We start from the raw sequence: 288,358 nt of genomic DNA on the forward strand, positions 1-288,358 counted from the left end.
AGTTTTCAGGGATTGCCTGAGGCATTCAGAGTGGGGAAAAAGGCGAAGCCATGGGTAAATTTTGGAGGTGAGCATGGGAGGAAGTGATGAGAAAGAAAGAGAGCAGCAATACTTGAAAGGAGATAACACGTGGTTTCCTGGATATTTTCAAATAACACTGATGACGTAGCTTAGGGCAGACTTGTGGGTGGTCTTTTATGGTGTAAGTATTTTGAATTTGATTTGTTGGGTGAACAGAAGAAGGGAGGGTCTGGAAGACAAGGGGTGGCTGACACCTTTGCTCGTAAACAGTTGGTAGGGGGATAAGTCTGGAAGCAGCCTATATGATAGGCTAAAGTGGGAAGGGTCTTTTTAAAGGCAGGGTAATTACTACGGAGTTGCAATATTCAAGGCAACAGATATGACGGGAATGAAGTAGAAGTTTGGTGATGTAATTGGTGAAGATGATGCTTACTTTGGAAATGTTAATGAGGTGAAGGCAGCAATATTTGGACAGTAAATGGTTGTGGTTCTTAAAAGAGAGGACACAGTCAAGAATTCCACCTTGCATCTGGTATAAGGGAATGCAACAATAGCATGCAGTTTAGCTAAGCAATCCCCCTCTTTGTTCTGTATTTCACAGGGTACCTTCAATTTTGTTGATATGATTGGTCAACTCTGAAGAGTGACCAGAGCCACGAAGCACTATTATTTACTTATGTGGCAACTTGAGTTCTCTACAGCTCCCTTATGAATGGAATCTATTACTTTATAGCTACATCAAAATGAAGAGGGACTATATAAAACCGACTCTGGTGGGACTCGAACCCAAAACCTTTGAATTACTACACCAGCTAGAAGTCCAATGCGCTATCCATTGCGCTACAGAGCCCTCCTTGAAGATTATTTTTGATGACTGTTTTTGATGACTGTTTTTGATGACTTACTTTGAGGACTTTGCTTGAGAACTTTTCTTAAGGACCTTGCCTGAGAATCTACTGAAGTTGAAGCAAATCAACTCATCTAAATAATGGTTGCCACTAAATAGTAGGGATGAGCTCAAGATTTGGTCCAGGTACAGTTTCAGACTGAACTTTACCTTTGCAGGCATTCTTTTTTTTTGTATTTACAATTTTTATTTATTTAGGATATAAAATTTACATGTATATCACAGACAGATTCCCAAATGAAAAAAAAGGAATAAAAAAAAAACACAAAAAGAGAAAAATATACAATACAATGTAATCTTATATTACTTTATTCCATTTACTTATTCTCTCCCCCTCCACATACCCCCTCTCCCCTTTGTCCTATACAACTCCTCTTCCTTCTGTTTTCCCTCACTCTGATGATGTGTATGCTTTTATTTCTATGTACTTATTTGATTTTTTAAAATCTATCCATTTTTTCCACTTTTCCTTCATATTTATTGGAGTCTCCTCTTGAGTATTGCTGATATATTCCATATTAAAGATATGATTTATCCTGTTACACCTTTCCTTTAATTTTGGGCTTTCTGCTTCTCTCCACATTTTTGGGATTATCCCCTTCGCTGCATTTAGTAAGGTTGGAACCACGGATGTTTTATATTTTTTTAATGACGTTATTGTGTTATGAAATAGACATACCCATGGGTCATTTGGAATTTTTGTATCTTTGATTTCACTGGTGATTTGTCGGACCCTTGTCCAAAATTCTCTTACTTTTGGACAATCCCAGAACATGTGATACATTGTTCCAATATTTCCACAATTCCTCCAACATTTTTCTGTTTTATCTGGTTGATATTTGTTTATTACTTCTGGTGTGATATACCATCTTAACAGACATTTGTAATTTAATTCTGTTGTACTAACATCTGTGGCTACAGACCCCACCATCTTTAATACAATATCTGATTCCTGTTTTGACAATTGTGCCCCTATTTCTTTATCCCATTTTTCTATGAATGGAGGGGTCTCCGAACAGTGCCACTCTGTCAACATTCTATATATTTGTGATACTCCATGTTTTTGAGTGGAAGTATAACTTAATTTCTCAATAGTATTAAGAGTTTTTTCCAATCTAATCGGTTGTGGTAATGATTTTACAAAATGGTTCAGTTGGAGATATCTCCATTCATGCAATTTTATATCTTTATTATTTTGCTTTAAATTTTGAAATGTCTTAATACCACCTTTGTGAAGTATATCCTTTAATTGAGTGCTACCAATCCATTTTCCAAATTTCTCCTCATTCCCTGGTGGGAAGTATTTTGTGCCATTTAGTGATATCATTGGTGAATTATATTCTAATTTCAATTGTTTATTAACCCTATCCTATATTTTGTAAACAACCTTTGTTAATTCATGTGCACCTTGTGTTTTGGTGGTATCCATATTTTTTTGTGTAAGTGAGTATTATTTTGTGCGCATTCTATTTCCACCCATCTTTTCCCCGTTGCTTCTTTTGTCCAATCAATAATTTGTGTAATAATTACCGCCCTATAATACCTTTCTATATCCGGGGTGGCTAATCCCCCTTGTGTTTTACCTCTTGTGAGCCCTGGGTTTTTTCTGCTGCCATATATATTTTGATAGTAGAGTTTTTATTACCCTAAAAAAGGATGGAGGGATGTTTATTGGTAATAGAGAGAATTTGTACAAAATTTGGGGTAGTACAAACATCTTAACTACCGTATATACTCGAGTATAAGCCGACCCGAGTATAAGCCGAGACCCCTACTTTTACCACAAAAAGATGGGAAAAATCATTGACTCGAGTATAAGCCTAGGGTGAGAATGCAGGGCGGCGGGCATGGTGCAGGAGAATGCAGGGTGACTGGCATGGTGCAGGAGAATGCAGGGTGACTGGCATGGTGCAGGAGAATGCAGGGTGACTGGCATGGTGCAGGAGAATGCAGGGTACTGGCATGGTACAGGAGAATGCAGGGTACTGGCATGGTGCAGGAGAATGCAGGGTACTGGCATGGTGCAGGAGAATGCAGGGTACTGGCATGGTGCAGGAGAATGCAGGGTACTGGCATGGTGCAGGAGAATGCCGGGTACTGGCATGGTACAGAGAATGCAGGGTACTGGCATGGTGCAGGAGAATGCAGGGTACTGGCATGGTGCAGGAGATTGCAGGGTACTGGCATGGTGCAGGAGAATGCAGGGTACTGGCATGGTGCAGGAGATTGCAGGGTACTGGCATGGTGCAGGAGATTGCAGGGTACTGGCATGGTGCAGGTGTATTAAGAATTTCAGATTTTATTGGATTTATTTTGAAGTTTGATAATTTTCCATACTCTTTTAATTCTTTTTGGATGTTTGGAAGTGTAATTCTAGGATTTGTGATATGAAATAATAAGTCATCCACATATGCTGCTGCCTTATGTTCATCTTGATTCACCTTCACTCCACTTATATCTTTATTTTGTCTTATTTTTGCTAATAGGGGTTCTAGGGTTAATATGAACAATAGGGGGCACAGGGGGCATCCCTGTCTCTTCCCATTGCCCATCTCAAAGCCCTCTGACAATCCTCCATTTATCTTAATTTTTGCTGTCGGTTTTTTATATAGAGCCTCTATCCATTGCCTCATTTTTAATCCAATCCCTAAATTTTTTATTGTCTCCTTCATGAAGTCCCAGTCCACCCTATCGAAGGCCTTTTCAGCATCAATTGACAATAGGAGGGAGGGGACTCCATGATTTTTAGTTTTTTTGTAGGAGTAGCAGGGTTCGGACAGCATTGTCTTTCCCTTCTCTGCCTGGTACAAATCCGGTTTGATCTGGGTGTATCCATAGTTCCAGTAAGCCCTTTAATCTTGTTGCCAGGATTTTTGCAAATAATTTCGTATCTACATTTAACAGGGCAATTGGTCTATAGCTGGAACATAGGGTTAAATCTTTCCCTTCTTTCGGTATTACTGTGATATGGGCCATCAGAGATTCCTCCCGAAGATCTTCCTTTCCAACTTGGTTCATATATTTTTGCATTTTTGGTACCAATATTTCTTTAAATCTTTTATAATACTTTATTGTGTATCCGTCTGGTCCTGGCCTTTTTCCATTTTGAACAGTTTTTAACACCTCTTTTATCTCGCTTTCGGCAATTGGGGCATCTAGAAGTTCTAATTTATCCTCTGGTAATTTAGGTAAGTTTGCTTCCTTAATATATTTTTGCATATTTTTTATTCTTTCCTGTCTTGTTTGTTGGGTTTCTTCTTTTCGTACGTTATATAGGGCATTATAAAAAGTATGGAAGGCTTTAGCTATTTCTGTAGTTGAATTAGTTATTTCATTTCTGCTGTTTTTAACTTTTTCTATATAATTTTTTGATTTTTTTTCTTCATGAATAGTCTAGCTAAGAATCTTCCTGGTTTATTCCCAAATTTATATCTGTATCTTGCTAATTTATTAAAATGGCATCTAGTTTCTTCTCTTTCTCTTAAATTATCTCTTTTCAATATACCGTATATACTCGAGTATAAGCCGACCCGAGTATAAGCCGAGACCCCTACTTTTACCACAAAAAGATGGGAAAAATCATTGACTCGAGTATAAGCCTAGGGTGAGAATGCAGGGCGGCGGGCATGGTGCAGGAGAATGCAGGGTGACTGGCATGGTGCAGGAGAATGCAGTGTGACTGGCATGGTGCAGGAGAATGCAGGGTGACTGGCATGGTGCAGGAGAATGCAGGGTACTGGCATGGTACAGGAGAATGCAGGGTACTGGCATGGTACAGGAGAATGCAGGGTACTGGCATGGTGCAGGAGAATGCAGGGTACTGGCATGGTGCAGGAGAATGCAGGGTACTGGCATGGTGCAGGAGAATGCAGGGTACTGGCATGGTGCAGGAGAATGCAGGGTACTGGCATGGTACAGGAGAATGCAGGGTACTGGCATGGTGCAGGAGAATGCAGGGTACTGGCATGGTGCAGGAGATTGCAGGGTACTGGCATGGTGCAGGAGAATGCAGGGTACTGGCATGGTGCAGGAGATTGCAGGGTACTGGCATGGTGCAGGAGATTGCAGGGTACTGGCATGGTGCAGGAGATTGCAGGGTACTGGCATGGTACTAGAGGATCCGGGGTTGTGGGCATACTACAGGAGATGCAGTGCTGTGGGCATGGTACATGTGGACCATGCCCGCAGCACTGCATCCCTCGTAGTGTGCCCGCAGCCCATGGCAGGTAGTGAAGCTGTTTCACTTACCTGTTCCAGAGGCGCCTTCATTTTAAAAATGGCGCCGCCCGGGGCCGACACGTCATTGCGCACGCGCCGCCGCCGCTCGTATACTTTCGGCTATTCCCGGCCTCTCCCGAGCGGCGCCGGGAATAGCCGAAATTACACGAGCGGCGGCGGCGCGTGCGCGGTAACATGTATGCGACGGGCGGCGCCATTTTTAAACCTTAAACCCGTCGGAGAGGACATTTTTTTCCTTGACTCGAGTATAAGCCGAGGGGGACGTTTTCAGCACAAAAAAATGTGCTGAAAAACTCGGCTTATACTCGAGTATATACGGTAAGGTCTTTTTCAGTTTCTTTTGTTAGATCTTTTTTATGCTTTTGTTCTATCTCATATATTTCCATCATTCATTTATTAATTTGATTAATCCTTTCCTTTTTTTTTTTTGAGGCGATAGATATTAGTATTCTTCTAATGTAGGCTTTATGTGCCTCCCAAATTTTCACCGTTGATATTTCCGAGGTTTTGTTCTCTTGAAAATATTGTTCTAATTCATTTTCTAGTCTTTTTCCGACTTCTTCATCTTGGATTATGTCTTCATTTAACCTCCACGTTCCTATACTTTTTTGGTAAACTGATGTTTTTATTATTAAAGTTAATGGGGCATGGTCTGATAAGGTAATCGTACCTATTTCTGTACCCAAAATGAATTCCAGCAATCGATGATCTATAAAGAAGTAATCCAGTCTTGAATACATCGAGTGAACGGAGGAGTAGTAGGTGTAGTCTCTTTTTTTTGGATATAAAATCCTCCATGCATCTACTAATTGGAGCTGATGTAATTTCTTCTTAATTTTTCTAAGTTTTTGCTTTCCCACAGACCTTACACTCGTTGTGCTATCAAGACTTGGATCCATGCAGAAATTCATGTCTCCCGCCATTACTAGATAACCTTTTTTAAAAAGTTCCAGGTCATATAAAATCCTTCCTAAGAACTCGCTCGGTTTTTTATTTGGGTTATAAATATTAGCTAATGTTAGGTCCATCCCCCTTATTTGTCCTTTAAGGAAGATGTATCGGCCAGATGGATCAGCTCTTGTCTCCTCTAGGGAGAATTCTACATTTATAGCTATTCCTATTGCTACCCCCCTTGCACGGTCGACTGGGATATCTCCATAGTACCATGTTGGAAAATATTTAGAATATAATTTTACGTTTGAATGTAGAGAGATGTGTGTTTCCTGTAAGAAAACTATATTTGCTGCTTCTCTTCTTAATTCTTCCAGGATTTTATATCTTTTTATTGGGGAATTTAATCCTCTTATATTATAAGTTACTATTTTTAGCTGTTCGCCCTCCATATTTCAACCTTTCCATTCGGTCCCGCTCCAATCTGTAAACAGGGGAGCAGGGTCGATTGAAAGTTTTCCAAAAACATCATACAGAGGTTAGAAAACAAAACTTCCTTTAAATTTTTCCTTCTTTTTTGATAAAGGGGAGAGTCCCTTTCCCACCCCCACCTCCCTCCAACCTCCCTCCCACCCCCAGTTCCTTTCCCCCCTCTGGCCTCCCCCTCCTTCCCATTTCCCCTGTCTCACGAAGTTGTTTGTTCGATCCTTAGTTGATCTTAGGGTATCTAGCTGTCTCCTTGGGCTATTTGCCCTTGTACCCATTTCTATTGAGGTGATGCTCTGTTGAACTAGCACGTTTTAGCCCCTTCCTAAATCGGAGGGTATATCGGGCTTCCTGGGGGGCTGTCATTAAATTCCTTAAATTTCTTATCCTCCCTCCCATCCCGCCCCCTCGCCCCCGCCTCTACCCTTTTTTACTCTGTGATCATATGACCTCTCCCCCCCCCCCCATCTCCCCCCAAAAAAGAAAAAAAAAGGGGGGGTGATAGTTGAAGATCAGAGTCCAATCCTTCCATCTTTTTCTAACCCGTTTTACGATTTCCTTTGCATTTCTCTTGTTCTTTACTGCTAATCTCCATTGCTGATCTTCTGTTTGTGGATTTTTCCCTATCTCTTCTTCATCATCTTCTTCATACCATCCTGGCAAATTTGGTTCTTGTATGTCTAATTTATTACAAAAATCATGAGTTTCTTCTGGAAAAGTAAGTTTTGCAATCCATCCATCTTTCTTTCCTAGAAGGCAGGCTGGGAAGCCCCAATTATATCTGATTCCCTGTTTTTGTAGTTCTTCAATTAATGGTTTTAAAGTTCTTCTTCTCCTCAATGTTTCCGGAGCTAGGTCTGTAAAGATCTGTATCTTGTTGTTTTCTGTGTTTATTAGTGCTTTATTTTTCTTTAAATTCTCCCAAATTTGTGCTTTGTCCGTGTAATTTTGGAATCTGACTATTACATCTCTGCGGTGTTCTACTGGAATTCCTATTGGTTTTCTGATACAGTGGACTCTTTCAATTAGCAGTTGGTCATCTTCACCTCTCCCTAGTAGGAATGATCGAACGGTTCGGGTCGACCATCGGTTCGACCCGAACATTGGCTGTTCGAAATTCTGCCCAATTCCGAACTTTTTGCGGTAAAAGTTCGGAATTCGGCCACCAGAACCGCCCAAAATGCAATGGGACAGGAACTTGGATTTAAAAGCCCCTGACTGGACCAGAAACGTCAGTAAAAGCCAATTGAGGGGGCAGGAGTCTGCTAGGAATGTGATTGGAGTGACTACGGGGTCCAGAGGCCAATCAGTAGTGAATACGCCCCCCAGTATATAACATAGCCCCGCCAAATCTCTAGCACTGTAATAGAGAGGCTGTGGAATAGAATGAAAGCATTTCTGTTACTCCTGCTGCGCCAGTGTCATTTTGCAATTATTAGTGTGAGGAAAGGGATATGCAGTGTAGTTAGGGTACTATATACCACTATAGTTAGATTCAATAATCTAGTTTCTGTAGGGAAAGTTTTAAGTGTCAGGGTGACCGTAATGTCGATTAGGGTGAACTGACTCTGACTGCTATGCCAGGGTGACCGAACCCATCCATGTCAGGGTGACCGTAATGTAGTTTAGGGTGAACTGACTCTGCTGCTATGCCAGGGTGACCGAACTCATCCATGTCAGGGTGACCGTAATGTAGATATATATATATATATATATATATATATATATATATATATAATCAAAAAACACCATTTTGAAGACCTAAAACCCAATAAATGCCCCTAAAAAGTCATGCCCCAGGGACTATTAATCACACAAAAAAAGTTCTTAAAAATTGTCGTTTTTGATAGAGAGCCAATTATTGAAAAAATTATTGAAAAAAAAAAAGATTTCTTTGGATTTCGTGTCTGGGGGGTCTAAAATGTGTACCTGTGAAGTTTCAGCTCTGTAGCATGTCCAGAACCAGAAAAAAAAGATAATTTTTATTAGAATTTCAGTAGCGCAGTGATAGGGTTACGCTCCTTTCACACCTGTGCGTTTTTTTCAGGCGTTTATTGGGCATTTTTTGGGCAGGCATGACATCTGAACTTCTGTATAGGGGTATATATACACACACACACACATATATATATATACATATATATATACACATACACACATATAGGTGTGAATGGAGGGTAACACCATCCCTGTGCTACTGAAAAATGATCCTTTTTTTTCTGGTTCTGGACATGCTACAGAGCTGAAACTTCACAGGTACACTTTTTAGACCCCCCAGACACTAAATCCAAAGAAATCTCTTTTTTTCCAATAATTTTTTAAATAATTGGCTCTCTATCAAAAACGACAATTTTTAAGAACTTTTTGTGTGTGATTAATAGTCCCTGGGGCATGACCCAGAACCCTAGGTACTTTTTAGGGGCATTTATTAGGTTTTAGGGCTTCAAAATGGTGTTTTTTGACTCCATATATATATACACACATATATTTATATATACAGGTCCTTTTAAAAAAATTAGCATATTGTGATAAAGTTCATTATTTTCTGTAATGTACTGATAAACATTAGACTTTCATATATTTTAGATTCATTACACACAACTGAAGTAGTGCAAGCCTTTAATTGTTTTAATATTGATGATTTTGGCATACAGCTCATGAAAACCCAAAATTCTTATCTCAAAAAATTAGCATATTTCATCCGACCAATAAAAGAAAAGTGTTTTTAATACAAAAAAAGTCAACCTTCAAAAAATTATGTTCAGTTATGCACTCAATACTTGGTCGGGAATCCTTTTGCAGAAATGACTGCTTCAATGCGGTGTGGCATGGAGGCAATCAGCCTGTGGCACTGCCGAGGTGTTATGGAGGCCCAGGATGCTTCGATAGCGGCCTTGAGCTCATCCAGAGTGTTGGGTCTTGCGTCTCTCAACTTTCTCTTCACAACATCCCACAGATTCTCTATGGGGTTCAGGTCAGGAGAGTTGGCAGGCCAATTGAGCACAGTAATACCATGGTCAGTAAACCATTTACCAGTGGTTTTGGCACTGTGAGCAGGTGCCAGGTCGTGCTGAAAAATGAAATCTTCATCTCCATAAAGCTTTTCAGCAGATGGAAGCATGAAGTGCTCCAAAATCTCCTGATAGCTAGCTGCATTGACCCTGCCCTTGATAAAACACAGTGGACCAACACCAGCAGCTGACATGGCACCCCAGACCATCACTGACTGTGGGTACTTGACACTGGACTTCAGGCATTTTGGCATTTCCCTCTCCCCAGTTTTCCTCCAGACTCTGGCACCTTGATTTCTGAATGACATGCAAAATTGGCTTTCATCCGAAAAAAGTACTTTGGACCACTGAGCAACAGTCCAGTGCTGCTTCTCTGTAGCCCAGGTCAGGCGCTTCTGCCGCTGTTTCTGGTTCAAAAGTGGCTTGACCTGGGGAATGCGGCACCTGTAGCCCATTTCCTGCACACGCCTGTACATGGTGGCTCTAGATGTTTCTACTCCAGACTCAGTCCACTGTTTCCGCAGGTCCCCCAAGGTCTGGAATTGGTCCTTCTCCACAATCTTCCTCAGGGTCCGGTCACCTCTTCTCATTGTGCAGCGTTTTCTGCCACACTTTTTCCTTCCCACAGACTTCCCACTGAGGTGCCTTGATACAGCACTCTGGGAACAGCCTATTTGTTCAGAAATTTCTTTCTGTGTCTTACCCTCTTGCTTGAGGATGTCAATGATGGCCTTCTGGACAGCAGTCAGGTCGGCAGTCTTACCCATGATTGAGGTTTTGAGTAATGAACCAGGCTGGGAGTTTTTAAAAGCCTCAGGAATCTTTTGCAGGTGTTTAGAGTTAATTAGTTGATTCAGATGATTAGGTTAATAGCTCGTTTAGAGAACCTTTTCATGATATGCTAATTTTTTGAGATAGGAGTTTTGGGTTTTCATGAGCTGTATGCCAAAATCATCAATATTAAAACAATAAAAGGCTTGCACTACTTCAGTTGTGTGTAATGAATCTAAAATATATGACAGTCTAATGTTTATCAGTCAAAAAATTTGGGGGAGCATACCCATGTATTTCTAAAGCTGCTGCAGCTATGAACCAAAAGACATGTATATTAAAAAAGAATAGCGCGCAAATGCAAAAGAAATAACTACCAAATCTGAAGACAATCCATAGATAAAAATGGGGGTTTGGTCCCACCATATGGCCATATCGTGCTCAAGCCCACTACTGCGTCAAAGTACCCCATTATCAGTGGGTCCTACACTATCCATGAAAAAGAGATGAATCCAGCCTTTCTAACCCTTGGAGATAATACTCCTTGCTGGGAAGGATGTGCAAATGCACTACAGGGGACTCCTCCTATATCCACTTGATGGTGGACACTGATTGAGTACAGGTGTGTGTGGGGGGTGGGGAGGGTTGCTCAACCTCGATAGTCTGGTCAGACCGAATACATAATAAACAGGCAAAAAATTTGGGGGAGCATACCCATGTATTTCTAAAGCTGCTGCAGCTATGAACCAAAAGACATGTATATTAAAAAAGAATAGCGCGCAAATGCAAAAGAAATAACTACCAAATCTGAAGACAATCCATAGATAAAAATGGGGGTTTGGTCCCACCATATGGCCATATCGTGCTCAAGCCCACTACTGCGTCAAAGTACCCCATTATCAGTGGGTCCTACACTATCCATGAAAAAGAGATGAATCCAGTCTTTCTAACCCTTGGAGATAATACTCCTTGCTGGGAAGGATGTGCAAATGCACTACAGGGGACTCCTCCTATATACACTTGATGGTGGACACTGATTGAGTACAGGTGTGTGTGGGGGGGTGGGGAGGGTTGCTCAACCTCGATAGTCTGGTCAGACCGAATACATAATAAACAGGCAAAAAATTTGGGGGAGCATACCCATGTATTTCTAAAGCTGCTGCAGCTATGAACCAAAAGACATGTATATTAAAAAAGAATAGCGCGCAAATGCAAAAGAAATAACTACCAAATCTGAAGACAATCCATAGATAAAAATGGGGGTTTGGTCCCACCATATGGCCATATCGTGCTCAAGCCCACTATGTTTATCAGTACATTACAGAAAATAATGAACTTTATCACAATATGCTTATTTTTTGAAAAGGACCTGTATATATATATACATACACACATATATATATACAAACACATATATATATATATATATATATATACATACACACACACACACACACATATATATATATATATATATATATATATACACACACATATATATATATATATATATATATATACCCCTATACAGAAGTTCAGATGTCATGCCTGCCTCCAAAAAACGCCCAATAAACACCTGAAACAAAAACGCCCAGGTGTGAAAGGAGCGTTACCCTTATCCCTGCGCTACTGAAATTCTAAGAAAAATTATTTTTTTTTTCTGGTTCTGGACATGCTACAGAGCTGAAACTTCACAGGTACACTTTTTAGACCCCCCCAGACACTAAATCCAAAGAAATCTCTTTTTTTTTTTCAATAATTTTTTCAATAATTGGCTCTCTATCAAAAAACGACAATTTGTGTGATTAATAGTCCCTGGGGCATGACCCAGAACCCTAGGCACTTATTAGGGGCATTTATTGGGTTTTAGGGCTTCAAAATTGTGTTTTTTGATTCCAGAAGTTCAGGTCCCATTGATTTCAATGGGGTTATGGAATCCAAACCGAACTTTCGGAAGTTCGGGTGTTCTGGCCGAACCAAACTTTTCAAAAGTTCGGATACAGATGAGGATCAATGCGCTACCGAGAGGAGTTTGATAGGAGCAAGCCAAAAAATATTAAGTATAAAAATGAAGGAAAAATGAAATAAGAAAAAGCTGCCAATTTTAATCGGTGTCCCCACCGTAAAATAGTGATGTGTATGGTATAAGCAAAAATCGGCGCTAATTCAAAAAAATCTTATAAACTCCCAAAACAAGAGTGAATATACAGATGGCACATATAATTCAATTGGGGTGAATCAACATCGGCATAAAAATCGGTGCTACTAGATATGAAAAACTAGATCAAAAGAATGTGTGGAAAATATATATTTCTAAAAAGATCTATGATACTCGTGCAGGTATACAATGATGTAAAGGATTAACACATCCGCATAAATTCATGTGGGTGAACAAATCTGTAGTAAACTTGTGACAGGTGAGATAATTCAAAATCAATACGAAACTACTAAACAAATCCGATATCCGTGCAGGTGAATAATCAGTGCAGTAAATTATCCCAAACTGCAAAAAGTTGTGCAATCAATGAATGCTGTAGATAAACGATCCGAGTGAACAGTGATCTAACTAACCTTCCAAGGGACAATCGTGTTTACAAAAATGGAAACAAAGTGTTACTATGAAACAAATAGTAACCAAAAGAGTGAGATAAATAAATGCTGTGGATAAACAAGTGTGATTGTGCAAATATCTGACTGATCTTCCCCGGGTCAGCCGTGTGAGCACAAATAAAAAGAATGAATAAAAATGTAAGAAGCTGTCCCAATCAAAATAAAAAAATAAAAAATATATAAGATGAATAATGCTGGTGTGACAACACTAAATATATAAAATGACTCCAATCAAATAAAGGGATCGCATTGGACAGTGATTAGCCCAATCAGTCCAAAAAAAAAAACGTAGTGAATCCTATGTGGAAAAGGTGTAGACTCCCAACTAATATACAATTCAACAATATTGTCCGAGATGTAATGAAAATAAAGTGCAGTGAATGTCCACAGTAATGTCCAAAATATGATATCAATCAAAAATAAAGTGCAGTGAATCAACAGATGAAAATCCCGATCCAATCCAAAGCAATCCGATAAAGGCAAAAAGGATGACTATGTGAATGAATAATGCACTCCTCTATGTATACAATAGGTTTCTTCAAAAATGTCCAAAAATCCAGTGTAATAAATAAACAAAATGGAATGAATGACAATAGTAATAGTAAATAACGATCCGACTCTTGGTGCTCTTAATGTGTGCAGTGGCCGCTTACCTCAAACACACAATTCAATCGCATGTGTGTAAACAAATAATGAAGGTGGATCCGCTCTCCAGACCGCTTCTCTCAGAACGATGAATGACTGGATCTTTCGTCAGCTGAATTTTCTGCTGCGGACTCCTGGGTTCTAGATGACGGATCAGCCTCGTGGGGATGTAAAGGAGAGATCGCTCATGGTGCAGTATCTTTAAACCAGTTTATTGAGCAAAAAAAGTAATGCACTTACATCAATGAAAAATTTTTTACACGCTGACACCGCTGTGCAAACGGTATGCAATAGGACTTCCGGTTCCGGCCGTGAACACGGAAGCAACGTCACCTGGCTCCTCTCGACGCGTTGCGTCACTACTCATGTGACTTTATCAAGGGATCCCTTGATGAGTTGCTAGAGAAAGAAAAAGCTCAGATATTAAGTCGTGGCTGGATAGGCTTAACTGAAACATGAGTTTTCAGGGATTGCCTGAGGCATTCAGAGTGGGAAAAAGCCATATAGATTATGGTAGGGACTTTCATAGAATAGGCGGGGCCATGGGGAAGTCTCGGAGGTGAGCAGGGGAGGAAGTGATGAGGAAGATAGAGAGCAGAGGCCAGGACCTTGCCTGAGAAACTACCGACGTTAAAGCAAATCAACTCATCTGAATAATGGTTGCCACTAAATAGTAGGGATGAACTCAAGATTTGGTCCAGATACAGTTTCAGACTGAACTTTACCTTTGCAGGCATTCACCTTAGCGTCAGATCTTTTGATCTTTAGGTTTGAGCCGGACATCATAATAAGTAGCGATTTTTGTATCGTTGATGAGTTGCTGGAGAAAGAAAAAGCTCAGATATTAGGTGGCAGCTGGATAGGCTTCCCTGAAAGCAGAGTTTTCAGGGATTGCCTGAGGCATTCAGAGTGGGAAAAAGCCATATAGATTATGGTAGGGACTTTCATAGGATAACGGGGCCATGGGGAAATCTCTGAGGTGAGCATGGGAGGAAGTGATGAGGAAGACAGAGAGCAGCAGTACTTGAAAGGAGATAACACGGTGGTTTGCTGGATATTTTCAAATAACATTGATGATGTAGCTTAGGGCAGACTTGTGGGTGGTCTTTTATGGTGTAAGTATTTTGAATTTGATTTGTTGGGTGAACAGAAGAAGGGGGGGACTGGAAGAGAGGGAGTGGCTGACACCTCTGCTCGTAAACAGTTGGTAGGAGGATAAGTCTGGAAGCAGCCTATATGGTAGGCTAAAGTGGGAAGGGTCTTTTTAAAGGCTAATTACTACGGAGATGCAATATTCAAGGCAAAAGATATGAAGGGAATGAAGTAGAAGTTTGGTGATGTAATTGGTGAAGATGATGCTTACTTTGGAAATGTTAATGAGGTGAAGGCAGCAATATTTGGACAGTAAATGGTTGTGGGGCTTAAAAGAGAGGACACAGTCAAGAATTCCACCTTGCATCTGGTATAAGGGAATGGAACAATAGCATGCAGATTAGCTAAGCAATCCCCCTCTTTGTTCTGTATTTCACAGGGTACCTTAAATTTTGTTGATATGATTGGTCAACTCTGAAGAGTGACCAGAGCCATGAAGCACTATTATTAACTTATGTGGCAAATTGAGTTCTCTACAGCTCACTTATGAATGGAATCTATTAATTTATAGCTATGTCACAATGAACAGGGACGATATAAAACAGATCTCTGGCTGGATTTGAACCCACAACCTTTGAATTGCTACACCAGCTAGAAGTCCAATACACTATCCATTGCACCACAGAGCCCTCCTTGACTGTTTTTGATGACTGTTTTTGATGACTGATTTTGAGGACTTTGCTTGAGAACTTTGCTTAAGGACCTTGCCTGAGAAACTACCGAAGTTGAAGCAAATCAACTCATCTGAATAATGGTTGCCACTAAATAGTAGGGATGAGCTCAAGATTTGGTCCAGATACAGTTTTAGATTGAACTTTACCTTTGCAGGCATTCACTTTAGCGTCAGATCTTTTGATCTTTAGGTGGGAGCCGGACATCATAATAAGTAGCAGTTTTTGTACCGTTGATGAGTTGCCGGAGACAGAAAAAGCTCAGATATTAAGTTGTGGCTGGATAGGCTTCCCTGAAAGATGAGTTTTCATGGATTGCCTGAGGCATTCAGAGTGGGAAAAAGCCATATAGATTATGGTAGGGACTTTCATAGGATAGGCGGGGCCATGGGGAAATCTCGGAGGTGAGCATGAGAGGAAGTGATGAGGAAGATAGAGAGCAGCAGTACTTGAAAGGAGATAACATTGTGGTTCGGTGGATATTTTCAAATAATGTTGATGATGTAGCTTAGGGCAGACTTGTGGGTAGTCTTTTATGGTGTAAGTATTTTGAATTTGATTTGTTGGGTGAACAGAAGAAGGGAGGGACTGGAAGAGAGGGGGTGGCTGACACCTCTGCTCGTAAAACAGTTGGTAGGGGGATAAGTCTGGAAGCAGCCTATATGATAGGCTAAAGTGGGAAGGGTCTTTTTAACCACTTTAATACAGGGCACTTCAGTCCCTTCCTGCCCAGGCCAATTTTCCCCTTTTAGCGCTGTTGCATTTTGAATGACAATTGCGCGGTCATGCAACACTGTACTTACACCAAATTTATGTCATTTTCCCCCCACAAATAGAGCTTTCTTTTGGTGGTATTTGATCACCTGTGCGATTTTTACTTTTTGCTAAACAAATAAAAAAGACCGAAAAGTTTGAAAAAAAAAAAAGTTTTTTTGTTTATGTTATACAATTTTGTAAATAAATATGTTTTTTCCTGCACTGATGAGCACTGATGAGACTGCACTGACAGGCACTGATGAGGAAGCACTGATGGGGTGGCACTGATGGGGTGGCACTGATGGGGTGGCACTGATGGGCACTGATATGTGGCACTGATAGGTAGCACAGATATGCAGCATTGGTGGGCACTGATAGGCGGCACTGCTGGGCACTGATAGGGGGCATTGATAGACACTGATAGGTGGCACTGACGGGCACTGATAGGTGGCACTGACAGGCACTAATGGGCACTGATAGGCGGCACTGGTGGGCACTGATGGGCACTGATCGGCACTGACGGGCGGCACTGATGGGCACTAATGGGCACTGATAGGCGGCACTGGTGGGCAATAATGGGCACTGGTGGGCGACACTAAAGGATGGCAATGATGGGCACTTGTGGGCAGCACTGATAGGGAGGACACTGGTGGGCATCACTGATGGGGAGGGCAATGGGGGGCTCCCTGAGCCCTGATTGCCATCCCTGGTGGCCATAGTGGGCATCCCTGGGGTCATAGTGGGCATCCCTGGGGTCATAGTGGGCATCCCTGGTGGATCTAGTGGCATCCCCCCCCCCGCCCCCCGAGGGTCTGCACTGGTAATCAATGATCTGATTACCAGTGCCGACCCCCCCCTGTCAGGGGAGCCGCCGATCGGCGCTCCTTTACTCGTGCCTGTCAGGCACGAACTAAGGAAAGCCGATCAACGGCTCTTCCTGTTTACGATGTGACAGCCGTGATTGGACACGGCTGATCACATGGTAAAGAGCTACGTCAGTAGTCTCTTTACCGAGATCGGAGGTGCAGGGTGTCAGACTGACACCTCGCATCTCCGATCGCCGCTCTGCGCGCCCCCGGGGGGCGCCCAGAGCTGTGTTATCCTGCCGCCGTCATATGACGTCCGGTCAGGATAACACAACCACATTCCCGCCGTCATTTTGTAATAGGGCGGGCGGGAAGTGGTTAAAGGCAGGCTAATTACCACGGAGTTGCAATATTCAAGGCAACAGATATGAAGGGAATGAAGTAGAAGTTTGGTGATGTAATTGGTGAAGATGATGCTTACTTTGGAAATGTTAATGAGGTGAAGGCAGCAATATTTGCACAGTAAATGGTTGTGGGGCTTAAAAGAGAAGACACAGTCAAGAATTCCACTTGAAGAAGAGAGAAGACCGGGCGCCGATCTAAGTGTAGTAATGCAAAATTTAATAACAATTAAAAGAGTGCTACTCACAGGAGTATAGTAAAAACAGGCATCTCAACAAAGTGGTGGGTTTTGGCAGAGTTCATCCAGGGGGTCCTTCCGTGATCCTGGCGGAGCTGGTGCTGAGCAGGATGAGCTGCAATCTCCTTGTAGGGGACGCGCTGATCGCTCGGTGGTGGTTTAGCAGCGTGGGTCCGCAGGTAGGAGGGCCGTGATGTCACTTCCTGGAGACACTGTGCACTTCAACGGCGACGCGTTGCGGAGCATGCGCTCCTTCTTCAGGCCGTCACCGTTCAAGTGCACAGTGTCTCCAGGAAGTGACATCAAGTCCCCTACAAGGAGATTGCAGCTCATCCTGCTCAGCACCAGCTCCGCCAGGATCACGGAAGGACCCCCTGGATGAACTCTGCCAAAACCCACCACTTTGTTGAGATGCCTGTTTTTACTATACTCCTGTGAGTAGCACTCTTTTAATTGTTATTAAATTTTGCATTACTACACTTAGATCGGCGCCCGGTCTTCTCTCTTCTTGTCTTGGATCACACAGGGTAACTTCACCCTTCACTGGAGGCGGCCATCAAAGTGTACAGCAAACCATACTGGACTTTGTTTTTATTGAAGCCCACCTTGCCATATCTGCTCTATGCATAGATTACTGCATGCGGTTCTGACAATCTGATTGCGCCAATCTCTCCCCTTCTCCTAAGAATTCCACTTTGCATCTGGTATAAGGGAATGGAACAAAAGCATGCAGTTTAGCTAAGCAATCCCCCTCTTTGTTCTGTATTTCACAGGGTACCTTCAATTTTGTTGATATGATTGGCCAACTCTGAAGAGTGACCAGAGCCACGAAGCACTATTATTAACTTATGTGGCAAACTGAGTTCTCTACAGCTCCCTTATGAATGAAATCTATTACTTTATAGCTACATCACAATGAACAGGGACGATATAAAACCGACTCTGGTGGGACTCTAAACCACAACCTTTACTTTATAGCAGGGATCCTCAAACTACGGCCCTTCAGCTGTGGTGGAAGTACACATCCTATGAGGCATTACAAAACTCTGACACTCACAGACATGACTAGGCATTAGGCCTGCGGAATATAATCGCCGAATCGATGCATCGCGATGCGACCCTTCGCGATTCTGCATCGATTCGGGGTGACTGGAAAATCGATTAGCTAATGACGTCACTCCGGAGGTGGGCGGTGCTGGAGCTTAATGAGAGTGCTGGCGGCGGCGGCCGGGATTGTGGAACACGGAGCTCCTCCCGGGAGAGGAGAGAAGGAGAGCGGAGCTATCAGTGCTCTGGCCCCGGGAGGGTTCGGGGCGGTTGCAGCCTTCCCAGTCTGAGATGTGACAGTGGAGGATGAGGAGGCCTCGTCTGAGCTGGAGGAGAAGCGGGAGAGTGGCAGAGCCAGGTGAGGGGGCGGACAGGGGGGGCACACTGAGGAAGAGGGGGAGCCGGATGGACTATCCGGCATGGTCACAGCAGTAAGAAGAAAATGACTTCTAGCCTTCCTAATCTAAATACTTGATTCTGTGCTAGAATCCCAGCTCCCCCCGCCTCTGCAAGTACAGCCCGGCTGCCAGTGCACTCAAAAGTCAAAACAAAGTGTCAGTGACTCCGTTTTCAGGGCACACTTCCAGTGTGTAAGGGTTAATGTACACTGATGCCTGATTTTACCTTATCTCTGGACGGACTTGACATCTCCCCTCGCTCCGCACAGTCTTGTGCCCTCTGGCCGCCGATCTCCTCCTCCTCCCTGTCCTCCCTGCCAGCTGAGTGCAGGAGACTGACATGAAAATACCAGAGATAATAAGGTAATCAGTCACTCAGGCATCAGTTTACATTAACTTACACACTGGAAGTGTCCCTGAATGGAGTCACTGACACTAATTTTGCAAATATGTACTGAATGTGCTACTACAGTCCTGATATGAGTACTAGATCAAAGGGTATAAAAGGTGCTAGCAAGAATGTGTAGTATAAAACATATATGAACTCACCCAAAATAATATAGTGCTAAAAAAACTCTAAAAAAACTCTATTATTGATATTATCCCTAGAGGTGTTCTATGTCACTTGCACATTATTATATATTGTGATTTATTTTTGCCAATTTGCACTACTTTTCGCACTTATATATTATATTTGGTGAGTCCCTAATCCAGAGTGACACGCACATCGACTCCATCCACCTGCTGATTGCCGGACTTTGACTGTGTTGTTTACACACTTATGCACTTTAGATTATGATTAATATTTATTACTGCTTCTAAGTGGTATATATATATATTTTACACTTTATATTGCACATTATATATTGATATTTGTATGCACTTGGTATAATCATATTATAAAATATTGTAGCAGGGTGATCTATACACAATAGGATTACTGCACTGCTGGTTTTGGTAATAATAGCACCTTTATACCCTTTGTTCTAGTACTTCTCACATCAGGACTGTACTAGCACATTCAGCACATATTTGCAACATTTGCACACTTTTTCTTATTTAGCACACACATCATTTATGTTAGTAGCGCTGTATCTTTCTATTCATTTATGATCCTTCTAGGTGCAGTGATTCACAGATTTTGATATAGCTGCTGCGAGTATTATATTGTATACTAGTATTGTATTCCACACATAGTCGCACTGATACTTTCACCTTTTTGAAAACCATTGGACAGTGGACTGGGCATGGGCATTGGGCAGTAATCGTGATGCATCGTGGAATCGAATCGTGATCCTAATAATCGTAACGAATCGTGAGGTAAGTGAAGATGCGCAGCCCTACTAGGCATGATGGGAATTGCAGTTCCAGGACAATTGGAGGGCCATAGTTTGAGGACCCCTGCTTTATAGCTATGTCACATTGAACAGGGAGTCAAACCCACAACCTTTGAATTACTACACCAGCTAGAAGGCCAATGTGCTATCCATTGCGCCACAGAGTCCTCCTTGAAGGCTGATTTTGATTACTTACTTTGAGAACTATGCTTAAGGACCTTGCCTGAGAAACTACCGAAGCTGAAGCAAATCAACTCATCTGAATAATGGTTACCACAAGCCTCACATAAGACAGCTCATAAGAGATAAAAACCTGTCAAGGATATGAATATATATGTATTGTAGATATATTATATGAGTTGAAATTATTTTATATATTTATTGATCTTGACAGGATATCAATGTATATATATATATATATATATATATATATTTATAAAGTGTCATTATGTTATACTTACAAGTATATATTATGTCCAGATTGCCTAGCGCGCCTAACGGTGTTCCTGAGGATGAGACATCTATGAGGTGGGTCTTTACAAAAACGTTCCCGATTGATAAAAAAATGGTGTGTGATGAAAGACAAACAACTGATTTATAACCAAAAAACAGAATCCAACAGAATCTGCAACCACCAGAGTGATAACAAGGTACAATAGACAACATCAGAAAATACAGGCCATCTATAGTAAATATTGGTATTTACTTACTTCAGACGTCAAAATCCACAAACACATTCAATCTTTCCTGGAAATCCCTTACAAGCGTTCTAGACCTCTTAGAGACAGCTTAGTGAGAAGCCATTCTCAATAGAAGCATGACAAAGGGCACATACGCCTGTGGTAAATGTAACTACTGCTCTCAAATTTTAGAGGGCCCCAATGTTCTATTACCCAATAACACTACATGGAGTCCCAAGCATAGGGTTACATGTCAGATGATAGGCGTTGTCTATATTATGAAGTGCAAATGCAATGCATTTTATGTGGGAAAAAAAAGACATTTTTTTAATAGAATTAGGGACCACGTTGCCCTGATAAAGGCTAAAAAAATGGAAACACCCATTAGCAGACATATAGGCTTATACCACCAGTTTGACCTCAGATGTATGAGATTTTATGCCCTTGACCATGTCCCAATTCATGAAAGGGGAGCTGACATTGATACAAAAAACTTCTTCAAATTGAAACTAAGTGGATATATTCCCTTCAAGCCGCCAGTTATCCAGGGTTAAATGAAGGAATTAGCTATAAACCATTCTTATAGGGATATCCTTGTGCTGCTTCCTTTGATCAAACTCCCTTGTGATATTTTCCCCTCTTTCCACCTTCCTCCTACTCCCCACACTCCTCTCTTTCCCTTTATTGGCCTTTATGTGATCGCTGTATAACTGTATATACTGTATGTACCTTCTTTTTTTTGTTGAATTTTTTTCTTTTCAATGTGTATTAATCTTAGGTGCTTTAAATATAAGGAATGATTCTTTGTTTCCGCAATTTGCATGTTTATATAATTGCCAGATGTAAAATTGGTCTTTGATGCATTATATAAAATGTATCTATATGTGCTTGTTTGTTTCATTAGATTTAAAGATGTATGTGGTCTGCCAGGAACAAGTCAGTGCATAATATCATTATTAATTTTGTCAATTCACATTTCCCCCGTTTTCATTACAGGGACATATTTCCTTATTCTCGGGTCCTCGCTCATGGGACACTAGACACCTGCCTCTTTTAAAGGTCGCCGCACGGACGCCCGAGGCGTTCTTGGTGCCCCCATCCATTGTTCCAGAGAGAAATTTCTCCAGGGCTGGATCGGGACTTATCCGGGACGCCTCTCCTCCCTGGGGGATCCGTGCTTGCTCTCCTGCCCCCAGTTGCCGTTGACCTCTCCATCAACACCTTCCGTCCATATCCCCATGGATATGGAGCATGACATGCCTCCTCTCCATTGGCCGGCACCCGCCAACCGGACGGAAGTATCAGTGGATGTCCGACATGTATGGGAATGCAGATGCGCATGCGTGAACCTCTGGGCTTCGCGCCCGCACCCCACTCCATGTCACGATGTGGGAGGGGTGGAGGGGGTATATATTGGAGCCTCGTTTGCTATGTCCCCAGTGTCTTGTTGCACTCCCTGCGCGCTGGGTCCTGCTCCGTATCTGTCAAAGGTAAAAACGATATTCCTCTACCTCTTTGAGCCACCATTTATTCAATAGGTGGTTGTCCCCTTTTTTTTTTTTTTTTTTTTTTTTTATTCATTCATTCTTTATTTCATTTTCAGGTGGATAGTGACTCCATCTTAATCACTGGAAATTACATCTTCCCTTTTTCGGTTGTTTGTAATATACACTTTTTGGTTATAAATCAGTTGTTTGTCTTTCATCAAACACCATTTTTTTATCAATCGGGAACATTTTTGTAAAGACCCACATCATAGAGGTCTCATCCTCAGGAACACCGTTAGGCGTGCTAGGCAATCTGGACATAATATATAATACTTGTAAGTATAACATAATGAAACTTTATTAATATATATTAATATACACATTAATATCCTGTCAAGATCAATAAATATATAAAATAATTTCAACTCATATAATATATCTACAATACATATACAGTATATTCATATCCTTGACAGGTTTTTATCCTTCATGAGCTGTCTTATGTGAGGCTTGATATCCCCTCTGCGGGTAGACCCAATAGGTGGGGTCCTTTTGCTCCATGAGCATGGCTGTTGAGCCTTTGGAAGTGATAGTCCCATTCCATCCCTTCCAACTTCCATAATAATACTTGGACTCCATGCTCCAGGTATGGTGAATTCCACCCCTTTTCTTTTTGTGCATTGACTTGTTTACCTGGCATATAGAAGCTTCCTTGCAATGCATTATTACGTATGAAATACAATATCCGCCTTACATGCATGTTTTTCTTCTTAGTCCTTAAAGATATATATATATATATATATATATATATATATATATATATATCTTTATTTCCCTGAGAAAACCAGTCCGGCGAAACCGGTTGGAAATTAAAATTCAAAAATACTGTATGTGCACATCCCCACAAGACAGTCAATATTTGTTATTGTATGTTTTTATAAATATATGTGTAATAAAATGCGATTCTTTTTTTAAGATAAATATTTGTTGCATTTATAGTGTTTTTTTGAGTCTTTGAGTACCTTTAAAGTCCCACACCCTATATGCCCACTTTTTTGAAATACTAGGGATGTTGTTACTCTAGCATTGTTTGATTTGGTTCCACCCACCATTTTATAAATTTAATCTGAGGGTATTTACATCCAAATCAGGTCAACGGTGTAGGAATTACAACAGTTTGTATATGTGCCTCCCACTTTTTAAGGGACCTAAAGTAATGGGACAGATTAACAATCATAAATCAAACTTTCACTTTTTTATACTTGGTTGCAAATCCTTTGCAGTCAATTACAGCCTGAAGTCTGGAACGCATAGACATCACCAGACGCTGGGTTTCATCCCTGGGGATGCTCTGCCAGGCCTCTACTGCAACTGTCTTCAGTTCCTGCTTGTTCTTGGGGCATTTTCCCTTCAGTTTTGTCTTCAGCAAGTGAAATGCATGCTCAATCGGGTTCAGGTCAGGGGATTTACTTGGCCAGTGCATAACATTCCACTTCTTTCCCTTAAAAAAAAAATCTTTGGTTGCTTTCGCAGTATGCTTCGGGTCATTGTCTATCTGCACTGTGAAGCGCCGTCCAATGAGTTCTGAAGCATTTGGCTGAATATGAGCAGATAATATTGCCCGAAACGCTTCAGAATTCATCCTGCTGCTTTTGTCAGCAGTCACATCATCAATAAATACAAGAGAACCAGTTCCATTGGCAGCCATACATGCCCACGCCATGACACTACCACCACCATGCTTCACTGATGAGGTGGTATGCTTTGGATCATGAGCAGTTGTCTCACTAGGGTTGGTGTCACCTGGTGCAGTAAACCATGGTGTCACTTCCCCCCAAAAAAAATTATTTTCCTGTTTTCTGAAAGAGTGCCAAAGACGCAGCATACTAGAGTTTTAGTGCGCTTTCAGAAAATGCAGAAAAAAAATCTATAGGATTGCAGTAATAACTGCGTGTAAAATGTAGGAAGACCCCCTTTACATTACACAGCCCCTGGACCCCTTTACATTACACAGCCCCTGTACCCCTGGACCCCTTTACATTACACAGCCCCCGTACCCCTGGACCCCCTTACATTACACAGCCCCTGTACCCCTGGACCCCTTTACATTACACAGCCCCCCCATTGGAACCCTTTACATTACACAGCCCCCCCCATTGGAACCCTTTACATTACACAGCCCCACCGCCCTCATGGAACCCTTTACATTACACAGCCCACACCCCCTCATGGAAACCTTTATGTTACACAGCCCCCGCCCCCCATAGAAACTTTTACATTATACAGCCCCCGTCCCCCAATAGAACCCCTTACATTCCACAGCCCCCACCCCCCATGGAACCCTTCACATTACACAGCCCCTGCCCCCCAAAAGAACCCCTTACATTACACAGCCCCCACCCCCCCATAGAACCCTTTACATTACACAGTTTCCGCACCCCCCCAATAGACCCTTTACATGACATAGCCCTCGCCCCCCCTCAATAGAACCCTTTACATTATACAGCTCCCCCAATAGAACCCTTTTACAATACAAAGCCCCATCAATAGAACCCCTTTACAATACAAACCCCCACCAATAGAACCCCTTTACAATACAAACCCCCCCAATAGTACCCCTTTACAATACAACCCCCCCAATAGAACCCTTTACAATACAAACCCCCCCCCCCATAGAACCCCTCTAAAATGCAGACCCCCCCAATAGAACCACTTAACAATACAAGCCCCCCAATAGAACCCCTTTACAATGCAGACAACTCCCCCCCTCCAATTAAACCCCTTTATAATGCAGACCCCCCCCAATAAAACCCCTATACAATGCAGACACCCCCCCCCCCAATAGAGCCCCTTTACAATGCAGACCTCCCCTTCCAATGTAACCTCTTTACAATGCAGACCCCCTCCCCCCCAATAGAACGACTTTACAATACAATTGCCCCCCCCCCCACCTTATTAGGAGGAGAGCAGAGAGGGAGGAACTGTTCAAAGCAGAGAATGGGAGAAAGACTCACTTCGCTCACGAGCCCTGCATACACAGCGGTCGGCGGGAAATGCCGGAGTTAACTGTGCTAGTTAATGAGCCGGTGATTGGTTGCTAGGCGGTCCTAGCAACCAATCGCCTTCTCATTATCTAGCACAGTTAACTCCGGCATTTCCCGCTGTGTATGCAGGGCTCGTGAGCGAAGTGAGTCTCTCTCCCATTCTCTGCTTTGAACAGTTCCTCCTCCTCCGCGCTCCTGTGTCAGTGAGCGGCGGAGGCAGTCCGGCGGCCGGCCCCGGGTGTCACCCTGGTGCTCCCTGACACCCCCCTAATGTGTGGCACCTGGGGCGGACCCCCCCCCATTGGTACGCCACTGATCATGGGCAGTTCCCTTCCTTCTCCATACTCTTCTCTTCCCATCACTCTGGTACAAGTTGATATTGGTCTCATCTGTCCATAGGATGTTGTTCCAGAACCGTGAAGGCTTTTTTAGATGTTGTTTGGTAAACTCTAATCTGGCCTTCCTGTTTTTGAGGCTTTACATCTTGTGGTGAACCCTCTTTATTCACTCTGGTGAAGTCTTCTCTTGATTGTTGACTTTGACACACATACACCTACCTCCTGGAGAGTGTTCTTGATCTGGCCAACTGTTGTGAAGGGTGTTTTCTTCACCAGGGAAAGAATTCTTCGGTCATCCACCACAGTTGTTTTCCGTGGTCTTCCGGGTCTTTTGGTGTTGCTGAGCTCACCGGTGCGTGCTTTCTTTTTAACCACTTTACCACCGGAGGATTTTGCTGTCTTACGTCCAGGCCCCTTTTTGAGATTCGGCACTGTGCGAATTTAACTGACAATTGCGCAGTCATGCAATCCCGTACCCAAACACAATTTACGTCCTTTTTTCCCCACAAACATAGCTTTCTTTTGGTGGTATTTGATCACCTCTGTGCTTTTTATTTTTTGCGATATTAATAAAAAAATACAAAAATTTGCAAAAATAACAATATTTTTCTACTTTGACAGTTAAAAAATATCCAATATATTCAATTTTTGTCATATATTTAGGCCAAAATGTATTTAGCTACATGTCTTTGACAAAAAAATTCTCAATAAACCTATTTATAACAGCTTTAAGACCGGAAGATTTTCCCCATTCCTGACCAGGCTATATTTTGCGATTCGGCACTGCGTTATTTTAATGGACAATTGCGCAGTCATGCAATGCTGTACCCAAATAATATTGATATCCTTTTTCCCCCACAAATAGAGCTTTCTTTTGGTGGTATTTAATCACCTGTGCGATTTTTACTTTTTGCGCTATAAACAAAAAAAGAGCGACAATTTTGAAAAAATAACAATATTTTTCAAATTTTTTTATATGAAATTCCCCCCAAAAAAAATTTAAAAATCAAAATGTTTTAACATTTTAGGCCAATTTGTTTTCTGCTACATATTTTTGGTAAAAAAAAATCGCAATAAGTGTATTTTGATTGGTTTACACAAAAGTTTTCGCTGCTACTAACTACGGGAAATTTATGTTTTTTTTTTTAAACTAGTAATGGCGGCGATCTGCATTTTTTTTTTTTTTTTTTTTGTGGGACTGCGACATTGCGGCGGACAGATTGGACCCCTGACTGACATTTTTGACACTTTTGGGGGTACCAGTGATATTACTACAGTAATCAGTGCTATAAATATGCACTGTTACTTTAAAAATGACACTGGCAGGGAAGGGGTTAACTTTTATTGGTGATCAAGGGGTAATGTATGCCTGGTGCTTACTAACGTGTGTGGGGGGAGGGGACTATGTGACACAGGCACAGATCGCAGGTTCAGCTATGCTGAATCCTGCAATCTGTCCCTGAATGTCACTTTGGAGATCCGCCCCCTTGGTTTACACAAGCGGGCGGATTTCCACACTCGATCCCCGACGATCGGGGAAGAGCGGAGGTGATCACCGCCGCTCCTCCCCTGGCCCGACTCCCGCTGTGACTGAAAACAGCGGGAGTGAGCCTCCGGCATGTAATGTTCTGGTACCTTTGGGTACCCTAATTACTCTTTCATAAGTGTATGTGCCCCACCATTCTCTTTTGGTAAGGTGCGCATACACCTTTAAGACTGATGCTGTCATCACTGTGCGCCGGACTGGATGGCTATTTAGATCGCCGGCTCTCACTCACATGTGTTCGTTCAAACTGCTTTGTGCCTTGATGCTAACCTGTCTTGAAGCTCTCATGCTTGCAAGCATACCTCGCTGTCGGAAACCACGCTGCGCTGATCCCTGTATCCCGCTACCGGATCATCCGCTCTTGCCGAACCTCTCCTCTGCTACATTGCTATTAGTGATAAGTACCCCACAGGGGAAACCTCTATAACCTTTATACTAAAGCTTACACTATCTAGCTCTGCATACTAAGGACTATTACTACATCTGCATTATCTAAGATTGCTAGCTCTTGAGCCTACTACCACCTGTTCTTGCACTGGGTTGATCTCTCTTGTATGTCCACCTGCTACTCTGTCATCTGCTACCATACATGATTGCTAAACCTATCTGCATCCCATCTGCTACTATCTTACTTTCAAGAACATTTCCTTTCAAGTGTCTGTCATCTACCATCTCTACCCAACCTGTCTCTTCAGCCTATCATCACTGTGTTACTATATACATAAGTCACTCTAGGAAACATCTTATTGAGTGTGTGTATTTACTTGCTGAATTGAGATCATCCACACATGATGAGTCATTGGGAGTTGGGATTGGTGTCTCAGCGTTTCTCTACATGACTACTGAAGTGGAATATTTCTGCAGCTGAAAATCCACATCAAACGTAAAATGCAGGAGCGTTACACGGCGGCGCATACGCGCCGCCCACAAGGGGAGGAGTCCAGCGACGTAGGTCTACGTCGCTGGACGATATCGAGCCACTTTGCCGCATTACGGTCAACGTGACCGGTCGGCAAGTGGCCACACCTAATGTTTTTGCTATTTCTCTGATGAGTTTGTTTTGTTTTTTCAGCCTAATGATGGCTTGCTTCACTGATAGTGACAGCTCTTTGGATCTCATATTGAGAGTTGACAGCAACAGATTCCAAATGCAAATAGCAAACTTGAAATTAACTCTGGACCTTTTATCTGCTCCTTGTAAATGGGATAATGAGGGAATAACACACATCTGGCCATGGAACAGCTGAGCAGCCAATTGTCCAATTACTTTTGGTCTCTTAAAAAGAGGGAGGCACATATACAAACTGTTGTAATTCCTACACCTTTCACCTGATTAGGATGTAAATACCCTCAAATTAAAGCTGAAAGTCTGCAGTTAAAACACATCTTGTTTGTTTTATTTCAAATACATTGTGGTGGCGTATAGAGCCAAAAAGATTAGAATTGCGTCAAGTCGATGTCCCAATATTTATGGACCTGACTGTACCTTGCTGATCCTGCCAGTTTCTACCTTTCCCCCTGTAAACTGACCACCATGTATACCATAGCTGCTGAGCCCTGAAACCGTGATGAGTGCTCTCTCCCCCTTCCCCCCTCATCCCTGGCTGTCTGCTCCTGTGACAGTGTCTGCCCCCTGCTGCTGAAGTTTCATTTAAAGTTTCATACCATCCGTTCTGTTTAATAATCCTTTGTGCCCCTGTCTGTGTTTTATAAAATAAGTAATTCTTTATCAATTTTCAGAGCGCCGATAGCCACTTACGTGATCCACCGCCTCTCTCCTTCTCTCCTTCTCTCCTCCTCCCCTCCCGACTGACATCAGAGGGGAATCATGGCCCTGCCCACTGCAGCTGTCAGACGGGGAGAGGAGAGAGCCGGTGGGTCACGTGAGAGGTGATCGGCGCTCTAAAAACTGGTAAAGAACGGCTTATTTTTAATAAAGACAGACACAGGGGCACATAGGATTATTAAACAGACAGGATGGTATAAAGTGCATAAAGTGGCTTGACAACCAATTTTAAGGATAAGTTCATCTTTTGGAACATGTCAAAAGTTCCACCCATATTTAGGGTGGAACATGTAGATCAAAAAAACAAAGAGATTTCCAGTCACAACTTACCAACCAGCCAGCGACCAACCAAATTGACCTGTCTAACAGTATGCGTTAAAAACGGGGGTTTGGTTGCACCCTGTGATCTGCAGTCCCTAACTCTACAATTTAAAGAGTCTCTACGATCAGAGCACATGCATTTAATGGGATAGATGGAGGACAGGTGACTAGAGGGAGCCCACCCCTCCTTAAAGGCACAGGGTCACACTGAACACCCAGCACATCGCACAATGGCGGCAAAGGTGTCAATGCGTTGCCTGGCTCAATATAGATATCAATAATGCACAAAGTGGTAGAGTTAGGGACTGCAGATCACAGGGTGCCTTGTCGAGGGCCTGCAGCTTACGCATGTATTTGCAAATGTGTGCAACCAAACCCTTGTTTTTAACGCATACTGTTAGACAGGTCAATTCGGTTGGTCGCTGGCTGGTTGGTAAGTTGTGACTGGAAATCTCTTCGTTTTTTTTATCTGCGTCCGCCCTTCCAGTGCTCCTTACTAGTGTTGAGCGAACACGGACTGTATTATTCGTGTTCGTACCGAATAATTGGATTTTTTGTACCCGAACACGGACACGGACACTTTACTGTATGTTCGGGTAAAAATCCGTGTTCGGTCGTTTTATTTCCGGGTTTTGCATGCTTTGGCGCTCTTTTCATGGCGGGCTTTCAACAGCCAATCAACAATCGTTTAACTGGTGTGCCTTAAGCCATCCCAGCCATGCCTGCAAATGTCTCAGTAGCTGTGATTGGCCGTCTGAAGCATGTGACCAAGTCTTTATAAGTTCCAGGCAGCCGCAGCGTCTTCATTCTGCTGCTTAGATCAGGGACAGAGCACACATCAACGTGCTGGCTGCTGATTAGGGAAAGACAGGCAGGAAAAAAACATTTGTGTCCGGATAGAATTGAGGGACAGGTCGGAGTGTTTAGGCAGGGCGAGTTGTAGGTATTTTAGGGATAGAGTCTGCTGAATTATAGGGTCAGTGTCTTCTACAAAGTACAATCGATATTGCTGTGTGGGGGGTGGGGTGACTCTGCACTCAATCCTGATCTACGATCTCTTCTCAATCCTGTTAGGGAGAGGCTGCTGCTGCTGAATTTTAGGGAAACTGTGTTCTACAAACTACAATCGATATTGCTGTGTGGTGTGGGATAGGAGATAGGCAGGTGTCAGTGATCCACATCCATTTTTCTGTGTGTGAGCTGCAGTGAACACAATCTTTTTGGGCTGCAGTGAACACAATCTTTTTGGGGTGCAGTGAACAACGTCCTTTTTGGGGTGCAGTGAACAAAATCTTTTTGGGGTGCAGTGAACAAAATCCTTTTTGGGGTGCAGTGAACAACATCCTTTTTGGGGTGCAGTGAACAAAATCTTTTTGGGGTGCAGTGAACAAAATCCTTTGTGGGGTGCAGTGAACACAATCTTTGTGGGGTGCAGTGAACACAATCTTTTTGGGGTGCAGTGAACAACATCCTTTTTGGGGTGCAGTGAACAAAATCCTTTTTGGGGTGCAGTGAACACAATCTTTTTGGGGTGCAGTGAACAAAATCCTTTGTGGGGTGCAGTGAACACAATCTTTGTGGGGTGCAGTGAACACAATCTTTTTGGGGTGCAGTGAACAAAATCCTTTTTGGGGTGCAGTGAACAACATCCTTTTTGGGGTGCAGTGAACAAAATCCTTTTTGGGGTGCAGTGAACAACATCCTTTTTGGGGTGCAGTGAACAAAATCCTTTTAGGGTGCAGTGAACACAATCTTTGTGGGGTACAGTGAACAGAATCTTTGTGGGGTGCAGTGAACACAATCTTTGGGGGGTACAGTGAACACAATCTTTTTGGGGTGCAGTGAACAAAATCCTTTGTGGGGTGCAGTGAACACAATCTTTGTGGGGTGCAGTGAACACAATCTTTTTGGGGTGCAGTGAACAAAATCCTTTGTGGGGTGCAGTGAACACAATCTTTGTGGGGTGCAGTGAACACAATCATTTTTGGGGTGCAGTGAACACAATCTTTGTGGGGTGCAGTGAACACAATCTTTTTGGGGTGGAGTGAACAAAATCCTTTTTGGGGTGCAGTGAACAACATCCTTTTTGGGGTGCAGTGAACAAAATCCTTTTTGGGGTGCAGTGAACACAATCTTTTTGGGGTGCAGTGAACAAAATCCTTTGTGGGGTGCAGTGAACACAATCTTTGTGGGGTGCAGTGAACAAAATCCTTTTTGGGGTGCAGTGAACAAAATCCTTTTTGGGATGCAGTGAACACAATCTTTTTGGGGTGCAGTGAACAAAATCCTTTGTGGGGTGCAGTGAACACAATCTTTGTGGGGTACAGTGAACAGAATCTTTGTGGGGTGCAGTGAACACAATCTTTGGGGGGTACAGTGAACACAATCTTTTTGGGGTGCAGTGAACGAAATCCTTTGTGGGGTGCAGTGAACACAATCTTTGGGGGGTACAGTGAACACAATCTTTTTGGGGTGCAGTGAACAAAATCCTTTGTGGGGTGCAGTGAACACAATCTTTGTGGGGTGCAGTGAACACAATCTTTTTGGGGTGCAGTGAACAAAATCCTTTTTGGGGTGCAGTGAACAACATCATTTTTGGGGTGCAGTGAACAAAATCCTTTTTGGGATGCAGTGAACACAATCTTTTTGGGGTGTAGTGAACAAAATCCTTTGTGGGGTGCAGTGAACACAATCTTTGTGGGGTACAGTGAACAGAATCTTTGTGGGGTGCAGTGAACACAATCTTTGGGGGGTACAGTGAACACAATCTTTTTGGGGTGCAGTGAACGAAATCCTTTTTGGGGTGCAGTGAACACAATCTTTTTGGGGTGCAGTGAACAAAATCCTTTGTGGGGTGCAGTGAACACAATCTTTGTGGGGTACAGGGAACAGAATCTTTGTGGGGTGCAGTGAACACAATCTTTGGGGGGTACAGTGAACACAATCTTTTTGGGGTGCAGTGAACAAAATCCTTTTAGGGTGCAGTGAACACAATCTTTGTGGGGTGCAGTGAACAAAATCCTTTTTGAGGTGCAGTGAACACAATCTTTGTGGGGTGCAGTGAACACAATCTTTGTGGGGTACAGTGAACACAATCTCATACTTCTGAACATTTGAGGGTGCTGCCTGTTCCATACTCCTCCTCCTACTCCTCAACCATCCTTTTAGGGGTACAAACAATAGTAATTGGGGCCTAGTGTGGTGGTGTACGTGTGAGATACATACACTTTCTTTTTGATCATATTTTCTATTCCGCTATTCAATTAAATCCTTTGGGGATCAATTAAATTGCGTGATAGTCTGTGTCGGTACGTGTGAGATCCACCTTTCCAAGTTTTTGGGGTTCATCTCATACTTCTGAAGATTTGAGGGTGCTGCCTGTTCCATACTCCTCCTCCTACTGCTCAACCATCCTTTTAGGGGTACAAACAATAGTAATTGGGGCCTAGTGTGGTGGTGTACGTGTGAGATACATACACTTTCTTTTTGATCATATTTTCTATTCCGCTATTCAATTAAAACCTTTGGGGATCAATTAAATTGCGTGATAGTCTGTGTCGGTACGTGTGAGATCCACCTTTCCAAGTTTTTGGGGTTCATCTCATACTTCTGAAGATTTGAGGGTGCTGCCTGTTCCATACTCCTCCTCCTACTGCTCAACCATCCTTTTAGGGGTACAAACAATAGTAATTGGGGCCTAGTGTGGTGGTGTACGTGTGAGATACATACACTTTCTTTTTGATCATATTTTCTATTCCGCTATTCAATTAAATCCTTTGGGGATCAGTTAAATTGCGCGATAGTCTGTGTCGGTACGTGTGAGATCCACCTTTCCAAGTTTTTGGGGTTCATCTCATACTTCTGAAGATTTGAGGGTGCTGCCTGTTCCATACTCCTCCTCCTACTGCTCAACCATCCTTTTAGGGGTACAAACAATAGTAATTGGGGCCTAGTGTGGTGGTGTACGTGTGAGATACATACACTTTCTTTTTGATCATATTTTCTATTCCGCTATTCAATTAAAACCTTTGGGGATCAATTAAATTGCGTGATAGTCTGTGTCGGTACGTGTGAGATCCACCTTTCCAAGTTTTTGGGGTTCATCTCATACTTCTGAAGATTTGAGGGTGCTGCCTGTTCCATACTCCTCCTCCTACTGCTCAACCATCCTTTTAGGGGTACAAACAATAGTAATTGGGGCCTAGTGTGGTGGTGTACGTGTGAGATACATACACTTTCTTTTTGATCATATTTTCTATTCCGCTATTCAATTAAAACCTTTGGGGATCAATTAAATTGCATGATAGTCTGTGTCAGTACGTGTGAGATCCACCTTTCCAAGTTTTTGGGGTTCATCTCATACTTCTGAAGATTTGAGGGTGCTGCCTGTTCCATACTCCTCCTCCTACTCCTCAACCATCCTTTTAGGGGTACAAACAATAGTAATTGGGGCCTAGTGTGGTGGTGTACGTGTGAGATACATACACTTTCTTTTTGATCATATTTTCTATTCCGCTATTCAATTAAAACCTTTGGGGATCAATTAAATTGCGTGATAGTCTGTGTCGGTACGTGTGAGATCCACCTTTCCAAGTTTTTGGGGTTCATCTCATACTTCTGAAGATTTGAGGGTGCTGCCTGTTCCATACTCCTCCTCCTACTGCTCAACCATCCTTTTAGGGGTACAAACAATAGTAATTGGGGCCTAGTGTGGTGGTGTACGTGTGAGATACATACACTTTCTTTTTGATCATATTTTCTATTCCGCTATTCAATTAAAACCTTTGGGGATCAATTAAATTGCATGATAGTCTGTGTCAGTACGTGTGAGATCCACCTTTCCAAGTTTTTGGGGTTCATCTCATACTTCTGAAGATTTGAGGGTGCTGCCTGTTCCATACTCCTCCTCCTACTCCTCAACCATCCTTTTAGGGGTACAAACAATAGTAATTGGGGCCTAGTGTGGTGGTGTACGTGTGAGATACATACACTTTCTTTTTGATCATATTTTCTATTCCGCTATTCAATTAAAACCTTTGGGGATCAATTAAATTGCGTGATAGTCTGTGTCGGTACGTGTGAGATCCACCTTTCCAAGTTTTTGGGGTTCATCTCATACTTCTGAAGATTTGAGGGTGCTGCCTGTTCCATACTCCTCCTCCTACTGCTCAACCATCCTTTTAGGGGTACAAACAATAGTAATTGGGGCCTAGTGTGGTGGTGTACGTGTGAGATACATACACTTTCTTTTTGATCATATTTTCTATTCCGCTATTCAATTAAATCCTTTGGGGATCAATTAAATTGCGTGATAGTCTGTATCGGTACGTGTGAGATCCACCTTTCCAAGTTTTTGGGGTTCATCTCATACTTCTGAAGATTTGAGGGTGCTGCCTGTTCCATACTCCTCCTCCTACTGCTCAACCATCCTTTTAGGGGTACAAACAATAGTAATTGGGGCCTAGTGTGGTGGTGTACGTGTGAGATACATACACTTTCTTTTTGATCATATTTTCTATTCCGCTATTCAATTAAATCCTTTGGGGATCAATTAGATTGCGTGATAGTCTGTGTCGGTACGTGTGAGATCCACCTTTCCAAGTTTTTGGGGTTCATCTCATACTTCTGAAGATTTGAGGGTGCTGCCTGTTCCATACTCCTCCTCCTACTGCTCAACCATCCTTTTAGGGGTACAAACAATAGTAATTGGGGCCTAGTGTGGTGGTGTACGTGTGAGATACATACACTTTCTTTTTGATCATATTTTCTATTCCGCTATTCAATTAAAACCTTTGGGGATCAATTAAATTGCGTGATAGTCTGTGTCGGTACGTGTGAGATCCACCTTTCCAAGTTTTTGGGGTTCATCTCATACTTCTGAAGATTTGAGGGTGCTGCCTGTTCCATACTCCTCCTCCTACTGCTCAACCATCCTTTTAGGGGTACAAACAATAGTAATTGGGGCCTAGTGTGGTGGTGTACGTGTGAGATACATACACTTTCTTTTTGATCATATTTTCTATTCCGCTATTCAATTAAAACCTTTGGGGATCAATTAAATTGCGTGATAGTCTGTGTCGGTACATGTGAGATCCACCTTTCCAAGTTTTTGGGGTTCATCTCATACTTCTGAAGATTTGAGGGTGCTGCCTGTTCCATACTCCTCCTCCTACTCCTCAACCATCCTTTTAGGGGTACAAACAATAGTAATTGGGGCCTAGTGTGGTGGTGTACGTGTGAGATACATACACTTTCTTTTTGATCATATTTTCTATTCCGCTATTCAATTAAAACCTTTGGGGATCAATTAAATTGCGTGATAGTCTGTGTCGGTACGTGTGAGATCCACCTTTCCAAGTTTTTGGGGTTCATCTCATACTTCTGAAGATTTGAGGGTGCTGCCTGTTCCATACTCCTCCTCCTACTGCTCAACCATCCTTTTAGGGGTACTAACAATAGTAATTGGGGCCTAGTGTGGTGGTGTACGTGTGAGATACATACACTTTCTTTTTGATCATATTTTCTATTCCGCTATTCAATTAAAACCTTTGGGGATCAATTAAATTGCATGATAGTCTGTGTCAGTACGTGTGAGATCCACCTTTCCAAGTTTTTGGGGTTCATCTCATACTTCTGAAGATTTGAGGGTGCTGCCTGTTCCATACTCCTCCTCCTACTCCTCAACCATCCTTTTAGGGGTACAAACAATAGTAATTGGGGCCTAGTGTGGTGGTGTACGTGTGAGATACATACACTTTCTTTTTGATCATATTTTCTATTCCGCTATTCAATTAAAACCTTTGGGGATCAATTAAATTGCGTGATAGTCTGTGTCGGTACGTGTGAGATCCACCTTTCCAAGTTTTTGGGGTTCATCTCATACTTCTGAAGATTTGAGGGTGCTGCCTGTTCCATACTCCTCCTCCTACTGCTCAACCATCCTTTTAGGGGTACAAACAATAGTAATTGGGGCCTAGTGTGGTGGTGTACGTGTGAGATACATACACTTTCTTTTTGATCATATTTTCTATTCCGCTATTCAATTAAATCCTTTGGGGATCAATTAAATTGCGTGATAGTCTGTATCGGTACGTGTGAGATCCACCTTTCCAAGTTTTTGGGGTTCATCTCATACTTCTGAAGATTTGAGGGTGCTGCCTGTTCCATACTCCTCCTCCTACTGCTCAACCATCCTTTTAGGGGTACAAACAATAGTAATTGGGGCCTAGTGTGGTGGTGTACGTGTGAGATACATACACTTTCTTTTTGATCATATTTTCTATTCCGCTATTCAATTAAAACCTTTGGGGATCAATTAAATTGCGTGATAGTCTGTGTCGGTACGTGTGAGATCCACCTTTCCAAGTTTTTGGGGTTCATCTCATACTTCTGAAGATTTGAGGGTGCTGCCTGTTCCATACTCCTCCTCCTACTGCTCAACCATCCTTTTAGGGGTACAAACAATAGTAATTGGGGCCTAGTGTGGTGGTGTACGTGTGAGATACATACACTTTCTTTTTGATCATATTTTCTATTCCGCTATTCAATTAAAACCTTTGGGGATCAATTAAATTGCGTGATAGTCTGTGTCGGTACGTGTGAGATCCACCTTTCCAAGTTTTTGGGGTTCATCTCATACTTCTGAAGATTTGAGGGTGCTGCCTGTTCCATACTCCTCCTCCTACTGCTCAACCATCCTTTTAGGGGTACAAACAATAGTAATTGGGGCCTAGTGTGGTGGTGTACGTGTGAGATACATACACTTTCTTTTTGATCATATTTTCTATTCCGCTATTCAATTAAAACCTTTGGGGATCAATTAAATTGCGTGATAGTCTGTGTCGGTACGTGTGAGATCCACCTTTCCAAGTTTTTGGGGTTCATCTCATACTTCTGAAGATTTGAGGGTGCTGCCTGTTCCATACTCCTCCTCCTACTGCTCAACCATCCTTTTAGGGGTACAAACAATAGTAATTGGGGCCTAGTGTGGTGGTGTACGTGTGAGATACATACACTTTCTTTTTGATCATATTTTCTATTCCGCTATTCAATTAAAACCTTTGAGGATCAATTGAATTGCGGGATAGTCTGTGTCGGTACGTGTGAGATCCACCTTTCCAAGTTTTTGAGGTTCATCTCATACTTCTGAAGATTTGAGGGTGCTGTCTGTTCCATACTCCTCCTACTCCTCATCCATCCTTTTAGGGGTAGAAACAATAGTAATTGGGGCCTAGTGTGGTTTTGTACGTGCGAGATACATACACTTTTTTGGATCATATTTCCTATTCCGCTATTCAATAAAAACCTTTCTAGGGCAAGATCTTAAATTACAGAAATATGAAGAGACCGTCAAATAAGGGCCGTGGCCTGGGTCGTGGTGCTGCTGGTAGAGCTCCTGTTGCAAGGAGAGGACGTGGTCGATCTGTGCCAGCTACACGCACAAGTGAAACACCTTCCTCAAGTGTGAGTAGGCGACAGAACCTGCATCAGTATTTGGTAGGGCATCATACGCCCCTAGAAGTGATGAGGCCAGAACAAGTGGAGGCGATAGTAGATTGGTTTGCTGCTGACAGTGCCTCCAGTTCCTTCACATTGTCTCCCACCCAGTCTACTGCAGAAAGGTCACAGTTGGCACCTGCAGCCGATGTCCAACCGTCTTTCACCTCACCCCCTTGCAAATCAGGCAAGCAGTCTGAGCCCCAAGCCATACAGCAGTCTCTTCTTCTTTTTGATGACTCTGTCAGCAGGGTTTCCCAGGGCCATCCACCTAGCCCTGCCCCAGAAGTGGAAGAGATTGAGTGCAGCGATGCCCAACCACTTATTTCTCAAGATGAGTACATGCAAGGATCATCGCAGCACGTCTCCGATGATGACGAAACGCAGGTGCCAACTGCTGCGGCGTTCAGCATTGTGGAGACCGACAAGGAGGGCAGGGGTGAAGACTGGGTGGAAGATGATGTGGAGGACGATGAGGTCCTCGACCCCACATGGAATGAACGTCATGCAGGTGACCTGAGTAGTTTGGAGGAAGAGGCGGTGGTCGCACAGAGCCACCAGCACAGCAGAAGAGGGAGCAGGGTGCAGAAGCGGAGCGGCCGTGCCCTAGACACTACGCCCGCTACTGCCCAACGCAGCAAGGGAACGAGCGCACCAAAGTCAGCTCAAAGGAGTTCTCTAGCGTGGAAGTTCTTTAGAAAATGTGCTGATGACAGGACACGAGTGGTTTGCACCCTGTGCAATCAGAGCTTGAAGCGAGGCATAAACCTTCTCAACCTGAGCACAACCTGCATGATCAGGCATCTAAGTGCAAAGCACGAGCTGCAGTGCAGTACACACCTTCAAAACCAAGAAACATCTCTGGCTCATCCTGCTTCCTCTTCTGCTGCAGTCTCGGCCGCTCCAGCCACATCTGTAGTGATACCGGCACCTGCCACCCCGCAAACAGACGATCTGTCAGCAACACCACCACCTGGGTCACCAACAACCATCTCCACAATGTCCCGTGGAAGCGTTCAGCTTTCCATCTCCCAAACACTTGAGAGGAAGAGGAAGTACCCCCCTACCCACCCGCGATCCCTGGCCCTGAATGCCAGCATTTCAAAATTATTGGCCTTTGAAATGCTGTCATTCCGTCTGGTGGAGACGCACAGTTTTAAAAACCTTATGTCGGTGGCTGTCCCACAGTACGTCGTGCCCAGCCGCCACTACTTTTCCAGGCAAGCCATCCCTTCCCTGCACAACCAAGTGGGGGAAAAAATCAGGTGTGCACTGCGCAACGCCATCTGTGCCAAGGTCCACCTAACTACCGATACGTGGACCAGTAAGCACGGTCAGGGGCGTTATATCTCCCTAACGGCACACTGGGTAAATGCAGTGGCGGATGGGCCTGAGGCGGATAGCAATTTGGCGCATGTCCTTCCACCACCGAGGATTGCAGGGCGCTTCAGTTTGCCTCCTGTTCCTAACTCCTCCTACTCCGCTTCCTCATCCTCTACCGCCTCCTCATCCGGACAGCGTAACACCTTCACCACCAACTTCAGCACGGCCAGGGGTAAACGACAGCAGGCAGTTTTACAACTTGCCTGTTTGGGGGACAAACCACACACCGCGCAGGAGTTGTGGAGGAGCATGGAACAGCAGACAAATGAGTGGTTGCTGCCAGCGAGCCTCAAGCCCGGCCTGGGCGAAATCTCATAGCAGCTCTGGGCCTAGCCGGTTTGACGCACATCCCTTGCCTGGCGCATGTGCTCAATTTGGTGGTGCAGAGGTTCCTTAAAAACTACCCCGATATGTCAGAGCTGCTGCAGAAAGTGCGGGCCGTTTGTGCGCACTTTCGGCGTTCTCACCCTGCTGCTGCTCGCCTGGCAGCGCTGCAGCGTAACTTCGGCCTTCCCGCTCACCGCCTCATATGTGACGTGCCCACAAGGTGGAACTCCACCTTGCACATGCTGGAAAGACTGTGCGAGCAGCAGCAGGCCATAGTGGAGTTTCAGCTGCAGCACGCACGCGTGAGTCGCTCTGCGGAACAGCACCACTTCACCACCAATAACTGGGCCTCCATGCGAGACCTGTGTGCCTTGTTACGCTGTTTTGAGTACTCCACAAACATGGCCAGTGGCAATGACGCCGTTCTCAGCTTAACTATCCCACTTCTATGCCTCCTTGAAAAAACAATTCGGGCGATGATGGAAGAGGATGTGGCACAGGATGAGGAGGAGGAGGAGGATAAAGAGGTAACATTTCCAAGGCTTTCAGGGCAGACATTCGCAAGGGGCTCCGAGGGTGGGTTCCTGCACACACAAACGCCAGGGACACAATTGTCCAGCAGGGGCACAGTTCTGGAGGATGAGGAGGAGGAGCTGGAGGAGGAGATGGAACCATGTTCACAGCAGGGTGGCACCCAGGCCAGCTCATGGCCATCACTGGTGCGTGGCTGGGGGGATACAGAGGACACGGACGATACACCTCCCACAGAGGACAGCCTTTCGTTGCCTCTGGGCAGCCTGGCACACATGAGCGATTACATGCTGCAGTGTCTCCACAACGACCGCCGAGTTGCCCACATTCTAACTTGTGCTGATTACTGGGTGGCCACGCTGCTGTAAATCCCTGTTACAAGGACAACGTACCATCCTTAATTCACTCACTGGAGCGCGATCGCAAAATGCGCGAGTACAAGCGCACGCTGGTAGACGCCATGCTGCTGGCATTCCCATCTGACAGCGGGGCCGCAGTGGAAGCACAAGGCAGAGGAGGAGGAGGTCGCCAACGCAACCAGGGCACCGCCAGCACCTCAGAAGGCAGGGTTAGCATGGCCGAAATGTGGAAAAGCTTTGTCAGCACGCCACAACAAACAGCAGCACCAGCAGCTCAGATGGAACGTCTTAGCAGGAGGCAGAATTTTACCAACATGGTGGAGCAGTATGTGTGCACACGCCTACATGTAGTGAATGAGGGGTCTGCCCCCTTCAACTTCTGGGTCTCCAAATTGGGCACATGGCCTGAGCTTGCCCTTTACGCCTTGGAGGTGCTGGCGTGCCCTGCAGCCAGTGTATTATCTGAACGGGTATTTAGCACGGCTGGGGGCGTTATAACAGACAAGCGCAGCCGCCTGTCCAGAGACAATGTGGACAAGCTCACGTTCATTAAAATGAACCAGGCATGGATCCCACGGGACTTTTCCGTACCTTATGCAGAATAGCAATGGATACCGACCTTACCCACCCATTGTTCTATTTTTGCTCTTTCTCACTCTTTTGGGGTGTACCCTCATTTTAAATTTGTGAAAAGAAGCAGTGTTGGCTACCTCGTCCTCCTCCTCAGGGCCAGATTAACGTAGGGGCTATTGGAGCTGCAGCTCCAGGCCCCTACCTTTTATATAGGCCCCGGGTTGGCCATATTCACTGTTACCGCTCTTCTGTCACTTGTAAACACAGAAGTCTGGCTTCTATGCTCGCTTCCCCAGGCAGCACCCTCAGAACCTCCCCACACAGCGCGAAGGCCGGACAAGGAGGGACAGTTGCCGATGCATGGATGTGTTTATGGGCTTCAGAGACAGCATCCCATGTTGAATTAGGCATGCATGGCTGCACCCTTCCTCCTCTGGGTGCATGCAAAGGCACGGCCCTTAAGGCCCTTCAAAATCCTCAGCACCAAGCCCATGATGCTCTTAATCCGGCCCTGGTCCTCCTCCACCGCCGCTTCCACCTACACCGCCCATAGGTGTGCGCAGCCTATTGCATTAAGGTGTGCACCCCAAAGTTGAAATACACATGCATGTGTTTGCCAGCAGGGAGAGTAATGTATCGGGCCATGTACCTGTAGGCAAAGAGAAATAGAGCAGAGCAGGTCCGAGGGAGATCTTTCCCATCTCCTCACTGGCAATGCTATGTGCCCTAGGTGATTAGGGTGTGCCCAGGCACACCCGGCACACCCTGTGCGCATGCCTATATCACCGTCACATCCACCACCACCTCAACCTCCCTCCTACTCCATATGGGCCTCGTCCTTCAGAGATGAAGAAGAACATTGTTTTATTTTTCTGTTTTTTTTTGTTGTTTTAAGTTATTTTCCTATCCACATTTGTTTGCAGAGCACTTGCCATGCTCTTAATTACGTTTTGCTGCCATTTGCAGCACTCTAGCCCTTTCCTTTGGTGTTTTAGAGCCATTTTAGTGCCTTAAAGTTCGGGTCCCCATTGACTTCAATGGGGTTCGGTGTCCGGGAAAAGTTCGGTAAAAGTCCGGGACACGGACCCGGACTTTTTTTTAAAGTTCGGCCGAACCCGTCGAACACGGACATCTAGGTGTCCGCTCAACCCTACTCCTTACCACTAAGACCAGTTATAGGTGGAGGCGGTGACCACTTTGTGCATTATTGATATCTATATTGAGCCAGACAACGCACTGACACCTTTGCCGCCATTGTGCGATGTGCTGGGTGTTCAGTGTGACCCTGTGCCTTTAAGAAGGGGTGGGCTCCCTCTAGTCACCTGTCCTCCATCTATCCCATAAAATGCATGTGCTCTGATCGTAGAGACTCTTTAAATTGTAGAGTTAGGGACTGCAGATCACAGGGTGCCTTGTCGGGGCCTGCAGCTTACGCATGTATTTGCAAATGTGTGCAACCAAACCCCTGTTTTTAACGCATACTGTTAGACATGTCAATTCGGTTGGTCGCTGGCTGGTTGGTAAGTTGTGAATGGAAATCTCGTTTTTGTGATCTGCGTCCGCCCTTCCAGTGCTCCTTACCACTAAGACCAGTTATAGGTGGAGGCGGTGACCACTTTGTGCATTATTGATATCTATACAGGGTGGAACATGTAACATGTTCAGTGTTGCCAACCCCCCGGAGGGAAATTTACTGGCAGAACGTCCAAAATTTACAGACGGCACAAATTTTTTACTGGCATTGCAAAAATGTACATATACAGGCTGTTTTCAGTGCTAAACCATGCAAATATCAATACTTAAACTATAAACATGTAGATAGTGCTATTAGCAATGTGTTTAGGTTAAACAAAAGTCAAAAAACATATTTCTCCATTTACATGAAGATCAGATTAATATAACCCAGCCAGCACAGCGTTCCCCCCATATATCAGAGTGTGCAGGATTTCCCTTACAGTGTAACTCTGACATAAAGAGGAATGCTGCAGATCTTGATTTAAGCGGGAACTCTGATTTAAGTGGGTTCTCTGGTGACCAGAAACCGCCTTATATCAGAGTCCACTGCATTCCCCTTTACATCAGAGTTCCCTTTTACATCAGAGTCCGCAGAGTTCCCCCTTCGCACTGTAAGGGGAGAATCCTGCAGACTCTGATGTAGAGAGGAAGATCAGGAACTCTGATAGGGGAGTGGGGGGGGGGGGACTCTGGTGACCAGAGACCACCTTCCACAGATTAATTACACTAAGGTAAGGGGGGGGATTCCCTGCTATAAGGGGGAAACCTTTATATCAGTCCCTCCTTACATTATTGTATTCACCCAGCCCTTACATCAGTGACCCCCCCTTAGACTGGCCTGGCAGCGCTGTCACTTACCTGAGGGTGGTCAGAGGCTGTGGAAATGATACGGGAGGTGGTCAGATGCTGTGGACATCATACCGGAGGAGGTCAGAGACTGCGGACGTTCTACTGGAGATGGTCAGAGGCTGCGCAGACATGGTACAGGAGGTATTGAGAGGCTGCAGACACCCCCCATTCCCCCCCAACAGTAGTGTCCTAATCTGCTCCCCTTCACCCTCCACATCAGTGTCCACCTCTGCCACCTTTTACATCACCCTCCCACAGCAGAGTCCTCTTCTGCCCACCTTCATATACCCTCTACAGCACTGTCCTTCTGTGCCCCCTTCAGCCCCCATAGTACTGTCCTTCTGTGACCCCTTCAGACCCCATAGTACTGTCCTTCTGTGCCCCCTTCAGCCCCCATAGTACTGTCCTTCTGTGCCCCCTTCAGACCCCATAGTACTATCCTTCTGTGCCCCCATAGTACTGTCCTTCTGTGCCCCCTTCAGACCCCATAGTACTGTCCTTCTGTGCCCCCATAGTACTGTCCTTCTGTGCCCCCTTCAGCCCCCATAGTACTGTCCTTCTGTGCCCCCTTCAGCCCCCATAGTACTGTCCTTCTGTGCCCCCTTCAGACCCCATAGTACTGTCCTTCTGTGCCCCCTTCAGCCCCCATAGTACTGTCCTTCTGTGCCCCCTTCAGCCCCCATAGTACTGTCCTTCTGTGTCCCCTTCAGCCCCCATAGTACTGTACTTCTGTGTCCCCTTCAGCCCCCATAGTACTGTCCTGTGTCCCCTTTAGACCCCACAGCACTGTCCCCTTTAGTCCCCACAGGCACTGTCCTTCTCTGCCTCCTTCTCACATGAGTGTCCTCCTGTCCTCCTCTTCTCTAGCCACAGCGCCAGTGCAGTGCCCAGTAAAGCCATTGGAATGCTTCTCTCACCGTGGAAGGAAGCTGCTATCTAGCAATGGGTGATCCTGACCTGGCTTATAGAGATGTAAAAGCTGCATCCTCCCGCCTCTTGCCGCCGCCGTATGTGTGCTCGCCTCATTAGGAGGGCTAATTACAGCAGCTTTGCCCCTCTAGTCTACCCCCCTCCGAAACGATGCATGGGCCGGGTGGCGTGGTGGGGAACCGCGTCCGGTATGAAAGGATTCTCCCTCCTCCTCCCGCCCGCCTGGCATAGTTTTACATTTTTACGACGGCTCCCGCCTCCCGTACGGCATGACATCACCAGTGGGTGGCGGCGGCGCAGACTAAAGATCGGATGACTCGATGATATCCGGAACTGCGCATGCACAGTTCTCACCTGAGCCCGAAGCAGCCATTTTTACTGGCACTTACTGGCTCCTACGGGCATTTACGGGCAGCCTTAAAGTGCCCTGATTTTACGGGCTGTCCGTAAATATACGGACGGTTGGCAACACTGAACATGTTCCAGCTACTGCTGCCTCTCCCCCGATCTCCCCCCTCAGTGTGATAACAGGTGGGGGATCTTCTCCCTACACACACTGTCACAATCCAAAAACAGTGAGGCCCGTGCGGGGCTCCACCCACATGGCCGCATCAATAATTCAGTTTCCTCTGAATTAATGAACTACCATAGCTCCCAACTGTCCTGATTTTGAGGGAATGTCCCTGATTTGGAACAAAGTCTCTCTGTCCTTTTTTTCTCATTTGTCCCTCATACTGGTCTGATCTACACTGCTCAAAAAAATTAAAGGAACACTTTGAAAACACATCAAATCTCAATGGTGAAAAATATTATGCTGGATATTTATACTGATATGGACTGGGTAATGTGTTAGGAACTAAGGGATGCCATAGGCGTGCGCACAGGGTGTGCCGGGTGTGCCTGGGCACACCCTAATCACCTAGGGCACATTAGCATTATCGCTCTGTTTGCTAGTGAGGAGATGGGAAAGATCTCCCTCTGACCTGCTCTGCCATAAGAGAAGTGCCACACACTTCTATTTCACTTTCCAGCAGGGAGAGTAATGTACCGGGGCCATATACATGTAGGCAAACACATGCATGTGTATTTAAACTTTGGGGTGCACACCCTAATGCAATAGGCTGCGCACACCTTTGAGGGATGCCACATTGTTTGATGGAAATAAAAATTATCAACCTACAGAGGGCTGAATTCAAAGACACCACAAAAATCAAAATGGAAAAATGATGCAGCAGGCTAGTCCATTTTGCTGACATTTCATTGCAGCAACTTAAAATGGTATTCAGTAGTTTGTATAACTCCACATGCTTGTAAGCATGCCTGACAACATGAGACAACAGTTGGTGACCTGAAGTATTTCCTCCCAGATCTGGACCAGGGCATCACTGAGTTCCTGAACAGGTTGAGGTCCAACCCGGTGGCGTTGGAAGGACCGATACATAATGTCCCAGAGGTGTTCTATTGGATTTAGGTCAGGCGAGCAGGATGGCCATTCATTGTTATCAATTCCTTCATCCTCCAGGAACTGGCTGCATACTCTCGCCACATAAGGCCGGGCATTGTTGTGCACCAGGAGCAACCCAGGACCCTCTGCACTAGCGAAGGGTCTGACAATGGGTCCAAGGATTTCATTCCGATACCTAATGGCAGTCAGGGTGCCAATTTCTAGCCTGAAGAGGTTTTTTTTGCGTCTCTCCATGGATATGCCTCCCCAGACCATCACTCACCCAGCACCAAACTGGTCATGCTGAACTATGTTACAGGCAGCATAACGTTCTCCACGGCTTCTCCAGACCCTTTCACAACTGTCACATGGGCTCAGGGTGAACCTGCTCTCATCTGTAAAAAGCGCAGGGCGCCAGTGATGGACCAGCCAATTCTGATGTTCAATGGTAAATGCAAATCGAGCTCCACAGTGCCATGCAGTGAGCATAGGGCCCACTAGAGGATGTTGGACCCTCAGGCCACCCTCATGAAGTCTGTGTCTAATTGGACAGAGACATTCACATCGGTGGCCTGCTGGAGGTAATTTTGCAGGGCTCTGGCAGTTCCTCCTTGCACAAAGGAGCAGATACTGGTCCTGCTGATAGGTTAAGGATCTTCTACAGCCCTGTCCAGCTCTCCTAGAGTAACTGCCTGTCCCCTGGATTCTCCTCCATGCTCTTGAGACTGTACCGGGAGACACAGCACAAACCTTCTGGCAATAGCACATATTGATGTGCCATCCTGGAGGAGTTGGACTGCCTGTGCAACCTCTATAGGGCCCAGGTAGTGCTACCAGTGGTGATAATGACCCTACCCAAATGCAAAACTAGTGAAAAACAGTCAGAAAAGACGAGTAGGGAAAGAATGTCAGTGGCCTCCACCTGTAAAACCATTCCTGTTTTGGAGGTCACTGTTGCTCATCTAGTGCACCTCAGTGGCGGCTGGAGCTCGGTAATTTGGGGGGGGGGGGGAGCGGCAAACCAATATGCCCCCCCCCGGATGGTGTGCCTCCTTACCTCCTCCTTCCTCCTGTCCGAGCCAGGGAGTGCTGGATGGCTAAGCCACTGTGCTTCTCCTCTAGCCGTGTGTCTTCTCCCTCTTCCTGGCCACCGGCCAGTAAGATCGCTTCTCCTTTTGGCCAATTGGGAAAGGGGTCTCACAACACTCTTCCTGATTGGCTGGGAGGAGAGTCGGTGTGACAATAGCGAATATTTATTCGCTATTACCATACAGCTGGGTGGGCTCAGGGTACAGTGCTCTGCGCCCCGAGCCCACCCTTTTTTGAAGCCTATTACAGCCTCTGGCTCTAATTACGTGCTTCAAAAAAAAAAAAATTCCCTATTGGAATCCATGCGTCCGGCGCCCTGCATGTACAGTAGATTAATGCACGGGCCGCCACTGGTGCACCTGTTGCTAATTTCATTAACACCAAAGCGGCCGAAACTGATTAACAACCCCCTCTGCTACTTAGCTGACCAGATCAATATCCCAGGAGTTTAATTGACTTGATGCTATACTCTGATTAAAAAGTGTCCCTTTAATTTTATTTTTTTTTTTGAGCAGTGTATATAGTTGTAAATAAAATGCCCTTTTTATCTTTCAAAGTGTTTACCAGTGCTAAACCTTTCATCCAATTTCTTAACTGCTGCAATTGTAAATTTCAAAAGCCAATATAAAAGAATAGTAGTGGTAAAAAAAACACTTGTAGGTTTAACTAATTATTGTTTTTTTTTTTATTATTTATTCAAATTTTCTTTTAAGGGGGCATGGCAGGGGGTGTGTCCTATGCCTACATCCTTTTGCTAATAGGTGTCCCTCGTTCCCATCTCAAAAGCTGCAGGGCTTGTGCAGAATCCTGACTGATCAGGGTGCAGTACTTTTCAGGCCCCTGCAGGGAAAAAAAATAATAAATACACACTTTTTTCTGCAAAAAATATATGCATTTATTATTTTTTCTAAAAAGGTGTATGTATCCTTTAAAAGTTAGGAATTTGTAATGCAATACTAAAGTTTTTCAGCAGATGTCATTATTACCTCACTTTTAAATACTACCTTTATTCTTGCTGTGTGTCTGGTTTCTCTTTACCTTTTTTGGAATTGAAATATTTGTGTCCTAGAAGTAAAGGTAGACCCGCCCGCTGCATGTACTGCACCAATCAGAACTAGTCCAAATAAGGTGAAAAAAAAATATCTCACCAAATATGGTTCAGATCAAAGCATATATCACAAAATCTGTACCCCCACTACAAGATGATAACATGTATTAAGTATAAAAGAGCAGTGAGGTTCTTAAATAATTAGGGAAGTGCCCATGTGTTTAAAGTATATTTGAATTGAAAAGATTCATTTTCTTTGGAGTGCCATACTTCGTTAAACACCATGTGGCACAGTGGCGGCTGGTGCTCAAAATTTTTGGGGGGGCGCAAAAAGAAAAATGTAATAGGTATTGCTTTGCAGCAAAAAACGTGGTAAAAAATTGCGTGACTTTGAGGTCATGCTACAGGCATGGCAGAGGTGATGGTATAGGCATGGCACAGGTGATGGTACAGGCATGGCACAGGTCATGGTACAGGAGATGGTATAGGCATGGCACAGGTCATGGTAAAGGCATGGCACAGGTCATGGCACAGGTGATGGTATAGGCATGGCACAGATGATGGTATAGACATGGCACAGATGATGGTACAGGCATGTCACAGGTCATGGTACAGGTGATGGTACAGGATTGGCACAGGAGATGGTATAGGCATGGCACAGGACATGGTAAGGGCATGGCACAGGTGATGGTATAGGCATGGCACAGATATGGTATAGGCAGGGCACAGATATGGTATAGGCAGGGCACAGGTCATGGTACAGGCATGTCACAGGTCATGGTACAGGAGATGCTATAGACATGGCACAGGTCATGGCACAGGTGATGGTATAGTCATGGCACAGGTCATGGTACAGGAGATGGTATATGCCCCCTTTCAATGCAGAGACCAGCGTACATGCCCCCTTTCAATGCAGAGACCAGCGTACATGCCCCCTTCAATGCAGAGATCAGCGTGCGTGCCCCCTTCAATGCAATGAACATTGTGCCGTGCCCCCTTCAATGCAGAGTTCAGCGTGCGTGCCCCCTTCAATGCAATGAACACTGTGCTGTGTCCCCTTCAATGCAGAGTTCAGCGTGCGTGCCCCCTTCAATGCAGAGTTCAGCGTGCGTGCCCCCTTCAATGCCATGAACACTGTGCTGTGCCCCCTTCAATGCAGAGTTCAGCGTGCGTGCCCCCTTCAATGCAGAGTTCAGCGTGCGTGCCCCCTTCAATGCCATGAACACTGTGCTGTGCCCCCTTCAATGCAATGAACATTGTGCCGTGCCCCCATCAATGCAGAGTTCAGCGTGCGTGCCTCTTTCAATGCAGTGTGCCATCCCCCCCCCCCCCCCCCCCGAGACCAGTGCACTTACCTCGAGCAGCCCGGCGGCGACGGATTCTGTTGTCTTCAGTCCCAGACTCCCGGCTGGCGGCTTCTTCTCACTCCGGCGATGGCTTAGGCGGACGGCTTCTTCTCACTCCGACGACGGCTTCGGCGGGCGGCTTCTTCTCACTCCAGCGACGGCTTCGGCGGGCGGCTTCTTCTCACTCCGGCAATGGCTTTGGCGACGGCTTTGGCGGGCAGCTTCTTCTCACTCTGGCGGCGCGTCTTCTCTGGTCTTCCCGCTCCCGCCTCCTCCTCGGCCAATGGCATGGGGTTTGCCATGCGGCCAATCAGGAAACCGGTATTAGACCGGCTTCCTAAATGGCCAGGAGGAGGATCGGTGTGACAATAGCAAATTTTCATTCGCTTTTGTCACACAATGGGTGGGCTCTGGGCGCTTCATTGCCCTATTAGAGCCTCTGGCTCTAATCAGGTGATTGAAAAAAAAAAAACCCATTGCTCTCCATGCGTCCGGCGCCCTGCATGCAGATTAGGGGGCCGGACGCATGGATGGGGGGCATGTTTCCTAAGATGAAGAATTTCAGCTTTCCTATCACTTTAGATCAGGGGTAGGCAACCTTAAAGAGGGGAGATCTACCTGAACAACATGGGAGAAGTCAAAGATTACCGGGCACAGTGTCTCTCACACCTGATTTAAACCTCTAATTGCCATAGTACCATGTCGCAATCGTATGCATTGAACAGCAACCATGGGTTTAAATTAGGGATCAACCGATTATCTGGGGTCGATATGCACTTATCTCGATATATCGGAATTAGCCACCACGGTGACCAATATTGCCGATATTTCAGGAAAAGGCTTGTACTGAAGTGATATCTGCAGCTAGAGGCATCACCCTGGTACCGGGCCTGCGTCCATAGCCGACGGGTCGGCTGTCTTGTAATGACAACCGATGTGCTGAGAAGCCGCTCGACTATCATTACAAGGAGCGGGATGGGATGTCCCCCCCCCCCCTCCCATCGCCTTCCGTGGCTAGCCAGGGTCTCCCGTCCCAACGGGAGATCCAGGTAACCATCCTGTACGGCTGCCAAAGAGAAGACCCCATCAAAGCCGCATTTGGCTCTGATCGGGTCTCCATGTGAAAACCCAGAAGTGATGTTATGACATCACTTCCGGGTACTCGGCACCAAATTAAAAAAAATTATAGCATTCAAAACAGCCAAACTTGGCGTTTTGAATGCTTTTAAGTGCAGAGGAGGGGTTTGGGGTCTTTTAGACCCCCAGATCCCTCCACAACAGTACCTGTCGGAAAAAAATTTTTCAAGATTTTTAATGTACGGAAATAGCGGCCAATACCGATATGCGATGACCAAAATATCGGTATTGGCAATAAAAGAACAATATCGGTCGATCACTAGTTTAAATCAGGTGTTGAGAAGGCAAAATATCCTCACCACCTGTCAAACACACTCGGATCACTTTTCAGAGAAGCAGCAGTAGCTTCTGTACTTGGGAATGAGCCCTTAGTTGCATTCGGCAGAGGCACCCTTAGGGCTCGCTCACACGTAAAGTTGGGGTTGGAAAAACCATGGGGTTGAGTCACAGTTTTACCACCCCCAATCCCTACCCCCTTTAGCTGCTATGGGCAGCAGCCAAAGGTGTACACATACCACAGCAGGCATTAAGCCCCCTGTTGCTTTTGGTGGGTGCTGCTGCCTGCCAATTGCAACCCATTCAAGTAAATATGGTCACTCTGCAAGCGCTCCACAATTGCATGCTTCTGCGGGGTGCAAGGGGTTAAAGCAGGTGGTGAGAAAACAACACAACACTGCCCACTTTAACCGCTTGTTACTGCACAAGGTTGCAGGGCACTTGCTGAGTGACCTTATTGGCTTGAATGGGTCATGCTTGGCAGGTACCACACCCACCAACCAAGACAGGGCATGTTTGTTGTTTATTATTTTTTTAAATAACTTTTTTTTATATTTTTTTCACAGTGCTTCTGGGAGGGGGGATATGGGGCAGTGGACAGTGTCAGTGAGGCAGTGGACAGTGTCAGTAGAGCAGTGGAGCAGTGGATGGTGTCAGTAGTTTTTTTATTTTAATGTATTTCTTTTTTACAATTTATTTTGTTTTTAATTTTTATCACAGTTTTTTTACATAATTTAATTTTTTATAATTTTTTTTACAATTAATTTTTTTTATATTTATTGCACTTTTTTCATCAGTCCTGTTGGGGGGCTTTGGTGAGATATCAGGGGTCTAAACAGACCCTTGACATTTCCGCTTTGAGACAGAGAAATGGACTGAGGACACAGATTCCCCAGTCCCTTTCCCAGCAGCCTCAGCATTAAAAATGAAAGAACAGGACACAGGAGCGATCTGTAGCAATTGCTCACTGTGTCCAATTCAGAAAAGGAAGGGCCCTTCCTCCGCTCTCCATCCTAACGCATCCCCCCAGAAGCCGGTGGTAGAGGAGAGGAGGGAGGTCGGCTGCGGGGGACGAGGGTTGCAGAGGAGGAAAGGGGGCCAGAGGAGCACAAGGGGGGGTGGAAGAGTAGGACAGGGGGCCGGAGAAGCACACAGGGGGCGGAGGAGGAGAACAGGGGGCTGGAGGAGCACAGGGGGGAGGATGAGGAGGACACAGAGAATGTCAGAGGAGGAGGACACAGGGAACAGCCGGGGATGATTGGTGTGGCGGGAGGGACAGCTGTGAGCACCAATTTCCTTTTGTGTCTTTTTTAGCTGGCAGCCGCAGAAGGGAGAGGAGGAGAAGTGTCTGTCAGCTGAAAAGCCATATAGGAAAATTGGTGCTCACAGATGCCCCTCCCGCCGCACCAATCATCCCTGGCTGTGAACCAGGGGACTATCCATGTGTGCAGTGTGGGTCACAGTGTGCCCCCCCCCGCCTCCTCGGGCCCGTGTGCAGTGAACACCCTGAACACATGGATTATACGTCACTGTGTGTCGTATGCTAACTGCAGCTAAAGGGAGTGTGGTTGGAGCTAACTGAAGAAACTTTAGCCAAGCTCAACTGGTTTGTTACCACATAGATTGCTGAGGGCCGGTGCTCATGGCTGGAGTGTGTGCTGCCAAGACATCAATCCATAGAAGAAAGTAGCCGGCAACCAGGTACATTTCAAGTTCCAAATTCTTTATTAGGCTACAATAAAAGCGGCACAAAATAGCTAACATGTTTTAGCCATGATGGCTTTCTTCAAAACGGTTGGGACGAGAGTGATAAAAACACTTCTTAACTATTGCAGTTTGGGGGGGTGGTAAAATGCCAATGTAAATTAACCCTTACTGAGCCCCCTATAGGGTTGCTTTCACACTAATGTGCTGCGGTTTACCTGCACCACAGGTGCAGTGCAGTGCACCTGCAGCTTTCCTGGGTCAGCTGCGCTTTGCCATAGACTTCTATTATATTCTGCAGGTGTTGTGTACTTTCTGAAAGTGCAGCAAAACTGCATTCAGGAGTACTGGTGCACCAAATCAGGGCCGGTGGGCCGAGGCCTGTGCGGGGGGGGGGCGCATCGCATCACATGTCATGTCACTTTGTTGTGTGTCCACTTGCCGCCGGCCTCTCTCCGGCTTTGCGGCCGATTCCGCGGAGAGGGCCGCATATCCTTCTGGCCGGCTATGAGACTTCCCACTCCCAACTTAGGCACTGTCAGCCGGGCTGATGCTGAGCGGCCAATCAATCAGCCTTCTCTGTAGCTCAGGTTAGGGGGTGGTAACAAAGAGGTCAGACTCAGGTGACGGTGACTCTGGGGGGTGGAGCTAGAGGGGACCTCTTTCTGATTGATATCGTGAAGAAGCGGGAAGACTTGTCTCTCTCATTGCGGCCGGCTCCGCGGCCAATCAGCCTTCTCTGTATCTCAAGGGGGTGGAAAAGAAGGGGTCAGGTGACTCTGGAGGGGCCCGCCTTATGCTTGATATAGTGAAGATGGAACACTCTGCAGCCACACCCCACACCACCCAGGCCAAGGTAAGTGAGTGACTACTACACCAGCCTATTTGCAAAAGAAATCCTTATTTTTACAAACTTTTTGATCATGTGTCTCATGAGATTGGTTTTGGTAATTGTCTGATCATCTCTGATACCAGCCTATTTGCAAAAGAAATCCTTATTTTCACAAAATTTTTGATCATGTGTCTCATGAGATTGGATTTGGTAATTGTCGGATGATCTCTCTTTTACATGCTGCACAAGGGTAAAGTGATGGCATCAGACTGTGTGAGAGAGGGACCGTTCTTGGGCCCTAAAGGTGTCCTATAGAGTATATATATATATATATATATGTATATGTGTGTGTGTGTGTGTGTGTGTGTGTGTGTGTGTGTGTATATATATATATATATATATATATATATTGTAAGGGGTTGGCTCGGTAGTGGGTGTGGGTGACCCCTTGGTGTGGGTTCGCTATACAGAGAGACAGCCGAGGAGTGGTTGAAAACAACGGTCTATGGTTTATTCTTCCAATTTGCTGGAAACAAGTGCAAGCATCCAAACAGCATAAATCAAACAAACATAAAATATACCCTGGCCACTTGGGGCGTCTACCTTCACAACACAGGAACCTACCTATGGAGTCTGTCCCAACCTACTGCTGAGCAGACACTGCTGGTCATACGGCAGAAAACCAATAGCCTCAGGAGGCAGCAATCAGTAGTCATCCACTCGATAACTTATAGAGGCCTTAATTGCCTCATTCTGAAAAGCTGAAGCTTTCCAACGTCTTTAAACCTTTCTGGCTACCTCCGCAGCCGACACCTGATAGTAATTGGTGAATTGTCTAAACAAGGCAGAAATGTATCGCCCGTCTGTGACAACACCCACAGATTTACCTGACTTCCTGTCACATACCCTCCCCCCCCTCTTGTTTCAACCCTAGCGTTGGGACACAGGTTGCCAGGCACGCATGCACTCGGGACAAACCATATGCATTCCCCATTTTAACACCGGGGCGATGCGTTACCACAAAACTAAATTCCTGAAGGGCCAGGAACCACATATTTATTCTCCTATTAGTCTCCTTGTTCTGTGCCATCCACTTCAATGGGGCATGATCCGTCACCAGTTCAAACTGTCTACCCAGGAGGTAGTACGGGAGAGAATCCAAAGCCCATTTCACCGCCAAACACTCTTTCTCAATGGTGGCATAATTCTCCTCATGGGCCTTCAACTTTCGGCTGAGGTACATAACAGGGTGTTCTTCCCCCTTGATAATCTGGGACAGTACAGCTCCTAAACCCACATTTGACACATCTGTCTGAACCACAAAGTCCCATGAAAAATCAGGCGGATTTAAAACTGGCTGACTACATAAGGCCTGTTTTAAAGCCTGTAAAGCGGTTTCTGCTTCGGGAGTCCATTTGATCATGACAGACTCCTTCCCTTTGGTCAAATTGGTCAGGGAAGCAGCCTGTGAGGCAAAATGGGGAATAAAACGGCGATAATAACCTGCGCCAATCCTGAATAGCCTCAACTTTGTTTATTTGGGGCTTGATTAGACCTCTTCCAATGGTATACCCCAGATACTTTGCCTCTTCTAGCCCAAGGGTACATTTTTTTGGATTGGCTGTAAACCCGGCTTTCCAGAAGGAATCCAACACAGCCTGAACTTTTGGTAAGTGTGAGTCCCAATCCTCACTGTGGATGACCACGTCATCGAGGTATGCAGCAGCATAGGCTCGATGAGGCCGAAGTGGTGCGTTGAAATGTGGCGGGAGCATTCTGTAACCCAAAAGGCATCCTCCGATATTGGAAAGATCCGTCTGGAGTTACAAATGCTGTTTTTTCCCTGGCCGACCCCGAGAGAGGAATTTGCCAATAACCCTTGGTCAGGTCTAACGTCGTCATGTACCGGGCAGTGCCTAGGCGATCAATCAGTTCATCTATGCGGGGCATAGGATAAGTGTCAAACTTAGTGATTTTATTCAGGCAGCGAAAGTCATTACAAAACCGCCAACTTCCATCTGGTTTGGCCTCTAAGACAATGGGACTGGACCAATCACTATTTGACTCTTCTATCACCCCCAACTCAAGCATTTTTTTTTACTTCCTGGCGAATTGCCTCTCGGCGGATTTCTGGAATTCTATAAGGCTTTACATAGTTACATAGTTAGTGAGGTTGAAAAAAGACATCAGTCCATCCAGTTCAACCTATGATGTGTGTGTGTGTCCGCTTTTAACCGTACATTGTATACCCCTGTATGTTGTGGTCTTTAAGGTGTCCATCTAATAGTTTTTTGAAACTATCAATGCTCCCTGCTGATACGACTGCTTGTGGAAGAGAATTCCACATCCTTACCGCTCTTACAGTGAAGAACCCCTTACGCACTTTAAGGTTAAACCGCCTTTCCTCTAGTTTTAGTGAGTGACCACGTGTCTTATTGTATCTCCTTTCTCTGAATAGTTTGTTCCTTATGCTAGGGTCACCAGTACAGTATTTGTACATTGATATCATATCCCCCTCAATCGTCTCTTCTCCAGAGAGAATAAGTTCAGTGCTTGTAGTCTTTCCTCATAGCTGATGTCCTCCATTCCCCTAATTATTTTTGTTGCCCTTCTCTGGACTTTCTCCAGTTCCAGCACATCCTTCCTGAGGACCGGTGCCCACTTGACCTTATCCCCTGGTGTGGTGATAATGTCATGTTTAACTCCAGAGACCCAACCTGGCACGTCTGAAAACTTCTCCCTATTACGGAGCACAAATTCTTTAACCTCCTGTTGCTGAGTTTTGGACAGAGTCTCTGCTATCCCAACTTCAGGGACAGCTAGGTTAAATGGAGCAGAAAATCGGGTAGTCTTAGCGACCAAGGACTCTCTATCCTTCCATGGTTTTAACAAGTTCACGTGATAGAGCTGCTCAGGTTTTCGTCTTCCCGGTTGGCTAATTTTATAATTCACCACCCCCATTCTCTCCAACACTTCATAGGGAAGGCTAGGAATTTACTTTCGATCGTGGGGACCAGCACCAACACCCTATCACCAGGTGCAAAAGAACGGACCTGGGCCCCACGATTGTAAATCCTTTGTTGAGCCAACTGGGCTTGGGCTAAATGTACCTTCACAAATCGGCATCACTTGGGCAATTCTATCTTGCATTTGTGCCACATGTTCAATCACAGTTCGATGAGGGAAACGCTCACTCTCCCATGTTTCCCTGGCAATGTCCAGTAGGCCCTGGGGGTGCCTCCCATACAGTAGCTCAAATGGAGAGAACCCTGTGGATGATTGGGGAACCTCTCTTATGGCAAACATCAGATAAGGGAGCATGTAATCCCAATTCTTTCCGTCTTTATCCACCACTTTCCTCAACATTTGTTTTAAAGTTTTATCAAACCTCTCCACTAACCCGTCTGTTTGAGGGTGATATACTGATGTACGTAATTGGGTCACTTTCAGGAGTTTACAAAGTTCGCTGGTCACCCTAGACATAAATGGGGTGCCCTGATCAGTTAGGACTTCCTTAGGAAGACCCACATGGCTAAAAACCTGAAATAACTCTTTAGCAATGGTTTTAGCAGAGATATTTCGGAGAGGAATCGCTTATTGGTAATAATGGACTATGCCACCCGTTACCAAGATGTGCTGGTGCCCCCTAGTGGACTTCAGTAAGGGGCCAACCAAGTCCATGGTGATCCTCTCAAAAGGGACCTCGACAATGGGCAGGGGTACCAACGGACTGCGGAAATGTGGCGTGGGTGCAGTAATCTGACACACTGGACAGGAAGAGCAGTACAATTCCACTTCCTTAGTGATCCCAGGCCAATAAAACCTCTGGGTGATTCCTTCCCGGGTTTTTTCTGCCCCCAAATGTCCCCCAAGAATGTACCCATGGGCCAGTTCCAAAACCATCTTGCGGTACGGTTTAGGCACTACCAGTTGCTCAAGGGTGTCATCTATCCTCTGTGACACTCGATATAACAGGTCCCTTTCATAAATGAAGTAAGGGAGGGCAATCCTCTCGCCAGGGTTAACTAACTCTCATCTATCCTCACTACATTCTCCCGGGCTCTTAGCAATGTGGGGTCCCTCAATTGCTCAGTGATAAAATTTTCTCGGTGCACCCCGAGGTCATCAAACCCTATTGGCCGCTGTTCCTCTTCTGAGGTAGCAGGCTCCTCCCTAGGGTCTGGTGTTTCCCCTGCTAAGACTGAGAACGGAAACTCAGGCAAATCCTCCCAGTTAGAGGATTCTGGAGTAGATGTTTCAGGCTCAGAAGAACCACCTACTGGTCAATCCCAGAGTTCCCAAACCTATGTGAAATCCCTTCCCATAATGGCGTCATGCGGCAGTTTGGGAACTAAATCCACTTGGTGATACAAGTTACCGAGGGAGGTTTCAAAGGAAACCGTAGTCACCGGATATTCTCTAGTGTATTCTCATGTACACAAACTACAGGCATTTTCCTAGGATGTAAGGTTTTTCCCACCACTAGATCACTTTTCACTAAGGTGACCAGGCTACCTGAATCCAACAATACCACAACATCTTTACCATCTAAGCACATTCTATATAAAGGTTTCTCATTCCCCTTTACTGCAGTGCGTGTGGTTGCAAAAAGGGACTGTCGTCGCCGCTCTCGCCAAACATTAGCAGTAGTCCCGATAATACCTCTAGTTGCTCTTTGGTCCCTTTCTCCACCCCCATCCCTTGATGCAGTCTTTCCTATAGGTGGGGAGGGTTTGGTCTTGGGGTGAAAAGTCTGTGCGTCTTTCCCTGTGGGGAAAGAGGTCAAATTCTCTGTTGTTAGGTACTTTTCGACCAGGTCTACTAGTTTGTCTGCGGTTTCCGGACCACCATGGCTCACCCATTTCTGCAGGGTGTTAGGAAGAGACCTAAGAAATTTGTCCATGACTACTCATTCCAAAATTTTTGGTCTGGACAGAATTTCTGGCTGCAGCCATTTCCTAGCCAAATGGATGAGGTCATACATCTGTGACCGAGGTGGCTTCCTTAGCTGATAACTCCAATTGTGGACCTGCTGAGCACGGACATCCAAGGTTATCCCAAAACCTGCCAATATTTCCTCTTTTAATCAATCATAGTTTTTTGCATCTGCATGCTCCAAATCAAAATATGCCTTTTGGGCTTCTCCAGATAATAGGGGGGCCACTAGTCCAGCCCACTGTTCTTTAGGCCAACTCTCTTTCTGTTGTCTGTTCTCCATCAAATTCACTTAATGTCCCGATCAATGACATTTTCCTGCTGGGCTCTGTGGGTGTTTGTATCCAGCTGACAATCAAGAGTTTTCTTTTTTTTTTTTCTTCTTTTCTTACACGGATAGTAACCTTGTAAATCCCACCCTCGTCGCCACTGTTATATTCTCCGTGTTGTGAGAGACACAGGACTCTGATCTGGAACAACGGTTGTTTATTCAGGACTCACTATACACTCCAACATGCATTACAGGACAGCTCAGTATATCAATGTATCTCTTACATGTCTCTAAGATGGCCACTCTGCCCCTTGTCATCACTGTCAGCCAGCTACTCCATAAAGAGTAGATCCCTCCCATCAACAACTGACCCCTCAGCAACATAAGAACCGCCCCATTAACAATAGACCCCCCCCCCCTGCAAAATGAGATCTCTTCCAGAGACAATATATCCCCCAGCAGCCACACTAGACCTCCTCACCAGCATCAATAGATCCCTCAGCAGCCAGCATCAATAGACAATGTTGCATTCCTTGCAATTACATACATTCAGTGCTGGAGGTGCCGGAACCTCATTCCCCCGCATTCCAGCTGGAAAAAAAGCCCTGCCTATATCATTTATAAAGATATTAAAAAGTAAGGGTCCCAACACTGAACCTTGGGGTACACCACTGATAACCTTAGACCATTCAGAGTAAGAATCATTAATCACTACTCTCTGAATTCTATCTTTTAGCCAATTTTCTATCCATTTACAAACTGATCTTTCCAAGCATGTAGACTTTACCTTCCACATTAGCCGTGTGTGGGGAACTGTGTCAAACGATTTTGCAAAATCCAAGCATCCATAGCCACCCCTCTGTCCAAGGTTTTGCTTACCTCCTCATAAAAGAAATCAGGTTTGTTTGACAACTTCTGTCTTTCATGAATCCATGCTGTCTGTTGCTTAAAATATTTTTTTCCAGCAAGAACTCATCTATGTGGTCTTTTATTAAACTCTCCAGTATCTTCTGAACTATAGAAATTAAACTAACAGGTCTATAGTTACTTGGCAAAAACTTTGATCCCTTTTTAAATATAGGCACCACATTGGCCCTACGCCAATTCAGTGGTACTATTTTAGTCCTTAACAAGTCACTAAAAATTAGAGGCAAAGGCTTTGAAATTACAGCGCTCAATTCTTTTAGGATGCGTGGGTGGATGCCACCTGGTCCAGGTGCTTTATCCCCTTATCTAAATATTTCTGGACCATATCACTTTTGAGCCATTGTGGATCATTTGGGGCTGTGTCAATACCATTCTCATTGTGGTCATGAGCTCCCCCAAGCTCCTTTGTATACACAGAGTTGTAGAAAGTATTTAATAAATTTGCCTTCTCTTTGTCCCCAGTCAACCACTCCTGATTATTTTGTAAAGGGCCTACATGCTCAGACCTAACCTTTTTACTAATTTTTTGGGGGGTTGTCCTACTATATTTTGCAATCTGTCGTTCATTTTTAATTTTTGCGTCCTTGATTTCCTTTTTACATATTCTATTATATTCTTTGTAACATTTAAACAATGATAGTGTTCCTTCATTTTTATATTTTTTAAAAGCTCTTTTCTTACTAATTATAGCTTTTTTAACTTTGGCCATGAGCCATATAGGTTTTATTTTTAGCCTTGACCCCTGTCTGACCTGTCTGCCCCATTATAATCTAATACACCCTCCCCCCTCAATCCTAGTTTAAAAACTCCTCCAGCCTTCCCATAAACCTCTACCCTAGCACAAAAGACCCCCTTCCATTTAGATGCAAACCATCTTATAGGTTGCATCCCAATGAAAGGTGAGCCCAGTGCTCTAAAAACCCAAAACCCTCCTTCTTACACCAGGTCTTTAGCCATGCATTCAGCTCTCTAATCTCCCCCTGCCTTTCCTGTGTTGCGCATGGCACAGGCAATATTTCAGAGAATATCACCTTGGAGGTCCTTCCCTTCAACTTGCAGCCTAGTTCATTAAATTGGTTCTTAAGGAGCCTCCCTCTTCCATATATTCAGATCCACTGAGATGGAGCAAAGATGAAACCCAACAGTCTTCCACGTACGATGGTAGATCATCCTAGAAGTAGATTTCCTAGCTTTCAACAGCGTAGAAATCACCAACTTAGAAAAACCTCACTCCTTCAGCACCTGGCGTTCAACAGCCAAGCCACAAGGAGCATCGGTGACCAGCCGTGCCCAATCAGTGTACCAAGGCCGGGGAGGTCAGCCTGGATGGAATCCCTTCTGCTTTGATCCTGCACAGGAGTCATGGCAGCAATTTGGGAGGGCTCGAACAAATCGGTCAGCCCACTTTAGAATGCCAGCAAATTACCGAGCAGCCAGGACATAGACCATGGCTGTGGCATTGTCCAAATTAATTCATACGGGACACCCCTGAAGATGAATTGTCCAATGAGCCAGACAAAGGCTGATCGCTCGGAGTTCCAGAACATTAATCGGCAGTCTGGACTCTGCCAGAGTCCAGACTCCCTGGGTACATCTGTGCTGAGGACTTCTACCCACCCGGACAGGCTGGGATTCGTGATGACAACAGTCCAGTACAGAGGGAGAGAGGATTTTCCCTGTCGAAGTGCTAGAGAACGAAGCCACCTCTAGAGACCATGGATCCTTGCCCCATTTTACCAGAATCTCTTTAACAGAGACCTTGTGTGGAACTGTGCAAACAGACCCCCTCGAGAGTGGACACCATCAGGTCCAGCACCCACATGCAAGCCTGGAGGGATGACCGTCTCCTGGACAACAGAAGCTGAATAACCTCCTGCAATGTCTGGAGTTTTTCCAGAGGAATAAACACTCTGGCTGAGGCCGAGTCCAGAGTAAGACCCCAAATAGTCCAGTTTTTATGGACAGAACCAAAAGTAGACTCCTGAAGGCTCAGATTTCAACGAACTCCCTCAGAGTTCACAGAGCAATCTCCAGTTGTCCATCAGAACAGTCGGAGAATCTGCTCCAAGAAGATGATCGTCCAGGTACCCCAGTACTGGGATCCCCCGCTGATTCAAACAATACCAGCCGCGGGGCCAACTCTTTTGTGAAGACCTGAGGAGTGGAGGCGAGACCAAAGGTCCATGCCACAAACCGATAATGCTCCTCGCTCAAGACAAAACGGAGGAAGCGTTGGTGACCGGCACATATTAGAATGTGCAGGTAGGCATCCTTGATGTCGATAGAAGCGAGAAAAAATCCCAGACGTAAGGACGCCACTACCATGTGAATGTACTACACGCGGAACTTCCGTACTCGCACCAGCAGTTTAGCGCCTTGAGGTCCAGAATTGGATGTACCTTGCCTTCCTGCCTGGGAATTGTAAACCGGTTTGAGTGAGAACCCCTGAAAATGTTCCAAAATCGGAACAATCACCCCTTGAAGGAACAAGTCTTGCACTACCCCAAAGAGACCACTAAGTGATTTGGGGGCAAGTGCAGGTTGGAAGGGAAGAACCTTTCCAGAAGACCAAACTAGATCTCGTAACCTGACCAAAGAATTTCGTGGGCCCAAGTGTCCTATACCAGGGAGGTCCATGGATCCTGAAACCAGCAAAGATGTCCCCCCCACTCCAGATATGGGTTAAGGCGCCCCTTCATGCAGAGGTAGCCTTTTCCGCATGTCTGAAGAGCCCACTCATGGCTTGTCAGACCAGGTCCTTTTGGAACTTCCAGTGGAGGCCCTGACTTTTGATCCCTTGTCTTGAGACTCTGAGGGACGAAATAACCTCTTCTGAGCCAAGCAGAATGGCCTGCGTCTACGACGGGGCTCCTTGCCCTTGATAGCCTACGGAAGAATACTACTCTTTCCCCCTGTGAGACCCTTGACATTGTCATCCAAGGAAGCTCCAAACAGACAATCCCCTACAAGGGGGGATCAGATAAGGCCTTCTTAGAAGTCTGGTCCGCAGACCAGTATTTCAGCCAGATATACCGAAGGACCACTGCTGATACAGACAGAAATCAAAGGAGCCACATCCAAGAGGCATCACAGATAAACTGTAGCCCCTGGACCAATTGATCCGCCAGCTCCGCACAAGACAGGGGGAAGCTATTTCCCCTCCAGGTCCTGGCATAAAAGTTTAGCCCACTCGGTCAAAGCTTGCGACCCCAGGGCAATAGTAAATACTGGCCTAAGTGCCGAACAAGCAACAGCAAACATATGGTGAGCCGGAGCCTCTGCCCTTCTATCAGATAGATATTTAAAGACCGGGGACTCCTCAACTGGAATGAAGGTAGCTTTATTTAACCTGGAAACCGACAGGCAAAAAGCGGTTAGGAACCACTGCGTTTTGGACAACCCCACTGTTTCATGACAATGTTGTCAAAGTAAGCGGAAAAGGGAACACCCTTGCTGTTTTGAAGGGCCTATGGGTGCCAAAAGGGATCGGCGCCTCAAACGCAGCATCAGCCATCACCTCCTTTTTTTAAAGTGCCACGCACTGACACCAACAGTGCATCCACCAGCACCTTTTCATGCACAGCTAGAGGAGCAGAGGAAACATCCTCACTATCTGAGCACTCAGGGTGCGTGGACGCAGACCCAGCAGGGTCGCTATATACTAATTAATTGACTACCACCTGACCATTCGTTCTTACTTGCAGCCAGCAAAAGGACTAGCACCCCCTGTGAGCGCCTAAAATATACTCGCTATATACTAAGCTCACCCGGAAAACATAACAATCAAGCGAGGTCGCCAACTGCGATCCCGCAAAGGGGACGCTGACCAAGGGCCCACAAATGGAGCACCTACTGGACCCCGTAAAAAAAACAAGAGGGTCACCCTCCGATCCCTCCATAGAGGGCATAATAGCAAATAGCCTCCTCAAAAGGGGCCGCCCACCGTAACACGGACGCGCTGGCAGGGTACCCTGATGGTCCCGCAGCGCTAAAAGGGGCAGGTGCCCCACACAATAATGGCGGCAAGGCTGTCATTAAAAAAATGAAGCGCCCCCACAGCCCCACCCCTTCTAAGAGAGGCGCCAAGCTGACTACATGGCTTAGCAGGCTGCAAGCTGTGGCCTGAATTTTTGTGGAGGCCCAGCTGCAAGTGCAGGGATCCCAGCCCAGCAGATGTGCAAAGGAAGAGTGGGGGCTTCAGCTAAACGCACTGGGGCCACCCCCCAACGGAGGTGCCTGACTCAGCCAAAAGACTCACAGTGACCACCAAAATTTAAGAGGGACTAGGGGGGAGGGAGGGGAACCCGGAGGTCCCACCGTCCCAGGGAGGGGCCCATGTCCACTCCAAACCCTCCAGGAGTAGACAGCTACTTACCATACAGAAACAAGGTGCGCACCGCTCCAGACAGACCACCAGTCCATCGTAATGTGGGTGCTGTCGGCCAGGAAGAAAAGCTGCAATTCAGGCTGAAGCCATTTCTTATGCACCTTCGCAAGACATTTAATTTGCAGGCCAGCCCCTATCTAGTGGGGATATGTCACGGCCGACCTAGCGCGGAGCTGCGGACTGCACGCGCTCGCTGGTCAGACTGGGGGGACCCGAAGGATCTAGATTATCCAGTTCAGCCCCCAGTCCAACACTTGATTGTAGGTCCCAGAGATCCCACCAAGGAACCAGGTCCTTACTCCTGCCTATAGCTGCAAGTGGGTGTATAGCCCCTGGAACTGCTCATAGGCGTATTCAAGCTTTTTCCTGGCTAATGTCCTACTCCTGTAGGGGGCAGTATAACCCAATGGTTAGGAAGAATCAAGAGCTGTGTGCCTTAATGAATGAAAGAGAAAAAAAAAAAAAGGCAGCCAGCATAGTTCATCACAACATTGCTCAGCGCTGAGATAAAAAGAAACATTGTATCATTTGGCTTTTAGATCAAAGGGATGAACTTTCTCTGCAAATGAGGGCAGTTTAACCACATAAAGACAAGCCCTTTTTCTGACACTTGTTGGTTACAAGTTAAAATCAGTATTTTTTTTTTTTTCTAAAAAAAATTACCTAAAACTCCCAAAGATTACATTTATTTTTTTAGCAGAGACCAAAGAGAATAAAATGGCAGACGCTGCAATATTTTATGTCACACTGTATTTGTGCAAGGGTCTCTCAGAAGCAATTTTTTGGAAATAAATACACTGCAATTAATTTAAAAAAAAAAAAAAACTAAACAGTAAAGTTATCCCATTTTTTTGTATAATGTAAAAGATGATGTTACACTGAGAATCGTGATCTTTAGTCTAATAAAAAAAATTGTGATTCTCATTTTACCCAGAATCTGGCAGCTTTATATATTGCCTGTATAATAATACTTCATCCCTTGTTTAAATAAGCAGGCACACTGGGGCATATTTCGGCAATTCAAAATGTGAGCAAGAACAAATTGTCTTCTATGGTCTATGTCAGGCATGTCCAAAGTCCGGCCCGCGGGCCAAATGCGGCCCCCGGGCTGCTTTAATACGGCCCCACAGGTCATTTGGAAAAATACATTGGCATCATTCATGACTTTTTTTGCTGCCATCATTTATCATCATCGGTGGGTTCATATAGCGCTTATATGTGGTTAACCCTTGTGTGACTGATTAGGGAGCACGCATGCTCCGGATTGAGATGAATACATTGTAAAATCTCAGTTAGCGTCAGTTGGTCTAAATCAGTTATCAATATATTTGAACACAACTTGTATACTTATATGTGTACTTATATGTGTTATGTTCCTGTTCATATTTTTTTTTTACTTAAAAGTTGACAGACAACCTTTATTACCAATAATATGTAATGTATTTTACAATGTTCCTGACATATTTCAGCTTCCTGGATTTTTTTTTCAACTGGCCTTCAGATATGAAAGCCAGAGCGATTTAGCATTCGTTTAGATTTGTCATCCATGTGATGAAAGCAAAAGTATGCCATTTGCAATAAACTTTGCATAAAATAGTTAGTTTGTATTTAATTTGAATTGTCCAAAGAATGTCAGGTAAAATGGTCGGCCCTCACTCGCTAGACATTTGTGTGGTAGATTCTTCTAAGTCTAATTAGCCCTCTGGAATGCAGTCCGGGGAATTTCCAAGAAAGGTATACAGCTGAACAGCGAGGAGAATCTAGTTTCTCACCTGTGAGCTTACATATTCTAGTGATATGTAATCTTTTTTCTCTTGAAACTAGTTTGTACAATGCACAGCACTCCAGGAAACATTTAATGTTATATTTTAAATACAAACTATAATAAAACTAATCAATTCAAATTCCATATACAAACTAAAGAAATAATGATATCCTAAAAGCCGTATGATGTAAATTTTTGCAAACAGAATAATTTGCTTAAAGGTAAACTCCAGTTTTATTATTACATAACAGAAGCACAAGACTTTGCGTAACATCATGTTGTAAATAAAATCTTTAAAACTTCTATTTTAGTCAGCCATGATTTTTGAAAGTTTTAAAATAAAATAGTATTAAAAAATATATATATTTATATATAGTGCCTTGCGAAAGTATTCGGCCCCTTGAACTTTGTGACCTTTTACCACATTTCAGGCTTCAAAAATAAAGATATAAAACTGTAAATTTTTGTGAAGAATCAACAAGTGGGACACAATCGTGAAGTGGAATGAAATTTATTGGATATTTCAAACTTTGTTAACAAATAAAAAACTGAAAAATTGGACGTGCAAAATTATTCAGCCCCTTTACTTTCAGTGCAGCAAACTCTCTCCAGAAGTTCAGTGAGGATCTCTGAATGATCCAATGTTGACCTAAATGACTAATGATGATAAATAGAATCCACCTATGTGTAATCAAGTCTCTGTATAAATGCACCTGCACTGTGATAGTCTCAGAAGTCCGTTTAAAGCGCAGAGAGCATCATGAAGAACAAGGAACACACCAGGCTGGTCCGAGATACTGTTGTGGAGAAGTTTAAAGCCGGATTTGGATACAAAAAGATTTCCCAAGCTTTAAACATCCCAAGGAGCACTGTGCAAGCGATAATATTGAAATGGAAGGAGTATCAGACTACTACAAATCTACGAAGACCTGGCCGTCCCTCTAAACTTTCAGCTCATACAAGGACAATTGAGTACTGTCCGTGATACTTTTTTTATTTGCACTAACATGCAATTTTTCAGGACAAGCTTTCGGGGTATGTCCCCTTCATCAAGATCCAAGCAGTACTGATTCACAAAATGTTAGCAGCATGGTAAAAAACACAAAATCTCTAAGCCAAAGGAAAAAGAAAAAAAAAAAAAGAGAGAACCAAACAAACATAAATGTAACTGGCATGGTAATAAAACTAGCATAGTTAGTGAGATAAGACAGAGGGAGAGCTGAAGATGGAGGAAGGTGGGGGGGGGGGGGGATAGTCACAGAGGGGGTCGTTAAACTCTAGGATAATGAGTAAGAAAACCCATGTCTAAGTTTAAGCCGTTATGTTTAGTGTCAAAAAGAAGTATCATTCTTAATTCAAAAGTTTTCCTTTCCTGGATAGTTCTGAAATTCCCTTTAAGAACTAAAACATTGAGGTCTTCTATAGTGTGGTCCGGTTGAGAAAATGGTATGGTATGGTGGTTTGATGGTATGTCTGTGCAAACAATGACCTCAGCTCATACAAGGAGAAGACTGATCAGAGATGCAGCCAAGAGGCCCATGATCAGTCGTATACTGCACAAATCTGGCCTTTATGGAAGAGTGGCAAGAAGAAAGCCATTTAATAAAGATATCCATAAAAAGTGTCGTTTAAAGTTTGCCACAAGCCACCTGGGAGACACACCAAACATGTGGAAGAAGGTGCTCTGGTCAGATGAAACAAAAATCAAACTTTTTGGAAACAATGCAAAACGTTATGTTTGGCGTAAAAGCAACACAGCTCATCACTATGAACACACCATCCCCACTGTTGAACATGGTGGTGGCAGCATCATGGTTTGGGCCTGCTTTTCTTCAGCAGGGACAGGGAAGATGGTTAAAATTGATGGGAAGATGGATGGAGCCAAATACAGGACCATTCTGGAAGAAAACCTGATGGAGTCTGCAAAAGACCTGAGACTGGGACGGAGATGTGTCTTCCAACAAGACAATGATCCAAAACATAAAGCAAAATATACAATGGAATGGTTCACAAATAAACATATCTAGGTGTTCGAATAGCCAAGTCAAAGTCCAGACCTGAATCCAATCGAGAATCTGTGGAAAGAACTAAAAACTGCTGTTCACAAACGCTCTCCTTCCAACCTCACTGAGCTCGAGCTGTTTGGCAAGAAGGAATGGGCAAAAATGTTTCAGTTTTTTATTTGTTTAAGTTTGAAATATCCAATAAATTTCGTTCCACTTCATGATTGTGTCCCACTTGTTGTTGATTCTTCACAAAAAATTACAGTTTTATATCTTTATGTTTGAAGCCTGAAATGTGGCAAAAGGTCTCAAAGTTCAAGGGGGCCGAATACTTTCGCAAGGCACTGTACACACAGACATTTTTTTCATATACTGTGTGTTTATACAGTGCATCTGGAAAGTATTCACAGCGCTTAAATTTTTCCACATTTTGTTAGTTATGTTACAGCCTTACTCCAAAATGGATTAAATTCATTATTTTCCTCAAAATTCTACAAACAATACTCCATAATGACAACATGAAAGAAGTTTGTTTGAAATCTTTGCAAATTTATTAAAAATAAAAAAATCCCATGTACATAAGTATTCACAGCCTTTGCCATGACACTCAAAATTGAGCTCAGGTGCATCCTGTTTCCACTGATCATCCTTGAGATGTTTCTACAATTGATTGGAGTCCACCTGTTGATCTAACATGATTTGGAAAGGCATACACCTGTCTATATAAGGTCCCACAGTTAACAGTGCACGTTAGAGCACAAACCAAGGCAGGTGACCAAGAACCCGACTGGTCACTCTAACAGAGCTCCAGCATTTCTCTGTGGAGAGGGGAGAAACTTCCATAAGAACAACAATCTCTGCAGTACTCCACCAATGAGGCATGTATGGTAGAGTGGCCAGATGGAAGCAAATACTCAGTAAAAGGAACAGGACAGCCGGCCTGGAACTTGCCAAAAGGCACCTGAAGGACTCTCACACCATGGGAAACATAATTCTCTGGTTTGATGAAACAAAGATTGAACTCTTTTGCCTGAATGGCAAGGGTCACGTCTGGAGGAAACCAGGAACCACTCATTACCTGGCCAATACTATCCCTACAGTGAAGCACGGTGGTGGCAGCATGATGCTGTGGGGATGTTTTTCAGCAGCAGGAACTGGGAGACTAGACAGGATCAAGGGAAAGATGAATGCAGCAATCTACAGAGACATCCTTAATGAAAACCTGCTCCAGAGTGCTCTGGACCTCAGACTGGGGTGAAGGTTCATCTTCCAACAGGACAACGAGCCTAAGCACACAGCCAACATAACAGTGTGGCTATGGGACAACTTTGTGAATGTCCTTGAGTGGCCCAGCCAGAGCCCAGACTTGAACCCAATCGAACATCTCTGGAGAGATCTGAAAATGGCTGTGCACTGATGTTCCCCATTGAACCTGATGGAGCTTGAGAGGTCCTGCAAAGAAGAATGGGAGAAATTGCCCAAAAATAGGTGTGCCCAGCTTGTAGCATCATATTAAAGAAAGCTTGAGGCTGTAATTGGTGCCAAAGGTGATTCAACAAAGTATTATGCAAAGGCTGTGAATACTTATGTATAGTATCTCACAAAAGTGAGTACAGCCCTCACATTTTTGTAAATATTATATATCTTTTCATGTGACAACACTGAAGAAATGACACTTTGCTACAATGTAAAGTAGTGAGTGTACAGCTTGTATAACAGTGTAAATTTGCTGTCTCAACACACAGCCATTGATGTCTAAACCGCTTGCAACAAAAGTGAGTACATCCCTAAGTGAAAATGTCCAAATTAGCCCAATTAACCATTTTCCCTCCCTGGTGTCACGTGACTCAGTGTTACAAGGTCTTAGGTGTGAATGGGAGCAGGTGTGTTAAAGTTGGTGTTATCGCTCCTAGTGCCGGTTCACACATATGTGATGCGGGAACCCTGCAAATCCACTACGGGTTCCCGCATTGCACTCAACTCGCAGGCAGTTTACACTTCCATATGCGAATCGCTGGGGGTGTCAATACACAGTTAACAACATACCCAGATCAATTTGCATATTGCAGTGCGAACTGTCAGTTCAGACATGAATCGGATCACATAGGTGAGAACACCCATGCAATCCGATTCTGGTGCAGATCAAAATAAGGGTCCCGTGCAACTTTGGTCCAAATGTGATGCGAATTCAGCCATACATTCTGTATGGCTGGATTTGTAACGCACTTCGCATGTGATTCGCATAGCAGTGCGGTGCGAATCACATGCGATGTCTGACATTGCATATGTGTGAACCGGCACTCACTCTCTTATATTGGTCACTGGATTTTTAACATGGTAGCTCATGGCAAAGAACTCTCTGAGGATCTGAAAAAAAGAATTGTTGCTCTACATAAAGATGGCTATATAGAAGGCTATAAGAAGATTGCCAAGACCTGAAACTGAGCTGCAGCACGGTGGCCAAGACCATAGAGAAGTTTAACAGGACAGGTTCCACTGAGAACAGGCCTCGCCATGGTCGACTAAGGAGTGCACGTGCGCAGCGTCATATCTAGAGGTTGTTTTTGGATAATGCATGAGTGCTGCCAGCATTGCTTCAGAGGTTGAAGGGTGGGGGGTCATCCTGTCAGTGCTCAGATCATATGCGGCACACTGCATCAAATTGATCAGCATGGCTGTCTTCCACTGAAGGAAGCCTCTTCTAAAGATTATGCACAAGAAAGCCCGCAAACAGTTTGCTGAAGACAAGAAGACTAAGGACATGAATTACTGAAACCCTGTCCTGTGGTCTGATGAGACCAAGATAAACTTATTTGGTTCAGATGGTGTCAAGCCTGTGTGGGGGCAACCAGGTGAGGAGCACAAAGACAAGTGTGTCTTGCCTACAATCAGTGCTGCCATCAGGGGGGTACAGGTGATACACATGTACAGGGCCCCGAGCATCCCAAAGGGTCCGGGCCCCGGCAGCCAGGAAGTGTGCATAAGAGAGGAGCCGGAGACTGGTGGTCCTGTCTAATAATCTAGCTCTCCAGACTGCATAGCATAGTAAGCTAACAGGGCTGGGACTCTGGAGATATTATGGGGGAGGGACTTTAGACAATTTCAGCCACCTATTGGCTAAGGAGGTGGGCTGCTCTGCCTCCCACTGCCTCCTTAGCCAATGGGTACACAGGGTGCACTGTCTATCACAACACAGCCACTTCCTGTGCTGGTGAGATGGAATTCTTCTGCAAACAAGCTGCTGCAGAGATCGAGGTAAGAGGAAAAAAAAAAAATAGAATTTTTGTAAGAACTTACCGTAAAATTCTTTTCTCTGAGTCCTCTGACAGTCGCCGCCCACTCGTAAAGTCTTCAATACTGGGTATTGGTCTTATCCACAGGAGTGAGCTAGGCAGAAGATTTTGTTAGAAAATATTCCCAATTCAGTTTGGTAGCAAGCAGTATATAGGTCCATGAACCCCAAAAGAGGGGTGGGGGGCGGCGACTGTTGGAGGACTCAGAGAAAATAATTTTAACCACTTGCCGACTGCCGCACGACTATTTACGTCGGCAGTCAACCCCTCACAGGCAGAGCAACGTAGTACTACGTCGCTAGCGTGTAAGGGTCTAGGGAGCGAGCGCACGCCCCCGGAGGCGCGCTCCCGCGCGGTCACGGACCCCCCCCCCCGTGCGTGTGACCGGAGGACCCGATGTCCGACGGTCACTCGGCGATCGTCGGTGCAGAGGGAGAAAGGCAGGCAGCTTGTCAAGCCGCCTTTCATTCTCCCCTGTGTAGAAATAGTGATCATACGGTTCTACTATGTAGGACCATTGATCACTGTTCCTACACCTCAAGCCACTACACCTCAAGCCACAGCCAATCACAGTTAGAATCACGCCCCTAGGGACACACATAACCCCTCCCTCTCAAAAAAGTTAACCCCATCACTGCCAGTGTAATTTTACAGTAACAGTGCATATGTATAGCACTGATTACTGTAGAAATGTCACTGGTAACCCCAAAAGTGTAAAAAATGTCAGTCAATGGTCCGATCTGTCCGCCGCAATGTCGCAGTACTGCAAAAAAAAAAAATCACAGATTGCCGCCATTACGCGTTAAAAAAAAAAACAACAAAAATGACAAAAATCTTTCCCTTTGTTAGTAAACGCGATAACTTTTGCACAAATCAATCAAAATACGATTTTTTTTTTACAAAACATATGTAGCATAAAACAAATTGGCCAAAAATGTTAAAAAATTTTGATTTTTACATTTTTTTTGGGGAATTTCATATAAAAAATTGTTATTTTTGCAAAATTCATCATTCATTGATCACATACCACCAAAAGAAAGCTCTGTTTGTGGGAAAAAAAAGATATCAATTTCATTTGGGTACAGCGTCGCACGACCACGCAATTGTCCATTAAAGTCACACAGTGCCGAATCGCAAAATAGGCCCTGGTCAGGAATATGACGCAGTGTTTATACACTGCTGATTGTGTCTGTGCTGAATTATCCTCCTGGAGGAGGAGGACATTGGATGGCGGAGATGGTACTGGAGGAGGACATGGGATGAAGGAGGAAGAGGACATGGGATGAAAGGAAGGAGGCGGAAGAGGACATAAGATGAAGGAAGGAGGAGGAAGAGGACATGGGATGGAGGAGGAGCACATGGGATGGTACAAATGAGACTGCAGGAGGAGGAGATAGGATGAAGGAGGAAGAGGACATGTGATGGAGGAGATAAGACTGAAGGAGGAGGACGTGGGATAAAGGAGATGGAACTGGGGGAGGAAGACATGGGGTGGAGGACATGGAATGGAGGAGTTAGGACTAGAGGAAGAGGACATGGGATGGAGGAGTTGGGACTGGAGGAAGAGGAGATGGGGTGAAGGGGGAAGAGGACAAGGAATGGAGGAGATGGGACTGCAAGAGGAGGACATTGGATGGACGAGGATATAGGATGGGATGGCCAGTAGTTGCCAGATCGGGGGGGGGGGGATGGACTAAAGCAGTGTAAGGGGCCCCAACATTTCTGATGGCTGCTCTGCCTACAATCAAGCATGGTGGTGGGAGTGTCATGGTCTGGGACTGCATGAGTGCTGCCGGCACTGGGGAGCTACAGTTCATTGAGGGAACCATGAATTCTAACATGTACTGTGACATACTGAAGCAGAGCATAATCCACTCCCTTCAGAGACTGGGCCGCAGGGTAGTATTCCAACATAACGAAGTTGAGGGCAAAGGTGATTGATTGGCCAAGCATGTCTCCAGACGTGAACCCTGTTGAGCATCTGTAGGGCATCCTCAAAGGGAAGGTGGAGGAGCGCAAGGTATCCAACAGAGCTTCACAGGTTGCCACTGGAGTCCTCTTCCACTCCTCCATGATGACATCACGGAGCTAGTGGATGTTAGAGACCTTGCGCTCCTCCACCTTCCATTTGAGGATGCCCCTCAGATGCTCAATAGGGTTTAGGCCTGGAGACATGCTTGGCCAATCCATCACCTTTACCCTCAGCTTCTTTAGCAAGGCAGTGGTCATCTTGGAGGTGTGTTTGGGGTCGTTATGTTGAAATACTGCCCTGTGGCCCAGTCTCCGAAGGGAGGGGATCATGCTCTGCTTCAGTATGTCACAGTACATGTTGGCATTCATGGTTCCCTCAATGAACTGTAGCAACCAGTGCTGGCAGCACTCATGCAGCCCCAGACCATAACACACCCACCACCATGCTTGACTGTAGGCAAGACACACTTGTCTTTGTACTACTCACCTGGTTGCCGCCACACACACTAGACACCATCTGAACCAAATAAGTTTATCTTGGTCTGATCAGACCACAGGACAGACCACAGTAATCCATGTCCTTAGTCTGCTTGTCTTCAGAAAACTGTTTGTGGGCTTTCTTGTGCATCATCTTTAGAAGAGGCTTCCTTCTGGGACGACACACATGCAGACCAATTTGATGCAGTGTGCAGCGTATGGTCTGAGCACTGACAGGCTGACCCCTCACTAGTGATCAACCGATATAGTTTTTTTTATTGCCGATACCGATATTTTGGTCATCACATATCGGTATTGGCTGATATTTTCGTACATTAACCATTTTAAGACAGGAAGGATTTGCCCCCTTCCTGACCAGGCCCTATTTGCTATTCTGCACTGCTTTACTTTAACGGACAATTGCGCAGTCGCGCTGCGCTGTACCCAAACAAAATTTACGTCCTTTTTTTCCCACAAATAGAGCTTTATTTTTGATCACCTCTGTGATTTTTATTTTTTGCGCTCTAAACAAAAAAAGAGCGACAATTTTGAAAAAAAAAAATATTTTTCCACTCTGCTATATGACATTCAAAAAAAAAAAAAAAATCTAAATTTTTTAACATTTTAGGCCAACTTGTTTTCTGCTACATATTTTTGGTAAAAAAAAAAAAAAAAATCGCAATAAGTGTATTTTGATTGGTTTGCGCAAAATTTATTGCATCTACTAACTACGGGAAAGATGTCATTTTTATTATTTTTTACTAGTAATGGCGGCAATCTGCGATTTTTTGCGGGACTGCGACATTGCGGCAGACAGATTGGACCCCAAACTGACATTTTTGGGGGTACCAGTGACATTACTACAGTAATCAGTGCTAAAAATAGGCACTGTTACTGTAATAATGCCATTGGCAGGGAAGGGGTTAACCCTGTGGGTGATCAAGGGGTTAAATGTGAGCCTAGGGGAGTGATTCTAACTGTGGGGGGGGGCGTGGCTTCTGAAATGACCATAGAGACATGTGATCCTTCTCTCTTAGCGGGGAACGATTCCGGGTGTCAGGCGGCAATTTGAGCCACCTGCCCGCTGCATCGACTTCCCCGCTGATGATCGGGAGCGGGAGCACGCCACTAGCGGCGCGCGCTCGCCTCCTAGCTGCCACCAGGCGACTGACATATACAGTGCCCTGCGAAAGTATTCGGCCCCCTTGAACTTTGCGACCTTTTACCACATTTCAGGCTTCAAACATAAAGATAGAAAACTGTAATTTGTTGTTTAGAATCAACAAGTGGGACACAATCATGAAGTGGAACGAAATTTATTGGATATTTCAACCTTTTTTAACAAATAAAAAACTGAAAAATTGGGCGTGCAAAATTATTCAGCCCCCTTAAGTTAATACTTTGTAGCGCCAGCTTTTGCTGCGATTACAGCTGTAAGTCGCTTGGGGTAGGTCTATCAGTTTTGCACATCGAGAGACTGAAATTTTTGCCCATTCCTCCTTGCAAAACAGCTCAAGCTCAGTGAGGTTGGATGGAAAGCGTTTGTGAACAGCAGTTTTCAGTTCTTTCCACAGATTCTCGATTGGATTCAGGTCTGGACTTTGACTTGGCTATTCTAACACCTGGATAGGTTTATTTGTGAACCATTCTATTGTAGATTTTGCTTTATGTTTTGGATCATTGTCTTGTTGGAAGACAAATCTCCGTCCCAGTCTCAGGTCTTTTGAAGACTCCATCAGGTTTTCTTCCAGAATGGTCCTGTATTTGGCTTCATCCATCTTCCCATCAATTTTAACCATCTTTCCTGTCCCTGCTGAAGAAAAGCAGGCCCAAACCATGATGCTGCCACCACCATGTTTGACAGTGGGGATGGTGTGTTCAGGGTGATGAGCTGTGTTGCTTTTACGCCAAACATAACATTTTGCATTGTTGCCAAAAAGTTTGATCTGACCAGAGCACCTTCTTCCACATGTTTGGTGTGTCTCCCAGGTGGCTTGTGGCAAACTTTAAACTACACTTTTTATGGATATCTTTAAGAAATGGCTTTCTTCTTGCCACTCTTCCATAAAGGCCAGATTTGTGCAGATTGTTGTCCTATGTCTCCCACCTCAGCTGTAGATCTCTGCAGTTCATCCAGAGTGATCATGGGCCTCTTGGCTGCATCTCTAATCAGTCTTCTCCTTGTATGAGCTGAAAGTTTAGAGGGACGATCAGGTCTTCGTAGATTTGCAGTGGTCTGATACTCCTTCCATTTCAATATTATCGCTTGCACAGTGCTCCTTGGGATGTTTAAAGCTTGGGAAATCTTTTTGTATCCAAATCCAGCTTTAAACTTCTCCACAACAGTATCTCGGACCTGCCTGGTGTGTTCCTTGTTCTATATGATGCTCTCTGCGCTTTAAACAGACCTCTGAGACTATCACAGTGCAGGTGCATTTATACAGAGACTTGATTACACACAGGTGGATTCTATTTATCATCATTAGTCATTTAGGTCAACATTGGATCATTCAGAGATCCTCACTGAACTTCTGGAGAGAGTTTGCTGCACTGAAAGTAAAGGGGCTGAATAATTTTGCACGCCCAATTTGTCAGTTTTTTATTTGTTAACAAAGTTTGAAATATCCAATAAATGTCGTTCCGCTTCATGATTGTGTCCCACTTGTTGTTGATTCTTCGCAAAAAATTACAGTTTTATATCTTTATGTTTGAAGCCTGAAATGTGGCAAAAGGTCGCAAAGTTCAAGGGGGCTGAATACTTTCGCAAGGCACTGTACCTACGTCGGTTTGCCTGGGAGAGCCAAACTGCGCAGTAAATATGCGGTTAGCGGTCGGCAAGTGGTTAAAAAAATAAAATATTTTTTTCTTTTACAGGTACTATTGTGGAGGGATCTGGGGGGGGGGGTCAAACCCCTCCTCTGCACTTAAAAGCATTCAAAACGCCAATGCCGAGTACTGGGAATGACATCACTTCCGGGTTTTTACATGGAAAACTGATCAGAGCCGAATGCAGCTTTGATCGGGTCTTCTCGGTGGCCATGCAGGCTGGTTGCCCGGGTCTCCCAGTGGGACGGGAGACCCGGGCGAGCCGCGGTGTCGCTGTTACAAGACAGCCGACCGTCCGCTATGGACGCCGGCACTGGGGTGATGCCTCTAGCTGCAGGCCTCACTCCGGTACAAGCACTTGGTGGCCGATTCCGATATATCGGGGAAAGTGCCGATCGGCCCTCGATATATCGGCTTTGCCGATAATCGGTCGATCTCTACCCCTTCAACCGCTGCAGCATTCCTGGCAGCACTCATACCTCTGTTTCCCAAAGACAGCCTCTGGATATGACACTGAGCGCATAGAAACATAGAATGTGTCGGCAGATAAGAACCATTTGGCCCATCTAGTCTGCCCAATATATCTGAATCCTATGAATAGTCCCTGGCCCTATCTTATATGAAGGATAGCCTTATGCCTATCCCATGCATGCTTAAACTCCTTCACTGTATTTGCAGCTACCACTTCTGCAGGAAGGTTATTCCATGCATCCACTACTCTCTCAGTAAAGTAATACTTCCTCATATTACTTTTAAACCTTTGCCCCTCTAATTTAAAACTGTGTCCTCTTGTGGTAGTTTTTCTTCTTTTAAATATGCTCTCCTCCTTTACCGAGTTGATACCCTTTATGTATTTAAAAAATTCTATCATATCCCCTCTGTCTCTTCTTTCTTCCAAGCTATACATGTTAAGGTCCTTTAACCTTTCCTGGTAAGTTTTTTCCTGCAATCCATGTACTAGTTTAGTAGCTCTTCTCTGAACTCTCTCTAGAGTATCTATATCCTTCTGGAAATATGGCCTCCAGTACTGCGCACAATACTCCAAGTGAGGTCTCACCAGTGTTCTGTACAGCGGCATAAGCACTTCTCTCTTTCTACTGCTTATACCTCTCCCTATACATCCAAGCATTCTGCTGGCATTTCGTGCTGCTCTATTACATTGTCTTCCCACCTTTAAGTCTTCTGAAATAATTACTCCTAAATCCCTTTCCTCAGATACTGAGGTCAGGACTGTGTCAAATATTCTATATTCTGCCCTTGGGTTTTTACGCCCCAGGTGCATTATCTTGCACTTATCCACATTAAATTTCAGTTGCCAGAGTTCTGACCATTCTTCTAGTTTTCCTAAATCCTTTTCCATTTGGCGTTTCCCTCCAGGAACATCAACCCTGTTACATATCTTTGTGTCATCAGCAAAAAGACAAACCTTACCATCGAGGCTTTTTGCAATATCACTTATGAAGATATTAAACAAAATTGGTCCCAGTACAGATCCCTGAGGTACCCCACTGGTAACATGACCTTGTTCTGAATGTTCTCCATTGACTACAACCCTCTGTTGTCTGTCACTCAGCCACTGCCTAATCCACTCAACAATATGGGAGTCCATGCTCAATGACTGCAGTTTATTGATAAGTCTTCTATGTGGGACAGTGTCAAAAGCCTTACTAAAATCTAGATATGCAATGTCTACTGCACCTCCACTGTCTATTATTTTAGTCACCCAGTCAAAAAAATCTATAAGATTTGTTTGACATGATCTCCCTGAAGTAAACCCATGTTGTTTTTCATCTTGCAATCCATGAGATTTAAGATGTTCCACAATCCTATCCTTTAATAGGGTTTCCATTAATTTGCCTACTATTGATGTCAGACTTACTAGTCTATAGTTGCTCGATTCCTCCCTACTACCTTTCTTGTGAATGGGCACGACATTTGCCAATTTCCAATCTTCCGGGACGACTCCTGTTACTAATGATTGGTTAAATAGATCTGTTAATGGTTTTGCCAGCTCACCACTAAGCTCTTTTAATAATCTTGGGTGTATCTCATCAGGACCCTGTGACTTATTTGTCTTCACTTTATACAGCAATCTTAGAACGTCTTCCTCTGTAAAGACTATTCATTAGTCATCCTTTCAAGTGGAGGTCCTTCTCCTTTTTCTTCTGTAAAAACTGAACAGAAGTATTCATTAAGGCAGTCGGCTAGCCCTTTATTCTCTTCTACATACCTTCCGTCCTTTGTTTTTAATTTAGTTATTCCTTGTTTTAATTTCCTTTTTTCATTTATATATCTGAAGAATGTCTTATCCCCCTTTTTCATAGACTGAGCTAGTTTTTCTTCTGCCTGCGCTTTAGAAGTTCTTAAAACTTGCTTGGCCTCTTTCTGCCTAATCTTGTAGATTTCCTTATCTTCATTGCTCTGGGTTTTTTTATAATTACAAAATGCTAGCTTTTTATTTTTAATGATTTGGGCCACTTCTGCTGAGTACCACAGTGGTCTCTTCCTTTTTTTGCTTTTACTGACAAGTCTAATGCAATTTTCTGTTGCCTTCAATAATGCACCTTTTAAGTAGTCCCATTTCTCCTGGACTCCATGTAATCCGTTCCAGTCTGATAAGGACTCATTTATGACTAATTTCATTTTTGAAAAGTCTGTTTTTCTAAAATCTAAAACTTTTGTTTTTGTGTGGTGTGACTCTTCCACAGTTCTTATATTAAACCACACTGACTGGTGATCACTAGATCCCAAGGTTTCGCCTACAATGACATTATATACCGAATCCCCATTTGTGAATACCAAATCCAAAATGGCCTCCCTCCGGGTTGGCTCCTCAACCACTTGTTGCAGAGACAACCCCAGTAGGGAATTTAGAATATCTGTACTCCTGGTAGAACTTGCTATTTTGGTTTTCCAGTTTATATCTGGAAGATTGAAATCTCCCATAATGATAACTTCTCCTTTCATTGTCATTTTAGCTATTTCTTCAACTAGTAGATCATCTAGTTCTTTAACTTGACCAGGTGGTCTATATATCACACCTACACGAGTTACTGCATGATTAGCAAACTGCAACGTAACCCAAACTGACTCTATGTTGGCCTCACCAACTTGTATTAGGTTAGATTTAATGCTATCTTTCACATACAGGGCCACTCCTCCTCCTTTCTTGCCTTCTCTGTCTCTTCTGTATAAAGAGTACCCTGGTATGGTTATGTCCCAGTCATTTCTTTCATTAAACCATGTCTCCGTAACAGCCACTAAATCTACATTCTCAGATGCCCTTATTGACCCAAGTTCATTGATTTTTTTACCTAAACTGCGAGCATTTGTAGACAGGACTCTGAGCTTATCATTTCTTAACCTCTGTGCTTCTGACCTGTTCTGGCATTGTTTCGGGGGGCAATTGTGCTCTTGTATTTTCACTCTTTTGCCCCCCCCTTCCTAGTTTAGCGCATACATTGACTTCTTTGGTCGACCATGGTAAGGCCTGTTCTGAGTGAAAGCTGTCCTATTAAACCACTGTATGGTCTTGGCTACCGTGCTACAGCTCAGTTTCAGGGTCTTGGCGATCTTCTTATAGCCTAGGCCCGGGGTCCTCAAAAGGTGGACTCCGGGCCGCGTCCGGACCAGACGCGCTTAAATCTGGACCGCCGAAGCAGCTGCCTGTTTGTTTTCTAGCAACCAGTGACGTCACACGCCCGCCGCCCAGCATTCACAGCAGAGGATCAGGGGAGGGGAGGTTGTGTTGCCTAGTATATTTAGTTATGATCCTCGCTTGATGTTGGAACTGATTAGTGTTTTGTATAATGTATGGTGTTTTTTTAAAAATTAAATCCTGTCTTTGTTGGGTTTTCGTTCTCCGGTATGCTTTTTTCAGACATGATTGTGAGTAGTCAGGCCCCGTGGGAGGTTCTGTCTCTGCACTTTAACATGTTGCAGAGCTGTCTTTGTACATGCTACTCCCCTCAGCTTCCCTCAGTTTCCTGTCTATCCCGGCATCAATGACATACGATCGGTCCCCCCATCCACCCCACGCACACAGACTTCTTTTCCTGATGAGAGGAGAGGAGTGGACAGTGGAAAGCATTCAGAGCGGAGAGCCCCTCCTCTCCCCTGCAGCTCTGATCCCCGGCTGAATATAGATCCCACAGCAGCTCTAGATCCCGGCTGCCTGAGCCCAGGGGAGAGCAGTCTGGGGCCTTTCCTTTCCAATGGCACCCTCCTCTGCCCTACCTGGGTGTTAAGCTGTCTCCCACATATGAGGGTCTTTATGCTGTACGTATGACCTATCTCCCTAAACTGTTATACTATTTTCATGTGTTACCGGTTCCCATTCCCTCCCATATCTTGCATATTTATCAGCGTAAATTTTAAAAATTTATTTGGTGCTCTTCTAGACCCCACATTAATAAACGCGTCCTCTATGCTCGGAGGATCTCTGGCGGGTTCTCCATCCCGAATCTATATGCATACTACACTGCGGCATCCATAGCCCCCCTCATTTGCACGACATGTTCCAAATGCCATTATGGGCCACAATTGACCTGATGGACGCCTGTCCAGTCCCTCTCTCTTCCATCCCCTGGCTCCTCCCTAAATTTTGTTTGCCAGACCTACGTCCTTGCCTCCTTCACTCTCTTCGCCTCTGGGACTCCGTTAAATATTCGGCCAATTTGATTTCCCCCCACTTGCCTCTACTGCGGCTCTTTCCTTGCCCTATGTTTCCGCCTGGCCTTGATAACCCACGACTGTTTTCATGGTGGACGGACCATGGCTTTGTGAATGTCCACTCGTTATTTACCCCTACAAGGATACTCCCTTTTGGGGCCCTTCGCTCCTCACATGATATACCCTTGCGGAAACATTATCGATATATGCAACTCCATAATTTCCTTCAGCAACTCATTAAGCATAAACCTTTACCCTATACGCTCACGCCATTTGAAAGCCTCTGCAGGGCACGACCCCATACACCGGGACTCATATCCCTCCTATATGCCTCTATTGTTTCTAGCGATACGCCCCCTTTCACGGTCTATCATTCTAACTGGGAACTGGAATTGGGGGGTAAGTTGGACAAGGAAGACTGGCAGCACATGACGGCAGCTCTCTCAAAATGTTCTCGAAATGTCTTGATTCTGGAAAATGCTTATAAGGTGTTTTACAGATGGTATTATACCCCAGCTAGGCTGGCTAAATTTATATCTGCGTATTCTCCCTTATGTTTTCGTGGTTGCACTCAGGTGGGGACCATGGCGCATATTTGGTGGACATGCCCCAAGGTGCGCAGACTATGGATCAGGATCTATGCTTTGCTCCGTAATATTTTTCAGGTCACTTTGAAGAGGGACCCGTATGAGGCGCTCCTCTGCAAACCTATCCCTGACCTGACCCGCAAACAACGTCAGTTGGCCCAGCATTTGTTTACAGCTGCGAAATTGACAATTGCCCGATCCTGGAAGACCCCGTTGCTTAGTTTTGAGGCGGTCAAAAACTGTATGAATGATATTCTAATTAATGAAAAATTGACAGCAATAGTCTCTGATTCTCACGATAAATTTCTTAAGGTGTGGGACCCCTGGATCTCGAATGTTGCCCCTTCCAGGTTTCAGACCACTCTTCTTTCCCTTTAATGCCCCCCGGTCGCTCCCTCCAAAGGACCCGTTCTCTCTTCCTTTTTCCCATCCTCTCTTTAGTCTTCTTTTATTGTCGTCTCTCTCTTTGTTTGTCTCCTTCTCTCATTCCTTCTTTCCCCTCTCTTTATTCTTTGTCTCTTTGTGCAGCTTTCTCCTCTGGCTCGGTACTTCCAAGACCATGCCTACATTTGCTCAATGGAACGCTCTAGGATTTCTTCTCCTGTTGTTTTTATTGCACTATATGCCACTAGGGGGGACTTTTGATCCCCGTCTAACAACTTTTTGCTGATAAACTTTATTTTGTCTATAATGTTTTAAGTTAGGCTTATGCCCTATGTTTGTATCTTGTTTTGCTGCTACCTGTTTCATATGTTCCATTTTTCCGTATTGTACGCACGTACCTTGCTTTGCTGTATGTCAATGCCTTTTCTTAAAGAAAAACTTTTGTACAAGAAATTGTCTGGTTGACCCCAAACTTTTGAATGGTAGGTGTGTGTGTGTATGTATATATATATATATATATACACACACACACACACACACATATACATACACACATGCACACACACAGTATATTTACAGATTGTCAGCAGGACTTCTAAAAATCTTTACCCCCGCTCTTTTACCAGAGCATGAGTGCAAGCTACATACTACATGAATACCTGAAAAGTAAGTAATGTAAGAAAAGTAATGTGTACTGCATTTCTTAAAGAACTAAGTGGACTACCATTGGTGACCTTGCATTTTTAAAGCCTATTTTCTTGACTCCTATGCGGATTCTTGGTATACTTTCCCAGTCAGTGACACATACAAGTATCTAGATCAGGCACTCTGATTCACTAGGTGCATTGCTCATTTCAGGTCATTAAGTTAAAATGAGTTAAAATGAAATTCTAAGCACATTCTGCACTAGAAATCAGAAAATAGAACGAAACAAGGTGGACTTTGAGGTGCCAATCAGGCAGACCCTATAAAATGCTTACTTTATTATTACAACAAAAATAAATAATTAAAAACATGACACAGATACACTAGTGTACATAAGGAACCTCTTGCAGATCCCTCCCATAAGGTTACAGACATTAAAATGTCACATCAACAGTCAAATTGGATTCTTGATACACAATTGTAGATAGGGGTGTTTTCCATGGTTAGGTTAGGTAATCTCTCAATGCATTTCGCCGAAACAACTCGCTTCTTCAGGAGATGAGGGGAGCAAAATTAATTGAAACATTACACAGTTCAATGTACAAAACAATATATACATTTTCATACAACAATAAAAATAATCCCCAATAGAAATAGGCTCACCTTGTACATTGAACAGTTGTATGTTCCAATTATTCTAGCTCCCCTCACCTCTTCAATAAGCTGGGTGTTCCTGCGAAACGCGTTGACAGATTGCCTACCAATGGAAGACACCCTATTTACAATTGTGTATCAAGAATTGAACTGACTGTTGTGACATGTTTTGATGTCTATAACGCTTTGGGAGGTTTCTGAGGGAGGTTTCTTATGCACACAAGTGTATATGTAACATGTTTTTAACTATTTATGTGATCTTAATAAACATTTAAGAATTTTATATGGTTTGTCTGATTGGCACCACAAAAGTCCACCTTGTTTCCTTCTATATTTTTTTTTTTTTTTTTTAGTATTACAGGATATTGGTGTCCTTGGCAATCCTTGGCCTGTTAAACTATTCTGCTCTAGAAATATGTATCTAAAAAAAGTTTGGATTATAGAGATATAAATTCACAGGTTTCATTCTCTATGGTACAAACCTGTTTAGCGTGTTATTTTTATTTAATTTCTGTATCGATACTTGGGCTACTAAGATAGTTTGACTGTTTTTGGTTGACCAACACAAACACAGGGGTCTATTAAATAACATTTTCTTTCATTTGGACACAAATGACGGACACCCCTCACATATAGAGACAAATGGAAAATATCAACATGTTGTTTTTTAGCAAATAAAACTGCAATTAATATTTATTTATCGATCCACAGGATAATTTTACTTTCTACATTAGACAGATATATCAGTTTCGTGTTAACAAAAATGAGAAAACTGCACTGCGGTAATTAACATTCTTTCCGCTAACAAACAGGAAACTGAATCATAAAATAAATCTGTTGTATAAAAAGATAGAAAAAAATTATATTTATTTTAGATTTTACCGCAAATAAAATATCCCCTGTATAAAACATAAACAAAGCTTTCTTTGGGAGAGATTAGTAATATTTTTTTTGTAATTTGAATAATAAATATTTTAAAATGCTCAAGAAGATATAAAACTCTGAATAGATCTAAATTGTAGAGATCTATTGTACCTTAGTTTGAGCAGGTTAGTAAAAAAAAAAAGGCTCTTAATAAATTACAATCATTAATAGAACTATTATATTTTACTCTGAACAGAACCTTTACTGTTGTAGCAGGCTACTGCCTTAAAGGGCCGGTGCTCCCAAAATGAGTGTTATAGTCTAATATAGATGCTGGAGAATTAAACCGCCCAACTGTGTTGTATCCATTCTTTGGAGACACTAGTGGCAATACGCTCTTTATTTGGAGGTCTGCACATTGGCTACAGCTGCTATGAGGAGGTCCCAAGCTCCATGTTACATTTTTAATCTATTTTATAGTATAAGAATACAACAGCAGCTAAATGTGGGTAAGGAAACCCAGTCTAAGGCAGACACATATCCATATATTATGCAATATTTTAACCAAACCAAAGTTAATTTGGAATTTGCATATCACATCCAAGTATCATGGTTGTTTGAATATTTCTCTGACCAATGCAATAGAGAATAACTTTCTAACATGCTGGACAAATTCTGTAGTTTGAGTGCAGTGCCAATTAAATAATGTTTTAATTGTGCAAGCATTCTAATAAACAATATGTTGAAAAGCATATTTCTTTGTAAGTATAAATATTGGTTGCTGGAGATCTTCCAACATTATTGGTAAAAGATCTGCGTATTGCCAGCACTTTGTCTACTTTGAAAAGCAAATTAACTTTCAAAGTAAGATTCCAATTAAAACAAACATTTTTTTAATGCAGGTGTAGTGGCCATTGACTGCCTAATTTGTGTTGCCGAACAGCTACTCCTTGATTGAAGTTCTATCAGTTCTGCATTAAGTAAAAAACCTACGAGTTAAGAGAATTTTATTTTCTACAACTGCCTGGAGTTTTGATAATGACCAACTAAGGCTTTTGTAGAAGAGCCAACATATTTTTTTCCAGCACAGCAAACATTGTAATCCCTTACATTAATCTTTAACTGTAAAGGAAAAACATTTTAAAGGAGACCTTCTGAATTAGAAAAATCTTTCAAACATCTCAAAAACATTTTTCATTATCTTAATAAATTCTCAAGTCAGAATTGTGCGGTTTTAGAGCACACAATTAAGTTCCTTATTTTACCCCTATGTCTGCTCAGCCATTTACAACAAGCAATTTTAATTTGCAGCCTGATAGTGTTTCCAAATAAGTTGAAATTGCTACTCATCATGTGGATACTTGCCTTTTCCTCAAAGAAAAGGGAATGTTTCCTTAAATGTACATGCTTTGAAAATAAAAAAAATAAAAATGTTTGACAATTGACAGTCTGACTGGGATGGGAAAGAAAACTTGCAGTGCCATTGGTAGCTTGGAAAACGTTGCGCAAATCGGCAGATCTCACAGTGCCTAGGAGCAGTTTATAGTCGCCATAATTATAAAAAGTAGATAAGATGAGCAATGTGTCTGCCAAAAAGTCATAGTTGTCATCATGAACAGACCTTTGTGTCTGTAAGGTGCTCTTAAATCTTTTGGAGAACATGCAAATATACCGAAATCTTGTTATACTGAATACAAGCTAAGCCTGGGTAACATAAGGCTATGTCAATTATGGCCCCCAAAAATGTAAAGGAGTACAATAAATGGCCACTTGCCTTCTGTTAAGTGCTGATTTTGTAAGGTGCACGAGCAGATTGCAAATGGGCTACAACTGTAATATAAAATATACATATTTACAATATAGACCTTTTTAATTTTTTTTTTCTTTTAAGAAACAAGAAGGGTACTCCTGCCATATCACACTTCCCAGTCCACACTAAGGCCTGTGCTGTGTTGAATCTGTATTGGTCCTGTTCTACACTCATCCTTCCAGACCTTTTTTGGTAGACCTTAATCCTGAGAAAAATCTTCGTAGGTATCCACGGCAGCTTTCCACATTGACTGGTTTGATTAAATTTAAAACGGCATGTTTAATCAATCAGAAAATGCAAATTTAATAAGATGACAAAAATAAAAAAAAAAAGTTTTTCTTCTCTCCCGGAAAATAAAAATATATGAACATGTCCTTCTAAAGAGTCTTAAGGCCCGACTGAGTGATATCTGATGTTTTCTTAATAACTGTGGCTCTGGTTTCATGGTCTTTCCGGGTGATGTTAAATGTTGAAGAACTGGCTGTCTGTAAAATGGGGTTTGGTTCTGGAAAAATGGGCCAGTTGCTGTTGTAGGGCATTGGGAACTTCTCCTCCTTTATTGTAACTTGGAGATCCGGCTTGTTAGACGTTACAAAGGTCTGCATGCCTGGGAGGTTATAGAGTGCTCTTGGGCTGGCAGTCCGTACACACTCTCTGTTTTCACTGGTCCTTTGATTTTGCAATCGGCTCTGGAATAAAAAAGAAGAACTATATGAAGCTGGTATTTTCCCTATTACTATGCATTATCGTGAAATAGAAAATAAAATGTTTTTAGGGTAAATCTTCTTTTAATTATTTTCAATGCTTATATCGACTTAACGTAAAATCAATTTCTCTGATGTACATTGACAGACACAGCTCCTTTTCTTCTTGACCATTGGGTTATACTGCCCCCTACAGGAGTAGGACACTAGGCAGGAAAAAGCTTGACTACCCCCATGGGGCCGTCCCAGGGGGTATACTCGCACTCTCGGCTATAGGCTTGTGTCAGAAGAAAGCCAACTCCACAGAGGGATGGGTGCTGTGTCCAACAATGAACATCAGAGAAATGGATTTTACGGTAAGTCAAAAATCCCATTTTCTCTTTCGTTCATTGATGGACACAGCTTCTTATCCTCTTGACCATTGGGACGTCCCAAAGCAGTGTCAAACATGAGGGGAGGGAACAGCAAGAAAAATTTCTAAGGCTAAATCATAGCCAACCAGGTAACATGGAGCTAAACCATAAACAACTGGAGCTCCCCTGAAAAAAACAATACACCCTCAAAGAGGACCAGGTCCTCTAAACAGAAGACAGATGCCAACACATCCACTTTATAAAGCTTTGTGAAAGAGTGCAGTCGACCAAGTGGCCGCCTTGCAAACCTGCATCACTAACGCCTGTTGACGGAAGGTCCAGGAAGCACTAATCGCCCGAGTAGAGTGTGCCTTAACAGGGAAACGAGGAACCTCACCCTTAACTGAAGAGGCTTGAATCACTGTCTGATGAAAATGGTCGTAGCAGACGCAGCCAACCCTTTGAGGTCCATCTGTGAGTACAAATAGTGATTCTGACTTCCTAAAAGACTCCGTAGCTGCCAGGTACACCCTGATTGCCGGAACCACATCTAGGGAATGCGAGGCAATTTCCTTAGGATGTTTAGGCCTGGGACATAGGGAAGGCAACACAATGTCTTCATTCAAATGGAAATCAGAGACGGTGTGCCAAGACTGGCGAGGCCAGTCTGGAGCAACCAGAATGACCGGAATCCCTTCCACCTCGATCCTGCACAGGAGTCTTGGCAGAAGTTTGAGAGGGGGGGGGGGGAGGGTAAATCAGACGATACTGAATCCAAGGGGCCACTAAGGCGTCTGTGGTGTGGGCTAGTGGATCCAGAGACTGTGCCATAAGCCTCTGTACCTTCCTGTTGAGACGAGAGGCCAACAGGTCCACCTCGGGAGTACCCCACCGGAAACACAAGTGATGAAACACCTCTGGATGAAGCGACCATTCCCCCTGGTCCAACGCCTGTCGACTGAGGTAATTAGTTTGCAAATTTTCCACCATTGGAATGTGTACAGCAGAGAGAGCTGGAACAAATCGTTGTGCCTACCTTAGAATACCGGCTACTTCCCTAGCCGTCAGGGCACTTCTTGTGCACCCTTGGTGATTGATTGATAGGCCACGGCCGTAGTACTGTCCAATTGAATGTGTACTGGACACTGCTGAAGAAGAATTGTCCAATGACCCAGACAAAGTATGATCGCTTGGCGTTCCAGTACATTGATCGGCAGTCTGGATTCTGGAAGAGTCGAGACCCACTGAGCACAATCTTTGCTGAGGACACCTCCCCACCCGGACAGGCTGGCTTCCGTGGTGATAACCGTCCAGTACATGGGGAGAAAGGGTTTTCCCAGTGGAAGTGCCGGAGAAGGAAGCCACCAGATCAGGGACCCTCTCTCGTACCCCGGCTCAACAGGATCAGACTGTCTAGAGACTGAGGATTCTTGTCCCATATGACCAGGATCTCTTTTTACAGAGATCTCTTGTGGAACTGTGCAAACAGAACCGCCTCGAAGGTAGACACTATCAGGCCCAGCACCTGCATGCAAGCCCGGAGGGATGACTGTCTGCTGGACAACAGAAGCTGAATTGCCTCCTGCAATTTCTGAAGTTTTTTCAGAGAAAGAAACACTCTGGATGAGGCCGAATCCAGAGTCAGACCCAGATAGTCCAGTCCTGTGGACGGAACCAGAGCAGGCTTCTGAAGGTTTACAATCCAACCAAACTCCCTCAGAGTTTGCAGGGTAATCTCCCAAGTTGTCCATCAGAGCAGTTGGAGACTCCGTTCGCAGTGATCCCCCACTGACGCAACAATGCTAGTACTGGGCCCAACACTTTTTTGAAAGCCCGAGGAGCAGAGGTGAAACCAAAAAGGTAAATCCACAAACTGAAAATGCTCCTCGCCAACGGCAAAATGGAGGAAGCGCTGGTGACTGGCACAGATTGGAATGTGAAGGTAGGCGTCCTTGATGTCGATAGAAGCGAGAAAATCCCCCTGATGTAAGGATGCCACTACCGTGCAAATGGACTCCATTTGGAACTTTTGTACCCGCACAAAGCAGTTTAGCACCTTAAGGTTCAGAATTGGACGTACCTTGCCTTCTTTCCTGGGAACTGTAAAACCCCTGAAAACGTTCCAAAGTCGGAACCGGGACAATCACCCCATGACGTAACAAGCCTTGCACTGCCCCAAAAAGACCCTGTAAGCGATCTGGGGACAAGCACAGGTTGGAAGGGAAGAACCCTTCTGGAGCATAAAGACCGAAATGCGATCTTGTAGCCGGACCGAATGACTTTGTGGACCCACTTGTCCTGTAGCAGGGAGGTCCACAGATCCGCAAACCAGCGAAGACGTCCTCCAACCCCAGATACAAAAAGCCTTGTCTGCAGGTCTGGAAAAGCCTGCTCGTGGCTTGCCAGACAAGTTCCTCTTGAACCCTCCAGTGGAGTCCCTGAGAGGCTTAGATCCCTTGTCTTGCGACCCTGAGGGACTAAAAGGCTTCTTATGAGCCGAAAAGAATGGCCCCCATCTACGACGGGGCTCCTTTGCCTTGCCTGCGGAAGAAGAGTACTGTTCCTTCCCCCTGTGAGGCCCTTAATGATGTCATCCAAGGAAGCTCCAAACAGGCAATCCCCCACAAATGGGAGATCAGATAAGGCCTTCTTAGAAGTCTTGTCCGCAGACCAGCATTTCAGCCAGATAATAAGCCGAAGGACCACTGCTGAGGCAGACAGTCTAGAAATCAAAGGAGCCGCATCCAAACAGGCATCACAGACAAACTGTAGCCCCTGGACCATCTGATTCACCAGCCCCGTAAAAGCAGGGGGAAGCTGTCCCCTCCCCCCCTCCAGGTCCTGGCGTAAAAGTTTAGCCCACTCGGTCAGAGTTTGCAACACCAGGGCAATAGTAAATACCGGCCTAAGTGCCGAACCAACCACAGTGAAAATATGGCGGATATCAGCTAGATCTTTAAAGGCCAGGGACGCCTCAATCGGAATTAGGAGGGTTTTATTTAACCTGTAAACCGGCGAGTCCACTACAGATGGGACCGTCCACTTTTTAAGCAGGGAATCCTCATAAGGATACCGCAAAACGCTTAGGGACCGCAAAAGTGTGTTTTGGACAACCCCACTGTTTTGTGACAATATTATCAGAGTAAGCGGGAAAGGGGAACAACCTCGCCGCCTTGGAGGGCCCATGGGTGCCAAAAGGGACTGGCGCCTCCAACGCATCAGCCGCATCCTCCATCTTTAAAGTTTCACACACTGACACAATCAGCGCATCCACCAGCGCCTTTTCATGCGCGGCTACAGGGGCAGAGGAATCATCCTCAATAGAGTCCTCAAAAGAGTACGCAGGGTGTGTGGACACAGACCCAGAAGGGTAACTCAGATCTGTGGCGGCCGAATCAGATCCAGGATCTGTTTAGACAGATGAAGTAGATGAAGGCGGGGGACGCTTTTTGCTAACCCGTTTTCCCAGGACCAAATCCACCTTGGACACGAATTACTCCAGGACTGCCGTCGGTGCCGTCGGATTGTTGGGACGCAGAGGATCCGGAAGCCTCTGTGAGGGGATCAGGTAAGGAAATGTGCTCCAGGGACATTAGTAAAGAGAGGGACCCACACAAAAAAAAAAGTGTATAATACTGCTAGGGACACCCCCACCGCGCTGACGGCACCACAGCACCACAGCACAGAGCACTACCGCTGCTATAGCAGAGAGAGGGAGAGAGAACCCCACAAAAAGACTCACCACCACCGATCAGGTACTTACAGCCCCAAGCTAACTTTACAACTTGCGGCGATCAGGAAGAGAATGATCCAGGAGTCAGCACTAGGGGATGAGGAGGGGCTCCCACCGCCTAAATCACCAGCCATATAGCTTCAAAAACACAGCCGCTGCTATTTTTAATGACAAAACCACAAGAAAACGGCCGCCGAGGCTACACAAACATGGCCGCCAAACTACAGCACAAAAGGCTACAAGAAAATGGTGGCTTCACGTGGCTCCTGGTGGTCTAGGAGCTCAAAACATCTCAGCAGAAAGGAAGGGGCTCTGGCAGGAGCCCCCACCAGTTACAGCCCCCTCCCAAAAGTCGATTGTCTGGTTGCCAGCGGCGTGCTCCCCCCCACCTTTAGCTTGACACCCCAAACCGATCTAAAATATATGTCCTCCCCATGGGAGGGGGGGTGTGGGCAGGTGAGGGGTAACAAGTCTGTAGAGGACCACCGAGAAAAAAGGGGGACGCTGCATGGGAAGGAGGGAAACCAGGGTTCCGGCAATCCCAAGGAGGGACCCATGTCCACCCCAAAACCCTCCAGAGGTAGAGGGAGGACAGCTACTTACCATAACAAGAACAGAGTGGGCACCGCTCTTGACACACCACTGCTCCATCGGAATGGAGGGGGGGGGGTGTTCAGTTGGCCAGCAGGAACTCAGGCTGAGGCCAGGTTGTATGCGCCCTCGCAAGATGTTTAACTCGCAGACCAGCCCCTGTCCAGTGGGGCTATGTCACAGCCGACCTAGCGTGGAGCTGAGGCCTGCACAACGCTCGTTGGTCAGACGTGGGGGGGTGCTCTGGATCTAGATAATCCAGTCCATCGCCCAGTTTGGCAGTTGATTGTAGATTCTCACAGGAATAAAATAACAAGATAAGAAAAAGGTGCATTTAAAAAGAAAAAAAAATTGCCAGGACCAGAGATCCCAGCAAGGAACTAGGTCCTCACTCCTGACTAGGCATTAAAAAAAACTGAGTGCCTATAGCGGAGAGTGGGAGTATACCCCCTGGGACTGCCTCATAGGCGTAGTCAAGCTTTTTCCTGCTAAGTATCCTACTCCTGTAGGGGGCAGTATAACCCAATTGTCAAGAAGATAAGGAGTTGTGTCAGTCGATGAACGAAAGAGAAACAATGTTTTATGCTTTTCATTAAATGCATGCAGTTTTTTTTTTTAAAAAAAGGGCATAATACATGACAAAGGATTACGAGAGCACAGATGTTAATATAACTATTGAGAGAGCATATTAGGGACTCCGTGCCTTTTGGCTTGCTGTGCCTGACTTGGGGTTTGCTCACATTAGGTGCACTGCGTCCGATGCATTCCCACCACAGGGCAAGGCAAAAAGCCTTTGTTCTCTATGAGGGCAGTTCACAATACTGCATTGCAAAACGTTCTTTCAGTGCAGTGGGTTGTGATGCAAGCTACCACATCACAAAGTTGCAGTGTGAATAGAACTTAATGAAATGTCACTTGTGTCATTTTAATAAAGTTCTAACAATAAAAGAAGAACACAACAGAACAGTGCAATGTACTGGGATCAGCACATCAGCACTGTGTACTTCCTGAACTCATCAGTGGCTGTGCGATTAGTATGGCTTGCTGGTGTGAACAGGCCCTGAAACATCATACAGAGCATCCAAAAAGGAAAATTCAGAGCACTCAAAAAAGGGACAATTTGCTCAAATGAATATTTCCTTGTGTGTAAAAGTCTGCAGTTGTATTGACTTACACCACTCATTGGCTCTGTTGCCTGTTTTAATACCTTTGTACCATGGTAATCACTCAACTCACATCCTGCCCAGTGCTTGTTCTGGGGGATAACTAATCTGCCAGGTTCAAAATTCTAGCTAGATGCCTACGAGCCTCCCAAAAAAAAAAAAAGCCATGGCTCTACTCCTTGAAGCCCTCCTAAAGTTCCTGTGTGGGAATGGTGAGCATTGATCCTAAAACATTTGTAAAGTCAATTTTTAAAATAAAATAATAAACAGGTTATACTCACCTGCACCGTGCAATAGTCTTGCACAGTGCAGCCCTGAACTTTGTTTTCTGGGGTCCCCCGAGGGCAATCTTGGCTCCTCCTCTTCTGTTTCTTTACTTTAGTAAGTGCTTTCTTTGGGGGGGGGGGTTGATGTGTTGGCTCAATCCTGAGCCAGGCTGTGTGCGTCTATTGACACAGACACAGCGCAGCTCAGCCCTGCCCCCACTCACTGGATTTGACTGACAGCAACAGAAGTCTATGGTTCCGCTGCTCTCAACAAAGCTTGTGAGAACAGGGTGAGAGGAGAGAAGACCAGCAGACAGGCACAGCCCTGGATCAATACAGGACTTAGGCAAGTATTTTGGGGGGTGGAATGCATTAAAGTAAAATATATTTTACTTTTAGAATCACTTTAAGGCTGGATTCAAATGAGCACTCTCAGAATGCAGAAGAGCACCTAGTGCCTGTGCTCCCAGGGCTGTCCAAGTGTACTATAGGCAGATCCTGGTAAAAAAAGCTATGCAACATACAAGGTGGATGCAGGCCAAACACTGTACAAACTTTGTACTCCTGCATCGCACCACACACTCCATATGGGCACACACACCATATGCATGTGTGCGAACCAGGGCACTTAGCAAAGATGAGAACTGCTTGCCAAGTACTTTCCTGGGAATCCATGGGAGCATTGGTAGCTACTTTAACCCCTTCACTGCTAGAGCTGTTTTTGCACGTTTAAAAAAAATTATAATTTTAGGCCTGAAAATTGCATAAACTTTACATATTTTCTGAAAGCAGACAACCTATAGAGTAAAAAGGTAGTTCCAATTTTTTATTGTCACACGATATTACCGCAAAGGTCTAGGTCATGCAAAATTTCAGTAAACAAATACACTAAAGGTAATTTTAGGGCACACAAAAACGCAAAAAAAATTCACCATTTTTTTTTGGTAAAATATAAAAAGATGAGGTTGCACCAAGTTAATAGATACCCAACAAGCTGAACCTTAAATTTGCATGTACCCATAAAATGGCGACAAACATTAGTACACTATATTTTCTATAGGTGACGCTTTAAAAGCGCTCTACAGGTCATCAATTTAATGTTGTGGAGGAGGTCTGGTGTTAGATATATTGCTCTCTCTCCAACATGCATGAAGATATGTGATATGTGTAGCGCAATCAACGTTTTTGTGAGTAGGCATCCCTGGTTTGTACGTGCGTGTATGAGGGGGCTGGGGGCTTAAAAAAAAAAAAAAAAAAACAGTTTTGGGTGGGGGATAATTTTATGTGCTTGGGTGTAAATTTCAGTTTTTACAATTTACTTTTTATTTTTATTTTATTTACTTTATTTTTTTCTTTTTTATTTATTTATTTTTTTATCACATAGGGGACAAAAAGTTGGCTCATCAGAGATACAAACACTCTCAGTGGCAGACCTGGCAGTGAGGGGGTTAAGCAAGCGGTTCGTAGGTGTCAGATTTCAGTGAGATTTGGCAACGCTTAAAAAAAAGCCTGATAAACCTGGCATATTTAAAGCAATGCTTAGCTTTTCTATTAAAGTGATTGTAAAGTCTCGTTTTGTTTTTTAAATAACCAATATGTTATACTTACCTGCTCTGTACAGTTGGTTTTGCACAGAGTGGCCCAGATCATCCTCTGCTTGGATCCCTCTTCGGTGCTCCTGGCCCTTCCCTCCCGTTAAATGCCCCCACAGCAAACAGCTTGCTATGGGGGGGCACCCAGCCGAGTCACAGCAATCATGTGTCCATTCATATATGGAGCCATGACCCAGCCCCACCCACTCTCTCCTGATTGGCTGACTGATGTTAACTGACAGCAGCAAGAGCCAATCGCGCAGCAGCCTCAGCCAAAGAGGAGGAGAGTCCTGGGCAGCTTACAAACTCCTGTAACATCGCTGAATAAAGATGGGCTCAGGTACGTAGTAGGGGGGCTGATGGGGGCTGCTGCAGATAAAAGGTTTTTTTATCTTAATGCATAGAATGCATTAAGATAAAGAAAAAACCTTCTACCTTTACAATCCCTTTAACACTTCTGCTTAAAGAAGATTTCCAGGTATGTATATCTTATACATAGTTACATTGGCCCAGTGTGCACCAATGTAATTCTGCATATACTATGAATAAATATAACCTCTACTCCACGCTCTTTTAAATAACACAATTCATGAACTAATAAACGTGTGTTTATGCTACGTCAAACCCCAATATGCAAAAAGTGAATAAACGATAACAATGTACATGCAGGAATTCAAATAAATAAATCTTCAGTGTAATAACGTGGTAAAATATCATAAGGGTCCTTTCACATGAGCGCTCCGATCAGATCCGCCTGTCAGTTTATTAGGCAGATCTGATCGGATGCTCTATGTATCCCTATGGGGCAGCAGATGTCAGCAGAGACATGTCCTCTAACACCCAATGCCACCGCATCCGATCCTGTCCGTGAAATCCGGACAGATGGAAACCATATTTTCCATCCATCCAGCGGATCGGATCAGATTCCCCCATAGAGATGCATGGGGCTCTGACACCTCCCTCTCCACTCACAGAGCGGAGAGGGAGCTGTCACCTTCCTGCTCAGCTGGGATCTGTGTTTACAAACAGTAATAAACATGTAAGAATCAAGTGCTCAGTGAACATGTGACAAATAAGCAACTCTGTGAAAGGCTCTCTCCAGTGAAAAATGTCCACAGCTTATCAGTCCAATTTTAAATGAAGTGAAGACACACTTTCTTAAAGCAGAGCTCCACCCAAAAGGGTAAGCTCTGCTTATCTAACCCCCCCCCCTTCCCCGTGCCACATTTTGCACCTTTCGGGAAGGGGGGGGGGTTGCGACTAACTCGTTTTGGCGCAAGATGATCACCTGGTAGTTCGACCCACCCTCCTCCTTCCCCAGCTAGGCCATTCAGAAAGCACAGCGCGCTTCGCACATGCGCAGTAAGAAGCCGGCCGCAAGGCCTCATTGATGGTTTCCCTTGCAAGACATAGAGGCGGCAGCATCCGAGAGCCGATTGAAATTTGGCTGGAGTGAGGACACAGCGGGATCCCTGGACAGGTAAGTGTCATATTATTAAAAGTCAGCAGCTACAGTATTCGTAGCTGCTGACTTTTAATTTTTTTTTTTTTTAAGGAGCCTTCTCTTTAATGTGTAAAAACTTGTGCTGTGCAGTCCCTACACCGCTAAAAAGACAGAGATTCACCAGCTTGAAATGCCTCTCTTATTACAGTTCGGCATAAAGCGCTCTTAAAACGCAGCTGCTCAAGCCTGCAGATTCCTACTCATCAAAGATGTGTTCTCCCTTCTTCTTTCTTCAGCACAATGTAGCCAATCTCTAGATGGTCCTAGAGATCTTTGAAGGGACAACAGAGACACCCTTGTACAGCAGCACTATTTGAGCTCCCTGAGCAAGAGGAGGAGCAGGCAGGGCATGAGGAGCCAGCCAACACACTTCTTCAGCTCAGCATCAGCCCCTGGACGCCTCCATGACAATGTCCTAATCTCATAAATGAATGATGGATTTTTTTACTTTATTTTCACCTAATGATTCTGCCAGTAACAGAATTCCTGTCCTAGAGTGACAATGCTCACTATCTGTACTATATCTATGGAAGATCAATGTTGTCACCCTAGGACAAGATGTGTGTTAGGACAGCAAAACACCTCTCATGCTTCTCATTTTCATAACATATGGGGGGGGGGGGGGGGAGGTGTTCTACAGTCCAGAGTAAGAACTGGAAACAAATCTTATTGATAAGCGTGTAGCATAGGCATTGGAAGTTATCAGATTATATAGATTTTTGGAATAATATACATAGACAATTTTTGGAATTATCAACTCAATATAACAAAACGCTTTCAGCTTAATATTTAACAAAGCATTCGGGGAGTAAATATGAGAAGTTCATTGTTCACATATACTTTATATAATTCAGCTGTTGCTCATAATCAGCTGTTTATTATATAGATATACAGCACAATCTCGTTACTTTAGTTAGGCACCAGTCATCTGACACACTTTAAAGAAAGGGCTTCTACCTAGGCAAACACTCATTTCACCAACTGCAGCGCTGTCATTACCTCCTCTTGTAAAGTGTAAAATCAACCATACCAACAGTGATTACATAATTCTTTACACCATGCCTATATCTATACACATCTGTATGTAATTTATGCACTTATTGTTTCTAAATTCTGAGGAGGGGCTCCCACCACTGACATTATCCAATTGAGTTGAGTGTGGCTTATGATCGACATTTGTAAATAAATGGTGACTGTCACACGGTCACGCTTTGAGTATGATAAGGTCAAAAAATCACTTTCAGGTTCAAAGCACTTGTAATTCACAGGTAAGAATTCAAACACTTTAAGGGAGGTAAACTTTGACACTTCCCTCCATGGCATCTATCGTGGAATTGTGCGTTTTAAAAACTCGTTCTGCTGCCCACATGCTTTCAACTAGAGTGTTTAGAATTCAAGTTGGCCCCAGGGAAGTCTATGGCGATTTCCCAACTACCTAGTGGTAGGCAGCAGGAGTGCAGCAGAGAGAGGCATGTTTTCAAAGCACTGACGACTGAGATCATGAAGCCAAATACAGCTTAAGCTGGGCATGCATACCAGTAAAAAACGGACAGATCCCCACATTAACACAACAATGTGTGCTGTGGGGATCTTGCCCGCTGTGCTATTGTATTTTGACAGGGGGGGGCCCCTCACATCCCATGTCAGAATACACTGATCAGCGCTTGCAGCCACTGGCTGCAAGTGCTTATTGAATGATGGTTTTCCAGCAAGATTGTGCAACAGAAGCCGGACATTAGATGGGCTTCGGTTGAACAGAGAGCGGTACACGTCCTGAAATTCAGCCAGTTCCTGGTAATTCCAGGTAATCCCTCAAGGGGTTATTACCTGAAATATTCATTGCTCCCATTATAAAATATGCAAGTAAACCCAACCCAGCCCAATACCTCAGTTTTTTGCAATACAGTTCATTTAGCAAAACGCTAAGACTCAAGACACTATGCACCACTTCAGGGTTGTGATCGTTTTTTATATTTTTCAATAAGGGTGTAGAGTTTCTTTAGGCCGCTCAGATTTATGGATAGTAGATAAAGGGCCAGTTCACACCACAGAAATGGAGTCTGAATGCATTTCGAATGCTTTTCTGCATGTGTGTTTTTGACATGCTTTTGATGCGTTACAGTTTTTTTTCACCTCTTTTTTTCATCTTAAATAAGGGTATTTGCATTCCAGTGCTTTTAAATGCATTCTCTTGCATTTTTATGCATTTTACCATTTTCATGTACAGTTCAGTGCAGAAAAAATGCAGCATATTCTGTTTTTCTGGAACTGAAACTGACTCTGCACTGGTGTGAACTATGCCATGGAAAACCATATAATCTACTATACTATCCTTGCATTTTTGCTGCAAAAAACAAACTGGACTGCATGGGGTGTAAACTAGCGCTTGGGCCATTCACACCACATGCAGTCCAGTGTGTTTTTTTTTTTTCTGCACCAAAAATGCATGGATAGTATAGTCGATTTTTCGGTTTTCAATGGCATAATTCACACCAGTGCAGTTAGTTCCAAGGCGTTTCAGTTCCACAAAAAAATTAGATTTTTCGACTTACTGTAAAATCCATTTCTCTGATGTTCATCGACGGACATAGCTTCTGATCTTCTTAACCATTGGGTTATACTGCCCCATACAGGAGTAGGACACTAAGCAGAAAAAAAGTCTGGCTATGCCTATGGGCAGTCCCGGGGGTATACTCCCTCTCTCTGCTATAGGTACAAGCAGTGTCAGGAGAATTACAACTCCAGAGGGGTGGGTGCTGTGTCCGTCGATGAACATCAGAGAAATAGATTTTATGGTAAGTCAAAAATCCCATTTTCTCTTTTGTTCATTGACGGACACAGCTCCTGATCTTCTTAACCATTGGGACGTCCCAAAGCAGTGTTAAACATGAGGGGTGGGAACAGCGAAAAAGAAACTCCCAAGGCTAACTATAGCCAACCATGAAAACTGGTGCTCAACCAAAACAACTGGAGCTCACCTGAAAAAAAACAATACACCCTCAAAGAGGACCAGGTCCTTTAAACAAAAGCCTGCATAAACCTTGGGACGAAAGGAGGCAGACACCAACACATCCACTTTATAGAACTTTGTGAAAGTGTTCACCGACGACCAGGTGGCCACCTTGCAAACCTGTGTCACAGACGCCTGATGACGGAAGGCCCAGGAGGCACTGAGCGCCCAAGTAGAACATGCCTTGAGAGGGAAAGGAGGAACCTGACCCTTGGTGGAATAGACCTGAACCACTGTCTGTCTGAACCATCTGGAAATGGTTGCAGAGGAAGCGGACAACCCTTTTCGAGACATATCTGTGAGCACAAATAGTGAGTCGGACTTCCTAAAAGACTCCGTAGCTGCCAGGTACACCCTGATTGCCCGGACCACATCCAAGGCATGCAAAGCAATTTCCCTCTGATGTTTTGGCCTGGGACACAGGGATGGTAACAATGATCCTCCCGAGGCCCTGAAGGGCTTTGATCCCTAATCAGTTGACCCCGAGGGACTAGCTGGTCTGCCAGCTCAGCAAAGGCAGGGGGAGTTACTCCCCCCTCAAGGTCACGCAGCAAAAGCTTAGCCAATTCGCCCAGAGTCTGTGACACCAGGGCAATGGTGAATATCGGCCTCAGTGCCGAACCAGCCAGGGTGTACATATTGTGGGCCACAGCCTCTGCCTTCCTATCAGCCAGATCCTTAAAAGCCAAGGACTCTTCAACTGGAATCATGGTTGCCTTGTTTAATCTGGAAACTGGAGGGTCCACCACTGGTGGAACAGTCCACGTCTTAAGAAGGGACTCCTGACAGGGGTATCACCTAGAAACTTGCTTAGGGACCCCAAGGGGATGCTTTGGTCATTCCCACTCTTTAGTGAACATTCTGTCAAAATGGGGGGGGGGGGGGGGAGGAAACACCTTTGCCGCTCTAGATGGCTTGTAAGTGCCAAAGGGAACCTGCGCCTCCGTCGCAGGCGCAGCTGCGTCCCCCAACTTTAAGTCTCAAGCACAGATATAATCATTTCTTTTCCTGCGTGGTTGCAGAAGTGGAGGAATCCTTCTCACTATCTGAGGATTCAGGGTGCATGGTCGCAGACCCAGCAGGGTGACCCACATTTGGCAGCCAAAACAGATTCAGGTTCTGATAAGACAGATGAGGCAGGGGAATGCGGGGGGCGATTTATGCTAGCCCGCCGCCTAACAGCCACCTCCACCCAGGACACAAAGGTCTCCAGGACCACCGTCAGTGCATGGACGAACGGATGGGTCCCGGTGGGCCCCACAGCACCAGAGAGGGGATCAGGTGGGGAGATGTGCTCCAAAGACTCCATGAAACCCCACAAAAAAAAAGTGTAAAACACTAAGGGACAACCCCCACCGCTCTGGCAACACCCAGTTGCCAGTCACAAAGCAACAATCGATCCTCAGCAGAGGACCCAGGAGAATCTGCACTGCAGGAGCAGTGATCAGGAAATGAAAGGATCCAGGAGTCTGCACCAGAGGCTGAGGAGGGGCTCCCACCACTGAAAACGCCACCCAGAGGGCTCCATAGACATGGCCGCCACTGTTTTTTTATGGCAGACCACCGAAAAATTGCCGCTGGACTACACAAACATGGCAGTCGTGCATTGCAGCCCAAGGCTACAATAAAATGGCAGCCCTACGTGGCACCAGGAGGGATCCCTAGGCCTCAAGGACAGGCCCAAGCAGTACGAGGGACCCTGGCAGGTACAGACCATAACCCCCCCCCCGCCCCCGTGCACAGCCGATCGTCCAGTTGCCAGTGGTACGCCCAAATCGCCAGCATAGCGCCCTGCCCCCACCCAAGGAGGTGGAGAGGTGGACCAGACCATCCACACAGCCCCAGCATAAGTGGAGGGGGGGTAGGATGGGGGCACAGATGAAGATGGGTGCCTGACGGCAAGAAGGGGAACCCAGAGGGCTGACAGTCCCATGGAGGGGCACATGTCAACCCCAAAACCCTCCAGGGGGACAGGGGAGGCAGCTACTCACCATATCAGGAACCAGGAGCGCACCGCTCCAGACAGAACCCCTGGCCATCCAAATAGGGGGCTGTCAGCCAGGAGGAATGCTGCGACTCGGGCCGAGACCCGGTCGTATGCGACCCTGCGGGGCATTTAACTCACAGATCAGCCCCTGTCCGGTGGGGCTATGTTGCGGTAAACCAATTGCGGAGCTGAAGTCTGCGTGTGCTCACTGGCAAGACAGGTGTGACCACTGCATCTAAATTATCCAGCCCATTGCCCAGTCCGGCAGTTGATTGTAGATCTGACAGGAAAAAAAATCTATCTAGAAAGAAAAAAAAATTGCCAGACCAGAGATCCCAACAAGGAACTAGGTCCTTATTCCTAAAAAAAAAAAAAGAAAGAGAGAGAGAAAGAGGAGAGAGAGAGGAGAGAGAAGAGAGGAGAGAGGAGAGAGGAGAGAGGAGAGAGGAGAGAGGAGAGAGGAGAGAGGAGAGAGGAGAGAGGAGAGAGGAGAGAGGAGAGAGGAGAGAGGAGAGAGAGAGAGAATACCCCCTGGGACTGCCCATAGGCATAGCCAGAATTTTTTTCTGGCCTAGTGTCCTATTGCTGTAGGGGGCATTATACCCCAATGGTTAAGAAGATCAGAAGCTGTGTCCGTCAATGAACGAAAGAGAAAAGTAGAATACTCTGCATTTTTTTCTGCACTGAACTGTACTTGAAAACCATATAACCTACTATACTATCCATGCATTTTTGGTGCAGAAAAAAAACACACTGGACTGCATGTGATGTGAACTAGCCCTAATTGCTAGTTCACACCACATGCGTTCTGGTGCTTTTTTTTCCTGCATCCAAAACGCATATAAAAGTAGGTTATATGGTTTTCTGTGGCATAGTTCACGCCAGTGCTAGCAGTTCCAGTGTGTTCCAGGAAAATAAAAAAGTAGCACATGCTGCATTTTTTCTGTACAGAACTGTACTGGAACGCAGTAAAAAGCATAAAAAATGCACTGGAACATACCTACATGCATAAAAAACACATCAAAAATGCACTGGACCCCTGTACAATGAAAAAAAAAACAGGAAAAAAGCATCTGGAACGGATCCGGAAACTTTTCAAAAATGCATAAAAATCGTTTCAAAAACACGCATGCAGAAACTCCTCTAGAATGGATCTGGAGAATGTTTTTGTGGTGTGAACTAGCCCTGATATAAATGTGGAGAAGCATATTTATTCTAACAGCTTCACATTTTCAGTATGAGCCTGCACTAGATAGGGTAAAAGGGAAAGACATGACACTTACCACATTTTCATCATCGCTGGGCACGCTATCGGTTTCACTCTCTAACAAAAGCAAAATAAAGAATAAAATATTAAAAAGATTAAAATATAGTGTATCAAATAATTACAAAGCTGTCAAGAAATATAAGCAACACCCAACATGAGTGTATTACCTATACAGCATAACACTATAGCCAGGGGGGTAAAGGGCTTTCTGGCACCATTGTGGGATCATGGCTCTTGCAGGAAAGGCATATAAGTCTATTTGCTTAAATTTCTTGCAGGACGAAAATTTCACAACACAAACTTTTAATAACACTGGCTCCACTCCACGTGAACTGGTACAACAAGCATTGTTAACAAACAAGTATAAGTAATAAAATAAGCAGAAGGTGTAAAATGGATGTGCAGGCTTTTAAGAAAGCCAGAAAAATCAAATCATTGAGCATTTCAAGAGGACAGCTTAGAAGACAGAATTTGTTATGACATCAAGGCTGATTACAATGCAAAACTATAGTTGAAATGTTTACCATTGATTGGTGGCAAATATATATATAATATATATAGGTCATTGGATGCATCAGATTTTGATCATTTAAAGGGCCAACATGATACAACAATGAAGGCACATTGTATGTTTGCTCAATCCTACCTTTAGCAGCTAGGGGGGGTAATTTCTAAAAATGAGCTGTAAACTAAAGGCCCGTACACACGTACCGATCGTCGGCATACAAACGTCGGTGGACGAAGGATCTGCCGATTGTACGCGTGTTAGTATGGTGCCTCCGACAGATGTCTGCGCACAATCCGCGGACAAAAGTCTTTCGTGCAAACATGAAAATATTTGTATGCCGACACCAGAACGGACGATTGTTCGCCTGTCAGTACACAATTCGGCCGACAGACCGCAGATTTGCAAGACTGGGCATGCTCAGAAAATAGAAAACACAGGGAAAGTTAACCATTACATGACATCACTTCTGCAGTCGGCGGACAAAATTCTTGTGCTGTCCTTGTGCTGTCTTTGCACTTTTCAGCAGACACCGACATCCCGGGGAGAAAAGAGGAACATTTGTAAGCCGACCATCGGTACGTGTGTACGGGGCTTAACAGTAATCTTGTCTCACATTTGGGACACAGTGGGGTTATTTACTAAAACTGGAGAGTACAAAATCTGGTGAAGCTCTGCATGGAAACCAATCAGTGTCCAGATTTTATTGTCAAAGCTTTAAGGGGTTGTAAAGTCAGAAGGTTTTTTAGCTTAATGCATTCTATGCATTGGGATAAAAAGCCTTCTATGTGCAGTAGCTCCCCATAGCCCATTAATACTTACCTAAACCCCCTCTCTATCCAGCGATGTCCACAAATACCTCAACAGTCTGGGACTCTCTCTCCTGATTGGCTGAGACACAGCAGTGGTGCCACTGGCTCCCACTGCTATCAAACTCAGCCAATCAGTAGAGAGAGGGGGCGGGGCTGAATGGCAGCTCCGTGTCTGAATGGATACATGGAGCTGCAGCTCGGCTAGGATGCCCCAATAGCAAGCTGCTTGCTGTGGTGGCACTCAACAGGAGGGATGGGCCAGGAGCTCCAGCCAGGGACCCAAGAGGAGGAGGATCTGGGCTGCTCCATGCAAAACCAACTGCACAGAGGCGGTAAGTATAACATGTTTGTTTTTTATAGAAAAAAAAAACGAGACTTTACAATCGCTTTATTTGAACAAGCTTAACTTAGAAGCTCATTGGCTACCAGATTCTGAGTGCACCAGTTTTAGTAAATCTACCCTATTGCTTTCACTCTGCATGACCTTTGGCTGAGACGAACATTATAAATTCCAACCCAATAAAAAATGAAATGATGGTTAGTACTCTCCTTGAATAACAGACTGCTTCATAGCTAAATTTATATCATTCTTTACCCTTGAAGGTATTTTTATTTTAATTTTAAACCTATGTATAAACATTAAGTACATGAAGTAGAAATAACCACAGGAAAGTGCGCAAAATGAATGCAAGCACATTGCTTTTAAAGAAAAATCAATGTATTTTTCTATTTTAAAATGACAAAGAAACTAACAATAGTCCAGTTACCATGGAACCAAAGAAGAACCCAAGTAGAATTCTTTGCTGAACATGGACATACATTTTCAGAGCTCTCAATAAGCAAAATTAATTCCTAGCTGTATTTTAGCAAACTCCCTTCTGTTACCCTCCTCACTTCATTCAGATGGCTCTGAAAAACTTAACCTTTAACATAGATTGCTCAAACAGACTTATTTTATCACTTTCCTGTTTTTTTTTTTTTTTTTCACTTTTCTCTTTGTTACCCACAATGCATGTGTTTTTATTAAGCTTGCTTACAGCACTGGGAGCCATTCTGTAGCATTTCCTGCCTGTCAGTTACCAGCCATGAAGCGTCTAGCTTTTGTGGGTGTAGTTCCAGCATGCCTTTTTTTCCTACAATAAACTTTAAACCTGACATTCATACGGCTAGCAAGGATTTGCACAGCTTAGTAAGCAGTAATGTTGCTTCATTTTGAGTCACTTTCCTGTTGCTGAGCTACCAAGAACAATAAAAGGTAGAACGAATACAAAGAACCGAATATGCTTGTGTCGCTTTAAAGACTAGTGTCTACTCTTCAGGGCACAAAGGTACAGAAAGATAAAGCATGTGCTCACGATTTAATTGTATATGAAAGAAACTAAATACCAAGTACCGCTCCAATACCTGGCTCAGTCTGCTAGTGGTCGCTACATGTACAGTAGGCACTTAAGGTCTTTATCCGGCCAGGAGTGGAATTAATATGGTGGCCACTCTCTGCCTATACATATATAGTTACATAGTAGGTGAGGTTGAATAAAGACAATAGTCCATCCAGTTCAACCTGTGTAGGTGTGTGTGGCTGTAATCATGTCACATAGCCCTTAATGTCCTGATCCTTGAGATGTACGTCTAAGAGTCTTTTGAAAGCCACCATACTTCCCACAGAAACCACCTCTTGTGGTAGAGAATTCCACAATCTTGTAGCCCTAACAGTAAAGAACCCCCCACGTTGCCTGAGGTTAAAAACGCTTCTCCTCTAATCGCATTGTATGCCCTCTTGACCTCATGCAAACCCTTCGACTGAACAGCTTTTTTTCTAAACTGAGATCCCCATTGAGATATTTATAAATTGCTATCACGTCCCCCCTACAGATGGAGATTATATATATATATATATATATATATATATATATATATATATATATATATATATAGGACTTATACAGTTTTGCTAACCTATGTAGACTATATAGGGTCTATAAAGGGTTAAAAGTGGCTAAGGAGTACCCTGAAAAGTCTAAATTTTTCCATAACACCAGCACTTTACTTTAGGACACATGACTGTGCATAGGCACCTCTGTTCAAGTAGCATCATGGATGCATGTTTGCAGCGTTGAGATCATCTAAGCTATATAATGCCCTCTCCTACTTCTGATGACTGCTACTCTCTTGTGATTTCAAGTGGGGGTCTGTATTGCAAGGATCACCTTTTCTTCTGCTTCAATCATTCTCTAGATCTTTGCCTATTCTACTTCTCCTGCAGCTTCTTGCTCATTTCTCTCACAAATCAATGAATTACCAGTCATCAGAGGGCAGGTCATTAGAAAGAAAAGCCATGCTCCTCTACCAAGATGGCTGTCTCAATGCAAACGCCTAGCAAGGAATATGACATAGTAGGCCGATCTTGGGGGAAATAAATCAACTGCTGAGTGTGTACAGGTAAAGTCCTGTACCTTCAGCTTGATTTTTTAGGGCAGGGTAGCCAAAGCATAGATTCTATTTTATATATTAGTCATTAAATAACTTTAAAGTAGTCACTCCTCGACTGTAGTGCTTGAACACGGTATGCAATGTTCCTCATTCCCTATTTGTTGCAGTAAAAGAAGAGTACAAACTGAGCAAAAACATTCAGGGGACATGGATGCATACATCACTTGACTTTACAACACATTTGGACTGAAGTATGTGAAAAATATTACCCCCAAGAACATGTTATCCAACTAGTTGTATTACTTCATCATAGTGAATAATAATACCTAGCCTGTTACGTGGCTGCTCTGAAGTTACATGGGCACCTCTTTAAGGAATTATACTGTGCTCACTGACCTTCGTATGAAGAGACTGGGGAGATCTGCAGTGGATAATGCTGAGAGGGATATGCTGGTTGCTCATCACTTTCTGTCATTACTTCAACAACTTGACAAACATCGGGAGGGTTGGTGACAATCATTTCTTCCACCATGCTATTGCTATATGCAGTTCCATCTGCAACACGGAAACACACAGATTACATATTATAGTGTACAAACAATAAGCACGGGCATGCTTACCACCTAATACACGATTCCTACATTAAAATCTTGTTTATGTTTCTTAAAATTACATTAAAGAAGCAGAACACACCCCAGTCTCCTTTGTCCTTTTTCTGTCTCTCCATCTGCTGGGTGCACAACATTTTTTTCCATTTTCCTTCTTACCTAACCCCTGGCCTCCGCCTGGTCCTTCTTTTCTTAGATCTATATAGGATGTAAACTGTATCACTATATGGATATTGATGGACCCCTGGCTGCTGTGTGAACACGGGTGCCTGCCTGGTCCGTGGCCAGAAGAGCATGTAGAAAGGAAAGAGCTGGCAGCACTTCCAGTAATAAAAACGACTACTTTATTTCAAATCCATAAAAACTGCAACATGACACACACAGTAAACAATGGTCAGCAAACGCATTTTACACTCCTGTGCTTAATCACAGATAATGATTAAGCACAAGAGTACGGAACGCATTTGCGGACCATTGTGTACCATATGTCACGTTGCAGTTTTTATGGATTTGAAATAAAGTAGTCATTTTTATTCCTGGAAGTGCCGCCAGCTCTTTCCTTTCTACGAACCCCCAAGGACCCTCGAGCCTTTACGGCCTCTTGACTATGCATATCTGTTGCTGCTACATTCTCTCTCAGGGGGTTTTGTTTAAATGTATATTATATATATATATATATATATATATATATACACACACACACACACACACAGTATCTCACAAAAGTGAGTACACCACTCACATTTTTGTAAATATTTTATTATATCTTTTTATGTGACAACACTGAAGAAATTACACTTTGCTACAATGTGAAGTAGTGAGTGTATAGCTTGTATAACAGTGTGAATTTGCTGTCCCCTGAAAATAACTAAACCCACAGCCATTAATGTCAAAACCGCTGGCAACAAAAGTGAGTACACCCCTAAGTTTAAATGTCCAAATTGGGCCCAAAGTGTCAATATTTTGTGTGGCTACCATTATTTTCCAGCAATGCCTTTACTCTCCTGGGCATGGAGTTCACCAAAGCTTCACAGGTTGCCACTGGAGCCCTATTCCACTCCTTCATGATGACATCACAGAGCTGGTGGATATTAGAGGCCTTGCTCTCCTCCACCTTCCGTTTGAGGATACCCCACAAATGCTCAATAGGGTTTAGGTCTGGAAACATGCTTGGCCAGTCCATCACCTTTACCTTCAGCTTCTTTAGCAAGGCAGTTATCGTCTTGGAGGGGTGTTTTGGGTCTTTATCATGCTGGAATAATGCCCTGCGGTCCAGTCTCCGAAGGGAGTGGATCATGCTCTGCTTCAGTATGTCACAGTACATGCTGGTATTCATGGTGCCTTCAATGAACTGTAGTTCCCCGAGTGCCAGCAGCACTCATACAGCCCCAGACACTCCCACCACCATGCTTGACTGTAGGCAAGACATGCTCGTCTTTGTACTCCTCATCTGGTTGCTGCCACACACACTTGACACCATCTGAACCAAATACGTTTATCTTGGTCTCATCAGACCACAAGACATGGTTCCAGTAATCCATGTACTTCGTCTGCTTGTCTTCAGCAAACTGTTTGCGGGCTTTCTTGTGCATCATCTTTAGAGGAGGCTTCCTTCTGGGACAACAGCCATGCAGACCAATTTGATGCAGTGTGTAGCATATGGTCTGAGCATTGACCGGCTGACCCCCCCGCCCCTTCAACCTCTGCAGCAATGCTGGCAGCACCCATACTTCTATTTTCCAAAGACAACCTCTGGATAGGACGCTGAGCATGTGCACTTCTTTGGTTGACCATGGCGAGGCCTTTTCTGAGTGTAACCTGTCCTGTTAAACTGCCGTATGGTCTTGGCCACCATGCTGCAGCTCAGTTTCAGGGTCTTAGCAATCTTCTTATAGACTAGGCCATCTTTATGTAGAGCAAGAATTCTTTTTTTCAGATCCTCACAGAGTCCTTTGCTAGGAGGTGCCATGTTGAACTTCCAGTGAGCAGTATGAGAAAGTGAGAGCTATAATACAAAATTTAACACACCTACAACCTTGTAACACTAACGAGTCACATGACACCAGGGAGGGAAAATGGCTAATTGGGCCCAATTTGGGCATTTTCACTTAAGGGTGTACTTACTTCTTGTTGCCAGCGGTTTAGACATTATTGGTCGTGTGCTGAGTTATTTTGAGGGGATAACAAATTTGCACTTTTAAACGAGCTTTACTTTGTAGCAAAGTGTCATTTCGTCAGTGTTGTCACATGAAAAGTTATAAAAAAAATATTTACAAAAATGTGAGGGGTGTACTTTTGTGAGTATATATATATATATATATATATATATATATATATATATATATATATATATATATATATATATATATATATATATATAACATTTTTGCCTTCTCTTGCAAGCTTGCAATTGTCAAAGCTAGCCACTGCGTGGGCAGGCCTTTTGCATGTTAAGTTCTTGTTAAAAACGGAATAAATACTATTGAAACAGAAAAAGAGAAGAACAAAATGGTAAATAGACTGTTAGGCCACTTGCACATGGGAGTAAAAAAAACAGAGGATTTTTTATTGGTTTGAAACTAAATCCATTGTGGTCTATGGAACCATGAACACAGTTGAGTAAAAATCAGTAATACAGTGTTAAGTACAGAGCAGTAAAACAAAAATAGAAAATTTTACATTTGAGTGCAGTAACTTACTCACATATTCACATCTTTATTCACTTTTATTTAACAGTACTCAGGTCTTTTACTCACAAACGTTGTCAACAAGTCTCCAAGTAAACATCGTAAATTATTATGCCAGTGTGCAACTGGCCACTTTCGGACCGCCCACCGCATATATACTGCGGCAGGGCGGCCGGGCTGCGCAAAATCAGGTATAGGTACGTGATTTTGTGCACGGGCTCTCGGGGGGCACGCAGGCGCCATCGGAGTGCCGCTTCCGCTGTGATTAGACAATCAGCGGGTCTGGCGGCCGTCATGGCCCATGGCCACTCGCGATCGTGCAGGAGAATGACAGAATGGCTGTCTGCCTATGTAAACAAGGCAGACGGCTGTTCTGTCACTGGGGAAGAGTGAGATCTTGTGTTTCAGCTAAGCTGAAACAGAGATCTCTCTTTTCCTCTAGCATATCCATCCCCCCACACAGTTAGAAAGCACTCCCTAGGAGCACATTTAACACCTTGATTACTCCTTGTGTTAACCCCTTCTCTGCCAGTGTAATTTATACAGTAACAGTGCATTTTTTTTAGCGCTGATCACTGTATTGGTGTCACTGGTCCCCAAGTAGTGTCACTTAGTGTCAGATTTGTCTGTCGCAATCCCACTAAAAATTGCAGATCCCTGCCAATACTAGTAAAAAACAATAATAAAAAAATAAAATAAAAATGCCATAAATCTATCCCATAGTTTGTAGACGCTATAACTTGTGCGCAAACAAATCAAAATACACTTATTAGGAATTTTTTTTACCAAAAATGTGTGGCAGAATACATATTGGCCTAAATTGATGAAAACATTTGATTTTTCACATTTTTTTTTTATTAGATATGTTTTTTTTAGCAGAAAGTAAAAAAAATATTTTTTTTTTTGTTTTTTTTAAATCGCAGCAGTGCTCAAATACCACCAAAGGAAAGCTCTATTAGTGGGGGAAAAAAATACATCAATTTTATTTGGGTATGGCGTTGCACGACCGTGCAATTGTCAGTTAAAGGATTGCAGTGACGTATAAAAATGAAGTGGTTAATATATAAAAAAAAAAAAAAAAAAAAGATAACATTTTCTATTTTTCACAAAATCAGTATCAACTCATCTAAGTAAAACAGGAAAAATTGCAAACTGTGTTTTTTACTTTCTGATCCTGAAAAAAGCAAGCGTAATTTAAAAATTGCCACCATCCAAGAGATTTGGTATATAAACAGGACACTGCTGACTCCAAACACACAAATCCACAGAAGCAAACATTAATGGTCCTCGGTCACAAGTTATTGGGCAGTTGTCAGATGTATAGCAAGCAGTATTTGTATTGCTGATGTTTAATTTTTCCTTCTACACACAAATCCTTGATTGGGGCAGCCCTTTTCAACCGGGGTGCCTTCAGGTTTCTTTATGGGTGCCTTGGGAAAAAGCCTAAAATATTGCTTGCACGCAAAGCCACCGGTTTTTATTCCAGCTGCCAATGTCCTAACAACCGTCATCATCAGTTGATAAAAAGGATGTCGGGTGCCTGCACAGCCTTGTTTGAACCTCCCCTGCCCCACTTCATCAGCTCTGGGGTCACATTAGCTGAACTAAGGAGAGAAACGCTGCAATAAAAATACTAGCCAGCATCAGCGTGCAAAGGTGTGTTTGCTTTTGGAAGAAACGTCTCCTCTAATGTTGGGTGTCCTACGTGTGTGGATGTTGCTGTAGAATGTAAAAATCTTTGTTTAGTTTATTACATTTTAGAATGGGGTGCCTTATAACTTTAAATGTGCCTTGACTTAAAAAAAAAAAAGGTTGAGAAACGCTGAATTGGGGGATGGAGACAAGATTTCTGCTGCACCGCTGCAAGCAATACCTGGCACTATAACTCATCTCTTATGCGGGTTAGTATTAGCATAGATTGACAGTCTGTTAATGGAATATAACAAAAAATAAATAAAAAATGCAAAAGCTGCTACTACTTACAAATTTGCAGGGATAGGGCAGGACCCGGTTAATAAAATAAGCTAGCTATGTAATTATATTTTTAATTTAAAATATAAACTAAAGGCAAAACTTGTTTTCGTGTTTGAAAGGGTGTAGAAGGATTAGAACACTTGTCAGTTTTTATTGCTTTTGACAGGGACTATACTCTCCCTTACTCTATCCATAATGAAAAAAAGGTTTTCCTTTAGTTCTACTTTAAATCTCAACTGAAATCTCACGCTTTATTTTTGTCATGTCCGGATATACATAGTTACATAGTAGGGGAGGTTGAATAAAGACAATAGTCCATCCAGTTCAACCTGTGTAGGTGTGTGTAGCTGTAATCATCTCACATAGCCCTGAATGTTCTGATCCTTGAGATGTAAGTCTAAGAGTCTTTTGAAAGCCACCATACTACCTGCAGAAACCACCTCTTGTGGTAGAGAATTCCACAATATTGTAGCCCTAACAGTAAAGAACCCCCCACGTTGCCTGAGGTTAAAATGCTTCTCCTCTAATCGCATTGTATGCCCTCGAGTCCTCATGCAATCCCTTCGACTGAACAGCTTTTTTTCTAAGCTGAGATCCCCATTGAGATATTTAAAAATTGCTATCATGTCCCCCCTCAGGCGTCTCTTCTCCAGGGAGAATAAATCAAGCGATTGCAGACGCTCTTCATAAATAAGGTCCTCCAATCCCCTAATTAGTTTAGTTGCCCTTCTCTGGACTCTCTCCAGCTCCAACACATCCTCCTGAGGACTGACGACCAGAACTGGACAGATTACTCCAGATGCGGTCGGACCAGAGTTTTATAAAGTGGAAGGATTATAGTCTTATCTCTGGAATACATCCCTTTCTTTATGCATGCTAATATTCTGCTGGCTTTGGCAGCTGCCGCTTGACATTGCATGCTATTGCCTAGTCTATCATCAACCAAGACTCCCAGATCCTTCTCCATTTATGATTCCACCAAGGGTTCCCCTCCTAACGTGTATTGTGCTTTTATGTTTCTAGTCCCCAAGTGCAAAACCTTACACTTCTCCACATTAAACCTCATTTGCCAAGTCGTTGCCCACTCCGTTATTTTGTCCAGGTCATTCTGTAGGATATCTGCTTCATGCTGTGCAGTTATTGCCCTGGCCAATTTTGTGTCATCTGCAAAAACTGATATCGAACTACTGATCCCATCCTTAATGCTGTTTATGAATAAATTGAACAAGGTTGGTCCCAGGACTGAGCCTTGGGGGACCCCGCTTACTACCTCAGACCAGTCTGAGTATGCGCTGTTTATTACCACCCTTTGGACACGCCCTTTTAGCCAGTTCTGTATCCAAGAGCAGACCCTGCTGTCGATACCTGCAGACCTTATTTTAGAAATTAAGCGCTTATGGGGAACTGTGTCAAACAGTATGTTATGATTTTTAACCAATTATCACTTTAAAAAAAATGCCCTACCACTCCAGTGCTCTATGCTGGCAGAGTTGGGTAAAGACCATATCCCTTACCACAAGTGTTCTTCTGCAGACCTACAGTACTATGGAAGACAGAGGGTGTTTTTGGCCATGTCTAAGATTATAGAGTGCACCGATGCCTGTTGGGAAAGTGGAGGTTTCTATGCATAATGGATTTCTATCTTGATGTATTCATTTGTGATCTGGAATCATATAAGAAGAGGACACTCCAGAGAGGATTTTACAAAAGCACTTTCATACCTTATAAGTAATCTTGAGGGTCGATTGTGACAGTGAGCTGCTTCACTATGAGATTAATCGCTGGGTGTTTTTGATTTACACTGTGGATTTATAGATGTTTTATGTACTATACTTTTTGGATGAATGTTTTGTATACTTTTTGGTATGATATACACGGATATACTATTCACATGTTTATAGCTGCATGGGTTTAACCACTTCTGGACCGGAAGAATTTCCCCCTTAATGACCAGGCCATATTTTGCGATTCCACACTGTGTTACTTTAACGAATAATTGCGCGGTCGTGCGACGCAGTACCTAAATAAAATTCATGTCTTTTTTTTCCCCACAAATAGAGCTTTCTTTTGGTGGTATTTTATCACCTGTGTGATTTTTATTAATGGGCGCTATAAAAAAAAAAAAGCAACAATTCTGGAAAAAAAAAAACAATATTTTTCACATTCTGCTAAATAACATTGCCAAAAAAAAATTTAAAATCAAAATTTAACATTTTAGGCCAATTTGTTTTCCGCTACATATTTTTGGTAAAAAAAAATTGCAATAAGCGTATTTTGATTGGTTAGCGCAAAAGTTATTGCGTCTACTAACTACCAGAAAGACTTATTTATTTATTTCAGGTACTTGTATAGCGCTGTCAATTTACGCAGCGCTTTACATATACATTGCACATTCACATCAGTCCCTGCCCTCAAGGAGCTTACAATCTAAGGTCCCTAACTCACATTCATACACAGTATGGCCAATTTTATACAGGATCCGAATAACCTACCAGCATGTCTTTGGAGTGTGGGAGGAAACCGGAGTACCCGGGGGAAACCCATGCAGGCACAGGGAGAACATGCAAACTCCAGGCAGATAGTGTCATGGTTGGGATTCAAACCATGTCATTTTTATTGTTTTTTTACTAGTAATGGTGGCGATCTGTGATTTTTTGCGGGACTGCGACATTGCAGTGGACAGATCGGACCCCTGACTGACATTTTTGACACTTTTGGAGGGACCAGTGACATTTCTACAGTAATCAGTGCTAAAAATATGCACTGTTACTGTAATAATGACACTGGCAGGCAAGGGGTTAAATTTGTACCTAGGGTAGAGGGGTGTGTTTCTAACTGTGGGGGGGGGGGGGGTGTGGCTTGTGGAATGACCATAGATACATGTGATCCTATATAGAAGGATCACAGGGGCTCTATGATCATTCCAGGGAGAAGAACAGTCAGCGGTGTTTACAACAGCTGCCAGTCCTTCTCTCTCAGCGGGGAACGATCGCAAGTGTCAGCCTGCAATCAGAGCTGCCTGACCCGTGCATCGGCATCCCCGCTGATGAGTGGGGGGCGAGAGTGCGCCAGCGATGGCACGCGCTCGCCCCTAGCTGCAGGCGAGCGACCGACGTAGCCCTACGTCAGTTTTCCTGGGAGAGCCACACTGCCGCAGTAAATACACAGTGTGTGGTCGGCAACCGGTTAAGCAGACATTCCTTTGCTATTGATTTGGCAAGACTGTAAAAATTTAGATTGTTAGAAAAAGTCCATCTGTGTTGGCGCCTTTCATTTTTATTCTCGTCTGTGTCCCTGCTTTGATGACCCCCTCTCTTCATTTGTTCTGTTGAGGATTATCACAAGGAGAGCAAATTATAGTCATGGCCAAAAATATTGGCACTCCCGCATTTCTTTCAGATAATGCACCACTTCGCCCAGAAAATTGCAATTACAAATTTTTAGGCATTCTCATGTTTATTTCTTTTGTTTGCATTGGTATGGCACAAAAATCCAAATCTGACACATTCCAAGCACAGCTCAGAAAATGAACTGGACAAAATTATTGGCACTCTCAATTAAATATTTGGTGGCACATCCCTTGGAAAAAATACCTGAAACCAATCGCTTCCTGTAACCATCAAGGAGTTTCTTACACCTCTCTACTGGAATTTTGGACCACTCTTCTTTCACCAACTGCTCTAGATCTCTCAGATCCAAACAGGCTCCTTTTCCCAGCTGTTGTTTTGAGATCTCTCCACAAGTGCCCTATGGTATATAGATCTGGGCTCATAGCTGGCCAGTTCATTTCTCTCCAGCTCTTTGTCTTAAACCATTTCTGGGTGCTTTTTGACATGTGCTTTGGGTCATTGTCCTGCTGTAAGAGCCACAACCTCTGACGGAGACCCAACTTTGTGACACTGGGCCATACATTGCACCCCAGAATTCTTTGGTATTCTTCAGATTTCGAAATGCCATTCACTTGGTCAAGACATCCAGCGCCTGAAGCAGCAAATCAACCCCAAAACATCAGTGAACCTCCAACATGTTTGACTGTATTCTTTTCTTCAAAGGGCCCATTTATTTTTCTGAAAACAGTAGAATCCTGGGCTTTACCAAAAAAGCTGTAATTTTGTTTCATCTTTCCACAGCACATTCTCTCAAATGGATTTTGGCTTCCTCAGGTAAGTTTTGGAAAACTGCAATCTGGCTTTTTTATGTTTCTGTGTCAGCAGTGGGGTCCTTCTGGGTCTCCTACAATAGCGTCCCTTTTCATTCAGATGGCGACAAAGTACGAGCTGACACAGTTGTACCTTGTGCCTGAAAGTCAGCTTGAATGTGTCTGGAAGTTGATTGAGGTTCTTTATCCACCATTCGAACAATCCTTTGTTGCAGTATTTAATCAATTTTTCCCTCTTTCGTCCACGTGCAAGGAGATTAGCTACAGTGCCATGGGCTGTAAACTTCTTGACAATGTTGTCCACAGTGGAAACTGGAACAAAAGATCTCTGGAGATGGACTTGTAACCTTGAGATTGTCCATGCTTTTCCACATTTTTTGTTCTTAAATGCTCAGACAATTCTTGCTTCTCTGTGGCACACAGAGACACAACAGAAAGGTTGAGTACATTTTTCTCCATTTTACCTGGTTGCCGGTGTAATTTCTATATTGTCAGCACCTGTTTAATTACAAATTTCAGGAGCATCACAAACTTGGAATGCAATTATTTCTTAAAATTTTGAGAAGGTGCCAATAAATTTGTCCAGTCCATTTTTGGAGTTTTGTGTGAAACGTGTCAGTTTTGGCTTTTTGTTGCTCCACTTTTTTGTGTCATACCAATACAAACAAAAGAAATAAACATGAGAATGCCTATACATTTCTAATTGCAACAATTTTCTGGGCAAAGTGGTGCATTATCTGACAGAAATGCAGGGGTACCAATATTTTTGGCCATAACTGAATGTAAAATGCAAAATGATAAATTGTCACAAACCAGTAGGGAAGGGGAAAACTTTCAACGGTAACACCTGTATCTATAGCAAGGGTCTAAAAGGGGATCTCCCATACACTGGAGAGGAAATCTACTGAACCTTAAACAACAAAAAAGGAAAAACTGGTAGGGGGTTGAACTATTACTTACTCTAGTTTAAAACTTAAGACAAAAAAAATACATTTACAGAAATAAGTGCATAAGGCTTCCTTCTTACACAAGGAAATGAATGCCAATTTTGTTGTGTTGTCAATACTGTACAGCCCATTTTGCTGGACTGCAAGAAAAACAATGTAAAGCCTTCCAAACATGTAAGAGAATCCACACCTTTTAAGTACAAAGTTTCCATTGTGCGATCATAACACTTAAATGAGAGGTGGACAGAAACAGAAAAAAAGAAATGACTCATTTTTTAAATTATTAAAGTTAAAATATTCCCTAATGTTACTTCAGTCTGTATAGACCAAACTAATCAGTACTCAAAAAGCAGTCAGAAATTCCATTTATGCATTAGTAAAATGCAGCAACAATGTGGAAGGTAAGAGGCCCTTGTATGATTTTCATTGTACAAATGCCAAAGTTACAAATATGGAAACTGTGTGGTCTGTTCTGGGGAAGTGGTCTCTGCGTTATTTTCAGACTAAACTAATGTTGTTCTTGCTGTCAATGTAGCTGCAGTACAACCCTCCCTAAATATACATTTGTGACTCTGTGGCTCTGCATAGAAACCAATTAGCTTCCAGGTTTTATTATCAAAGCTTAAGGGGCCTTTCACACGAGCGTGCGCCTGGCGGACTCCGTTTTGCTCAGCGGGGTTCGATCCACTGATCCCCACTGAGCAGGCGGATGGACAGGTCCGTCTCCGCTTACTTTGCAGAGACGGAGCTGTCAGATCCCTGCTCTCCTCTATGGGAGATCGGATGAAAACGGACCACCTGCCTGTTTTCATTTGATCCTATCCGATCCAATCCTCTATATGGATAGAAAATAGGGTTTCCATCCATCTGGATTTCACTGACAGGATCGGATCGGATAGCAGCGGAGATGTCTCCGCTGACATCCGCTGCCCCATATGGCTGCATGGAGCTTCCGATCAGGTCCACCTGAAAAACTGACAGGCGGACCTGATCGGAAAGCCCGTGTGAAAGGGGCCTAATTGAACAAGCTGAACCTAGAAGCTGTTTGGCTACCACCCACAGCTGCACAAGGTTTTGCACTCTCCAGTTCTAGTAAACTCTGTGGTTTTAAGGATTCAGCTTTAAATTAAATAATAAATGCACATTTTTTTGACTTATCGTAAAATCCATTTCTCTGATGTTCATTGATGGACACAGCTTCAGATCTTCATAACTGTTGGATTATACTGCCCCCTACAGAAGGAGGACACTAGGCAAAAAAAAAGTCTGGCTACGCCCATAGGCAGTCCCAGGGGGTATACTCCCTCTCTCTGCTATAGTTCAGTTACAAGCAGTGTCAGAATAATTACAACCCCACAGAGCAGTGGGTGCTGTGTCCGTCAATGAACATCAGAGAAATGGATTTTACAGTAAGTCAAAAATCCCATTATCTGTTTCGTTCATTGATGGACACAGCTTCAGATCTTCATAACCTTTAGGACTTTCCAAAACAGTGTTAAACATGAGGGGTGGGAACAGCAAAAGAATTCCCAAGGCTAAACAGTAACAGGGGCTCAACCAAAACAACTGGAGCCAACCTCAAAAAAAAATACACCTTCGAAGAGGATCAGGTCCTCTCAACAGCAGCCTGCAAAACCTTGCAGCCAAAATAAACATCCGCAGATGCCAACACATCCAGTTTATAAAACTTTGTGAAAGTGTCACTGACGCCTGATGATGGAAAGCACCCTTGATGGAATAGGCCTGTATCACTGTCTGTCTGATGCATCTGGAAATCACAGAGGAGCAGAAAAACCTTTACAAGGCCAATCCGTGAGCACAAGGAGAGAGTCTGACTTCCTGAAAGACTCCGTAGCTGCTAGGTAAACCCCAATTGCCCTGTCAAAATCCAAGGCAATTTGTTTAGGCCTAGGACACAGGGAAGGCAAAACAATGTTTTCATTCAAATGAAAAGCAGAGACAACCTTTGGAAGTAACGACGGACAGGGGTGCAGAACCACCTTATCTCCAAGAATCACCAGGTAAGGTGAACGACAGGATAACGCCGCCAGTTCCAACACCCTGCGCTCAGAGGTGATAGCTACCAAAAAGACCACCTTCTGGGACAGCGTAAGCAGGGGAATCTCCCGAAGATTCTTAAAGGGAGTCTTCTGGAGGACCGAAAGCACCAAATTAAAATCCCACGGTGGCGACGGAGCCCGCACTGGAGGAACCAAATGTCAGACATCCTTAAGAAAGGTACGCACCAGGGAGTGTGTGGCCAAAGGTTGTTGGAAGAAGACACCAAAGCCGACACCTGGCCCTTCATGGTACTCAAGGCCAATTTCTGTTCAACCACCACCCCCCCCCCCCCCTCATTGCAGGAAGCTCAAGGTGCGAGCCACAGAGAAGGAGCGAGGATGAACCCAAAGAGACTCACACCACGCAATGTACGTCTTCTACGTATGACGGTAGATCCTCCTAGAAGTATATTTCTAAGCTTTTAACAGTGTAGGAATCACCCACTCAAATAAACATCTATCCTTCAGCACCTGGCGCTCAACAGCCAAGCTGTTAAAGCCAGCAACTGTAAAAGGAGGATGGAAGATCAGTACTTGGGACAGCCGATCCTCCCTGAGAGGAAGCCCCCAAGGAGCATCAGTGACCAGCTGTGCCCGATCGGCGTACTAAGACCGGCCTGGTCAGTCTGGACGGAATCCCTTCTGCTTTTAACCTGAACAGGAACAGCGGTGACCAGCCGCACCAGATTGGAGTACCAAGCCCGGCGAGGCCAGTCCGGAGCCACTAAGATAACCCTAATCCCTTCTGCCTCGATCCTGCGTAGAAGTCTTGGCAGAAGCTTGAGAGGAGGGAAGGCGTACATCAGACAATACTGACTCCACGGGGGCCACTAGCACGTCTGTGGCATCAGCCAGAGGATCCTATGACTTAGCCAAAAACCTCTGCAGTCTTCTTTTGAGCCAAGACGCCAACAGATCCACCTCGAGGGTGCCCCCTGGAGACACATCTGATGAAACACCTCCGGATGAAGGAACCACTCCCCTTGGTCCAGCGACTGCGGACTAAGGTAATTCGCCTGCAAGTTTTCCAGCCCAGGAATGTATACAGCAGAGAGGGCTGGAACAAACCGTTCTGCCGACCTTAGAATGACGGCTACCTACAGAGCCGCCAGGACACTTCTTGTGCCCCCTTGGTGATGGACATAAACTACGGCCGTGGCATTATCCGACTGAATGCGCACTGGGCATCCCTGAGGACGATCCGTTCAATGGTCCAGGAACAGTCTGATTGCTCGGAATTCCAAGACATTGGTAGTCTGGACTCTTCCAGCATCCAGATCCCCTGAGCAGAATGCTTGCCGAGGACGCTTACCCAGCCAGACAGGCTGGCATCTTTGGTGACCACTGTCCAATACAAGGGGGAGGGTTTGCCCAGCCGAAGTGCCGGAGAAAGAAGCTATCATATCAAGGATTCCTTCGTTCCCCGACTCAGCCAGTTCTGATTGTCCAGAGACTGCAGAGTCTTGTCGAATTTGGCCATAATTTCCCTTTGCAGAGACCTCATATGGAACTGTGCAAACGGAACCGCCTTGAAGGTAGACACCATCAGGCCCAGCACCCGCATGCAAGTCCGGATGGAAGACCATATGTTGGATAGCAGGGGATGAATTGCTGCCTGCAATTTCTGGAGTTTGTCCAGAGGAAGGAGCACTCTGGCTAAGGGTCAGACCCAGATAGTCCAGCTTTGTGGAAGCAGGGCAGACTTCTGAAAATTCTAAATCCAGCCGAACTCCCGCAGTTTGTATTGTGATCTCCAGGTTTTCCACCAGAGCAGAAGGAGACTCCACCTGCAGGAGGAGATCGTCCAAATAGCCCAGTACCGCGATCCCCTGTTGGCGTAGCAAAGCTAACACTTTTGTGAAGACTCGAGGAGCAGAGGTGAGACCAAAGGGTAACACCACAAACTGATCATGCTCCTCTCCTACGGTAAAGCAGAGAAAGCGCTGGTGATTGGCACATAATGGAATGTGAAGGTAAGCATCCTTGATGTCGGTAAGGACGAGGAAATCCTCCTGACCCAGAGATGCCACCACCGTGTGAATGGACTCCATTCTGAACTTCTGCACCTGCACAAAGCAGTTCAGCGCCTTGAGGTCTAGGATTGGACGCACTTTGCCTTCCTTCCTGGGAACTGTAAACAGATTTGAGTAAGAACCCTGAAAATGTTCAGAAGTCAGAACCGGGACGATCAACTCTTGATGTAACAAGTTTTGTAAGCGATTCAGGGACAGGCGCAAGTTGGAAGGAAAGAACCTTGCCGGGGGCCAAGAGCGAAACTTGATCTTGTACCCGGACCGAATGACGTTGTGGACCCACTTGTCTTGTACCAGTCGGCCAGGAAGACTCCCACCCCATATACAGGTGAGGGTGCACCTTCATGCTGAAGGAGCCTTGTCTGTGGGTCTGGAAAAGCCTGCTCTTGGTTTGCCGGACCAGGTACATTTGGATCCTCCAGAGGAGGTCCTGAAAGGCTTCGAGCCCCTGTCAGTTGACCCTAAGGGATGAAAAAAAACTTCTTATGGAGGGGAAAAGTAAGGCCCACGTTTATGACGAGGTTCCTTGCCCTTAGTAGCCTGCGGAAGAAAGGTACTTTTCCCCCCTGTGAGATTTTTTATGAGGTCATCCAGGGTAGCTCCAAACAGGCGATCTCCTTGAAAGGGAAGATCAGTCAAGGCCTTTTTAGAAGTCTGGCCCACAGACCAGCATTTGAGCCAAAAGACACACCCGAAGGACCACAACAAAAAGTGGGAGCCGAGCCACTAGGGGAGCCGCATCCAAAGAAGCATCACAGATAAACTGCAGCCTCTGGACCAGCTGGTCCACCAGCTTAGTAAAGGCAGGGGGGAGCTGTTCTCCCTCCATGTCACGGCGTAAAAGCTTAGCCCACTCGGTCAGAGTTTGCGACACCGTGGCAATGTTGAATACCGGCCTCAGTGCCGAACCAGCCAAAGTGCACATATTGCGGGCCACAGCCTCCTCCTTCCTCCTTACTGTCACTTGGATCCCTAAAGGCCAGGGACTCTTCAACTGAAATCATGGTTGCCTTGTTCAATCTGGAAACCAGGGGGTCCACCACCGGTGGCACAGTCAACTACTTAAGAAGGGACTCCTCATAAGAGTAACGCCTAGTAAAGCGCTTAGGGACTCCGCGGGGACGCTTTGGTCGTCCCCACTCTTTAGCGAAAATTCTGACAAAATAGGTGGGGAAAGGAAACACCTTTGTCGCTCTGGATGGCTTGTGAGTGCCAAAGGGAACCTGCGCCTGCGTCGCAGCTGCATCCTCCATCTTCAAGGTCTCATGCACAGATAAAATTAGTTCTTCCACTAGCCCCTTTTCGTGCGCGGTTGCAGACGTGGAGTAATATTTCTCAGTAGCAGAGAATTCCAGGCCCGTGTTTGCAGACCCAGCAGAGTGACCCACGTTCGCGGCAGCTGAATCAGATTCAGGATCTGATGAGACAGATGAGGTAGGGGAAGGTGCTTTTTGGTAGCCCGTCGCCTGAAGACCACCTCCACCTGGGACACAAAGGACTCTAGGACTGCTGTCAGTGCATCGATGGGTGGTTGGGCCCCCGGAGATGTGCTCAAAAGACTCCATGAGTCACCAGGGGGACCCCACAAAAAGTGAACTATAAGGGACAACCCCCACTGCGCTGGCAGCACCAAGAGATCCTCAGCAGAGGGAGAGAACCCCACCAGACTCACCACCCAACAGAAACAGGCACCTGCAGCCACCAGGATAATCTGCACTCCACGCGCAGCAATCAGGAAGGGAAAGTATCCAAGATTCAGCACCAGGGGATGAGGAGGGGCATCTACTGCTGAAATCGCCACCCACAGGGCTCCACTGTCCTAGCTGCTATTTTCAATGGCAAACCACTGCAAAATGGCCGCTGGACTACACAAACATGTCCATGTGTATAGAAACAGGCTATAACAAAATGGCGGCCCTACACGGCAATACAAGGCTTACAGGAGGACCCAGGAGGGAACCCAGGCCTCAAGGACAGACCCAGGCAGCACGAGGGGGTCCTGGCAGGAGTCCCCATCAGGTAAAAACCATCCCCCCACGCACGCGCAGTGAATCAGTCGGTCGCTGGCGGTGCACCCCCCCCAGCCCCCATCGCTAGCATTGAGTCCTGCCTCCCCCCCCAGGAGGTGGACCAGAACACCCAAACACCCCCAACATATATGGAGGGGGAGTAGGATGTGAGACAAATGACAAGGGGGGGTGCCTGATGGGAACCCAGGGGTTCGACCGTCAAAAGGAAGAGCTCATGTCCATCCCAAAACCCTTCTCCAAGGGGGAGGGGGGGCAGTTACTTACCATACCAAGAACCAGACAGGCACCACTCCAGACAGAACCCCTCTCCATCTAAATGGGGGGGGGGAGCTGTCGGCCCGGAGGAACTCTGCCGAGACCCAGTCGTATGCGACCTCGTGAGGCGTTTAACTCGCAGGCCAGCCACCATCCGGTGGGGCTATGTTGCGGCGGAGCTGAGGTCTGCGCACGCTCGCTGGCAAAGGCTGGGATGACCACTGGATCTAGATTATCCAGCCCGTCACCCAGTCCGACAGTTGATTGCAGATCTCACAGGAAAAATCCAGTAAAAAAAAAAATTATCTAAAAAGAAAAAATTGCCATGGTACCGTCCATGGGCGTAGCCAGACTTTTTTTCTGCCTAGAGTACTACTCCTGTAGGGGAAAGTATAACCCAACGATTATGAAGTCCTGAAGCTGTGTCTGCCAATGAAAGAAAGAGAAAACTGGATTTTTGTCTTACCGTAAAATCCTTCTTTACGGTAAGACAACAGCTGTCACAGACACTCTGCAGGCTAAAGGGGCAGCATCCAGAGAAGCAGTGGCGTACCAATGGGGGGGGCGGGGGTGCGGCCCGCCCCGGGTGCCACTCACTGGGGGGTGTCAGCCGGTGTCCTGCCCGGTGTGTTCAGAGTCAGACAGATCCCGCAGTGTGAAGGCAGCTGCAGTGGCAGCTCCTTCAGTCCGTGCTGCTAGTGGGGGGCGGAGCCGTGGCGGGAAGAAGGGGGCGGAGCCGCGGCGGGAGGAAGGGGGCGGAGCCGCGGCGGGAAGAAGGGGGCGGAGCCGCGGCGGGAAGAAGGTGAGTGCCCATTGCAAAATTGTGTGCTGGATAGGAGGGGGATGGGGCTGCTGAATATAGAGGAATTCATCTTTCTCTATTCTTCCTGCTGAATAACTGATTCTCCTCCTCTCCCTCCTGCAGGAAGAATAGGGAAAGATCAATTCATCTATATGCAGCTGGCCCATCCCCCTCCTATACAACTTCTTTTGCTGGCCCCCCAAAGTTCTTAACCTCCTCCAGTGCTCCTAATCCCTCCCTCAGTGCTTTTAGCCCTCCCCCCAGTGCACTAGACCGCCCCTGTTCTTTAGCCCCCCCCCATGCTCTTCAACTCCCCACAGTGCTTTCTCCCTCCCCCAAGTACTCCCTGTCCCTCCCCAGTGCTCCCTGTCCCCCCCCCTGTGCTCTCCACCCCCTGGTTTTCCCTGCCCGCCCCCCAAGTGCTCCCTGTCCAACCCCCCAGTGCTCTCCACGCCCCCTGGTTTTCCTTGCCCGCCCCCCTAGTGCTCTCCACCTCCCTGATGTTCCCTACCCACCCCCCAAAGTGCTCCCTGTCCCCCCCAGTGCTCTCCACCCCCCTGATTTTCCCTGCAAACCCCCAAAGTGCTCCCTGTCCCCCCCAGTGCTCCACCCCCCTGATTTTCCCTGCCCGCCCCCAAAGTGCTCCCTGTCCCCCCCAGTGCTCTCCACCCCCCTGGTTTTCCCTGCTCGCCCCCCAAGTGCTCCCTGTCCCCCCCAGTGCAATCCACCCCCTGCACCTTCCAACCCCCCTACAATGCTTTCCAAACCCTCTCTTAATTCTCTCCAGCCCCCCCCCCCCCCCCACCGTGCCCTTCAGCACCTCCAGTGCTCTCTGCTTCGTCTGTGCTCTCCAGCCCCCCTAGTGCTCTTCTATCTTCTATCACATCCTCAGTCTCTAACCTTATTTTGTATCATGTCTGTAGTCTCTGACCATCTTCTGTATCATGTCCTCAGTCTCTGAGCATCTCCTGTATCATGTCTGTAGTCTCTGACCATCTCCTGTATCATGTCTGCAGTCTCTGACCATCTCCTGTATCATGTCTGTAGTCTCTGGCCATCTACTGTATCATGTCTTCAGTCTCTGATCATCTCCTGTATCATGTCCGCAGTCTCTGACCATCTCCTGTATCATGTCTGCAGTCTCTGACCATATCCTGTATCATGTCTGCAGTCTCTGACTATCTACTGTATCATGTCTTCAGTCTCTGACTATCTACTGTATCATGTCCTCAGTCTCTGACTATCTACTGTATCATGTCCTCAGTCTCTGACCATCATATCTCCTTTAGCAAGTCTCCAATCTCTTACTCAAACTTAAACACATTGCTTATATTAGCTATCTATCTATGCTGAAGGTAGGACTGTGCAGGGGAGGCAGAGAGTGCAAAAGGGGGAACTGTGATTAGAGAGATGGAGGGCAGACTGCAAGGGGCACTGGCCACTGCAGAGAAGCATCATAGATATACTGCTCCAGCTCCATCAGCTCAGGAGGATGCTGACCCTCTTCCAAATCCTGGCGCAGAAGCTTTGCCCTTTCCGTTAAGGTCTGGAAGACCAAGGTTATGGCAAACGCCCGACTCAAAATTGAACAGCAGAAAGAGGGAAGCATGCAAATCCGCAGGGACTCACCACCACCGGCTCAGGAGGGACCCCAAGCTGCCTGCTGTGCGGCAATCAGAGAGGAAGAGGAAACGCAGGCACTGCCACTAAATCATCGCTCTCCAGGCTACAAAAAAATGGCCATCGCATTGATTTTAATGGGGAGCTACCAAAACATGGCCACCGAGCTACACAAACATGACCGCTGAGCTCAATAGTGAGACTCCCGGGACCCCCCCAAGTCCCCGAACCCTCAGGTACATGCAGCCAACAAGGTGGGCCCTGGCAGAGACCCCCACCAGGACAGATTTCCCAGAAAATCGCTAACTAAGCAGCCGAGGATGCGCTCCCTCCCCCCTCCAGCCCCATTACCACTTAACCCCCCCCCCAAACATGTAAATAGTCTGGCCACCCCTGGTGGGGGGGGGGGGTATAGGGAGAGAGGTGAGGGTGTTTGTGCACGGGGACCCCACTAGCGGGGGCACCACTTGGGAAGGAAGGACACATGGGGGGGCCTACCAACCCGGGGAGGGGCCCGCGTCCACCCCCAGAAATCACCAGAGGAGAGGGCGGACACTACTCACCACACCTTTGAACCGATCAGGCACCACTCCGGTCAGACCACCGCACCATCTTGGAATGGGGGTGCTGTGGGCCAGAGGTGCACTGTGACAAAGGTCATGACCAGAGCTACAGTATGCGTCCTCGCGAGACGTTTAACTTGCCTGCCAGCCCCAGTCCAGTGGGTCTATGTCGTGGTCGACCAAGCACGAAACTGCGGGTCACACTCGCTGGCTGGACTGGGAAGACTAAGGATTTAGGATATCCAGTGCATTGCCCAGTCCAGCAGTTGATTGTAGTGCTCACTGGAACTAGTTCAGAAAATAAAAAAAAAATTTCCATTTAAAAAGGAAAAAATGCCAGGACCAGCATAACTAACTAGGTCCTTACTCCTGACTAGGCAGAACAAAACTGAAGTCCTATAGTAGGAAGTGGGAGTATACCCCCTAGGACTGCCCTGTGGGCGTAGTCGATTTTTTCCACCTAGTGTCCTACTCCTATGGAGAGCAGCATAACCCCAAGGGAACTTCTCCCTGTACTGCTGTCACACAGAGCTCAGATCGTTGAGTGACTGCAGGAGTGGGAACATGTTACATGTGCCACCCTAAAAACGGGTGGAATATGCAACATGTTCCCAAAGCCAAACATATCCTTTAAAGTGTGTCCACAATGATAAATATCTAAAGCTCTAAAACCCAACCTATGGCTTGAGGGCCAAATGCAGCCTTTTGGTACTTGTGCAGCCCTCGTACCCCAGAGGTCAATAGTGGGAACATTCAAATTTAAAGGGATTGCAAAAGCAGTAATCTCCTATAACATGTTCCCAGTCTATGTTAGTCTCCTGTAGCATGTCTGCAGCCTCCAATAACATCTGTAACATTATACACATTCTCTGACCACCTCCTGTGGAATGTCCACAAACAGTCTTTTATAGCATTACAAATGCTGAACATTAAGCATGGCCCTTTAGGGATGTCAGGGGCTGCAGTTGAGGCCCATCTATTATAAGTTGACAACCACTAATTTAAAGTAAGATTATAAAATAAAATAACATGAGGTGCTTTAATATACCTCGAGTTGGCCACACCCCGTGGACCCTTAAAAGTAAACCACCAAGTAGTAAAGGCAGGAGGGCATCCAAAGTTATGACAACTTCTATATTCTAGCATGTAAATACATTCTCAATAAACAGGATGCCTCAACGTGCGAAGACAGTTCTAACATGCAGTGAACTACCTTTAACTTCATAAGGATACGGCTGTTTAAACACTCACCTACAATATTTACAGTGCTATCAACTTCTGGCCTTAATGTCGAACATATGAATGCATATTGTGGATGAAGTGTGTATGCTCCATTCACCAATGGCAATGTTCTCTGACCAAATTCCTCCTGTACAAAACACAAAGGATTAAATAAATCTATCCAAGCATTATGTGTTTCTTTTATTTCTTCTACTATAATAAATGTGACCTTTGCATTAGGAATAACTACTAAGATGATGGACAGCACATCAAAAGTAGAATGTGCTACATGACAAAATGGGATCCCCATTGCAACTGGACCCTAAGCAGTGTCTCCTTGGTATATACCCGGATGGCGATATGAACAAATTCATGACTGCATTCTTACAGGAGACACGGTTTGCGGCCAGGAAATGAATAGCCAGGACCTGGATGCGGAGTAGCCCCCCAACCTTTGCCATGTGGATACGGGAGGTGAATGCCACTATTCCCTTCTATAAATTGCTTTACAAACACAGAGGGTGTCCCACCAAGTTTGATAAGATATGGGACAGGTGGGTACAGTGCCCGGATACGAGTGTATAGACATATTGCAGTTGTTCCTACTCCCTGCACCAATACCACATTGCTGCACTTTGTGCTTGCTGGCTGTGACTTGTATACATGTACCATGTTGTTATTTTTCTCTCTTCTCCCTGCATATCTGATGCCTGAAATGCTGCACTTGCTCGGTTTGTTTGTTTTCTCTGTTACCTTCAATTGTACTGCACTAAGATTTTAATAAACTCACTGTTTGGGAAAAAAAAAAAAGTAGAATGTGGTTTCCTAAACATGGTTTCTTATTTGTAAAAATGATCACTTTACAATTTGTGTTCACACAGCAAGGTGATTAATGTGAAAATTGATGCTCATGACGTATATCACAGCTATCTTCCCATTATCACACAGCTTTAGTGCTTTTAACCTCCTTACTAGTCAAATTGAAACTGAAAATGTCATCACAAGATTCTCATAGTTCCCCACCCCTGAAGTGTGTTTTTAACATTTTGTGGTTCTTTTCTTAAAATACTTAGGAATAAATTTGCACACGCCACCACAACAAAGATTAGCGCACATATGTTTTTTTTTTGTTTCAAACATATACATATAAAGCATTTTGAAAGACCAACTTTGGATAAAAACAGAGGGAGGAAGGTTCAGCACGTCTATCAGATTTAGATGTTGCCTGTGTCCCGAATGGGGAAATTTCTCCTCAATTCCCTTTCTAGACAGGAAGTGAAGGCAAAGCTCTACAAACAGAAATCCACATAACAAAAGTATGTTTTTTCTGTCAAAATGACAACTATGCTACCCCTATTTCTCATCCTGGATCTACAGGGACAAAAGTTAGCAAAAATCTCCCCGACACAAATAAATGCCTACCTGAAAACCTAACTCTTTGTTACAATTGAATGTTTTGCCTAAAGTTAGGCTCAAATGATCTGGTAAGGAGTTTCTGAATTTTAAACCGGATCATGTAAAGCAGGGATCATTTGTGTTAGTGTTGCTTTTGCCATGAATGGGAACAAATATTTAAAGTGGAATTCCAGGCTTTTACTAACTTTGCTTAAACCTGCTCCTACACCCCCTTCTAAATCCTTTACCAACTACCCTGTAGAAGGAAGATGCTGACGTGATTGGCTCCCAGTGGCAGCTTCGGGGGGAGAGAAGCAGCCGACAATGGATGCCCTATAGTAAGTCTACAGTATGTGTGACATCACTGATCTCTCCTCTCCCCTTGATGAGGAAATTGCATATTTCATATTCCTTCTTGATGTTGGCCTCACAAATCTCTAATAAAGCCTCTAATATCCTGGTTATGCTGGTTATCTTAAATAACATCATGTTATAGGAATGTGACTATATGGACAAGCCAGGCCACTCTCTAGTCAGGAATGTGCCATTTTCCTTAGAAGGTCTTTTTGCTCCAGGAGGGAAGTGGGTAGGCCATTTCCTCTATATAACATACACACCGCTTTTTAATACCAGCCTCACGTCAAATCTGCCATGAGGCATGTGTCTGAACCTGGTTGGCTATGCTGCAAAAAGCAGGTGGGGACTCCATGGCGAAACAGCATCTTTAGAGAAGCATTCTTGTTATATTTTCAATTATTATCTGTATCTGTTATTACATTTATTAAATGTTATACATACAAGTATTTGTGGGATCCCTCTTGCACATAATGAATACAACCCCAAAAACGTAAACTATCGCAGGACTGTGATACAAGACCCCTAAAGGCAACCACTGGGGAGATCAGGTGACCAGACCGCAGCGCTTTAAGAATAGGTAAGTATAAGTATGTTCCTTTCACAAGGTAATTAGTTTTAGATTTAGAAGGGGAATGGGATCAGGTTTAAGCTTCGTTAGTAATCGCCTGGAATTCTATTTTAAATAGGGTTTTCATTTTGCAGTGCTCAAACACAATTTAGTTCCACTTTATGTTGTAGCAGGCAGTGTGGGAAAAATAAAAACCCAAACCTTCTCCTGTTTTATTTTTTCTTCTTTTTCTGGTTTTGCTCTTTTTCCTGAAAGGGACAGAAAAACAGAAAGAAGTTATTAGGAAGCATAACCTGTATCATACCAGTGTGCTATTCTGCATGCAGGACAGTCTTATTTTTAGTCTAGCAACAGCAAACTATGTTTCATTAGGTGCTTTCCATAACAAATGTTACACAATACGTCTTTCTCCATCTGTCCGGCACATAGTGAATACATTGGTGCAATACACTGTTATTCAAATATGTTTCTCATAAATATGAGTACATGTGCAAATAAAGATCTTTACTGGCCGTAGTTATAATTTTTAAGTCCTTAAGCATTAGATAACAGTTTTCCAATCTGGCTCTTACTTGTGTTCAGAGGTTTTAAAAGCCTGGCAGATCGGGATTGTTTCCTCCAAAGTAATCCAATGCGGAGACTGCCTGCAGTATGTGTGTTGCACCCCCTCCTAAATAATCTACACAGGAATTCCTATGAGACCTGAGGAATCCCGTTTATAGGCAAAACTGGGCTAAGATAACACTTTGTTACCATCTGCAGTGATGCTATGGGTGACAACTTCAATCTGATACACTTTTCTGTTGGATTATTCATAGTAATATACAGAGAACTGGGTTTGGCTAAAGGACAATCCTAAGATTTACAGGAGCACTCTGCCATGTGATTGTAGGGAAAAATAAAATTCACATAGTAGGAAATAAAAATGATTGTAAAACCCACTGAGTTAATAAGTAATAAGAGAAGGTATAACAAAAAAACAAAACTAAGCATATGAGGTTGTTACTATGCTATAACACCATCCCTGAAAATGCCCTGAATGCTGATCCTGCCATTCAGATGCTGTGCTGCAATGACCGATAAGCAAAAAAGTGACTAGATTTCTCATACTGCACATTCAAGTTATGCCATTTCTTTATAGTATGCAATGGCTTTGTTAAACGCTAGCAAGACAGGTCTTACATTTAATACAAGAACAAAGTCAAAATGAACCTGCTTCGAAAAACTGTTGGTGCTATACAAATCCTGTATTATAATAATAATATTACTATTAGGCTCCATGTACACGGGACGTTGTTAAAAGTCCCTTTGAATGCTGGAATTTTTAGAACGTTTGAAATGTCCGTTCGGTCGCGTTTGTACCCGCGTTTAGCGGGCGTTTAGCGGCGTTTGCGGGCGTTTGCGTTTAGAAGCGTTCCTAGAGGTCAAAAAAATTATTCCTCTTTAAAATGGAAAAACGCGAACGCTAAACGCGGGTCACCGCGTTCGGACGCGTTCGGACACGTTTGTGCGTTTGAAACGCCGGGAAACACACGTTCGAACGCAAATAATTGCGTTCTAAAAACAGTCACTGAATGCAACTGCCTGCAAATGACTGTAAACGACCTGGTGTACATGGACAAATAAGATAAAATGTAGATGGGTTCAGGGGCTTCTGAAAAAAACGCCCAACTGCTCCTAAACGGCCATTTCCAGCGTCCCGTGTACATGGAGCCTTAGAGCTGAAATGATTATATGCAGGCTAACTTAAAAGATGTTCTTTAACTAATGCACATTGTGCAAACTTTGAAAGATGTTCTATAACCAATACCTATTATCAGTAAAACCTGCAAGTTCAGGTATGCAAAAATTAGAAAAATTTGCATCTGAGTTCCTGAGTATGAATCGAAAAAGTACAATGTACGTTAACATTTGTGCTAACGTTTTCATGCATATGTGCAAATGTACTCTACTGCGGCACAAGAGCTGACATTGTCCTAGCAACAGAGGGAAGCAAGGCAGCAGAAGCTGCCTGTATCCTAGTAACAGAGGATGCTAAACAGCTTTTTTGAGAAGCCGCCTGTGCCCTGGCATCTGAGGAAGTAAGACAGAAATAGCCACTTGCTTCCAGCAAAAGAGAATGCTATGCTTCTGCCAGCAAGATCCTCTATACAAGTTGCTGTATTTTCATATGGCTGTGTACATGAGGCTTGTTTTTTAGATTTTAGCATTTTAATATACACTGCTCAAAAAAAATAGTATAGAAAAAAAAGAGTATAGCATCAAACTCCTGGCATATTGATCTGGTCAGTTAAGTAGCAGAGGGGGTTGTCAATCAGTTTCAGCTGCTTTGGTGTTAATGAAATTAATGCCAGGTGCACTAGATGGGCAACAATGAGATGACTTCCAAAACAGGAACGGTTTTACAGGTAGAGGCCACTGACACTTTTTTTTCCCTACTCATCTTTTCTGACCGTTTTTCACTAGTTTTGTATTTGGCTAGGGTTAGTGTCACTACTGGTAACATGAGGCAATACCTGGACCCTATAGAGGTTGCACAGGTAGTCCAACTCCTCCAGGATGGCACATCAATACGTGTCATTGCCAGGTTTGCAGTGTCTCAAAAGCATTGAGGAGATTCCAGGAGACAGGTAGTTACTCCAGGAGAGCAGGACAGGGCCATAGAAGGTCCTTAACCCATCATCAGGACCGTTATCTGCTCCTTTGTGCAAGTAAGAACTGCCAGTGCCCTACAAAATGACCTCCAGCAGGCCACTGGTGTGAATGCCTCTGATCCAACGATCAGAAACAAACTTCATGAGGGTGGCCTGAGGGCACAACGTCCTCTAGTGGGCCCTGTGCTCACTGTCCGGCACCATGGAGCTTGATTGCTATTTGCCATTGAACACCAGATTTCACAGGTCCACCGCTGGCGCCATGTGCTTTTCAGGGATTAGAGAGGGTTCACCCTGAGCACATGTGACAGACGTGGAAGGGTCTGGAGAAACCATGGAGAATATTATGCTGCCTAACATCGTTCAGCATGACCGGATTGGTAGTGGGTCAGTGATGGTCTGGGGACGCATATGGAGGGATACAGAGACCTCTACAGGCTAGACAATGGCACCCTGACTGCCGTTGGGTATCGGGATGAAATCCTTAAGACTCATTGTCAGACCCTACGCTGGTGCAGTAGGTCCTGGGTTCCTCCTGGTGCATGACAACGCCCGGCCTCATGTGGCAAGAGTATTCAGCCAGTTCCTGGAGGATGAAGGAATTGATAGCATTGAATGGCCCCCACGCTCGCCTGACCTAAATCCAATAGAACACCTCTGGGACATTATGTTTAGGTCCATCTGACGCTGCCAGGTTGCACCTCAGTCTGTTCTTTCAATTTGATTTTCAGGGCGTCTGAATTCAGCGCTCTGCAAGTTGATAATTTTAATTTCCATCAAACGATGTGGCATTCTTTCATTCCTAACACATTACCTAGTACATATTGGTATAGATATCCAGCATGATAATTTTCCCCATTGAGATCTGATGCGTTTTCAAAGTGTTCCTTTAATTTTTTTGAGCAGTGTAGTTAAAGCCCCCATAGAGTCTCACAGTTACATATTAGATTTAAACCCCCAAAACTGACCTCACCTCAGATATTTTGCTAAAGGAGAAAATTCATTATAAGTAAATAATAAATTAAATAATTATAAGTCTATAATATGAGCAATATAACCCATAAAAGCTATATCATTTTGCATAATAATGATGTGCATACAGCTGTAACTTCTGTAACTAATATTTTGGTGGTTGCTGTGGTACACAGAATTTTTTTGCTCTATGCATCATACATTAACACACTAAAAAGTATCTAGGGCTAGGTTCACACCATTGCGGGTGCAAAAAAAAAAAAGTGTAAAATCGCACGTGTTCCTGCATCAAAAAATGAGCTGCTTTTAAGCAGAGGCTGGGAGCCATGAACCCTTAATGGCTCCCCCCCTCCCCACGAACTAGAAAATGCAGAGCGGTTTCCCAAACACAGAAAAACATGGTGCCAAAGCACCATGCGATTTTCCCTGCTGACTTTATCCCTGTATTTCAGCAACCCATTCAAATGAAAGGGCTGCCGTGCCCGCATAAACGCCCTTCCCAAAGATGTGAACCTAGCCTAAAACAATTGTTGTCACAACAAATTGAATGACGGGTCACCAAAGTCACAAAGGAAAGATCATAGCATACCTCTCTTTGAAGGCCTTTCTGCTATTGGAATCATCCTGTATACTCTGAAAGCATTATTTCCTTTCTTCATACTCTTGTCTTTTACTTCTTCTATATCCGGTAAGGAGTTCATTGCACACCTAAAATTTGCCTTCCATGTTTTTGGATCTGGCTTATCTATACCAGGCTGATACTTCCCTATAAATCAAGAACATATATAAATCATCAGATAAAAATATCTATAGCAGGGGTTCTTAACTGAAGATATAGGATATGGGAACCAAATGATTGGGGCATGAGACAATCTCTAAATCATTTAAAAATTTGAAATGGAATTCCCTGCATTATTGAACTTAAAATCGAAGTAAAAAAAAAAAAATCTTTTTGATGTGTCATATGAACACAAACAGTATTGACAATAAATGTATTTAGCTTCCATGATTCGATTGCACAAAACAGCAAAAATCAGATTACAGCTTGTGTATTTTTGATTTGATTTGATTATGCATATGTACAGTAAAACCAAGCCATGGAAGTCTTTGAAACTCATGCTGCTATTTAAGAGAACTGTTCATACAGTACAGTGAAGGGGGTAGGAGAACATAATGGTCAATTTATTGAAGGTCTTTAACCACTTCAATACAGAGAACTTTCACCCCCTTCCTGCCCAGGCCAATTTTCAGCTTTCAGCGCTGTCACACTTTGAATGACAATTGCGCGGTCATGCTACACTGTACCCATATGAAATTTTTATAATATTTTGCACACACAGTTTTCTTTTGGTGGTATTTAATCACTGCTGGGTTTTTTATTTCATACAGAAAAAAAAAAAAAAAAAAAGACAAAAAAAATGGAAAAAAAAAAAAAAAAGTTTTACTTATTTTCTGTGGGAAAATTTTGAAAGTAATTTTTCTCCTTCACTGATGTGCGCTGATGAATGGCACTGATAGGCTGCACTGATGGGCACTGATGAGGTGGCACTTATGGGGAGGTACTAAAATGCCGCACTGATGGGCACTGATAGGCGGCACTGATCAGCACTGAAAGGCAGCACTGATGGGCACTGAGAGGTGGCACTGATAGGCGGCACTGATTGGGGGGGACTTATGGGCAGGTTTTTTTACTTTACAGTAATCAGGGCACTGATCATCAGCGCCCTAATTACCTGTCCTAGGCTCCCCTTTGAGGAGGAGCCGCTAATCGTCTCTCCTCGCCACACACTGACAGTGTGAGGCGAGGAGAGATGATATACGGCACTTCCTCATTTGCATGTGACCGGCTGTGATTGGACAAAGGCAATCACATGGGTAAAGAGCCATGTCATTGGCTCTTTACCACGATCAATACAATAGCACTGCGAGAGGCCGTTCTGGTGCGCCGTCATATGACGGTGTCCCAGAACGACAGCCGCACCACTCCGCCGTCATTTGACTGTGGGCGGGTGGCAAGTGGTTAATCATAAATTATACACACTCACATATACAGTATTTCACAAAAGTGAGTACACCCCCTCACATTTTTGTAAATATTTTATGAAATGTTTTATGTGATAACACTGAAGAAATTACACTTTTCTACAATGTAAAGTAGTGAATGTACAGCTTTTATAACAGTGTAAATTTGCTGTCCCCTCAAAATAACTCAACATACAGCCATTAATATCAAAACCCCCAGCAACAAAAGTGAGTACACCCCTAAGTGAATATGTCCAAATTAGGCCCACTTAGCCATTTTCCCTCCCCGGTGCCATGTGACTCTTTGGTGTTACGAGGTCTCATGTAATTGGGGAGCAGGTGTGTTAAATTTGTTGCTATCGCTCTCACTCTCGCATACTGGTCACTGGAAGTTCAACATAGCAAAGAACTCTCTGAGGATCTGAAAAAAAGAATGGTTTCTCTACATAAAAATGGCCTAGGCTATAAGAAGATTGCCAAGACCCTGAAACTGAGCTGCAGCACGGTGGCCAAGACCATACAGCTGTTTAACAGGACAGGTTCCACGCAGAACAGAAGTGCATGTGCTCAGCGTCATATCCAAAAGTTGTCTTTGGGAAATAGACGTATGAGTGCTGCCAGCATTGCTGAAGAGGTTGAAGGGGTGGGGGGTCAGCCTGTCAGTGCCATACACAGCATACTGCATCAACGTGGCCTGCATGGCTGTCGTCCCAAAAGAGAGCCTCTTCTAAAGATGATGCACAAGAAAGCCCACAAACAGTTTGCTGAAGACAAGCAGACCAAGGACAAAGATTACTGGAACCATGTCCTGTGGTCTGATGAGACCAAGATAAACTTATTTAGTTCAGATGGTGTCAAGAGTGTGTGGCAGCAACCAGGTAAGGAGTACAAAGACAAGTATGGTGGTGGGAGTGTCATGGTCTGGGGCTGCATTAGTGCTGCCGACACTGGGGAGCCACAGTTCATTGAGGAAACCATGAATGCCAACTTGTACTGTGACATACTGAAGCAGAGCATGATCCCCTCCCTTCAGAGTCTGGGCCGCAGAGCAGTATTTCAACATGATAACGACCCCAAACCACACCTCCAAGACAACCACTGCCTTGCTAAAGAAGGTAAGGATAAAAGGTAATGAACTGGCTAAACATGTCTCCAGACCTAAAGCCTATTGGATGTTGGAGAGCAAGGTCTCCAACATCCACCAGCTCAGTGATGCCCTCATGGAGGAGTGGAAGAGTACTCCAGTTGCAACCTGTGAACCTCTGGTAAACTCAATGCCCAAGAGGGTTAAGGCAGTGCTGGAAAATAATTGTAGCCACACAAAATATTGACACTTTAAGCCCAATTAGGACATTTTCACTTGGGGGTGTACTCACTTTTGTTGCCAGCAGTTTAGACATTAATGGCTGTTTGTTGAGTTATTTTGAGGGGACATCAAATTTACACTGTTATACAAGCTGTACACTCACCACTTTACATTGTAGCAAAGTGTAATTTCTTCAGTTTTGTCACATAAAAAGAAATAAAATATTTACCAAAATGTGAGGGGTGTGCTCACTTTTATGAGATACTGTATAGCTGAGGGTTTGACAAATTTGCTTAGACTCTAGGAGCCAGCAAAAAAGTTAGGAGTTTTTTTAAATCCAGTGCCCAGCATCCAGAGCTGCATGTTCTGGGTGTCAAGCAATAAGAATTGCTCACACCTGGTGTCAAGTGATTAAAAATAAAATTGGAGAAAAAAAAAAAAGGTGGCACTGACCGGGCTGCACTGATGGGCACTGATGGGCACTGATGAGGCAGTGTTGATGGGCACTGACAGGCAGCACCGATGGGCACTGATTAGGCTGCACGGATAGGTGGTACAGATAGGCTGCAAGGACAGGTGACACTGATGGGCACTGATAGCTGGCACTAATGAGCACTGATAGGCTGCGCTGACAGGTGGCACTGATGGCAACTGCCAAGCACTGAGGTGGCACTCCCCTTCCACTCAGCAGCAGTAAGGAAAGGGCGACTGATCAAGCCCAGCTGTCAACCTGGGAAGATGATGTCTGAGGTGGGCAGGCAGTGAGAGCAAGACGCGATCATCAAAGCACCGTCCACCAGAGGGTGCCAGTTTTTACATAGGAGCATGTACCCCACTCCAGCAGGCTGCAAAGCCATTACCCCAATTATCGATAAGCCCGACGCTAGTCCGCGCACTTGCAGGTGGGCCACATGGGAGGATCCCGACCATTGCTACGGTGTAACCCAGGTGCAAGGACGCAATTTCCAGCCGCCATTGCGACCTGGCGCCTGGGTTTTGTCGAGCCCTGGTATAGCTCCATACATACTTTTTTGATGGGCAAATTATAGATATATACATGCACACCCATTTAGTAACTAAGCAGAAGAACACGCAATGTTAAGGGCAGCAATCTACTCAGAGTCCGAAAAAAATCCAAGGTGTGAAAAGACCCAATTCTTTTTTCATTTTTTTAGCTTCATATTCATTTGGAACTTGCAATACTAAATCAAATTTGGTCTTGCTATTGGAAGGTTTGATTCTGAAATGTACAATGGGCTGTGCTGAATAAAACAAGCCTAACAACATCACCCATAATTAATAATAATCCAAGTCCATACTGCTGTGAAAAGCAGTAGACTCTTGAGTAAGAGAATGAGAATCCTGGGTCTGATTTTTATTCACAATATTGTCATTACATGCCTATCTAGGAGCTGATGATTTAGTCTATTAACAAAGGCGGATTAAACAGTTGAGACACAATATGTGTTTAAGTGTCGTGTTGACATGCATTGAATACCTGTATGAATTGCCCAGTTTCTGAACAGAGGAGCATCTTTGTCCACATCCCACCCATGACGTGCTGCATGCATCCATGGAATCTGGAATATTTTCTTTTCCTGAAATAAAAGACATAAAATACATATTTACGCAGCCACAACTACATTAATGGAAGCAAACTTTCAACAGAGCCAGAAACACCGGCGGTGATGCAAACAGCATCCCATGCATACTATTATCTTTATTTAAACGGAAATTATGAATCATGTATAACATGGCTGAAGTGAGGCTAGCCATTACTATTGGCATATCTCGCTTTTCATAAAATACATTGCAAAATACACTTTTCGCTGGGCTCTGGGTAGTAAATTTTTAGTGGACTTTGCTTATCTTGCCATGAGAAAGCAAAACTTCACATCCGGACTCTTCATGCAGAGCTGGCTGAAACTGATAACAGTTTGAAACACTTTCCTGGAACAAAGCTGCTGTTCATGCTGTTGGCACAGCCTACCCAGTTAGATTATTAACCTTCACAGCAAACCAAGATAACACTTTTATATATAATATTCCAGAATATATGTCAGAGTGCCCTCATACACTGCACTACTGCTGTTTATAACAAGTTGTAGACAAAGTAGGGAAAACATGGGTGAATAACATTTGAACAAACACATGGAAAAGGCCCGGTTCACAACTGAGCAATTTGAAGTGTGATTTAAAGATTCACCAAAAGGGTTTCAGCCTTCAACACTAGGATTCTATTTTTTTCCAGTGGTGCCCGTTCACATGAATGCGTAGTGTCGTTTGAAGCTTGTTGCTTGAAAAGGTTTTATTGAACAGAATTGCACATCCTGGCCTCAACAGCCTGGGCCTGCAAAAAAATGGCTATTTACTAGTTTTCCATTGGCTTAAAAATAAAAAAAATAAAAATGAGCTCAAGTCTGAAATGCACACAAAACCACCTGTACATTCTCTAAACAAAAATGCTTAAACGACGGCCGAAGAAACACTCAGCTCGAGTGTGAATGGGGCCAAATAATAAAACAGTTTTCCCAAAGAAGAAATTGGCCTTTGTCTTATGAAAGGTTAAGGCTGCCTTAGAAACTTAGGTGCATAGCACATGTATTATTTTCAATCTCAAGTGAATGGAACAGCTCATAATAAAAAGGAGTTGTCCCCATTCAAGATTCTGTCCTGGTGCAGGGTTTCTAATACAGCCTTCAATTCCCTCTACATAGGTGTTGTACATGTACAGTAAGTAGATGCACCAGAGAAAAAGGGTAAATTGCCTATAAGAAGTCACAGACAGGAAGAAAGAATAGCAAAAGGGACACTTTCACAAGCACAGGTTGTATAGCTTTAACAGTCTTTACTGTAAACCAGGGGTCTCCAAACTTTCTAAACAAAGGGCCAGTTTATTGTCGTTTAGACTTTAGGGGGGCCGGACTGTGGCCAGCGGGAGTAGAGATTTTCCCGGCATCAGTGGGAGTAAGCATCGCCACATTTGTTATTAGGGGGAAGAATAGTGCCCCGTCGTTGGTATCATTGGGAGGAATAGTGCCTGAATGTTGGTGTCAGTGGGAGAAATGGTATCCTATTGTTGATATTGCTTTGTTAGTGTCTCTGAGGGATAGTGCCCCAAGGGCTGGATAAAGGCAAGCAGAGGGCTGCAATTTGAAGACCACTGCTGTAAACCATCATTTAGGGACATTCAGTACAGGGCCTAGCCAGGCTGTATACAAGGTAAGTCCTTGCATTCTCTATACATAGGAGGCCAACATCCTAGCAATGCTTGGTGAGCTGCAGGTGCTTATTTCAGTAGGATACACCTGATGGGGGTTTTGGAATTGTTGCTGGATTCCAGCTGAGCCCGGGTCAACGTTTACATGCCAGACCTTCTACCATCACCAGAGCCTCTTCTGTGTTCAACCAAATCAGAGTGTCCAATTACTTGCAGTAAACAGTAACATTTGGGTCTCTTTTTTTTTTTTTTTTCAAATTTTATTTTTATTTATTTAGTTCAGTTGCATATACAATTTATACATTCCAATCCAATATTAACAATTTACATTCCTTTTTCCAAAGTCCTATACGAAATCAACAAAAGATCACTTATTACTTCATTTTACAACTATCTTATTATAACTGATCCCAAATCTCCTTTTTCCTCCTCATTTTCCTTCCCAACCAAACAACAAAGCAAACAACACACCAAAAAAAAAAAAAATTATTTGAGAATCATGGAGGCCATATGAACATCACCACTATATTAGTCATATTTCTTATTCTGTGATTAAGGATTGACACTCCTCCGAGTTAACATAGTCATTCCACTGTTTCCATTTCTTCTTATATTTATCTAACTGTTGACGAGCGGACAGTACCAAGTTCTCTAATTTGTTTATTTCTTATTATTTTTTATCCATAAATTTATCTTTGGTGGATCTACGTCTCTCCATTTAAGGGGAATACATATTTTAGCTGCATTTATCAGGTGTGGGATAATAGATTGTTTATAATTTTGAATTGGTTTACTGGAGGCATGTAACAGAAAAAAGGCTGGTTCTTTTAAGATTTGATATTTCGTAATTCTCTGAATCACCTTCCAGAGCTGCTCCCAGAATATTTCCAACTTGGAGCATGACCAAAAAATGTGAAAACATTGTCCCCCTTTCTGTTTCACACCTCCAGCACCGGTCGGTATTTGTTGAGGAGACTTTGTTCATTCTTACTGGGGTATAGTACCATCTGGTCAATATTTTATAGTTCAATTCTTGTATTTTGGTACAAATTGACGTTGAAAACGTTGATTTGATTATTCGGTTTTCCCATTCCGAAGAAAGGGTAATACCCATTTCTTTTTCCCATTCCCTCAGGAAAGGGACATTTGGGTCTCTTAATTTCAGGTAAAGCAAGCTGGCCTTCCTACTGGGAGCAAAGCATGTGTCTTCTTCAAAAATAAACTTTACTTTGCACCTCAACATTCCCATTCTAGGTCCTTATCTCCTCTCATGCAGGTTCTTGCTGCCAAGGAAAGTCCTCAACCACTTAATGTTACCATACACAATACAACCTGACAATGAAGCACTGGTAACTGTGATCATACTTGAGGCATATTAAGACCTGTGCGATGTTACACAAGATAGATGACATACAATTTTTAGCACAATTAAAAGTTGTAACATCATCTTTCACATTTTACAAAAAAATAAAATAAAAAATGGGGTTTTATATATATATATATATATATATGTATATGTATGTATAATGTTTGGCGGTTATAAGTAATCTAGAAAAAAAATACAGATTTTAAACTTGAAAACAAAAAGTGCCAAAAAAAGCCTGGTCTTAAAGTGGTTAAATAAGTATCTTCCAACACCAGTGACCTTTTTAGCTACTGATCACATATGTAATGAACATTCTTCCTGCTGGTGATCAATACAATGATCAGTTTTGCCACTGACAACTAATGTAAAGAGATTATTCCTCCCTGATACCCAATGTAATGAACATTTTTCTCATTGACCACCAATGTAAGGAGATTCTTTCCACCAGTTGCTGATGTAATGAACATTTTTCCCCACTTACCAGTATGGAATGGCCCTTCTCCCAATATCTCAAAACCACCAATGTAAGGTAGTCATTCTTCCATTGGCCACCAATATGAGAAGCATTTTACTAACCACCAATGTTAAGGGAACATTACAACTTTTAATGTCTGCATTTCTTTTTGGCCTTTATTATTGTTTATTCAGTTTCATTACGGAAAACAACTGTTATATACAGTTTGTGTAAAGTACGCAAAGTTATGACCTTTCCTTAATTTTTTTAATTTTTGTAATTCAACATATCAATCACACTAATGTACTGTGAGCTACAGTAATTTTAGCAGGGGTTCCCCAAGACCGGCAAGGGTAGTTAAAGGGTTCCTCAATGTTAAAAAGATTGGGAAAGGCTGCTCTAGAGGGCTGCGGGAATAGAAAACTTGAGAACAGCAAAACAACAGTACTTGGAGATCGATCAAAAGAATATTAATAGGAGGCCTGAGACTCTTTCAGGCACATTTTAGATATGCAAGATAAGAGTTCAGAGTGGAAAACACCCAACATTGCCAAGATGGAGGACTTCTTGAACTACATATGCTGCAGCCTGTATGAGCATATATTTATGAACAAAGAATATTACCAAAATGTAATTTTTTTTAACCTTAAAACACAAAAAAAAAAAATATAAAAACACACCCATATAGTAAATGTTTGATATAGTATATCAAAGTCAACTGAGCCACTGATAAACCTCTGCTTCTGAATTTCTAGTTGCCTAGCTGTCATGCGGATCCAATGGCTTTAAACCTTTTGAGGCACGGGCTTGTTAGAAGCACTGACTTTCTAATACAGTGCTCCTGGAAAGTATTCACAGCGCTTCACTTTTTCCACATTTTGTTATGTTACAGCCTTATTCCAAAATAGATTAATTTCATTATTTTCCTCAAAATTCTACAAACAATACCCCATAATGACAACATGAAAGAAGTTTGTTTGAAAAATACATGTACATAAGTATTCACAGCCTTTGCTCAATACTTTGTTGACGCACCTTTGGCACCAATTACAACCTCAAGTGATGCTACAAGCTTGGCACACCTATTTTTGGGCAATTTCTCCCATTCTTCTTTGCAGGACTTCTCAAGCTCCATCAGGTTGGATGGGGAGAGTCAGTGCACAGTCAATTTCAGATCTCTGAAGAGATGTTTAAGGAGGTTAAAGTCTGGGGGCTCTGGCTGGTCCACTCAAGGACATTCACAGAGTTGTCCCGTAACCACTACTTTGTTATCTTGGCTGTTTGCTTAGAGTCGTTGTCCTGTTGGAAGATGGATTTTCACCCTAGTCTGAGGTCCAGAGCACTCTGGAGCAGGTTTTCATCAAGGATGTCTCTGTACATTGCTGTATTCATCTTTTCCTCAATCCTGACTAGTCTCCTAGTTCCTGCCGCTGAAAAACATTCCCACACCATGATGCTGCCACCACCATACTTCACTGTAGGGGTGGTATTGGCCAGGTGATGAGTGGTGTCTGGTTTCCTCAAGACATGACGCTTGCCATTCAGGCGAATAGGTTCAATCTTTGTTTTTTTTAGACCAGAGAATTTTGTTTCTAATGGTCTGAAAGTCCTTCAGGTGCCTTTTGGCAAACTCAAGCAGGTTGTCATATGCCTTTTACGGAAGAGTGGCTTCCATCTGGCCACTCTACCATACAGGCCCGATTTGTGGAATGCTGCAGAGATTGAGCTCTGTCAGAGTGACCATTGGGTTCTTGGTCACCTCCCTGACGAGGGCCCTTCTCCCCCAAATGCTCAGATTAGCCGGACGGCCTGTTCTATGAAGAGTCCTGGTGGATCCAAACTTCTTCCATTTTTTGACGATGGAGGCCACTGTGCTCATTGGGACCTTCAATGCTGTAGAAATTTTTCCTGTACCCTTTCCCCAGATCTGTGCCTCGATGCAATCCTATTTCGGAGTTCAACAGACAATTCCTTGGACTGCATGGCTTGGTTTGTGCTCTGACATGCACTGTTAACTGTGGGACCTTATTATAGACAAGCCTTTCCAAATCATGTCCAATCAACTGAATTTACCACAGGTGGACTCCAATCAAGTTGTAGAAACATCTCAAGGATGATCAGTGGAAACAGGATTCACATGAGCTCAATTTTGTGTGTCATGGCAAAGGCTGTGAATACTTATGTACATGTGATTTCATTTTTTCTTTTTAACAAGTTTACAAAGATTTCAAACAAACTTCTTTCACGTTGTCATTATGGGGTATTGTTTGTAGAATTTTGAGGAAAATAATGAATTTATTCAATTTCGGAACAAAGCTGTAACATAACAAAAACGTGGAAAAAGCGCTGTGAATACTTTCTGGATGCACTGTATATGGCTATTCTGGGTCAATGACTAAAGCCCTGTACAAACGCAACGATTATCGGCTGACCGATCGTCCGACTTTTGTCCAAGTTGTGTCTTGTTGGTTGGAATGTGCCTAGACTGCACACAAATTTTCTCGGCCAACAAAATTCTACTTCAGAAGTGATGTCATGTGTTGGTTTGTTTTCTTTGTGTTTTTTCTTCACTGAGCATGCCCAGACTTGCTCATCAGATTTTTCCCTGTCGAAATCTGTACTGACGGCCAACAAAAATTTTATAGTCTGCACACCAGATTTTTTTCGGCCGAAAAGTCGGAGTTGGTTGTCGGAAGCATCATACTAACAAGCCGAAAATCGGCAGATCGGACGTTGGCCGAAAATTCCCTGCCAATTTTTGACACGTGTGTACGGGGCTTTAGAAGCACTGAGGCCAAACACAGCCAGGCAAAAAGAAGTTTCAGAAGAAGGTCAGCATGACAGCCCCAAACTGCTTTCACTACATGTTTTCTTTAGTAGTTCTTTGATTTCTGTTAATTAAACACTATAGAACTCCACTGATCAGAACTGCAAGCAAGTCAGCTGAGATGAATTTTACTGAAGGTTTCTTGGCTCTATGAAATTCCCCATTTTAGGGTGCCAGTCTACTAACAAAGATTTTGCTATAAACTGCATTTCTCTGAGATTAAAATTGTATGTCCATACAAAACGCTTTTTATATATACACAGTTACACACATCACTGGTAATTCCCTTTATTTAATTACCTACATCTGGATTTTTTTTCAGTTGGTTGGGATACTTGCAGCTAAGCAGCTAAATACTGTACACAAAAAACCTATATGGAAGCTGTTTTACCTGCCAAAGGATTGATGTTCATAAAGCCCAAAGAGTTAAGCTAGCCATTCACAGAGAAAATGTTTATTTTTTTTTTTTAAATTTGAAATGTGGGTGGCCCTGTCAGTCCCACTCCACCCGTCATCCTTAGATCTGAAAGTTGAAGGATCGGGTGGAAAATTGTTAGCCGAAAAGTGACTGTGGGCAATTGGAGGTAGCCACTGTTTGGATATTCTGACAGCCATGAGTGTCGAATGTCGGAGAACAATAGCCAGCAGGGAAGATTCCTCCATCCACTAGAGTGAATGGAGAAATCAATTGATTTCTCTCATTCAGCCCTGTGTGGCTAAACAAAAGAAATCTAAGTATGTATGGCTAGCCTTAAACTGGCCATACATTATACAATTTTATTATTCAATTTCCTTTAGATTTATCTTACACCATTTAGTACAAGGGTCTGCCTGATTGCATACAAATTGAAGGTGTTTAGGTTTGACCTCATATTATACGGTTTTGGTAAATCTCAATGAAAATTGTACAAGAATATGGTATAATGTATGGCCAGCCTTACACAGTTCTGCCAGGCAGTACAACCAGCTTGGTGACCAGATTTTTCTGCTGCTTAATCATCACAGCTAGGTCACCCCCTGCCAGCAGCCTAAGACTGGCTAGTGAAGGAGCAGCAACAGGCTGCTGAGGTAATCTCCGTGCTCCCTCTTTCAGTCAGCACATGTGAATGCGGGACACCTGATGGCCGCAACTACTGCTGATCCCGCTCCCAGTGTGAGCAATGCTAAACAGGTTGAAATCAAGTAAAATTGAGGTATTTAAAGTGGTTGTATACCCCGATTTCTTAATTTTATCTACAGGTGTGATAAGGCTTACCTGTAGGTAAAATGAATATCTCCTAAACTTACACAGATTAAGAGATATTCACCCTGCATGTAGACACTGATGTCAGTGGCGCATGCGCTCTGAAAGTCCGGCGCACCATGCCGGAACTTCAGAGCTTCTTGCCGACACCAAGTGATGTCATCGCTGCTCCGGCCACTCGCAGTGTCAAAACCGTAATCCTAGAAGAAAGGAGGAGCGCCCCTGAGTGAGCTTCATTCTAAGGTGAGTATTTCATAAAGTGCTAGTATGCGATGCCTTTATCTTGCAGTGTTTTTTTTTCTTCAGCAGGTTTACAATCGCTTTAAATTGGTTGCATTTTAAATGTTTTTTTTTTTTTTTTTTTTTAATACTGAACTGCACGAACGAGTAATTATATCTGCCTAGAATTTAGCTTTAAGCCTATGCATACATTTTACCTGTGAATTTTGCTTTTAAATTCATTAGCATAACCTGTTGACAAAGTAAATATAGATGAAATGTAAACTACATTACCTTTCTGTTTAAACAACTCAGGATGAACTTTGGCACAAATAGCTCTGACGTGTAAATATATACTGTACATACATGTCAAGTTTTCAAGAAGAATTAGTATTTTTGACTTACTGTAAAATCCACTTTTCTAATGTTCATTGACGGACACAGCTCCTGATCTTCATAACCATTGGTTATACTGCCCCCTACAGGAGTAGCACACTAGGCAGAAAATGAATCTGGCTACGCCAATGGCCAGTCCCAGGCGGTATACTCCTTTTCCCAGCTATAGGTACTCAGTTTTTTTACAAGCAGTGTCATAAGAATTACAACTCCACAGAGGGATGGGTGCTGTGTCTGTCAATGAACATCAAAGAAACTGATTTTACAGTAAGTCAAAAATTAAATTTTCTCTTTCGTTCATTGACGGACACAGCTCCTGATCTTTGTAACCATTGGGATGTCCCAAAGCAGTGTTAAACATGAGGGGTAGGGAAAAAAGCAAAAAAAAAAATTCTCCAGGTTAAAACAGTAGCCAACCAGGCAACAGGAGCGCAACAAAAAACTGGAACAGACCTGAAAAAAACAATACACCCTCAAAGAGGATCAAGTCCTCTGAACAGCAGCCTGCCAAACCAAAAGAAGCATCCGCAGATGTCAACACATCAACTTTATAGAACTTTGTGAAAGTGTGCACCGATGACCAGGTGGCTGCCTTGCAAACCTGCGTCACTGATGCCTGCTGATGGAAGGCCCAAGAGGGTCTGAGCGCCCGAGTTCAGTGCGCCTTGACAGGGAAAGGAGGAACCTGACTCTTAATGGAATATGCCTGAATCACCGTCTGTCTGATCCATCTGGAAATGGTCGCAGAGGAAGTGGACAACCCTTTCCGAGGCCCATCTGTGAGCACAAATAGTGAGTCTGACTTCCTAAATGACTTCGTAGCTGCCAGGTACACCCTAATTGCCTCGACCACATCCAAGGCATGCAAAGCAATTTCCTTCCGATGTTTCCACCTGGACACAAGGAAGGCAATACAATGTCTTCATTCAAATGAAAATCAGAGACAATCTTTGGGAGGAATGACGGACAGTGGCAAAGAACCACCTTTGCTCTGTGAATCACCAAGTAAGGTGAACTACAGGATAACGCCGCCAGTTCCGTCACCCTGCGCGCAGAGGTGATAGCTACTAAAAAGGCCACCTTCTGAGAGAGCGTAAGCAAGGGAATCTTCCGAAGATTCTCAAAGTGAGGCTTCTGGAGGACCGAAAGCACCAAATTGAGGTCCCAATGCGGCAACGGAGATGCACTGGAGGAATCAAATGTCGGACTCCCTGAAGAAAGGTACGCACTAGGGAGTGTGTGGCCAAGGGTCATTGAAAAAAGACTGCCAAAGCTGACACCTGGCCCTTGATGGTACTCAAGGCCAATTTCTGTTCAACCCCCTGTTGAAGGAAGGTCAAGATCCGAGCCACCGAGAAGGAGCGAGGGTGAACCCAAAGAGACTCACACCACGCCAAATACGTCTTCCACATACAATGGTAGATCTTCCTAGAAGTAGATTTCCTAGCTTTTGACAGTGTTAAAATCACAGACTCTAATAAACCTCTATCCATCCGCACCTCACACTCAACAGCCAACCCGTCAAAGCCAGCGACTGTAGGCAGGATGGTCCTTGAGACAGCAGATCCCCCCCTGAGAGAAAGGTTCCAAGGAACGTCGGCAAGCAGCTGCACCAGATCGGCTTACCAAGCCCAGCGAGGCCAGTCTGGAACCACTAAGATGACCGGAATCCCTTCCGCCTTGATCCTGCGTAGAAGACTTGGCAGAAGCCCACGGGGCCACTAGCTCGTTTGTGGCATCCGCGCCACAAACCTCTGCACCTTTCTGTTGAGCAGAGACACCAACAGATCCTCCTCAGGGATGCCCCACCGGAGAAACCACTGATGAAATGCCTCCGGATGAAGGGACCACCCCCCTTGGTCCAACGCCTGCCAACTGAGGTAATCCGCCTGCCAGTTTTCCACCCCTGGAATGTATAGGGCGGAGAGGGCTGGAACGAACCGTTCTGCCCACCTTAGAATGCCGACTACCTCCCGAGCCACCAGGACACATTTTGTGCCCCCTTGGTGAATGACGTAAGCCATGGCCATGGCATTGTCCAATTGAATGCGCACTGGACATCCCTGAAGACGATCCGTCCAATGGTCTGATTGCTCGGAGTTCCAAGACATTGATCGGTAGTCTGGACTCTTCCAGCGTCCAGATCCCCTGAGCAGAACTTTTGCCAACGATGCTTTACCAGCCGGACAGGCTCGCATCCGTGGTGACCACGGTCAAATACAAGGTGAGGAAGGATTTGCCCAAAGAAAGCACAGGAGAACAAAGCCACCATATCAGGCACTCCTTCATTCCCCGGCTCAGCCCGATCTGATTGTCCAGAATCTCCCTTTGCAGGGACCTGTTATGGAACTGTGCAAACAGAACCGCCTTGAAGGTAGACACAATCAGGCCCAACACCTGCATGCAAGTCCGGAGGGATGACCATCGGCTGGACAGTAGGAGCCTACAATTTCTGGAGTTTGTCCAGAGGAAGGAGCACTCTGGCTAAGAATCCAGCCAAACTCCTTCAGGGTTTGTATAGGGATTTCCAGGTTTTCCACCAGAGCAGTAGGAGACTCTGCTCGCAGAAAGAGGTCATCCAAGTAGCCCAGTACCGCAATCCCGATTGGCATAAGAATGCTAGAACCAGGGCTTTTGTGAAGACCCGAGGAGCAGATGCAAGACCAAAGGGTAATGCCACAAACCGATAATCCTCCTCTCCCGTGGCAAAGCGGAGGAAGCGCTGGTGACAGGCACATATTGGAATGTGAAGGTTAGCATCCTTGATGTCGATAGAGGCAAGAAAATCCCCCTGATGCAGGGGTGCCACCACCATGCGAATAGACTCCTCAACTTCTGCACCCACACAAAGCAGTTCAACGCCAACTCAGCAAGGTCAGGGGGGATCTGTTCTTCTCCAGGTCACGGCGTAAAAGCTTAGCCCACTCTGTCAGAGTTTGCGACACCAGGGCAACGGTGAATACCAGCCAGAGTGTACATATTGCGGGTCACAGCCTCCGCCTTCCCGTCAGCCGGATCCTTACAGGCCAGGGACTCTTCAACCAGAATCATGGCCTTGTTCAATCCGGAAACCGGAGGGTCCACCACCGGTGGAATACTCCACATCTTAAGAATGGACCCCCCCGCTTTCTCTCCACTCTTCTTTTCCCCTCTCCCACCCTGTTACTCTTAGTTTGGCATCTTGTGCCGTAGTAAGCTTCCTGTTTGCATTGTATCCTCAATGTAAAATGTTCTTAATGCAACTGTTATTTTTTTGTACTGTTCACTTCTCCAATAAAATCTACTAAAAAAAAAAAAAAAAAAAAAAAAAGGGACTTCTCATAGGGGTAGAGCCTAGTAAATTGCTTAGGGACCCCAAGGGGATGCTTTGGTCGTCCCCACTCTTTAGGAACAATTTTGTCAAAATGGGCAGGGAAAGGAAACACCTTTGCCACACTGGATAGCTTGTGAGTGCCAAAGGGAATCTGCACCTCCATCGCAGCTGGATCCTCCATATTCAAGGTCTCACACACAAATATAATCAGTGCTTCCACCAGCGCCTTTTCGTGCACGGTTGTAGATGTGCAGGAATAACCCTCACTATCCAAGGATTCCTCGCAGACCTAGCAGGAAGACCCACATCCACGGTGGCCGAATAAGATTCAGGATCTGATGAGACAGATAAGGCAGGAGAAGGCGGGGGGCATTTTTTGCTAGCCCCTCGCCCAAAAACCACCTCCACCCGGGGCACAAAGGACTCCAGGACCGCCATCAGTGCGTCGATGGATGGTTGGGACCTGGAGGGCCCGCAGCCTCAGAGAGGGGGTCAGGTGGGGAGATATGCTCCAAAGACACCATGAGTCACCAGGGGGATCCCACAAAAAGTAACACTGCAAAGGGAAAACCCCCACCGCACTGGCAGCACCACCCGGTCGCCAGGCACAAGCACTAAGCGATCTTCAGCAGAGAGGGAGAGAACTCCACCAGACTCATCACTCAGCAGAAACAGGCACCTGCAGGCACCAAGATCGTCTGCACTCCATGTGCGGCGATCAGGAAGAGTAAGGATCCAGGAGTCAGCAGCAGGGGATGAGGAGGGGCTCCCACCACCGAAATCGCCACCCACAGTCATAGCTGCTACTATTTTCAATGGTAAACCACAACAAAATGGCTGCCGAACTACACAAACATGGCCACCATGCATAGAAACACACAGGCTACAGCAAAATGGTGGCACCACAAGGCTCCTAGGGACCCAAGAGGGTTCCCTAGGCCTCAAGGACAGACCCAGGCAGGACAGGGGGCCCTGGCAGAAGAACCCACCAGGTACAAACCATCCCCCCCCCCCGCACAGATGATTGTCCAGTCGCCGGAAGCGCACCCCCTGGCCCCCATCGCCAGCACAGCGCCCTTCCCCCACCCTAGGAGATGGACCATACAACCCTCTCAGCCCCAGCATAAGTGGAGGGGGGTAGGATGGGGGACAGATGAAAGGGGGTGTCTGACGGGAAGGAGGGGAACCCGGTTGTCTGACCGTCCCATGAAGGGGCCCACGTCCATCCCAAAATCCTCCAGGGGGCGAGGGGGGACAGCTACTGACCATAACAGGAACAAGGTGGGCACCGCTCAAGACAGAACCCCTTGCCATCAAAATGGGGGACTGTCGGCCCGGAGGAACACTGCCAATCTGGCCGAGACCCGGCTGTATGCGACCTCGCAGGCCAGCCCCTGTCCAGTGGGGCTATGTCACAGTTGACCTAGCGTGGAGGGGAGGTCTGCTCGCGCTCGCAGGCCAGACTGGGGTGACCACTGGATCTAGATTATCCAGCCCGTCGCCCAGTCCGGCAGTTGATTGTAAATCTCACAAGAAAAAAACAGGAGAAAAAAATTCTATCTAAAAAAAATTTGTCAGACATCCCAGCAAGGAACTAGGTCTTTACTTCTGACTAGGCAGAAAAAAAACTGGGTACTTCTAGCAGAAAGAGGGAGCATATCCCCTGGGACTGCCCATAGGTGTAGCCAGATTATTTTCTGCCCTGTTTCCTACTCCTGTAGGGGGCAGTATAACCAATGGTTATGAAGATCAGGAGCTGTGTCTGTCAATGAACGAAAGAGAAGCAGTATTTTGCCTTGTGATAGCTGACTGACAGTACATAGGTTTAGGACACAATCTATATATTCCATGAAAAAAAAAAAAACATTCTGTACATTTATTTCTTGTACTCTCTGCTAGCACCATTTTTAAAAATCTGGTCATGGCTATGTATTGCCATCTATAGCAGTGGTCCGATTTTTATTAAAGAATGCCACCACTTAGGTGCTATTAATACCTACACGGCTACATTATAATGTTAGATAAGGTACAGAAAATTGATTTTATGGTGTTCTCATACCTTCGTGACCGGAAATACAAGGACAAGTTTGAATTCTTACATCTGTGTGTGGCAACTCCTTCTTAGCATGCCTTAGCCTCATAGATCTGAACCAAGAAAAACATTTCTGCTTCCTTAAAAAGCAAAGGCTTGCAAGGCTTTGTTCTTTGTTGGCAGGCTGTCATGTTAATCCAATGGCTTTTGGTACTTTCCAAGGCACTGACCTAATACAAGCATGCAGCTCACTACTTTTTATCCAAATGCTTACTCCAGGTCAGTGACAAAGAATGTACAGATGTCGCAGACAGCAGGGCAACTAGTATTAATTAAAAGAGATGAGCAAAGGCAGGCCCTATATATTTTTTCTTTAAATTTAGAGGTTGCAATCCTTCAAAAAAACTGTTCCTTGTGCTTGTGACCAGGGTGGATTTGATTTAAATCAAGTTGATTTAAATCACAATTTAAATCACTAGTAAAAAGGCTTGAATTTAAATCAACTCCATTTAAATCAGAATTTTCAAAGAGCAACTGTCATCTTTGTCCCACAGCGGCTCCTCTTCTGACCTGCTGTTGACTCACGACAGTCCCATCCACTTTAATGGGATGGATAGATTTTTACTCCAAAAGCATTTTATTAAAATAAATTTGATTTAAATACAAAATTCTGATTTTTTTTAAATCATCGATTCTTACCTACCATGCTTGTGACAGTGCTTGCGCTGTCAAACCTGTCCCTTTCTATGCTGTAAAACAACCAAATTGATCCAGTCTGTCCCTGTGTCCCCTATGTAAACAGACCATGGTAATCATGGCTGCTGATCCACGATACCGTGGTCACTTTACGTGCTTCTGGCATCCCGCTGCTCCATGCTCTGCCACCTCCTCCCTGCCTGTCAGCTCCTGTGTGTGAGCGATCTCTTCCCCGCCCCCCTCCTGCCGCTATTAGTAGCTGGCAGTAAAATCAGAGAAGAATTACTGCCAGCCCCTCTGTTCTACCAAGCTATACTACACTGTGTACATGTTTGTATAAAATGATTCCCTCTACATAACTTCTGTTAGATCGTTTCTGTTTGGTCACGTGACCTCCGGCTGCTCTCCACCCCCGATCAAAGGGCTACAGCGGGAGGGGCTGGGCGGACAGAACAGTGGTGACGCGACCTCCCGGCTGGGGTTTTGGCCCCTCCCGCTGTGGCTCTTAGATTGAGGGAGGAGAGCGGCTGGAGGTCACGTGACTGAACAGAAACGATCTGAGATGAGGTATTTAGCGACATAATTTTATACAAACATTTACACTGTGTACTATAGCTTGATAGAACAGAGGGTATGGCAGTAATACTTCTCTAACTTTACAACTATATTAACCTCAGGGATAAACAAACATCTAAATACAAGAGGCAAACGTATTATTACTTGTGTATTTCTTACAGATCTGTGAAAATTTGCCTCTGTGCAGGAGCTTCCTGTAATAAAGACCGATCACCGCTATTCTTTCTCCTAGTGCAGGGTACTTGGTCCTGTATTCGTCCCCTCTTGTACTTTTTCTGCAACCAGCCTGTAAGTGTATGAAGCTGTTAGACCCCTCCCACAGCTCTGCACAGGCTATGGGCTACACAGTAGTGATGTCACCACTACTTTTACAAGGTCATATCTGGGTTTACAAAGGCATCTGGTGCACACAAAGTGGATTTTCATCATTTGTGGCTATACCTTAATGCAAGTTCAGGGTTCAGCTTTAAAGCAATGTATACCGAAAAGCTTTATTTTAAAACACAAAACAGACACTTTGTTGACAGACTTAGATATGTTTTTTATATAAGTGCAATAGTAAATTCCTTGAATGTATCAGAAGCTTGATGGGGAAGTGGCACTACTCACTTTTCCTAAATACCCCATTCAGCCACCAACCAAAAGAAAAAATAACTGGTACTTGCTGCTGTCACATGGGGTGAAGATGGCATCCTCAGCCCTGTAAACAATGGAGTAGGCACTTACCCTGGGCTTCCATTTCTCATTCCTGGCGGCAAAATGGAATGGCAGGGAGGCAAAAGGAAAGGTGCATATGTAGACAGATAAAAGGACAAAACAAACTTTGCTGACAAATGATCCATAGTTAGCCACAAACCCCTTAAAGTGTTACTAAACCCAGAAACCTGTATTTACTACATCTGGGTCTCCGACAGTACACAGAACTTGGAAATGCAATTATTTTAGAAAATATAAACTGCTAAATGATTGCAGCTGCTAGCTGGTTAAAGCTTGTAGGAGTAGTTTTCATTCTCCCCTGATTGTCCTATGAGGCTGCAGGACCGACCCTCTATCTGGAGAGTGCTGCTTGGCCCTGTGCTGATCACATGCACTCTCCCAAGAAAAGAAAAGAAAAACTCAAGTAATATACAATAAAACTGAGCATTTGAAGCTTGCCTCCAAGGCTCTGTTCTATCAGCAGATAGATTGGGGACTTTGGAAGAAGGGGGGAATCAGAGAAGACAGGATCAAACAGCCTTTTTACACAGCATTAGCCCCTTAGGTTCCACAGTGAACAAGCATGCTTTACTGCATTTACAGACTGATTTTACTGTTGTGGGTTTAGTAACACTTCAACACCCTCGTCTTTAAGTGGGATTTAACTCTCGAGTGGCAGTGAGGCTGCTTTTCCATGTGACGACTGCTGTGATTGGCTCTCAACGCGGTCAGATGATTGGGAATCCATCCTGCTAGCTCACATTCAGAAGCTGTGACCAAGAGCTGTGATTGACTGCTTGATCAGAGTGCTGGGAGCAAGTAGCAAGCACTGTCAGCATACAACCTCAAGCCATGGACGCATATGTATGATACACATTCGGCAAGAGGTTAGGCTAAAAAGTTGCTTTTCTTTAAAGTTTAAGAGCCTTTAAATGTACAGAAATCCAGAATTTTGTTATCTATGGGGAAACACTTTCATGTCGGTTTTCCACTTAGAGATAAATATGGATCAGCTTATTCTTATTATTGCTTGGCGAATAGAGTGAAATTTCTCTCTACTCCATAGCAGATGGATAGAAATCCTCAAACACCAGAAAATCACATCATTGCAACTGATAAAAGGTGGAAAAACTAAGTGTTTGTAATTTACCAGGCCATACCTGCGTTTGTCAGTCTAGCCAGCCTTTCTTAGGTCTAGTTCATAGAGGTTACAATACCGTACGCCTGTGCAGGGCAGTGTTTACCCGCACAAAGATCCTCAGGCGTTCCATGACTCCCCATGAAGGCAGTCTCATTCATGTCTATTGGGAAACAGCCGCTGTCCCAAAATCACATCCGAGTGGGTGTAGATGTGTTCCCAAATGCACACAAGGTGAGTTTGGGGGTGCACAGGCGTACGGTATTGTACGTTCAGTGTCAATGAGGCATTAAAGAGTACGTCAAGCCAAAATACTTTTTTCTAGTGGGGAAGGGTCTGAACTCCAATTTAATTTTTATATGCTATAAAGGGTTCCGTTCGAGGGATTTATCCCCCACTTCCTGTACTTCTGACAACAGTTTCAACAGACAGGAACTGAAAAGTCTGTATAACCCACAAAATGTCATTCTACTGTACTTAGACCACCTTTGATGTCAATGGCTGATATTTTCACACACAAATACGTATCAAGTATGATAGTTTCCATATAGGTAATAACAGAACTGATGATTATATAAACAATCTCTTTTGTATGCATAAAATAGAGTGTGGTGGCGGGGTAGCAAAGCCAGAAACCTAAGGACCCCTATAGGTTTACACAAGAATGCCCCCTCCCCTTTAACCAATGAAGGTATCATTATTACAAAGTCAAAGAGATTTTCAGATTCGGTGTGATTTCAGTCTGCTGTAGTCAAATCAGTAAACTATGAATTATAAGTGCTTAGTACATGGGAATGCACTTAAAGGGTAACTTTCTTTTTGGTGAGTAAAAACAATCCCCTCTGGGTGATCTACATACATTGCATGGATTTTAACAAACTTGGTAGCAGACTCGTTCTTTTTACTGCTATGGTCAAAAATGTGTTTGACCATATCCTCTGCAGACAGATTCTGAACAGGAGGGCCTGAATCATTAAAATCAGAAATCAGCTGGTGCACGCTTAGTGTTCTAATGAGAAAAGCTGCAGTATCTGCATCCCTTTAGTAGTACTTAACCTTTGGGGAGTGTCACCAGAACTGAAACCTATTACAGGGTGTGTCTAAAATTAGACTCGTATCTTAGTGCAGGAAAATCAGTGAGCCAAGCACAGAAGCAGAAAATGTTATTTAGTGGGGTGGTCTGTACACCAACATTGTACAAAATGCCTCCAGGTTGGCTGTAGATTGAAAAGGAAACAAAAGCTTTAATAACATTAAATTACAACATGGCTTGTATAACAATTGTAAATGCTATAATATTTTATTTGCTATATATTTTTCTGTGAAAGTGGAGTTACCCTTTAATACTGCATTATTTTATACCTCCTAGTAAATTTATATATTTAAGCAGGGGGCAATATGCTAGAGATGTCCCTACAGAGAGCTCCAAAAGGTATAGACTGAAATATTTAGAAAAACTTGAATACCAGCTGGGGAAAATATTTGCAATGTATACCTGTTGTCAAATATAGAGCTAAAACAGAAGTTTGCTCAGCCTTAAAGCGATTGTAAAGTATTGTTTTTTTTTTCCTATAAAAATAACAAACATGGTGTACTTACCTGCCCTGCTGCAGTGGATTTGCACAGAGCAGCCTGAATCCTTCTTTTCTTGGGTCCCTCTTCTGTGATCCTGGCCCCTCCCTCCTGTTCAGTGCCCCCACAGCAAGCAGCTTGCTATGGGGCACCCAAGTCAAGTCACAGCTCCCTGTGTCCATTCAGACACGGAGGGAGTATCTTGGATGGCTGAGACACTCATGGACATCGCTGGATAGAGAGGAACCTCAGGTAAGTATTAGGGGGGCTGGTGCACACAGAAGGTTTTTTATCTTAATGCATAGAATGCATTGGGGATAAAAAAACCTGACTTTACAACTCCTTTAAGTTGACCATACATTAGTAACATTTTGTGTGAAGTTCCTACAAAAATTCTGATTTAGAACGCTCATTCATTGCCATCATTGAGTTAACTAATTTCATTCAAAAGCCCTTAAAGGGTAAGTTAACCTTTGGAACTTGTTACATATTCCACCCGCATTATTGAACATGTAACATGTCCTAGCTCCTGCCTCCTCTGCCATGGACCCCCCCCCCCCCCTGCACCCGCTTTTACAATTTAAAAACAGTGCAACACACGGCCATGTCATTCATTCACAGAGTTCTGTGAAAGAATAAACTACAAGCACTGTCTGACACTGCGGTTGATAGCTTGTAGTTCTCAAAGAACTGCGAGGGTGCTGGAGAGTGTGCTCGTAGCTCATTCATTCTTCCTGCAATTCAGTAACTGCCTGACCATAATTGGAGGTACGGGCAGACAGCGTACTGAGAGCCTGTAGGATCTTGGCATTGCTGCCATGATCTGATGATTGTGGGTGTAATGCTTTACAGACTCTCCAGTGCAAAAAAAAAAAAAAAAATTGGATTTTTGACTTACAGTAAAATCAATTTCTCTGATGTTCATTGATGGACACAGCTCCTGATTCTTCTTAACCATTGGGGTATACTGCCCCCTACAAGAGTAGGACACTAGGCAGGAAAAAACTTCACAATGCCTATGGGCAGTCCCAGGGGGTATACACCCACTCTCAGCTATAGGCACTTAGTTTTGTTACAAGCAGTGTCAGAAGAAAGTCGACTCCACAGAGGGGTGGGCGTTGTGTCTGTCAATGAACATCAGAGAAATTGATTTTACGCTAAGTCAAAAATACCATTTTCTCTTTTGTTCATTGACGGACACAGCTCCTACATCTTCTTAACTATTGGGACGTCCCAAGCAGTGTTAAACATGAAGGGTGGTAAAACAGCAGAAAAAAACTCCCAAGGCTAACCATAGCCAACCAGGTAACATGGAGCTCAAACAAAACAACTGTAACTCACCTGAAAAAAAAAAAAACAATACACCATCAAAGAGGACCAGGTCCTTTAAACGGCAGCCTCCAAAGGCTTGTGGCCAAAAGAAGCATCCGCAGATGCCAACCCATCCACTATATAAAACTTTGTAAAAGTGTGCACAGATGACCAAATGGCAGCCTTGCAAACCTGCATCACTGAAGCCTAATGACGGAGGCCCAGGAGGCACTAAGTGCCCTAGTAGAGTGTGCCTTAACAGGGAAAGGAGGAACCTGACCCCTAATTGAATAAGCCTGAATCACTGTCTGTCTGATCCAACTGGAAATGGTCGCAGCAGAAATGGCCAACCATTTGAGGTCCAACCGTGAGTACAAATAGTGAGTCTGACTTCCTAAAAGACTCCGTAGCTGCCAGGTACACCCTGATTGCCTGAACTGCATCCAGGGAATGCAGAGAAATTTCCTTAGGATGTTTAGGCCTGGGACATAGGGAAGGCAACACAATGTCTTCATTCAAATGGAAATCAAAAAGATGACCTTTGGAAGGAACAACGGACAGGGACGAAGAACCACCTTAGATCTGTAAACCAACAGGTAAAGTTCACGACAAGACAACGCTGTTAGTTCCGACACCCTGCACGCAGAAGTAATCGCAACCAAAAAGGCCACCTTCTGGGACAACGTAAGGAGGGGAACTACTGATATTTTTGAAGGGAGGTTCCTGGATAACTGACAACACCAATTTGAGGACACAGGGCAATAATGAAGACTACACTGGAGGAACCAAGTGTTGAGCTCCCTGGATAAAGGTACTCACCAAGGAAAATGTGGCCAATGGACGTTGAAAGGAAACCACCAAGGCCGAGACCTGGTCCTTGATGGTACTCAAGGCTTGGCGCTGCTCAACCCCCCAGTGGAGGAAAGTCAAGATCTGAGCCACCGAAAAGGAGCGAGGGAGAACCCCAAAAGACTCATACCACGCAACGTACGTCTTCCAAATACGATGGTAGATCTTTCCAGAGGTAGATTTTCTAACCTTTAACAGCGTAGGAATCACTGATTCAGACAAACCTCTATCCTTCAGCACCTGGCTTTCAACAGCCAAGCTGTTAAATCCAGCAACTGTAAAGCAGGATGGAAGATTGGTGATTGAAACAGAAGATCTTCCCTGAGAGGAAGTCTCTAAGGAGCACCGGCAACCAGCCGTACCAGATCGGTGCACCAAGACCGGTGATGCCAGTCTGAAGCCACCAGAAGGACCGGAATACTTTGCTGCATCGATCCTGCACAAGAGTCTTGGCAGAAGTTTGAGAGGGGAAAGGCAAGAACCAGACGATACCGATGTCAAGGAGCCACTAATGCATCTGCAGCGTTGGCCAGAGGATCCCGAGACCGTGCCACAAACCTCTGTACCTTCCATGAAATGTGTACCGCAGAGAGGGCTGGAACGATCGTTCTACCCACCTTAGAATTCCAGCTACTTCCCGATCTGCCAGGACACTTCTTGTGCCCCCATGGTGATTGACATATGCCACGGCCGTGGCATTGTCTGATTGAATTCTTACCGGACACCCCTGAAGACGAATTGTCCAATGATCCAGACAAAGTCTGATCGCTCGGAGTTCCAGTACATTGATTGGCAGTCTGGACTCTTCCCGAGTCCTGACCCCATGAACTGTGCCGAGGAAGCCTCCCCATCCGGACAGGCTGGCATCCGTGGTGACAACTGCCCAGTACAGGGGGAGAAGGATTTCTCTGTCGAAGTGCCGGAGAACGAAGGCACCGCTAGAGACTGTGGATTCTTGTTCCATTTCACTAGAATCTCTTTTTGCAGAGATCTCGTGTGGAACTGGGAAAACGGAACCGCCTCAAAAAAGGTAGACACCATCGGGCCCAGCACCCACATGCAAGCCCCGAGGGATGACTGTCTGCAGGACAACAGAAGCTGAATTGCCTCCAGCAATTTCTGTAGCTTTTCCAGAGGAAGCAACACTCTGGCTAAGACATCATTTTAAAGGGTGCCTCGGCTGAAAAAAGGTTGAGAGGCATTGCATTAAACTCACAACTTTCTGAGATAGGAAAGACGAATAACTTTTAGCCTCCACACATAATAGCATTTTTTAGAAGCTCAAAAAAAAAACACTAAAAAAAAAAAAAAAAACGCTGGATGAGAAATGCTGATGATAGCGTTTTTGTGCTGACTTGTAATAGCTTTTTAGTAGCTTTTAGGAGCGTTAGCATTTTATTAGTGTTTTTTTAGTACATGAAGAAAATAAAACAGCTCGAAAGAAGCAGTTAGGATCATTTTAGTGGCATTCAGAAGTATTTATTTCTGCTCCTAAACACTGAAGCTTTAAAAATGCTTCAAGCAAAAAAAATAGTGTGCATTGACACATAGTATAACACGATTACCTTCTAGGAGCAGAAAATGCTCATAATAGCTTCTAGGAGCTTAAAAATAACTCTAGTGTGCATGGAGCCTTACAGCAAAGTCACAGGCAAAAAAGAACTCTGTGCATACTTTCACAATTTCAGATTGATAAAGACAGACCATCTGTAATAGCTTAACACTGCACCTTGATCTTTTTACAGATATCTGTGAAAGACCAAATCAGGAAAAATAGAGATTATCTCACTTCTGTTTTGTAAATAGTTCCTCTAGTACATCTACTTGACCTGCTGCCATGGCACACCAATAGGTTGCCTTCGTATTTCTCTCCTTTCTGAAAACTTGAAAAATTACAACACAATCGTTTACAAGCTGAACACTACAGAAATTTCAGAAACAAATAAAAAAATAGTAAGTAAGAATAGAATTTATGTATACAGATCTATACTCCAGATATAGGAAGAAAAATACAGAGTTGGGAACTAAAATAATGAAACTCCAACAAGCTCTTCTTGCCATATTTATTTAAACAATCAGCAAGGATCTGAACAAGCTAGGAGTGGGAAAATGAGTCAAGAAGTGTGGAGATACCATGTATGCAGTTATTTTGCTGATGGTTTGAATAAATATAGTAAGAAGAGCTTGCTGGAGTGTGGCTTTACAAAAAATAAAGGAACAGAGCGCACACCGCCCTAGTGTAACACCATTTATTTGAAGTTAATAGAAGCCATAAAAACAGGTACTCACAAACAGATAGGAAGTCATGCATGGAAATAAATATCCCCCGATGAGGTTTACAGGGCTCTCTCCTCCTAGCCTCGGCGGCTCAGCTGTTCGTCCTGCACTAGTCAGTGAGTATCGTACGGCTAAGCCAACCGCCTCGGATTACTCAAGGAGACTCGATGTGGTGAGCCTGCGCACGGTCCAGCCGCCGCCGCCGTACACCCTCCAAGAGCCGGATGCTATAGCCGCTCAGAGAAACTGACAATGCGGTTAAGCAGAGGGAGACTCCACGATCGGGACCCAGAGCATGACTTGCATTGGGTTGCTAAGGACAACGTTTCGGAGGCGTAGCCTCCTTCTTCAGATCTCAACTCAGGTTGTACGAGACAAGAGACTCAGTGTGTATGAGGCTTAAAGTGGTTGTAAAGGCAGAAGGTTTTTTATCTTAATTCATTCTATGCATTAAGATAAAAAGCCTTCTGTGTGCAGCAGCCCCCCAATACTTACCTGAGCTCCATGCCAATCCAGCGAAGTGCCAGAGAGACTCGGCTGCCTGGGACTCTCCCTCCTCATTGGCTGAGAAAGCAGTGAAGCACCATTGGCTCCCGCTGCTGTCAAAGTCAATGAACCAATAGGAAGATAGGGTGATGGGGCCGGCGCTCCGTGTCTGAATGGACACAGAGAGCTGCGGCTCAGCTTAGGTGCCCCATAGCAAGCTGCTTGCTGTGGGGACGCTCAACAGGAGGGAGGGGCCAGGAACGCAGAAAGGGGACCCAAAAAAAGGAGGATCTGGGCTGCTCTGTGCAAAACCACTGCACAGAGCAGGTAAGTATAACATTTTTTATTTTTAACAAAAAAAAGACTTTAGTATTACTTTAAACTGTCCACTCTTGAATGTCCTCAGACAGCTTAAGAGAGATCTGTTCAATTACCATCATTCATATACCTGTACCCTAGTTCTTGAACGCCTAAAGCCTCTCTGTAATGCCCTGCCCGAGAAGATATATCATTGAGGTGGAAGAGTAGACTTAGCACAAGGTTAATTTATTAGCAGTGTGGAGTGGTAAACAGGCCATGTTTCAGTTAGGGGCAGCTCTCTTCTTAAGGCCCCTTTCACACTTGTGCGACTTCAAAGTCGCGCGATTTACAGCGATTTTGCCGCAATTTTTTGCAGCGACTTTTGCCACGATTTTGACTGGGCTTGAATGTCTTTGGCCTCAAAATCGTGCCAAAGTAGTGCAGGGACTACTTTGACGTCTGTGCGACTTCAAGTCGCACTGATATGAATGGGGCTCATTGAAAATAATGGAAAACTACTTGATTGCAAAATCGCAGGATAAGTCGCACTAGTATGAAAGGGGCCTAAAGCGGTTGTATCCTCAAAAACACAAAAACACAAAAAAAAGACAAACGCTGCAGGACAAAGGCATAATGAGCTACTATGCATCACATACTAGCTCATTATGAAATACTTACCTTAGAGCAGTGGTTCTTAACCTGGGTTCGATCGAACCCCAGGGGTTCGGTGGGTCAGTCTCGAGGGTTCGGCACACCCTCCGCTAGTACCACTTCGCTGTCAGGGACTTTTTCTCCAGTTTCGGGCATGTCCTTCCGCTCCCGCTCCGCGCCGTCATCATGGAAATACATAACATCCAGTGGTGTAGCGTGGGGGGTGCAGGGGCGCAACATCTGGGGGGGGGGGGGGGGCGCATCCGCTCCGCAGTGTCATGTCACTCACTCTGTCATGATAGGCTGGCCACCGCCGCCCACTGAGTCTGTTTGCACTCGCAGCTCTCTCTGCCCCTGGCTCACTCTCACTGCTGGCTGTGCAGCTCGGCTCCCAGCCGAATCTGATCCAGCCGTAGCCGGTGTTGCCCACTGTGGAGTGGTGGGGGGGGGGGGGGGGAGACAGGCCAGGCGTGCGGTGCGGAGAGGGACTGTCTGGGGGAGGGACTAACCCATGCAGCGGCCGCCCAGCGCAGCGCGGGAGAGAACCACCAGGCCAGGCAGCCGCAGCAGCAGAAGAAGCCGGCAGGTGAGAGGCCAGAGAGCCAGTGGTGACAGTGGTGCTGCAGCCTGCAGGAGGAAAACCTAGCCTGTGATCGGGAGTCGGGACACAGGTGAAAAAAAGGTAGGACTGGAGCAGTACTGGCTGTACTAGTCTATTGACTGACTGTCTGACTGACTGTGTGAGAACACTGAGAAGACTATGTAAAGGGGATCTATTTTATGGGGAACCTGGCCTGCTGTAAGGGGGAGATCAAAATGGGGGACGGGACCTCACCTCACCCTGGCCTGCTGTAAGGGGGGATCTATATGGGGGACATGATTCCCCATATAGATCCCCACTTACAGTAGGCCAGGGTGAGGTGAGGTCCCCCATATAGATCCCCCCTACAGCAGGCCAGGGTGAGGTTAGGTCACTCTGGGGTCCCCCATATAGATCCCCCCTTACAGCAGGCCAGGGTGAGGTTAGGTCACTCTGGGGTCCCCCATATAGATCCCCCCTACAGCAGGCCAGGGTCCGGACCTCACCCTGGCCTGCTGTAAGGGGGAGATCAATATGGGGGAACTCGGACCTCACCTCACCCTGGCCTTCTGTAAAGGGGGATCTATATGGGGGACCTGGGATCTATATAGGGGACCTCACCCTGGCCTGCTGTAAGGGGGGAGATCTATATGGGGGACAGGACCTCACCTCACCCTGGCCAGGGTGAGGTACCCCATATAGATCCCAGGTCCCCCATATAGATCCCCCCTTACAGCAGGCCAGGGTGAGGTCCCCCATATAGATCCCAGGTCCCCCATATAGATCCCCCTCACCCTTGCCTACTGTAAAGGGGGTGATCTATATGGGGGATGGGACCTCACCTCACCCTGCTGTAAGGGGGGATGCTGGACATAAAAACAAGGAAAAGGAACAGACTTTGTTGCGAAAATGACATAAGAGTGGCACTTGCCTAGATAAAGCCGCGCATTTCTGAACTGATCTCTGAAAGACAACAGCAGAAGTCAGACTAATTTGCAGTAAATATTCATTATTATGTTTTTGTTTTTGTGTGAAAATAATGTTTTAATGGTTTTGTTCTTTGTTCTTAATGGTTTTGTTCATTTTGTGCACCTATGTATAAATATATACCTAAAATAATATATACCTATGTTTTAAATTTGAAGAAATCATATTTTATTTTTCCAATTAAGAAGGGTTCGGTGAATACGCATATGAAACTGGTGGGGTTCAGTACCTCCAACAAGGTTAAGAACCACTGCCTTAGAGCGAAGCCCCAAAACAGTCGCCCGGACACCGCTGAGGCAGCTGACATCTTCCCTCGGCGTCGGGTTCGGCGGCTCCGGCGATGTGAGAGGCTGGAGCCGCGATGACGTTACTCCCACGCATGCACGCAGGAGTTCACTTTCCGGCAAGGAGCTCTAAAGGTCCGCCGGACCTCCAGAGCGCATGCGCCACTGGTGTCAGTGGCTGCATGCAGGGCAAATATCTCCTAAACCGTGCAGGTTTAGGAGATAATAATTTTACCTACTGGTAAGTCTTTATTATAAGCTTACCTGTAGGTAAAATTTAAAAAGCGGAGTATACTACCGCTTTAATACAAGCTTAGACTGTTGTATATTTGTATATTTTTTTAGTGTGCATGGTATGCAAACTAGTATCACAAAACGTGATGATGGGGCCGTGGTTTAGATGTTTTCATCATCAGGGCCCAATGGAGTTTAGCTACACCCCTCTTCCTGTGTCTTCATGTTACAACCAGTGAAGGTACTATTTGTACAGAAAACAACTCAATGTGACAGCTACTCGACCCAGTGCAAGCTTTGACTTGACAAACTCTATAGCTAGGGAAGTAAAGTTAATCATTATCTTTTTTGCATTAATGGAGATTTACTATCCAACCTGCAGCCTAGGAACAAATTAACTCAATTCTCATCTTTAGTAATACACAGGAAAAAAAAAAAAAAAGTGATAAAGAAATATCTCATTTACAATTTTTATTGACAGCTGTTCTATTTAACAAGTGATAAAATATTGCGTAATCGCTAACAAACCTCAAATGCGTTATGTAAACCTTTCACAACATTTAATGATCCAAGAGGAAGTTCCAACATAATATCTCAAAGCTGTATATGTCTGATGTATTTCCTCTTGAAATTGGGGATTGTGCAATGGACTTTCATAATAAAAACATAAAAAATGAAACAAAACTTATTCAATAAGGACTGTGCTGCAGCTAGATTGACAGGGATACACAAGATCAAAGCATTTTTAGACTTGGGTAAATGTGGTTAGCACTTCTGCCAGGCACAAGGGTTGTTGGATCAAATCCCAGAGATGCATCTCCCTGCATGTTCTCCCTGTGCCCGAGTCTGTGTACTCCAGTTTCCTCCCACACTCCAAAGACATGCTGGTAAGCTAATTGACTCCCATCTAAATTGACCCTAGTATGTGTAGGTATGAATGTGACTTAGAGACCTTATATTGTAAGCTCATTAACCACTTGCCGCCGCCCACTGTCAAATGACAGCAGAACGGTGCAGCTCTCATTCTGGGAGGACGTCATATGACGGTGCCCCAGAACGGCCACTCTCGTGCCCCCTCTGGGGCACGCAGCGCAGCAATCGTGGCCGCGCCGTGTTCTAAGGACACGGCGCAACCCGATCTTAGTAAAGAGCCAATGACGTGGCTCTTTACCCTTGTGATCAGCTGTGTCCAATCACAGCCGGTCACATGTAAATGAGGCAGTGCCGTTTATAGGCGCTCCTCACCTCACACTGTCAAGAGTGTGTGGCGAGGAAAGCCGATCAACGGCTCCTCCTCAAAGGGGAGTCTAGGACAGGTAATCGGGGCACTGATCATCAAAAAAAAGTGCCCATAACTCACCCCAACTAATGACCGTCAGTGCCCACAATCAGTGCCTGCTCATCTGTGCTGCCCATCAGTGCCTGCCCGTCAGTGACGCCCGTCAGTGCCCATCACTGCCGTCCGTCGGTGCAGCCTATCAGTGCCCACATGCCACCTTATCAGTGCAGCCCATCAGTGCCGCCTCATCAGCGCACATCAGTGAAGGAGAAAAATTACTTATTTACCAAACTTACTGACAGAAAATAAGAAAAACTTTTTTTTTTTCAAAATTGTCTTTTTCTTTTTGTAAAAAAATAAAATAAAAAAACAACCAGTGGTGATTAAATACCACCAAAAGAAAGCTCTATTTGTGTGAAAGAAATTATAAAAATTTAATTTGGGTACAGTGTTGCATGACCGCGCAATTGTCATCTAAAGTGTGACAGCGCTAAAAGCTGAAAATTGGCCTGGGCAGGAAGGGGGTGAAAGTGGCCTGTATTAAGGTGGTTAAAGACAGGGACTGATGCGAATGTACAATATATAGGTAAAGCACTGCGTAAATTGTCAGTGCTATACAAGTACCTGAAAAAAATAAATTTTTGCTGCATTCTATAAAGAGTGATCATCGGTATGTGCAATTTAACCATTTAAGCCCCAGAAGATTTTCCCCCCTTAATGACCAGGCCATTGCTTGCGATTAACTGACAATTGTGCAGATTTGTGACACTATACCCAAATAAAATTGATGTCCTTTCTTTTCCCCCACAAATAGCGTTTTCTTTTTGGTGGTATTTGATCACCTCTGTAAATTTTATTTTTTGCGCTATAAGCAAAAAAAGACTGACAATTTTGAAAAAAAAAAAAAAAATTAAAATATTTCTTACTTTATGCTACTTTAATGCTATAACACATATAAAAAAATTAAAAAAAAACAAATTTATTTATCAATTTAGGCCAACATATATTCTGCTATGTATTTTTGGTTAAAAAAAAAAATCCCAATAAGGGTATATTGATCGGTTTGCGCAAAAGTTATAGCCTCTACAAACTATGGGATATTTTCCAAATTTTTAATTTATTGTTTTTACTAGTAATGGCAGCGATCTACACTTTTTTGGGGACCAGTGGCACTAATACAGTGATCTGTGCTAAAAAAAAAAAAAAAAAAAAAAAGCACGGTCACTGTACTAATGACACCGGCAGGGAACGGGTTAACATCAGGGGCGATTAAAGGATTAGGTGTGCTCCTAGGGAGTGCTTCCTAACTGTGTGGGGGGTGGTCCAAGTGGAGAAGACAGATCTGTGTTCCTGCTTAGCAGAAAACACAAGATCTCCATCTTCCTCTCTGACAGAATGGCTGTCTGCCTTGTTTACATAGGCAGACCGCCATTTTTCCTCTGCTGAGAACGATCGGCGCTCCCGCTAAGTCCAATCAAGGCAGGAGTAGGTCACTGTAGGCACGTGCACGCCCCAGACCCTGTGCATGAAATCACATACATGTAAGTGATTTCACACAGGAGGGCCGCCCTGCAGCAGTATATCTGGGTGGGGCGGTCCTCAGGAGGTTAAAAGCAACCCATTCACAACAGATGGAGTTTGATGTTTTTTTTGCTGATATTCCAACTGCATAGACAGTCCAAATATCCAGATTATTCTATGGGCATAGTTCACACCATTACAGTGAAAAAAGTACAGCATGCTTCATTTTTCAGCACCACAATGCGCAAAAAGGCATGCAAACGCACTGAAATGCATTTTTCAGCACCACAAATGCGCAAAAAGGCGTGCAAATGCACTGAAACACAGTGCAGTGCACACAAAAGCCCAGAAAGAAGATAGAAGACAGAACTGACCTCAAGTAAATGCAAGGTTAATGCATCTGCAAATGCGTGTCAGACGGGTGTGTGTCAAAATGTGTTACAAAAGGAGTATGGCAGCAGATTCCACTGAACTAAACTAGGATTCGACCTTCTGCCAGGCACCATGCCGCAGTAGCAGGAGAATTTAATGACAATTATCATAACAAATAGGCCTCATGCACACTGGACGTTATAAAAACGCCAGTAGCCCTAGCTGTACAATGAGTTTTTCATCATTTTTGCAGTAGGCCTTTTCAGCTATTTTTTAACAAAATTATACTTCCACAAAAGCTCATGGCTCAAAAACGCTGATGAACGCAGAATTACTGCGTTTTTCAGCTTTTTTTTTTTTTTTTTTAGAGTTAGAGCATTTTTTCAAAACCCACTAGTTCTGGGGGTTTTTCCAGACAGAAAACGCCCCTGCCAAAAACTGCTGATAACAGCCTATGTGTGCATGGACACATAGGATAACACGATGGGGGGTTTATTGGCTGCGGAAAAAAATGTCTGAAGCCAAAAACCACATCTGTAAAAACGTCCATATATATTGCATGAGGCCTAATGCTGGCACAGAGATCGGTGGGTTCAGTGAAAAAAAAAAAAAAAAAAAAAAAGAATTACACATTTAGGTAAATCAAAATTTTCTGAGAAAATTATACTTTTTAGTATTACAGAAGGAAAAGATCTAACCGCAAAAAGGCTACTTCTTACAATTCCTGAACTTTATAGTGCCACAAATTCTCAGTAGCACTGTCTTCAAACAGGACAATAATGCTAGGAAAACACTTCATAACATTAACATTTAGCACAGTACCTTATTTAACCATTTCAATCCTGGGATTCGATCTGCATTTATCTGTTCTTCTAACCACGGCCGCATCCGCATCCTTTCCACAGGCATTTTTTCCAGGTTCAAGGAATGACACTGCAGGAAAAATTTTATTACAAATTATTTTTATTCAACCAGTAAAGTAACAGTGATAGATTACCAAATAAGGAGATTACCAGTTAAAACCAAGTATGTAAAAGTGTTTTAAAGGCATTGAACTCTTTCAAATGTTTTTGTTATTTTAACTAGATAGTGTAATTTGTATGCGTTACTTGTAATGATGGGTACACATGTTGTGGCTGCAGTTTCATGGTTGATTGATCCCCCTATGTCCATGTATTCATTCACCTAGCTTATCCCTATATTCACTAATGTCTAGTATACACAATAGGAAAATCAGATGAAAGATTGTCTTTTTTTTTTTTCCATGCTAGTCTCATATCGAAAACCAACAGAACACTAAAAATATGAAAATTTTCGAATGACAGAATAAAACTTTGGAAGTGATGTAATGTATTGCATTGTAATGTATTTTTTTTTGTTTCAGAACATGCGTGAAGAAATTGTATGAGAAAAGGCCGTCATCGTACGAGAAATTTTCATGCTTGTCCTAATTTCACATGAACTGTCATGATCGGCTCTCGAAAACCTGTGCTCTAATGATCAGATTATCGGACGATCACTCCAAAGCTGTTTTTTTCGTCCGATTTTCTCATTGTGTGTACTAGGCATAAGCCCCCTTTCAGCTCACATATCCCCTGCTGATTAGAGCACAGAGGGCAGATGACACATTCATGTCCATTCTGTTTCTGCAGATGCAGGACACAGAGAGCCCACTCTGCTCTATGGGTGGCCGTGTGTAAAACTGACTCTGCTGCCCATTTACACCTGGCTATCCTCTGATCTGATCCGAATAAAACAGTAAAGGACCGATCCCCCACCCCATTTTTTTTTTTTTTAATGGACCGATCAGACCCGGAGGTTGCTTTTCAATACATAGCAGTGTTCATTTAGGCATCAAATTTTGTTTAATTTTAGTTATTTCTAGTATTTTCTATAGTTAGTCTTTTGACTAAAATGCCATTTTAGTTTTAGTCCCATTTTAGTAATCTGCAATTGATTTAGTTTTAGTCATAGTTTTTGACTAAAATGCCATTTTAGTTTTAGTCTCATTTTAGTCATCATATTTTAGTCAACTAAAATCTCCAGTACATTTTAGTTGAATAAAACAATTTTAATCAACTAAAATCGAATGTGTTATATTTTTGGTTATGACATCACTGTATGTAACTGTGTGTGACTTCTCAATAAAAATAAATTCTTGATTTAAAAAAAAAAAAAAAAATCGAATGTGTTTAAGTAGTAATGCATTATTTAAAAGGGTAACTCCACTTTCGTTGGAAGGAAAGAAAGAAAAAACAATATAGCATATACAATTGCGACACAAATCATATTGTAATTGAATGTTATTAAAAATGACCTTTCCTTTTCAACCTGGAGCGGTTCACAGAATGCGTGCTGACCACACCCCAGAAACATCATTTCCTGCTTGTGTGATTGGCTCACCAATTTTCCCAGAAGCCTGCACTAAGATACAAGTCACATTTCTGGCATCCCCTGCAACAAAAATGTCATTTTTGGAGAGATACTCCCAATAGGAACACGTCTAAAGGGATGCAGGCCAGGCAGCTTTCCTCATTAGCGCCCTGCAGCTGCCACAGCTGATAGATAATTATGAAACCACTCTCATTTGACCCACTCAGCACAGAGTAACAAACAATGATTTCTTCAGAATAACATAAGGTAGGAATCTGCAACAAAGTTTGTTAAAATCCTTGCAATGTACAGAGATCACCCAGAGGGGAATGTTTTTTTTTCTCAACAAAAGTGGATTTACGCTTTAAGCATTTCTAAAGAATTTCCAAGCTCATTATATACTCCTGGAGTAACAAAATCGAATATAATTTTATTATTTATGGTATTAAAGTGTTTGTTACCCGTGTTATAGAAAAAAATATGCAGATCTGTACCTATAGCAGAGTGGCTCCCAGCGATCATGTGACCGCTTGGCTCTCTTTCCTCTCTTCCCTTCCTCCCCGGCTGATGTCAGCGGCCGTGCTTGGGCCCGCTCACTGGAGCTGTCAGCCGGGTAGAGAAGAAAGCCGAGGGATCAGCTGATCGCCGGGAGCCGCTCTGATATAGGTACAGATCTGCATATTTTTTCTATAAGACAGGCACAGCACTTAGTGTTATATTACAGAGTAAATTGGATGATTTTTATAGTAGTGGCTTAGCAACCACTTTAAGGTTTGAACAAACTCACAGATACAGATTTAGCCACTCTGGGCGGCGGTCTGAGGAGGCCTGTAATGCACAGTGCTTTGGATGCCACCCTGCCGGTGGTCATTGGTCAGATGAGGCCTGTAATGCTGCACAGTGCTGGATTGTGGTCTCAGGTCTAAGGGATGGCCTGTAATGCTGCACAGTGCTGGGTGGTGATCTCAGGTCTAAGAGATTGCCTGTAATGCACAGTGCTTTGGATGCCACCATGCCAGTGGTCACTGGTCAGAGGAGGCCTGTAATGCTGCACAGTGCTGGGTGGTGGTCTCAGGTCTAAGGGATGGCCTGTAATGCACAGTGCTGCTCTGGTCTCCAGCATTCATCACGGATGGTTCAACACGCTTGCTTGCTGGGAGCAGAAGCAGGCGAAGCTCAGTGAAAGCCAAAAATTAGTAAACGTCCCAGCCACATTTTTGTCCCATTTTCGTTAATGATTTGAATTCGTCATAGTTTTCGTCAGTGGACTTTAATGTGCTGTACTTTTCGTTAGTTTTTATCACTGTAAAAATGCAACTGAATAAAACGTTTTCACTAACGAAATTAACACTGTTCCATAGCAATCCATGGACCTTCCAATCAGATTCGCCCTAAAAACTGACAGACAGACCTGATTGGATTGCCCGTGTAAAAGGGGTCATATTGGTGGATAACTTTTTGACCTGGAAGCTTCTAGTCTATGCCTCACCATTTCCTCTGGGCATCACAGCTGTGGGCGTGCTAATGTGATGAAAACACATCTCTTCCCTCCATTACACTGCCTGCTTGGTCTGTGTTAGATTGAATTACTATAAAGCTTTAACCAGCAGAGCACTAGACTGAGAGACCCAGGGATAATGGGATATATAGTTTCTTCCCAGTAACTGCCAGTTCCTAAAATATGATCTTCACCCTGTTAAAAAAAGTAAAAAAGACAGCAGCTACAAATACAGTCGCAGCTGACTTTGGTCTTTGTCTATCGATTTTTGGCGAGCGCGTACTGTTCTGATTAAACGATTGTCTTTCGCTAGGCTATCGTACGACAAAAGTTTTTGCGTTTGTCCCTTCAGGTTTTGTTGGATGAAATGTCGTGATCGGCTATTGAAAGCTGTGTACTAACGATCAGATTATCGTCCGATCAATTTGAAAGCTATTTTTTTCATACAATTATCTGATCGTGCGTACGAGGAATTAGGGATTCAAGAAAGCAAGTTGAGGTGAACAATTTTTCTATGAGCGTTCAAATCCAACCGTGTATGGGCAGGTTTAGAGTAGATTGTGGATTCAGTGGTCCACATCAACAAATCAGATTACAGCAGTCCGTTTTCCTAAAGGTTTGAAAATGAAAGCTAGCATGCTTTCAGAGAGCATAATGATTTATAAATGATTTTCTATTATATTTATATTATAAGTTGTTTTGAAGACATTGCACTATATGTGTCGCCTAAACATTTAAAAAGATTTCTGTCCTACTCATGGGGGATCTCCCAATGAAATCTAAATGACTGATAGGAGCAGTGTCATTTGCTGGAAGGTGATGCAGAAAAACAATAAGTGTATAGAGTGTCTTAAGAAAGGATTCATACCCCTTAAAATTTTCCACAATTTGTCATGTTACAACAAAAAACATAAATGTACTTTTTTGGGATTTTATGTGATAGACCAAATTTTCCAAGCTTTGAACATCTCAACAACATGGAAAGTACAACTGAAACCTACCTAAACTGACAGGCCAGGCAAAGAGAGCATTAATAAGAGAAGCAGAAAAGAGGCCCATGATAACTCTGGAGGAGCTGCAGAGATCCACAGCTCAGGTGGGAGAATCTGTCCACAGCACAACTACTTTCACACGGGCAGTGCGCCCGATGGACTCCGTTTTGCTCAGCGGGGATCGATCCGCCGACCCCCGTTGAGCAGGCAGATGACAGCTCTGTCTCCACTCTGTGTGCAGACATGGAGCGGTCAGAGCCACGCTCTCCTCTATGGGAGATCGGATAAAAAACAGACCACCTGTCCATTTTCATCCGATCTTATCTGATCCTCAAGATGGATAGAAAATAGGGTTTCCATCCGTCCCGATTTCACAGACAGGATCGGAATGGATAGCAGCGGGTGTCAGCGGATCTGCTGCTCCATAGGGCTGCATGGAGCATCCTATCAGGTCCAGTGGGACACAGAAAACATGTGGAAGAAGGTGCTCTGCTCTGGTGAAGCAAAATTGAACTTTCTGGCCTAAATGCAAAACACTATGTGTGGTGGAAAACTTAAGGCCCGTACACACGATAAGAAAATTTGTAGGGAAAATTCGTCCGACGACCAATCTGTCAATTTTCGGATTGTTAGTATGGTGATTTTGACAGCGGTCTCCGACTTTTCGGCTGACAAAATCCTGATGTGCAGGCTATAAAATTTTTGTCGTCCGTCAAAACAACGTCCGATTTTCGTCTCATTAGTACAGATTTTGACGGAAAAAATCTCAAGAGCAAAACTAGGCATGCTCAGAGACGAAAAAACACATACAAAACAATCCAACACATGACATCACTTCTGAAGTAGAATTCTGTCGTACGGGAAAATTCGTATGAAAATAACCTTCACTTTCCACATCAGACTAGCATGCCACAAAAAACGGACGACAGATCGTTCGATAATCTGATCGTGTGTACGGGGCTTAACACTGCACATCACCCTGAACACACCATACCCACCGTGAAACATGGTGGTGGCAGCGTCATGTTGTTGGGATGTTTTTCTTCAGCAGGGACAAGAAAGCTGGTCAGAGTTGATGGGAAGATGAATGGAGCCAAATACAGGGCAATCTTAGAAGAAAATATGTTGGGAGTCTGCAAAAGACTTGAGAGATTCACCTTCCAGCAGGATAACGAGCCTAAACATGCAGCCAGAGCTACAATAGATCAGTTTAATTCAGTTTAATTTAAAGCATATTTATGTGTTAGAATTGCCCAAAGTCCAGACCTAAATCCAATTAAGAATCTGTGACCAGACTTGAAAATTGCTGTTAACAGACTCTCTCCATCCAATCTGACAGAGCTTGAGCTCTTTTGCAATGAAGAATGGACAAAAATTTCACTGTAGATGTGCAAAGCTGGTAGAGATATCCCCAAAAAGACTTGCAGTTGTAATTGCAGGGAAAGTTTCTTCCAAAGTATGCATGCCACACTTTTCACATATTTATTTGTAAAAATAAAAAAATAAAAAAAATTGAAAACCGTTTAGGATTTTCCTTCCACTTCACAATTATGGGCCACTTTGTGTTGGTCTATCACAGTGTTGGCAAACCTTGGCACCCCAGATGTTTCCCATGATGCTCATGCACTCTTCAGTGTAGTTGAGCTTCATGGGAAATGTAGTTTCAAAACATCTGGGGTGCCAAGCTTTGCCATCACTGGTATCACATAAAATCCCAATAAAATACATTTACGTTTTGGTTGTAACATGACAAAATGTGGAAAATTTCAAAGGGTATGAATACATTTCCAAGGCACTGTAGACTTTTGCATTAATCCCAGGAACTACAGAGATGAGGAACATGTTTTGCTATCATCAGATGAGTGCTTATAAACAGATATGGATTTAAGGGCTTTGAATCTCACTCCTGTTTTTGCGTCTTAAAACAAAATTCTAGATTAAAAAAAAATTGCATTGTAAAAACATAAGGCGTTCTACGAACGGAAAAAGTAAGGAAGAACAATACAATCTCCCCTCCTTCAATCACAGAACAACTTGTATTTGCTGAAAAGAATAGAAGACATTTTCTGAATGGAGGTGGTGCAGACCGAGCGACCTGCTATCACCTTTATACTCCACTTGGAAGTGAAAGTCTTCGCACCGAATGTTTGTTGTCTACTGTACTGTATAGGTCACAGGGATCCTCAAACTACGGCCCTCCAGCTGTTGCGGAACTACGCATCCCATAAGGTATTCTAAAACTCTGACATTTAAAGACATGACTAGGCATGATGGGAATTGTAGTTACTGAACAACTGGAGGGCCATAGTTTGAAGACCCCTAGGATAAATGAAAGTAAGAATTTTCCCAAATGCAACAGCAGCCACACATAGCACACAGTTCATTAGTGGTCCGCGTTTGGAGTTCAATTTTAACAATGTTTGGCTGCGGTTAGAGACATCTCAGCTTTAGGCCTCTTTCACACGGAGCGGACCGAATTGCGATCCGCTCCGGCACTTTTTTTTTTTTTTTTTACCGACACGGATGACACTTGTGTCATCCGGGTCCGTATGTCTGCATATCATCCCATCCGTTTGCGGGTGGTATACGGACATAATGTATGTCTATGGGATTGCGGATGGTCAGCAGGTGACACCGCTGACATCCGATTTTGCGTCCTTTCCGTTTTTTAAACGGAAGAAAAAATAGGGTTCTGTTCCGTTCCAAAAAACGGAACAGAACTGAAAGGACGCAAATCGGATATCAGCGGATATTCATCCGCTGACATCCGCAATCCCATTGACATGCATTATGTCCGTATACCACCCGCAAACGGATGGAGTGATATACGGACATACGGAACGCCCGTGTGAAAGAGCCCTTACGGTCTCTCTGGCCTTGACACCAGGTCTGGTGAAGTATTTCACAAACAAATTATAGGTAATCATTGTGCTGGTATTTTGGGAAATGCACTGCTGTGCATGTAACCATTACTGCTAAGCAATTGCGTGGAATAAATATAAGAAGCACAAATACAGTTTCAAGTTGTTTCATGAAAAGTTACATTTTAAACCAGATTTGCTGCCTTTGCTACATTTGAGAATGTTTTTTGGTACAGTAAATTGATGCGTACAAATCAATGATTGATCTTCTATCAAGACTTTGACCCCTTGTTTAAAAATTCAACCAGCATGCTCCTCTGTCTGTCCACGAAAACATACAGCCAAGGAGAGAGATTCAGACCACATTATTAAAAGACTAGATAATTCCTTCAAATTCTTCTTCCCTTCCTTCCTATTTAATTGTATAATCTATGCTCCAAAACACAAATCTAAGTGGTGAAAAATACTTAGAGGGCCCTTTATTAAGTGTGAGTTCATTTTAGATGAGCAGAGCAGCCATATACACTCACCGGGCACTTTATTAGGTACACCTGTTCAATTGCTTAGTAACACAAGCCAATCAGATGGAGGCAACTCAATGCATTTAGGCATCTTCAGTCCATCATGAATGCTGCTGCCAGGCTTATCCACCTTTCCAACCGCTCAGTGTCTGCCTCCCCTCTCTGCCAATCCCTACACTGGCTCCCGATTGCCCAGCGAACTAAATTCAAAATACTAACCATAACATACAAAGCCATTCACAACTCTGCCCCGAGCTACATTACCAATCTTGTCTCCAAATATCTCTGAAACCATCCTCTCCGCTCCTCTCAAGACCTCCTACTCTCAAGCTCCCTTGTCTCCTCCTCCCATGCTCGTCTCCAGGATTTCTCCAGGGCCTCTCCCATCCTCTGGAACGCACTACCTCAACCTGTACGGCTATCTCCTACTCTAGCTGCTTTCAGGCAATCCCTGAAAACTCATTTCTTTGGGGAAGCCTATCACACCACCTACTAAATCTTCCATCAGCTCATTCCCTACTGTTACAACCTCTTGTAACACCTGCCCCACCCCATTAGATTGTAAGCTCTTCTGAGCAGGGCCCTCTTAATCCTCTTGTATTTTATTGTATTGTAACTGTATTGTCTCCCTCCAACATTGTAAAGCGCTGCGTAAACTGCTGTGATCAGCGACTCCATGAGACTCGGCTGATCACAGATCGGAGTAAGGGGCCGGTCCTGGCCCCTTACCACGTGATCAGCTATCAGCCAATGATAGCTGATCATGTGATATAAACAGCAGCCGGCGATCAGCTGTTTTTTTCTACTCCTGCTGTCAGTGTGAGGAGAAAAAAAGCCGATCGCCGCTGCTGTCAGAGGGACATTAGTCCCGAAGAGAAGGAGGAGAGGGGCATCTGTGCCCACCAGTTGCAACTACCAGTGCCCACCAGCATCACCTACCAGTGCCCACTAGTGCCATCTACCAGTGCCCACCATTTAACCCTTTGATCGCCCCTGGTGTTAACCCCTTCTCTGCCAGTGCATATTTTTAGCACTGATTGCTGTAGTAATGTCACTGATCCCCCCCCCCCCCCCGAAAAGTGTCAAAAACCTCAGTTCGACGTCTGATCAGTCCACCGCAATGTCGCAGTCCTGCTAAAAATCGCTAATCGCCGCCATTACTAGTACAAAAAAAATAAATAAATAAAAATTATTTAAAAAAGACTTAAATCTTATTCCTAGTTTGTAGACACGATAACTTTTGTACAAACCAATCAAACTCTTTTTGTGATTTTTTTTATTAAAAATATATAGCAGAATACAAATTGCCCTAAAATGATGAAAAAAATTAGATTTTTAATTTTTTTTTTTTGGGAATGTTATATAGCAGAAAGTGAAATATATATTTTTTTTCTTTTTTTCAGAATTGTCGCTCTTTTTTTGTTTTTCTAGCACAAAAAAAAAAAATTGCAGAGGTGATCAAATACAATCAAAAGAATGTTCTATTTGTGGGGGAGGGGGAAGGATATTTTATTTGGATACAGCGTCACATGACCGTGCAATTGTCCGTTAAAGTAACGCAGTGCCGAATCACAAAAAAATGGCCTGGTTATTAAGAGGGAAATCTTTCCGGTCCAGAATTGGTTAGGGCCTCATGCACACTGGACGTTATCTGGACGCCAGTAGAAAGCTGTAGCTGTAATAGGGGTTTTTCAGCATTTTTTAGCAAAACTATACTCCCACGAAAGCTTATGGCTCAAAAACGTTGATAAACACCTAATAGCCGCGTTTTTTGGCGTTTTTCAGCTTTTATCAGAGTTGGAGCATTTTTACAGCTGAAAAACTCCTCTAAAATCCCACTAGTCCTGGGGGTTTTTTTCCAGCCAGAAAACGCCCCTGCCAAAAACTGCTGATAACAGCCTAGGTGTGCATGGACACATAGGATAACATGCTGGGGAGTTTACTGGCTGCAGAAAAAAAAAAAAACATCTGACACCAAAAGCCGCATCTGTGAAAACGTCCAGTGTGCATGAGGCCTTAATCTGGTGTGTGGATCACTGAGGAAGCACATTCCAAAATGGAGTCATAAAGTGCTGGCCTGACAGGCAACCATATATACCTGATAAGAACTGAACTGAGAGTGGACGCACAGATCATAAACACTACAGAACACTGAGAGCAGAACAGTCCTTGGAAATATTCTTTTTTACTCTGTATTTGTTGTCTTTCTAGAAACTGCACTAAAATTTGGTGAAATCATAAATTCAATTTTGTTTTACAAATAAATATACCAAATTGAAGAGCAAAGAAAAGGATAAATAATTTCTCATAATTAGATTTGGCAATAAGCAAAAGACAAGGTTTTTATCATTAATTAATAGGAGTCACGCTAAGCTTATGAATAAAAAAAAAAATCAGCACAGGTTAGAATTTGCTATGGTAATGTACCTGGAATCTATTATTTTTACTTTCCCCTCCACCTATGCTTTTTGCTTGAAAGTTCCTGGACCTTTATAATTATGTGCACACCAGAAATTACACCACACCAGAGACTGTACTATGTACCAGTTAGGCCTTACACAGTGCCTTGCAAAAGTATTCACCCCCTTGACTTTTTACCTGTTTTGTTAAATTACAGCCTTAAGTTTTGTTAATTTGAATTTTATGTGATCGATTAGAACACAATAGTCTAAGTTGGTGAAGCGAAATGATAAAAAAAATATATACATAAAACAAATTTTTAGAAATAGAAAACAGAAAATTGGCATGTGCGTATGTATTTACCCCTTTTGTTATGAAGCCCATAAAAAGCTCTGGTGCAACCAATTACCTTCAGAAGTCACATAATTAGTGAAATGATGTCCGCCTGTGTGCAATCTAAAGGGCCATACACACTATAAGATTTTCTGAAGACTTTTTCCTTCAGATTTACCTTTTCTATGTAGTGCAAGGGCCTGCCAGATTGCATACAAATTGAAAGTGTTTAGGTTTGACCTCATATTATATGGTTTTGGTAAGTCTAAAAGGAAAAAGTCTTCAGAAAATCTTATAGTGTGTATGGCCCATAAGTGTCACATCATCTGTCATTACATATACACACCTTTTTTGAAAGGCCCCAGAGGCTGCAACGCCTAAGCAAGAGGCACCACTAACCAAACACTGCCATGAAGACCAAGGAAGGGACAATGTTGTTGAGAAGTACAAGTCGGGGTTAGGTTATAAAAAACAATATCCAAATCTTTGATGATCCCCAGGAGCACCATCAAATTTATCATAACCAAATGGAAAGAACATGGCACAACAAAACCTGCCAAGAGACGGCCGCCCACCAAAACTCACGGACCGGGCAAGGAGGGCATTAACCAGAGAGGCACCACAGAGACCTAAGGCAACCCTGGAAGAGCTGCCGAGTTCCACAGCAGAGACTGGAGTAATTGTACATATGACGACAATAAGCCGTAAGCTCCATAGGAGTTGGGCTTTATGGCAGAGTGGCCAGAAGAAAGCCATTACTTTCAGCAAAAAACAAAATGGCACATTTTGAGTTTGCGAAAAGGCATGTGGGAGACTCCCAAAATGTATGGAGGAAGGTGATCTGGTCTGAGGAGATTAAAATTGAACTTTTCGGCCATCAAAGAAAATGCTATGCCTGTCGCAAACCCAACACATCACATCACACAAAGAACACCATCCCCACTGTGAAACATGGTGGTGGCAGCATCATGTTGTGGGGATGTTTTCAGCATCCAGGACAGGGAAACTGGTCAGAGTTGAGGGAAAGATGGATGGTTCTAAATACAGGGATATTCTTGAGAAAAACCTGGACCACTCTGTGCGTGATTTGAGGCTAGGACGGAGGTTCGCCTTCCAGCAGGACAATGAACCCAAAACACACTACTAAAGCAACACTTAGGTGGTTTAAGGGGAAACCTGTAAATTTGTTGGAATTGGCTAGACAAAGCCCCGACCTCAATCCAATGGAAAATCTGTGGTCAGACTTAAAGATTGTTGTTCACAAGCGCAAACCATCCAACCTGAAGGAGCTGGAGCAGTTTTGCTAGGAGGAATGGGCAAAAATCCCAGTGGTAAGATGTGGCAAGCTTATAGAGACTTATCCAAAGCTACTTGGAGCTGTGATTGACGCACAAGGTGGCTCTACAAAGTATTGACTTTAGGGGGGGTAAATAGTTATGCACATTGACTTTTTCTGTTACTTAAAGACATCTTCAAAGTTGTTGGCATGTTCTGTAAATTAAATGATGCACATCCTTAAACAATCCATGTTAATTCCAGGTTGTGAGGCAACAAAACATGAAAAATGCCAAGGGGGGTGAATACTTTTGCAAAGCACTGTAGTAGTAATACACATTGCAGAAAAACTAACATGCTTTATTTGTGAGCTAGTCAGGCTATTTTAATTACTTGGGCTGGAGGGGGGGCTTACAGGAAGTGAATGCCACAGGAGGGACATCACCAGTGGAATACATTCTAAATTCTAAGTTGCAGGCGGGCAAGCAGAAGAAACATCGGAAACTGCAGAATGCTCACCCACACAATAGCTGGATATATGGCATTTCAGTCGTTTAAACAGTTTACAGAAATGTGTAAGCTGTTTTTTTTTACCTTCAGTTTTGTTTTCTGAATTCTCGCATGTAACTCTTTACATGAAGTTTGACAGAACCCTCTTTAAAAGGGGCTCCATAATGTGCATCCTACCTTTTGCCATTTATGACCCCCTATAATTATCACTGAAATAATTATAAAAATTCTGAATTCTGAGGAAAGATTTAAAGACCACCATGCTTTGCATATTCTCCACAGTTTACACACATCAGATACTTTAGCCCATTCCATGCTCCAAATCTCCTACTCCACTCTATGCATCACATTCCCCCACTCCCCACATCACATACCCCATACCACTTCACTATGTGCATCAAGGACTCAACTTTACTCCATTCTGTGCATCATGTACCTATACCCTCCGGTACATGACATATCCCTACACCACCCCCACTCCGTCCATCGCATACCCTACAACACCCCACACTGTCCATCGCATACACTACAACACCCCACTTCGTCCATCGCATACCCTACACCACCCCACTCCCTCCATCGCATACCCTACACCACCCTACTCCCTCCATCGCGTACCCTACACCACCCCACTCCGTCCATCGCATACCCTACACCACCCCACTCCGTCCATTGCTTATCCTACACCACCCCACTCCGTCCATTGCATACCCTACACCACCCCACTCCGTCCCTTGCATACCCGACACCACTCCGTCCCTCACATACCCTACACCACCCCACTCCGTCCCTTGCATACCCAACACCACTCCGTCCCTCGCATACCCTACACCACTCTGTCCCTCACATAACCTACACCACCCCACTCCGTCCCTCACATAATCTACACCACCCCACTCCGTCCCTCACATAACCTACACTACCCTACTCCGTCCCACACATACCCTACACCACCCCACTCCGTCCCTCACATAACCTACACTACCCCACTCCGTCCCACACATACCCTACACCACCCCACTCCGTCCCTCACATAACCTACATCACCCCACTCCATCCCTCACATAACCTACACTACCCCACTCGGTCCCACACATACCCTACACCACCCCACTCCATCCATCACATAACCTACACTACCCCACTCCGTCCCACACATACCCTACACCACCCCACTCCGTCCCACACATAACCTACACCACCCCACTCCATCCCTCACATAACCTACACTACCCCACTCCATCCCTCACATAACCTACACTACCCCACTCGGTCCCACACATACCCTACACCACCCCACTCTGTCCCTCACATACCCTACACCACCCCACTCCGTCCCTCACATAACCTACACTACCCCACTCGGTCCCACACATACCCTACACCACCCCACTCTGTCCCTCACATACCCTACACCACCCCACTCCGTCCCTCACATAACCTACACTACCCCACTCGGTCCCACACATACCCTACACCACCCCACTCTGTCCCTCACATACCCTACACCACCCCACTCCGTCCCTCACATAACCTACACCACCCCACTCCGTCCCTCACATAACCTACACTACCCCACTCTGTCCCTCACATACCCTACACCACCCCACTCCGTCCCTCACATACCCTACACCACCCCACTTCGTCCATGGCATAGCCTACACCACCCCACTCCGTCCATGGCATAGCCTACACCACCCCACTCCGTCCATGGCATAGCCTACACCACCCCACTCCGTCCCTCACACACCCTACACCACCCACTCTGTCCATTGCATAGCCTACATCACTCCACACTGCACATCTCACACCTCACACCACTCCACCCTGTTCATCATATATCCTAAACCCCTCCCCCTGTACATCACATACTCCACACCTCTCTATAATGTACATTACATACTCTACACTACAGGCAGTCCCAGATTTACGAACATACGACTTACATACCACTCATACTTACAAACAGAGGGAGATAACAGGAAGTGAGAGGAAATCTAATCTAGGAAGGAAAATGCACTCCTGTAAGAGCCATGATGGGAAAGCTTCATCGCCAATTCTTGTTTCTACAACAACCCAAAATTTCCAAATTCCAATTGTCATAGGGACAAAAAGTGAGGTGAACTCTTCTGAACAGGGGCACAGACAGCAATACAAACATTATAGGGGACTTAACCCTTCCCTATTCTATCCAAATAAACTTAAAAAAATATTTTTTTGGCTGGGGTTACACTTACAAAATGTACCTGTTCCAACTTACAAAACAAAAAAGGAGCTCCAGGCTCCTTCAGAAAAAATAAAAGCCAGCAGCTACAAATACTGTAGCTGCTGACTTTTAATTTTAGGGAACTTACCTGTCCAGGAATCCAGCGGTGTCCTTACCCAAGCTGATTTTTTAATCAGCTATCAGGTGCTGCCGCTGCCATCTACGCTATGGGAACCTGGCAGTGAAGCCGTGTGGCTTAACAGCCAGTTCCCTACTGAGCATGCGCAAAGTGTGCTGCACTCGGAATGGGCTGGCTGCGGGGGTAGGAGGAGGGGGGCTAAATGACCAGCTGATTTCACTGCGGCAAACTCAGCTGGAAGTGAGAGCGGGTACCTGTCAAAACCAGGTACCCGCTCCGTCCTCCCGCCCAAAAGATGCCAAATGTGGCAGTGGAGGGGAGGAGGCAGTCAAGCAGAGCTTCCCCTTTTGGGTTGAGCTCCGCTTTAACAAACCTACCGAACCTATCGTGGGGCTGCCTGTACTCCACTCTATACATCTCTGCTAAAAAACCTCCATTTGTATTTAATAATAAAAAAAAAAAGTTGTTCTGATGGCATGTAGAAAATGTCTACATTCATATGGCCACAAAGCAAGCCCTGATACATCCATATTAAATGTGGCTTGTTTACACAATAAAATAGGCCGCTGAACGCTGGTTTTAGCACCCCCTTAAAGTGGTTGCAAAGGCAGAATGTTTTTTTTTCCCTCTTTATGCATTCTATGCATTAAGACAAAAAACGTTCTGTGTGCAGCAGCCCCCCTCAGCTTCCCCACCTCGAGCCCATCTCAATCCAGCGATGTTGCAGGAGTGTCTCGGCTGCCCAGGACTCTCCCTCCTCATTGGCAGCGCTGTGGCATTGGCTCCCACTGCTGTCAATTAAAGTCAGAGAAGCAATGAGGAGAAAGAGGGGGCAGGGCCAGGCTGCGGCTCCATGTCTTAATGGACACACGGAGCTGCGGCTTGGCTTGGGTGCCCGCATTGCAAGCTGCTTGTTGTGGGGGCACTCAACAGGAGGGAGGGGGCAGGAGAGCTGAAGAGGGACCCGAGAAGAGGAGGATCTGGGCTGCTCTGTGGAAAACCACTACACAGAGCAGTGTATAAAGTATACCATGTTTGGTAATTTTAAGAGTCTTCGGTATCACTTTAAGCTGCAAAGACTTGCCAAGGTCATGCTTTATGGCAAAAATTATATTCTGTCACGTCCAGCGGGTAGTACCGTCGCTGAACAAGCCCATTCCACTGACCTGCCCAGTTCCTGTATAGTGGAGCAGACTTTTAATGGTTAAAGCAGATGCTGAGAAGGCAACATATCGCCTCCCAGACACCTGTAAACCAGCCTCTAAAAAAAGATCCACTGCAGATCATGTACACATTATGTGATCCCTAGTAAAACAAATACAGTATCTCACAAAATTGAGTACACCCCTCACATTTCTGTAAATATTTTATTATATCTTTTCATGTGACAACACTGAAGAAATGACAGTTTGCTACAATGTAAAGTAGTGAGTGTACAGCTTGTATAACAGTGTAAATTTGCTGTCCCCTCAAAATAACTCAACACACAGCAATTAATGTCTAAACTGCTGGCAATAAAAGTGAGTACACCGCTAAGTCAAAATGTCCAAATTGGGCCCAAAGTGTCAATATTTTGTGTGGCCACCATTATTTTCCAGCACTGCCTTCACCTCCTTGGGCATAGAGTTCACCAGGGCTTCACAGGTTGCCACTGAAGTCCTCCTTCACTCCACCATGACGACATCACGGAGCTGGTGGATGTTAGAGACCTTGCGCTCCTCGACCTTCCATTTGAGGATGCTCCACAGATGCTCAATAGCTTTTAGGTCTGGAGACATGCTTGGTCAGTCCATCACTTTTACCCTCAGCTTCTTTAGCAAGGCAGTGGTCTTCTTGGAGGTGTGTTTGGGGTCGTTATGTTGGAAAACTGCCCTGCGGCCCAGTCTCCGAAGGGAGGGGATCATTCTCTGCTTCAGCTTGACACATCTGAACAAAATAAGTTTATCTTGGTCTCATCAGACCACAGAACATGGTTCCAGCAATCCATGTCCTTAGTCTGCTTGTCTTCAGCAAACTGTTTGTGGACTTTCTTGTGCATCATCTTTAGAAGAGGCTTCCTTCTGGGACAACAGCCATGCAGACCAATTTGATGCAGTGTGCAAGATATGGTCTGAGCACTGACAGGCTGATCCCCCACCCCTTCAACCTCTGCAGCAATGCTGGCAGCACTCATATGTCTATTTCTTAAAGACAACCTCTGGATATGATGCTGAACATGTGCACTCAACTTCTTTGGTCAACCATGGCGAGGCCTGTTCTGAATGGAACCTGTCCTGTTAAACCGCTATATGGTCTTGCCCACCGTGCTGCAGCTCAGTTTCAGGGTCTTGGCAATCTTCTTATAGCCTAGGCCATCTTTATGTAGGGCAACAATTCTTTTTTTCAGATCCTCAGAGAGTTCTTTGCCATGAGGTGCCATGTTGAACTTCCAGTGACCAGTATTTGAGAATGAGAGCGATAACACCAAATTTAACACACCTGCTCCCCATTCACACCTGAGACCTTGTAAAACGAAAAAGTCACATTACTCCGGGGAGGGAAAATGGCTAATTGGGCCAAATATGGACATTTGCACTTAGGGACATTAATGGCTGTGTGTTGAGTTATTTTGAGGGGACAGCAAATTTACACAAAGCTGTAAACTCACTACTTTACATTGTAGCAAAGTGTAATTTCTTCAGTGTTGTCACATGAAAAGATATAATAAAATATTTACAAAAATGTGAAGGGTGTACTCACTTTTGTGAGATACTGTATGTCCAACAACAAGCAAGATTAATCAACCATAACATAAATGAGCAAATCAAACTCAAGTGACCCTGGGTGACAGTGGACACCAAAGATCTCCTGTGCAAGAACAATGCTGGGCTTCCCATTGAGCTACTAACCAGGTACAAACACTGATTCAGGCTGGGTTCACACTGTTGCGGCCATGGGTTCTTGCCTGGGGTACAGTGCGTCCCTGTTCATCGTTTCAGGTGCGAATCAGGTCCGAAATTTTGCCTGTATTCAGGCCTGAAACTTGGCTAAAGATGCACAGGACAATTTTCTAGTGCACTCCGTGGCCGCCCCGGAGCTGGGTGAACTTGCTCCATTGAGAGCTGGTCACAGTCTCCTGTCGTGCGAATTGGATGCGGGGAAACGCGCATCCAATTCGCATCAGTGTGAACAAAGCCTCACTGTGTTTTGATATATAAACAGATGGCTAGGTAATTAGACAAATACATTCCGTAGACTGGTGCAGATGGAGAGAAGATTTTTCAATACCATACGTAAATTGTCTAATGGTTCAAATTTGGAACAGCAAACGCTCACTTCCAGTGAAAGTCTGATTGATTTCAAAAGAAAATAGGAGAAGCATCCTGCATGTCCTACCATTGGACAGGCAGGTCAGTAAAGCAAGGTGCTGCTGCCTGGCACCACTTGGATATTACAATCCAATAGTTTTGTCTGGGCATCATATTAAAAGCCCTGGTGTACGTGACAGGGAGGGGGAGGGGGGTCGAGCAGAGATTCACAGTTTTGTTCCAAGAAAATAAAGCTTGGCTGCTAATATTATAATCTAACTTCAATGCTTCTTCAAGATAACAGCAGATCAAAGTTCTTTTTTAGGAGTGGTGTTTGTTTTCTTTGGAGGAATTGGCCTGTTTTACGGATTACAGCAAAAATCGCTGACAACAAATTAGAAGAGAAATCCAAAAAATGCTGTTTGGGTATAAAGGGGCTATCTGACCACAGAACATTTTTTTTCCAAGACAGTATGCTGTAACCTTTTTTGCATTATATAAAACCCTTCATGGAAAAACAGAATGAATACATGCTGCAACATACCTTACATCATAATTGGTTCATGTTCCCTTTTGTGCAGTCATTGCAACATAATGTGCTTTTAAAGTTGTGGTTTGTGGAGCGTCTGCCTATAGGGTGGCTCCTTTACCTTTCAGGGTCTCCCTGGAGATACCCCCTGTTCAGGGGACACATGGGCTCTGTCACTGTGCTTGAGGAACGCAAGTATATTCGGCGAAGCAAGCTGGCGATGGCTTGGGGATGTGGTCTGGGACTGGGTTTGGGCACATGCACAGAATGGGCAGCACTTGGTGCTTTGTATAGACACCTGTGCACTACAAATGAATCATGGGATATGTAGTCCTGAGAGACTATGAAATGCACAGGGTGCACTCTACCAGGTCAGAAGTTGAGGGAAAAGCAGAAGAAAGGGACACAGGACACTAAAATGTATTATGGGACTTAATAAATAAAATTTAGACAAAAAAATAAATAAATAAAATGATATAAGAAGATTCCGGAGAGCGCCGTACATGCATGGCAATTTTAAAATGTAAAAATATATAAAATAAGTATCACCAAAATGGTGATATATATAATATATCCCCTGCGCACAAGTGAATTAAATATAATCAATGAGTCCTGTTACAGACCTATCGCAGCCACTTAATAAATAAAACTGTTAAAAAATACTAAAATTCAAAAATCCCCTAAAGAGATTATAAAATCAGTATTAGTAGCGCAGATAGTTTAAATACATATACCACATAGGACAAAATAAAGTCCTTCTAAATATTTCAAGCAATTATTATATCGCATAAAAAAACGTCCATCTCTATGAGTTTCTCGCATCAATCCTCTCCACCAATTGGGATCACCAGTGTGTTATGGGGTCACCAAACCACAAATCCTCCACCTTTGTGTTATGGGGTCACACAAAGGGGTTACATCCCCCTATTTATGTCACAAAGGTGGAGGATTTGCGGTTTAGTGACCCCATAACACACTGGTGATCCCAATTGGTGGAGAGGATTGATGCAAGACTCTGCATAGATGGACGTTTTTTTATGCGATATAATAATTGCTTGAAATATTTAGAAGGACTTTATTTTGTCCTATGTGGTATTTAAACTATCTGCGCTACTAATACTGATTTTATAATCTCTTTAGGGGATTTTTGAATTTTAGTATTTTTTAACACATGTATGGCGATTTGCCTGGGAGCGGCTGCCTGCCGTAGTACATCTGCGGCGGGCGGTCGTCAACTGGTTAAAGCGACCAAGAAAAGATTCACATGAACACTATGGGGTTGATTTGGTAGCCAATCAGATTCTAACTTCAACTTGTACAATTAAGCTTTGACAAATAAAACCTGGAAGCTGATTGGTTTCTATGCAGAGCTGCAACAGGATTTTGCACTTGAGCCCATGTTCCCATTGGTCCATTTTTACAAGTCAAATTGGAGCCAATTGCTGGCAATGGCACCGTCCAAATCGGTGCGACACAGACTATTTCGTGCCGCACTGATTCCCAAAAGAAGTTTCTGCACTACTTTTGGCGACTTCAAGGGGTGATTTCAATAGACATCTGTGCAGTGAACCTAGCCTTACAGTTTTAGTAAATCAACCCCAACATTTTCTTAGCTCACTAAATGGCACAGGATAGTTATTGCTTGATTTGAGCTTAGCATTAAAGAGATAATGGAAGTTCTAGCATTAACCCGCTTTACGTGTACCACTGTTCGTGGCTGCCTGCCAATCTCCATTCACAAGAGGTTATCACAGGTCATATTGCTTGTCAGCACAGTTCTGCAGATTGGAGGACTAGAGAGTTCTTTGCATTTTAGGTGCACTGTTGTGCAGACCTGTGGTGCGTGGGTCCACCCTGTGGTGCGTGGGTCCACCCTGCGGTACGTGGGTCCACCTTGCGGTACATGGGTCCACCTTGCGGTACATGGGTCCACCTTGCGGTACATGGGTCCACCTTGCGGTACGTGGGTCCACCTTGCGGTACGTGGGTCCACCCTGCGGTACATGGGTCCACCCTGTGGTGCGTGGGTCCACCCTGTGGTACCGGTCTGCAGGCAGGTAATTGATACACTGTACCTTAACTGAAACATAATAACTGTTTAATCCATCAGCATGTGAGGTATTCTGGGAAAATTACATGTTTATAGTCCATATGGACTGGTTTCTGCTAGATCATTACTTACAGACCAATACTGAATTCTTCCAAATAAGTTTGTAAAATTTCCCTGAATTCCTAGGACTATTTTTCTATTTTAACCACTTTACCACCGGAGGATTTTGCTGTCTTACTTCCAGGCCACTTTTTGCGATTCGGCACTGTGCGACTTTAACTGACAGTTGTGCGGTCATGCAATGCTGTACCCAAACGTCCTTTTTTTCCCCACAAACAGAGCTTTCTTTTGGTGGTATTTCATCACCTGTGCAATTTTTACTTTTTGCGCTATAAACAAAAAAAGAGCGAACATTTTGAAAAAAAAACAATATTTTTCAAATTTTTTTATATGAAATTCCCCCCATAAAAATGTAAAAATCTAAATTTTTTATCATTTTTGGCCAATTTGTTTTCTGCTACATATTTTTGGTAAAAAAAAAAAATAAAAAAAAAAAAAAAATCGCAATAAGCGTATTTTGATTGGTTTACGCAAAAGTTATTGCGTTTACTAACTAAGGGAAAGATTTCTGTCATTTTTGGTGTTTTTTTTTTTTTTTTTTAACGAGTAATGGCGGCGATCTGCGATTTTTTTTTTTGCGGGACTGCGACATTGCGGCGGACAGATCGGACCCTTGACTGACATTTTTGACACTTTTGGGGGTACCAGTGACATTACTACAGTAATCAGTGCTATAAATATGCACTGTTACTGTAAAAATGACACTGGCAGGGAAGGGGTTAATTTTATTGGAGATGGAGGGGTTAATGTATGGCTGGTGCTTATTGACATGCGTGGGGGGAGGTGACTGAGTGACACAGGGACAGATCGCATGTTCAGCTATGCTGAACCCTGCAATCTGACTCAGTCTGTCACTTAGGAGATCCGCCCACTTTGTTTACACAAGCGGGCGGATCTCCAGACTCGATTCCCCGACGATCGGGGAAGAGCGGAGGTGATCACCGCCGCTCCTCCCCTGGCCCGACTCTGTTTTCAGTCACAGCGGGAATGAGCCTCCGGCGGCGCGCGCGCGCCGCCCACAAGGGGAGGAGTCCAGCGACGTAGGTCTACGTCGCTGGACGATAACGAGCCACATTCCCGCAGTAGCAGCAATGTCAGCGGTCGTTATGTGGTTAACCAATCAGAACCATAGTTGCCAAAATTTGAAATGATCTCTGTGGATAGTTTGCTCGTAAAGTGATGTATGTAAGCAATTTGCTCACAAACTTGGTCCTTTTTCAAATGTATAGCTTAAAGTGATTGCAAAGGTTTTTTGTTTTTTTTTAATTAACAAATATGTAATACTTACGTGCTGTGTGCAGTGGTTTTGCACATGGCAGCCCCGATCCTCCTCCTTCCGGGTCCCCCACCAGCGCTCTTGGTTCAAGTCAACTATGCATGAGCAGATGTAATTGTAATATGATGACTTTCCAATTTACTTATTCAAAATTCTGAGCAAACAATTGGCATGCAAGAAAGATGCACACAGCGCAAACACTGCATACATTTCAAACAACCTTTCTTTACCAGTAACGATCCTCTATCTTAGTCTTTTTTAACTAGGGTGCTTTGAGATTTCTTCAGGGGTGCTTTGGCAAAATGCCTAAAAATTGCCCCAAAATTATATTCAAGCCAGCCTGCCTGTTGGTTACACAAAGCCCCAAGTTTTCATTGTGCACCATATACGACCTTCTAGTTGGCATCCTAACAACCAATGACCAAAATTTTCACCCCAAGGATTCCATCCAATCACAATCTGTAAAGCCTAAATGTAGCAGCCTAACTTCCTATAGTTGCGAAGGTTTAGCTTAAGCGATTTTACCACATTTTTTACCGCGATTTACAGGCGTTTTTTATCACGATTTACAGGTGTCAGCGCGGGGGTCACATTAGCTGAGTGATGGAGAAAAACTGAGGGAGAAGAGAAACATTGGAATACTAGTCAGTACCAGTGTGCAAAAATGTTTTTGGATTCAAAATAATAAATCACCTCTAGTGTTGGGTGCCCTACGTGTGTGGATGTTGATGCATTATGTAAAACTATTAGAGTGTTTTTTTACATTTTAGAACAGGGTGCCTCAAGACTGTCTATAATTTTAGAGGGTGCCTTGACCGAAAAAAAAGGTTGAGAAACACTGTTCTATCAGCTTTTGAATAGTAACAAGTAGGAATTTGGCCCCATAACAGGAACACGTTTAGATACACCCAGGATAAAACTACCTTCTCATAGGTCCAATGCAACCAGAAGAAATGTGTGCCAAAATTTTCACCCCTTGGATTCCATCCAATCATAACCTGTAAAGCCTAAATGTAGCAGCCTAACTTCCTATAGTTGTGGAGGCTTAGCTTAAGTGACAAGATTACTATATTACAGTGAAATTTCCTGGCAATGTTGTATAGCGATTACATCCTTTTAGCTGCATCTGAAGTATAATATTACTAGGGATGCACCGATCCGGTATTCGGATCAGATATCGGCACCGATATGGCCATTTTAGATGGTTTGGGGGATCGGTAACATTGACCGATCCACTGGCCGATCCGGTTTTTGCTTGGTAACGGCTCAGCCATCCCTTGCTAGGTGCAATAGTAGTATGATGGTAGTATGGGATGGGAGCCGCTACTTCCTGTATAGGTCCGGCTCACAGGCGGAGTGATATCAGATGCACTCCGCCTGTGAATGGAGGAGCCGTACACATGAAGCCGCGGCTTTGCTCTGTACTGCAGCCGCTTGCTTTGTGTGTAGCTCCAGATCGGTTTCGGTATCGGCGATTTCACAATGCCAGATATCGGTATCGGTTCCAAAAAAGTCGGATCGGTGCATCCCTAAATATTACATGTACTGAAAAATTCCAGCCCCAGCTGTAAAAGTTCTGATCTCCTTTGAACAGAAGATGGTTTCACTTTTGCTGGGAAAGTAAAAAAAAAAAAACATAGAAAGCAAAATGATTGTCCATTGCAAGCAATCAGATCTAACTTTTCATTCCCAAACCATCTTATCAAATAAATAAAATATATTATATATATATGATATATATAAATATAACCGATTTATTCTGATGGGTTCTTGTAGGCGCAACCCCTAAACATGGCATGGACTAGTCACAATATATATGGCTATTGAATTATTCTACTGTAAGGGCCGATTCACATACTGTATATGTGGGTCCAGTTTCTGTGCAGAGTCCAGTGCGGTCTCCATTCAGCGGTTCAGGTATGATTCAGGTGCGAATGTGACACTTAAGCCTCGTACACACGCACCGATTGTTGGCCGACCGATCGGCCGTCTTTTGTCCAGTGTTGTTGTGTTGGTTGAAATGTGCTCTAGACTACACACGAATTTTGTCGGCCAACAACAACCAACTGCAGAAGTGATGTCATGTTCTGGTTAACTTTGTGTGTTTTTTCTTCTCTGAGCATGCCCAGTCTTGCTCATCACATTTTTGTCTGCCGAAATCTGTACTGACTGAAGAACAATCGGCCGTTCTGGTGACGGCCAACAAAAATTTTATAGCATGCACACCAGATTTTGTTCGGTCAAAAGTCGCAATCGGTTGTCGGAAGCATCATACTAACAAGCCGACAATCGGCCGATCGGACGTTGGCCGAAAATTCACAGCCAACAATCGGTGCGTGTGTACGAGGCTTTAGGCTTGGTTCACATATATGCGAATCGGATAAGTTTTGAACCACATTCGATTCGCATAACATGTGAACCAGACTGGCTTTCATTGGAGCTGGTTCACATATATGTGAGCTGGTTGTGGTGCAAATTAAAAAAGGGTTCTGTGCATTTTTCAGGTGCAATTTAAGTGTTAAATTCACACTTGAATCGCTGAATGGAAACCACACTGTGCACAGAAACCGTACATGCATATATGTGAACTGGCCCTTAATACCACCTGAACCAAACTGAAAAACGCACAGGACTCTTTTTTTAATTCACACCACAACAGCTCTAAACTGGAATTTGTTTTTTGCCTTCTCAAGGGAAAAGCAGTCCAGGATGGAAATAAGGGCGCTCCTACTGCCAAGTTGTTTTTAAAAACTGTATCAGTGTTTTATATTTATCACTATTCATTATATCGTAGGTGAATAAAGCAGTAAAAAGGCTTCTGGGGTCTCAGGACAGGGACCTGAACAAAGATGGCAGCCTTTGTAATTGCATTTTCAAAAACAGGTTCTCATTGGCAGCTCCCAGATTTGCAGCCCAACAAGTTCCCTTTAATCCTAAAGTGATCCTAAAGTCTCGTTTTTTTTTTTTTTTCTTTAAAAATAACAAACATGTTAGGCCTCTTGCATACTGCAGCTTAAAAAAGCTCAGTACAGCGTTTTTTTTTTTTTTTCCTGAGATAAAATACAGCCCATTCATTGTAATGTGCCTATGCACACAGGCGCGTAAATGAGCGCCGTGCATTCTTCAGTAAGAACAAAATAGAAAAATCAGCATTTTTGGACAGTAATTTACACCTAATGTGCACAAATACGCGCAAACGCATACAAATGAACGCATACGAACATACTGTTGATCTGTAAAATGCTAATTTGCATATTTTACAAAAACACAAGAATACATTTGCGTGAAAAGACACAAATTTGCGCGAACGCATATGCACGAAAATGCACGCGAATTTCAATAAGACAAACACGCCTGAAATTTACAGCTTTAAAAGGAAATGCTCAAACAGGAGTATCGTGTGCAAGAGGCATTATACTTACCTGCTCTGTGCAGTGGTTTTGCACAGAGCAGCCTGGATCCTCCTTTTCTTATCTGTGTAGTGGTTTTGCACAAAACATCCAAGATCCTCTTCATAGGTCCCTTCTCTGGCACTCCTGCCACCTCCCTCCTGCCCCCACAGGAGGCAGCATGCAATGGGATCACCTGAGCCGAGCCGCTGCTCTGTGTGTCCATTCAGACACAGAGTCGTGGCTCGGCCCCACCCCCCTCTCTCCTTCTTGGCTCACTGACTTTGATTGGCAGGTCCACCTAGATCCAGCAACGTTGCAAGAGAGACTTAGCTGTCCAGGACTCCCCTCCTCATTGGCTGAGACAGCAGCACATCGCCATTGGCCAAGTCAGTCAGTGAGCCATTGAGGAGAGAAAGGATGGTGGGGTTGGGCAGCGACTCCTTGTCTGAATGGATACAGGGAGCTGCAGCTCAGCTTGTCTACACCCCACAGTAGGTTGCTTGTTGTGGGGGGCACTCAACAGAAGGGAGGAGCCAGCAGCACCAAAGAGGGACCAGAGAAGAAGAGGATTGCGGCTGCTCTATGCAAAACCAACTGCACAGAGCAGGTAAGTATAAAATCTTAGTTTTTTTTGTTAAAAATTTGACTTTAGTATTATTTTAATGCATGGAATGCAAAAGGATGAAAAAAACCTTCTGTCAGCAGAGTTCCGCCTTCCCCTCCACCCCCTCCAAAAATTAAAAGTCAGCAGCTGTACATACTGTAGCTGCTGACTTTTAATATTCAGGACACTTACCTGTCCTGGAGTCCAGTGATGTTGGCACCGCAGCCAATGTTTCCATCGGCTGTCAGGTGCTGCCGCCGCCATTGCCGATAAAGAACTCGGCAGTGAAGCCTTGCGGCTTCACGGGTGGGTCCCTACTGCGCATGCGCGAAGCGCGCTGTGCATTCCTATTGGCTCGGTGGCGGGGGAAGGAGGAGGGGACCAAACTTCCGAGGGACAGCGCCGCGGCGCCGTATCCCGAAAGTGGGGAAGGGTACCTGTAAAAACAGGTACCCCGTTTCCCCCTCCCCCTGAAAAGGTGCCAAATGTGACACCAGAGGGGGGAAGGAAGCAAAAGAGCGGAAGTTCCACTGTGGGTGGAACTCTGCTTTAAGCCTCGTACACTCGATAAGAATATCAGACGAACGATCGTCCGTTTTTTTTCTCGTATCAAAAATTAGGAGGTTACTAAAGTTACGAAAATTCTCGTATGCCAGAATACAACTTCGGAAGTAATGTAATGTGTTGTATTGTATTGTAATGTATTCTTTTGTTTCAGAGCATGCATGGTCTTGGTTCGTTCTGATATCGTATGAGAAAAATGTTCACGCTTGTCCCTTCGGATAATTTCGCAGAAATGCTGTGTACTAACGATCAGATTATTGTTCCGAAGCGGTATTTTCCGTCTGATTTTCTGATCGTGTGTACTAAGCATTATTCTGGAGTAAGCAGGTGGTGAGTAGTTGAATGGACATTTATCCTTTCTAATGACTAACTAGAACATCCACATGAGAGAACAGATGTAGAAATCTGCAATGCAGTACAAGCTGTTCACAAATGTTCCCAGGCTGGATAAATAGCCCCCTATTAAAAAGAAGAAAAGTGGTTTTGCTATCAGCTAGCTGGGCAGATCACTTCTTACCATTGCATATGCAATGTTCCTTTTTTACTTTGACTCCTCATAATTCTGTTGTGACTTGTAATCTTCTCTACATGATGCAAGTTCAAACACACAGAGAACATAAACCGAAATTAACTGGGCAGGACGCAACGCTAGATTAACCCTTTTCCTGTCACATGAGCTCCAGATAGGAAAATAAACCATGGTTTCGGTTTGCATTCCTCTCTGAGAAAGTTCAAGTGTTTTTGTTTCTATATGAATTAAAAGATGAGGCTTTTTTAATATCTTAGAGATGTAGTTTTGTCCCACTGTACACTAGATGTTTAGCGTCGCCTATATACACAGATACTGTGCTGCATACAGAGATTTATTGCATGCATTTATCTGGTCACAAAGCTAAGGTTATATGCACAATTAACACCTTCGCATCAAATCTTAGCATTTCTGTACACCTCAACACGCATGTCCCTAGGGCCCCTTTCACAGAAGCACCTCCGTGGGACGGAATCCGCTTGCTCAGCAGGAGATCGTTCAACTGATCCCCACTGAGCAGGCGGAAGACAGGGCCGTCTCCGCTCTCCTCTATGGGAAAATCTGGTAGAAATGGACCACCTGTTCATTTTCATTCGATCCTATCCGCCAGAGGGATGGAAAATAGGATCACCATCCGTCTGGATTTCACTTCTTTCCTTAAGTTTTTGTTATAAAATTTAGCAAAAAATCTTCCTTCATAAAATTAGGCCAAAATGTAATCTGCTACATTTTTTTATTGAAAATAAGCCAAAAAGAAAAAAAAAGTATATGTTATTTAGTCTGTATGAAAGTCATAGAGTCTACAAAGAATGGTATGGCAGTAATCCGCACACTGGTATGGAATATGGCGGTGATCAGGATGCTGGTATGATGCATGGCGGTGATCAGGATGCTGGTATGATGCATGGCGGTGATCAGGATGCTGGTATGATGTATGGCGGTGATCAGGATGCTGGTATGATGCATGGCGGTGATCAGGATGCTGGTATGATGCATGGCGGTGATCAGGATGCTGGTATGATGCATGGCGGTGATCAGGATGCTGGTATGATGTATGGCGGTGATCAGGATGCTGGTATGATGTATGGCGGTGATCAGGATGCTGGTATGATGTATGGCGGTGATCAGGATGCTGGTATGATGTATGGCGGTGATCAGGATGCTGGTATGATGTATGGCGGTGATCAGGATGCTGGTATGATGCATGGCGGTGATCAGGATGCTGGTATGATGCATGGAGGTGATCAGGATGCTGGTATGATGTATGGCGGTGATCAGGATGCTGGTATGATGTATGGCGGTGATCAGGATGCTGGTATGATGTATGGCGGTGATCAGGATGCTGGTATGATGTATGGCGGTTTTACTATGAGCACTGGGACAGGTGGCAGAGGCTGGCTGCACTCTTTATTTGTATTATGCTGGGGGCAATGATCAGTGACACTGGGGCAGGCTGACACTGCAGTCTGTGAGAGTACATGCAGTCTGACAAGCTGCTGTACACTCACAGGCTGCATTATCAGTTCTCTCTGCTCTCACAGCTGATCTGTGTGAGAGCAGATAAAACCAATGATTACATTCGGTTTCTATTGAGTACTATGTGACTGATGTGATTGGACACAGCAACCACATGGTACAAGACCATGTGATCACCCAGACACAGCCATAATGTGTCCAGGACACACACCAAGTTCCTGGGTGTGTACTCTGTGAACTGCCAATGCAGGCCGATGTACAGGTACCTTAACCCACAATGGCACCACTTCCCGTCGCCCACAGCCTATAAATGGCAGACAGCAGGTGGTTAAACAGATGTGTGAACGCTGGGATTTGGCAAACAGGGACCAAATGCCCAGTTTGTACGAGGCCTAAAGATGCAGTTTAAATACACGTCTAAACTACCAGTCAAACTATTTGTGATTCTGCCCAACCACTTAAAATTTGCACACCCCTGCCATGCTACATAGCCAGAAAAGGTGTCAACATCCCATTTCAGGTCTTTCCCTTGTTCCTAGTCTGCTGACAGCACAATGAAGGAACAGCAGCAGACTAATAAAGTCGCCTTTGCAATCTTCTGATCTCCAAGTCTGAACTTTATAAAGGTGCTGCTTGAAGGAGAGTGGAAGCGGGATGAATACACATTGGACGAGTGAACCAGGGCCATCTTACCGAATGGGCACATGAGGCTTTTTTTTATCCGCAGCAGAATTGGATCGCTTAGTGGTTCACACTAGTGCGATCGGATTCGGTGCGAACTTGCAGATCGCACTGCAATATGCGATCGCAACTGGGGGTGTCGTTAACTTTTAATTGACACCCCCTGCGTATTGCATATGGCAGTGTGAACTGCAAGAGGTGCGGATGCGATGCGGGATCACGCTGCATATTCGCAGCGTTCCCGCATCGCACAAATGTGAACCGGCACTAAAAGCTAGTCTGTGAATCGCTCCACTACTGGGGCGAATGTTAAGTTTGGAGCCTGGCTTGCTACTACTAGCTCTCACTGAGGAATATACCTCTTTGCAACATTTTCTCATAGGAACCAATCTTGTGTTTTTATTGTCTGCCATCACCATATGATCTGCTCTACTCCCTATTAGGAGAATGTTATTCTTATACTTAGTGACCAAGTACTGACTTGATACATGAATCTTCTCCTGCTGGGCTAATTGCTACAATGTTTCGACCATTGACATGTGTGTATGGATGGGAGGTATGATTGATGCAGCTGCCTGTCTGAATTGACGTCAGTTTTTAACTAGAATTGGCGGAGGTGAATGTATAATATTTATCAAATTGCTATGTTTTGTATAATTTAATAAAGTATGGGTTTATTATACCGATCTTCCCTCTGTGATGGGACTCTTGAGGAATTATCCTCTTTAGAATGATTACCATCAGTAAGTTCATAGTGTAATGCCCCATACACACGTACCGATTGTCGGCCGTAAATATTCGACCGACGACCAATCGGCCGATTGTAGGCTTGTTAGTATGATGCTTCCGACAGCCGACAGCGCATTTTTGGCCGAACAGAATCTGTCGTGCAGGCATTAAAATTTTTGTTGGCCAACACCAGAACAGCCGATTGTTCGCCAGTCAGTACAGAATTCGGCCGACAGACAGCAGATTTGCAAGACTGGGCATGCTCAGAAAAGAAAAAAGACAAGGAAAGTTAACCATCACATGACATCACTTCTGCAGTCGGCTGTTGTTGGCCGACAAAATTCGTGTGCAGTCTTTTGCATTTTTCAACAGACACGACAGCCCTGGACAAAAGACAGCCGATCGTTCGGCCGACGATCGGTACGTGTGTACGGGGCTTTAGTCTTACAATTTTGCACTACAAGAGACTTGAGTTTTGGAAAGATGGATCAAAATTTTGCTGATCAGCAGGGACTGGTTACATTTTGATCTGTGTGTGGCCGCTCCCACTCAACAGAAATCAGTTACTAGAATTTCTTCATCCACCTTGCTTGTGTGAATAGAAAAGTCAAAACTAACCATCTATGTCCAGTTTAGCGCCGGTTCACATTGCAGCGACGCTACTTCGCACCGCGACCTCCGAGCGTCCGCCACGGACTTCATAACATTGAAGTCTATGGCGGTCGCCTCCGGGTCGCCCCAAAGAAGCTCCGGACCCTTTTTCTAGGTCGGAGCGACTTGTGTCGCTCCTATTAGAACGGGTCCGCAGCTTCCCTAAGGGAGGCGACCTGCGGCGACCTGTGAGGCTTTTGATTAAAAGAAAACAAAAACACAAAAAAAAAACACATCATACTTGCCTGCTCTGTGCAGTGGCTTTGCACAGAGCAGCCCTGACCCTTTTCTGCTCAGGTCCCCCATTTGTGCTCCTGGCTCCTCGCCCTTGACCAGTGCCCCCAATAGCAAGCTGCTTGATCTGGGGGCACTGGTGCATGCTCGTTCCTGAGCCCTGCTCTATAAGTCCATATGACACATAGAGCCGCAGCCAGTCCCACTCCAGTCTCAGCCAATGAGCAGAGGGAGTCATTTTCACATTGCTGGATCAAGAGGGAGCTTAGGTGAGTATTGGGGGGGGGGGGGCAGCACACAGAAAGTTTTATATGAAGGTAAACCTTACCAACCACTTTAACAATACTGACTCTGCAGTTCTTCCTGGAGTTCAGCTTTCAAGCAATTTTATTACATGCCAAAAATAATGTCCTTATGCAACCTGATACAATTCACAGAGCAAACATGTGATAAGTATTTGAGCACAACCCATGACTAGAAGCAATGCTGTACAAGACACATTTTCACTTCTCTGCCACATGCAAGAAAAAGACCAACCACAGCATCAATTATCAGCTTCTTTCTTTTCAGTCTCCTCTTAGGGGTTTGCTAGATACAGAATGCACAGTTCAGGGGTACGCTATGTACAGAGTGCATGGTTTAGGGATACCCTACAGAGTTCACAGTTCAGGAGTGCGCAGTGTACAAAAGGAAGAGTTCAGGGGCACACTGTGTACAGAAGGCAGGGTTTAGGGGTGCGCTACAGAGTGCAGAGTCCAGGAGTGCGCCGTGTACAGTCAGCTTAGAGGTGCACTATGTAAAGAATGGAGCATTTAGAGGTGCATAAAAGTACAAAGTGGGGTGTACCCCAACCCCCCCCCCCAAGCTTTCCTGCATCTCTCTCTCCTACCTAGCGCAGCTCTAGTACCTCCCTGTGTAGGCGGCTCTGCCTCACATACGCAGGCAGATCGTACCCTTCTTCCCAGTCAGAAGATCTGCCCCTGCCATAAATGCGAGCAGTGATCTGTCAGATCCGGGAGCTGCTGAGAGCAAAGCTGTCCTTTGTAAACACATAAGGCTTCTGTGTTTACTGGTGACAGCGGGGAGCGGGAACAAAGTGTGAGAGCTAGAGTTGACAGAATTGAGTTCTGCCACGTTACGGCTGCAAAACTGGGTGCAAGGGCCACATGACAAGGCCTGGCTGGCCAGATTCAGCCCATGGGCCTTGTGTTTGACATATGTGGAATTGAGAAATGACTTTAAGAAACCATTTTCCTTCCAATTTTTTTAATAAACAGGGCATGGAACAAGTGTGTGCAGATTACTTAGTGATGGGTTTTGGGTGACAACGATAACAGATCTAGTAATTGTCTTTTCTCTCAACAATTATTAGGGGTCCAAGTCCACTTTTTATAGAAAAAAATAAAAATGCAGGAAGAAAAAAATGGGATTTTTGACTTACCATTTCTCTGATGTTCATTGACGGACATAGCTCCTGATTCTTCTTAACCCCTGTTACCCCCTGGGAGTAGGACACTAGGCAGTAAAAAGCTTGACAATGCCTATGGGGCAGTCCCTGGGGGTATACACCCACACTCCGCTATAGGTACTCAGTTTTGTTACAAGCAGTGTCAGAAGAAACCCAACTCTATAGAGGGGTGGGCCCTGTGTCCGTCAATGAACATCAGAGAAATGGATTTTACGGTAAGTCAAAAATCCCATTTTTTTTTTTTCATTCATTGACTGACACAGCTCCCGATTCTTCTTAACAATTGTCCTAAAGCAGTGTTAAACATGAGGGGTGAAAAAACAGCAGAAAACAATTCCCGAGGCTAACTATAACCAACCAGGTAACATGGAGCTTAACCAAAACAACTGGAGCTCACCTGAAAAATACCAATACAAAAAAAAAAGAAAGGAAAAAATCCATTTAAAAAGGAAAATAAATTGCCAGGACCAGAAATCCCAGCAAGGAACTAGGTCCTTAATACTGACTAGGCAGAAAAAAACGGAGTGCCTAAAGCGGAGAGTGGGTGTATACCCCCTGGAACTGCCCATAGGGTAGTCCACCTTTTCCCTGCCTAGTGTCCTACTCCTGTAGTATGACCCACTGGTTAAGAAGAATCAGGAGCGGTGTCTGTCAATGAATGAAACAAAATTTTTTTTGCCAAGAAGCCTGTAAAGCATTGCATCTGAGATCAGTGGCTCAGGGGTGCAATTTCAGGCTCCTGCAGACTTTCGGTGGAAGCGTCAATGAACTACAAGTGTAGTGATCACCATTGAGAACTACAAGTCTGTCTGCCATTGTGGAAGCAAGGACTTGTAGTTCATTCATTAAAAGATCCATGTGAATGAATGACATGAATGTTCAGGTGGATTACACAAGATTTCTGGCAGGATTAACAGGTATTTTTGCCCCATTAAACAGATGAGAAAAAATGAATTCAAATGGTATTTTTATAAGACGAAAAAGGGAGCAAATAAGAGAAGTGTATGGAGGGCGTTTGGTTTGTGGCTATACATCATCAAGCATTTCCCTGAGCAGAATTGATCACATCAAGTGACTGTATATTTAGGCTCATGGAATACAATCTGAGTATCACCGCTACATAAACTGGCTTAGGGGCTTCTCGTAATATCTGGTAAAATCGCCACCACTGGCTTCCTGAATATCCTGTTCAAATTTTTGGCCAGTTCCTTCCTTTTTTCATTTGGAGAGTGTAAGGTGGAATGATGTCAACAGGGTCAAAGTGAATTTTGCCCGATTCATCAGAAACCAACTGAAATTTCATAGTGTAGGGCCATTTACAGGATATTTAGGCCTACAGAGAGAGGCAGGGAAGGTGTGTGCGCTGTAGGCACTTCTTTTTACAGCTTATCAAAAGCAAACAATAGTGATCAGACAAGGTTTTTAGGACAAGCCTTGGCTGGTAGTCTCTACAGGTTCCTCATTATTTTTAGCCACACTAGGAGACTGTCACCCAAGGCGTGTGAGCACCTTTGTATAGACTTTTTATTTTTAAGTATGAATTCTTTTACACTATAACCAATCAGAATTCACTCTGCTGAAGTCTGAAAGCTACAAGAACAAAAATTTGATTTGCTTCTTTGAATTACTAATCCTTTAAGCCAAACTGAACTCCAAGCTGCATTGAAATGTAACCATTTAGCTGCTGCCCTCAGCCACAGGTTAAATGCTCATTAAGACAGGTTGAGGCATCAATACATCTTATTACTCGCTCATTTCTTGGGCTGTGTTATTGGTCACCCAAAAATAATTTCTCTTTGCCTCTACACCAGCCACTGATGTGGGATGGGAGTTCTTATATTGTACATGAGGACTGCTATGGCCCAGCCACATCCTGGGAGAGTCGGGAGAGCATAAAAGAAAGCTGGTTGCCAGGGGAGTGAGGAATAAAATAGTATTTGAACTTATTAACACCCTGTTACAATGTGGATTGCGGGGGGTCAGACCAACTGCATGGTTAAATTTTGCACTAATCCGGGGTCAGCTTTAAGAATTTTCTATTACGAATAAGCACTACTTATTAAAGTGATTGCAAATGATCACCTTGTAAAATAACCCATTCCGTTTAAAATAGAAATGAAAGGCAAAACGTTATTGTATATACACACACACACACACATATATATACATACACACATATATATATATATATATATATATATATATATATATATATTATTATTATTATATAGGATTTATATATAGCGCCAACAGTTTGCGCAGTATATATATATATATATTTTTTAAAAACAGCATTATAAATACTTCCTCCCCTTTTTTTTTTTTTTATTATAAATGATCACATTCCCTCTGTTCTCAGCTGTATAAGAGCTTGGGGGAGGAAAAGCAGCAGCACACTGAGCTTGCCAGTACATGATTGTGCAGCGGGGGCGTGTCAGGACAAGTCTGATAATTGGAGGAGAGCAGGCTGAGTTCCCAGCACAGCTGGGAGAACTGACCATGGTGTGTTCTGCTTAGTGTGGTCAGTTTTTAACAGAAAATCCGAGGAACTGGCAGGAACATCAGGGATTTCACATAATGGAAGCAATACAGAGAGAACAGGATGCTTTCTCATACAAGTACATTATACAGCAGGCACATATCAGGAATATGAAGTGTTTAAGGCTGTAAAGCTCAGGCTTAAATAGTTCATGCTTTCAGCTTTGTATTGTACCACACATACCATGCGATAAAACAGTGATGACAGATGCGCTATTTTCAGACTGATCCTCAACTACTTTACGAACTGCGTGATCTCGCAACGCTGAATACTGCATTGTTCCCTCCTGAACCAATCATACTTCTAAACTATTTTTTATCTTTTATTTTATTTTTTAAACATTTCACCTTACCCTGCAGTTTTTCAAGGGTTCTGAGATTGCCATGTAAAAAAAAAAAAAAAAAATGTCAAAATGACAGTCATCAGCTGTCCTTTCTAAGAAAATAAATAGCAAATTATGCAGAATTTCTAGAACGTCACATAACAGTTAATTGAATGCAGATATTGTCCCTTCAAGGAAAAAAAAAAAAAAGACGTGGTGTTTAATCTTTCCAAACTATTTCAAAAGATGTTTCTAACGTTCTACTTCCTGCTTCTTCTACTTCCTATTTCACATTCTAATAATAGAGCTGCGTCTACAGTTTCTGTTCTGAAAAAGATGTTCTGTACTGGCAGATGTACTGGGAGCCGAGTTAAGTACATGAGCCTATCAGTTAAAACCACTGCCTGCCTCAGACCATAATTTACCCCTTCTGAGTACGTTAGATATATTCAAATCCAACATTTTTCCCATAGTGGAGGTTCATTAATATCCCGAATACAAAATACTCAATTTGAACATATATGTGAGTTTTTGGCTAGGGATAAAAGGTATAATCTCACTTATCTATAGATACCTTAAAGTGTTTTCACGGAGAAAAACTAAACCAATGATTCAATAGGAGACAGAAACTGGTCTCACTTTCACACCCCCTGAGTGGGAAGAGATGCTGGACAATATGCTCAAAAATACAAGATCAATCTCCATTTGTGAAACCGCCATTAACCACTTTACCACCGGAGGATTTTGCGGTCTTACGTCCAGGCCACTTTTTTCGATTCGGCGCTGTGCAACTTTAACTGACAATTGCGCGGTCGTGCGAACAAACAAAACAAAATTTACGTCCTTTTTTCCCACAAACAGAGCTTTCTTTTGGTGTTATTTGATCACCTGTGCGATATTTACTTTTTGCGCTATAAACAAAAAAAAGAGCATTTTGAAAAAAATAATATTTTTAACATTTTTTTATATGAAATTCCCCCCAAAAAAATGTAAAAATCAAAATTTTGTTACATTTTTGGCCAATTTGTTTTCTGCTACCTATGTTTGGTAAAAAAAAAAAATCACAATAAGCGTATTTTGTTTGGTTTGCGCAAAAGTTATTGCGTTTACTAACGCAGGGAAAGATTTCTGTAATTTTTGGTGTTTTTTTTTTTAACGAGTAATGGCGGCGATCTGCGAGTTTTTTTGCGGGACTGCGACATTGCGGCGGACAGATCGGACCCTTGACTGACATTTTTGACACTTTTGGGGGTACCAGTGACATTACTACAGTAATCAGTGCTATAAATATGCACTGTTACTGTAAAAATGAAACTGGCAGGGAAGGGGTTATTTTTATTGGAGTGGGAGGGGTTAATGTATGCCTGGTGCTTACTAACGTGTGTGGGGGGAGGTGACTGAGTGACACAGGGACAGATCGCAATCTGTCACTGTTTGTCACTTAGGAGATCCGCCCGCTCTGTTTACACAAGCGGGCGGATCTCCACACTCGATTCCCCGACGATCGGGGAAGAGCAGCGGCGATCGCCGCCACTCCTCCCCTGGCCCGACTCCCGCTGTGACTGAAAACAACGGGAGTGAGCCTCCAGCAGTGCGCGAGCGCCACCTACAGGGGGAGGAGTCCAGCGACGTAGGTCTACGTCGCTGGACAGAATCGAGCCACTATGCCGCAGTACAGTCAACGTGACTGGTCGGCAAGTGGTTAAGCTTCACACAAGATGGTATACGACACCTGCTAAGCTCCATTTACTCTATATAGTTTCCACCCTGTGTTTTCCTGGCTGCCAAGATTCAGGCTACTTTATCCATATTTTTTGGAGTTGTAAACATCTTAAAGCGGAGTTCCACCCTGGGAAAGCTTTTTTAAATAAAAATACCCCGGGACAGTCAGGGCTAGTACATTGCACAATGGCTAGCCTCTGATCTGTCCCGGGTTGCACTTACCTGCAAGAAGAAATACTTACCTTGAAAAAGTATTGTCCAGTGCTGCCATCTCAGGTGTGGGCAGCTTGAAGCCAGTGCGATCCTCTTCTGTGTCCTCTTCCGTCTTCTTCGGTCCCACGATGCACTGCACCGGCCCCACCGTCACTTCCGGTGCTGCAGTGTCATCCCTGCACAGCTTCTGGGCATGCCCAGAAGCTGTTTAGCAAGGTATGACGGCGCATGCACCGGAACCAACGTGGGGGCCGGTGCAGGCGCATTGATTCCTGGGAGCGATGACGTTCAGCTCCCAGGAATCATTGCAAGCCAGGAAGTGACGAATCGCTGTGGCCGCCGAGGGGAGGAAGAGGAAGTAAGGCAAGTATATTTTCTTCTAAATCAGGTAAGTAAAAAAAAAAAAATTTCCATTTGTTTTTCAGGTGACCCCGGGCATGAAGATGGAGGTAAGTTTAATTTTAGGGTGGAACTCTGCTTTAAGCCCATTTGGCAAGCAGCCACAAAATCATCCTCTATAGCAGATCACCTCATTACATTAACATTGCCAATATGTCCCCCCCCCCCCCCCCCCAATTCCAGATGTTCCCATTCCCCATGCAAGACTGATTCACACACTCTTTGTAGCCATCCTTTGGGTGACTGCATTAAATTGGCGTTCCTCCTCCTCCTCCTCCATTTCCTGGTCGCAAGTGCTGGCCAGGATGGAGATGATCAAACTTTAGGAACTAATCCAGCACACTTTGTACAACACAATGCATCTCTTCCACAGGAAATGGGAGCACTGGGATACCCTTCTTTGTAATTCTCCACCATTTCTCCCATCCTACTGGCTCTCCATTAAGGTATTCTCCATATACTATCTAAAAGGTAATTGTTTTCCCGCTTTCTATTCAACTCTCTGTAGTGTATTTTTGACTATCCCTGTTTATTATCAATATGTACGTTGAGCATATCATATTTGTGATTTGATCTTCCAATAAAAACATTTTGTGGTTTTTTTTTTTTTTTTAAATTACAAAAACACTGCCTGCCTAGCATATTCTAGACATAGTCACAGACTGCAGAAAGGGGTTTATAACATTTTTGGATTTCAGCATCACAAATTGACGATTCTTACAATTTTCTCCTATATAATAAGGAAGTCACAGGAACAGAAAGGAAACCAGCAGCGTCATCCTAGTAAACTGAAGCTCCTTTAAAACGATCCAAATTCGGCTCCAAAGTCCCTGCTCAACTCCAGCCAAAACTTTGTTTTTCCAGATTCTATTCCCCCCAAACTTCTGGTCACACATTTCATAGAAAGGCCCCCCATGTTCCCCCTCCTTGGGACCAATCAACCCAAAATTCCACCATTACCATAGCCACTGCACAAGAACGCTCATCTATTTTTCCCTGGCTGCAATGCATTCCCCTTCCTTAGGGCTAAATGGAACAAAATTCCAAATGTATGCTCCATCTATTTCTCTCTAGCTGTGTTCCCACTCCTTAGCACTAAACAGCTCAAAATTCTTCCACCATCATGGTCATTGGGCATGGATACCTTATCTATTCCTCCCTGGCTGCCTGTGTATGTCTGCTTGTAGTCTGTCTACCAAGCGCGTGCATGGAGATGGTTCCATGGGAGGGAAAGCAGCACACAAGGTAAGTACTGGGGTCAGCGTCTGTAATTGATTTGATCATTTTAGGGTTTAATATCACCTTAAGGTAGAGTGTGGAAAGATAAGACTCTGTCTTTTATCACTGTTTATGCCCCCATTTAGAAGAGTTCTCCATACTTTATCTGACAAAACAGGAAGTGAAGGAAAACCTCACCACTTCCCGCCTGACAGGTGTCAGATTGAACCCTGAGTGCGGGGAAATCCCCCCCGCATAGAAATAGGCAGCAATGAAAAACAGTTTTTTCTTCTAGTAGAGGGACGAAGGTTTAGAACCTCTTTAGGAATAAGGCATGCCTGTGTCCCATGAGGGAGATGTTCCCCTCTTTTCTTGACCAGGTGATACAGAATACATACAACACTTATAATATGATCTGGCTAAGGGGTGAGAGGTTTTTTTTTTTATTAAAATCACCCTTTTATTCTGGATGCCCCAATAAATTCACATGTATGAAAATATGTTCAGAGCAGCCAAGTGGCAGCATGTGTATGCCCACCCAGCGTTACTTCACAATACACGCATGCTCCGGAGGCCGAATGCGGGCTACTGATGGAAAGTATATCTGTTGTAACCCTACAATAAATGTTCCTGTAATTGTGTATTAAAGATGGCAAACAGTTGCCAAGTGCACGGCATCATTCATATTTTTTTTAAAAACTTGATCCCATTTTACACACTGAACTATTCTTCACTCGTTTGTTAACAGTTACCCATAGTAAGCCACATCCAAGGGTTTGTCCATATGTGTGCTTAGCGCAAGCACACTTTTGCCAGCAAGGGGTCCTAAATGAGGCTCATTATGTAGAGCAGTGTTTCTCAACCTTTTTTCAGTTGAGGCACCCTTTAAAAACTATAGACAATCAAAAAGAGGAAGTAAAGCTCTCTGTAACTTGTACCTATAGGCAAGCCTTATCATAGGCTTACCTATAGGTACTGTAAACATCCCCTAAACATGCACCGTTTAGGAGATATTTACTTTGCATGCAGCCAGAGACATTACTGGCGTATGCGCTCTGAAGGAACGGCCGCCCATGCTGTCCCTTCAAAGCCCTGTGCCGCGAACAGCAGTTCCCACGCATGCGCGTCATCGCGGCTCCAGCCAATAAGATGGCCGGAGGACATGAGCCCGACAGGAAGACAATTGAACACCGCTGCAGTGACTTTGTTCTAAGGTAAGTATTTCATGATGAGCTAGTATGCGTTTCATACTAGCTTATTATGCCTTTGTCTTTCAGGTTTTTATTTTTTTTTCTGGAGGTTAAACTCTTCAAGGCACCCTTTAAAATTATGGACATAAAACATGGATAACTGAGCGCTCAGGTTAAGCCATAGAAAAATCAAGTAAAACTCAAGTCCATGAGGATAAGTCACTGTAAAAATCACTATAAAGTCAATGGATGTATATTGGTGGTAACAAGTAATAACCAGGAGACACTTAGGGCAAAGGAAGCTCTTCTCAGGCGTGAAAGCCAACTCTGGAGAAATGGTGAACAAAAACAGAAAAGCGCCTCAAGTGTAATAGGTTTATTCAAGGGGGTTTATTCAATGGGATAACAGTATAGACAATTTCCAACTCACATGATATGAGTAAAATAAAAGCTCATCTCTGGTGTATAGTGAAGCATCCCCTCACGAGAGCCAGCCAGTACCTAGTCATTTTGGGTATGCGTGTGGGCCGCAGAGTGGAGCACAACGCAGAAAAAGAACGTGACGTCACTGGAGGACGAGGAACACAACGCGTTTCACAGCATGCGCAAAGCTCATACTGAGGATGCGCGCTCCTTTATCAAGTTTCATGTGAGTGGACGCTTCACTATACACCACAGGTGAGCTTTTATTTTACTCATATCATGGGAGTTGGCAATTGTCTATACTGTTATCCCCTTGAATAAACCTATTACACTTAGAGTCGCTTTTCTGTTTTTGTTCACCATTATAAAATTATGGACAGTCTCGAGGCACTCCATTTTAAAATGTAAAAAACTGTTCTAATAGCTTTACATAATGCAATAACATCCACACACGGCAGAGGACGGTGGGCGAAGCCGTTCTCGCTAGGAGAAGCTGGTTGCACCCAAGTTGATCTTTCAGCCTACTCATTACTGTTCGAATCTCGGTAAATTTAGCATTCAAACCGTGTATGGCCAGCCTAAAGTTCCTCCAGAGATTGCTAGGGGTTTCTTGAGCTGTGGCTGATCCCACGCAATAGAGCCAACGCCAAGCAAAGTGAGAGGCATGGCATTTTTCCCACTGCCCAACAATGTAACAGACATTTTTTCACACTGAGCCCCAATAAATTCGATTTTCGAGAGGTTGCCCAAGACCTATAAATTATTTCAAGGATTCCTCAGGGGTAAAAAGAGTGTGAGTGGCTGCTTAAGAGTGTGTACATTTTTACGCAAATGTCAGATTTAAATGTACACAGGGTATTTTAAACTTATGACAAATCAAACATTCCACAGCAGTGTCTACTACAGAACTACTCAATAGTCATAAAAAGAGAAAGATGACATTCACATTCAAAAACAAAAGAAATGCCTAAACCACCAAAGTAACTTTCCACTCCTATCAAAAGGAGAAACTGACATGAAAATAAAGCAAGATTCTGTTATCAATGAATATGGGTAATAACTCCTCTACCACCCAGCTTCTATGAATCCTTATCCTAATTAGAGTGGATATAAAAAGTCCACACACCCCTGTTAAAATGACAGGTTTCCGTGATGTAAAAAAAAAAAATGAGACAAAGATAAATCATTTCAAAACTTTTTCCACCTTAATGTGACCTATAAACTGTACAACTCAATTGAAAAACAAAACTGAAATCTTTTAGGGGGGGGGGGGAGCAAAAAATAAAAAACTAACATAATGTGGTTGTATAAGTGTGCACACCCTCTTATTACTGGGGATGTAGCTGTGTTCAGAATTAAGCAATCACATTCAAACTCATGTTAAATAGGAGTCTGTACACACCTGCCATTATTTAAAGTGCCTCTGATTACCCCAGATAAAGTTCAGCTGTTTTAGTAGGTCTTTCCTGACATTTACTTAGTTGCATCCTACAGCAAAGCTATGGTCCGCAGGGAGCTTCCAAAGCAACAGAGGGATCTCATTGTTAAAAGGTATCAGTCAGAAGGGTACAAAAGAATATCCAAGGCATTAGATATACCATGGAACACGATGAAGACAACAGTCATCATCAAGTGAAGAAAATATGGCACAACAGTGACAATACCAAGAACTGGACATCCCTCCAAAAATCGATGAAAAGACAAGAAAACTGGTCAGGGAGGCTACGAAGAGGCCTACAGCAACATTAAAAGGAGCTGTAGGAATATCTGGCAAGAACTGGCTGTGTGGTACATGCGACAACAATCTCCTCCCGTATTCTTCATATGTCTGGGCTATGGGGGAGAGTGGCAAGACAGAAGCCTTTTCTTACCAAGAAAAACATCCAAGCCTGGCTAAATTTTGCAAAAAAACCCCTGAAGTCTTTGAAAAGCATGTGGGAAAATGTGTTCAGGTCTGATGAAACCTAGGTTGAACTTTTTGGCCATAATTCCAAAATATAGGTTTGGAGCAAAAACAAACCTGCACATCACCAAAAGAACACCATACCCACAGTGAAGCATGGTGGTGGCAGCTTAATGCTTTGGGCCTGTTTTTCCTCAGCTGGAACAGGGGCCTTAGTCAAGGTAGAGGGAATTATGAACAGTTCCAAATACCAGTCCATACTGGCACAAAACCTTCAGGCTTCTGTTAAAAACTGACAATGAAGAGGAACTTCATCTTTCAGCATGACAACGACCCAAAGTATACATCCAAATCAACCGCGGCTGGAGGATTGGTCCCCTTGAGGAAAAGGTGTCTCTGTACGCCGATGACACCCTTTTGTATCTGCCGGACGCGTCTTCCTCCCTGCAGGCGGCTCTGGCCATCTTTGAGTCATTTGGTGGGTTTTCGGTTATACGGATCAATTGGAGCAAATCTACTGTGGGTTTGGGTATCAGGATTACTAAATATCCGGGGGAGTACCTTTCTCCCTATTCTGGAACGGCTGCGGGTGCGCTGCGCTGGTTGGGCTTCCTTGCCTCTTAACCTTCTGGGCCGCATAAATATTATTAAAATGTTTTTTTTGCCTAATTTTCATGTTTTTCGCCACTCCCCGTCGTGGACTCCCGCCGCCTTTTTCCGAGACCTGGACAGCTGCAACAGCTCGTTTCTGTGGGCTGGTTCACACCCCCGGTTGGCGGGCTCTACCCTGCAGCTTACGATTGCCTCGGGAGGACTGGCCCTTCCACATTTTAAGTTTTATTTTTGGGCAGCCGTGTTAGTCCCCATACTCTGGGGGTTTGCAAGGTCTCAGTCGAACGCTGCGATGTGCCTGGAGGCGACTTGCCTGGGCTCCTTGGCTGGCCTCGGCAACCTGGCTTACCGGGGCGCGGGTGCATATCCGTCCCTTCCTCTTCCTACCAAAACTACTCTGCAGATTTGGAGAGTGGCCAGGGCACGGTTTCTTCAACCTAACACCTGGTCTCCCTATCAGCCCCTGTGGGGCAACAAGTCGCTCCCTCACCTGCGGATGCTTCCTGATCCGCAGGTGTGGGCCCGATGTGGCATCCAGCGCCTGAAAGACATTATGACCCTCGGCACGCTTCGTACGCTCCCTGAATTGAAGGGATCATTTGCCCTGCCCCGTTGGATAGGTTTTCGTTATCTCCCGTTGCGCCATGCGATTCATGCTCAGTTCCTGGTCACCCCTGTCCTGCAGACTGACCGTCTGGAGGATGTGTTGGAGCAGGCTGAACTGCCTAATCCTCTCTCTGCCCTCTACGCTACCCTGTTGGCTACAGACTAACCTGCATTGGAGCGTCTTTGGCAGAGGTGGTCTTCGGACATGCCTGACTTGGATAGGGAGGAATGGGAGGACTGCTTGGGGAATGGCTCCAGACTGGTGATTGCTTCTAGGGACAAACTCATCCAGACCAAGTTCCTGCATAGGGTTTATTTTACTCCACAGAGACTGCACAGAATATACCCTGCGAGGTCGGCAGAGTGCCCTAAATGTCTTACTGCAGAGGGTTCCTATTTCCACATGTTTTGGACATGCCCACGGGTGGCAGAGTTCTGGGGGGGGGCGGTGTTTGACATCCTGAACAGCCGTGTTCATCTCTCGGTCACGCGCACCCCGGAGCTGGCACTCTTGGGCATCCCGATAAGGTTAGGCACTCTAAGTATTCTCGTTTGTACCAATCAGTGCCCACCAGTGCCACCTATCAGTGCCCATCAGTGCCACCTATCAGTGCCGCCTATCAGTGCTACCTATCAGTGCCACCCCATCAGTGCAGGAAAAAACTTATTTATTTACAAAATTCTATAGCATAAACAAAAAAAATGTTTTTTTTCAAACTTTTCGGTCTTTTTTTTATTTGTTTAGCAAAAAAGAAAAAAACCTTGCGGTGATCAAATACCACCAAAAGAAAGCTCTATTTGTGGGGGGAAAATGACAGAAATTTGGTTTAGGTACAGTGTTGCATGACCGCGCAAATGTCATTAAAAATGCAACAGCGCTAAAAGCTGAAAATTGGCCTGGGCAGGAAGGGGGTGAAAGTGCCCTGTATTGAAGTGGTTAATGGCCATTCCAAAAGAAACAGGGCTTTGTAAGAGGATATGTAAGCCATATTTACATGTCAAACGGAAGACATTTAAACCCATTCCTTTTCCCGTTCGCAGTACCTTCCAAAGCCCAGTAAAGTGAAATGTACAACATAGGTATTTATTTGCCATGACATATGCCGCGCCCAACCAATGCCTTCCAATTCATCCCAACAGTTTAATTTGTCATTGGTACCAATACACTTCACAAGAGCTTTAGCAGCATGTTTCGGGGAAACCACCTGAATTGTCCCATTGCCAATCGCATTCAAGCCTGAACTGGAAGCGATAGAGGGCGGAACCCTATTGGCAGCCGCTGGGCAACACATACAGCACTGACCTGGGACATGTTTAAAACCAAACTGCAAGAAAGAAGAATATTTGCCTGAAAAAATGAAATAACCCTAACGAGGTGTGTTCCATTTGGAAGCTGCTGTGTATGGTGAAAACTCGAATTTGAATTTATTCACCTTCGAAAATTACCTTCCTGGCTTTAGTATACTGCAAACAGTAAAGGATATGTGGGTTACTCACACTATACCTTCTCCAATTATGAAACATTTTGTATTCTTTTTTCAAGGTCTTGTGTGATTGGAGAAGAGGAGATTCATCTGATCCTTGTCCAATCACAGAAAATTTTGCATGCTGAGGGAAGAATACAAGAGGTTTTATGAATGGAGGAAGTGGACTGCAAGTGACCCACGAAGCCTTCACTTTATACAGCGTACTAGAGTCTGAAGTTTAATTTTCAGTGCTTATAGCAATGCCAGAATGTGAGGGAAAAGTGCAAAGGGGTTTCAAGGCCCCCTTTTCCTCATGGGAAGACAGCAGCGTATTGAGAAGTTTCAAGGCTCCCCTTTAAAATAGGCAGGAAGAGGGGGGGGGGAGCCTTGTAACTGCAGACTGGGGATCCTTGAAATTAAGGTCAGGTGACCTGGAAAATTCTAGAGTCCTGAGGGGTGGCTATATAAGGGGGAGTCTGAAGGAGCTAAGAGGCCAGTCACCTCAGAAGGACAGCGGGAGCGGAGCGACCCACCCTCCCTCTCATTTAGTATGTTGCGGCCTTTTTTATGTGGTCACCTTTTTAGATAAAGGAGGACTTTTTGTTGTTGGAAAGTTATGCATGGTTAAAATAACCTGAGCTTCAGGCCCCGTTCACATACAAGCAACGCTACTTCGCACCGCGACCTCGGAACGGCCGCCACGGACTTCATAACATTGAAGTCTATGGCGGTCGCCTCCAGGTCGCCCCAAAGAAGCTCCTGATCCTTTTTCTAAGTCGGATCGACTTGTGTCGCTCCTATTAGAACGGGTCCACAGCTTCTCTATGGGAGGCGACCTACGGCGACCTGTGAGGCGACCAGGTCGCCTCACAGGTCGCCTTAGTGTGAACGGGGACTTAAAGCTGCGTTGTGTTGTGATTTAATTATTTATTTGTGAAAACATTTAGACCCCGTTCACACTGGGGCGACCTGTCAGGCGACCTGGTCGCCTGACAGGTCGCCTGCCATAGAGAAGCTGTGGACCCGTTCTAATAGGAGCGACACAAGTCGCTCCGACTTAGAAAAAGGGTCCTGAGCTTCTTTGGGGCGACCCGGAGCGACCTGCATTGACTTCAATGATATGAAGTCCGTGCCGGCCGCTCCGAGGTCGCGGTGCGAGCTGCGCACCGCGACATGTGAGGTCGCCCCGGCAAGTCGGATCGCTCCAGTGTGAACGGGGTCTTAATAAATTTATTGATGTATGCTTTAGGAAATAATATTTTAAAATCAATAATTAAAGCGGAGTTCCGGCCTCGAAAACAACTTTGTACCATCCGCTTTCTTTTTTTTTCCTGAATAAGAATTGGATAGTTTACTTTTTTTATTTTTTTTTTATTTACTTACCTTGTTTTTAAAGAATATATACTTACCTTGCTTCCTCCCTCTGCGGCCGTTGCCCATGCTGTCTTTTCCTGCTTGCATTGACTCCTGGGAGATGAGAGTCATCGCTCCCAGGAGTCAATGCGCCTGCACCGGCCCTGCTAGTCAACCTTCGGTGCAGGCACATCATTCCCTGCTAAACAGCTTCTGGGCATGCCCACAAGCTGTGCAGGGATGACGCGCCTGCACCGGAAGTGACGAGCAGGGCCAGTGCAGGGCATTTTGGGACTCCGACATCACCAAAGAGGACACCGAAGAGGACGCCCTGGCTTCAGCTGCCCACACCTGAGATGGCAGCGCTGGAAAAGACATTTTCAAGGCAAGTATTTCTTCTAAAAAGGTAAGTGAACCCGGGGACAGTTCAGAGGCTATCGTTGCTGAAATGCACTAGTCCTGACTGTCCCGGGGGTATTTTTAGCTTAAAGCGGAGTTCCGGCCTCGGGGGTCAATTTGAGCTAAAAATACCCCCGGGACAGTCAGGGCTAGTACATTCCATAATGGATAGCCTCTGAACTGTCCCGGGTCACACTTACCTGTAGGAATAAATACTTACCTTGAAAATTTCTTCTCCAGAGCTGCCATCTCAGGTGTGGGCAGCTGAAGCCGGAGCCTCCTCTTCGGTGTCCTCTTATGTGACGTCGGAGTCCCACAATGCACTGCACCGGCCCCGTTCATCACTTCCAGTGCAGGCACGGCATGCCCAGAAGCTGTTTAGCAGCGATGACGTTCAGCTCCCAGGAATCATCGCAAACTGGAAGTGACAGCGCAGGCCACGGCCGCAGAGGGAGGAAGTGGAAGGAAGGTGAGTATATTTTCTTCTAGAATAAGGTAAGTGACCAAAAAATAAATAAAATCGGCACTATCCATTTCTCTTTCAGGTTCCCCTTAGCAAGCGGATGACCCAAAATCGATTTTATCGATTTGGTGGCCGGAACTCCACTTTAAAAATGTTTTTCAGGGTGGAACTCCGCTTTAAAGGCCGTGGCCATCTGGTTATCCAACAAAAAAGTGTTAGTATTTATTGGTTGTTGTCTGGAATGAATGGTGCTGCTTGCCTTCCCATTAAAATTAGAATTAAAAAAAAAAAAAAAGAGAAAAAACGCAGCAGCATCCAGCAATAGGATACAGATCATTAGAGGCAATTATTTTTACATTGCATGTGCAAATATTGTTCTTTCCCAGAGAACATTTGGAAATAAAGCCCAGGGAACCTGAACTGGATTTCGATCTTACAACACCCTGAGATTTGTATGGGAGAAGTAGAAAAATGCTGCAAAGCTGTACACACGCAGACCTAAGAAGTGAGGTTGTCAGACCAGTTTTCCAGTGTTTTAAACTTCATTAGTAACCCATTCATCCACACACATTCCTGAGGCCTCACTGCCATGGGTGTGTCAGTCATTCCTTCTCTATTCCTTACTCTCCTTTCAGAAGACTTTATCTTAGTCCACTAGTGTAGTGATATATAGGAAGGGCAAATATTCACAGTGCGCCAATAGCAAGGAAAAAAACCCATTATTATTCTGATAAGATAAGAAGGCATTGGGTTAACAAAGTTGTGGAAGCGTTGGGTAAGCTTGAACCCACTTCAAAAGGAAAACATTTGCCTGAATGTTTGTCCAGGGAGTGAAATAGCTTTATTTACTGTTTTGTGAATGGAAGATCTAAACCACCTGTAAGGCCCCTTTCACACTTATGCAACGCGATTTTACGGCGTGATTTTGACGCGACTTTGCCGCGATTTTGAAAGCAATGGCTATGGCTCAAAACGCAATCAAATCGTGGCAAAGTAGTGCAGGAACAGGCACTGATATGAATGGGGCTCATTGAAAATAATGGAAAACGACTTGTCATGCGATTTTGCGGTCAAATTGCGGTAGAAGTCGCACTAGTGTGAAAGGGGCCTTAGAGAGAATGAACACCATACATGATCTACAGATATAGCCAGTAGTCTACCACTAGAAAAGTGTACACAGCCAACATGTGGGCTGACCTGTGAAAATCACACCATGGCTTTTAAGATCACACGTCTTAAGCCTAGAATATACAGGTCGAATGTCAACATTCAGCCTGCGTGCATGGCATCCGGTCTGTTTAGCCAGCTTCTGTAGAACAGTCCTGACCAAAAAAGGTCTGCCAACTGGCTGTGAGTACTGACCGCAGTGTTCTGGCGGGAGGGGGGGGGGGGCGTCCCCCTGTTAGAACACAATAGCACAGCAGAGGAGATTGCTGTACTAACATTGGATTAGTACAGCGGCTTAGATCTGAGCTGCAAGCTTTTTTTTTCATTCAACCCAGCGGTACAAACTAGTAATGTGTTTAAGGCTTAGTGCCGGTTCACACTAGGGCGACCTGTGAGGAGACCTGGTCACCTCACAGGTCGCCGCAGGTCGCCTCCCATAGGAAAGCTACGGACCCGTTCTAATAGGAGCGGCACAAGTCGCTCCGACCTAGAAAAAGGGTCCGGAGCTTCTTTGGGGCTACCAGGAGGCGACCGCCATAGACTTCAATGTTATGAAGTCCGTGACGGCCGCTCCGAGGTCGCGGCGCGCTGCTCGCACCGCGACCTCGGAGGTCGCCACCTAAAGTAGCGTTGCGGTAGTGTGAACCGGCGCTTAAAGTCTCGTTTTTTTTTCTATTAAAATAACAAACGTTATACTATATAAAAAATAAAAATAAAAAAACTTCTACCTTCATAACTCCTTAAACCACTTACCGACCAGCCACCGTAGTTATACTGCGGCAGGTCGGCTCTGTTACACAAAACGACGTACATGTACGTCACTTCATGTAGCAGTTCGCGTGGGCGCGTGCACTTGCTGCTTGGCTAGAGAGGGAGCCAATCAGTGGGTCCAGGGGCTGTGATGTTCACTGGGCACATGCGATTGCCTGGCATGGGGACAGAACGGCGGTCTGCCGATGTAAACATAAATAAATAAAAATGACATAAATCTTTCCCCTAGTTTGTAGACGCGATAAACTTTTGAGCAAACCAATAATTTACACTTACTGAGATTTTTTTTTTTTTTACCAAAAATATGTGGCAGAATACATATTGGCCTAAAATGATGAAAATTTTTAATTGTTTTACTTTTTTTATTGGGAATGTTTAATAGGAGAAAGTAAAAAATATAGTAAAAAATATTCAGGTTTTTTTTTTCAGAATTGTCGCTTTTTTGTTGTTTAGAACGCAAAATAAATAAATAAATAAATCGCAGAGGTGATCAAATACCACCAAAAGAAAGCTCCATTTGTGGGGAAAAAAAGGACATCAATTTTATCTGGGTACAGCGTCGCAATTGTCAGTAAAAGTAACGCAGTGCCGTATCGCAAAAAATGGCCGGGTCCTTACATGGTTAAAATTATTGTAAATAAATTACCTTGTAAAACAAACTATTCCATTTAAAATAGAGGTAGAAATGAAAAGCAAAACATTTTTATAAAAATATAAAAACAACTATAAATACCTTTTTAAGTGATCGCATTCCCTCTGTTCTCAGCTGTGTAAGAGCTGGGGGAGGAGAAACAGCAGCACAGTGAATGGCTGTGCAGCGGGGACATGTCAGGACAAAGTTGATCATTGAAGGAAAGTAGGCTGAGTTCCCAACATAGCTAGAGACATGACCACGTTGTGCTCTCCTGCTTAGTGTGGTCAGCTCCAAAATGCAAGCATTGAGTTTATTCTTTTTTATGCATTTCCATTGAAGTCTACAGAACCAAAAACGCAACCTGCTGCGGGGGAAAAAAAAAGTCCCTGACCCTTTTCAAAAAACGCACACGTGACCCATAGGAAACTATGTTTAAATGGACTGTAGTGTATTTCTGCATAACTGAAAAAGCATAGGTGTAAACCAGGTCTTAAAGGAAATAGAGGTAGTGTGGGTGACCGCATTGTACAGTAAGCAAAGATACACACTGCTGTAGTCACCATTTGTAAAATATTTAGAGAACTTTTTAGTTTATTGGCAGTGGAGCTTACTTTTAATTTTGAGCAGCTAATTCCTTTAGATAATAGTATGTATAAAGGGAGCGCTGATAAATAAATCGATGAAAAAGCTGCAACTAAAATCTGATTACCCAGTGAGGATAATTAAGTGTACAAATGATTAAAATGTGTAGTGCGCTAATTCTGTGAAACTTATAAACATAAATATGTGAACAATAGTAACACCAATGTCATTAATAGGATGAGATATAAAACATAAAAGTCCATGAAATTCATAAAAGGTCCATATATGCAACAGTTCACATAAGTCCTTGAATGAAGAGATCCCAATACCAAACAAGTGATTTCAATGAAAACGAATGAGGGAAAGGTGTTTCAAGGTGCTTGTTAAAGTGCAGGTATTCCCCTTACCAGACGGGTGAAAAATAAGGTGCAATATATCTCCAAACAAAAAGATGCGTGCAGTGATATAGATAGCCCAGCTCTGCCCACCTCGTGGCCGGTTTGAGAGTAGATAAACTCTTACCAGATGACATAAAACTTAAGGTGTATGGATAACCTCTGGATATCTTTCAGCTCAATGGTAATGACCGTCCCCCAAGCTTGCGGCTCCCTGTTGTCCCTTGGAAGTGAAACTTCATCCAGGTGTTCACAGGTGATTTCCCAAAAATAGAAAAGGGGGGACTAATAGTGCATTATCCTTATAACTTTTATTGCTGATACTCAAAGATGCACTTACAGTTAAGACGATATAATAAGCTTGCTGGAACCCTATGGATCCGTGGCCGCCTGCAGTGCGGACCGCGGATGTAGTTAGTGACGGCGTGCCTCCTCCCTGACGCGTTTCCTCCGAGCGGACTTCTACTGAGACAGCACCTTGAAACACCTTTCCCTCATTTGTTTTCATTGAAATCACTTGTTTGGTATTGGGATTTCTTCATTCAAGGACTTGTGTGAACTGTTGCATATATGGACCTTTTATGAACTTCATGGACTTTTATGTTTTATATCTCATCCTATTTATTAATGACATTGGTGTTACTATTGTTCACATATTTATGTTTATAAGTTTCACAGAATTAGCGCACAACACATTTTAATCAATTCCTTTAGATAAAGTTGGAAATGTACCAGATGGCACTAAAAATCTGACATGCATCTTTTTTAAGCGGTTACCATTTGGCAGCATCACTGTATTCAGACATCCGCAGGAGCTGTGGCTGCCTGAATGCAATACCTGGCATTGGCAAGTCCTCCTTTCGCACTGTTAGCGTGGAAGAGGGAATCAACTGATTTGCTCATGTGCATCCCAAGAGTGGAGTACGGCTCAAAACTAAAAACCAAAAATGTAATAGAATGAAGCTTACCAATTATAGGATGTGGTGGCTGCATTTGTTTTCTTTTTTTGGGCTTTTCCCCCCCTCTGTTTTCACCTGGTGAACTGGCCAGTAATACACCTGTATTAGAGTGCCCCACTCTGGATGAAGGAGCAGTAGCACATCTGGACACACTGCAACCATAGCACAGAGTGCGCACCAGCCTAGTACATTATCCTCGAAAAATATATTTTATTGTTAAAACGTAGTAGGTAGGCAGCGGTGGGATTCTGACTTAAAGGCGTTCAGTCATAATCCCACAATACTCACAAACCAACAGGTACATCAGCTCGTCATAACATATCAGCTTCAAGTCCTTATTACATCACATCAAGGGACAGTATGAGTCCGACGAGTTTCAAGGGACTTGCCCTCTTCCTCAGGAAACGCATTAGACTGTCTCTTGATGTGATGTAATGTATTGAGGACTTGAAGCTGATATATTATGACAAGCTGATGTACTTGTTGGTTTGTGAGTAGATTACCTACTACTTTTTAACAATAAAATATATTATTTGAGGATAATGCACTAGGCTGGTGCGCCCTCTGTTTGTTCTAGGATTACAGTATGTCCAGACTTCCCCAGTCTTGAGAGGGCAGTAAAACATGGCATGTCCGTGGAAGCCAGGACATGAATACAGGAAAAAGAGTTCACTATCTATGGGAACCACTTTTAAGCGCAGGAGGTTGTGCTTTTGTTTGTTAGTTCATTCGGCACCATGGGACAGCAGCATTGTCAGTCTGGGGGGGGAGGGGAGTGTCTATGTACTAGCAGGTTTAGATACACTAAAAATTGTAGCCAAACTCCAACTAATACTTTAAAAGCAGATACAGTAACCATTTTTTCCTTTTGGGATAAATGTTTTTAACCACTTCTGGACCAGAAGATTTTCACCCCTAATGACCAGGCAATTTTTTTGCAATTCGGCACTGCGCTACTTTAACTGACAATTGCGCAGTCGTGCGACGCTGTACCTAAATAAAATTGATCTACTTTTTTCCTACAAATAGAGCTTTTTGTTGGCATTTGATCACCTGTGCGATTTTTATTTTTTGCACTATAAAAAAAAAAAAAAAAAAAGAAAAAAGGCATATTTCACTTTCTGCTATATAACATTCCCCAGGGAAAAAAAAATTGGATGCCACTACATATTTTTGGTAAAAAAAAAATCTCTATAAGCATATTTTGATTGGTTTGCGCAAAAGGTATTGCGTCTACAAACTAGGGGAACGGTTCGTTTTTTAATTTATTTTTTACTAGAAATGGTGGCGATCCGCGATTTTTAGCAGGACTGCGACATTGCGGCGGACAGATCAGACGCCTGACATTTTTTACACTTTTGGGGAGACCAGTGACATTACTACAGTAATCAGTGCTAACAATATGCACGGTTACTGTAATAATGACACTGGCAGGAAGGGGTTAACCCAGGGGCAATCAAAGGGTTAAGTGTGAGCCTAGGGGGTGTTTTCTAACTGTAGGGGGGATGGGCTTGCTGAATGAGCACAGAGACCTGTGTTCCTAAATAAGATGAGCACAGGATCCCTGTGTACATTACTGAACAGCGGTCTGCCGTGTTTACAACAGCACACCGCCATTCTCTCTTCACAGGGAGCGATCGCGGGTGCCCGGCAGTAATTGTGGCCGCCAGCCCCGTGGATCGGCTTCTCCGCTGGTGAGTGGGGGAAGCTGCCAACCTGCCGTCGTAAAACTGCGGCGGCTGGTCGGCAAGTGGTAAATAAATTAAACCTGAGCATTGTAAGCACCCCTGCCAGTGTTAAATGGTTTGTCTCAACCCTTTAACTTCTACAGCTACAGGACAGCTTGTTCTTTTGAAAACCAACAGATGTAGGCTAAGATCATATTTGCTAAAAAATACTAATGCTGACAGTAATGCAAAGCAACGCGCCTACTGCGTGAACACGTTTTTGATGTCTTTAAAGCATGTTAAAAAAACCCAAGTGATTTTTTTCCACCTCACTGATTCTACGCACAGATTCATTTTGGCGGTACAGCGACGTGAAGCAACACAAACTCGACATGTTGTTCAAATGTGAACAGCTCTGTCCATATTATCCACTAGTTTTCTTTGCTAGGTGTTCGAGGAGCTGCGAAAATGTGCGTCAAACGCTTGTTTTTAATGCCAGTGGGAACTGGGCCTTATTACTGGCTGGATCTGTCACTTTCATTCCTCCAGACCAGGGATCCTCAAACTATGGCCCTCCACCTGTTGCGGAACTACACATCCCATGAGGCATTGTAATACTCTGACAGTCACAGACATGACTAGGCATAATGGGAATTGTGGTTCCTGAACAGCTGGAGGGCCATAGTGTGAAGACCCTTGCTCCAGACTGACAATACTGCTCTCCAGAAGGTGTCCCTGCTGCTTCATCCAGAGTGGAGGCATTCTAAAGCCAGGTACAAATGGGCCAAATGTCGGGAGACAAAAAAAAACAGGCCGACATTCGACTTGTGTGTATGTCGGTCTGTCAGACAGAATTTGTCCGTTCGGCCGGTGTTCTAAAATATTGTCAGACCCATGAAAATTCCCTGACCTCGTCACTTCCGGTGACGCTACGTCATAACCCAGCTGGTGCGAGCCCCGGTGCGCATGCGCACAAGACATTTTCAAGAGGAGGAGGAGCTGAGGTGGGATGCACACACCGCCACGGGAAAATTTTACAACACGTTGCAGAGCTGACTTAGAGGAGGCGGGAAGGAAGTGAAATATATATATATATATGGAGCTATAGAGCTGACTTAGAGGGGGCGGGACGGAGGTGCGTAATGAATGCACTAAAAGCGGCTCCTTCTGTTAGTGTTTTTTATTATTATTATTTAGCATACTTAGAATAGAAGGAGCCACTTTTAATGCATTCATTACGCACCTCCGTCCCGCCCCCTCTAAGTCAGCTCTATAGCTCCATATATATATTTTCACGTCCTTCCTGCCTCCTCTAAGTCAGCTCTGCAACGTGTTGTAAAATGTTCCCGCGGCAGTGTGTGCGTCCCATCTCAGCCCCTCCTCCTCTCAGTCAGCTGTTCGCTAAGTCTTAGAATTTCATCGGACCTTGAAAATGACTTGTGCGCATGCGCACCGGGGCTCGCACCAGCTGGGTTATGACATAGCGTCACCTGAACGGACGTGGTCCGCCAAAATTTTAGAACACAGCCAATGGCAGAGGGCTCTGATCAGAATGTTCTGGTGGGTGGGGGGGGGGGGGGTTGTCCCCATGTCAGAACACAACAGCTCAGCAGAGGAAGATTGCTGCAATAATGTGGGATCATTAGTACAGCGTCTCCAACCAGAGGGGACAGCTTTTTCCGTTCAACTTGCTGGGTTGTACAGAAAAGAAAATCTTGCAGTGTGTAGCAGGCTTATTACACGAGGTGTGTTACTGGCCAGATCCCCAGGTGAAATCAGAGAAAACAAGCCTAAAATAAGAAAACAAATGCAGCCACCACATATAAGAATTGGTAAGCCACAATGTAATAAATGGTTTGCTTTTGGGTTTAATACCGCTTTAGGGTTTCGTTTCGATTTCCTGTGATAAAAATGACATCCTTAGTTATGTTATCCGTAAAAACAGATAAAAAACACGGTGGAAAGCAGCTGTCATTTCCGATGCTAAATAGGGAATTCGTTGGACTGGTTGGCCTGCTTTGGGTAGCATCTACCTTCTAATCCTCAGTTTTTATTAGCGCTTTCTCATGCTATGTGTATTCAGTATGCAGCAGATCACAACACACATTAGCTGCTGCTATTTAGAAGAAAACACTGCTGCCTATAGATAGGATTGGCTTTAGCTTCTCTGTAGGCAAAGGCCAACATGCACTGTACATCTACTGAACTACTACAGCTATGGAGTCCCAGGCAGCCTCCCTTCCCCCGCTGCTTATTACAAGTTGCCAGCAATACAGTCCTTCCTTCCCACTGACGTGTTAACAAGGAACATGATTGGCTAATCTCCTCTCAGCAGAGCGCTGCCATAGGCCAGACGTGAAATCAATCAGGAAACTTACTTGACTGAAAGGAGAGAAGCTTTCCTTTCAAGCAGCTTAACTATTGCACTGCCTGCTGACTTTGCAGCAAACGGTGAGGAGAGCCTATCAGGCGAGCAGGCCGAGTACACCTTTATGTGCTAAAACACAGTCCAATGTATTCAGACTGAGGCCTGCAGCCTCCAGGAGCCTTCCTCTATTACATATGGAAAAAAGCTGACAGTGTTTACTGGTTGTCTGTAATGTACACGGCCATGTGTGGGCCTGGACTATCCTGGCTGGGAAGATAAGCTGGGAAATAGAAACCTTGCACACAGCAACTGTTATTGGATAGGTGCAAACACTTTCACAATAAAGTTTAGGCAAAATCCTGTTACATAATCAATAACAACAGAAAGAAGTACCTGCTAAGGTCTCCGACTACCCCTGCTGTCATCAGGGTGGGAGGCTTCATGAAATAGGGAAGGACATGGTCATTATAGAGTAGACAAGGCCAGTAGGCTACAACTCTGGACTATGACCATGGCTATAAAGAGCAAGCAAACATCCACATCTGTTCCTGGGCTATATCACACTACTGTCCAAGGTTCAATCTCCACCGAGGTCACCATCTGCAAGGAGTTTGTATGTGCTGGCCATACAGATCTCAGTGTCTCTTGACCCCCCTCCCCCATTTACGCTCAGGGCTTGTTTAAACTTAGGCTGGCCATACACTATACAATTTTCTTGTTCAACTTTCCTTTAGATTTACCAAAACCATATAATATGATGTCAAACCTAAACACTTTCAATTTGTATGCAATCAGGCAGGCCCTTGCACTACATAGTTAAAGGTAAATCTAAAGGAAATTGAATAAGAAAATTGTATAGTGTATGGCCAGCCTTATGGTGTGGTCTAAAGAGCAATCCATTATGTGGCCTCCTCACTGGCTGGAGGGGCTGTAGTGGCAGGACCCCATTAAGCGCAACAGTGGGTATAATTTTGGGGATGGAAAGCATCATGGCCGCAGCATGTGAACACCCCGCATCCTCTGCCTTGCAGCCACTATTTCCGCAACCCCCCACAAAGCGCAGTTGTAAACAAAACGTAAGGCTTCATTCACATGGGGTGTACCATAGAGTGCAAGGGCTGTGGTTACCCACACGAGAATGCACAGGTGTTCCGGCTATATCTTTACAATCAATCCCATTCACGTCAACTGGGACACAGCCACTGCTCCCATCCCAATTTGGATGTGGGTGTCCAACCTCACACTGACTGCATTCAGGGATCTGCACCGCTGCATTCCAACTGACATCAATGGGACTGTCTGCATGGAAGACCTGTGCATCCCCATGCAGGAAACCAAGGCTTAGTAGTGTGGATGGACGAATCTACTGCCAGCCATTGTTTTCAGGCACCCACCACTGCCAAACATATAGGATGCAATAACTATTCAGCTGATAATTTTCCACCCAACTCAGTCGATTTAAAAATCAACATTTGTTGATCCTTGAATTTCAGCTGATTCATCCAGACTTGGCTGAAGCTGGAGCCATCTTTGCACGCCTTTAAGCTGGTAGATTTTCATAAAAAAAAAAAAAAAAAAAAAAAAAAACACTTGTCAGTACATTCGATAATGCCATCAGAGTCTCAACGAACGTCGTTCAAAAGCACTTAAATATTTTGATTGCTTTTATCATGTGATTTTGAAATAAATGCAATTTCCCCAAAACGAAAACTAACTCCACTGCTGGAACTTTGTTTGAGATACATTACCATCCTGCTGCTTCAGTTTTTTAAAGGATAAGTTCACCTTTCATAACATGTTACACCCATATTCAGGGTGTAACATGTAACGAAAGGACGGGCCCTGCTCCCCCTTCCTTTGACAGCTAACAAATCTTCTCCCTCCCCCTCCTCCGCTAGCTGTCAAAACGTAATAAAAACGCTCACCCATTAAAGTTTTGCTAATTCACAGTATTCTGTGAATGGAAAACTACAAGTCCCGACAGCCATACAGCGTCCGAGCAAGCGGGTACACCGACAGGTCTGCAGGATTCCTGCATGGCATCAGTGATCCGCTGATCGCTGGTGCAGTGCTTTACAGGCTCTTACAGCAAAAAATAATAAATGTCTGCAACGGTTAGTTATTGTTTAAAATATGACACTATATTACATCTTTGCAGTTTGTTGATGTCTTTTTTCTTTTTTTTGATACATTGTCTGTTACAGGACCTACTGATGACTATGAAAAGGTGTGAAAACCCATGATTGTTGAGAACATTGTATCAGAAGAGAGAAAGGTGTAATTCCAGACTAAAGGTATATTTTCCAGGAGAGTTGTAAACCCTTTAATAGCTGTGTTGACTTTGCACAGCAACCATACTATGATCACAAGTAGAACCGCATCCAGTTGACGTCTCTGATGAAAGCATTGAGTATCACACAAAGTAAGGCACAAGTCACTTTCCTTTCATAATCTCATGCAAGCCTTATCAATAATAATGTGTTTTCATATGCCGCCTTTGTCATCAATAGGCTCTAGAACGTGCGTTAATGCATCAAGAAATGAACAATGCATGTCAACACATCCCACAGATGTGAATTAACACCATATAAAAACAATGGATAACTTGTGTAAATGCATTGATATGGGTTAAAACGTATAGGTATGAAGGAGCTAAGGTACACAGGTGCTCCTCTAAATCCAGAGCCCCTTCAGCACCCATCCACGTCTGGACCTTTTATCCCACAATGACCAAAGCCTGACAACACTCAAGATGATGAATACCATGACTCTCAATGAGACACCTAAAATAAAAACTTGAAAAACAAGCGTTTAGGAGTGCTTTTTTAGTAGCTCCCATTTAAGAGCTTATGGGGTCAAATATACGAGATTCTGCTCCTGTACTACAAGTTGCATGAACAAAAAAAAAAAAGCGTTAAAGTGTGTGGCTGCGTTCAAATCAGTGCCTCTGCCAACATGTCACTTCTAGGGGCCAATGAAAGTATAAGAAGCACAGCAGCCTATACCGGCTTTTTAACCATTTTGCAGAATGCAATGTATGTGACTGGGATAAAGTCCGCCCTCTCTGAAAGATTGTTTTGCAGACTTTGCTCCACAGTTGTGCAACTCTCCTGGGCCATATGTGAATGTTTTACCTTTTCTAGCTGGTAAATAAATACCCACATGTTGTAAAATTAAGGTCTTCTTGGGACGGGTGACACTGTCATCATTATGTGATTGCTATCCAGCTGATTGCTCACTAATATTGTATATCATATTGCCAGACTATGTCAGGGTGGGTGCAAGTTTGCCTTTCACATCCACTAATCCACAGTAAATATGCAAACATACTCACAAAGCAGAATGGCCCGTTTTTGCTGTTGCATTTTGTTTGGCGCATTTCAAAATGCATTTCAATGCTAGAGTGCAGAGCGTTTTGAACTCTATGTCTGTTTTTCTCTACATTTTAGTGTTGGAAGGCCCATAAAGTCAATAGCAGTGCATCACCCCCCCAATGACACGCTGCATGCACTTTGTAGTTCCCTTAGGCCTCCTGGGATACATGACGTAATATCCCGCAAGGCTGTGGGCAGCTGATACGTCATTCTCCCCTAGGCAAGGAGCCAGGAAGTGTGGGAATGTGCCCCCTCCCCCAAAAATAAAGAAATAATCTGATTGTGAGAGAGGAGTAAGGTAGGGCTGTAATGTCAGAATTTGAGTGAATATGGTGAAGGTCCGCTTATAAAGCCTTGGTCAATGGCTATTAACCCTGTTCTGCAGAATTCAAAACGACATTACAAAACGCACATCAAAAGGCAAACACACCAAAGAAACTAACAATGAGGCATGACAACACACCTACCTAATGCTAGAAAAAATAAAAAAAGGGAACACATGTACATACAGGTATAGATCTAAATGGGCCCTTAATGTATTGTACAACATGCAAACATATGGAATGCAGTTCACCCAGTGGTCACCATGCAGCTTATGCAAGAACTACTATTACTACATCTAACCAAGCATTTACAGCAACAGCATTTTAGCTACATATACATGTCCGATGGTCTACGCTGGCCATAAATAGATGATCAGACAAAACAAAAAATAAAACAAGGATTCCCCCATCCCCACATCCGAGGTGCATTAAGGAATCCTCCCTGCTGTGCTATTGTATTCTGATAGTGGAACTCCTCCGCTCTCAGAATTTACTGATCAGTGCTGTTGCCAATAGGCTGCAAGCATGGATTGAACAAAAATATACCAACAGTCCTGATTGGCAGGGGTCAATCAGAGCGACAAACGGAAACAGCCATAGATGGATCAAAATTTGAACGGTCCCTGCTGAACCAGCTGAATTTCGGTTCATCTATGCTCAGATTTATTCTCTGGCATCCTAATGGTGGCCAAACTCGCTTCGATTTTACTATCTGATCAACATATGGACCAATCAAAACAAACAACCAATCAAACAGGCATAACTTCCCTTCCAATCCAATTAGATCTGATTTGATCAAACTGCCAGGTGATAAATGATATCATGAAGCATTGAGATGCGTTGTTCATGATTTGATGGGATTCTGATTGATCAGATGAGGTGAAAATAGAGATGCAAGACAATATCTTCCAGCTATCGATGGTAATCTCAGGTTGTAGCATATCGATAAGAATGGGTTGTCTACCATAGATCCTTCAGGGAAAGCTGGATCGGAGAAAAAATTGATGATAAGCGTGTATGGTCACCATATGACAGACTTGGGAAAATGACTTGCACAAAATCCATGGGTTACTATGGGATGCCAGTGCTGCAAAGGTTTTCTCCTGCTTGCATACACTGAAATCAGAGCTGTGCAGAGGGGCTGGAAATAGAAGGCTGTCAGCTGGGTGATGTGCCCAGCATTCCTGCCCATGTTCTGAGGATGGAGCTCTGCACCCATCAACACCATCTCACCATGTCCCTGCACAGGGCACATCCAGCCAGCCCCCCCCCCCCATCACAGTGCCCACCTACCCACACACCTACCTACCTCCAGCTGACTGCTCCAGCCTGGCATGATCAGCCTCCTCATCCTGACAGCCGATGATCAGCACTCTCAATCCAAAACCGAAATTAAAACTTCACCTTTATCTCAACCCCCAATCGAGGCTTCCTAATCACACCTCTTCTTCTTCTTCTCCCTTCTCACATTTATTTCGTAAGAGGCTCTGCTTCCTGGAATTGTGTGCAATGTGTGCTGTGACCGGAGAGCCATCACACAACACACAGACCCAGTGCAGTACAGTGCAGCGTGTGAGTGAGTGCGCCCCGAGATCAGGAGGAAGTTACTTACCAATACTAACAGATCGCAGGATCAAAACTAAAACTGACGGCTCCAGATCGAAAGCAAAACAAGGAGAGGAAAGTGAGAGAGAGAGAGCTGAGCCCGGAGACAGATCCCCCCTCCCAGGATTTGTTTGTTTCGTGTTTGCTCAGCACAAGGACAGGGAAGGGGGGAGGAGGAGGGGGAGGAGCCGCCTTCTCATTGGTGAGCCCGCCCCCCGACACAGCCATTCTCTGCACAAGGCAATTTCATTTTCACTTCCCTCTCCTGGCATCTCACTGAGGAAAGGGCGGCTAACACAGGGGCCCCAGGAGCTGGGGACACAGGGGGGGACATACACTGCCATTGTTAGCCCTGCTGCTCGCAAATACATTTTCACTTTCCTCTCTTCTCCTGGCATCTCACTGAGGAGGAAAGGGCGGCTTACACATGGGCCCCAAGGAGCTGGGAACACAGGGGCCCCAGGAGCTGGGGGGGGGGGACACACACTGCCTTTGCCAGGCCTGCTGTTTGGAAATACATTTTAATTTCCCTCTCCTCTCCTGGCATCTCACTGAGGAGAAAAAGGACAGCTAACACTGGGGCCCCCAGGAGCTGGGAACATAGGGCCCCCAGGAGCTGGGAACACGGGGCCCCAAGGAGCTGGGAACACATGGGCCCCAGGAGCTGGGAACACAAGGCCCCCAGGAGCTGGGAACACAGGGCCCCCAGGAGCTGGGAACACTGGGGCCCCCAGGAGCTGGGTACACTGGGGCCCCCAGGAGCTGGGAACACTGGGGCCCCCAGGAGCTGGGAACACTGGGGCCCCCAGGAGCTGGGAACACAGGGCCCCCAGGAGCTGGGAACACAGGGCCCCCAGGAGCTGGGAACACAGGGCCCCCAGGAGCAGGGGACACAGGGGCCCAAGGAGCTGGGGAAATACACTGCCATTGCCAGGCCTGCTGATCGGAAATACATTTTAATTTCCCCTCTCCTCTCCTGGCATCTCACTGAGGAGGAAAGGGCAGCTTACACTGGGGCCCCCAGGAGCTGGGAACACTGGGGCCCCCAGGAGCTGGGAACACTGGGACCCCCAGGAGCTGGGAACACTGGGACCCCCAGGAGCTGGGAACACTGGGACCCCCAGGAGCTGGGGGAACAAACACTGCCATTGCCAGGCCTGCTGCTCGGAAATACATTTTAATTTCCCTCTCCTCTCCTGGCATCTCACTGAGGAGGAAAGGGCAGCTAACACAGGGGCCCCAGGAGTTGGGGACACACCCTGCCATTGTCAGGCCTGCTGCTCGGAAATACATGACTGCTCAGCAAGGTTGTCAAACTCCTGCAGAATCTTTTACTGACAAAACGTGGGAAATTTACCCACGGAACATATTTTTTACTGACAAAATGTGGGAAATGTATCCACAGAACATATTTTTTACTGACAAAACATAGGAAATTTACCGACAGAACATATTTTTTTACTGACAAAACATAGGAAATTTACCGACAGAACATATTTTTTTACTGACAAAACATAGGAAATTTACAGACAGAACATATTTTTTACTGACGAAACTTGTGAAATTTACTGACAGAACACATTTTTTACTGACCTGAAAAATGACAGCGCTGCTATTAAAAACTAAGACAATCAAAACTTAACCACTTCAATACCGGGCACTTTCACCCCCTTCCTGCCCAGGCCAATTTTCAGCTTTTAGCGCTGTCACACTTTGAATGACAATTGTGCGGTCATGCAACACTGTACCCAAACCAAATTTATGTAATTTTTTCCCACAAATAGAGCTTTCTTTTTGTGGTATTTGATCACCGCAAGGTTTTTTCTTTTTTGCTAAACAAAATAAAAAAGACCGAAAAGTTTGAAAATAAACACGTTTTTTTGTTTATGTTATACAATTTTGTAAATAAATAAGTTTTTTCCTGCACTACTGAGGAGACTGCACTGACAGGCACTGATGAGGAGGCACTGATGGGGTGGCACTAATATGCGGTGCTGATAGGCAGCACTGATATGCAGCGCTGATGGGCAGTGATATGTGGCACTGATAGGTAGCACTGATATGCAGAATTGATCGGCACTGATAGGCGGCAATGGTGGGCAGCACTGATGGGTAGGGCACTGGCGGGCTCCCTGAGCCCTGATTGCCATCCCTGGGGTCATCGGTGGGCATCCCTGGATTCATGGGTTGGTATCCCTGGTGGTTCTAGTGGCACCCCCCCCCCCCCCCCCCGAGGGTCTGCACTGGTAATCAATGATCTGATTACCAGTGCAGACCCCCCCTGTCACGAACTAAGGAAAGCCAATCAACGGCTCGCAGAGTGCATTATCCTGCTGCCGTCATATGACGTCCGGTCAGGATAATGCAACCACTTTCCCGCCGTCAATAGCCTATAGGGCGGGTGGGAAGTGGTTAAACAGTAATGTATAAGAATACACATAACAAGTAATTTGCATGGTTTACACTTACAACATAACAAGATAAATTATCAGCCCCTGATATTTACTGACAGCTGGCAACCCTGCTGCTCGGAAATACCAGACTGCTGAGCAGCATATGTTCATATATAGCCAGGGCTACTCCCCCTTTCCGAGTGACCCCTTGTCCCTGTCCCCTACCCCCCTCTGAGCACCTTCCCTTGGTTCCACCCTTTACCTAGAGAATACAGAAAAATATCATTTTGTGGAATTTGCTAATGAAAGGCAGTAAAATAGGTCCCCTGCAGCCAACAACATTAGATCCACATCCAGTGTAGGGAGAGGTTGCTGTGTGGAGCTGGGACAGACTGTAGCAATTAGGCATTCAACGGACATAAAAGGCCTTTTATGCCGCTGTATTTACCTAAGACGGACCATGAATTGTTATGGGTGGTGGCAGATATTTGTGGCCTGTCATGAGGAATTTTAATCAAACATGGTCAACTGGTCACATGTGTTGAATTCCTCTGAGATCCATGCCTCATTCATTTTTAGAAATGTGAAGCAGTCAACACTGTCGTGAGCTAGGAGAGTGAGCTTATCGGTCACGATCCCCCCTGCTGCGCTGAACGTCCTTTCGGACAGGACACTGGATGAGGGGCAAGCCAACAGTTCCATTGCAAATTGTGCAAGCTCTGGCCAGAGATCAAGCCTGCCCACCCAGTAGTCCAGGGGTTCATCACTTCTCAGAGCGTCCACATCGGCCATTAACCCGATGTAGTCGGACACCTGTCGGTCTATGCGTTCCCTGATGCTGGAGCCTTTGCAGTCAACGCATAAGTCGCGGTAAGCCCAACACTCACCTAGGGACGATCCGCTGGACAGATGGAAAATAGGGTTTCCATCCTTCCAGATTTGACGGATCGGATGTCAGTGGACATGTCTCCGCTGACATCCGATGCCCCATAGACATGCATGGGGGGACCGTTCAGATCCGCCAAAAAAACGAACAGGCGGATCTGAACGGTCCGCCTGTGTGAAAGGGGCCTAAGAAGGCACCTGGACTCCCATCACCGAGCCCAGTGAGAGCAACGCCGTCAGAACCCACAAAGCCACACTCTAGGCTCTCACCGTCCAGCCTCTTCTCCTACTCTCTCCTCACAATTGTCCTGCACTCCACCTTCCATCATGCTGTCCTCACGTTTTTCTAGAAAAAGGCAGGCTTCCGTGGCACAAATGTTCGAGCGTAAAAAAATGATGACGCCGGATAACCCTCTTGCCCAACGGTTGACCGCTGGCAACTGATAGCCCGCCAACTACTGTCATATAAACTGGTGGACTCTGAGGCCTTTCGAAAATTTGTGGCCATTGGAACACCACTATGGAAGGTCCCAGGAAGAAGATATTTCTCTCAGAAGAGCTTCCCAGACCTATATGGCCATGTTCAGCGGCAAGTGAATGTATCTCTGGCACACAGTGTTGGTGCCAAGATACATCTGACCACAGACACATGGTATAGCAAACATGGGCAGGGAAGGTATATAACTTGTACTGCCCACTGGCTGAACCTTCTGATGGCTGTCAAGCATGTAACCCATGGCACCCATGTAGATTTGGTTTTACTGCCACAGATTGCATGCAGGCCTGCCTCTTCTTCTCCTCCTACTCCATCCTCCCTCTCCTACTCGGCTGACTCCTCCTTTTCCACTGCTACCGTCTCTTCCGCTGCGCCGCCCAAGATCCCCAGAACCTATTCAGCATGGCAGGTGAGACGTCGCCATGCTGTGCTGCGTCTGTTGTGCCTGAAAGCCAAGAGCCACACTGGTCCTGCACTTCTTTCAGCTTTGCGTTCACAGGCAGATCAGTGGCTCAATTTGACAGTTGGTAAAGTGGTGTGGGACAACGGTGCCAATCTGCTGAGCGTGCTGAAAAAGGGTAAAATTACACACATGCCATGCACATGTCATGTTGTCAAATACCCTGGGGTCCAGGACATCTTGCGGGAATACCCTGGGGTCCAGGACGTCTTGTGGCAGGCCAGGAAAATCTCGGGCCCATTTCAGAAGATCTTACACAGCCATGGCTCGCCTTGCTGACATTCAACAGGGACACAACCTACCCGTCAGAAGTCTTATTTGTGACTGCCCGATGCGATGGAACTCAACCTTGTATATGCTTGATAGGCTGCTCCAGCAGAAACGTGCAGTTAACGACTACCTGTACGAACTCTGCAGCAGGACAGGTTCTGGGGAGCTTGGGTTTTTTTCACACCGCGCCAGTGGCTGCTCATGCGCGACGCATGCAGACTTCTGATGCCATTTGATGAGATCACCAAACTGGTCAGTCGCAGCAAAGGCGCCATCAGTGACATCATACCTTAAGCCTTCTTTCTGGAGCGTGCATTGCGTCTAGGGCTGCAACTAACGATTATTTTCATAATCGATTCATTGGCCGATTCTTTTTTCGATTAATCGACTAATCGGATAAAAAACCTCAAAAAAAAAAAAAAGGTTGGTGTACAATTTTAGTTAATAATCTTGAATATCTATATGCAGTGGTAAATATAAATATCCAGTTACATAATTGGATATTTAATCCACTTTGAGACAGATATATGTATTATTAGGCCTCTTTCACACGGGCCTCTTTCCGTATGTCCGTATATCACCCCATCCGTTTGCAGGTGATATACAGACATAATGCATGTCAATGGGATTGCGGATGACTATCCGCTGACATCCGATTTGTGTCCTTTCAGTTCGGTTCTGTTTTTTGGAACGGAACAGAACCCTATTTTTTCTTCCGTTTGAAAAACGGAAAGGACGCAAAATCGAATGTCAGCGGTGTCATCCGCTGACATCCGCAATCCCATAGAGATACATTATGTCCGTATATCATCCGCAAACGGATGGGATGATATGCGGACATACGGACCGGATGACACAAGTGTCATCCGTGTCCGTAAAAAAAAAAAAAGTGCCGGAGCGGATCGCAATACGGTCTGCTCCGTGTGAAAGAGGCCTTAGAGGTTTAAATGTGGTACATATCAGACTCAGAGATCAATATTTTTAAAAGACATAAAACACTGTTTTGCAAATATTCAGGCCGGATTGTTATAGAATATTCATGATAGACTCCCTTAAATAGGCAGGTAGCTTGATACCAGCTCCCTGCGCCTGCTGTCACTTATGCTGGCCATACACAAACTAAATTTTTTAAAAACATTCATCCGATTTTTCTAACCATTAGTGGGGTCTATTCAGTGTTCGTTGTCAACCACAGTGACAGGAAAATTTGAAGGAGCAGAATAGAAAACTTCTCAAACAAATCTTCGAATAGTGTATGTGATTTTTGCTCAGAAGTTGTATTCATTTTAAAATTTATTGTTAAAAGCAAGTGGAATTTTCAAACACTCGTCCATTCAACGAATATACAAATAATTTTTGTACAAATATAGATGCAAATATTTTTGTCCAAAAAATCCAATACATGTGTGGGCAGCAGAAGACCTTTAGTAGCAGCAACGTGCTTTTTTTTTTTTTTCATCACCTGTCATGATGGGGTTAAAAAAAAAACAGCAGATATTGCTACTGTAATATAATTACAATTTCTACTATGAAACAGTTAAAGTATTATATCTTGTATCATGTGCCTGTATATAAAAAAAAAAATATGCCCAGAAGTCGGATATGCAGGATATTTTAACTGGGAGTCAGACATGAAGCTATATGAAGGGTGGAGGGGAGAAAATAACATTTTTATATTAAAGTACTACTAAAAGCTGAGACTTTTTTTTTTTCATGGATATAATAATTTTAAATATAATGCACAATACTAGTATACTAGTAACAGGGCCGGACTGACCATTGGGCTCACCGGGCATTGTCCCGGTGGGCCGCGGGGCTGCTCTCACTCAGGCTGCTCAAGTGCTCATCAGTCATCACAGATACAGTAGAAGTTCCCTCACTGCGGCCGCCGGCCAGTGTACTTGCCAGGCCAGCTACACCGGCTCCACGGCCAATCAGCCTTCTGCTCAGGGGGGGTGTGAGTCACACCCCCCTGAGCAGAAGGCTGATTGGCCGCGGAGCCGGCCCAGAAGTCAAGTAGTGAGTGTGTAACTTCGGGTTCCGATTCCGAACTTTCCCGCGGCCGCCGATGTCCTGCCCGGCGCGGCCAGCAGCCCAGCATGATTGAAGCTGCAGATGGGAGCTCCTTCGGTTCAGTCTGACTCCGGGCTGCTCGCGGGGGGGGGGGGGGGGGCGGCGGGGAGAGAAGGTAAGTGCCTGCAGTGCAGCCTGTGCAGCTCTGGCTGTGTGTCCTAAATAGGAGGAGGGGGATGGGGTTGCTCGGCTGCATATAGAGAATTTGATCTTGATGTTTCCCTATTCCGGCTCATGCTGCCGCTGGATGGATGGATGATTCTCCTCCTCCCTTCTGCGGCTGCTCTATATGCAGCTGAGCCGTCCCATCCCCCTCCTATTCAACTTCTTTTACTGCCCCCCCCAGTGATCTTAGCCCCCCCCTGCTCTTTAGCCCCCCCTGCTCTTTAGCCCCCCCTGCTCTTTAGCCCCCCCCCTTTTACTGCCCCCCAGTGATCTTAGCCCCCCCCATACTCTTTAGCCGCCCCCCCCTGCCCTTCAGCTCCTCCAGTGCTATCTGCTTTCCCTGTGCTCTCCGGCCCCCCTAGTGTCCTTCTATCTTCTATCATGTCTGCAGTCTCTGACCTTCTCTTGTATCACATCTGCAGTCTCTGACCTTCTCCTGTATCACGTCTGCAGTCTCTGACCGTCTCCTGTATCACGTCTGCAGTCTCTGACCGTCTCCTGTATCACGTCTGCAGTCTCTGACCATCTCCTGTATCACGTCTGCAGTCTCTGACCGTCTCCTGTATCACGTCTGCAGTCTCTGACCGTCTCCTGTATCACGTCTGCAGTCTCTGACCATCTCCTGTATCATGTCTGCAGTCTCTGACCGTCTCCTGTATCATGTCCGCAGTCTCTGACCATCTCCTGCATCATGTCCGCAGTCTCTGACCATCTCCTGCATCATGTCCGCAGTCTCTGACCATCTCCTGCATCATGTCCGCAGTCTCTGACTATCTCCTGCATCATGTCCGCAGTCTCTGACCATCTCCTGCATCATGTCCTCAGTCTCTGACCATCTCCTGCATCATGTCCTCAGTCTCTGACCATCTCCTGCATCATGTCCGCAGTCTCTGACCATCTCCTGCATCATGTCCGCAGTCTCTGACCATCTCCTGCATCATGTCCTCAGTCTCTGACCATCTCCTGCATCATGTCCGCAGTCTCTGACCATCTCCTGCATCATGTCCGCAGTCTCTGACCATCTCCTGCATCATGTCCGCAGTCTCTGACCATGTCCTGCATCATGTCCGCAGTCTCTGACCATGTCCTGCATCATGTCCGCAGTCTCTGACCATGTCCTGCATCATGTCCGCAGTCTCTGACCATGTCCTGCATCATGTCCGCAGTCTCTGACCGTCTCCTGCATCATGTCCGCAGTCTCTTACCATCTCCTGTATCATGTCTGCAGTCTCTGACCGTCTCCTGTATCATGTCCTCAGTCTCTGACCGTCTCCTGCATCATGTCCTCAGTCTCTGACCGTCTCCTGCATCATGTCCTTAGTCTCTGACCATCTCCTGCATCATGACCTCAGTCTCTGACCATCTCCTGTATCATGTCCTCAGTCTCTGACCATCTCCTGTATCATGTCCTCAGTCTCTGACCATCTCCTGTATCATGTCCTCAGGCTCTGACCATCTCCTGTATCATGTCCTCAGTCTCTGACCATCTCCTGTATCATGTCCTCAGTCTCTGACCATCTCCTGTATCATGTCCTCAGTCTCTGACCATCTCCTGTATCATGTCCTCAGTCTCTGACCATCTCCTGTATCATGTCCTCAGTCTCTGACCATCTCCTGTATCATGTCCTCAGTCTCTGACCATCTCCTGCATCATGTCCTCAGTCTCTGACCATCTCCTGTATCATGTCCTCAGTCTCTGACCATCTCTTGTATCAGGTCTGTAGTCTCTGACCATCTCTTGTATCATGTTTGCAGTCTCTGACCATCTCCTGTACTATGACCAGCGGGAACACTCTGCAGCCACACCGCACAGCACACCCAAGGTAAGTGGAGGACTGGAGAGAGGAGTGACTTCTACTTAGGGATTTATTTTGCAGATAGGCTGGGCTGGCACTGGCAGCAACAATTTTATTCAAAGAAATCAGGATTTCTTCTGCAAATAGGCTGGCACTGGCAGCAACAATTTAATTCAAATCAGGATTTCTTTTGCAAATGGGCTGGCCTGGCACTGGCAGCCAGGCATAGTACTAGTCTAGTACTATGCCTGCCAGTGCCTTGTCTGATCTGATGATGTGACTGCCAGGCTATTTGCAGAAGAAATCCTTATTTTTCCTCATTTTTTGATCATGTGTCATGATGACATTGGTTTTGGTAATTGTCTGACTCTGATGCCAGCCTATTTGCAGAAGAAATCCTGATTTGAATAAAATTGTTGCTGCCAGTGCCAGCCTACCAGGGGCTGATCTGAGGTGTAAAGGTGCAGGAATTGGGGCTGATCTGAGGTGTGAAGGTGCAGGAATTGGGGCTGATCTGAGGTGTGATGGTGCAGGAATTGGGGTGATCTGAGGTGTGATAGTGCAGGAATTGGGGTGATCTGAGGTGTGAATGTGCAGGAATTGGGGTGATCTGAGGTGTGATAGTGCAGGAATTGGGGCTGATCTGAGGTGTGATAGTGCAGGAATTGGGGCTGATCTGATGTGTGATAGTGCAGGAATTGGGGTGATCTGAGGAGTGAAGGTGCAGGAATTGGGGTGATCTGAGGTGTGATAGTGCAGGAATTGGGGTGATCTGAGGTGTGATAGTGCAGGAATTGGGGCTGATCTGATTTGTGAAGGTGCAAAGCTCACTTGATTTCTTACTATTATTCAAGTGGTTTACAGAAGTTACTTTATATGAAGTTGACAGTTGTTTTTTATGTATCTGGCACTCCTAATTTCTTTGAAAACATTTTTCGGCACACTGTGCCCAAAAAGGTTGTCTACCCCTTGATTAGAGTAACCCTCATCTTTTGCTGCTTCATACTATTTTTAGGACTCAACCATCAAAACAGGATTTAAAGTAAGACAAAAAAACAGCATCATATGGCAGCTCTGATCTAAATTGGACCCAGTCTGTCAGATTAAACTAAAAAAGGAATCGTAATCGAATCCACACATCCTGGAACATTAAATCCTGTCATCAACCATCCCGACGAACGCCACGCCCCGTGACGCCCCAGTCACCTCCCCTAGCCGGCTGCTAAGTCCAAAATGCCCGGGCCTATTTTTTGTCCCAGTCCGGGCCTGACTAGTAAACTTTTACTTTAAATGTAATTGTAATGCCTTATATCACCTCTAGTCTATCAGCCTCCTCCTTCTCTGGGTTCAGATGCTGATCTTCCCAGCACAGAGCCCTTAAAGTGATTGTAAACGTTGGATTTTTTTCTTTTTAACAGCAATCTTGTCATACTTATCCTCTCTGTGTAATGATTTTTCACAGAGCAGCACTGATTCTCCTCTTCTGCCCCCCCCCCCCCGACACTTCTGGCCCCTCCTGCCTTCCAAAAGCCTTTAGAATCACTTGGTTCCGTCTCTTGCCCAGGACTACATTTCCCATGAGGCATTGCTCCTCACACATTCACAAGTTCTCTGCCATCTACATACGTGTATAGACGGTGTACTGAGCTGTATGTGTGTTGCACTGTATTTTCTGATATGTAAACAAATAATGCATTCTGTATGCAGGACAACTAATCAGCTGACCAATTAATCGATTACGAAAATAGTTGACAACTATTTTCATAATCGTTTAGTTGTCAATTAATCGATTTGTTGTTTCAGCCCTAATTGTGTCACGTCATTGATTAAGCCATCGAGGAGCAGGAGCAGGAAGATGAGGAAGTCGCAATGCTGGATGAATATAGAAAGCATATTATAGTTGATTTGTATTTTGTTGCATTGTGACTGGTGAGCGGTTCTACAGCGATACTACAACTACAAAGAGTGACAAACGCAATTAGAAAAAAGTATTATAACTAGTGTAAAAGACCAGTGCCCCCCCCCCCCAAAACGACAGATTGAAGCGGGGGTGTTATATAACAATATACTTTCATAATAGTGTATTTGGGTACTGCAGAAATTTTGCCTCTGCATCATCAATGTCGCCTTCCCCACCACTAACATTAGAGATCTTGGAGTAGGCAGCAACAGCGGGGACCAACCTCCTTGGGCTGATCTGGGTACTGTCATCAGAGTGCTGAGTGTCGGCTGTTTCTACCTCCTCTTCCTGATCCGATGCCAAGAATGGCTGCGCATCGGAAATGTCTTGTGATGGATCGGAAAATAATTCCTTTGACTCAAGCGGAGGGTATATGGTGGTGGTGGTGTTGGTGGTGGTGTCTTTGGGGGTGCACACAGCAAAGAGTGAAGAGGGTGCAGATAGAGAGGATGAGGAGGGTGCCGAAGAGGAAGGCTGAGTGAGCCACTCAACCAAGTCTGGTGCGTCCTTTGATGTAATCGAACACACCTTCTGCAACTTCCCACTTTGGCTCCGGCCTGGTGCTCCTGCCCTACCCCTACCACCCCTGCGGAAGGGTCTTCCTCTTCCTCTGCCTGTCATTTTTTAAATGACCCTGTTACAAAAGTCTCTAGGGAAGCGCAGTATATGTGGAAGAAGGTACTGTATATAACACCCCGCTTCAATCTGTCGCTTTGGGGGGCCACTGGTATATCACACCAGTTATAAAAAAAAATTTCCCAGTAACTTTTGTCACTGTGTGTAGCAGAGTTAACGCAGCGAAAGAGGCAACATTTCTGCAGTACCCAAATACACTATAATATGCTTTCTATATTAGAAAGTATATTATAAGTGTATTACACCCCTATATACTGCACACCAAACAATAGTACACCCATACCAGTCCTTTAAAGGACTTGTGTGGACCTATTACCGAGCGATTTGTGTCACTCAGTGTCGGTTAACACTGATGCGATGCGGGAACACTGCGAATATATCTGCGTGTACCCGCATCGCATCCACAGCACATGCAGTTCACACTGCCATATGTGATATGCTGGGGGTGTCAATTCAAAGTTAACGACACCCCCAGCTCAGATCGCATATCGCAGTGCGATCTAACAGTTCGCACAGAATCGGATCGCACTGGTATGAACCACCATGCGATCTGATTCTGCTGCGGACCATAAAAAGGTGCGTGTTCACTGCAATTGCGGTGCGAATTCAGCCATGCAAATTGTATGGCTAAATTTTCACCGCACAGTGTGAACTGCCTGTGCTGCGGATGCGATGCGGGAGCATGCAGATATATTCGCAGTGTTCCCGCATCGCATCAGTGTGAACCGGCACTGACAGTCTGTCCCTGCTCCCCACAGCAAACCTCTCCCTACACTGACAAAAGACAATATAGACAGTACACCTATACCAGTCCTTAAAAGGACTTTTGTGGACCTATTACCGAGCGATTTGTGTCACTGACAGTCTGTCCCTGCTCCACACAGCAAACCTCTCCCTACACTGACAAAAGGCAGAATGTAAAATGACAGCCAGATCAGGTCTATTTATAAGGTAGGGGGTATGTCCATGTGCTGAAATGTCTCAATTGGCTGTCCTGTACCACTTGATGGATGTGTCATGGGTCAAAGTTCTTCACAATGTAAAAGAATATGGCAAAAATCCTGGAAGTTGATTGGTTTCTATGCCGAGCTGCACCATATTTTGCACTCTCCAGTTTTAGTAAATCAACCCCAGTGTGAGAGAATGAGTTTGAACAGCTAGTAATATACCATTTATTGATAGTTTTTATGATGTGGGTTTAGTGATACTTTAAAAGAGAAGTAAGTTTTTTTTTTCCAAAATTATACTTACCTAGGTGAATGCAGCATCCGTCTGAGGCTGCATCTGTCCCCTGGCGGCTCTAAGACTGAGAACACCGCTGATGGCTCAGTTCTCACAGCAGCCTAAGCAGAGAGCTGGTGACTGTGGAATGACTCTCACTGGAGCGCTGGGCTGTGGAGGGGGCTGGAGTGACTGGCTCAGGCTCTCAGTGGCTCGCTGAGAGGCTAACCTGTGTGCCAGTCCAGGCAAGTGGACAGATCCCGACTTCATTGTCGAGATCTTGCCCGAGCCTGAACCGACTCTGTGACTTCAGCCATCAGCAGGCTTCAGCCTGTTGTCTGCTGAAAACGGGTCACAGGAGTGCAAAACAAACTGCACTCCTGTGAACCACAAGAGAACTACAGCCAAACAAGCTTTGGCTTTAGGTAAAGAAATCAGGTGCGCTGCCCTAGTGCATATGTGCAACATACAAAATGATGTAAACAAATAAACCAAAAATGCAATAATAATTAAAAAAAATGAAAACGTATGCAAATCGTGTAAAACAAAAAATGTCCAGAAGGTGACTAGTGATACACCAATGTGCAATGTGTCTCCTCCTATCTAAGTGGATGCCCTATCGGGAGAAACGCGTCAGAGAGGAGGCGCCGCGTCATCACATCTAGACCAGGCAGCGGTCCGCACTGCAGGCGGACCCCGCCATACAGCTCCTCCGTGAGGGAACTCGCTATTATTGTCTTCACAACTGTAAGTGCAACCATTTGTTTTAATAAAAATCTACTGTTGGTAATGCACTATTGCGGTCCCCTCTGTTGTGTCCCCTATTATTGAGGTCGACCAGACTAAGGAGTTACAGCAGCCAATCAGAGTCTAGCCACCTTTGGCAGGATTTTCTTTCGTCAGGCTTTCTGACTGGGTCTGTTCCTCTTGGACACAAGCAACTACATCAGCCATCCTAGAGTCCAGTAACCCTCGGCAGGACCACTCATCACCATAGAACCAGGCTTCTTGTTTGGCTTTTGTCCGGTAAGAGTCTAGGGAGCACGAGTGTGTCAGACTGCCTTCTGTATTTCTGGGAACTTTTCTACCTGGCTGCATGACCTTTGGAGCGGTCATATTCATATATGCCCTTAACGTTTAACTTCTGGTAAGAGGCCAAGCTGGTGGTGGGACTTTGCACCTTCCAATCACAGTTCATCTTTCCCCAAGCTGGAAGTTTTTGTCACCATTTTTTGCACTTTATTTATGGACTTATAATATGGACGTTTATTGCACATTGGTGTATCACTAGTCACCTTCTGGACATTTTTTGTTTTACACGATTTGCATACGTTTTCATTTTTTTGCATTATTATTGCATTTTTGATTTATTTGTTTACATCATTTTGTATGTTGCACATATGCACTAGGGCAGCGCACCTGATTTCTTTACCTAGTCTACAACATACACTCTAAGGTAGCAGCACACCCTATATTGAATCATCGCACTTTCCTACCCACCACAAGCTTTGGCTTTACTTTTTCTTTAAGTAAGCTGTTGTGTTATAAAGCAAGATGAAATGAAATAAAAGCTACTTCAGAAAAGATCATGTGTGTTAGCATTCTTATATTTATACACAAGTGATCCCCTGCATTCAGTGTGCACAGGGGAAGCCACAGGTGCGACCCCATGAAAATCATGTCTATCACTGTATGCAGTGATAGACACTAAAGTTATTTTCAGCATCCCCAACATTCCTCTGGATATCAGATATGACCAGGATGAGGAGATGGAGGGCGCTCTTTATAGTGGATTCTGGCCAGAGGAGATCTCCGCTATGGATTGGATACAGAACAGGCAAGCACAGGTGTCTCAGCAGCAATAGGGCAGCAACTCCAAGAGGGAAGCAAACACAGAAAACGCCTCTAAGTGCAGAAAACAAAAGCCTTTTATTGCCAAATAATAAAAATGCACTTATTAGCATTAAAATAAACCAGGCTCATAATAGGATGTGGCTAGGAATCCAGTGGCAGGTGCTCCAGGGGTGGTCCAATGTGCAGCCTGATGGTGGAGATCCCAACCGACCAGCAGAGGGGGGCTGCAAGAGAAAGAACCAGGAAGGACGGCTGTGCTGCTGGGACCAGCGTGGAACACAAATGCCAGGAAGTGATGTCACAGGGGCAGTACACTTTTCGTGCCATTGATTGGCTCCTTCTTCATGCTGATAACTCAGACACATGGCCGTGTCTTTATGTACCCACTGGGGGAGAGGTCATAGGTGAAACTATGGGTGGGAAATGGGATAGCAGCAGCCCGGAATGTAAATTTATATATAAAAGGCATAGGTAATAGGCGATAAATAAATATAGATACTAAATAATACTGAATAAAATTATATGTGAAAAGATACATACTGAGGGGAATGGTACAGTGAAATGAAATTATTGAAAACGTCAGGTAAGTGGCACAAAAAACACAAAAGAATACAGGGGGACCAGTGGAAGTACATATGCCAGTAAGGCACATACGTAACAATGGGAAGGGGGGGGGAGAGAAAGAAAAATAATAATGATGGAGAGGGCAGACAGTGAATATATAAAGGACTGTATAAAATAGTGCAAATATACATATGTATAGGTGTACTATGTATATATGTAGTATGTGTTCCTTGCCACATGATAAGCCTAGTTTATTTTAATGCTAGTAAGTGCATTTTTATCCTTTGGCAATAAAAGTCTTATGTTTTCTGCACTTAGAGGTGCCTTCTGTTTTTTCTTTTTTTTTTCTGGATATCAGATATGCATACTTACATAGAGCCAAGTTGGACTAATGTAAGTTTGCAAAAAGGATTATTCCTGGATTCAGCTTTAAAGTAGATTTAACCCCATAACTTGATGATATTTAGTTTGCTTAAACACTATGTCTTAAAACTTCACCATGTTACTTTTTTACAATGAAAAAATCCATCCCGGCCAACCATGTTTACCACAATATGTTAAAGATAAGCTTTGCATCTGCCATACCTGTGGGAACCCCCTGAAGGTTGCATTTGTTGAGAAAATGGAAAACGTTCTCTAAACGGTTCTCCAAACAGCTGGAGTAGCCGCATCGTCACCATGCTCGGTCCATACTGCAGTCGGCCGGGCTCTCTTGTCTGTGTTGTATACAAATGCCGGATTGCATCTATCTCCATGTAAGTGCAACCTTTTATTTGATTAAAGTGGTTTTAAAGATAACGCACTATCAATCCTTTCCATTCATTTGCATGATACACCTGGAAAGTTTTGTTATACATGTGAGAAGTCTAGATGTATGAATCGGGGCTGCTGAAGGTGTTTGCCATATCTGTTGGGGCTTATGGGCCATACACACTATAAGATTTTCTGAAGACTTTTTCCTTTAGACTTACCAAAACCATATAATATGAGGTCAAACCTAAACACTTTCAATTTGTATGCAATCTGGCAGGCCCTTGCACTACATAGAAAAGGTAAATCTGAAGGAAATCTAACCACAAAAGTTGGATAGTGTGTATCCAGCTTTAGTCTATCCTAGAACATAGGATATATACCAGCACTGCGATTACTTGGTTCTGGTAAGCAGCCACCCATTTGTTTGATCACCATGGGGGTGCATGCATCACTTGGTCCTGCAAGCTGTGTTTACTCACTTTTCCCTCAGCAATACCAGCCGGACTTATTGTGAACTTTTTCTTTTTATTGCATTTTACTCATCCATGAGCTTTTATTTCATGTGTGCACCATTTTTGTTTATGGCATTAATGTTGGTGGTTTATGGACTCTCATAGCACTTATTTACATGAGCATCAGTCACTTTTTATGTCAATTTATTGTCATAATTTATTATGCCCTTTTAAAGTATTATTAATTTGAGTGCACTAGTCTATTTTCATCCATTCATTTTTCCCATTGACTGTTCAGGGATTTCTAAGTGCTGCTTACATGTAGTTGGACTAGCGCATCCTATTTTCACCATTTATACGTTCTCTAAACGGTGCCCGTACAAAGTGGCTGATCTCCTGTGTTTCATAAGCAGCCACTCGGCATGGGATCCAAAGGCTAGTGGAGATCATTTTAGTAGTTTTCCTTTCTACAGTGATTTACAGCTTCCAGGGAGGGTCCCAAAGGTATGACACATACACACTAATATTGGTCCAAGCTGAACCAATGTAAATATGTAAAAATTGCCTAACCTAAACTTCAGCTTTAAGACATCCACATGGCTAATTTTTATTACATAGACCCCTTAGAGCCGGTTCATACTAATCCGACTCAAGTCGCCCCGACTGCGGGTGACTTCGAAGTCGCCCATGCAGCGCGACTTCATCGCGGCTTGCAAACGAGTTCTCATAATAGAAGTCAATGCAAGTCGCTCCGACTTTGCCAAAAAATAGTGCAGGAACCTTTTTCTAAGTCGGAGCGACTTGAGTCACTCTGATTAGAACGGTTCCATTGCACAGCATTGGGAGCTACTTGTCAGGCGACCAAGTCGCCTAACAAGTCGGAGTAGTGTGAACCGGCTCTCAGTGTGTGTAAATTCTCAACAGGTGTGACTGTGGCTGGTTACAGTTTGCATTGCTTCTCCCAGTGCTCCACCCTGCTACAAGATTGTTTGAACTACAATTGGAACCCAACCCGAATAACACAGGCACAGGGTGCCCTTCTGCAAGCAGCACTCATACAAACAACCCCTAATGCAAAAGAATCAGGACAGGAATGGCCTCATTATGTGTCTGTCTATTCAAAGCAGATAGAAAACCATACATGTTCTCGGTACTTCATTCGCTGAAGATACATTCTGATGCGTTTGCAGACATCTACAGTGGTTTAACTTATCTACTTTAAAATGCTCTCATAATAATTAAATTCCACAACATTTGCATACATTGAAAAATAAAAAAGAAAGTTGGGCCAACTAATTGGAGATACATAAAGAAAGGAACTCCAATAAAGGCTCTGGATCAATGCAGGTCACTGCTTGGGAACATAGAAAATAATTGTTTTTCCTGTGCCCTGTCCACACTGCACACAGCCGGGAGATGTGGAAAAGTGAACTGCAGCAAAGTGCAGACATGTAGCATATTTTACCTCACTGCACAGTACCAGATTACACTTTGTGACACTTTGAATAAAAACAAGTAAAAAAGTGCAGTGTGCTGAATGAAACATGCATCATACTGCAGCCTTACTGCCCCTGAACTGAACCCACATGCTAAAAGTGAGCAGCGTAAACGAACCTTAACCTCCCTGGCGGTATGATTGTTTCCGATTTTAGGTGCTGAAAGTGGTACCATTATTTTGCTAGTAATTCTTAAGGACGAGCAGCTCAAACCAACTATTTACATATGATTTTTTTTACTGTGCGTTCTTCTTTATAACATCTCGGGTATGATAAAGTTTGAAACACAAAATCATAAATTATTAAATAAAAAATACGGTAACTATAAATAAGTTAAAGTATATATATATATATATACAGTGGGTACGGAAAGTATTCAGACCCCCTTAAATTTTTCACTCTTTGTTATATTGCAGCCATTTGCTAAAATCATTTAAGTTCATTCTTCTTCCTCATGAATGTACACATAGCACCCCATACTGACAGAAAAACACAGAATTGTTGACATTGTTGCAGATTTATTAAAAAAAGAAAAACTGAAATATCACATGGTCCTAAGTATTCAGACCCTTTGCTCAGTATTTAGTAGAAGCCCCCTTTTGATCGAATACAGCCAGGAGTCTTTTTGGGAAAGATGCAACAAGTCTTTCACACCTGGATTTGGGGATCCTCTGCCATTCCTCCTTGCAGATCCTCTCCAGTTCTGTCAGGTTGGATGGTAAACGTTGGTGGACAGCCATTTTTAGGTCTCTCCAGAGATGCTCAATTGGGTTTAAGTCAGGGCTCTGGCTGGGCCATTCAAGAACAATCACGGAGTTGTTGTGAAGCCACTCCTTCGTTATTTTAGCTGTGTGCTTAGGGTCATTGTCTTGTTGGAAGGTAAACCTTCGGCCCAGTCTGAGGTCCAGAGCACTCTGGAGAAGGTTTTTGTCCAGGATATCCCTGTACTTGGCCGCATTCATCTTTCCCTCGATTGCAACCAGTAGTCCTGTCCCTGCAGCTGAAAAACACCCCCACAGCATGATGCTGCCACCACCATGCTTCACTGTTGGGACTGTATTGGACAGGTGATGAGCAGTGCCTGGTTTTCTCCACACATACCGCTTAAAATTAAGGCCAAAAAGTTCTATTTTGGTCTCATCAGACCAGAGAATCTTATTTCTCACCATCTTCAGGTGTTTTTTTAGCAAACTCCATGCGGGCTTTCATGTGTCTTACACTGAGGAGAGGCTTCCGTCGGGCCACTCTGCCATAAAGCCCTGACTGGTGGAGGGCTGCAGTGATGGTTGACTGTCTACAACTTTCTCCCATCTCCTGACTGCATCTCTGGAGCTCAGCCACAGTGATCTTTGGGTTCTTCTTTACCTCTCTCACCAAGGCTCTTCTTCCCCGATAGCTCAGTTTGGCCGGACGGCCAGCTCTAGGAAGGGTTCTGGTCGTCCCAAACGTCTTCCATTTGAGGATTATGGAGGCCACTGTGCTCTTAGGAACCTTAAGTGCAGCAGAAATCTTTTTGTAACCTTGTAATATAATATGAGGTCAGACCTAAACACTTTTAATTTGTATGCAATCAGGCAAGCCCTTGCACAACATAGTTGAAGGTAAATATAAAGGAAATCTACCATCAAAAGTTGTTTAGTATCATAGGCGTGCGCACAGGGTGTGCCGGGTGTGCCTGGGCACACCCTAATCACCCTGTGTCTGTTAGTGTTGGGCCGGCTTCTCCATCTCTGCCACTGAGGGTAGTGAGATACTTGGTGGAGAGGCGGCTGTGCTGTTGGCTCCAGCAGATAGTGAGGCTTGTCAGAGCCGCTCAGTGTGTGTGTGACACTGTTAGGTAATGTTAATGCTTGCAGGGAGAAAGACGAGCTGTCAAAACTCAGGGGTGATGTCGGGGGTGGGCGGGACCGAACAGCTATCAAACACCAGCCAATAGGATGGGGTCTGGGCGGCCGCTTCGTTTATGTGGCTCCGCCCCTTTCTTAAGCAGCCCAATCATTGGCTGGTGTTTGACAGCTGCTTGATCCCGCCCACCCCCGACATCACCACTGTTTTTTACAGCTGGGCTTTCTCCCTGAAAGCAGCTACATTACATGACAGTGTCATACACACAGTGGGGTACCAATGTGGGGTGTCAGCCGGCGTTCTCTGAGATCCCACATCGCAGGGTGAAGGCAGCTGCAGTGGCAGCTCCTTCAGTCGGTGCTGCTAGCGGGGGGCGGAGCCGGGATGGGAAGAAGGGGGCGGAGCCTCGCGGGGAGGGGCGGAGCCTCGGCGGGAAGAAGGGGGCGGAGCCTCGGCGGGAAGAAGGTGAGTGCGTTCCCATTGCTCAAGTGTGTGTGCTGGATAGGAGGGGGGTGGGGAAGCTGCATATAGAGGGATTCATCTTTCCCTATTCTTTCTGCAGCTGCTGAATAACTGATTCTCCTCCTCTCCCTCCTGCAGGAAGAATAGGGAAAGATCAATTCATCTATATGCAGCTGCCCCATCCCCCTCCTATACAACTTCTTTTGCTAGCCCCCCGGTGCTCGTAATCCCCCCCTCTGCTCTTAGCCCCCCCCAAAGGAACTAGACCCCCCTGTTCTTTAGCACCCCCCATGCTCTTCAGCCCCCCACAGTACTTTTCATCTCCCTCCCCCCAAGTGCTCCCTGTCCCCCCCAGTGCTCTCCACCCCCTGGTTTTCCTTGCCCGCCCCCTAAGTGCTCCCTGTCCCCCACCCAGTGCTCTCCACCCCCCTGGTTTTCCCTGCCCGCCCCCCAAGTGCTCTCCACCCCCCTGGTTTTCCCTGCCGCCCCCCAAGGGCTCTCCACCCCCCTGGTTTTCCCTGCCCACCCCCCAAGTGCTCGCTGTCCCTCCCAGTGCTCTCCACCCTCCTGGTTTTCCGTGCTCGCCCCCCCCCCCAGTGCTCCCCCCCCCCCCCGCGCCTTCCAACCCCCCTACAATGCTTTCCAAATCCCCTCTTTATTCTCTCCAGCCCCCCCCCCCCCCCACCGTGCCCTTCAGCTCCTCCAGTGCTCTCTGCTTGCCCTGTGCTCTCCGGCCCCCCTAGTGCTCTTCTATCTTCTATCATGTCCTCAGTCTCCGAGCATCTCCTGTATCATGTCCTCAGTCTCTGACCATCTCCTGTATCATGTCTGCAGTCTCTGACCATCTCCTGTACCATGTCTACAGTCTCTGACCATCTCCTGTATCATGTCTACAGTCTCTGACCATCTCCTGTATCACATCTGCAGTCTCTGACCATCTCCTGTACCATGTCTACAGTCTCTGACCATCTCCTGTATCACATCTGCAGTCTCTGACCATCTCCTGTACCATGTCTACAGTCTCTGACCATCTCCTGTATCATGTCTACAGTCTCTGACCATCTCCTGTACCATGTCTACAGTCTCTGACCATCTCTTGTATCACGTCTGCAGTCTCTGACCATCTCCTGTACCATGTCTACAGTCTCTGACCATCTCATGTATCACGTCTGCAGTCTCTGACCATCTCCTGTACCATGTCTACAGTCTCTGACCATCTCCTGTACCATGTCTACAGTCTCTGACCATCTCCTGTACCATGTCTACAGTCTCTGACCATCTCCTGTATCATGTTTGCAGTCTCTGACCATCTCCTGTATCACGTCTGCAGTCTCTGACCATCTCCTTTATCATGTCTGTAGTCTCTGACCATCTCCTGTATCACGTCTGCAGTCTCTGACCATCTACTGTATCATGTCTGCAGTCTCTGACCATCTACTGTATCCTGTCTGCAGTCTCTGACCATCTCCTTTATCATGTCTGTAGTCTCTGACCATCTCCTGTATCACGTTTGCAGTCTCTGACCATCTCCTTTATCATGTCTGTAGTCTCTGACCATCTCCTGTAAACACATTGCTAATAATATTAGCTATCTATTTATGCTGAAGGTAGGACTGTGCAGGGGAGGCAGAGAGTGCAAAAGGGGGAACTGTGATTAGAGAGACAGGGGGCAGACTGCAAGGGGCACTGTGATTGGGGGGGGGGGGCTGTGAATTTTGTGCAATAAATATTCCTGAAAACATTACAAATTTTTGTGGGTGCTTACATTTTAAAGTTGGGGGGGGGGGTGCCAGATATAGGATCCGCCCCGGGTGCCAAATTCTCTAGGTACGCCACTGCACACACACTGAGCAGCTCTTGCAAGTCTCACTGTCTGCTGAATGTGAAACTCCCCCTCTCCCCTGTTAGTGTCCATAAGTGGTGTCCAGTAGTGCCACCTATCAGTGCCCAGTAGTGCCACCTATCAGTGCCCACCAGTGCCACCTATCAGTGCCCACCAGTGCCACTTCATCAGTGCCCATCAGTGTCACCTAATAGTGCCTATCAGTGCCCAGCAGTGCCGCCTCATCAGTGCCACCTATCAGTGCCCACCAGTGCCGCCTCATCAGTGCCCATCAGACACATCTAACAGTGCCTATCAGTGCTTCCTATCAGTGCCACCAATCAGTGCCCACCAATGCCGCCTATCAGTGATGCCTATTAGTGCCCATCAGTGCTGCCAATAAGTGCTGCCTATCAGTGCCACCTATCAGTACCCATCAGTGCCAGTCAGTGCTGAGAACAAGCGCCTATTAGTGCTGCCTATCAGTCCATATCAGTGCCTCACATGTAATTTCACCTGTAATACACATCAAAAGGAAAATAAGGCATACATCTTTTTCAAAACTTAGCAGTGATGGTGGAACCCCTCTACAGATATTTGCCATACAATTTAACTTAAGTGCAAAAACCTTTTAGTGTCCCAATACTTTTGACAAGTGTTTATGTGTGTGTGTGTGTGTATATATATATATATATATATATATATAGTGTGTGTATGTGTGTGTATATATATATATATATATATATATATATACACACGCATGTGTGTTTGAGCTTTGGGGTGCACACCCTAATGCAATAGGCTGCGCACGCCTATGTTTAGTATGTATCTAGCTTTACAATAGTGAATACTGACAATTCAGATCACAGTCCTTCCAAGGATTTAAAAAAAATCAAAATGTAAAAAGTGGTTGCTTATTGACGGACTTGCAAACATGGCTGCCAACAGGCAGGCAAGGTGGAGCTTTTTGTTTCCTTTCCTTGATGACTTATCCATTATTGGAGGGCATTCATCTTGAGAGATACATTCTCTACACATACCTTGATTGATGACGGTTAACAGAATCTTTTTAATACACAAGAGCGTGAAGGAGATTGGTGTGAAGGGCTATCCTTTGATCTCCCTGGCATATCGGGTGTATATACACCAACGCATGAGTTGACTCACTAGGCGTATGCCAAACTGAGTCTACTCACTTCGATCTTGATATGCCTATGAGAAATGTCTGAGTGATGATGGAGTTCACCATTAAACCCATGTGAGAGTTATCTGGCTATTGGGGTGCAGATCTGGATAGGGAGTTCCACGCTTCTGGACAAGGTATAAGGCTACAGCCAACCTCAAAATATAGTCTGAGAGACTATATCGATGAAATGTAAGGTGTAGTGAGGTAGGTGGCGCTGCCTGAAGGTAAGTTGATAAGTGGGTATGAAATAAAGAGGGAGGGGTGGTTTCTCACACCCAAACAGTATAATAAATATGATTAAAAAAACATGACATACATAATCAAAAATAACACAATGCCAGTGCAATAAAATGTCAGTGTTGGTGATATAAAGAGAATAAATATAAAGTGCCAAAGTAAACAATAAGTGTCTGGTTAAAATAGGAAAAACCAGGACATAGAATAAATAAAATATCAAATATGGAAAACTTAATAATAAAATATAAATAGAAAGTGCCTCAGTGGATGCGTACAAATCCAAAGTGCTACAGTGTGACATATTGAAGTGGTCAATAAGTAATACTGTATAAAAAATAAATAAATAATATAAGTGGTAAGGTGAAACTGATATAAATAACAATATTATGGTGATAAAAAAGATAGCAATAAATAAATAATCAAGAGTCCATAAAGTGACGAATGGTGGATTAAAATGCTTCAATGATTCTGATGGGTGGTAATCGGGGTGATCCGGGTGCTGAGTGAGTTGGTCCGTTCTCATCCGATTCCAGCCGATCCGCTGGACAGATGGAAAATAGGCCCCTTTCACACAGGCGGACCGTTCAGATCCGACAAAAAAACGGACAGGCGGATCTGAACAAAAACCAATAGATGTTGGAGATAAATCAGCAAGTATGGATTTTCAACAATTGTATGACCCAAGTGGGGAAACCATACTTACATGGAGCCATATTTCACTGGTGAAAGCGACATTGCCATATGGTGGGGGCGCAAATTGTCTGACCCGGGAGCTGAAGGATCATGAGTCCACGGCAATGAGACGGGAAGCCAGGCGAGGACACTTGTGGTAAATGATGTCTAAGCATGTTTGATAACGCAGCACTGAATAGAAAGATGTAGATATTTTGTATCAGAGTATAAGAAGTACAATGTATCACTTAGTAGTAGTCAGAAAGGATATGAATGTATAGCACAAGGCTAGTATAAAGACCAAGCCAAAACCAAAAGAAGGTAAACTAAAAACGCAAAGTGTGTTTGTCTGAATGTGATCAGAGTGATCCAAGAGGGATCATGACCATGACCTTTTTATTTACTCATCTTATATTTATTTATTTATTCACTCGGTTTAATACTGAGTGCTTTATGACCCACCAATTTTGGTAATTAAGCGCTGATTACCTTTCTTTTCTACTATCAAGCCTCGTGCACACTACCTAGCTCAGGTTGGAGCTGCTGTACTAACTATGCAATGATAGTACAGGGATCTCCCCTGTTGTTCAATTGTGTTCTGACAGAAGACTCTGGTCAGTGCCCTCAACCATTGGCTGAGATCGCTAATCGGGAGCCGATTGTTAGACCTTTTGCGGTCATGCCCCTTCAAAAGAAGCCGGCCCAGCTGCAGTAAACGTCGGCTGAATGTCGGCCGGTTTATATTGAACCAGCCAATACCGTCTGACATCCACCCCCTGTGTGTACTAGGCTTTAAAGTTTTCTTTGCTTCAGCTATACCCTCATAACCTTCAGGACACCCAGGCATACAGCCAGGAGTGATCTTTGTTATTAACCCCTAGGCGCCGAGCGCACGCAAATATGCGGCCTCACGGCGGCCGGGTCTTAGGGCCAGGCAGCCGCATATTTTCGTGCATTATACAGAGCTGTATCAAGAGCGCACGCCCTGCACGCACCTGGTACAGTAATTGGCGGCTCACAAAAAGCGTGTATTCTGTCTCAACAGATCGACACATGATCTAACCTTATCTCCTAACAATGTAAAAGTCTGTCGTTTATAAAGTAAATGAGAATACTTTCTATCATCACATATGTGTGTGGATTCTCCCTGTGCACACAGTATTAGGCATATTTTGTACATTTTTTTTAATTTTGTATACAACAGACACCTTCTAACGTCAATAAAGTTATACTTTTTTTTAGCATAAACCTGCCATGATAACTTCTCTTTTGCTATTTTGGAACAGAAGCAGAGCAGAAGAGATCCTGTCTGGTAAATGTAGCCACTTTCTCAGAGGTATTCACAGTGGGACATACCAAGATGGAGCATATATCGGATTTTAATGTAAGTAATCCTTTTATTAAAACATTTACATTCACTAAGCATTATGCTTACATCCCAGGTATAACACAGTAAAGTGACAACACTTGGTGACAGTTTTCCCCAGGAATAGATTTACTAGTGAATTCAGGACTTTGGTACTCAAAGAAAAGAACTGACACTTCCATAGGCATCCGTGAAATGGGCAATACCAATATAGACCTCAAAGCCATGTAGGTAAGCCTTCATTACAAAAATAATTTACCCTGGATAATCACAGTGCCAGCACACCACCTGTCACAAATTTAAATTACATTATTATGCAAATGATCTCCCCAGGCATACAGCTACCTGTGTACATTTCTTACATAAACACCATCTTTAGGTGTTCTGTACAATTTATAGAGACTTCCCTGCTGGACAAGATTTCAGAAACTTGAAACGTCGACAGGAATGCAATAATGATATCAGCATGGAAGGTATGGTTTTCTGAAGGTGAATTCACTCATGGTTAAAGAATAGGCTTACCTTTGGAACGTATTACATGTTACACCCATATTTAGGGTGGAACATGTAAAATGTCCCACCTCTTGCCCCTTCTTCCCCCAACCACCCCCTCCCTGTGACAGCAGACGGGGGTCTTTTTCCCAATGTATGTAATACCATATAAAAAGATTATGGGGAAGCTTCGGTTTCCCCAACTGCAAACACTATATTCTTCTAAAGGAGCTGTGTTCTACAGTATCCCTGTAATATATTTGCTGCTCTTTATTCGTACATTCCAGGTAAAACTGTAAATTAAACCTTGATGGATAGAGGGAGAATAAGCCTGCCATCCCAGTACTTTCGTTTTTCATCCCATTATTGCTGTAGTGCATCAGTCCACCCCACTTTTTTTTTGTTAGCGTAGCACCCTCTAGTGTAGGTGTATGCTACAATGTCCTGCTGAGAACAGTAAAATGTACACCAAAAGGTCTGCTGTTGCCCATGGTGATTGGGGTAAGCCAGGGGGTGCCTGCAGGAGGGGGCTATCATTTGCCCGTCCACAGCTGATGTGAAGGACTGTCCTAAACCTGCTAACTACAGTATGATGTGTGTTACAGACTTTGCTGTTGCTCCTGGCAACCACAGTAAATGCTTGCTGCCACCTGCTCTCAGTTGCTCAGGCACAATCCGTGCCGAGCGGCATGTTCTGAAAAGTTCTGCGAATGCCAGTATCATCATCATCAGTGTGCTGTACATGCCAGCAAACTTCAGTACAGTTAACAAGGGGTTACAGTGGAGTGCGCGGGAAAAGGCCTGCTTATCAGAGCTGCCGGCGCCAGCCCGTCTGGAAGCTTGGGGGTGGAGCCATGCCCCAGAGGAGACCCAGCGTGCCTTGCTAACAGTGAGAGAGAGGAGCAAGATGGCGGAAGGTGCACGTGTATCCCCAGCAGTGGTTGCCTCCTCTGCAGGAGCTGACACTGGTGGACACTGGAGTCAGGCTAGAGCATCAAGGGGGATTTGCCCTCTGGGATGATCGAGGGACAGAGCAACTGTGTCTACTATGTCCTGGCTGCAGAACACCGACTGTGGTGGTCAGAGCCTGGATCCGGTGTGGGCACTGCGACGAGCCACTCACCTGGCTTACACCAAGTGGACAGAAGCTACTTATCTACAATGTGGACCTGCAGTCAGGTCTCTGTATGGAGCAGCCATGAAAGTGAAGGCGGGGTTGAGTCTGAGGCTGGTGACCCTGCGAAAACAAGTGACATCGGGGAAGAGAGTTGGAAGTCTGCCACGGCCTGCACCCCAGTCGGGGGAACTGGCGCCTGTCAGTACTGCCCAGCAAGAGCTAGAGCCAATGGGGAATGGTAGTGGTGGGTGCATAGACTCGGGGGTCAACCAGACTGCAGGCACCTTTTTGGGGCCATGGATGACAAGTTTGCAGACTGACCCACTCAGCAGCAGAAGGAAGTGCTATCTGAGGTGAGGAAGGAGCCAAAGTAATTCGAAGGGACTTTCCTCAACAGACCCTTTACCACCCAGGCAAGAGCAGGTGGCAGTGGGTAGTGAGATCATCCAACGCCTGTGTCAGGGCCCAGATTCGAAGCCAGGTCCTTGGTTGCTTCTGGCAGTGCTTCTTCTTGCTGAGCTATCCAGCAGCTTATATCTATGTATTTTAGATCTATGTGGTGACCTAGACCTTGTCCAGTTTCCTGTCTAGTTCCTTGCCCAGCCTCCTGTGAACTCTGAACCTTTGGCCACTCCTTTGAACTTCCTATTTAAGCTTGATCTGGAAACTTCCTGATGCCAGATTATTGTGCTTTTGCCAAGATCTAGCTTAGTGTGCTTCCTCCTCCTGAATCTTCAACTTGTGTACCGACCTCCAGCTACGTTCCAGGACTACGCCTCTGCCTGCTGCCATTTTGCTCTTCACTGCTTGTGTACCGATCTTTGGCTAAGACTACGGCTACTCTTCTGCTTGTTCCCTCACTCCGGCTGATCTCTTGTGCACCAGACCCTGCTTGTTGACCACGGTTGTGCTGCTGCTTCCTGTGACTGGACTCTGAGCCTGACCCAGTAATTGTGACAGCCTGTGTCCTTCCTGGGAAGGGAAAGCCAAGAGAACTGTCCAGGTTTTCCAGATTCCAGCAGGAGATGCACCGAAGAAACACTCTGGAGTGGGGTCTGGACTATGTCTATGTCCCTCCTGATGTCATGGACATCATTGAGGACTCCCAGGGAGAGTGGGAGGATGACCTAGTGTGGAAGTATATGCATGTCCCCAAGCCCTTGCGGGTGCCAGACTGTGACCAAGCCTGGACCCGATTTCATGGCATTCAGCAAAAATGGCAGCTGGGGAGAGCTATTTACAGAGACAGGCTGGTGGTTGTGAAAGCAAGACAGCCTGGCAAGAGCCACTCTTGCTGTTAGAGAAGCTGATGGCAAACTAAATAGAGACTGGCTAATCCTCATTATTACCTGTGAAGGACTGATGGGAGAGTTCAGCTTGCAGGTAAAACTTCACATGGACAGCTGTGAGAATTGCTGTCTGTGTCTTTTGTTGTTCGCAGACTAGGCTGATATAACACTATGCCTGTTCCAGATGGATGTCCCATTCCCAACTTAAGGACTTTGGCTGAGGCCTAGTGCTGTTTGCTAAATTTGGAGGGGCTCCTCCTATCAGAGACTCTTGGAAAAAAGAGACATTTCTGTGTTCATTTCTTTATTGCCTCTGTCATGCAGGCTCAAAACCCCCTGCTGACAGACTGTACAGACTAGATAGTGAGTTAGATTTAGGAATGTGTTTTGTTCTGTTTTGCAGGTATCATTGTGAACGGCCATTCACCCTGCTTGTGATGGACTCAACATTTTCCAGCATGCTGAGAGGGCTTCCCTCTAGGGGGAGATGCTCCGGCCTAATTCTGTATGCTTTATAGTATACTGTGTAGAGTTAGCTCCAGGGACCTGTAGCTAGGATGTATATACAGTACGTTGATAATTTGTAATATATGTGAATTTAAAGAAATCTCTATTTTTGGATATGCTAACTTATTTGTAAAAAGCCCCATCCAAGTTGTTTCATTTTCCCCTCCCAAAACTATTTTCATGGGATGCCCTTGCAGGAGCTATTTTTCCATTTTTTTCCCCAGGCATGGGGACAGGCTGGTCTCTTTTTTTTTGTGGGGGGGGGGGGGGTGTAAGTGTAGCACCCTCCAGTGTATGTGCTAGTGTACATAGGTTCTTTCTGTTAGTGTAGGTAAATTTGGCTTGGCTGGCAGCCAAGCCTGTGTTGAATCTGGGTCAGGGTGATTCATTTTATAGAGGCTAGATGACTTGTCAGGCAGTACCTCTGGTACCTCCCCCTACTTGCTTGAACCTTGGAGAAGCTTCCAGAAGAATAGGAGGGAGGTTAGGAGGAGCTGCCTGTAGTATTGATGAGGGCCCCAACCAATCCCCGGCCAAATGGGCTGGCAGGGGGAGGGCACCGCTTAAATATTCTGAGTCAGGCCAGCGAGGGCACTTTGGTGGAAGCTGGAGATGGAGTGCTGAGGAGGCTGTCAGTGGCCCTTGAGTGTAACCTCCTAGTCTGGGGGGGTTACCTCGGGCCAGGGGCTTGGGTGCTGGAGGGATCCTCTTACAACATATGGAGTCCTGTCCTGGATGCACGGGAGCAGGTGTGAGGACAGCGGGAGAGAGTCAGCACGTCCAGGAGATCTTCAGGTAGAAGACCACGAGGTGGCTGGAGAGTGTGCAGTCAGAGGGGACTGTGGTGGGCTAGTGAAGTACTCAGGTGGGCTAGTGAAAGGGGCAGCTGCAGCCAGGTGGGCTGGCAATGCCTGAAGAGGTGGTGCTGGGATCAGTAGCCACATTGATGGAGCTGTACACTGGACTTTTTCTCTACACACCAAAGGGGCCCATGGTCTCTGCCTGCAAATGGCTTTAGCTAATCTGGTTGAGTGCATTCTGCCAGATTTACTAAAGTGTCCCAGCTGAGTCCGTGTTTTCTGCAAGCAAGTGCTGGAGGAAGAGTGTATATAGCTGTACATAGGAAAAATTGTCCCTGAAGTTTCTGAAGTCAAGTGGGCATCCCATAACTTCCCTAATCCCTATCCAAGTTTTATACCCTCAGTAAATACAAAAACAATGTGCTGGCCTGTTCACTGTTCACTAAGTGTGCCTGTGAAAATTCAGTGTGCTTGGCTGTGCAGGGTGAGGAATCCCTATTCACCAACAGCTCCTAGGTGGGGTGCGCGCCATTAGTATTTGGTAAACTTGGAACTTACTTGTGCTGGATTGGATTGCACATCTACAAGTCCCTTGCTACTTTTAACATACAGTAAAAATGCCAATAATAAAAAGCTTCACCCAACCGCCAACTTGCTTTGGAATGTAGAATGTAATTGGTTAGGCAGGAAGCAGAGAAAGTGAAATTTTCACAGCAGAGGTTTCATGGGGCTGCATGCAAGCTTCTCGGCTAATGTAGTTTAACAGAACTTTGCCATATTTTATAATAGCTGTGGTGAAGGGTATTTTTTCATTTAATAATCTGTAATTTTTGATAATTATTTCTGTTAGAATTTAATACAATTATTTTTATATTTTTCAAAAATAAGTCAGTGTGAAAGCTACTTAGTTTGGTTGAATTAAAGCGGTGTTCCAGCTGGGGGAAAAATAATTAAAAGTCAGCATCTACAAATACTGTAGCTGCAGACTTTTAATATATAGACACTTACCTGTCCAGGGAGCCCACGATGTCGGCACCCCAGACGTTTTTCAAATCGGCTGCCGGGTGCTGCCGCCGCCATTTGTTGTAAGGGAAACTGGCAGTGAAGCCTTTCGGCTTCACAGCCCGTTCCCCACTGCGCATGCGCAAAGCGCACTGCACTTTTTAGTTGGCCTGGCAGCGGGGAAAGGAGTAGGGGGCCGAACTTCTGAGGGACGACACCACGACGCTGTCTCCTGGAAGTGGAGAAGGGTACCTGTCAAAAACAGGTACCCGTTCCCTCCCCCCCCCCCCCCCCTGAAAGGTGCCAAATGTGGCACTGGAAGGGGGGAGGAATCAGATGAGCAGAAGTTCCACTTTTAGGTGGAATGCTGCTTTAACCCCTGTATGAAACCTCAACCCTATATTGAGGTTTGTATTTTTTCTCTCCTGAATAAACCCATATAAATAAAAAAAAAAAAATAGACAACAGCATACATTTGAATGGCTTTTATTTACAACATAACCTAAAAGAGAAGTTAGGGTTTCTTTCTTTTTTTGGAATCATACATACCTAGGTGAATGCAGTATCAGTCTGATGCTGCATCTGAACCCCCACTGGCAAGGGTGAGAACCGAGCAATCAAACACGGCCTGATCACTCAGTTCTTAATGCTCAGTGAGAAGATAGCTCGTGACTGTCCGTCACTGCTGTCTGCTAAACCCCCTCCCCTCCCCCACGCTCACTGGAGGGGGCAGCTCAAGCTCCCAGCAGCTCACTGAGAGGTTGAGCCAGGTGCCACTCCAGGCTGCTGGGTGGATCCCAACCACATGGTCTCGATCTTTCTCCAGTATGGACCAGCTCTGTAACATCAGCCCGCTGTCAGCTGAAAACAGGTCACAGGAGTGCAGAACGAACTGCACTCCTGTGATCTGCAGAAGTACAGCCAAACGAGTTTAGAACTAGAAGTTTAGAGCGAGAAGTAGAACTAAACCCAAAACAAAACTTTTTTCATTTTGGATAGATTAAGGAGAGTTAAAATCCTTGTCAGCTTATTTTTTGCCATCGCCAAAACAGGAAGTGAGTGAAATCCCTGCAAATTAAGGGAAGTCCTTGGGGACTGCTAGGTCACCAGAACTCGCTGGAAAATTTCCCCCGTGTTACTTTTCTGGGTACAACCCAAATTTTTTAACTTTCACTTTTGATGATAATGGTAAACAGGACAAATAGAGAGGAAGAATTTCCCTAATGGGGGCACAGACAGCTATAAAAACCTATTAGGTGTTCTAATCCATTGTCCATATCAACAACAAAAAAATGTTTTACTTTAGTTATACTTTAGGCATCTTTACTATAGTACAGGATAAATTCATATTTCCGGACAGTATCCAGTAGCTGTAAGGAGGCACTGCAGAAGCAGCAAGTCTGCAGGTAATGGGATACACACCATTACACATAACAAAAAAAAAACTTTGCTGTAAAGTTTACTTTACTGTACTTATAGACAGTACTACATCTCTGTTATACACACTAGATACAATTCTCAGTTTTTTTTTCTTTGCAGTAACTGCTGTTCGTTGTGTGTAATTCTCACTGCGTGGTACCACTTCTCTTCTCATACTGAAACTGATTTTTTGCATCTGTTTTGATTCACTAAGTGCAATGCACAACTTCCTGTATCTGCTCAACATCTTTTATTTTTTGAGAAATTTTCTGCACATGAGTTAAGCTAAGCCAAACCTTTACACAACTTTGTCACGCTCAATTTTTGGCATGGTGTGTGCCATTTCTTTTTCACCCTATAAGCAGCTTGGCTAGATTGATATCTCTGATACAGAAACATAAACCCTGCCTTTTGCTCAGTGTTCCTTCTTAGTTTTTTTCAGCTCTGGTGATTCTACTAGCCACCCAGCTCTTATATCAACTTGCAATTCTGGACACAGAAATGGCACATTCTTGGACGTTTATTTCTAAAGATAATAAATCATGCACTCAGTATGTCTTTGCTGAGGGGGTCAGGTAGGGAGGGGGTGTGCCTGTACTGAGGGGGTCAGGTTGGGAGGGGGTGTGTCTGTACTGAGGGAGTCAGGCTGGGAGGGGTGTGTCTGTACTGAGGGGGACAGGCTGGGAGGGGGTGTGTCTGTACTGAGGGGGACAGGCTGGGAGGGGGTGTGTCTGTACTGAGGGAGTCAGGTTGGGAGGGGGTGTGTCTGTACTGAGGGGGTCAGGTTGGAAGGGGGTGTGTCTGTACTCAGGAGGTCAGGTTGGGAGGGGGTGTGTCTGTACTCAGGGGGTCACGTTGGGAGGGGGTGTGTCTGTACTGAGGGTGTCAGGTTGGGAGGGAGTGTGTCTGTATTGAGGGGGGGTCAGTTAGGGAAGGGGTGTGTCTGTACTTAGGGGGGTTAGGTTGGGAGTACTGAGGGTGTCATGTTGGGAGGGGGTGTCTGTACTTAGGGGGTCAGGTTGGGAGGGGGTGTGCCTGTACTGAGGGTGTCAGGTTGGGAGGGGGTGTGTCTGTACTGAGGGGGTCAGGTCGGGAGGGTGTGTGCCTGTACTGAGGGTGTCAGGTTGGGAGGGGGGTTTGTCTGTACTGAGGGGGTCAGGTTGGGAGGGAGTCAGGCTGGGAGGGGGTGTGTCTGTACTGAGGGGGTCAGGTTGGGAGGGGGTGTGCCTGTACTGAGGGTGTCAGGTTGGGAGGGGGGTGTGTCTGTACTGAGAGTGTCAGTTTGGGAGGGGGTGTATCTGTACTGAGGGTGTCAGGTTGGGAGGGGGTGTGTCTGTACTGAGGGGGGCAGGTTGGGAGGGGGTGTGCCTGTACTGAGGGTGTCAGGTTGGGAGGGGGTGTGCCTGTACTGAGGGTGTCAGGTTGGGAGGGGGGGTGTGTCTGTACTGAGGGTGTCAGTTTGGGAGGGGGTGTGTCTGCACTGAGGGGGTCAGTTTGGGAGGGGGTGTATCTGTACCGAGGGGGGTCAGCTTGGGAGGGGGTGTGTCTGTACTGAGGGGGTCAGGTTGGGAGGGGGTGTGCCTGTACTGAGGGTGTCAGGTTGGGAGGGGCGGTGTGTCTGTACTGAGGGTGTCAGTTTGGGAGGGGGTGTGTCTGCACTGAGGGGGTCAGTTTGGGAGGGGGTGTGTCTGTACTGAGGGGGTCATGTTGGGAATGGGTGTGCCTGTACTGAGGGTGTCAGATTGGGAGGGGGTGTGCCTGTACTGAGGGTGTCAGGTTGGCAGGGGGGGGTGTCTGTACTGAGGGTGTCAGTTTGGGAGGGGTGTGTCTGCACTGAGGGGGTCAGTTTGGGAGGGGGTGTATCTGTACCGAGGGGGGTCTGCTTGGGAGGGGGTGTGTCTGTACTGAGGGGATCAGACTGGGGGGGGTTGTACTGAGTGGGTGTGCAAAGAGGCAGGATTTAGGGCTGTTGGGGAGATCTGTACTGGAGGGGGTTTGTGACTGTAGCTGGAAATCTGTACTGTGGAGAGTATGGAATTTTCAGGGGGGCGATTTGTACTGGCAAAAAGTGTTACTTTTTGGCTGTATTTAGTACAGTGGCCTGTTTAGTACAGTGGCCTGTGTGTTACTTACTCCTGACTCCTGCACCCTTTTGTGTTACCCACTCCTGACCCTTGCCCTCTCTGCGTTACACACTCCTGGGCACTGCACTCTATGCATTAGTTGTAAAAATACTGTTGTAAACATTCCTGACCACTGTACATTGAGTACATCACACACTCCTGAAGATCTTCTTTAGGGTAGCCTGTATGTAGAAAAGCATACATAAAGAAAAAGTTTCATTTTTTAAAAATGAATGTGTTGAGTTTTATATGTGTATGTTAGACTGTCATATATGTGCTGTGTATACAGTGAGTTGGCGTTGTTATTTAGCCATGACCGTTAAAGCCAGTCCCACTGTCGGCTCAATTTGACTACACACACAATTTGGCATTGCATGCTGCATGCGTCACTTCATTCCTTCAAAAACATTTTTTTGAGGGGGGGGGGGGGGGTTTGTTGAAAAATGATCAGCTCCTGGGCGCCAGATATACTAGGTATGACACTTGCACGTATTACACTTTAAGCTATTCTCTAATGAAAAATGCTTATAGTTTTCTGGGATAGGTTTAAAAAAGTGAAAAGATATGCTAACATCGGTAGATTTTTTAACTATTTACCTTTACATTTAAGCAAAAGTTAGGTACTTTACCAGGTACCTAAATGTAAAAAGTCAAAAAGGAAAGGTCAAGCGCAACCTCCATAGTGTACATTTAAAAGAGAAGTATGGGGTTCCTTTTTTTCCCCCATTTATACCTACCTAGGTAGATGGAGCATCGGTCCGATGCTGCATCTGTCCCCCAGCGGCTCTACACTGAGAACCAAGTGATCTAACACCGCCAATCACTCTGTTCTCACAGCTCCTGCTGTCAGCAGTCATCAGCTCTCTGTTCTGCCCCTTCCTCGCTTACTGGAGCGCTGGGCTGTGGAGGGGCGGAGAGCGGCCAGCTCAGGCTCTCAGCGATTCAGGCACCCGGCGGATTCCAAATCCATGTTTGTGATTACGCAGTGCCTGGACCGACATCTGTGACGTAAGCAGAGAACGGACTTCAGCCCACTCTCTGCTGCAAACGGGTCACAGGAGTGTAGAACAAACTGCACTCCTGTGATTCATAGGAGATGTACAGCCAAATGAGCTTTGGCTGTACATCTCCTTTAATGTGTTACTAAACCCAGGACCCTGCATTCACTATATCTGGTCTCCCACGGTGCACAGAACATGGAAGTGCAATAGTTTTAGTAAAAATAAACTGCTAAATACCTTTTGTCATTAGCAGTTAGACAAAGTTAGACTTCTATCAGTGTCTGGTTAAAGCTTGTCAGAGGTGTTTTCATTCTCCCTTGATTGTCCAGGGGCAGGACCCCTGATCCTCTCTGGACAGTGCTGATTGGCCTTGTGCTGATCACATGCACTCTCCCAAGAAAAAAAAAAAAAACTCTTTAGCAAAATACATCAAACTTAGCATGTTTAGCTTGCCCCCAAGGCTCTGTTCTATCAGCAAGTGGATTGGGGACAGTAAAAGAAGGGGAGGATCAGAGAAGACAGGATCAAGCAGCCTTTTTACACAATGCAGAGGATTAATCCCTTAGGTTCCACAGTGAGTATAGCAAGCATGGTTTACTGCATATACAGACTGATTTTACTGTTGTGGGTTTAGTAACACTTTAAAAACGTTTTTTACCTTAACGCATTGCTTTCATTAGGGTAAAAAACATTTTCAGTTTCCCTGTGCCTCCCCTTCCTTGTGTGAAGAGGAAGAGAGGAGAGAAGAGATCCAGCGCTGTGCACGGCTGCATATATTCTCCCCTCTCTTCCTCTTCACACAGCATTCGAGCAACAGCAGGAGCCATTGGCTCTTGCTGCTGGCAATCAAGTGCAGTGAGGAAGAAGTGGGGGGCGGGCCTTAGTCCTGCTGTGTAAGTCTATGGAGTGCAGGTCGGAAATGTGCATGCACCGTGTTTCCCCATAGCAAACAGCTTGCAATGGGGACACACAAAGAAGAGGAGGAGCCAAGATCGCAGGTGGGCGCCCGAGAAGAGGAGCATCAGGGCCGCTCTGTGCAATACCACTGCACAGCAGCAGGTGAGTATAACATGTTTATTATTATAATAAAAAAAAAAAAAAAAAAACACAATACATAACCCAATTTTTTGTAAAATATAAAAGACCCTTTAAAATTGGGCACGACCATGCAGTGGCAACAAACGACGTATATTTTATTATTCCTAGGCAACGCTTTAAAAACCTTTACAGGTCACCCACCACTTTAGCTTTACAGAGGAGGTCTGGTGCTAGAATTACTCCCTATGATCTGACATTCGCAGTGATAACTCACATGTGTGGGATGATCGCTGTTTAGGTGCATGCAGCACAGGGGGTGGGGGCACTTTTTTTACACTGTTGCTTTACATTTTATCACTTATATTGCTGTCACAAGGAATGTAAACATTCTTGTGACAGCAATAGGCATGTGATAGGTACTCTTTATGGATGAATCTCTTAAATCTCCTTTTTGGGGTCAATAAGACCCCAAATCTCTCCTCTGCACTTAAAAGCACTCAAAACACCAAGATCTGTGTTTTTGAATACTTTTAAAATTTTAAAAACAGGTCATCACTTCCGGGTTAACATAGGGGAGACCAGATCAAAGCGGATCCCAGCTTTGTTTGGGCGTCTGACTAGCCGGCCGATGCCCCAGCTGGTATCTTGGGTCTTCTGGTGGGACAGGAGAGCCTGAGCAAGCTGTGCAAGGCAGCGGAAGGGGGGGTCCATTCCACTTCTAATAGCAATTGAGCCGCTTTGATTGCAATTGCAAGAGAGCCAACTGCCCCTCTAAAAAATGGTACCAGGATGATGCCTACAGCTGCAGGCATCATCCTGGTACAATCACTTGAAGATCAATGATGTGCCAGGTATGTGACTGGTTGGCAAGTGGGTAAACAAGGTGAACAATATTTGTGAACCTCTTAGCGCCCACGGCTCCTGGAGCTTTAAGAGGATCATGACACCAGGAGGCGGGGCGCGGCTTAAGCTCACGAAATTTGTTCACAATATTTTCATTTGCTCCTTAGTTTGGAAATGGTTTTATATAGTGCTCAGTTCACAAGCTAAAACTGAATCCAGTGGGACTTTAATACAGTATTACAGTCACATGGCTGAAAATAAAGATCCTTTTTGTGATACTAATTGATGTCTGATGAACGCCCAACTATGTGGAAAAATCAAGGAAATAGGGATGAACAACATAATGCCACCCTCATTTTCCATAAAATTTGATAACAATACGGTCACATCAAAATCTACTGTCTATGCTAAGCCAGTCATGAAAGGGGACACATTTAACATAAAACAGTCTTGCTAACGGAATGCAGAGCTATCATAAACCCCAACTTGCCAGGGTCTTCAAAGGGCATCTAAAGAGGCCCTGTTGTAAACGAATAAAGTAATAGTAAATGATCACCTTGTAAAACAATACATGTAGATTACAAAAAAAAATGAAAGGAAAAACATTTGTATATATGTAGTGACCTATATAGCTGCTGTTTGTTAAATTTTGTTTTTGACTTCCCTGTAATCAGAGAGAGCAGTATTTGACTAGTAACGTCTGCTCTAGGCTCTGTAGGTATGGGCTCAATTACTACCCCCGTCTCCCAGGTTACCCTGGGACATAGAGGGTGAGAGAATTTTACTTCAGCCTGCATGTTAACATTTCCCCAGGCAATCCCTGGTCAATATGGTAGGTGACCAGCAGGAGGCTGAGGGGGGTATAAATGGGCTAGAGTCCAGCGCAGAGGTCTCTTGTTCCTGGGGGTGTAAGACCCAGCCTGAAGTCTGTGGCACCCCTGGGAAATCTGCCTGGAACTGCAAGCACCTTTATTGGGGTCTTGGCTATTGCTGGGCTGGGGAACCTCTGTTCTATCCTCCAAGAGCATTGCATTCACAGAAAGTCTCCCAAGGATCCAGGACACAGGCAACTGGAGTACAGAAGCTGACTGACCTTGCACATGGCTGCCCTGAGATAAGGAAAAAGTGAGTACCAGCCTCCTGGATCTAAAGATTTCCCTAGCTATTCTGGGAGTTCACCAGCTACTACTAATACATTCAGGACTGTATTTCTGTTGGGGAATTCCTGTTTGGTACCATTCAATTATACAACTTTAAAGGGGGTGCCTTCACCCTGAGGTTTAAGTGCAGAAATAATGTCCTCATTTTCAAGCGCACAGTTACTGGAGTATCCCTAGGCTCACCCTCTCCCTATCCAAGTTCTTAAAAAAAAAAAAAAAAAGAGCTACACGGCCTGTTTACCGACTTAAAGGGTAACTCCACTTTCGTGGGGAAAAAAAAAACAAATAAAGAAAAAACAATATAGTGTATATGTAGCACCCTCCTAGGTAGGTGCTAGGAAAAAGTATATTGTGACCCTGTCTGCTTATCAGGGGGGCCTGATTATTCAGTTAGAATGTGTTTCCAGGGGTGACTGTAGTGTCTGGGGAGTCTCCCCACTGTGTCTAATGAGGGCTCTCATTGGACAGTGGAGGAAACCTAGCCAATAGCACTCTAGGGCTTGTATCCACCCCAGAGGGCAGAGTCTGCCGCAATGCATCCTGGGTGGGGGTACAAGTCTGAGGGGAGCACATGACAGGGCATCTTTGGAGGGAAGCAGAGTCCCAGGAGGGGGGTGACGGCTGTCTCTCCTCCTGTCAGTGCCAGGAAAGGTGTCCTAGAGGACGGAAGGTTGAGCTGAGCTGCAGAGAGGGATCCAGTGTGCTGTGGACCGAGTGGAGCTGCTGGGGCAGGAGTTTCCAGGAAAGCAGTGTCGTGAGTACTGTAAACTGCCCAGGGGTCTGCCTAGGATAGGGGACCACTCCAGAAGGTAAGAGGGATCCAAGAGCCAGCTAACCAGGTGAAGGCTTAGAAAGGGGGTGCCAGAGTCTAAGCCCTGAAGAGAAGTGTGAGAGTAAAGAGGGCGCCAGTGCGGGCCCTGAAGTGTTAAGTATTGCAGCAGATATTCAAATAGCTACCTCAGAGGAAAATGTAAAGGGAGCTTCTATAAGGACTCTGTACTACAAGGAAGTGACAGGAGTCAGTTCAGTGCTATCAGACTGCAAGTCAGCGTTCATTCGCGCCAACCGGCGTTGACCGGCATTCAGCCAGCGTCAAGTCAGCGTCAGAGATGTATAGTAACGAAGTAGAACTACTTAAGTACTGTACTTAAGTACCGAAATGCGGTATCTGTACTTTCCTAGAGTAGAATTTTTTTCTCCTACTTCTACTTTTACTTCACTACATTTTTTCGATGATTTCGATACTTCTACTCAAGTATTTTTTTTTTGTGCTGTATAGTTACTCGTTACTTTTAAAAAAATTACCACTGCCAGAACAGTAGATGGCAGGTTTCATGAAGCTCAAAAAAATATGTATAATGTCATTTGTAAATCAGCGCATACGAAAATAAAGGCTGTGTATAATAAGAGCTGCTATACCAAATCTTTCCAATAAAAAGAAAATATGAAACAAACAAATAAATTGTGCTACAGCGCTTAAAGTGCATCAAGAAACAAACTACTAACAAACACAACTTGGCTGTGCGAATAAAGTGCCTGTGCAATCGATATAATATCATTGTTGCCCCCAGTGCCCTGCCCACACTCCACACAGTATCAAAAATAAAGTGACATGAATGTGCTAAAGCCTAAATGCAGTGAAAATAATTATTCCCACAATGTAACAGTAAATTCAATTCATATAAAATATGACAATAAATCACAATAAAATAAGTTATGAAATAAGTTAGGTCAGGTGCGTGCAACAAGTTGAAGTGTGTAAACCTATCTATAATGAAAAGTCCATAAATTAATTCCAGTGTGCAAATCTAAAGTGTCACTTCACTTGTCAGATGCTTCCACCTCCTTCAGTGCTCGAGTGACCGACCAACACACTTAATGGTGGTGGCACTGGTGGATAGCGTCTGGGTGGCACTGTGGCACTGACTGCACTGGTTCAAAAAGCCATATATATTTAATTATTTCAATTCTCAATCCCATAGGTCTTCTCCTCATAAGATATTAATAACTTAAGATTAGGTGATGAACTTCTTGGCGGCCCTGGCAGGATGACGGGGACACCCGCCACTTCTGGAGCCGAGCCGCTGTGATTCCCCAACATGTGACAAAGTGACAGCCAGGAGATCTAGTGGCTAGTAGTGCTCAACAATACCGCTTTTATATATAAAAATGAAATAAAATATACTGACTCACAATTTAGTAGTAGGTAGCGTGTAGCAGTAGGCAGCACAACTCAATTCAAACAATCCCACAGCCTCGCTCGCGCCACGGCCCGCGGAATCACTGTCATGATCATCAAGTTAAGACCGCACTGGAGGAGCCGTGCTGCCGTTTTCCCACTCGAGGTCTCCGCCTCTAAACGTGTTGTGTGTCATTCAGACTCCACCCCTTAGGGCCCTTACTGAGAGGAGTTGTGACACGGGCGGCGGGACTCGGAGCATTTTCTTCGTTATCTCATCTTCTTCTCTATGAGGTGAGTGAGGTGGACCGTGGAGAGGGCCTAATCCTTGCCATGGCAAATGTGCCATTTGAGAATCAAATAATTAATATAAAATATTAATATATTATATACACACGGGTCATGGGTGGCTTTTTTGAACCAAGAAGAGTGAGACTGACGGCTATGATGATTATCCGACCATCCATGGTCCATGGACCATAAGTGTTGTGTTGTGGTGGTGCCTGTGCTTCCTGCGGCCTGCCTCTGCCTGTGCGGCTGTGCCTGCACTGCAGTGGCCACTGGCAGTGGCACTTGACTTGAGCAAAGCAAATGAGCACTACTAGTGTGAAGGACAGGTGGTGGAAGCATGTTCTGACAAGTTCTTATAATGAAAATAATATAGACAGCTTTTTGAACCAGTGCAGTGCCAGTGCTACTAAGGTGAGAGGCAGAGAGAGAGGCTATCCAGTCCACCACTTTACTTGAGCAGATCACAGAAGAAAGGTGGAAGCATCTGACAGCAAGTGACAAGCACTTCTTAGATTGCACACTGGAATTCAGTTATGGACTTTTCGTTATAAAGTTTAGTTTACACACTTAAACTTACACCTAACTTATTCACAATCACAACTTATTTTATTGCGGTATTGTCATATATATTTTATATGAATTAAATTGACATTGTGGGAATAATTTGCACTGCATTTAGCACAGACATGTCACTTTATTTTTGATACTGTGGGCGATGATTTTGAATACAAGAAGAATATATATAATTGCAGGCACTTTATTAGCATTTTTAGCACAGCCACTTTGTTAGTAGTTTTTGATGCATTTTTCACTTTAAGCGTTGTAGGTTTGATGAAGCTGGCCTGGCACATCATCATCAATTTAGCAAATCAAATCAAACCGCGATTAAGAAGACTGCGCATGCTCCTGTTCTGCCTTTTGATCAGCTGAAAAGATGGACGAACCAAAAACACCACCTTACACCCCTGGCCCTTCAACTTCAAGTGATCTGCCTAGCTGTGAGAGTGAGGAAGCTCAGGAAGGAGACCACCCCTGGCTTTAAAAGGTGGATGCTTTAAAAGGGGAAGGGAGGGACATACTTTATCTGTTTTTTGTTTACAAAAAGTTACAGCCTAAGGAATTGTGATTGTCCTTTTAGGTTAATCATTTGAATAAATCATTTGAAATAATAAAAAACAATATGATGTTCAAACTTTTGACTTCTTTCTTTAATAATTACATAACACAGTACTTGTACTTCTACTTTGAGTACTTGAGTAGAATTTTTTTTTTCAAAACTACTGGTACTTTTTACTTTTAGTACTTAAGTAGCAAATTTTTTGAAAAAACTACTTGCAATACTTAAGTAAAAAAAATGTTGAATACTTTAGTACTTCTACTTAAGTAACTTTTTCTGCGAGCACTTCCACTTCTACTTAAGTCACTTTTTGATCAAACACTTGTACTTTTACTCAAGTAGAAATTTTGAATACTTTATACAAGTCTGGTCAGCGTCAGCAGGCATTTTTCAGCTGTTCACCTAATTCTGTGCATAGTTGAGCCAGAAGAGTATCCCACTCATACCTTTTCCCATCCAAGTTCACAATAAAAATGCCTAATTGTGCTCTTGTTGCTAGCGGTAACCCTGGCGGACCCATATCCAGAAAAACGGCTGGGAATCCTGTTACATTTGGGGGCTCGTCCGGGATTTCGCCATGGGTTACTGGGTCAGTTGCCCTTGGCAACGGCCAAAGAAAACTTTAAAAATCTCGATTTTTGTGTACGGAATTGTTATTCAAAACTCAAGCCAAGTGTGAGGCCAGCTCTGCTGAAGGCAGGGAGAGTGGGATGAAGATTGAAGTGCACATGGAGGGTTGCTCATGGCAATGCAAGTGTTCCAGTCAGTTCTGTAAAACAATGAGGACCTTCCATTTTGACTATGATATGTACTATGCTATGCACAGGAGGATTCCTGGAGTACCTGGGAAAGGTATGTCCACAATGTTCTAGTATTACAATGAAGGTGCAAGCATGGAGTCAATGTTGGCAGTGTGGCTATCTGCTGCTGCGGGCAGAGAAAGGTGAAGGCCGGCCTAAGCAAATGTGTGTGTCTTGGGAGTCCGGTTTCACTCAGGAGATGACCGGTGCGGAGTCCAGGTTCCACCGCAGAGGCGGGGGTATGATTTGTGTGATGATCTAGCTGGAGGCCATGCAAACAGACAGTGGGACAGCATTATCAGTAAGAGGGACTCGGCCACTAGGAGCTCTGGGAAGAGGATGCATGCCTGCTCAATTGTTTGGGAGGTGGCCAGAGGATGCACCAACTGCAGCGGCAGTGAGGTCTGCCCCTATTCCCATCCCTCAGCCAACATGGCCTGCAGCAATTAAGGCCTCCCCCACAAGTCCTAGTGGGGAGGAGGAAGCTGGGATCATCAATGTGGGATCCCCTGGATTCCAGTACAAATATGGGTCCATTGATGAGGGGATTGACGATTGGGGATCCACCGAAGAAACGGAATGGAACTGGGGTTCGGAGGCTGGCAGCAGCTCCCCAGGCCCTGAAGCTCTTACTGTTCTTGATAAGGAGGCTGAGGAGGCCATAGAGTTAGCTCAAAAACTGGGGTTCTTTGAGGCCTACACCAGGAGAATCCCAGATCTGACTCCCCCTGTGAACTACGCCCGGGCTCGGGACCAGAATGAAGCATATGACGCATTGATTAAACGGGTAGAGACCCCTTTCTCTTTGCCGGGGACAGGTAACAGAAAGACCCTCCCCCGATTATCTAGGATGCAAAGATGGATGCCGCGCAAGGCGGCATTAGAATACAGATATGATTATCCATATTCTCCTAGGGAGGTCATGCTACTCATCGAGAATCAAAGGGATTTTTCGTGTGACAAAGCCATTTGGGACTTCCTTTGCATTTCAAAACCTTTTAGAGACTCACCTGAGGCTGATCTTAAAGGAAAGTTCTCTGCAGTTAAGAAACAATGGTACTATGGACGGTCAATCTACATCGATAGAGTAGGCCTAAAATATATTTTACTCTAAGAGTGTGGTTCCTGCGCTATCTTGGGTAAGTAAGTAGCCCTGATGCCGCACGTACAGTAACTGATGCCGTAAAACAGTTTGGAGTATTTAATACAAGGGGGGGTTTGTACTGCGCTTCAAGGGTGTTTAAATAGATCACTTATATATTTAAATAAATTCAATAAATAAATAAAGTGCTTTTGTGTGTGTCATGTGACTACAGATATCATATGCAAAATACCATCACTTTTCCAAATTATTCACATTGGTAAAAAATCAATATTCCAAAACCATAAATACTGTAAAGTGTCAGAGTCACAATATAAATAAATATAGACTATAAGGTGCTTATATAGCTTAAAGTGAATCCATGCACAAACATATAAATATATGTATTCCGTGTAAACCAGTTAACAAGTGCAGGTGCCCTTATCCTATAACCATATGTATACACTTGTATTCCAGTAATGGTGAAAAACAGAGATTCTAATCAAGCAAAATGTGTAAAAAGTGTCCAATCACAAAATTGTAGAAATATAAAAAGTAATTCCCAGTGCTGTTTATCTTCCTCCACCTTTGATCTCTGTGATTGGAGGATTTTCAGTGATCACACATCTAGGTGTCCTAAATACTTGTCAACGGGTCTGTGGTAGTGAGCCCTTATAGATCCCCAGCTCAGGATTCCCCAGGGCGCGGAGTCTAAGCCCCAGCCTGCTTCTTCACCAGGGCCCCTGATGGTGGGGATGGACTTGCAGCAGACTGGAACCAGGTCACGGCCCCCAGGTAGGCCCAGCTGAGAATGTGGAGACCGCTGGCGTGTGCAGAGTAAACAGGAGACTATAAGGAGATCCAAGAGACAAGCCGAGGTCAGGACAGGCAGCAGACAAACGTAGACGGAGAAACAAAGCCGGGTCAGTACACATGAGTTTAGATACAATAGCCAAGGGATACACGGATGGCAGCTCAGAGAACAGCGAAGTTGCTCAAGCAAGGAACAGTGCACTGAGCATGTGTATATATAGGGAAGCAAACAGGGAGGTGACCCAGGCCAGGAAGTAATTGACAGGAATAGGATATAACCCACAGTGGAGCAGGCGACGCCCATAGGAAACAGAGAAGCCCAAACACCTCATGTGAAGGGAGGCAAAACAGAAGCACTGCAGCAAGGAGGTAAGAATATACAGACAAAACTATAGGCTAACTTGTGACAATGCTCACCTCAGTGAGGTCAGTAATACGCCTGTATCATTAGACCTGTGGTGGATGTGGCTTCTTTGATTTCTTATCCCAACGCAGTCCTGTTCCTTCCAGGGGGATCTTCGTCTCTCCTGGCCTCGGTCCGTCTCTTTTACCTAGGGTGGGCTTCCTAGAGGGGCTTTTTGGGTCCTTCCGGGATCGTTCTGGTAGCTAATACCTCTGCTCCTTATAGCTCATGAGTATCCCACTTATCCCTTCTCCCATCCAAGTTCACAATAAACCTAAAAACCCAAAGATACTGGACTGGTTCTTGTCTCAGTGCTCACAGTTGGAGAAAATGCCTAATTGTGCTGTTGTTGCTAGCGGTAACCCTGGCGGACCCATATCCAGCAAAACGGCTGGGAATCCTGCTACATATACAATTGCAACACAAATCATATTGTAATTGAATGTTATTAAAATGTACCTTTCCTTTTCAATCTGCAGCTGTTGTATTTTCTGAAAATGCAATACAATATGGCTACCTGGAGCTGTTCTGTACACAGAATGCGTACTGACCACACCACAGAAACATCAATTGTGTGATTGGCTCACCATTTTTCCCAGAAGTCTGCCTAAGCTACAAGTCAGATTTCAGGCATCCCCCTGCAACAAAAAATGTCATTTTTGGTGAGATACTTCCAAATAGGAACACGTCTAAAAGGATGCAGGCCCAGCAGATTTCCTCATTAGAGCCCTGCAGCTGCCACAGCTGATTGATAATTATGAAACCACTCCCATTTGACCCACTCAGCACAGAGGCACAGAGGAACAAACAATGATTTCTTCAGAATAACAAAAGGTTGGAATCTGCAACAAAGTTTGTTAAAATCCTTGTAATGTAAATAGGTCACCCAGAGGGGAATGTTTTTTTCTCAACAAAAGTTGAGTAACGTTTTAAGTGTATGGGAAATGTTGTTTGTCTGGCTGTCATGTGCCTATCAAGGATTGGATCAAACTGCTAGACAAATCTGGTCTGTGCGCTACATATAGATTAAAAAAAACCATTATAAATACCTTTTTTTCCTCTTGTGTTCACATTCCCGCTGCTCTCGGCTGCATAAGAGTCAGGGCCATCGTACCGAATGGGCATGCTGGGAAGTTGCCCTGGGGCCCCACCTGCCCAGCGACCCACCCCCAGCCAAGCATTAGTCCCGATTCCCGTGTGCATCCCGCCGCTGAACTTAGCAGGTGTCAAGCGCCTGTAGGCTCTGCGCTGCTGTCAGGCCACTTGGGCCGCGGAGGGGGAGCCCACAACTGCAGGAATGCCTGTCCGCCTCCACGGGAACAGGCACACACAGGACAGTCGAGTCTGACTCCCATCCGTGTATGTGTTCACCGAACCCAGCTGCCGAACTTGGAAGCTGTCATTAGCCTTGCACTGCTTTACAAATAAATATCGCCTTATCGATATTTTGCATTTTTAGTCTCGTGGGTGATTGTGTAGGCGGGGCCCCAGTGCACTGCATTGCCCGGGGGCCCTTTAATGCTCTTAAGATGCCACTGATATGAGCTGGGGGAGCAGTAGCAGACTGATCTTCCAAGTCAAAGGCTGTGGGGGGGGGGGGGTGGCCAGGACAATTCTGATCATTGGAGGAGAGCAGGCTGAGATTCCAGCATGACTAGAGAACTGAACTGTGTTCTCCTGCTTAGTGTGGTCAGTTTTTAATAGCAAAGCAGAGGGACTGGCAAGAACACCAGGGAGTTCACACAAAGGAAGAAATACAAAGACAATAGGATAACCTTTTTATACAAGTACATGGTACAGCAGGCACAAATCAAGAATATGAATTGCTGGGTTTACATAGTCTTTAGAGGGGAAGTACAGCCTAAGCCAGTGATGGCGAACCTTGGCACCCCAGATGTTTTGGAACTACATTTCCCATGATGCTCTACTACAGTGGTCCTCAACCCTGGTCCTCAGGGCCCACTAACAGGCCAGGTTTGCAAGATAACTGAAATACATCCCAGGTGATATAATTTGCTGCTCAGTGATTGCAGTACTCTAGTCTGCATCTCCCCAAGGTAATACCTAAAATCTGGCCTGTTAGTGGGCCCTGAGGACCGGAGTTGAGGACCACTGCTCTACTACACTGCAGAGTGCATGAGCATCATGGGAAATGTAGTTCCAAAACATTTGGGGTGCCAAGGTTCACCATCACTGGCCTAAGCTCATTTGGCTGTACTTCTCCTGGGGATCACAGGAGTGCAGTTTGTTCTGCACTCCTGTGACCCATATTCAGGCTTCAACGGACATCATAGAGCTGGTCCTGGCTAGGGAAAGATCACAACCATATGGTGGGGATCCACCCAGAAGCCTGGACCTGCACCTGGCTCAGCCTCTTACTGAACTTGAGCCAGCCCCTCCCACCCCCTCTACAGCCCAGTGAGTGTGGGAGGGGCAGAGCAGAAAGGTGGAGACTGACAGTCACAGGTCTCTGCTCCAAGTGGAGGGGGAGAACTGAGCGTTCAGCGGTGTTTGATTGCTCAGTTCTCACCCTTAGAGACGGTGGGTGACAGATGCAACATGGCACCGATACTGCATCCACCTAGGTGTATATGATTTAAAGAAAACAAACCCAAACTTTTCTTTTAAGTCATAAATGGTCTGGAGTGCAGAAATTCTCATTTGTGAGATTGGAGTAGCGACTTATGTTGACCTATAACTGGGTTTCACAATATCAGGTTTTATGCATATTCCATAAGTCCTGCAGTAATGGAGTTGCCTTCCTAAAAAGTGGTTGCACTAATGCGGAAGAAGGTCTGCAACCCCCTTACCAGGGGAAAGGAAAAAAGAAAAAGCTGCTGCAGTAGTAGCTGAAAACTCTTGTTTTAAAATTGGAAATATGAAAGCAACACTAAACAATATCCTTATTCTCTAAAAATATTCCATGCACATCCACTACTTAATGGCCCTGTAATCCTATTTCCATTAAATAGTTTCTTACTGTGTTTTTATGCCTCCTTGTAATGTCCTTGGTGAGCTCCCAAAGCTCTCCTTTTCCCACTCACTTCCATTTGTGTGGAACGAACCGGGCACATTAGTTGCAGTCATGCGCTTTGCTTTATGCACACGACAAATTCCACAGTCTATTGTCTTTAGTTCATTTTATATGCTATCAAGAGAGTGTAGCTACATTCCTACATGCAGTGGGACAATGGAGAACAAACATAGCCTCTAACAGGAAGTCAGATCACAGCAGCATAGGAAAAAAATAGAATTTGGAAATAAGGAGGAGGCTGAGAGCAAAAGGTGCTTACTTAGTTAAGAATACATTTTTGAATATAATTTTTTTTTAAAACCAGAATTTATTCACTTTAACGAATATTGGGGAAGTAATTTCTGTGGGCCGGTGTCTACTGCAACCTCAGATTGCAGTTAATCTTCCAGTGATTGAGACTCTGCACTGCACCAAAATCTACATAGTCCCAAAGTGTTACTAAACCCAGGACCCTGCATTCACTATATATGCTCTCCCCCAGTTCACAGAATATGGAAATGCAATTATTATAGTAAATATAAACGGATAAATACTTTTTCTCATCAGCAGTATATAGCAGTCTTGTGACTGCTATAAATGTCTGGTTAAAGGCAAGTAGGAGGGGTTTTCATTCTGCACTGACTGTCCTTTCAGGATGCAGGACCCCTGAACCTCTGTCTGGACAGTGCTAATTGGCCCTATGCTATTTACATGCACTCTCCCAAGAAAAAAAAAAAAAACCCTCTAGCAATACACACCAAACTAAGCATATGCAGCCTGTCCCCTGGCTTTGTATTATCAGGAAATATATTGGGGAAAGTGGAAGGAGGAGAGAATCAGAGAGGACAGGATCAAACAGCCTTTTTACACTACATGCAGAGGATTAACCCCTTGTACAGTGAGTAGAACAAGCATGCTTTACTGCATATACAGACTGATTTTACTGTTGTGGGTTTAGAAACACTTTAAAGTGATAATAAAGTCTCGTTTTTTTTTTTTTTTTTCTTTAAGCCCCGGTTCACACTTGTGCGAGTGCGGGGTTCGCATGTAATGTCGGAGCGCACTGCTCCTTCATTACATGCGATCGGCTGTGCGGTGCGAGTTTAGCCATACACTTTGTATGGCTAAATTCGCACCCGCACCCGCACTAGCAGCAAACTCGCACAGGACCCTTTTTGGCAGCCGCATCAGGATTGGATCGCACAGCGGTTCACACTTGTGCCATCCGATCCTGTGCGAACTGCAAAAACGCACTACAATATGCGATCAAACTGGGGGTGTCGTTAAGATTACATTGACACCCCCAGCGTATCGCATATGGCAGTGTGAACTGCCGGGGTGCGTGTGCGATGCGGGAACAGGCTGCGGATTCGCAGCCTTCCCGCATCGCATAAGTGTGAACCGGACCTTAAAATAACAAACATGTCATACTTACCTGCTCTGTGAAGTGGTTTTGCACAGAACAATCAATGTTTTTGTAATCAAAAAATTACAAGTTCTATCTGCCACCACAGTAAAAGTGCTGCAACATCACTACAGTGATGTTTTAGAATTGCAACAGCAGATGATGTGAATAGCTATGTGAACCGGCTTCATTGAGAGTCATAGTCTCCTGACATGCTAATTGGATGCGGGGCAATTTAATTTTTTCTGGTACAATAGTTTTTGATGTAGTAAGCACAACATAACAACCAATCACCCACGCAGGGGTACAGCACATTGAACATATCATAAAGGCATGGGGATGGGCATTTGCAGAACTTTTTTCAGGGGGGGGGGGGCATCATTTTAAGGTCACCCATGCTCCGCCCCTTTTCAACAATGTCATAAAGGGTAGGGCTGGTTTAAAAAGGACACTGGGGGAATGGAAATGTAGGATTGCACAGGAGCCCCCTGATGAATGGCTTTTGACCGGAAACATGTTGGGCCACCCACTGAGGAACTCTACCTGTTACCTTTGAGGAGCACCAGAGTATACCTATATGTGAGTGGCTACTTTTATTTTTGCTTTTGTGCTACATTTTAATAAAGATACTTTCCATTTTATTGTGCATTGATGGTGACTGTCTAACAAGAGGTTGGGAGAAGATTCTGGGGTGCTTGGCGTTATCCATTTGAGGCTGTACCGAGATCCTTGCTGGTTCATTATATCAAGTGTTTGTGATCTTTCAGTTCTGGTGAGTTTGCACTGCATGTGGGGTGGAGGTAGTGTGCACTCACTGTGTCTATTCATCACTGGTGAACCCCCCCCCCCCCCCCCCATGTGGATGTGACATACTCACTTTGATATACTGCACCATGATATTCTTTTCCCTTCTCTTTTTATCTGCATACACTTGATTGGACTTCTCATCTGAGGATTACTATCACATGTAACATCAGACGGATTTTATCCAGGGAGCCACTCTGATCCAGTGTTCTGTGTCATATCTTTAGGTCTTTTGGGACTGACGGATATATTTTATAACTGTTCAAGCGCTGCAATACTCATATTATTATTTCTATAAATATAAGACTGAAACTTCACACGAACCAACTTAAATAACAATGTGATGATGATGGTAGTGATGATAAAATATAAAAATAACGTGTTTATTTAACATCAAGTGTTAAACTGTGCCAGTTTATATAATGACATAAGTGACAGTTCATCAGAAGTGTATAATGTGAGAGTCTGATCAGGAAATCTTCATAAGCTTCTGAAACACCTCTTCCTGTTCACAAATATGCTCTCAATGCCCTCACCTTATTGATATGATATACAATGCATGTATAATAATTTCAAGCTTGTTTATCTCCAGCCAATATCATGTGCAGGAATTCTCTATGTGCTTGTAGTATGGCCTCCCACTCACTAGGGTACTTGTATCCTGTCAGATGTTCCTCCTAGGGAATTGGGTACTGGTCCCTTTAAAAGCGCATTAACCTAAAACACTATAGGCAATCACAGGGGTACCATTCTTTCTGGTTTGACACACTACTGGCCATGATCCCTCAGGCTCCGTCTTACATGTTACGTCACGCACCCTAAAAGAAAAGCTTCTGTCCACCTTGAAATGCTACTATACCAGTCCCTTGTTGTTGGTATAGGCATTTTGCACCGTGCTTTGATAAATAAAGTTAGAGTTCTTTAATGTACAAAAGAAATTTGTTTCCCTGGGTCAAAAGTTTTTCTGTTAAGGTGCATTTTGTAATGTGTAGGGCAGAGCCTGAGAGATCGCGAACCTGAAGTCATGTCCAGCCAGGAAGAATGGTACCCCTGTGATTGCCTATAGTGTTTTATGTTCTTGCGCTCTTATGTTCTACACTCTTAATAGGACCGGTACCCAAATCCCTAGGAGGAATATCTGACATGATACCAGTACCCTAGAGAGTGAGAGGCCATACTACAAGCCCATAGAGGATCCCTGTACATGATATTGGCTGAAGAGAACCAAGCTGGATATGATTATGCATGCGTTGTGTATCATATCATAAGGTGAGGGCACTGAGAGCACGGGGTTGAACATGAAGAGGTGTTTGAGAAGCTTATGAAAATTTCCTGATAGGAATCTTAGAGTATACACTTCTAAAGAACTGTCACTTATGTCATTATATGAACTGGCACACTTTAACACTTGATGTGTAATAAGAATTTTATTTCAATTTTTTAACATTATTATCGTTGTTATTTAAGTTGGTTTGTGTACAATTTCACTCTTATATTTATAGAGATTGGTAGAGCAGCACTTAATAATCCTATTTCCTTTATGAATTGTCTGAATACAATTTTATGCATGCAACAACCTTTAGTTTATTATTTTCTCAATTAGTCACATTATTTATTGGCCATAATTTTTTTTATTCATTCATGGGTATTTTGTATTTCCTAAGGGCACGTTCTTATCCAGGGTTATGTCTTATGCAAGTCACCCTATTTTCTATACTTACCATAAACATATGGCATACATAATGCATATGCTGCTATAGTTTATCTACAATGGACACACTTTCCCCAAGGAAGATGTACAGTTTAGCATCATAAGTACCTGTATGCCACCTTGGGAATGCTGGAAAAAGTAACCAAACTTGCTGAAAACTGAGGCAAAATAGTAGTTCACCATTTTCTAAACATAGTAAAAGTGAACAACTGTGTTTTTACAGGTTTCATATCACCGGCCCACAAACTAAAATGCCGTAGGCCATGTCCTTTGTTTAGAGTGCTAAAACAATTGTTTTCCATGTGCCTTAGCATTGAGCCTGCATTGATCCATGCAGATCAATGCATCTCAAAGCACACAGTTTGAACAAGCGAATAAAGTATCACATACAGAATAGTAGTAAATACTATATAGTGAACAAAGTTAAATATAGCACCCTCCTAGAAAGGTGCTAGGATTCGGTAAATAAATACGTGTTAGGATTAGGTAAATTTAGAATAGACTCCCCTGTATCAGTGGAACTGCAGTTCATTTTTAGTCAAATTTAGTTCTGGCTCACTGTAACCAGTGTGGCTGAGTTGATTTTTCTGGCATGTTCTATTCTAGTAGCTGCATGATTGACTACTTCCTCCAGGCTGGTCCAGAAAGGTTTTGAAAGTTACTGGGCAGGAAGAATCTAATCAGCAGCTTAATATTCATACAGCCCTAGCCAATATCTGGGAGAGGTGCCCAGATGGTGATTGAGAGTCTGTATAAATACTCTGGGACCGATAGCAGGCTGGTCCTTTTCCTGAGAAGGAGATCACAGCCTAAGGGAGGGTGCTTGCCCCCCTAGCCCATTCTGTCATGTGCCTTCGGGGTGTCAAGGACCCAGGTGGGTGACCTGCAGGCCTGCTCTGCTGAAAGTTGCTGAAATGTGACTGAGGGACTGTTGTCTGTGGATCTAGTCTGATATCGCCAACGCTGTATCTTGGCCTAGGCCAACAAGGCCCAGGCCTAGGTGCGGCACTTTGCAGGGGGGCAGCACCAAAATAATAATAGATGAAGGGGTGGATCTTAAACAGGAAGGGGTGGGAAAAAATATGGGGGGCGGCTGATTTTAGTCTTGACTAGGGCAGCACAAAACCAAAATACCCCACTGGATATCGCAGGGTGATAGGTTGCAAGGATATAGGAAAAGAGGCAACTAATATTTCCAAGGACATTTGTGAGTACAGACTGGTGAGAGAGATCCTACAGACTGTGTGCTGGGGCTATCCCTCTTGTCCAAGAGTCAGCGGGATTAAAGAGGACATTGTGTCCTGAAGAGCTTAATCTATTTAAATTCTTGTGAAAGGACTTTGCATGGATTGTCCAGAGAGGAAGATAATTCTCAAGTTGCTACTACTGTACAAAACCCATTCCACACTTTTCTTCTATAAGGGCTTGGCTCATAGTTCTGAAAGAGAAAGTTCAGCGTCCTCAAATCATTGCTAAGGGTTATTGGAGTATCATACTATTACCCACTACCTATCCAAGTTCTACAATAAAACATCGGAAAAAAGCATACCCAAAGACTGGTTAATGATCCTGAAGAGTGATTGAACTGTGTGTTGTGCTGTGAGGAAACTATTGGGAAAAGGATCAGGGGCAAACTAACTAGTGGCTCCTACAGAGGTTGTATTGCATACAGTTATGCTTTGATTGTTAGCTCATGCAGACAGGGTCGTCTTGTCTTCCTTTGTCTTTTCTTTGTAGCTGATGCTTGGAGTCTGCTAAGCTGGCCATACAGGGATCAAAATGTGGCCGGTTCAGCATAGGCCAGCAGAATTTTGTTCCATGTATTGGCATGGCCATTGTACAGGAGTCGATCTACTGATCAGCTTCTATACAACAGCTCTGTCCGATTTTCCCTGCTTGGATCAGTGCTGCAGGCTATAGCCGGCAGTGCTCATCAGGGTATTCTGGCGACATCCACATCAAAAATGAAAAAAGCTGACGAATCTATGAGCTGCCTTATTCACATTACTTTTATTATTCAATGTACAATGCTACTTAATATGTTGGGGTTTTGTAAGTAAAGGATAACAACAAATATATTATTTGACTCTTTAACTAGCATCCATTATCTTATATATCTTTTAACAGGTAGTACAGCTGGAATAAAAAATAAAATAAAATATGAATAGGAGAAAAAGAATGAGAAGAAACATGGAGCTTTTATTAACAGCTACCAATCAGGTTTCACCGTTCATACTTTTGAAAAAAATGGTTTGGTTGCTTTTTTTGGATTTATTGAATCAGTCCCAACTTGGCAAAGTGAAATATGTAGCAGCTATTCCTTTAAATGTTTCCATTCTGTATAGTAGTAAAATACATATGTAGGAAACCAGGATAGGAGGAAGGTCAATTATTTAAAGAGTCAGCAGCAAGCCTTTCCTGTGTAGTGGACACACAACTACCGAACATGTGACATTCAATTTGAGTATGAATGCCAGATAGTTTGTGGTTTTTTGAAAAAGGACAACACATTTTATGTTCAGTTAGAACATGGACTCTAGCCTTGGAGCATTGCACCTATAACAGTCACTTGTTCCCAACCAGCATGGGAAAGCAAGCAGCCAATCTTCTTCCAGACATCAAATAACACGCAAACAGACCACTTTATTGGATAACTAAATGGCCACGGCCTTTATTTATTGGTTTCAACATTTGAATTTTATTAACAATACATCAACATTTATCATATATTTCTTTACAAAGCATGGATAAATTGATCCAAAACAACCCAGGTTTTGTAGCTCGGGTTGTCTTAACCATCCATAACTTTTCCATAAAACTTGTCCTCCTTTTAATAAAGGTGACTCACCGCATAAATAAGGCTACAACATAATTATAGGGAGGAAGGGGGGATCGCTTTGCCACAGCTGACCTTCTGAGGGGACTGGCAGCTAGCCCTCATCTGAATCCCTTTTTTATAGGGGCTTTTAGGGCTTCCAGAAGCTTCTATGGTCAAGTGACCATAGTTTTAAGGGTCCCCCACCTGTCAGCTACAAGGCTCCCCTTAACCACATGCCAGTGACCTTATGGGGGAATCTTTAAAACCTGGCTGCTGCTTTCCCATGAGGAAAATGGTTTAGGGGGGCCTTGAAAGCCCCTAGCCTTTTTCCATTCTTCATTCTGATTGGATAGCTACACAGTTAGTTACTCAATCTAAACACAAAATATTACAAGGATGTAGTTTTTGTTTTCTCTTCTACACTACATGCCTGGTGGCCATAGACATGCAACTACTGGTGATCTCTGCCTATAGGGAACTAATGTGTTGGCTGTCTGCTGTTTGGGAAAGTAGTTTAGTGGGCAGGTAAAAAAAAATCTAAAGCAGTGCTTTAACCAAGCAAAACATAACTGTTTGCAGTCATGGCCAAAAGGTTTGAAAATGACACAAATATTAATTTTCACAAAATCTGCTGCTTCAGTGTTTTTAGGAACTTTTTGTCAGATGTTATTATGGTATACTGAAATATAATTACAAGCATTTCATAAGTGTCAAAGGCTTTTATTGATGATGACATGAAGTACATGCAGAGTCAATATTTGCAGTGTTGACAGTTCTTTTTCAAGACCTCCTCAATTCACCCTGGCATGCTTTCAATCAACTTCTGTGCCACATACTGACTGATGGCAGCCCATTCTTGCATAATCAATGCTTGGAGTTTGTCAGAATATGTGGGGTTTTTTTTGTTCACCCACCTCTTGAGTATTGACCACTTAGTTATCACTTTTGCCTAATGGCAAGGTGCTCCATCATGCTGGAAAAGGCATTGTTCCCCACCAAACTGTTCTTGGATGGTTAGGAGAAGTTGCTATTAGAGAATGTTTTTGTACCATTCTTTATTCATGGCTGTGTTCTTAAGCAAAATTGTGAGTGAGCCCACTCCCTAGGCTGAGAAGCAACCCCACACATGAATGGTCTCAGGATCAGTGGCGGCTGGTGCGTTGGGGGTGCAGGGGCGCCGCCACCCCTATCCATGCGTCCGGCCCCCTAATCTACATGCGGGGCCGGAGTTCAATAGGTTTTTTTTTTCTTCTGAAGCACGTGGTTAGAGTCAGAGGCTCTAATAGGCTTCAGAAAAGGGTGGACCCGGGGCACAGAGCAGTGTGCCCTGAGCCCACCCATTGTGTGACAATAGCAGGGGACTGAGTAGAAGCTGCATTGGGTAAGTGCACTGGTCTCTCTGCATGCTGTGGTCACTCTGCATTGATTGGGGCATGCTGTGGTCACTCTGCATTGATGGGGGCACACTGTGGTCACTCTACATTGAAGGGGGGCACGCTGGGGTCACTCTACATTGAAGGGGGCATGCTGTGGTCACTCTACATTGATGGGGGCATGCTGTGGTCACTCTACATTGAAGGGGGCATGCTGTGGTCACTCTACATTGATGGGGGCGTGCTGTGGTCACTCTACATTGATGGGCGCACGCTGTGGTCACTGCATTGATGGGGGCACGCTGTGTTCACTCTGCATTGATGGGGGCACGCTGTGGTCACTCTGCATTGATGGGGGCATGCTGTGGTCACTCTGCATTGAAGGGGGCACGCTGTGGTCACTCTGCTTTGATGGGGGCATGCTGTGTTCACTCTACATTGAAGGGGGCACGCTGTGGTCACTCTGCATCGATGGGGGCACGCTGTGGTCACTCTGCATTGATGGGGGCATGCCGTGGTCACTCTGCATTGATGAGGGCACGCTGTGGTCACTCTACATTGACGAGGGCATGCTGTGGTCACTCTACATTCAAGGGGGCACACTGTGGTCACTCTGCATTGATGGGGGCACGCTGTGGTCACCCTGCATTTAAGGGGGCATGCTGTGGTCACTTTGCATTGGGAAGGGGGCATGCTGTGGTTACTCTGCATTGAAGGGGGCACACTATACTTTGATTACTGAAGGCCCCTTTCATACTTTTGTGACCTCAAATTCATGCAATTTTTTGCCGCCTTTTTTGCCGCAAAGCAATGCCTATTACATTTTTCTGTTTGCGCCCCCCCCCCCCCCCCCCAAAAAAAAAAATTTTGAGCACCAGCCGCCTCTGCTCAGGATGCTTTACTGTTGGCATGACACAGGACTGATGGTATCACTCACCATTTCTTCTCCAGACAAGGTTTTTTCCGGATGACTTTACCCCAGTCCTCAACAGTCCAATCACTGTACCTTTTGCAGAATATCAGTCTGTCCCTGATGTTTTTCCTGGAGAGAAGTGGCTTCTTTATTACCCTTCTTAACACCAGGCCATCCTCCAAAAGTCTTCACCTCACTGTGCGTGTAGATGCACTCACACCTGCCTGCTGCAATTCCTGAGCAAGCTCTGCACTGGTGGTGCCCGGATCCCGCAGCTGAATAGACTGTAGGAGACAGTCCTGGTGCTTGCTGGACTTTCTTGGGCACTTTCTCTAGCAAAATAATCTTTTATAATGTGACAGCACTCTTTTAACATGGCAGTTAGAAATTAGTTAAAAATGTTGCCATTTCTTTTTATTTTTGACTGTGATCCAATTGGAGAGATTTCCCCTCACTGCCGGTGCTTGTTATGCTTTAGTTGAACATGAGTAGTTGTTTACATTTGCTAGAGTGACAGAAAAACACAACAACAATACATATATTATATATATGCATACATATCCATACATAGTACTACTGTAGCACCCTCTAGTGTGCAACTAGTGTAGGTAAATGTATTTTGTATGATTCATGGTAGCTGTTTGAGTCTGTAATTAGATTGGGTTACTGTGGGTCAGGCTGGATGGCTCTTACAGGGCAGGTCTCTGGTACCTCCACCTGGATCTAGAAGCTTGAAGAAGCTTCTGGGAGTTAGTAGGCGGAGGCCAGGAGGTCCTGATCTGCATAATTGAGGGAATCTGGCCAACCCCCAGGCAGAGGGACTAGCAGGGTGGGTGGGTCAGCCTTTAAATATAATGGAGCCTGGCCAACAAGGGAGTTGGGTGGAGGATGGAGTGCTAAGGTTGCTGTCATGTGACCTGGGAGGGGACCCCTGGGCTGGGGGCTCTGCCTCCAGGCTGAGAGCTAGGGAAAGGAAGGAGAGGAAGCCTACGAGAGGAGTCTCCATTACCTTTGGACATCTGGACTGGCATGGGAAGATCTGATCAATTGGAGAGTTGGAGGCCTGAACAGGAGTCTTGCCCAGTGCAGCGGGGGGCAAAGGACATTATGAGTACCTAAGCACACCCAGGAGAATATAGGAAGAACTACAGTGCTGTGAAAAATGATTTGCCCCTTCCTGATTATTTTTCTTTTTTGCATATTTGTCTTTTGAGTTTGGCGAGCAAAAGTTCAGCAAGAACACCTGAATGTGCTCTGCACAGTGCATTCCAAGTCCTGATTGGGCTTTGCCTAATCAGGGCATAGTGAATAGCTAGTTGTTAAGAAGCAGGGCCAGGAAGCCATCAAGCTGTCAATGGGCTTCCTCGCTGACAGCTGAATAAAAAAAACAACAGTGCAGACAATTGAAAAATGTTAGAAAAAAACTGTGTGGGGTCCCAATCAATATCAGGCCCTTCGAGCCACTTCCCCGCAACCCTGGGAGGTGGTTGTGGGGGTCTGCAGGCAGGGTGCTTATCAGAATCTGGAAGCCTCCTTTAGCAAGGGGGCCCCATATCCAAGCCCCCCCATGTGAATAAGTATGGGGTACATAAGTGCCAAAAAGAAATAAAACACACACTTAGTTTTTCACAATTCCTTTATTAAAAAAACAAAAAAACAATGTCCCTCAATGTAGATCCATCATCAATCACGTCGTCGCTGCCACCGCCAGACCTGGAAAAAGAAAAAAAAAAACACTCTGCCCGCGACAAGTTACATAGTTACATAGTTAGGTTGAAAAAAGACACAAGTCCATATGGTTCAACCAACAAAAAAAAAAACAGTATTGAAAACCCAACCATACAATACAATATACACAATTCTATACCCACAGTTGATCCAGAGGAAGGCGAAAAAAACCCAGCAAAGCATGATCCAATTTGCTACAGCAGGGGGAAAAAATTCCTTTCTGATCCCCGGAGAGGCAATTGGATATTCCCTGGATGAACTTTACCTAAAAAAAATTTTAGTACCCACTTATAATAAGTACACCCAGGAAAGAATCCTTTTTTAAAGCAATCTAGTGAGCTAGCCAGAACCACCTCTGGAGGGAGTCTATTCCACATTTTCACAGCTCTTACGGTGAAGAAACCTTTCCGTATTTGGAGACTAAATCTGTTTTCCTCTAGATGTAAAGAGTGCCCCCTTGTCCTCTGTGTTGACCTTAAAGTGAACAACTCAACACCAAGTTCACTATATGGACCCCTTATGTATTTATACATGTTGATCATATCCCCCTTAATCTCCTCTTCTCAAGAGAGAACAAATTCAGTTCCTAAATTTAAGTTCTTAAATAATTAAAGGAACGGGGCCACCGATCGTTGACGCCACATGGGGCCGTGCCACCAGGTGACATTGCCTGGTGGTTCCGCCCCTTACCTTGTTAAGAACTGTCAGATGGCAGAGCAGGCAGATGGCAGTTAGCCTTTGGTGAGGGTGGAGCTTTTTTGGGTCTGGCGGTGCCGTCGGCATAGTGATTGACGATAGATCTACTTCGGGTGAGACTTTTTTTTTAATAAAGGAATTGTCAAAAACTTTGTGTTTTATTTCTTTTTGCCACTATATTGGTGAATAGATAGGGGTACTACCCCATACTCATTCACATGGGGGGGGGCAGAATCTGGGGGCCCCCTTGTTATAGTGGACTTCCAGATTCTGATAAGCCCCCTGCCTGCAGACCCCCACAACCACAGCCCAGGGTTGTCAGGAAGAGCCCTTGTCCCCATCAACATAAACACAGCTGATCACGTGGTAAAGGGTGCTATGATTGGCCATTTACTCCGTCTGTGAACAGATATGCCTGAAGGACACAGCGATCACAGAGCACTCCAGATGGGGGCGCAGCAGGCGCACGGGAGGGGGGACGTGGTTCTGGGAGGATGTCTTGGGATGCCCTCCCAGAACTGGACGACCGAGCTGTAGCCGTCTTTCGGCTATAGCGTGGTCAAGAAGTGGTTAAACAGTCCACTTCGTGTCAGTATGTATGGTGGATGTGCATGCATGCCTAAGTGCTCAATATGCAAGCTAATGTGTGTAAATGTGTGCAAGACCGAACCTCTGTTTAGGCCTAACAAAAGTACTTGCTTAATATGCAGTCGCTGTACAATAAGTGTGGCTATTGTCTTTGAAATTATAAACTCCAATGTGTATTCTAAGATTAAAAAACAGCCTTGTCTCCCTATTTATTTTGAGGCCTAACGAAGTTGCTTATATCCGGTCTAGCCACCGAACAATATTTGTACCTATTTTTTATTGCAAGACAAAACCTGCCTTTTCGATTTTAATTGACTGTGTATTCTCTTGCTTGTACTGTGTTTAACAGATGCATACTGTATACTGTCACTAAATTTGGGAAATACTTTGTGCCTGAACTGCAGTTTAACTTCATCGTGGCAGCTTGTTGCTGACGTTAAGGTGTCTCAGGGACATACTGTAATGAGACAT

At 44.5% G+C, this 288,358-nt stretch overlaps 1 protein-coding gene across 2 annotated transcripts; it reads right to left on the reverse strand.

The window, feature by feature from the left end:
* Positions 1–86,226: 86,226 nt before the first annotated feature.
* Positions 86,227–228,469, reverse strand: IRF2 (interferon regulatory factor 2). 2 transcript variants are annotated; one of them, XM_082242967.1, is made up of 9 exons: positions 228,307–228,469; positions 167,751–167,861; positions 137,548–137,647; positions 133,311–133,487; positions 129,297–129,343; positions 126,806–126,923; positions 106,213–106,371; positions 102,086–102,126; positions 86,227–86,588 (listed from the first exon to the last, which is right to left on the reverse strand). In XM_082242967.1, the coding sequence occupies exons 2-9, from the start codon at positions 167,835–167,837 to the stop codon at positions 86,277–86,279; spliced, it is 1,041 nt and encodes a 346-aa protein (XP_082099093.1). In that variant the 5' UTR covers positions 167,838–167,861; positions 228,307–228,469; the 3' UTR covers positions 86,227–86,276. The 2 variants fall into 2 exon arrangements, with proteins under 2 accessions (XP_082099093.1, XP_082099092.1); XM_082242966.1 differs by lacking the exon at positions 228,307–228,469 and adding an exon at positions 228,004–228,275.
* Positions 228,470–288,358: the final 59,889 nt, after the last annotated feature.

This window comes from Pelophylax lessonae (assembly GCF_965119305.1).
Source record: "Pelophylax lessonae genome assembly, chromosome: 1".
NCBI lineage: Eukaryota > Metazoa > Chordata > Amphibia > Anura > Ranidae > Pelophylax > Pelophylax lessonae.

Coding starts and splice junctions, on each gene's coding strand:
- IRF2 (XM_082242966.1), bottom strand. CDS start 228,045: ATGAGGAGGCTGATCATGCCAGGCTGGAGCAGTCAGCTGGAG. Junction 133,488..137,547: donor AAACTGGGCAATTCATACAG/GTATTCAATGCA, acceptor CTTGATTTATAG/GGAAGTATCAGCCTGGTATA. Junction 86,589..102,085: donor CCAGCGATGATGAAAATGTG/GTAAGTGTCATG, acceptor TTTTTATTCCAG/AGCCGATTGCAAAATCAAAG.